This window comes from Phacochoerus africanus, chromosome 9, assembly GCF_016906955.1.
Source record: "Phacochoerus africanus isolate WHEZ1 chromosome 9, ROS_Pafr_v1, whole genome shotgun sequence".
NCBI classification, from domain to species: Eukaryota; Metazoa; Chordata; class Mammalia; order Artiodactyla; family Suidae; genus Phacochoerus; species Phacochoerus africanus.
Genome location: NC_062552.1, coordinates 100,306,271 through 100,578,778, shown reverse-complemented (window position 1 = coordinate 100,578,778; position 272,508 = coordinate 100,306,271). Strand labels below are relative to the sequence as shown.

Here is a 272,508-nt window from a genome sequence, read left to right as displayed (position 1 = left end):
CTACGAGTTCATTTTTGAATGGAAAAAAAAAAAGGGGGACCCATTCCCATTCACAATAGCAACAATCGCAACAACAACAAAAAAAACAAGAAACAAGTAGAAATAACACTAATAAAAAATATGTAGAATCTGTATGAAGGAAACTGCAGAACCATATTGAGTCATATCCGAGTGGAATAAAATTAGACTTGACATAATGGAGAGGTTTACCATGGTTCTGAATGAAAAGAGGAAAAATTATAAAGATATCACTTCTCAAATTAATGAATAGACTTCATTGAGTTCCAACAAAAAAATCCAAATGGGAACAAATCTGGGAAGGATGGAAATGTAGTTTGAAGACAGAATGTAAGACAACATCAATTCCTGCAGGTATTGTAAAAGAGGAGAAATTTTATTCTTTAACTCAACACAGAAATATTATGTTGGAAAAGCTCAGCGAAAGGAAAGATAGCAGAAACCAGACAGAAGATTGTCTGGAGAGGGTGACTTAGGAAAGAATCCAATCTCTCATGAAAATAATCCAGTCTCTCATCATAATACTAAACATGAACCTCCTGTGGCTTGAGTATACCAGTGAGTAACAAAGCTAATGTACACTGAATTCTGGGGCAGGGGGGAGCCACCCAGCTCTGAGAACATTAAGTGTGTCAATTGCGTACCACTTAAATATTTGACTTTACTTCCATCTTAACAACCCAGATCTTCACCTCTCCTAGGAGGTGGATGTAAGTGGAAAGTGGGGCAGCTAAGTTTCCTTCAGAAGAAACAGCTTTTCATTCTCAAATAGGAATTTAGTTGTTTTTCTTTTAACTTTTATTGAAACATAAAGTATTACATAAAATTACTCATAAGTGTACAGCTTAGTAAATTTTTACAAACCAATCACACTTGTGTACAGATCAAGAAACAGAACATTATCCAACTCACAAATCCCACTTCCATATAATTTTAATATTTCCATAAATCCCACTTCCATTCAATTTTAATGTTTTCAATTAAAATTCTCTTTGAAAACTATAAAAATAAATTAATTTACTACAGAACCAACTTAAGGAGGAAATCAGATGATCATCTTACTAGATGCAGAGAAAGAATAGGATGAGTTTCAATATCCACGTATGATTTTTTTAAAAAGTTTCCAAGCCAGAAGTGAAAGGGAACTTCCTTAATCTTATCCAGAGTATTCACTAAGAAAACTACAGCGAGTATCACACTTAAGGATGTTCCCTTGTTGCGCAGCAGGTTAAGGATCTGGCATTGGTACAGCTGTGGTGCAGGTCACAAAGTAGCACAAATTTGATCCCTGGCCCAGGCATTTCCAGATGCCATGGGCACAGCTACACACACACATTTAATGCTGAAAAATGGAACGTTTCCACACCGAGGTCAAGAACAGATATCCACTACTATCACATTAGTAATAGGTTGAATTGTGCCTCTCTCCAAAAAAAGATGTTTAAGTCCTAACCCCCACTACCTAAGACTATGCCCTTGTTTGGAAAGAGGGTTGTCACAGGTGTACTTAATGAAGCTGAGGTCCTCATGGAGTAGGATGTGTCCTAGTCCCTTCTGATTATTGTCCTTATAAGATGGACACCTGAAGACAGACACACAGAGAGAATGCCATGTAATGGCAAAGGCAGAAATGGACTTATGCAGCTGCAAGCCAAGAAGTGGAGCAAATGGAATTCTCATACACTGCTGGTGGGAGTGTAAATTGGGATGACTACTCTGAAATATCATTTGGCATTATCTACTAAAGCCGAACAGCCTCAAAGCCTTTGACCGAGGAACCCCACTCCTAGGCGTATAGCCAACAGGAATCCATATTTTTGTTTACCAAGAGACATATACAAAAATATTTCATAGCAACACTATTTATAATGGCTGAAAAACTGGAAGACATTAATATGCACCTACACTAGAATAATCAAATTGTGGCATATTTATATAGCGGGGTACAATACAGTAAAGATAATGAATGAACTATAACTACATGAAACAACTCAGATGAATCTTGCAAACAATGTTGAGCAAAAGAAGCTAGACAGAAAAGAATATATACTGTGTGTTTTCACACATATGAGTTGAAAAATAGCCGAAGTTGATATATAGTGTTAGAATTCAGGACAATGAAGGGACAGTGACTGAAAGGGGACAAAAAGGGAGCTGCTGATGCTGATTTGTGAGCTGGGTGCATTTACAAGGGTATGTTCAGTTTATGAAAAGTTCAGAAAAGTGTGCCATCTATGATTTGTGCACTCTTCTGTTTGTATACTTCAATAACGTACATTGAGAAAATTATGAAAGATGGAAGTTCAAAAGAATATTAATATTAAACTGTATAATAGACTTTATGTACAGTTCAAAAGAGGCAAAATGAAATCACAGTGCTACAAGTGGCAGTAATGGTCACCTTTGGGGAAAAGGAAAAGGGTAGTGACTGGGATGGGTCACGAGTAGGATTTCTGAAGTTGCTAACAATGTTCTATTTCTTGAGCCACGTGATAATTACACAAATATTTGCTTTGTTAAAACTTACTGAGCTATAAATTTACCCTTTGGTAACTTTTCCTGTTTCTGTGCTCTACCTGACAATTTTGCACAGAGTTTTAAAAAGTGAAGGAGAAGAAAAGTAATGGTAGTAGAAGACAGAAAAAGATGAGATTGGGTGGAGGAGGGTGGGAAGCTTTCTCTTTGCCTTTTCCTTCCCTACCTGGCACGGCAGGTTCTAGCTGTCAAGTCCTCTATCCAGAACCCCTCCATCAACAACACCTTTCAGCACCTAATAGGAACACAGCACCGCTGTTTAAAACAGCCCCTTCCGCATTCCCCTTATTGTTTCAAGATAAACTTCAGCATTGTTCTAGATGCTATAGGGAATCACATCCCCTACAATCTTAGTTTCAGGGAACTGATGTATTGTTGGTCATTCAAATCTTCTAGCCTGCACAAATAACTTGCAGAAGTCCACAGCCATCTTCATTATGCACAACCACTGTCTCCAGGAAATTCTTTGAAAGAAGCCTCATTGTGTAATACTCTCCTTACGATATTTTGGTAACACTGATTTTATGCTATATCACAAACCTCAAGCCCATTTTTAGAGACTAATTTTACTAATATGTTTTATTTATTTATTTATTTATTTGGCCAGGTGTGCAGTGGCTTGATGTGGGATCTTACTTTTCAGACCAGGGATTGAATCCTGGGCTGCACCAATGAAAGTGTTGAATCCTAACTCCTAGACCACCAGGGAACTACTTGAATTTTACTGATCTAGAATGCAAACAGTAAAGAACAATAAAAACATAAAATTGCTCTTATTCAAAATGAAATAAGGGATGCATTCAAGCACAAATCACACAGAAAGTTTTGTGTGGGAGACTCTAGATGGAGTCAGCTGTTAATTGTCAATGCTGTCAAAATCAACTCAGCATGAGTCTTCTCTGGACTAGGTTTGCAATCCAGCTGCACTTCTCTCTTGTTATGTTTCATTCTTACTGTTACTAGGGGAACATGGGTGAGGGCAGGGACCAGGAGGTTGTAGCTTTTTTTTTTTTTTTGGTCTTTTTGCCATTTCTTGGGCTGCTCCCACGGCATATGGAGGTTCCCAGACTAGGGGTCTAATCAGAGCTGTAGCCACCGGCCTACGCCAGAGCCACAGCAATGCAGGATCTGAGCCGCGTCTGCAACCTATACCACAGCTCACGGCAACGCCAGATCCTTAACCCACTGAGCAAGGGCAGGGATCAAACCCGCAACCTCATAGTTCCTGGTCGGATTCGTTAACCACTGAGCCACAATGGGAACTCCAGGAGGTTGTAGCTTTGATTGGTTAGGGGTTTGAAGCCATATTCTAATGGGCTATTGTGGAATAAAAATCTCTGCTACCTCTTGCAGTTTGTACTGTTTTAAACAACTTGATCTAGGGGCAGATTATCTGCGATCACCCTTAAGAGTTGGGATGGATAGTGTCTAGACTCAGAGTAACCTGGTCATACATAACTATGGCAATGTGGGTACTTCTTCCCCTTCCTATCATCAGGGAGTCATGCTTTCATTCTATTCCCCCCAACCAAACCCCCCCCCAAACCCACAGGTGTTCATAACTAATCTCAACTGCTTGCAATCAGCCCTTCATTCCCAATGGAGCTGCACAGTTTAGGAGAGTCTAACTTGAGAGTGGTTGTATCCCTTACAGTTCTTTGGAGATTATCTATAGCAACAGCTAAAACTTTAAAAGAAATGTATTTGGAAAGATATTATGGAAGTCACAAAATAGACAAGAAGACCATATAATTAGGCCTTGGAGCAGGAAAAAGCCAGGCCAGGAGTTGGTCTACCATCAAATCTCTCGATGCTGTAAGAAACAGTGTTCAGCTCTTTTTTTTTTTTCTTCTCCTTCAGACAGTCAATGCCTTCTTAGATATATGGAGTGATGAGAGGAAGGATATGGCAGAAGGCTCCAATGCTCCTTTCAGCTTCTGTAGTGAAAAGGCTGGGCACTCTGTTCTAAATCCTAATACAACTGCATACAAGTTGGGAAAGTGTAACACTACAAGTAAAAGAGTCATGGAGTTCCCGTCATGGTGCAGTGGAAGCAAATCCGACTTGGAACCATGAGGTTTTGGGTTCAATCCCTGGCCTCGCTCAGTGGGTTAAGGATCTGGCGTTGCCCTGAGCTGTAGTGTAGTTTGCAGACAAGGCTCAGATCCTGAGTTGCTGTGGCTGTGGTGAAGGCTGGCAGCCTTAACTCTGATCAGACCCCTAGCTTGAGAGCCTGGGAACCTCCACATGCCACGAGTGTGGCCATAAAAAAAAAAGAAGAAGAAGAAAAAGAAAAGAAAAAAAGTCTAGATCCTGTTAAAAGGAGTAGTGGATATGAGCAAACAAAAGCGGCAAATATCCACCATCCTAGGAGAAGGGCCTCCATTTTTCAGGCAAATATACTCAAAGACATGGGCATAAAAAGGAAATTAGCATTATCCATCAAATGTAAAAGAGGAATTCCCATCGTGGCTCATCAGTTAGCAAACCCGACTAGCATCCATGAGGATGGGGGTTCGGTCCCTGGCCTTGCTCAGTGAGTTAAGGATCCAGCGTTGCCGTGAGCTGTGGTGTAGGCTGACGGCTTTAGCTCCAATTGGACCCCTAGCCTGGGAATCTCCATATGCCGTGTGAGTGTGGAACTAAAAAAAAAAAAAAAAAAAAAAGACACACACACACAAAACACCTGCTTTATGTTAAGCAAATCAAAAAGAACACCATCAGGAAAATCTTGAGAGAGAGTAAACCCTGACTTTCTGGGCAAGGATAAATTGGGAATGCTTTTAAAATCAAAGAATAAATGTATGAACTAGGAAGTAGTCTAAGCTGCTATAGTAATGAGACATTAAAGTACAGTGAGTTAAACAAAATAAAAGTTCATTTTTACTTTGAGTTCCCGTCATGGCTCAGTAGTAACAAATCCAACTAGTATCCATGAGGATGTAGGTTGGATCCCTGGCCTCGCTCCGTGGGGTTAAAGATCTGGCATTGCTGTGAACTGTGATGTAGGCCGCAAATGTGGCTTGGATCCGGTGTTGCTGTGGCTGTGGCATAGGCTGGCAGCTGCAGCTCCGATTTGACCCCTAGCCTGGGAACTTCCGTATGCCTCAGTGTGGCCCGAAAAAGACCAAAAAATAAATAAACAAACACTGTGTGATTCCATTTATAAGTGACTAGAGTGGTCAAAATTCACAGAGACCAAAAAAAGAATCATGATTGATTGGGGTTGGGGGAAGGGAGGAATTAGAAGTCATTGTTTAATGGGTACAAAGTTTCAGTTTTAGAAAATAAAAAAAATTGGAGCTGGATGGTGGTGGTGGTTGCACAACAATGTGAATGTACTTAATGCCACTGAACTGTCCACTGGAAAATGCTTAACATGGTAAGTTTTATGTTATGTGTATTTTACCACAAAAAAGGACTGTACACAACATGTTTTCATTAATAGGCAGCTCAAAAACATGCACATTACAAACATATTGTTAAGGCATACAAGTAATGGGGAAAACTATAATGAAAACCAAGGAGATGACAAATATAAAATCTAGGAGGGTGGTTATCTGAGAGGTGGGGTGGAATTGAGAGAAAGGAATGTAATCATAGAGGATTATGGAGGATATGTATTTATATCTATAGGTTATAAATTATCCTATATTATCATATAGATAATAGGATACAGATAGATTCTTACTGATAGATAATAGATTTTTCTTAAATCTGCTCATGGTGCAAGGATGTTCATTTTAGTAATACTCTTTTTTTTTTTAAGGGCCGCAGAAGCAGTGTTTGGAAATGCCCATGCTAGGGGTCAAATCAGAGCTACAGCTGCTGGCCTGCACCACAGCCACAGCAACGTGGAATCCGAGCAGCATCTTCGACCTACACCACAGCTCATGGCAACACCAGATCCTTAACCCACTGAGCGAGGCCAGGGATCAAATCCATATCCTCATGGATCCTAGTTGGGTTGGTTAACTAAGTCACCAAGGGAACTCCTAGTAATATTCTTTATATTTTATCTATGTAATATCTTATAGTATCAATATATATTATACAGTATTTCATACATTCAAAGGTATACATTTAAATACAATTACATATTTAAATATTAATATAAGTGTATACCTTTGTATGAAGTATTACATATTTTTATGTGGGAAAATTAAAGGAGAATTAAGAAATATTAATTTGGGTTACTTGAGTAAAACTTAGAAAAACTGGAGTTCCCGTCGTGGCGCAGTGGTTAACGAATCCGACTAGGAACCATGAGGTGGCGGGTTCGGTCCCTGCCCTTGCTCAGTGGATTAACGATCCGGCGTTGCCGTGAGCTGTGGTGTAGGTTGCAGATGCGGCTTGGATCCCGCGTTGCTGTGGCTCTGGCGTAGGCCGGTGGCTACAGCTCCGATTCGACCCCTAGCCTGGGAACCTCCATATGCCGCGGGAGCGGCCCAAGAAATAGCAACAACAACAACAACAACAAAAAAGACAAAAGACAAAAGACAAAAAAAAAAAAACTTAGAAAAACTAAGGTTCAGACATTTTCTAAACTGAAACATAGCTCCAATTTGTACAGTTCCATCTCAGACAAAAGATTTGAGTGCTTGAGAATGAAGTTAGGTGAACCCCAGCAGCATATGGAAATTCCTAGGGCCAGGGATCAAATCCAAGCTACAGCTGCAATCTACACTGCAGCTGCAGCAACCCACCATGCTGGGCTGGGGATAAAACCAGTGCCTCTACAGAGACAAGCTGCATCATTAACCCAATGTGCCACAACAGGACACTTTTTTTTTTGTCTTTTTGCCTTTTCTAGGGCTGCACTCACGGCACATGGAGGTTCCCAGGTTAGGGGTCTAATCGGAGCTGTAGCTGCCAGCCTACACCAGAGCCACAGCAGTGCCAGATCCGAGCCGTGTCTATGACCTACACCACAGCTCACGGCAATGCCGGATCCTTAACCCACTGAATGAGGCCAGGGATCTAACTGGCAACTTCATGGTTCCTAGTTGAATTCATTAACCACTGCGCCATGACGGGAACTCCAAGTCCTTTCCTTCTTGATAAGATCCCAGTTTTATCCAGGTGTCCACATTTTCCCATACAGAGCCCACGTCAGGAAAAGCTGACCATCTCCAGCTCCAAGAGTAGGTACAATTAGTTTAAGTCAATCATGCTGATGTCATCACTTTGCCTTTTATTGGTTCAGAGTCTGGCTTAACCTAATTAGCATGTGGCATTTCTTTGGACATCCAAAGGCTGGCAAGTGCCTAAGTTGGCACAATTATATTGAGAGGAAGAATTTTTTTTTACGTGGTTGGGGAAGATGTCGTCTTTTTCTCCAATGTATAGGAACAAAGAGCATGTTGTTCCAGCTACTGTTTACAGCCAACTGGGAGTGTTGATGACAAAACCAAGAGAAGGAGGTCAGCACTGAGAGAGACGGAGTGTCAGCCCCGATAGTGCTGTTCACAGAGCTGCACTACCTTTGAAATCTGTTATTTGAGATGCATGTTCTTATTGTTTAAGGTAGGCTGAGATAGTATTTCTGCTACTTGCACTGGAAGCACCCTAATTGAAATGTGGAGATACTTTCTAAGGATACATACAGAAATAGGAATCTCAGACACACAGGGGAGCCCCATGGAAGTTCAGGAACCCTACTTGGCACTGTGCAGGTGGCCTTTAGGACCCAGTGTAGTGTAACTCCCTCAGCATTAGTATGTTCATGATCAACTCCTAACCTAGGACTCTTGTGTCAGGTGCATCTCTGCTTTTCTTTATGTGCGGCTTCTAATATTGCTATAGCTCTTCAAAATTTTTTTTGCTATTTTTTTTTAGGGCCGCACTCACAGCATAGGGGGTTCCCAGGCTAGGGGTCTAATTAGAGCTACAGCTGCTGGACTATGCCACAGCCACAGCGACGCCAGATCTGAGCCTCGTCTGTGAACGGCACCACAGCTCATGGCAACACTGGATCCTTAACCCGCTGAGCAAGACCAGGGATCAGACCTGCAACCTCATGGTTCCTAGTCGGATTTGTTTCCGCTGCACCATGATGGCTCTTCAACTCTCCCTGTCTTGAAATCTAAATTCCCCAAAGAGAGGATCTATTTCCTTAGGACAGCCGATCTCATGAATTCCCTGCCAATCTGTAGACTAGACGTTTGAGGGTAAGATGCCCCACCCTGGACTCAGTTAAGAGCAGTCAAGTTTGCTGAATATGAAGTATCAATTTGGCAATTTATATGGAATGCAATTGCCTATAGGTGTGCTATTCATGCTAGGTTTCTGTTCTATACACAGAAGGATAAACCTTACAATTTAGGCTCAAAATTCTTTCATCCTGTCAACCTCAAAATCTTTATCCAAAATTGGTACCCATAATGCAGCATTAGCCCTTATCTTTGCTGGAATGGTTCCACTTCTGATATCTTACTCTAATCACCCACCTGAATCTTTTATTTATACAGCCCTCTCACGTCCTAATTTTTAGTCTGTTAATCAACTTTCTCGATCCTCCTGTCCTTTATCCCAGTTCAACACTCCTCTATGATTTCACACTTTTACCAGTTCTGGAACCTGTGTTATTACAGTTCAACCTCTCTTGCATGCATCCTCAACTCTTTGTTCTATTGTTGAACTTGTCCCATAAATTTTCAACTGTAGCTCATTCTACCTGTCCACTTATTTTGGTTGAATGCTTCTGAAGAAACTACATAACACACCAATTGCTGCCACTAATTCAGGGTCTGCAATCCTGCCTGGGTTTTTAACAATACTTTGCCATTTAAATGTCACTTGCCTCTCCATTCACTTCAGTAGCTATTTCTTTTTTCTTTTTTTTTTTTCTTTTTCAGGCCACACCTGCAGCATCTGGAGGCTCCCGGGCTAGGGGTTGAATCAGAGCTGCAGCTGCTGGCCTATGCCACAGCCAGCAGCAGATCCACGCCAGATCCTTAACCCACTGAGCAAGGCCAGGGATTGAACCCGCAACCTCATGGTTCCTAGTCGGATTCCTTTCCACTGCACCATGACGGGAACTCCTACAGTAGCTATTTCAATCCTTCATCACTATCTCAAGCCTTGTCCCTTAATAAATGGCCTTTTTTTCAACATCACAGAGTTGAAACCAGTAGGCAAAAACTCCTTCAACTTCTGCTCACACTCACACGCTAATCTTTGCTGGCAGCCACCTTTGCCTCCTATAAGGATAGGTTTCAGAGAGGCTCTTCTGTCCCAAGTTAATCCTGGCCTTTGTGCTGTAGATTCAATCTCTCAACAGTATTCTGCTAGTTATCTTTTGGAAAAGTTGTAAGAATAAGTAAATAAACACACTATACCCTTTGCCTAGGCATATCAATTGTTAATATTTTGCTGCATTCTCTCTCTCCCTCTCTTCCTTCCATCTATCTATCTATCTATCTGCCTATCTATCTATCTTCCCCCTCATGGTTCCTAGTCTGTCTGTCTGTCTATCTATCTTTCTATCTATCTATCTATCTATCTATCTATCTATCTATCTATCTATCTATCATCTATCTATCTATCTATCTATCTATCTATCTATCTATCTATCTATCTATCTTCCCCCTCATGGTTCCTAGTCAGATTCATTTCCACTGTGCCACAACGGGAACTCCTTGATTTTGTATTTCTATCATTCCTTCTACATTTATTAGTTCTACTATTCCTATACAAAAGAAGCTCCCCATCTTCCATTTTCTTTGTTTATTTTACTATCTTATGGACACACAGTTTCTTTATTAAAATCAGTGTGTATCAACATGTTGTACACCTTGAATTTACATAATGTTACATATCCCAATATATAAATAAAAATTAAAAATAATTATGTAATAATTCACTATTGCGATTATTAATTTTGATACTTAAATTGTCTTAAATTTGGCCAACATCAGCCTTTTCAAGCTGTTTCCTGTTTCTTCTGGCAAGTCCACATCAATTTTTGAGGACTTCCTTGCATTTTTCTATAATTAAAAAATCTCCGGAGTTCCCGTCGTGGTGCGGCAGAAACAAATCTGACTGGGAACCATGAGGTTGTGGGTTCCATCCCTGGTCTTGCTCAGTGGGTTAAGGATCCGGCGTTGCCATGAGCTGTGGTGTAGATCGCAGACGCGGCTTGGATCTGGCATTGCTGCGGCTCTGGTGTAGGCCGGCAGTCGTAGCTCTGATTGGACCCCTAGCCTGGGAACCTCCATATCCCGTGGGTGCGTCCCCAAAAAGAGCAAAAAAAAAAAAAAAAATTCCTTGTTACAAAGAGGGACCTACGCAGTGACATAGAAGGCTTCTGAACTTTCCTCCTGCCATGGACACAGAGAATGTACAGCCACACACGGAGCAATTCCCTCCAGAAACTAGCTGAATAACTTCTGCACATCAAGTAAATGAGAAAATACTTACCTCAAAATAGATAGGGAAGACTGAGACACTCTCACCATGAACCGCACCCTCAGCAAAGTGCCATAGAACCTCCAAGCCCCACCTTCTCCCTGAGGAGCAAGAGGTTTGGACCAACATCTAGCGCTCTAATTTTTAAGGCTCTCACACCAGAGATGGGTCCCTAAAACACGTAATTCTGAAAGTCAACAAGACTTCTGTCCACAAAACACACGGGACTATAGTGAAAGAAGCAATTCTAAAAACAGGGCGTGTGATTTCCTTTCAGAATTAAACTTTCATTCTCATGGTGCATTGATTTGATTTCATGTTTTTAATTGTAGTAAAAAATCACATTAATCTCAATGGTTTTTTATTGTAAAAAGAGTTATTACATTAAATTTGCCTTTTTTTTTTTTTTTTTTTTTTTGCATTTTAGGGCTGAAACCTGTGGCATATGAAGTTCCCAGGCTAGGAGGTGAATTGGAGCTACAGTTGCTGGCCTACTCCATAGCCACATCAATACAGGATCTGAGCCACATCTGTGACCTACACCACAGCTCACAGCAACACAGGATCCTCAACCCGAGCGAGGCCAGGGATTAAACCTGCATCCTCATGGATACTAGTTGGATTCGATTCCACTGAGCCACAAGGGGAACGCCCCATCTTTATCATTTTTAAGTGGACATCTAGGTTTCTTCCACCTCTTGGTTATCATGAATAATGCTGCAGTGAACATGGGTATGCAAAAATCTGAGATTCTGTTTTGAATTCTACTACACACACACACAGAAGTAAGACTGCCAGACCATATGGTAATTCTATATTTAATTTTTTGAGGAACCACCTCAAAAATACTGTTTTCTATAGTAGCTGTACCATTTTACAGTCCTATCAACAGCACAAAATTTTTCCAATGAATAGGATATTGGCCACATTCTCACCAATACTCTTTCATTTTCTATTCTTTTGATGGTGGCCATCCTAATATGAGAGAGTAATTCCTCATTGTGGTTTAGATTTGCATTTCTCTCATGACCAGTGATGCTGAGCAACTTTTTCATGTGCTTTTTGGCTCTATGTCTGAGAATCATGTCTTCAAGTCTCTTGCCCATTTAAAAAAAAATCGGGTTATTTGTTGAGTTGTAGAAGTTCTTTATAAGTTCTGCATATTAATTCCTATCCAGATATTTCTTTTATTTATTTATTTATTTATTTATTTGGGCTGCACCCAAGGCACATGGAGGCTCCCAGGCTAGGGGGCTGAATTGGAGATTTGGCTGCTGGCCTATGCCATAGCCACAGCAATGCCAGATTTGAACCATGCCTGCAACCTACACCACAGCTCACCACAATGCCGGAGCTTTGTGTAATATGGACATTTTATTGAAACTGAGTCTTCCAATCCAGGAGCACAGTATGTCTTCCCATTTCCTTGTATATGCTCTGATTTCTTTTGGGAACATTTTGTAATTTTCAGTGTACAAGTCTTTTGCCTCTTTAGCTAGGTTTACTCCTAGGTATTTACCTTCTTGATGCTATCGAAAATTGGACTGTTGCCTTTCTTTCTTTTGGATTGTTCACTGTTGGTGTATTTGAAATGCAACCTATTGATCATTCACCCCAAAGTTCCCATTATTAGGTTGGGAAGTTCTGTGGGATCCAGGCAAAGTCAGGTTTCATCCCTATGTTTTCATGCTTGTCAAGGCAGGGCAAAGGGAGCATAGCTCATCACACAATGACTTAAAACTTCTGCCTAGAAATGCCATGTTATCTTCATTCACATTGCCTCATCTAACTTCAAAGGTGGTGGGGAAAGGCTTCCTACCCTGTGTCCACGAAGCAGAGAACAGAACTATTTGGTGAATGGCACAAACAATTGCTATACTCTACCCTTCTAGGTACCAAATGCTGATCTCACTTTCTCCACTATAGGCCAAGTATACACTATACAACACCCTCCCCCACATGAGAATCCTCAAGGTCCTTTCCAATCCTGGCATCATGCTCAAGGTCCAGGATATCAAGTGGAGCACAGCAGTCTCTACAGCAAGGGGTGTCGGTAGCAGTATCAGCATCAGGAGGTGTGGCTTTTTTTGATCTAGAGACCTATATACCAAGAGGGCCAATTATCTTCCCTCATACGCCAAATATACAATTGGTAGGATAGAAACAGGACAACCACAGTGAACACTCTTATTCAAAAAAGAAAAAAAAAAAAGACAGAAATGAATAGTCTCTAGCAATCCTGTCTACAAGATGAACCATGCAAGGGCAACTTACTTTGGGGATAAAGAATTTAGAAAAGCTAAAAATAAAAGGACAGGCAAAGGTATATAAGGCAAATGTATCAAAAGAAGAAGAAGAAAGCAGAGATCCTGCTCTTAATATCAAAACGTAGAATTCAGGCAAAAGTGCATTAAATGAGACAAAAGAATACACTATAATGCTCAAGGCTACAATTCACAAAAATTTTATCAGTTATGAGCATCCATGCACAAAATAACACAGTAGCAATTTTCATTAAGTGGATACTCTAAGAAGTTTAAGGAGAAATACAAAATATACCAATACTAGGAAACCCTATTTCTCTCAGTGTGAGACAGATCAAAAATAAATGTAAGAATATAAAAAATCTAAACAACCAGATAGATCTTATGGATAAATATCAAGCCTTTTACCCTGATAATACCAGATAATATAGAATGTACCTCAGTTTTGGGTTTATATGGAACTCTCATGAAACTGACCATATGTTAGGCTCCAAAGAACACCTCAATATAGTCCATACTCAGACACCTATGCTTTTTGCATGCCTTTCCCCATCTTTTATTTTACTGATGTATAATCTGCAAATAGTAAATGCTCCTATTTTGTGTACCTTTCTTTTTTCTTTGTTTTCCTTTTTACGGCTGCACCTGTGGTATATGGAAGTTCCTGGGCTAGGAGTCGAATAGGAGCTACAGCTCAGGCCTATGCCACAGCCATGTCAACACTGGATCCGAGGTGAATCTGTGACCTATGTGGCAGCTTGTGGCAACACTGGATCTTTAACCCACAGAGTGAGGCCAGGGATCCAATGGACACTGTCAGGCTCTTAATCTGCTGAGCCACAACAGGAACTCCTATTCTGTGTACACTTCAATGCTTTTTGACAAATCAATATATCCAAGTAACCTTCATAACAATCAAAATACAGAAAATTTCCATTGCCCTCCAAAATTCCCTTGTACCTTTACACAAGCAATCTTCTACCCCCCACCACAGGCAATCAATTCACTATCACTACAGATTAGTGTTTTCTAGTTTCACATAAACAGAATCATACAGTGTATATTCTTTGGTGTTGGCTTCTTTTGTCTTTTTAGGGCCACACCCATGACATGTGGAATTTCCCAGGCTAGAGGTCGAATCGGAGCTACAGCTGCCGGCCTACCCCACGGCCACAGCAACAGGGGATCTGAGCCGAATCTGCAACCTGCACCATAGCTCATGGCAACACCAGATCCTTAACTCACATCACTGAGTGAGGCCAGGGATTGAACCCAAGTCTGCATGGACACCACTCAGGTTTGTTACCGTTGAGCCACCATGGGAACTCCAGCATTTGTCTTTTTTTTGTTGTTGTTTTTTTGTCTTTTTGCCATTTCTTGGGCCGCTCCTGTGGCATATGGAGGTTCCCAGACTAGGGGTCGAATTGGAGCTGTAGCTGCCAGCCTATGCCAGAGCCACAGCAACGCGGGATCCGAGCCGCGTCTGCAACCTACACCACAGCTCATGGCAACGCTGGATCGTTAACCCACTGAGCAAGGGCAGGGATCGAACCCGCAACCTCATGGTTCCTAGTGGGATTCGTTAACCACTGCACCACGACGGGAACTCCAGCATTTGTCTTTTAATGAAGGAATTTTACCTATGCACATTCATCATGACTACTGTGTTTGGATTCTTCCCTACCATCTTGTTTTCGACTTACTATTATTTCTTCTTCCCTCTTCTCTTCTGCATTTTTTTTTCTTTCTTCTTTTTTTTTTTGGTCAGGCCTGCAACCAGTGGAAGTTCCTAGATCAGGGATTGAACCCCTGCCACAGTACCAGATCTTTAACTGCTAGGCCACCAGGGAACTCTTCTTTTCCCTTTTTCTTTTAAAATTTACGTGCAGTGAAATATAGAGATGTCTGGTAATACATTCTTATTTTTTAATTTTTTCATCGAGCTTCTTCATTTTTCTGTTTTGTCTTTCTATTGGTTTAGTAGACATATATCACATGTCAGTCAGGATTAGATTTGGCTATATAATTAAAGTAAAACCCAGGAAGGTTTTTCCAATGTATTGGCAAACATAGTCACTCAATTCCAACTATGTATTTTTGTAAAAGTTACCACACTGTACCTAATTGTTCTACAAGTTGCTTCTTCTTTCTTTTTTTGGCTGTACCTGCAGCATGTGGAAGTTTCCAGGCTAGGGGTTGAATTGGGGCTGTAGCTGCCAGTCTACTCCACAGCCACAGCAACACAGGATCTGAGCTGCGTCTGTGACCAACACCAGAGCTCATGGCAACACCAGATCCTTAACCCACTGAGTGAGGCCAGGGATCAGACCCACGTTCTCGTGGATACTAGTTGGATTTGTTACCGCCGAGCCATGACAGGAACTCCTACAAGTTGCTTCTTTCTCTTAACAATGTCATAGTTGTTTTCATGTATGTAATATAGCTCTACCTCATCTTATGTTACCATAAATTGTGGAAAAGAGTATATAACGTACAACTTACCATCTTAACTATTTTTTTCTTTCTTTTTTTGACTGCCCTGTGGCATATGGAGTTCCCAGGCCAGGGCAGTTCTGAGCTGCAGCTGTGATCTATGCCACAGCTGCAGCAACACCAGATTCTTATCCCACTGTGCCAGGCTGAGGACTGAACCTGCATCCAGTGCTCCAGTTTACATTTCCACCGACAATGTACAACAAACAGTTCCAATTTCTCCACATCCTCATCAACACTTGTTATTTCTTTACTCTTATCAGCAGCCACCTTGATAGGTATGAGGTGCTATCTTACCGTGGTTTGATTTGCATTTCCCTAATGATTAGCGGTGTTGAATACTTTTCCATGTGCTAATTGGTCATCTGGATGTCTTCTTCAGAGAATTATCTATTCGAGTCCTTTACCTATTTTTAAATCTACCTCACTGTTTTCATTTTTATTTATTTTTGCTTTTTAGGGCCGTACCCGAGGTATATGGAGGTTCCCAGGCTAGGGGTCCAATGAGAGCTACAGCTGCTGGCCTACACCACAGCTCATTGCAGTGCCGGATTCTTAACCCACTGAGCGAGGCCAGGGATCAAACCTCCATCCTCATGGATCCTAGTCAGGTTCGTTAACCTCTGAGCCATGAAGAGAACTCCTACCTCGTTGTTTTTAAGTGCTCATGACATCCCATAGTATAGACATAACATAGTTAGGAACTTTCTGAAGGATACTTACATTCTTTTCAATTTTTTTCTTTTAGTGGTGCAGTAAACATCCTTCTATGTACTTCCTTATAAACATGTGAATGTTTTTTTACATCACAATTGATCATGTATTTTAAAGGAAACCATCCGTAAATAACCGGAAATTAGAACTGGGCTTACACAATATCTGAAATTTTTATTTTAATGGGTCCTGCCTAACTGCTGTCTGAAATGGTTATACCTACGTGTATTCCTGTCAGCACTACAAGACTATCCATGTCCTCACACCCTTGCTATATACATTGGAAAATCTTCTTGTTAGTCATCTGTCTTAATTTGGGGAGAAGAGGCTTTGCAGAGACATCTAATTTTAATGTATCCACACTTATCAATCAACCTTTTCTTTTACGGTTTTTACATTCTTCGTCTTATTTAGGAACTCTACCCGGAGGTTATACACATCTTTCTCATTTTCTTTCTAATACTTCTGTAGCTTAAAAAAGAATTTAGACTTTGATCCACATAGTCTCATGAAGGATATGAAGTAGAAATCTAAAATTCTTTTCAAATCGATAGCCAACTTATCATTATAATAAGCAAGGTAGACATCAAATGGTTATGTGGTTTGCCCAATTCATATAGATATTAACTGATGAAATCAGGACTCAAACCCTAGGAGAATGACTCCACAATTATTTGGCCTTCTAATGCAATTTCCCTTTTTCCATATATTTGAAATACCAGCTTTAAAATATACCAAATTGCCCTAAATATATAAATCTATTTATGGACTTTCTATTCTGTTTCAATGATCTATTTGTCTTATCTTACACTATCTTACAATCATTTAAAACACCTCATCTGATCATGTTATCCACCCTGACTTTTTTTTGGCTGCACCATGGCACATGGAAGTTTCTGGGCCAGGGATCGAATCTGAGCCACAGCTGTGACCTACGCCACAGCTGTAGCAATGCCGGTTCCTTAATCCACTGGGCCATGGTGGGAACTTCACACCCTAATTAAAATTTTGTTAACTCCCTATTGACCTCAGGACCAAGTCCAAACCCTTCAGCATGTCATATAGGGCCCCCTCCTCCGTCTCCTACCTCTGGAGTCTCAGACGTGCATGTGGACTCCTTCCCCCATGTCCTAGTTATAAAAACCTTCTGACAGTCATCTAAATAGGCAAAGCACATTTACTCTATGTAATATCCATCCTCCATGCTTTTATGTATATGCTTTATATGCCTCATTTTCTTTACCTCATTTACTGGGCAAGAACCTATTCACTTTTTTAAAGATTAATTCAAACATAACTACCTCTATCTTTTCTTCCCTCCCCATCCCAACCAAGCAGAAAGAAACCATTCTGGGAGTTCCTGTTGTGGCTCATCAGTAACAAACTCAACTAGTATCCATGAGGATGTGGGTTCAATCCCTGGCCCTACTCAGTAGATTTAGGATCCAGCGTTGCCATGAGCTTCAGTGTAGGTAGCACAGCTTGGATCTAATATTGCTGTGGCTGGTGGTGCAGGACGGCAGCTGCAGCTCCTATGTGACTTCTAGCCTGGGAACCTCCATATGCCTCGGCTGTGACCCTAAAAAGACAAAAAAAAAAAAAAAAAAAAAAAGGAAAAGAAAGATGCAACAAATTTTGAAATGACAAAAATATATCATTTTCAACACAATATTAAAAAGTGGGTGTATTTAACCATACTCAGCTCATTCAGAGCACATGGGTGAGTGGAATAACTCATGCTATGGCATGATTAATGAGTTAGCAAAGGAGAAAGTTGGTCGAAGGGAGGCAGAGGAACTTTGTCTTTTAAGGATTAGAACCGAGGGGCTCCATAATCATCTGGCATCCGCTCAATGTTGTACCTGATTAGGACAAAAAATTAACACTGGTAAGAAAGGTGAGTCCAGAACTTACCAAAAACCCATCCTTTACTGATTATAGCACTCTCACGTCTTGTTGTGAATCCTTTTTGTCAGTGGGAACATTTTAAAAGAATATCATAATGAACGATTTATAGCAAAATTCTGACTCCATTATCTTTACTCTTCAAAGTCAGAAAGTTAAGAAGCTGGGAAGCCAGGCACTGAGTCCAAGGAAGTCCAACCCCTTCACTCATATTCTTCTCGTTATATGTGTTCATCCCAGGCTGAAAAGCTGCACAAGAATAGTCTGAGGACTGACACAGGACCATCCAAGAAAGATAAAAAGCAGCTTAAAAAAATGCTATATATATATATGTGTGTGTGTGTGTGTGTGTGTGTGTGTGTACACACACACACAAAATCATATATATAAACTTCTAGTTACCCAGATCAGGCAGTAATCACATGAACTAGGGTTTTTAAGAAAAGATATTTCTGGCCAAAAAGCTTAGCTTGATTTAAATTACTGCTTTGTATTTAAAGTCACACAGCTCTCTGTTCCTTCTAGTGATCTTATTGTAACAGTGTGAATGTCTGCCTTATTTCTAAATCCTAGTTTTATCTTTTGCCCTTGTTCTTACTACTTTGTCTCATTTCTTCAAATAGAACTATGTAAACATTTCATAGGACAATCTCTTTTAAATCCTTCTATAACTGGACCTCATTTTTAATTGGTATCAACTATATACTTTTAATCACTTCCCTAAGAGAAAATTCTCACCTATGGTTAGAAATGTACATGATGGGAACTCCAGGGATCTTCCGGATTCTTCGTTTAAGGTCCCGGTCAACTGTGGCCACAATGTAACACTTGTGCTGTAACAAGAGACACAGATTGAGTGTTCACATAGAGCTCACTGAGGGATACTGGCTAGTCTGAGGAATTATTCATTTTCCCAGTAAATAGGAAAGGAAAAGGTAAACAATCTCCTGTGATCTAGGAGCTCATATTTATAAAACATAACAAGTTGCCTGGGCTGAATGTTGTTCTAAAAATCTTGAGGGAAAGGACACAGAATAACTATTTTATCTTTTTCTTTTTTGTCTTTTTAGGGCTGCACTGGCGGCATATGGAGGTTCTCAGGATAGGGGTCTAATCAGAACTGTAGCCGCTGGCCTACACCACAGCCACGTCTGAGACCTACACCACCGCTCACGGCAATGCCAGATCCTTAACCCACTGAGCAAGGCCAGGGATTGAACCCACATCCTCATGGTTCCTAGTCAGATTTGGTTCTCCTGTGCCACGACAGGAACTCCTAGAAAAACTATTTTAAAACTGCAAATTGCTTTTTGTCTCATATGTGGAAAGGATTTTCACATCTGGGACAGACAATTCCTTGGCTTGGGAAAATGCCCTTAGAGACTCTATGCAAAGGTAGAGTAAGCACCTTAGATCAGAGGGCACAGCTTCTGCCTTTTGCAGGATCTCTGGGGCTTGGGCCTACTCTGAGGCCTCCTAGTGGTGTAGGCAGCCTAACATTGGCCCTGAAGCCAGACAGGAAGATCTCCAGGGCAAGTTTGAGTCAAATGGCTCTGAAAGCACCAACATTTAGCTACCATTTGGAAACTAATTTGTATTGTACTCAACTTCCATAGCACCCAAAGCTCTCACTGAGTTTTATAGAGCTGCAGATTGGTGTCAGCCATGCTATGGGAAATTAAGGGAAATGCTCGCCCCACCCATGGGATAATGTGGCTAAAGGGATGGCAATGTGATAAGCAGGTGAGGATGATTATTCTCACAGAAAGAGGCTCTTATAAGGGCAATCGGTAGCAGAAGTTCTTGTGGTGTTTCACAAGGAAGCCAGAACAGAAGAATCAAAAACTTACTTATCTAGGGTATGTGTGAGACAACACTCTGGAAGACTCAGATGTGACTGAAAAATACTTCTGGGTTAGGCATGGCAGAGAGGAACAAAATCCCTCCGTAGGGAGTAAATGGAAATGGAATCTTATTTTAGATTGACAGGGAGGTGGAATCTGATATATTACTATGTCTACACTCATTCATTTAAACAATTTTATAGAGAACATTTGTGGAATAAAGAATCACTAAGTACTCCAATTACACACCTAATAAATCCAGGTACCAGGATCTGAAACATCTGCTGCCTAAACCCATAATCTTTTCATTATGGTTATAGTATACATTTCTAATCCACTTTCTCAAATAAACAGAACTTCCTATGAAGAGATTCTATATATAATTTTTTTTTATCATTTGTATTTCTACATAAAATTTCAGGAAATAATCCTTTTTTTTTTTTTAAAGCACAAAGTAAATATTAAAAAATGAGGTTACCTGGGTTACTCTCTGTACTAAGCAGTCATCTGCATAGGTTCCTTTGTGTGTGCAGGGTAATCGTTCAAATCTTGGATCCTTGGCAATCCTATTTGGTTATAAAAGTGGATTAATGAAAACAATCAGGCAACTGGATCACTTTACAGTCTCAATCAATGAAATAAAAGTAACTATCTAGTGGCAATTTTAAGACACTTCTCTCCTGAAGCTTATCTTCTAATTGGAAAAACAATTTATAGAGAAAGGTTAAAAATTAAAGCTTACTCACTGACAGCTGGTGTGCTTTATATCATGTATTCCTCACAAAACTCTGAATTACTGTATTTCCATTTTAGAGATGAAGAAGCAGATTCAGAGCAATTGATTAATTTGTTGAATGCTGCACAGATGGGTAAAGTCAGGATTCAAAGCCAAATCACTTTTAACCTAACCGTTTCATTTTTACGAAGTTGTCTTACACAAACATACAAGAATATGGGCACGAGGATGATCGCTACAACACAGCTTATAATCGTGGCAAATTGGAGATAATCTGAATATCCATCAGCAAGGCAAAAGTTAAATACATTTTTGTGCCCTATCCGTTAAAAAAATGAGGTAGAGCTGTATGTACCAATTTGGAAGAACAGGTAATAAATTGTTAAATAAACAAAGCAGATCATATATGATATATCATGATATGATTCAATTAAGAAAATACAAATCTCATTCTCTTTCTCTAGATTTGCATTTGTTCAGAAAAAAAGTCTGGAAAAATATACAGTAACTATACTAACCCTTACCACTTGTCATTCTCAGGGTAAGGGAATGAATAGAGTGTGACCATGGAGGAGAACTTTTACTTTTTATTGCATGTATATATTTACATAGTTTGCCATAAATAAATCAAACATGCACTACTTTCATACAAAATTTAAAAAGCAAAACCTCAATCTGTGATTCCCAGAGTCATGTTCTTTCTATTACACAATGACAATGAGTCAGAATGAATAAAAACACAGGGCAGCACATACATACCAAATGCAATAAAAAATATTCCATATTGCAGTGGTTCAGAGCTAGGTCAGTGTGGGTTGGGTATATTTAGGAAAAAACTATGTGGAGATAAGGTAAAATGAAGATGAAAGAATGTTCTAAGCAAAATGAAAGGAGGCACATTCCAAACAGGGCACCAAGCATCTGTGAAATGGTTTGGTGGTGTTCAGGGAAGAGTGAGCACTCGCTTCCGGTGGGGGGCTGTTTGTGCAGGAGGGATGGAAAGGCAGCTTGAGGATGGACTAGGAAGAGTCTCCAGAGCTGGGCTGAGGTGTGTGATTTCTGTGACATAGGGGATAGGAGGCAAAAAAAGATCTCTTGGTGACTGAGTGACACGAGCAAAGCTCTGTCTTAGAAAGACTAATTAGCTGTGGCGAGCCGACTACGCTAGAAGCCAGACTGGCTACTGAGAAACTAGAAAGGCAATTGTCTAGGCCTTGGCTCTTTGGGTTGGTTATTCCCCTCACTCCTGAAACTGTCAACTTCCTTCCATTAACTCTTCCTAGAAACATACCAACATGCTCTAGTATCTTCCCCATCATAAGAAAGGAAAAGAAAATCCTTCTTTTTACTTACTGTTCCACTCCTCACCAACCCCCACAGCTGGCATCCCATTTCTTTGCTTCTCTTTACAGCCAAACTTGGTGCTTCCACTTGGTGCCTCTATTTTCTCCCCTCCCACCCTTTATTTTTATTATTATTTTAAAAATAACTGTCTCTTTCCCCTTTTATTTGAAGTATTTCAAGTCCACGAAAAAGTGTAAGGAATGATGAATACCCTGTACCGACCATCTAATTAAAGAAATACAATGTTACGAACAAAAATGAAGCCCTTTGCCCATCCTAATCTCTTTTTACTTCCCCACAAGTAACTATTATCCTAAATTTGGGTTTTATCAGACCCACACACATACGATTACATTATGTATACACCTGTAAACAATGTAGTATTAGTTTGCATGTTTTTAAACCTTAAATGGTATGCTCCACGTATGCTCGTTTGCTCTTGTTTTATTTCCTTGTTTTTGAGATATATGCACACTGACGACCAAAACGCTACCTCACTCGCTGTCATCCTGTATAGTATTTTATTTGTGAACACTCCACAGTTTACCCATTATCTTCCGAATGGATCTTTTGGCTGCATGCAATTTTTTGCTACTATCTACATAAGAAAATTTCAATACTGGACTCCAGTATATGTATGTGAGCTTCTTGGTGGTAAGTCCTTTCTTTTTTACCAGAACCTACAGTATGAAATTCATTTTACTTAAGCACACACACACACATATATGCACACCTATATAAAAGTGGAGAAAGTTCTGTGACATAATACTCAGCCTTTGCTACACGCAATGCACACAAATTTTCTAGTTTATTCTGTCTTATTAAAAAAATAATACTGGTTGGGAGCTCCCCGGTGGTCTAGTGTTTAGGACTTGGTGCTGTCACCACTCTGGCCCTGGTTCAATCCCTGGTTGTGACCCATTGTATTGATTTTGCAGTCTATAGGTTTTTGATATCCAGGTTGAAAGATGCAGTGTCATAAGGGTATGAACAACCTTACTTTCACCAGATATTATTGCCAAATTACACTCCAATATGACTGTCCAATTTATATCCTTAGCAGTTGATTATGAGAATTCCCATTGCTCCACAGCCTCAACTATTATTGGCATTGTTGAACAGACTTTAATCTTGTCAATCTGCTGGGTATGGAATATTTTATTGTGAATTTAAGGATTCGGTCTTTTTCTTATAAATTTGTAGTTTTTTATGTTTTGAAAATGAGCCCTTTATTAATTATATGTGTTACTAATATCTTCTCACTTTCTGTGGCTTGTCTTTTCACTTTGTTTTTGGTGTCTTTTGCTATACAGAACTGTAATTTCAAAATAGTCAAATTAATTAGTTTTCCATTACAGTTTAGACTTAAGAAATCCTTACCTACCCTATAATCATTAAGATAATCTTTATGTTTTCTATAAGGGTTCAGATACTTAATCCACCTGGAATTTACTTTTTGTGAAAATAAGATAAAGATTTTTATTCAATTTTATTTTAATAGTTTATCACTTTCCAAACAATTCTACCTTTCTTCTATATTAGGCTCCCAGTTTTCTTTTGCCTTAAAAAAATTAGCCTTATTAGGTATGAAATATAATAAAATTTACTGATTATAAATGTAAAAAATTTTTTTTAGTGTATTTATTTATTTTACTTTATTTTCCCACTGTACAGCAAGGGGACCAAGTTATCCTTACATGTATACATTTTTTTTTTCCCCACCCTTTGTTCTGTTGCAACATGAGTATCTAGACATAGTTCTCAATGCTACTCAGCAGGATCTCCTTGTAAATCTATTCTAAATTGTGTCTGATATAAATGTAAAATTTGATGAATTTTGACAAATTTACATATCCATGCCACTACCTCCATAATCAATAGAGAATATCTCTGTCACTACAAAAAGTTCCCTGTGTCTCTTTGCAGTTAATCCCCCTTTCCTACCCTCAGCTCCAGGAATCACTGATCTATATTCTACTACTGCTATTTTGTCTTTTCTTGAAATTCATACAAATGGAATCACATCTGGAGCAGTGGAAATGTTTCATTTCATGATTATGATGGTGGTTCCAAGACTGTATACATTTGCCAAACCCATCAAATTATATGATTAAACTTGGTCAATCTTATAGATTGTAAATGACACCTCTATAAATGCAACCAACACACACACCTATCCACAGGCATACCCTGCACTTTCAATGGGTCTTTTACTCATGTGTGATTTTATAATATCATGCATTGGTCATTTGGAAATTACTGATTCACTGAGTTACACAGATATTCCAAATATTGACACATTTTATTACACAACATTAAAAAAAACATATTCAGAGTTCCCATTGTAGCTCAGTGATTAACAAATCCGACTAGGAAGCATGAGGTTGCAGGTTCAATCCCTGGTCTCATTCAGTGGGTTAAGGATCTGGCGTTGATGTGGCTCTGGCATAGGCCAGTGGCTACAGCTCCGATTAGACCCCTAGCCTGGGAACCTCTATATGCCACGGGTGCAGCCCTAGAAAAGGCAAAAAGACAATAAATAAATAAATAGATAAACAAACAAACAAACAAACCATATTCATTAATATCTTCACTGGTCTCAATAGAAAGGTCATTAGAATTGGGAATGTGATAATGATTTTCCAAAATGCTATTTTTTCACATGAAAGCTCAATTTTTATCATTGATAACTAAGAGTAAGTTGTTTTCCTTGAAGTGACTGGTTCACTGCATTAATTTTTGAGAAAATACCTGCTAAATACCAAAGTCTGAAAAATCAATGTTTGTCAGTCGTTCTTCACATAAAAATATTTCATGAAAAAGCAGCTGGTTCAGCTCACAACTCAAGCACACAATGCTTTTCACTGAGACAACTTTCATCCTTTGGTATGCGGCAGAAGTGCTTTTTTCTTCTTTCTGCTCTACTGAGATATAATTGAGATACAGCGCTGTGTAAGCTTATGGTGTGTAACATAATGATTTGACTTAACACACATGCTGAAATGACCACAGTAAGGTTAGTGAGCATCCATCAGCAGAGATGCTTTATGTGAGCTTCACATTTCACCACAAGGAATCCTGATGTGTACTCCAGGACTGAGATTTAACAATTTGACTGCTCCACTAAGGATAGTCTTAAGTGACTGTAGCATTTTTTTTTTAACTGCCAGGGAATTATAGTGAAGAATGTCAAGACTACCAGGATCACTTGGCCCATTGCCTTGATTTTGAAGAAGGCACTGGCATTTTTGCCCTCAGTACAAATGTCAGCACTGTGACAAAGACAACATCTTGGTATCATCATGAAAACAATTTTGTAAACTCCCTGCAAAGCTCTCTGGGACTCCCGGATTTGGGAGGGTTCCATGAACCACACTTCAGGAATCAATATTGTGAACTCAAGGGTACTTTCTAGGGTAAACTTAAAACTCATAATGTGAATCCTTCAAGTGTGAGATTCCAAAGGAAATAACTAGATAACAAACTAACAGAAAGATACTTTTTTTTCTTTTGCTTTTTGTTTTTTTATGGCCACATTGGCAGCATTTGGAAGTTCCCAGGCCAGGGATCAAACCTGAGCCAAAGCTATGACCTATGCCATAGCTGTGACAATGCCAGATCAGTAACCCACTGTGCTGGGCCAGGGATCAAACCCACATGCCAGAGACAATGCTGGATCCTCAACATGCTACGCCACAGCAGGAACTCTACAGAAAAACACTTTCTAACTGAAAATTAGAACTTAAAAGGAAGCCCAACAGACCGATAATGACTTAAGTAACTCAGTTCAAAAAGCTTCAGCTTAAAAACCTCAAAATATCAAATGTTTGCCTTCTTAATAATAAACAGTTAACTAGTTTTGTATGAATTTTTTTTAAACTAACCAGGCAAGGAATCTTCGGACAGAGCAAGGAATCTTTGGACAGAGCAAACAGATGAAGGAGGGTCAAAAGAATATTCAGTATGCCAGTCTAGAATAAATATAGACCAGCTTTTTCTTACCTTAGAGCCACTCGATACTTCTGCCCCAATTTCTCAATTTCAGCCATTACACAGTCAGTTATACACGGGATACCTGACAGGAAAAAAAAAAACAGTAACAGAACTTAATAAAGGAACTGATTTTACTCTCTCTGCATTATATCCTGTTGAGAGTCTTTAAAAGACCTATAAGACTTCTGGAATGCAGTGAACAATAGGACCTAGAGAAAAATAAAATCCTTATTTATAAAGAAATTAGGGAACCGTTCCAATCCCACATCACAGATTCCATAAAGTATCTATCATAAACATATCTGGGGAAAAAACTAAGCTGGATCTCTGTCGTTTTTTATATATAAAAATAAATCCTAGATGGAAAAAAATTTAAATGTGAACCAAAAGAAACCATCAGAGAATGTAAATTTGATCACATTAAAACATGAAACTTCTGTTTGAAACTATCAAACAAAAAGTCATATTAAAAAAGAAAATAGGAGTTCCCGTTGTGGCGCAGTGGTTAATAGATCCAACTAGGAACCATGAGGTTGTGGGTTTGATCCCTGGCTTCGCTCAGTGGGTTAAGGATCCAGCGTTGCCGTGAGCTGTGGTGTAGGTCGCAGATGTGGCTCAGATCCCAAGTTGCTGTGGCTCTGGTGTAGGCCAGTGGCTACAGCTCCGATTCGACCCCTAGCCTGGGAACCTCCCTATGCCGCGGGAAGCGGCTAGAAAAAAGGCAAAAAGACAAAATAAATAAATAAATAAACTGGGAAAAATATTTCTACACATTTACCAAAGGGTTAATTTTCTTCTTCTTCTTTTTTTTTTTTGCTTTTTAGGGCTGCACCTGTGGCATATGGAAGTTCCCAGGCTAGGGGTGGAATCAGAGCTACAGCTACCAGCCTAAGCTGCAGCCACAGCAATGTGGGATCCGTGCCGTGTCTGCCACCTACACCACAGCTCATGGCAACGCTGGATCTTTAACGCACTGAGCGAGGCCAGGGAATGAACCCGCAATCTTGTGGTTCCTAGTCAGATTTGTTTCCGCTGCGCCATGACAGGAACTCCCAGGGCTAATTTTCCTTTTCTTTTTTTGCTTTTGTAGTCATTCCCAGGCACGGGATTGAATCCATGCCACAGCAGTGACAACGCTGGATCTTTAACCCTTAGGCCACCAGGAAACTCCAAAAAGGCTAATTTTCTTAATAAACAAAGAGCTTTATAATAATAGCTTGGAATTATGTGTTATTTGCCAGACACTGTGTAAGCACTTTACGAGGATTACTTTGTTTAATCTTCAGAACAATTCCTATCAGGTAGTCCTGTTATTATTCTCATTTTATAAATGAGGAACCTGAGGCACAATGAAGTACCTAGACAGCAAATGGTGAAGCCAAAGTTTGAACTGAGGTTGTCAGGCTACAGAGTGGGTTCTTAACCACCATGCCACATTTCAGTTCATAAATGAAGGCATACAAATGGTCCATCAACATAAAAATACTCGATTTTACTCCTAATTAAAGATATAAATGGAACAAAATTTCATTTTCTACCTACCACTGTGGCAAAAATTAAACAGATGAAAATACCCAATATTGAAGAAATAGATATCCTCACACTAAGTTAGCAGGTGTATAAATTCATTTAACTATTTGAGGGAAATCTTACAATACCTATTAAAATAAAAAAAAAATGTACTCCCTTAATATTGCAATACAGCTTCTAGAAAATGTATCCAAAGAAATATTCTACCCTAACACAGAGACACATAAGATATTCACTACAGTCGCTGTTTTAAATAGGGTAAAAACTGGAAATAATCCAAATGTCTAGTCTTTAAAAATGACAGACTATCATTTTTTAAATGTAACCTACCAAAAAAGGAATAAGGTTCATGTATATAAACTGGCACAGAAAAATGTTCAAGAGTATTTGTTCGATGTAAAAAGCAAGGAAAAATGGGTAACTAGATGGAATGTTATTTGGTGACAGAAAGAAATGATATACTAGTACATGCTTTAACATGGATGACCCTTGAGAACATTATGCTAAATGAAAGAGGACTAAATATATATGATCTCATTTTAATGAAATGTCCAAAATAGGTTAATCTACAGAGAGAGAAAGCAAATTTATGGTTGCCTGTGTGGGGGGGAATGAGAAGGGTTGAGGGATGATGGCTAAGGAATTCAGTTTCTTTTCAGGTAATGAAAATGTTTTAAAATTGAGTATGAATCATACATTTTAAATGAGTGGATTACATGCTACGTGACTCATATCTTAAAGCTGTTTTTTAAAAAGCATGAAGAGGAGTTCCTGTCATGGTGCAGCGGAAACAAATCCGACTAGCATCCATGAGGATGAGGGTTCAATCCCTGGCCTCACTCAGTGGGTTAAGGATCCACCTGTGACCAAGTTGTTGTGTAGGGTGTAGATGCACCTCAAATCTGGCGTTGCTGTGGCTGTGGCTGTGACATAGGCTGGCAGCTGCAGCTCTGATTCGATTTCTTTTTCTTTTCTTTTCTTTTCTTTGTCTTTTTGCCTTTTCTAGGGCCGCTCCTGCGGCATATGGAGGTTCCCAGCAAGGGGTCTAATTGGAGCTGTAGCTACCAGCCTACACCGGAGCCACAGCAACGCAGGATCTGAGCTGAGTCTGCAACCTATACCACAGCTCACGACAACGCTAGATCCTTAACCCACTGAGCAAGGCCAGGGATCAAACCTGCAACCTCATGGTTCCTAGTCGGATCTGTTAACCACTGAGACACGACAGGAACTCCTCTGATTTGATTTCTAACCTGGGTACTTCTATATGCCTCAGGTGTGGCCCTAAAAAAAGAAAGAAACCACCCCTTGCTCAGGAAAGGCATTATAGGCAACTTTCATTTTCTTTATGCTAGATTTTTTTTTTTAACAAGTACATTAACACTCTTGAAAGCAGAGTTAAGAAAACTTACATTAAAATACAATGCCCAGAAGAAAAAGCAGCTGTAAAATAGAGGAAAGGAGTCAGGAAGAGCAGACAGCCACGGAATTAGAGGGTAATAGGTGCCTTAAAATGATCAATTTCAGAGCCACGTAGCACTGAAACAAGGGCTTGCATCTGGAGCAGGCAAACAGGAAGCAGGCCTAGGAAGATCACTACAAAGAACAAGGAAGAGGACTCCTGGGCAGAAAGGAAAGCTGATGGGTAGCTAACTACCCTCCATTGTTGGAGTATCAGATGGAAATGAAAGGGACAAGAAGCTATGAAAAGCTCAAAGGGGCATCGCCAAGGCAAGAGGAAGATAAAGGCCTTTTTTATGAATAAAGGCAAGTGAAAAAAATTTGAATAAGCAGAGCTTAAAACAGTTAAGGATCTCCTCGGTACCTGAATTTGTACTATGCTCCAATGTTTCTTCCACCTTTGCTTTGAGGTATTAGGTTACATAGGAAGTGGTATTTTCCTTAATAAGTTTGTTTTTCTTTTCTTTTTTTTCTTTTTTCTATTTTGGCTATATCTGGGGCATGTGGAAGTTTGTGGGGCAGGGATTGTACCAGGTCATAGTAGCAACCCAGGCTGCACTGTATCCTTAACCTGCTGTGCCACAGAGAGTGTGGCACAGAGTGAGAGCATTCAGCTGTATGCATTACAGCTGCACTTTAAGATATCCATACCTAGAGAAAGCTTAACTATGGGACTGAAGTTATCCTAAACAACTACCATTTAGATAATAGCAGTAGAGCTTTATTTTTATTTATCTATCCCTCTATCTATCTACCTACCTATCTATTTATTTGCTTTTTAGGGCTGCACCCGTGGCATATGGAAGTTCCCAGGCTAGGGGTCAAATTGGAGCAGTAGCTGCTGGCCTACGCCACAGCCACAGCAATGCCAGATCCCAGCCATGTCTTTGACCTACGCTGCAGCTTGTGCCAATGCTGGATCCCTTAACCCACTGAAAGAGACCAGGGATTGAACCTGCATCCTCATGGATACTAGTAGAGTACTTAACCTGCTGAGCCACAACAGAAACTCCAATAGCAGTGGAGCTCTAGGGCAGGGAAACAATTCACCTCCAAGGGCCATGCTTGAACTCTCCATTCATTTCATTTATAAACAAGTAATTTCATTTATAAATAAATAAGTATTCCAGGAGAAGCAGTTAAGACAATTATAGGAAACAGCATGGGAATGCAAAAAGCCTACCAGGATTAGTGTCTTCCCTCACACAGACCACCCTAGTCCACTCTTACAGGCATGGTAGTGGTCCAGCTTCAGACTACTCTTTATCATTTCAAAGAGGATTAAAAATACTAAAGTATTACCCGTACAGAGCTTTAAAAAAAATATGAACAGGCTTATATAAAAAAAACAACCATCCTGGGACCTTTCCCCACCTCACCAATTCTGATCCTTAGAGATGACTACTTTAATCCATTGGCTGTTTTTCTCACTTGCTGGCTACCTTCATAACTTGATATAATCAACATATGCAGTTACTTTATTTATTTATTTACTTTTGTCTTTTTAGGACCCTATCCTCAGAATACGGAGGTTCCCAGGCTAGGGGTCTAATTGGAGCTGTACCCGCTGGCCTACACAACAGCCACAGCCACGCCAAATCTGAGCCACGTCTGTGACCTACACCACAGCTCACATCAGTGCCGTATCCTTAACTCACTGAGTGAGGCCAGGGATCGAACCTGCATTCTCATGAACACCAGATCCCTTTCCGCTGAGCCATGATGGGAACTCCTACACAGTTATTTTTTATATTTATTAATTTTAGGCATTTAAAGATATCCCTTATCTTCCCATCTTGCTAATATTAATAAATCAATAAGCAACATTTATATTGCTATCACTCTGTAAATGTTTATTATATAGTATCTTTTAAATATTAAAGGAGGTGCAAGTTTTTTCCTTTGATTTCCACAATTTATTCTTTATGGCAAAGTTTAAGTCTAATTTTCATTTGCACCTTTAACTAGATGACTGGAAAATATATGACGATAAATTCACCACAAAATGCAATAGATCTCACCATTAGGAATTGATTCCCTTGCACGTGGCCTAAATTTTCTTTTTCCTTCTCATGGTAGGAAGAGAAGATCATTTGAAGGAGGGGACACCCAAACACCCAAGGAAAATCTATTAATGGTAAACTACATATCTAGGTGAAAACAAACTACCTCAGGTCCTTTGTGGTACAAATAAACACCAAACTGAATAAACTTAGGAATAGCTGACCATTATCATTTTTGGTTCTGTGATTGTAAATGGTAAAACATCTTATTTAGCCTTTCCACACTGGAGCAGAATGAGAATACTTTCTCCTTAATAATATATATAGTGAGAAATGAAATAAATGTTCATTTATCCAGAATTTTAAAATCCAAAATACTGGAGTTCCCGTCGTGGCGCAGCGGTTAACGAATCCGACTAGGAACCATGAGGTTGCGGGTTCGGTCCCTGCCCTTGCTCAGTGGGTTAACGATCCGGCGTTGCCGTGAGCTACGGTGTAGGTTGCAGACGAGGCTCGGATCTGGCATTGCTGTGGCCCTACAGCTCTGATTCGACCCCTAGCCTGGGAACCTCCACATGCCACGGGAGCGGCCCAAGAAATAGCTAAAAAGACAAAAATAAATAAATAAATAAATAAAATTAAAATCCAAAATACTGAAACAGAAAATTCCCCACCTATCTTCTAAATTGACATCTATAATGACGGTCAAATCATGGCAAGTGTTTTCTTTTTTTTGTTGTTGTTGTTGTTGTTGCTATTTCTTGGGCTGCTCCCGCGGCATATGGAGGTTCCCAGGCTAGGGGTCGAATCAGAGCTGTAGCCACCGAATCAGAGCTGTAGCCACCGGCCTACGCCAGAGCCACAGCAACGCGGGATCCGAGCCGTGTCTGCAACCTACACCACAGCTCACGGCAACGCCGGATCGTTAACCCACTGAGCAAGGCCAGGGACCGAACCCGCAACCTCATGGTTCCTAGTCGGATTCGTTAACCACTGCGCCACGACGGGAACTCCTGCAAGTGTTTTCTGAACTGTGAAAGTTAATTACTCCAGGTCAAGTTTCCATTATATTTCAATTCACTGAAAATGGTCATTGCTATGGTGAGCAAATTAAATGCCCAGCAATTTGTTTAAATACAACCTCACTGCCCTCTTTTCATGTACTTGCATAAGTATAATTATTCTGTACAAATATTACAGAAAAGGAAAAGCATGATACTCACACTTGGCATACAGACAGTCCATCATTGACTGCACTAAGTCCAGTTTGGCTTTAATGGAAAAGTTGATAAAGTTGGTATCAACCAGGATGTGGTAAGGTGGGCCCAGCTGTGTATTATATTGGAAGAATAGGCAGGAAGGGTGTTGGGGGCTGAAGGAAAAAAGAAACAAAACATAAAGTAAGTCTGTACTAATACTAGGCTATAAATAAGAAAAGAAGTCTCTGCTTGGAACAGTATGCTACTTTTTCCTTGTTCATTGGAAATAAGTCCTAATAAATCCTGATGATATATCCACCAATCTAGGGCAAAATGAGAAAAATAAAAAAATGTGATGAGGTTTCATGAAGTCAAATGTATTTATTTAAAAGGAATGGCTTTATTCTGAAAATATGCCCTTAATACTTTCTGGGGAGACATTCTCTCTTTGATGAAATGCTGGTACGTTTAAACAATGGTAATTATTTCTTTTGAAAGATTCTCGGCAAAGGAAAAAATGATCCTAGATTCAATCTCCAGGATTTTAGGGAAAACTTTACTGTTTCATGAAATCCAAAAACCTTCAAACCATTAGAATTGGTATATGCTCATCAAAATCATATGAGCATCATTTGCATAGTTGTGCCAGACTTAACAAATGACTGAGAAAATCAGTTCAGTGAAAGTGAATTTCTAAGAGGTCTATAGTTTTAGAATCTTCTAGTTTTAGAAAACGTGAAATTTTTGATTACTCACACTTCTCTTTCCTTGAGTGCACTGGGATCTTTCTTTTCTTTCTTTTTCGGTTTTAATCTATCCTTTTCTTTACTAGGAGAAAAAAATTTCAATGCACGAGAGAAGGAAAAAACTAACAGTTATAATCTCATCAAAATTAAGTTTCTTTTTTTTGTCTACAAAGGAAATCATACTTTGTGACTTCAATATTATTAATATCAGCAAACACTTTCTGAGCACAAATAACTGTGTGGTAAGAAGCCTGGAATTAACACAATTAATTAGTAAAACATGTTAAATTTTAAAATGGTTAGCTAGTAATCCATAAGAATTATTAATTGTTAAGTAAATGTTGGTTATATTATTACTTCTTTCTTGGTCAGAAGCTCTCATATCAAGGATCAAAATCCACTTCCAAGCAGTGGGTAAAAAGGCTGATAGTTATCTTCTGATGACTCAGATGTTTCAGTGGCAGGGGGGAAAGGGTTCCCCAACATGCCTCTTATAAAAGGCTAAAATATGACAATACATACACCAAATTTAACCTTAATTACTAATAAAATATTATTAGTGGGGTAAATTTTCTTAAAATTACATAATAAATATAAAGGCTAAGAATACAATTTAATAACTCTAAAGGCTCTAATGAACATTCCTTTCTTTTGAGGCTCTTAAACACAATTAAGTCCAGTTCTTATTTAATAACTCCATCCATTCTTCACTGAAGCAGGCAAGCTGTTTAGATTCCCCTTATAATAGGGAATATCATTCTACTCTTCCATAGCCATTCTACTTTTTTCTTCCATACCCATAAATCTTCTTAGAAGATTTATAAAATGGAGACATCTAGGAGTCTTCCTATTTTTTCCTTCGAAAACACTTGAGTGTCAGGTGCTGGCTGCACAAGAAAACTGTGGTTTCTGACCTCACGGTCTTTCAACAATCATACGACATCCTTTTCCTTGGGAGTATAAGTGCAACAGCAAGAACATAAGGATAATCCTACCACCTCACAGAATTGTTAGAAGGCTTAAATGTGACATGGCAGATACAGTATATAAAACCTGTCGCACAAATTGAACACTTAAAGAGATGCTGAATTCTCATCCCATTCACCACATACTTTATACTTTACTACTTTACGTTATATAAATCCAAGACACAATAATATTAAAAATTCACACAAAATAACAACAAAAACTTTGACTGCTTATCCCCTGGTGACGCCTATATCTCTGGGCAGTCTACGAACGCAGTTGATTCCAGACACTCACAGTCTCTGATCTCTGAGACTAAGCATTCGCTTCATGATAGCATACTTCCGTGTTTTCTTTTGCTTCCCCTTGAAAGAAAAATTTTAGCGTTAAAAGAGTTGAAAATACATTGCATCTTTGTGAATCCTTTTCTTTTGTCCACTCCCTTCTTCCCTCAAATACCCAGCTCCCCTTACTTACTCTATCTGCCCCAACCCAGCGCTCTCCCCTGTCGCTGGAGCATAAAAAAACACCATTCCGAGCAGTTTAAGAGCTAAGATCAGAATGAAAATAAGCAAGAGAAATGTGGTGGAAATTTGACCAAGGACTACTCCCTCAATCTCCGTCCCAAACGTGGTCCGACGATTTCCCTTCTCTCACCATGTTCACGCCGCACTCTAGTTTCTTTGGGAATCACCTGCGGCGCGACAGTTTTGCGTCACCCAACACTGCTTCCGGCAAAGGATAGCCCGGAAGCGGAAGCCACTTTGGGGAACAGAAAAGCCCGAAGCCGGTTCCCAGCCGCGGCCGGGATTTGTATTGAAGTCTCTTGCGGGGAGGGTCGCGGCCTGGATATCTGCGGGTTCTGCCTCCACCTACCGGGTGGCAGAGCTGGGACCTCGCCGTGCTGCACCCACCTGCTCCGGTAACGTTTCTCTCCTCTTATCACTCCAGCACAGGGCAGAGCCCAGAGGACTTGCCTGCACCAGAGTTCCAGAGAGAGGGAGGACATGGGTAAGGGGGACGGAATTCTGGGTTGCCCAATAGTTTGGGGAAACCCATTATCCTTATCTTTCAGTGCTGGGGCCCCAGGTCTCTATCATGCTCCTCGGAGGCTCTGATATCTACTTGGTTCTCCCAGCCGTCATGATGCTTCGTGCAACCAGGTGGACAATTCTCATGCTTCTCGCCGAGTGAATACCGTGTATTCGTCTCTGTGAGGCGAGAGATGGTGTAGCATATGAAGGCCTTCTTTAGACATTCTCTGGAAAATTAAGGCGTAAACTTGAATGTGTTACTCGTTACCGAGCCAGGAAAACGTTGGGAAGTACTTAACACTTAGTGTGCAGCCTTGGTGTGTCATCCTTAATGGAAAAGGGAGAGTTTTTGAGAACAGGAAAGGGGAGATAGTCCGTTGAGTATCTGCTATGTAGTTGATGGTTCTTAACCTCTTGGAGCTCCAAGGACGATTATTTAATAAATGGGTACACATACATTTGTCTTACAGTTGTGAGACTCGTGGACTCTGAAGCCCATCTGTGGACCCTCTAGATGTCTGTGGACTTCAAGAACCCCTATCTTGTGTACTGTATTTGGCACTTTAATTATATTACCTGCTTTGACTTTCACAATAACGTAAAACCCTGATTTTACAAATGGTGAGATTGAACCTCGGACTTTGTTCAGGAAAGTCTGTTTGATTCCAAAGCATGTACTTTTCTTATTGCGCAAAGCTGTCCTAGTATTTGAAATCCAAAAAGGCTGTGAGGTTGAAAAAAAAAAAAAAGCTGACAATTGCACCATAATCCTTACCGTGAACCACAGTGTATTAACATGAACTTTGGAGTCTGACTGATGGGGTTAAATTCTCTTCTGTCTCTTACTAGCCATTGGGTGATTTTATCTCTGCTTCAGTTCTTTATCTGTAAAATGGAGGAGATCATGATAATATTTGTCTTACAGGTGTATAGTAAGGACTAAGTTTGTTAAAATATGAAGTCCCTAGAAGAGTGCTCACCACAAGTAAACTTTATTAAAGTTGTTTTCTATTACAGTTGTGTGTCTTCTGTCAGAGTATATCAATTGTATTTTAATATAGTTGCTCTCTTTTTGAACTTGAATCTGTTGATAGCCTCAAGAACCTTATTATGCTTTCATTTCTTGAAAAGCTCAATTGCAGGGTGATTTCTTATGGCAATTTGAGTAGAGACAGTTTTCCTTCTCTTTTTCCCTTTGAGGTATGCATGCATTTAGATAGCGTTTAGGGCACATATCTGGCTTTGTAGGCTGTGAGTTTTTGATATTGAAATAGTTTTATTATGGAAGCATCTACAGATACCGTATGTGCCTCCTTCTTTATCCCACTTGTGGTCACTAGAAGTTCCTAATCTTATGGGAACAGCCTGTCTGCCAAGCCAACATGATAGTAACCACTCTTTTTGATGCACTAGAAGCGCCTGGTGATTAGGCAATAAGCTTCTAAAGTAAACATGATTGGTGTGTTTATTTTAAACATTTACAGACTAATTAGTATTATATATAGGTTCAGAAGGGAAAATTGCATATAATTAAACAGTAATTTGCATTTAAATTCAGACATTGACAGGAAAACACTCTCTTGGTAATGTGTACCCTGAATTTTGGAATCCATGAACAATAACATTAAAAAAAAAAACCAAAAACAAGCAGTGTGTAATGTCTATTCTGAGACTTTTCTGATTTCCTTGATTGTTAATACTCCATAGGGAGCTCAATTAGTATAGGATCACTATGAGGGATAAGAACATACTTAGAAAAATATGCTTTTGTGGCATTGTAATTTTGTTTGGAGATTCTTATGGTCTAAGATCGAAGAACTTCAGTATTCTATAGCGTGTTTTGATGGTGATGGGAGGGGGAGATGGTGTTGCTTTGTGTTGGATGGGAACAGAAAGTAATTGCTTTTGATTACATACTTGTGAGAAAAAGAAATGATTTTAGTCCTTCTCAGCAGTCAAGAGGGTTGTTTTGTATTTTTCTGCCGTCTTGAAGAGAAAGAATTGCTCAGGGCATTCGACCCACAGTTTGAGCACATAATTGGGCTTGGACTTCATTCCGTTCACTAATTGGTCTAACCTACTAATGTAAGTTGATAACAGATTTCTTTATAAAATCTTGGATGATGAAAGGTTCCTTAAAGAACATCTCGTGTTTGAATGTTAGAAAGTTAAAGCTAGATTCACTTTTGTGGCCATTCAGTGAGAAACAAATTAATTCACATTTTCTTCCTTTTTTCCAGTTAATTTTTACACTTATTTTTATATCTCGTGTGATATGAGTTTTTCCTCAACAAATGTTAGGTGCTGTTAGTTATTTTTCAGTTAGCTTGACTCCTTCCCAAAGGTGGTATGTATACAACGTGCCTTGCTCCTAAGGTATTGGTATTGGATACCTCAGAAGTACATTACCACTGCATGTTCCTTCATTCAGAAGTCATTTACTGGGGGCCCATTCTGCCCCAGACAATGTGCTGGTTACTCTTCAAGAGTTAAGGTCTGGAGTTTCCACTGTGGCTTGGTGGTAACGAACCTGACTGGTATCCGTGAGAATGTGGGTTCAGTCCCTGGCCTCGATCAGTGGTTAAGCATACGGCGTTGCTGTGAGCTGTGGTGTAGGTTGCAGACACAGCTCAGATCCAGTGTTGCTGTTGCTGTTGCTGTGGTGTAGGCTGGCAGCTGTAGCTCTGATTGGACCCCAGCTTGGGAACTTCCATATGCTACAGGTGAGGCTCTAGAAAAGGTGAAGGCCTGTGGGTTTGTGAACAGGTAAATTACAATAGGTGGTTGAACGAGGTAATGTGAATTGAAATATTTTAGGGGAATTACTCTACCTGTTCATCTTTCTGGAAGTGGTCCAGGTCAGAGTACTATTGTGTAATATTTATTTAGCACTGTAACATACCATATAACAGATCATATTTTATGACCTTAATGGATTCTGGTATAACATTTTACTATTTAAATGACTTTAGCCCTAAAATAGTTTAGGGGTAAATCTCAGTTATCTTTGGCCTCTTTCTTCCCTTCCTTCCTTTCTTTCCTTTAAGTTTTCATGACAGTTTAGCCTTCACTAATATTCTTTTGTATGGTAGTTTTCAAAGTTTTGAGGTTGTTTAACCTTATTGCAGTGGTTGTGTGTGTGTGTGTGTGTGTGTGTGTGTGTGAGGGAGAGTGCCTGAGGCCCTGGTATGGGATATGTCACCATGATGTCCTCTTGATGGGACTCTTGAAGTCTGTCCTACAAACTGTGGTTTAATAGAGGAAGATGAATATTCATTTATTATTCAAAACCAAAAGTTATGGTAGATATATGTCTTGTCATTTAGCCTGCATTGAACAGTACCATATTATATTATTATTATTATTATTTTCTTCTTAGAGCTGCCCTTGTGGCATATGGAAGTTCCCAGGCTAGGGGTCGAATCAGAGCAGTAGCCACTAGCCTATGCCACAGACAGAGCAATGGGGGATCCGAGCCATGTCTGCAACCTATACTACAGCTTACAGCAATGCCAGATCCTTAACCCACTGAGCGAGGCCAGGGGTGGAACCCATGTCTTCATGGATACTAGTTGGGTTCATTACTGCTGAGCCACAATGGGAACTCCAGTAGCATATTTTTTTAATATGAATTTTTATTACCTTGAATGTTGAGAAATTTGTACCATGTTTTTCAGAGCTTGTAGCCAAAGCATTCATTTCAGTGCAATTTGCATGGTGTGTTGAGATGCTAATTGTCAACATCTGTTCGTTGTATTTTTTTAATAGTGACACAATAGTTTTATTAAAAGATTGAATGGTTTAGTATATTTACTCAGCTAACGGTCTTGAGGTCCCTTCCTTCTTAGATACTCTGAGATCTTATACAGTGTTCTGGTGTAGTTTCACCTTCTCTTCCAGATGCATATCCTTCTGTTTTTATCCTTTGACAAACTGAGTAAATATACTAAGTATATACTACTTATAATGTTTATATACTAAATATAATTTTAGTATATAAGTATACTAAATATATACTACTTACATTACTTTTATAAGCTCCTGTGTCCACCCCAAGAACTTTGACAAAGCAAGAGAAAATCCAGGTGCTAGTAAAAGTAATTGTGTAGTAAAAGTTGCCTTTACGTTTTTAAAGCTCCTCATTTGCTAGCGCACTGTGGATGTAAAGTGCAAAGGCTTCTTTTGGTTGATCGCTCCTCCCCTCTACCCCCAGCATCTATTTTCTCCTTCCTCCTAACAGATTTTCTTCCACGTATACACTCTCCTTCTTTGTGGCCATGTGCTTTAGGGGAAGCCAAATATCCGCAGGCCAACAGATGGGCCTGGTTGGCTAAGAATAATTCCATCCATCTTTACCAGTCACTGATTTAGGAAAGGGAATGTAATTCATTTTGGTCAATGAAGTGAGAGGCTAAGTATGCTGTGGGCTTCTGGAAAAGTTCTTCCTCATGCTTTCATTGTGTTTTCTATTCATTGTTCTTTTCAGAAATCAGGTAAGGATATAATCAAATAATATACAACATACATTTTCTGTAGTGTCCCTTTTTTCTAATCCAGAGATCCAGCTCAGGTTATTTTAAACCCCTCTCTTATCCACTTAGGGAAGTTTAACTTCAAGGATCCCCTTGGTGTATGTGGTGAAGCTATTAGGAAGAGAAAAGAGTTAAAACCTCCCAAGTGTGGAAATTCCTGTTGTGGCTACTGACTAGTATCCATGAGGACACGGGTTCGATCTCTGGCCTCACTCAGTGGGTTAAGGATCTGGTGTTGCCAGTGAGCTGTGGTGTAGGTTGCAGACATGGCTTGGATCCTGTGTTGCTATGGCTGTGGCAAGGCCAGCAGATGCAGCTCTGATTTGATGCCTCGCCTGGGAACCTGCATATGCCAGGGGTGCAGCCATAAAAAGACAAAAAAACAAACCAAAACAAAAAAACCCTCCCAAGTGTGATCTCATTTTTCATGTCTTGATGAAGAAGGAAACCTAGCTGGACTGCATAAACTGTTTATAGTAAGGAATTGAAAAGGACTTGAAAAAAAGTCTTAACCAAGCATCACCTGAATCGGGGCAGTGACTTGGCAGAGATGGTCAGAATCTAAGGGGGAATGAGAATGTAAAGTGGGAAAACATATGTGATTTTTTTTAAAACAAATTTTATTTTGGAATCATTTTAGGTTTATAGAAAAGATATAAAATAGTACAGCGAGTTCCTGTATACCTTTCACTCAAATCTCTCTTTAATGTTAATGTCTTGCATAACTGTGGTACATTTTGTCATATCTAAGAAATAAACATTGGTATGACACTTGTAACTGAACTACAGACTTTTTTTGGACTTCACAAAATTTTCCACTGATATCCTTTTTCCATTCCAGGACACTGCATTGCATCTAGATCATGTGTAATACTGATAAGTAGATTGGGGTTTCTGATGAGCTTTGCATGCTTCTCTGCCATGTATGTGGTCCATTAATCCCCTCTGACCAGTGCTAAGGAGAGAAAGTCATTGACCATGAGGATAAATAGTACCACATAGGCAGTGTTTCGTAGCCCTTGATTCCCAAAGCACTGTTAACTCAGTGGAAGAGTTGGCTTTGCTCCCAGGAGGGTGGTATGAAGTTTCCTGAGACTTCTTAAGAGTGATCCTGATGGAAGTTCCATTCCTTGGCTCTGCTAGCATCATGTGCTCACCTCATAGATTTTACTACATGGAACCATCACCAAATGTTTAACTTGTCTGTCTTCTTTACTAAGTTGTGTGCTTCTAAGAATCAGAGACTATCTTAACTCATTCTGGACTCCTAAGGCTCCCACATATTGCTTGGCATGTAATAGATTCCTAATACACATTCTTAATACACAAATTAATAATTCCTTGTTTGGAACATTGGTTCTTAGGTTAACAGAAGTTTTCTTTTGAATACTGCTAAGTATTGAGTTTCTCCTTCAGATTGAGCCATCTTAAATTGCCATTTCTGTGGTTGAGTTTTTCTTCCCAGAATCTTAAACAAAGAACTATAAAATACTTATTTAATGTTGCTCTTTCTTCTGATTATATAATTTATTTTCCTTAAAAACTAGGAGTAGAATTGAAATAGATGGTCGTAGAGGTAGAAACTTTGTTAGCTTTAAAGTGTATGTGTGACAATTCCAGTTCTACCCACTGGGCTGCAGATCTGGCTGTTTGCCTGCTGCTTCATGCACGGATAATGAAACAAAAACTTCCTAGACTTATTGAGGGAGACGGCTTGTCAGATTCAGAGAATTAGTTTAAAATTTTTCCTGTTATAGCCAAGATTCAGTGGCCCAGGGTCACCTAAGCATAAAAGCTGCCATGGTATGGGAACACAGGGACCTGTTCTAATTCTGTAGATCGAGTGGAGTTGGTTTGATAAATAGCAAAATCATCAGGATAGGAGGGAGTTGTAAATCCAAGGTACTGTTTTCTTGATTTAGAGTAAAGACTGTGACAAGGGCATAAATGAGCCAGTTTTCTGTTTTGTTTTTCTCCATACATTCCCATGAGTTTACAAAATGAGCAATGATAATTGTCATTTCTCCCTGTTTTACTCACCTTATATACCTTTTTCTTACCTTCTCTGAACTATGCTTAGTTCCAGGGGGCATAGAATAGAGTTTCATACATACTCTTTTCTGTTTTTTTTAAGGGCGGCACTTGTGGCATATGGAAGTTCCCAGACTAGGGGTTGAATTGAGCCACAGCTGCCGGCCTGCACTGCAGCCACAACCACAGCCGCCAGCCTATACCAGAGCCACAGCCACAGCAACGCCAGATCCGAGCTGTGTCTGTGACCTGCACCACAGTTCATGGCAATGCCGGATCCTTAACCTGCTGAGCAAGGCTAGGGATCGAACCCGCATCCTTGTGTGATCCTAGTCAGGTTTGTTAACCGCTGAGCCATGAAGGGAACAGCTCTATTATACTCTTCATTTCATTTTGAGTCTGAGGAACTCTGGCTTATTTTGAAGAGAATGATGTAGTGGAATCCAAACTGAATTAAGAAATGTAGAATTACGTTTAAGAACCAGCATCAGGGATCCAGAAGTTTTGTGTCAATTTGAGGAGAAATGAGGGTCTAAAACTTTGCCTACATTTAGAAATGCCATTTATTAGATTGAAGAAGGGGAACATCTGTTAAAAGACAAAAATCTTTCCAATTTTGAAGTATACTGTAACTTAAATAGTGCCTGGTGATGTGGGAAGTTGATTTTGAAAGAAGCAAAGGGATAATAAAACTGTGTGACTAATTATAGATAAATGGAATGCAGGCATTTTTTATAAAGAATCTTGTTAAAAATTTTTGACAAGAGATTTTCTTTTTTTGCTGAGTCAACACCTCAGCTCACTGTGCCGTGCCGGGATGGAACCTGTGTCCCACGGCTCCCGAAACACCACCGATCCCATTGCACCATAGCAGGAACTCCACAAGAGGTTTTCTCATATGAAACTTTTAGATAAAACTTCTAGGTGTTCTCTTGTGGTGCTGTAGGTTAAGGATCTGGCATTGTCACTGCAGTGGCTTGGGTCACTGCTGTGGCATGGGTTTGATCCCAGGCTGAGGAACTTCCACATGTCTCAGGTGAGTTAAGAATCCACTGGCCGCTGCAGTGATGAGGGTTCCATCCCTGGCCCAGCACAGTTGGTTAAAGTATCCGGTGTTGCTGCAGCTGAGGCTGGGATGCAGTCCCTGACCCAGGAACTTCCATATACTGTGGGTGCGGCCATGAAAAAGAAAAAGAAGAAAATCTTTGTGGCCTCGAGTTACGCAAAGATTTTTTTTTTTTCTTTTTGTCCGCACCCCTGGCATGTGGAAGTTCCCACGCCAGGGATCGAACTCATGCCACAGCAGCGACCCAAGCCCAGCAGTGACACCCAGGATGAACCCAAGTGTCCTTCACTGGTGAATGGATAAACAAATTGTTGTATGTCCATATAATGGATGCCACTTGCCAGCAAGAAGGGAGAATGTGCTGCTGATACAAGTAACAGTGTGAATGGAGCTCAAAAGGCAAAACTTTAGAGAAAGAAAGCACATCAGTGATTGTGGTGGAGAGGGATTGACTACAAAGGATTGTGAGGGAGTTCTGGGAGGGTGAAATGTTTTGTATCAGATTGTATTTTGTATCATAACTATACAGTTCTCAAAACTCTTGACTGTCTGCTTTAAATTGGTGTCTTTTACTATATTACACTTCAGTGAAGCTGATTTTGACAAGAGATTTTTTTTAACCAGTAATTTATCCAGGATTAGAAAATGGATTTAGGAGTTCCCGTCGTGGCACAGTGGTTAACAAATTCGACTAGGAACCATGAGGTTGCAGGTTCAATCCCTGGCCTTGCTCAGTGGCTTAAGGATCCGGCGTTGCCGTGAGCTGTGGTGTAGGTTGCAGACTTGGCTTGGATCCCATGTTGCTGTGGCTCTGGTGGAGGCCGGTGGCTACAGCTCCGATTAGACCCCTAGCCTGGGAACCTCCATATGCCATGGGAAGTGGCCCTAGAAAAGGGGGAAAAAAAAAAAAGCAATGGATTTAGATTAGTTTGGATCTGAATTTGTTATAAGCATTTAAATAATTTTGAAATGATATTGCCGAATTGAGTTACAAAGAACTTACTAGTAGTTATCAATGTTGAGTCAGGTTTGGGTTACTATTGTTAATGAAAATAGATAGAAATAAAATACAAACTTTAATTGAAGAAGTCATTAGCTCAGAGAATGAGAGTTCCAAATAACTAAAGGAAAAAAAAAACTTGAAGGCGGATTTTGAATTCCCTCTCTGGCCTAAATCCTTATGGGGTCTAATACAGTTGACCACTGGTTTCTAGAAATAGTCACTTCCTTTTGCCTCCAATAAATTACTTTTATAATTTTTCTCTTCTTCACTGACCTTCCTCTCCTTTTTTTGTGTTTTGTCTTTTTAGGGCCATACCTGCAGCATATGGAGGTTCCCAGACTAGGGGTCTAATCAGGAGCTACAGCTGCTGGCCTACACCACAGCCACAGCAATGCCAGATGCGAGCCGAGTCTGCGCCTATACCACAGCTCATGGCAATGCCGGATCCTTAACCTACTGAGTGAGGCCAGGGATCGAACCTTCAACCTCATGGTTCCTAGTCAGATTCATTTCCCCTGTGCCACAATGGGAACTCCAGCTTGTTCTCATTCTAATTTGCAAGCTCCTTTTGGGGGGGAGGGTAGAGTATAGTTAAAGTTGATCTCCTCAGGGTTCTGTAATTCTTTTTCTGGGTCTCTCTGCTCTCTATGGCAGTCTTTTCCCATTTCCCATGTCTTTTAACTGCCCTCAGGATCCTGGTATCTATAGTTCAGGTGCTGCTTTCCACTTGTCTTGTGGATATACTTACCTGGATCTCCTATAGAGGCTTTAAACTTAACACCTTCAGTTCTACATTCATTATCTTTCTCTCCATATTGTCTCTGTCTCCTCAATTCTCCACCATTATTCATCCAGGTGCCTAAGCATAGAAAATCCTGATTTGTCCTTAGCTTCTTGGTCTTGTTGATCTTTTCAGCCCCATGGACCACCAATCTTGTTGCTTCTAACTGAAATAAAGTATACTGTAGTCTCTACACTGTGGCTAGTGCCTAGGTAATCCCTTGGACCAGCAGCCTCTTTTTTTTTTTTTTTTGTCTTTTTAGAACTGCACCTATGGCATATGGATGTTCCCAGGCCAGGGGTCAAATCAGAGCTGTAGCCACACCTGATCCAAGCTATGTCTGCAAGCTACACCACAGCTCATGGCAACCCTGGATCCTTAACCCACTGAGCAAGGCCAGGGATCGAACCTGAGTCCTCATGGACACTAGTCAGATTCATTACAGTTGAGTCACTACGGGAACTCCCCAGCATCCTCTTATCTTGTCTCTCATCCATGGTCCATCCTAGTCTTCAGAGTCTCTTTCACATTTCCCCCAGAGTTACTTCTTTTTAAATGCGTGATCCTCCTACTCCCTTAGATAAAAAACATCTCTTGTGGTTTTGTTTTTGTTGTTGCTTAGAGTCTAACATGAGGTCATAGTCTTTAAAATTCCAAATTAAATATTTCTGAGCTCTCATTCTTCCTTTCCCAAGAATATCTGCCCCCCCCCACCCCTTTCTGGGGGTTCTTGATGTATCAATATTCCTGGTTAAGAGTGTATGCTCTAGAATCATATTGCCTGACTCTTCAGTTGTCACCTTAGTGACTATAGGCAAGTAATTGTAGCTTTCTGTACCTTGTTTCCTAGTCTATAAGATATGGTTAACAATATGACTACCTTATATGGTTGCTGTGAGAATTAAATGAGATAATACAGGAAACACTGTAAACAGTGCTGGCATATAGTAAGTTCTCAATACAGGTGGATTCTTGTTTTTATCATCATACGTGAAAAAAAAATCCGGGAGTTCCCTTCGTGGCTCAGCAGTTAACGAACCTGACTAGAATCCATGAGGACGTGGGTCCAGTCCCTGGCCTCACTTAGTGTGTTAAGGATCCGGCATTGCCATGAGCTATGCTGTAGGTCACAGATGCAGCTCTGATCCCGAGTTGCTGTGGCTGTGGTGTAGGCCGGCAGCTACAGCTCAGATTCAGCCTGTAGCCTGGGAACCTCCATGTGCTATGGGTGTGGCCCTAAAAGGACGGAAAAAAAAAAAGACAAAAAATCCAGAAAACTTAGTATTTTGGATTGTTGCTGTTGTTATTTCCAAATGAGATTTCTCTGGGTATCTCATCTATCCTGATGAGGAAAGAATATCAATGAAAACTATGTCACTTTGCTGAACTAAGATCCCTCAGGTACGTAGTGCCACCTTCCTCATTCATTTGGGTTGGGCTGCTGTGTCTTGGGCACAAACTGCCATCGTAACCTGGCAACCTTGCAGCCTGGTTTGCACAGAGAGCTCTATGCCCTAGGGCTCTCCTTTGGTGCCAAGTCACCTGGGTCTAGTTTCCAGTCTCAACCAGTTCTCCCTTCCTTTACATTCCCAGCCTCTCTCCCCACGAGCAGCTGAGTTCCTTCCTTTTCTTAGTGCATCTCCATTTTACATGAGGCAACTGAAGATAAGCTAAGTAGCTTGTCCAGGATCACTTAGTGGTAAGATTCATGCTCTTGACCGCTGCACTGCCTTGTGCTCCGAATCAGTCACCCTGGCTTGGCCCCAGGTGGTTTCCTAATGCTGAGCTTTTCATCACTATCTCTTCACTTAGTACTTTAACTTAGGCTCTTTTTCCTAGGATACTGGTCCCCCCCCCCCCCCCCCCCCCCCCCCCCCCGCTTAGTACTTTAACTTAGGCTCTTCTTCCTAGGATACTGGTCTTTTTTTTTTTTCCTTGCCTTGCAAATGCTTACTCATTCTTAAGTAACAGCCCTGTTGCCACTCCTGTGAAGACTTCCCCACTCAGGCAGTTACCCCTCTCCTTCCTTTGCCCTCCACGCATTGTTTTTTCTCTCTTTTGTGGTACCTGCCCCAGGCTATTGTCTATCTCCCACATTGGGCAGGGTTCATTGAGGTTAGGAAAAAGCCCCTGTCTTATATATCCTTGGTCTTTAGCACAAAACACCACAGATGCTCAAGAAATATGAAAGGAATGAAGAATGAACAATACAGAGGAGCCTAAAAATATTGATAGTGAATTATAGTGAACTTGCTAAACCATAAGGTTTTGGCAAGTAATTTTAAGCTAAGAAAATACAGATTTCTAGGGATGGAGGAACATAGCAAAAAAAAAACCCCCAAAAATGTGAGTCTGTGGACCAGGTGGTAATGGGGTAGTAAACCACAAGGTGAGTGGGGGCTGCCGAGTTCTTCAAAATTCTCCGCTCAGGTACCTTGAATAGTAGAGGGTAGTGCGCACGTAACCGTTTGGGGACTGCGAGCAGAGCCTTTCTGTCTCAACTGCCAAATATATGTGAATGCTTTGAATAGACCCATGTTTTACCTTTAAAAATTCATACATATTTTGCATTCTGTTTTACTATCCACAAGTTTGTTGTAACATGAAAATGCTTTTTTTTCTCCCCACCGACATATTCGCTGCTAACTAGATGCAGCAGGGACATGTCCATCTCTCCTCTGTCTTCTAGCACATTCTGGCATGCCCCAGTGCCCAAATCTGGGAAGCATGGAATGGGGTTATAGTCTAATACGGCAGCATTCTAGCTTTCTGTGATTTGGGGGATTGTCTAGTCTGGAGTATTATGTCATGGAACCGAGGAGGCTGAGCTCATCTTGTCCTGACTGACGGGGCTGTTCCTGGAAGGCTGCAGTCCATTGGAGGCACCTCATTACCAGATCACTGGGGAACAGCTGGAGAGAGTTCACAGAAGACCCACAGGAATGATTAAGAGACTGGAGGGGCTGACTGATGAGGAAAGAATATAAATGAAAACTGTAGAACTTGGCTGAACCAAGGTAGCAGGAATACACACTGTATAAATATCTCAGGAATATAAACTTCATGGGACGGGGAGGACAATCTTTTACACTGTGATTTTGGGTGGGGAGAATAAACCAAGGGTGAAATTAAGCTAAGGAAAATGTTCACTAATAATCGAAAGTGTCTGATGGTGCACTTTATTTCTTGGCACCTCCTTAGTTAGACCGCTCTAACTTGAGGGCCTTTTGCTAATTGAATGATTTGTTTTTTTAATTTGATTTCTGTGGACTTGTGGCTGGTGCTTCTCTGTGTGGAAAATGCCGGAGATTACATCTTACAAAGCAGATGTGTTTCTTGTCCTGTCTTGTGCTGTGGGACTCAGTGGTTGACATCTGGAACTCCTGTGTGCAGCTGCTACCTGTTTATGCACCATAATTCTGAAATGACTTTCATATAGTTTTTTTTTTTTTCACAGTTTTTTTAGAATAGCACTCTAAAAGTAGAGACTGAGTCGGTATGTACTGTAGTAATTTTAGAAACTCAGATATAGTATTTGGTCCCTGAAGTACTGTTTGGTTTTAGGAAATTACAGCCTTGATGAAATCCAAGCATGATTATATGAAACACATACTTTGGGAAATTATTGTATAAAATTCCTATTTGGGGTATGGAAGGCATAAAACTTTTAAATAACAGTTGAAATCAGCCAGGAGAAACATTTGCATAATGTTGCCAGTAGTATAGCTCTTTCGCTAATCCAGGATAGTAGAACTGGAAGAATGTGATTTTTATGCTTTTTTGATAAATAAAAATGAGTTCACTTATACAATGCATTTATCTAGCTTTAAGACTAAGGCATCTATACCAGAGATCAGTAAACTTTTTGTAAAAGTTCAGGGGAAATTTTTCTAGGCCATCATACATCTCTGCAGAAACTACTCAACTCTGTATTGTAGTTCAAAGGCAGTCATAAACAAAATGTAAACAAGTGAACTTGGCTGTGTGTTCATTTTTTTTTTTTTACAAAAAAAATTTTTTTAAAAAGCAAAAACTGGTGGCTGTCTGGATTTGGCCTGCAGTCTGTAGTTTGCCAGCTCCTCCTGCTATAGACCCTTGATCCTGAAAGCATGGTCTGTAGACCAGCAGCATCCGTGTTATCTGAGAACCTGTTAGAGATGCAGAATATTGGGTCCCTTCTCAGGCTGACTGCTCTAAAGTCTAGCCTATGCTTCTTAAACTTTAACATACATAGTAGTCACCTGGGGAACTTGTGAAAGTGTGGACTCTGAGGTGACTTTCAACAACATGCTAGCCACTGGGAGGCAAAGATGAGTAAGACCCAGTAAGCATCCTCAGAGGGTCCACAGTTCATTACAAAAGACTACTGCATAAACAAAAATTATGATACAGACTAATAAATGCTATAATGGAGATATCTTCCACATAGGGGTGTCATCAGGTTTTGCCTGGTGTGGGGAGGGCCCTCAGAAGGTCTTGGGAGTTGGACTAGGGGAGGGGATGGTGCTTGAATTGAGTCTCGAAGCTCAGTAGAGTCATTGAAGCATGGAGGGCTGGGGTAAGCATGGTAGTTCATGGTGGGGCAGAGTAAAGATGATGTTATATCTAAGAGTTATTTGGATTAATAATTAAATGACTGATCACAGAGTTAGAGACCCACTGAAGTCATTAAGAATAGAAGTAAAAGTCTGGAGTTCCCGTTGTGGTTCACTGGGTAAGAACCAGACATGGTGTCCCTGAAAGTGTGGGTTCCATTACTGGCCTTGCTCAGTGGGTTAAGGATTTAGCCTTGCTGCAAGCTGCAGTGTAGGTCATAGATGTGGCTCGAATCTGGTGATGCTGTGGCTGTGGTGTAGGCTGGTACCTGCAGCTCCTATTTGACCCCTAGCCTGGGAACTTCCGTATGCCACAGGTGTGGCCCTAAAAAGGAAAAAAAAAAAAAAAAAAAAAAGTTAAAGTCCAGTATGATCTGTTGTCTTTAGCTAATTTTAAAATACTGTTTCCTTATTTGAAAACGATAACTTGCCTATTCTCTCCTTTTTTTTTTTTTTTGTCTTTTTAGGGCCGCACCCACAGCACATGAAAATTACCAGGCTAGGGGTCAAATCAGAGCTGCAGCTGTTGGCCTACACCACAGCCACAGCAATGCGGGATCCAAGCCGCATCCCTGACCCATGTCACAGCTCGTAACAATGCCAGATCCCCAACCCATTGAGCAAGGCCAGCGATTGAACTTGTACCTTCATGGACAATAGTCGGGTTCATTACTACTGAGCCACAATGGGAACTCCTCTCCTTTTTTAGGGAAAAAAAAAAGGATATTTGTTTTCCAGAAATAGAAACTTTTTATATGTTCTTGTGTCATTAACAGTTTGGAAAACACTTAAAGGTACAGGTAAAATATGAAAATTGCTTATAATTCCAAACACCAAGAGATGACCACAGTGAAGATTTTTATGTTCCTTTTAAAAAATAATAATAATAACTAATTTTTTGGCTGTGCCCATGGCACGTGGAAGTTCGGAGGCCAGGGATCAAACCTGAGCCACAGCAGTGACCCAAGCCACAGAGAGCAGTGACTATGCCAGATCTTTAACTGCCAGGGTACCAGGGAACTCCTGTGTTGTTCCTTGTAGTCTTCTTTGTGTAATATAATATTTTAAAAAGTGGGCTCATGATGTGTAAATAATTTTATGCTTGCTTTCTCATTTAACATGTTATTTGTGACTCATTATTTCTTAAAAGTGTCATTTTTTAAATGCTTGTATAGCATTCTAATGGCTTTCTTATAGTTTGTGTAATTCTTCTCTTATCTGTGGCTGCTTTAAGCTGGCTCCAAATGCTAGTTGACCCAGGTTTTGGCTGATGTACTTGGCAAGTCTGTCACCATATTTTAAAATAATTACATATAGTTATTTTTAATTATAAAAAAATGCCAGCTTGTTTGATCTGGTGGCTTTCACTCATTCTGTTCTGCTCTTGTTAGCATTCTGTTTTCTTTCTCAGTTTCCCATGACAGAGAGTAGAGTGATCATTAAAAGCAGCGAGTCTGAGTCTAGGTTGGCTGGGGTTGACTCAACTCTACTACTTCTGTGGGTAATCTTGAGAAAGTACCTTGAGAGAGTGCCTCAGTTTCCTTGTGGCTAAAATAGGGATGATTGTTTCTATGTCTTAGGCTTGTGAGTTAATACACATGAGGCAGTGAGAACAGCTCCTGCCGTGTGGAAAAGAACTGCCTCTTTTCATTTAGTGATCAATAGTTGCGTCTTGTGTGTTGTGTGGTGGCTGTTTATGTGTGCCTTGCCAGACCCCCCCCTTTATGCTGCATTTAGTTCATGAATATCTTTGAGTTAAAGACTGACTTTACTGAACTTTATTACTCAGTAACTTTCTCTTGAAAGTTAACAAAAATTTCCCCCTCACTCCTAGTAGAACATTTTTACTCTTTTAAAGATAAAAATCAGTATTGTTTAACCCTGTCTTGGAAATGCATGCATGGACACAAAGGGAACAGACTGCTGAGGCTGATAGATGAGGTGTTGAAACTCTCTGGTAGTATCCCCTTTGCAGCTGAGGATGATCTTGATTCCTCCTCGCCATATACAGCGCCCACTGCAACCTGGCCCCGAGTACCGTGTCCTCTCATTTCTCTTCCCCTTGTTCCCATACCCTGTGCTCCAGGCCATTAAGCTGAAACTGGGCATGTGTTGTGATGAGGCTCACTCTCAGTTTGTGCTCCAGTTTGCGTCTACTGAAGGGTTGGAATCATCTGAAGTGCTGAAGCTCCCTTCTGGTGGAGGTGGGGGCGGTATCTGTCAAGGCAGTGAGATTGCCACTTGACTTTTCTTGTGGGCTTTTTTTTCCTTTCTTTTAGGGCCAAACCTGCAGCATATAGAAGTTCCCAGGCTAAGGGTCGAATCGGAGCTGCAGCTGCCAGCCTACGCCACAGCCACAGCAATGCTAGATCCAAGCTGCATCTGCAACCTGCGCCACAGCTTGCAGCAACATTGGATCCTTAACCCACTGAGCAAGGCCAGGGATCGAATCTGCATCCTCACAGACGCAATGTCGGGCTTTCAACCCACTGAGCCACAACGGGAACTCCCTTCTTGTGGACTTTTAATTGGGAAAACTTGGTCAGAGTTTACCTCCCCTTGGTTGTCTTTAGTGCCGCAGGGTTTCTGCTGTCTGTGCTACCTCCTTTTTGTTGTTTTCTGGGGGTTCTTTTTCAGAAGTCAAAACCTATTCCACTGACCCTTTTGTCTTTGTAGGGTAGGATCCCGAGAGAGCAGAACAGATGCATCCTTTGGCAGCTGATTGCGCCCTGCACTAGAGAGAAGCCCAGGGATGATATATTTGGGGATTATAGTTCTCCACCCTGGAATCCGTCCAGTTCATTCGAGAAACACTGACCTTCTGCTTTTGTGACACACCCTCACTGGAGGTCTGATGGACAGACACTTTCTCTTGACCTTGCAGCTGTTTTCTTTCATGTGGAAGTTGGAAGACAAGGTGAAACTGGCCAGAAGTTACCTGTCTTGGTGAATAGGAGTGCTCCTCTTGGTTCTCAGAACATGGGCCCTCGTTTAAAGGTAAGGCAATAGACTAGTTAAGGTTCACTTATTACTGGGCTATAGACCATGGACTTGGTGATGAGTTTCTGAGCCTTTTCAGCAGGGGATGGCATTGACGTACATGGTTGCAGTTGGAGTTGCCTTTTTCCCAGCAGGGCAACTTAGAGTATGAAGAAATCAGTTCTCCATTTCTGGGAAATGACTTTTTCACAACTGATCTTCAATGTTAGGACTAAAATTTGTTTGCTATTGTAATTATAAATCTTTATACTCAAAAAATTAAAAGCAAGGAGTTTTAGAATATGTATATCAATCAACTTTCTAACATTCCCTTAAGACAGATTGCTGCAAGTATTTCCCCTTTCCCTTTTATAGGTAAAGTGAGCCAAAGTGCTGTAGTATTAAGCAACTTACCCAGGATCCTTTAGAAAGCAAGTGATATTCTGCATTAGATAATTGGTACTGCATTCCATTTTCCTTTGTAATGCTTAATTTTTATTTCAAAACATTTTTGAAAGGGCCGTAAGCATTTATCTTTCTAATTTTAGCCTCATGGTGAGATTCTTACAGGAAGATTGAGTAATGTTTTTCATACTTTCTTTTACCTGTTTTCTTAGATCTTTTCTCTTCCCAAATACTTTGCTATCCTTATGAGTCCACTCTTTTTCAAGATTTACTGTTGTATGAGGTTAAGAACATTTGGCATCAGAATTAGACAAAGGCTTGAGTCACTTAACCAGCTGGGCAGTGTTCAGCAAGTCAGCTTTTCTAAGCCTAGCCTCTTTTTTTTTTAAGTCTTAAAAGGAGAATAATAATGCTTATTTTACCAAGTTGTGTTGGTTTCAATTACTTAGGCTAACACGTAAAACTGTACAGTGTTTGGCCTCTGGTAAGTAGCTCAATAAGAGGATTGTAAGTGATGGGTTTACTACTTTGAGGTGGGTGGGAATAGAGACACGGCACAACAGGTATAGTAAGAGGACAGGAAAATGCCTAGGGAGCCATGAAATCTGGAGTAAAAGTGATTTGAGGGCTCACCCTAAAAGGAAACCCTCTACCAAGAGGTAAAGCTATGGAGGCTTTGCGACAACATCCAGAAAGGGGGGAAGTGCATAAGGAAAGACAAGTTTAGAGTGTAAATTTTGCCATGGGGTAAAATTGAGAGCTGGGTAAGTATTATTGGGGAGGCTTTTGAGAGGTATTGTAGAGAAGTGGGGTCTTTTTTAAAGATCATGTCAGTGAATGATGAATTGACAGCGAAAGCTCTGGTCACAGGAGGTTTCAAGGAGTGGAGAGTTTGGAAAAAAGTAATAATTGGTGTGCTGAGTTTTAAATATTGAGCTAGAAATGCAGAGTTGACCTATTGGTGATCTAGGTTAGAGGGAGGTTTGGTTGAGAGATGAGTGAATGGGGGAACAAAATGAACGAGGACTAACAAGGTCAAGTTTATTGTCAGCCCTGAGGCCTGAGAGTGAGCCGTGAGGACTATGACTATTCTATACTCTTCCCCAGTACCTAGCATGTTAAGTAGGTACCCAGTATTTGTTGGATGAATTATTTTAGGATGAATTTTTAAACTCTTCAGTGTAAAAATTTTCAGACATAAAATTAAAAGAATATAAAGAACTCCCTTGTAGGTACAGATTTTAGGTACAGTCAGAGGAACCTTGCCTTTTGTAGTTCTGATGCATTTCCCATTGAATGAAGTGTGGGCCAGTAGAGAGATTCCCTGAGTTTCTTATTGGCTCTGAAGCAAAGGAGTAGCGATGCTGCTAGTACAATTGATAATAATTATAATGATAATTAAAACTGGGAACTCACTGTGTGCCAGGCACTCTTCTGGGCTGTTTATATGCATGAGCTCATTTCATCCTCACAGGACTCCTATGAGGTATGCACAGCTATCATTCCCACTTGGTAGATGAGGAAACTGGCAGATTATAGAGAGATCAAATAAGCTGTCCTGGTCATCCTGTGAATGGCAGAGAATGGATTTGAACCCAGGTAGTTCTAGTTCTAGAGTCCATGCCCTCATCCTCTATTTTATTCTCTTTGCTATACTGTTTGATTGTAGAGAATTGATGGCTGTGGGGAGTTATATTGAAGCTCTATCACACTAAAGGAGATGGTGCCATAGAAATTATCAAACCTCAGCTCTTTTTATTTCTTTTAAAAGAAAGAATGAGTTTAGTGCATTATGGATTAGAGAGCATGTGCAGCCTACGCTAAGGTCAAAACTCAGTGATAAGATAGGAACATCATCACAGCAGTGAGAATTCTGAAGCTTAGGTCACCAGTGGCAGGCCTGGAACTGGTTTTCTAGGCTCTTACTCCTTGTCAGCTGCCTCTCACAGAAAAGGCTGTTGTAGTTGTCAGAGATAGTACATAGGAACTTTCCCAGCTCTCATGGCACTTGCCATAAATTTAACATTGCTCTCTTTCTTCCAAAGAGTAAGAGACTTAAGATCACAAGTCTGTAACATCAGCTACATATACTTCATGTTCTATTGAGTGTTCTAACTTTGATGAGGACTAAATTTTCACATCCAAGATCAGATTGGATGGCATCCAACTGAGGGAGTATCTGAGTTAAACTGTTGGGTTTGGTCCCACTGAGTCACCTAGTACATCATATAAGGCACAACAGATGCTTTCTGGGAGATGATAGCAGCTTTTCAGTGTAGGGTCCTTGGAGATGAGACACTTGTTTGGGAAGGAGGCTCAGTAGTTGTGATTCTAAATTTTGAGTCAGTATGTTGTCTATATAATAGGCCCTTTGGGGAGCAGTTTAATCCATGTGTGTTGAAAGTGCTAATGTTCCCCCTGTGGATTTCTTTTCTGGTAGGACTTTATACCCTAGTCTAAATAGGGATTTCTGTGAAACTCAGTATGATCATTCTGCAAATCTCTATGGATTCCATTGGGTATGTTGTTATCTAAGGATCTAGAGGCCATATTTGGTTACTCTTTCTCTTAAATTTTCCTGGCACAATTATATAGAAAAGCATGCTCAATTAAAAAAAAAAAAAGAGGGAGAAAGTTGTTTTGGTTCCTTCCAAATCTGAGCATAGAAATCTTCAGCTGTCCTGACTTTAAGTAATACATTAATGCTGATAAAAGGTGCTGAGTTGTGATAACATTGATAACCTTAATATATATTAACTTGAAAAGAAAGATTACATTTAGTGCATTGTGGTTTGGAAAGCCTATGCTAAGGTCAAAACTCAGTGATAAGACAGGAACATTCATGTGCATTGTGTTTTTCCTTGGCAGTACCTTGGGTGGTTCAAATGAGTAATAAGTGTTATTCTGGAAATAAGTTTAATAACAGTGAGAGTTTCCCTTCAGACTCTGGCCCCCGTTTGAATTGTTCTGACCTTGGCGGGCATCCATCCCTTAGGATGCGAAGTACAGTCGTGTCCTCTGGTTCCCCTCCTTCCCTCTCGGCTGAGCTCATCCTCCACAGGGCCCATTAGTTTGTCTGATTGGAGTAACAGCAAAAAATGGCTTCTCTTACATGCCTACTGTTTATTATTGGGATGACCCAGAGTTCATTTTAATTACATAATGCCAACATGATGATAATAATACTTGCTTTTTAAAAATCCACATTTTATATAACTATTTCTACTTAGATGAATTACTTCCAGAAGGCAAATACAAGGGCAAAGTGAGTCCATTATCCTCTTTGCTTGTGTTAATTAGCGCCGCTTTGCATGGGGGAGGGAAACTGTCTTGGGGCCCTGGATCCAAGTAGATGAAAGCCATGTTACTGCATTTTGTAATTAGAAGTGGCTGTTTGTGGTATTCCTAGGGTGGTCGGTAGATTGGAAGTCTTTAGGGGGAGTGATGCAGTCTCTTTCTCTGAAATGTCGTAGGGCACCTGTCAAGCTAGACAGAGAGCAGGGATAGGAAGGCTGGAGGTGGCTGGCTCAAGCTGCATGCTCTGCTTTGTCTCTCTCTGAGATGGCTTTAAGAAAGAGAGGAAAAACTAAACAAGTTTTCTTTTGCAGCTGCAGCTGTGATCCTCGGCTGTCTGTTGGCATTGAAGGGACCTGATGTTTTACGTTATTGGTACGTTATGGAAAGAGCTGTCTTTAATTCTTTCTTTCTGTTAGGGTTGCTTATGTCCTTTTTGCCTCCTGGCCTATGCCTTTCCCCTTGAAAATAGACTTAGAAGTATTTCCAGTCGTGCCAGAATGTACCTTCACAGAGTTGGCAATGGAATTCATTCATTTGGGAAATATTCACTGAGTAATTATGGCCAGTGCCAGACACTGTTTCCTGCCTGATCAAAGCTGAATAAGGTAAAAGTCTGCCTCCACGAAGTTCATAACGTGAAGGGGGAGAAAAGTTGTAATGCATGCATGAATGCCCAGAAAAGGGAACCCCTAACTGTGGCAGGGATTGGGGACGGCTTTCGCCAAGTAGACAGGAAGAGGAAGAACGCACATTCTTTTTATTACTATCAGGGCCCAGCATGTGCAGGAAGGGTGAGGACAGGCATTATATGTGGTCCAGGTATAGAACAAGGGTTGGCAAACTTCTCCTGTAAAGCGCCAAAGAGTAAATATTTTCAGCTTCCCAGCTCATACAGTCTCCATCATAACTACTGAATTTTGCTGCCTTAGCGCAAAAGCAGCCCTAGATAGTATGTAAATGAGTGTGCGGGGCTGGAGTTCCCGTCGTGGTGCAGTGGTTAACGAATCCAACTAGGAACCGTGAGGTTGCGGGTTTGGTCCCTGCCCTTGCTCAGTGGGTTAAGGATCCGGCGTTGCCGTGAGCTGTGGTGTAGGTTGCAGACGCGGCTCGGATCCCGCGTTGCTGTGGCTCTGGCGTAGGCTGGTGGCTACAGCTCCGATTGGACCCCTAGCCTGGGAACCTCCATATGCCGCGGGAGCGGCCCAAGAAATAGCAAAAAAGAAAAAAAAAATGAGTGTGCGGGGCTGTGTTTTGATAGAACTTTGTTTACAGAAACAGGTGATGGGTGGGATTTGGCCCAAGGACTGTAGTTTCTGCCCCGGGTATGGAAGTTCCTCTCTTTACCTACAGAGGTAGCGACCCAGGAGAGTGTTGTCTTTGGAATTCTCTCTTGGGAGATGGCTAGCCTGTTCCAGAATGAGAAGCTTCATGTGTAATGGGCAGGTGGTATGTGTATTCTCTCTTTTCTGTATAGGTGGCATCACAGTGTCTGTGGTTGCGTTCTTCTTCACAATTAAGTTCCTGTTTGAGCTCGCCGCACGTGTAGTCAGCTTCCTCCAGAATGAGGATCGTGAACGCCGAGGGGACCGGACTATTTATGACTACGTGCGGGGAAATTACCTGGATCCCCGGTCTTGCAAAGTCTCCTGGGATTGGAAGGACCCCTATGAGGTGGGCCACAGCATGGCCTTCCGAGTGCATGTAAGGGAATGTTTCTGTCTCTGTACCCACTGGGGTTTCTGAGTCATTTGCTTTCCAGAGCCCAGTGCAGTCTGTTGGTGATGCTGGCCTGGAATGTTAGTATTTTCCCTTGTGTGTCAGCCCCTCCCAGGAACTTGGGAATTGTTAACATCTGAAGAGTCACAGATTTCTCTATCATTTTGGTTTAATAGGTGCTTAGCTTTGAAGAAGCATAAAGCTTAATGTTACCTTTTCAAAATGAGAAAAATATGAGGAAAGAGTAGGTATTATAGATTAAAGATGGGCAAACTACGGCTTGAGAGCCAAATCAGGCCGCTTCCTGCTTCTATAAATACAGACTTATTGGGGCTCAGCCACACCCATTCATCTTCCTGTGCTGCCTATGGATGTTTTCACATTCGAAAAGTTAACCACAGTTGAGTAACTGTGTGTGACCTGCGAAGCCAAAAATATTTACTCTCTGCCCCTGTGCAGGTTTGCTGCCCCCTGCAAGGACTTCTCCACTGCAGCCTTATGCTTGGCTTCATAGTCTGAGCCCCTCTAGCCTTGCCTAGTGTTTCTGTTCACTCACTGACTTACCTTTACATCTGGGTTAGTAGTGATAATATAATTTTTTAAAATGGCGAGTAAGACAGGGGAGGCAGCATTAATGGTTCAGAAATGTCAAGTTGAAAGTGGTTCAGGGGAGTTCCCTGGTGGCCTCGTGGTTAGGAATCGGCACCTGCACCGCTGCTACACAGGTTCAGTCCCAGGTCTGGGAACTGAGATCCCACCTCAAGCTGCTGCTTGCCATAGCCAAAAAAGTTAAAACAAAGTGATTCACAGTGGTGTATTTTACCCCTTTCCTCTGAATAAGTTAAGAATGTGTTCGTGATTTAATGATTTTCTTTGGAGCATTGAGAGAATTTGTTTTTCCTTGTGAGCAGGACTGCAGGAATGGGTGGGTTACAGGTATGCCAGCCACCTCCTCTCTCCCCACACTCTCAGGTTACCCGGAAAATGATTTTCTCCCCCTGCTCACTAATGGGTGCCCCTCTTCTCCCCACCGCAGTTATTCTATAAGAATGGGCAGCCCTTCCCTGCACATCGGCCTGTAGGACTAAGAGTTCACATCTCCCATGTTGAGCTAGCGGTGGAAATTCCAGTGACCCAGGAAGTCCTCCAGGAGCCCAGTTCCAACGTGGTCAAGGTGGCCTTCACTGTGCGCAGGGCTGGGCGATATGAAATCTCAGTGAAGCTTGGTGGATTAAATGTGGCCTACAGTCCCTACTATAAGATTTTTCAACCTGGTAGGTTCTTTTTTCTTGCTCCTTTCCTCGCTCTCCCTTCCTTCCTTTTTCTTTTCCTTTCATCTTCTCCTTTTTAAAAACCACACCTTTATTGAGATCTAATTCACATGCTATAGAATTCATTCATTTAAAATACACAGTTTTAAAAATTCATAGAATTGCATAACCATCACCACAGTCAATTTTAGAGCAATTTCATCACCTTTCTCATCCTGTGCCCCTTCGAAGTCACTTCACATTTTCCTCCAATCCCTCAGCCCTAGGTAAGCACTAATCTACTGCCTCTGTGGTTTTGCATACTCTGAGTGCTACACTACTTTTATGTCTCTTAAAAGTGTGATCGTAACGTACGTGACCGTTTGTGACTGGCTTGTTTCAGTTAGCATAATGCTTTTGGGGTTTGTCTGTGCTATAGCAGGAATCAGTACCTCATTTCTTTTCTTAAGTAATATTACAGTATATGGATTTATTACATTTTATTTATCCATTCATCAGTTGATGGACATTTGCGTTATTTTTGCTTTTGGCTGCTGTGAATCATGCTGATAACAACATTTGTGCACAGTTTTTGTGTGCACTTATGTTTTCTTTTCTCTAGAAGTGGAATTGCTGGGTCATCAGCCTGGTAAGTCCTTAAGGGGTAAGGGTGCCAGAATAGACCAAAGGTAAAGTCTTCTGGTTTTTGAAACCTTTTCAAAAGCACCTTGACTTAATCCTTCCCTGCCTGCCCATATGTGTTTTATTACTTTTTTTTTCTTGTCTTTTTAGGTCTGCATCTGTGGCATATGGACATTCCCAGGCTAGGGGTCAAATCAGAGCTGCAGCTGCCGGCCTACACCACAGCCACAGCAATGTGGCATCTGAGCTGTGTCTGTGACCTGTGCCACAGTTCCTGGCAACGTCAGATCCCTGACCCACTGAGCAAGGCCAGGGATCCAACCCGCATCCTTATGGATACAAGTTGTATTTGTTTCCACTGCGCCACAATAGGAACTCCTGCTAGTTGGGTTCTTAACCTACTAAGCCATAATGGGAACTCCCATTTACTTCTTACTGAAGAGTGTCTGCCCAAGCTTCTAGTATCTTAAGAATGGAGGCCTCTGTCTCTACTTTTTTACCCTCTCATGTCCTTTGTGTCAGATAATAGATGTTCATGGGCTTTAAAGCCTAAAAGTGTAATCTCTAGCTCCTGGTTCTGCAGCATGGTGTTTAGTGTGCTGAGACCCTGGCTGCCCTGTGTGCCCTGTCTTGGCTGCCTTTTGAGGCTGTCACTAGATACTAGCTGGGTCAGTGTCCACTCTAGGAGTCAAACCGTAATGAGAAGGGTCTTAAGAAGCTTTGCCTGTCTGTGCTTGACTGGTCCTCAGTTTTCATTCTCTTCTAACAGAGGAAGGCTCTGGACAAGGGGGCTCCCAAGCTTTCTCCTTCTCCAGGCATTTCCTCCTTTGCTTACATGACTCACGCACACTCTGCTTTCCATACGAATTAGCATCCCGCCCCACTCCCTGCCCCCAGAGGAGAACCGGTAATATCTTTTTAATGTGTACCAGCCCTTTATTTCATTTCGAGATGGTCGTAGATTCTCCTACAGTTATAAGAGATAATACAGAGAGCTCCCTTGTACCGTGACCCACTTTTCCCCAGTGGTGACATCTTACAGAACTGAAATACAAGATCACAGCCCGGGTACTGACTCTGATGCAGTCAAGACACAGACCGGTTCCATCCCCACAAAGACCCTTCATGTGACCTTGTGACTGCCACACCCATTTTTCCTCCCTCATCCACCTGTTTTTTTAACCCCTAGCAGCCCACTCATCTCTTCTTCCTTTGTGTAATTGTGCCACTTCAGGAATGATCTATAAAGGGAATCATAACAGTATGTAACCTTTTGGTTAACATACCTTTTCTTCTCCCCACTCGGCAAATTGCTCTTGAGATTCATCCAGGTCAAGTATATCAAGAATTGGTTCCTTGTATTGCCGCGCGGTGTTCCTTTGTGTGCATATACCATGGTTTGTTTAACCATTCACCAGTTAAAGGGCATCTGGGTTATTTCCAGTTTTTGGCTGTTATGAACAATCTTATGAACATGCATGTATAGGTTTTTGTGTGTTCATAAGTTTTCATTTCTTTGGTGCAAATGCCCAGGAATGCAGTTGCTGGGTAGTTGCATGCTTAGTATTTTAAAGAAGCCTACAAACTCTTTTCCAGAATACTCAAAGCATTTTGCATTCCTACCAGCAATGTATAAATGATTCAGTTTCTTCACATCTTGGCCAACATTTGATATTGTTTCTATTTTTACTATAGCCATTCTGATCATGGTGGTGATTTTAATTTGCATCTCTCTCGTGGTTAACAGTGTTGAACATCTTTTCATGTGCTTATTTGCCATCTCTTGTGTACCTTCTGGTGAAATGTCTTTTCATGCCTTTTGCCCATTTTCTGATTGGATTTTTTGTGTGTTTTACTCTAGCGTTTTGAGAGTTCTTTGTATATTCTGCATACTAGTCCTTTGCTAGATATGTGGTTTGCAAATATTTTCTCTCAGTCTCTAGCTTTTCTTTTCTTTCTTTCTTTCTTTTTTTTTTTTTTTTGTCTTTTGCCATTTGTCGGGCCGCTCCCGCGGCATATGGAGGTTCCCAGGCTAGGGGTCTAATCGGAGCCGTAGCTGCCGGCCTACACCAGAGCCACAGCAACACAGGATCCGAGCCGCGTCTGCGACCTGCACCACAGCTCATGGCACGCTGGATCCTTAACCCACTGAGCAAGGCCAGGGATCAAACCCGCAACCTCATGGTTCCTAGTCGGATTTGTTAACCACTGAGCCATGACGGGAACTCCTAGCTTTTCTTTTCATCCCCTTAACACAGAGCAAGAATTTTTAATTTTGATGAAATCAGTTTGTTAATTTTTCCTCTTATGGATCATGCTTTTGGTGTCTGAGAACTCTTTTTTTTTTTCTTTTTTGTCTTTTCCAGGGTTGCACCCTCGGCATGTGGAGGTTCCCAGGCTAGGGGTCGAATCAGAGCTGTAGCCGCCAGCCTACACCACAGCCACAACAACGTGGGATCTGAGCCAGGTCTTTGACTTACACTACAGCTCACGGCAACGCCAGATCCTTAACCGAGCGAGGCCAGGGATCGAACCTGCAACCTCATGGTTCCTAGTCGGATTTGTTAACCACTGAGCCACAAAAGGCACTCCAAGAACTCTTTGACTAGTCCTAGATTCCTAAGATACCCTCCTTTGTTTTTTTCTAAAAGTTTCCTAGTTTTACATTCAATATTTAAGGTTGTGATCCATTTTTAGTTAACTTTTTTTTTAATTAGTCAAATGAATTTATCACATCTGTAGTTGTATAATGATTATAACAATCTGATTTCACAGGATTTCCAACCCACAGCCCAAGCACATCCCCCCACCCCCCAAACTGTCTCCTCTGGAGACCATAAGTTTTTCAAAGTCTGTGAGTCAGCATCTGTTCTGCAAAGAAGCTCAGTCTGTCCTTTTTTCAGATTCCACATGTCAGTGAAAGCATTTGATGTTGGTGTCTCATTGTATGACTGACTTCACTTAGCATGGTAGTTTCTAGGTCCATCCATGTTGCAAAAAATGCTGGTATTTTGTTCCTTTTAATGGCTGAGTAATATTCCATTGTGTATATGTACCACATCTTCTTGATCCACTCTTCTGACGATGGACATTTAGGTTGTTTCCATGTTTTGGCTATTGTAAATAGTGCTGCAATGAACACTGGAGTACATGTGTCTTTGCGAGTCCTGGTTCTCTCTGGGTAGATGCCCAGGAGTGGGATTGCTGGATCAAATGGTAGTTCTATGTTTAGGTTTCTGAGGAATCTCCGTACTGCTTTCCACAGTGGTTGCACCAATTTACAATCTCACCAACAGTGTACTAGTGTTCCTTTTTCTCCACACCCTCTCCAGCACTTATTGTTTGTAGACTTTTTGATGATGGCCATTCTGGCCAGTGTAAAAGGTGGTACCTCATAGAGGTTTTGATTTACATTTCTCTAACGATGAGCGATGTTGAACATCTTTTCATGTGTTTTTTTTGGCCATCCGTATGTCTTCTCTGGAGAATTGTCTGTTTAGATCTTCTGCCCATTTTTTGATGGGGTTGTTTGTTTTTTTGATATTGAGCTGTAGGTGGTGTTTATAAATTTTGGAGATTAATCCCTTATCAGTCGATCCATTTGCAAAGATTTTCTCCCACTCTGTGGGTTGTCTTGTGTTGTTTAGGGTTTCCTTTGCTGTGCAGAAACTTTGAAGTTTGATTAGGTCCCATTTGTTTATTTTTGTTTTTGTTGACAATACTCTGAGAGGTGGATCTGAGAAGATGTTGCTGTCGTTTATGTCAGAGAGTGTTTGGCCTGTGTTTTCCTCTAGGGGTTTGATAGTGTCTGGTCTTATATCTAGGTCTTTAATCCATTTGGAGTTTATTTTTGTGTATGGTGTTAGGGAGTGTTCTAATTTCATTCTTTTCCATGTGGCTGTCCAGTTTTCCCAGCACCACTTATTGAACAAGCTGTCCTTTCTCCTAGTTAACTTTTGTATATTGGGTCAAGGTTTTTTTTTCTCACACATGTCTGGTTACTCCAGTACTGTTTGTTGAAAAGGCTGTCTTTCCCTATTACACTACTTTTGCACCTTTATCAGGGATCAGTTGGGAATATTTGTGGATATTTATTTATGGGTTCTCTGTTCTATTTTACTGATTTATGTGTCTATCCCTCTACCAATACCAGAGGCTTAATTACATAGCTATATAATAAGCTACGTGATTGAAATTGGGTAAACTGACTCACTGACTCTTTCCACTTCTCTTTTTTTTCTTTTTCTTTTTTTGGCTTTTTAGGGCCGCACCTACAACATATGGAGGTTCCCAGGCTAGGAGTTGAATAGGAGCTATAGCTGCTGTCCTATACCACAGCCACAGCCACACAGGATCTGAGATATGTCTGCGACCTACACCGCAGCTCATGGTAACACCGGATCCTTAACCCACTGAGTAAGGCCAGGGATTGAACCCTTGTCCTCATGGATACTAGTTGGGTTTGTTAACCACTGAGCCACGATAGGAACTCCAACTCTTCTTTTTTAGAATTGTTTTTTACTATTATAGATCCTTTGCCTTTCCATATAAATTTTAGCATAGTATTGTCTAAGCCTACCAAAAAATCTTACTGAGATTTTGATAAGAATTGTGTTCAACCTTTATATCATTTGAGGAGAGCTTTACTCTGTTGAGTCTTCCAGTCCATAAACATGGTATGCGTCTGAATTTATTTAGAACTTTTAAAATTTCTTCTTTTTTTCCTGTCTTTTTAGGGCTGCACCCATGACACACGGAGGTCCCTAGGCTAGGGGTCGAATCAGAGCAGTAGCTGCCAGCCTACACCACAGCCACAGCAATGCCAGATCCAAGCCGCATCCGTGACTTACACTGCAGTTCCTTACTTACAGTGCTGGTTCCTAAAGGAACCACTGAGTAAGGCCAGGGATCAAACCCACATCCTCATGGATACTAGTCAGGTTCTTAATCCTCTGAGCCACAACAGGTACTCCAAGAACTTTTTTATTTCTTTAATCAGCATTTTGAGGCTTTCAACATATAAGTCTCTGTGCTTGTTTTGCTAGATTTGCACCTGAATATTTCGGGTTTGTTTGTTTGCTTTGTGATTATTCACTTACTGAGGCCTGCTTCGCTCATAGGTTTCCAGAGGGATTCTAGGCACTTTGTCTGTAGCTCTCAGTCTGTTTCCTCCACGTTTTTGTCATTTTGTTTAGTGCTTGTGGTGGTTAGGAATTTGTACAAATAAGTTCCCCAAAGTTGATTTGAATTAATCTCTTTGTTTTCTTTGTTTCTTTCTGCCTCATAACGGTATTGTTTATCCCTAGGAACTGGGCGGAGACCCAGGTCTCTAGGACTCACTGACCAAGCAGATCCTGTGCCCTGAATCCCCTCTCTGACATTCCATTCCATTGTCTTTGTGCCAGGAATGGTGGTTCCTTCCAAGACCAAAATCGTGTGCCATTTTTCTACTCTTGTGTTAACCTGTGGGCAGCCACACACTCTTCAAATAGTGCCCCGAGATGAGTATGACAACCCTACGAACAATTCCACGTCCTTGAGAGATGAGCACAATTACAGTCTGTCCATTCATGAGGTAAGCAGTCTCCCTTCGTGCCTGCATGCTCCTCTCTGTCACTGTCACCCTTTCCAGGTCACCTCCTTCCCCTTGACTTCTGTGCCGGCCATCCTTCATCTGACAGTACCTCTCATCAGTAATTGTGAGACTGAGCTTGTAGATAAGAACAATTCTTTATTTATTTTTTTAATTTTTTTTTTAATCTTTTCTAGGGCCTCACCCGCAGCACATGGAGGTTCCCAGGCTAGGGGTGGAATTGGAGCTGTAGCCACCAGCGTGCGTCAGAGCCACAGCAACTCGGGATCCTAGCCGAGTCTGCGACCTACACCACAGTTCACGGCAACGCCAGATCCTTAACCCACTGAGCGAGGTCAGGGATTGAACCCACAACCTCATGGTTCCCAGTCGGATTCATTAACCACTGAGCCATGACGAGCACTCCAAAATGTTCTTTATAAAGAGTAAATTACTGTGCAAACAGGGACAATTACATGGTTAGTGATGCTTTGTTTTCCTCCTGTAGCTCGGGCCTCAGGAAGAAGAGAGTGCTGGTGTCTCATTTGAGAGGTCAGTGACCTCCAACCGGCAGACCTGCCAGGTGTTCTTGCGGCTCACCCTGCACTCCCGAGGCTGCTTCCATGCCTGTATTTCATACCAAAATCAGCCCATCAATAATGGCGAATTTGACATTATCGTCCTAAGTGGTGAGTTGAGAGAAAAGCTGTGATCGAGTTCTCTTCCCAGGCCCCTTATTCTTTGCACATCTGCACCCTTCTCACAACCCCGCAGATACTTGGTATTGAAGGCAAACTTGGTTTAGAGTCCTATGGACTAAAGATTTGAGGGTAAGCAATTTTTTTTTCCTCCCCTGTCTTGGACTTTAAACCTTATTCCATGTTTTACCTCAGAGAATGAGAGGAATATTGTCGAACGCAATGTGTCCACCTCAGGAGTGAGCATTTACTTCGAGGCTTATCTGTATAATGCTGCCAACTGTGCCAGCACGCCGTGGCACCTCCCGCCCATGCACATGAGCTCTGGCCAGCGCCGGCCCTCCACGGCTCTGGAGGAGGAAGATGAAGATTCACCCTCTGAGTGTCACACCCCTGAGAAGGTGGAAGAAGCCGAAGAAGGTGTACTGCTATGTGTCACCAAAGGTTGGAACTCCCATTCTTGCCCTAGAATCCCCTGCCTGAGCCTGCTCGTAATTGGTATTTGGTAACCAGACCCACAAAGCAACCGTCTGAGAGGCAGGGCGAGATCATTGACCTGTGGGGCTGCAAGGACACTAAGAGGTGCTGCTGCAGGTGGAGCAGTGGGCGGGGCCTTCTCTTCTGCTGCCCGCGTCTGGTTTGGACTAGAGGACATCACTGTCCGGAGAGTCTGTGTGCCTTGGTTCTTTAGAGCACCTGTGGCGTTCTGCCATTTGATTGCTTCTGGGAAGATTTTTCAGGGCACGGCTCTCAGAGTTTTAAAGAAAGCTACTTTTAACCATTAACAGTTTCTCACTAGTGTAAAAAATCACTGTTGGTCCCTTGTGCTGTTTTGGAACAAGTTGATCTTTCATTCTGTGATGTGTGAAACCACAATAAATGGATGGCATCATCAGGGTACAGGATTCGAATAGGGAAATTTTGGCAGAGATAAGGAGGTGAACTTCCCAAGGCCCCCGAACTAAGAGGCGCTTTGTGTTAGGGATTTTCTTTTTTAGTTTTTACATTTTGCTGATTCATTCAGACCTCAAAAAAACGAGACTCTTGAAACATCTCATTACATTCCTTTAATCTCATAACCAAAACTGAGTTATAAATCTGTTCTACTTTAGAACACTTCACTCTGTACCATTCAGCATTTAAAATCTAGCCTTGGAGTTCCCTTTGTGGCTCAGTGGAAACAAAGCTGACTCGCATCCATGAGGTTCCAGGTTCGATCCCTGGCCTCGCTCAGTGGGTTAAGGATCTGGCATTGCCATGTGCTGTGGTGTAGGTTGCAGACACAGCTCGGATCCCTCATTGTTGTGGCTGTGGTATAGGCTGCCAGCTATACTTCCGATTTGACCCCTAGCCTGGGAACCTTGGTATGCTGCAAGTGTGGCCATAAAAAGACCAAAAAAAAAAAAAAATCTAGCCTTAATTTGGCTTAGGGAAATGGTAAGGTAGAGATGAAACAGGATTGCCTATGAATTGATAATTGTTAAAGCTGATGATGGCTTCATTGTACTCTTTTCTCTTCTTTAGTATGAGTTTGAAATGTTCTTTAATGAAGAGTTTTTTAAAAATCAAGGAAAAGCCTGATCTACTAGATGGTCAGATAACAGGGCTTTTTAAATTTTAAAATTAAAAAATTTTTTTTGTCTTTTTAGGGCCGCACCCACAGCATATGGAAATTCCCAGCTAGGAGTCAAAATGGAGCTGCAGCCGCTGGCCTTTGCCACAGCCACAGCAATGCCAGATCCTTAACCCACTGAGCAAGGCCCGGGATCAAACCCGAGTCCTCATGGTTTCTAGTTGGGTTTGTTACCGCTAAGTTACAATGGGAACTTCCAACAGGGTTTTTTTAAGATTAAAAAATTATTGCATTATCTTTTCCTTTTTTGTAAATGGTGAGAGACACCCCCCCCCCTTTTTTTTTAAGGGCCACACCCATGGCATGTGAAAGTTCCCAGGCTAGGGGTCGAACTGGAGATGTAGCTGCCACCTATACCACAGCCCCAGTAACTCGGGATCTGGGCTGCATCTGTGACCTACGCCACAGCTCACAGCAACGCTGGATCCTTGACCCACTGAGTGAGGCCTGGGATTGAACATGCATCCTCATGGATACTAGTCATGTTTGTTACTGCTGAACCATGATGGGAACTCCAAGAGACCTCTCTTTTATTCTTACCTAAGGAATTTTTATAAACTTTTTGTATGAGACTCATCCTATCCCCCACCTCTCTTTCCCAGCAAATCTTTGGTGCCATTCAAATAGGGATAAAGTAGTGAGAATGGGCCCCTGGGGTTCCTGGTCCACTGACTTGGAAGCAGTCTCTTTGAATAGCATCCGGCTAAACATAAGGAGATTTGATTGTTTCTAGGTGAAATGTTCTCTACTCATAAAGTGAAAACCTGATCTCAGATATTTGGAAATGGTAATAAGACCTGAGTATTAAGATTATGAAATAGGGAGTTCCCATCATGGCTCAGTGGTTAACAAATCCAACTAAGAACCATGAGGTTGTGGGTTCAATCCCTGGCCTCACTCAATGGGTTAAGGATCCGCCGTTGCCATGAGTTGTGGTGTAGGTCGCAGACGCGGCTTGGATCCTGTGTTGCTGTGGCTCTGGTGTAGGCTGGTGGCTACAGCTCTGATTAGACTCCTAGGCTGGGAACCTCCATATGCCGAGGGAGCGGCCCTAGAAAAGGCAAAAAAGACAACAACAACGACAACAAAAAGATTATGAAATGTTGGTGTTCCTGTCATGGCACAGAGGAAACAAATCCAACTAGGAATGATGAGGTTACGGATTTGATCCCCGGCCTTGCTCAGTAGGTTAAGGATCTGGCATTGCCGTGAGCTGTGGTGTAGGCCAGCAGCTGTAGCTCCTATTTGACCCCTAGCCCAGAAACCTCCATATCCTAAAAAGCAAAAAAGAAAAAAAAAGTTATGAAATGTCTGCATGAAACTGCATTGTGAGAGTGATATTTTTAATTTGCCTGTTTTAAGTTACAGTTGATGCTTTTTATTTGATTTCAGTCCTGACTAAATTATCCTCTTTGTCCATAGAGGAAAAAGGGTTATCATGAAAAATGTAGATGGGGACTGGTATTTGAACTATGATACCCAAATGGAACCTCTTTACTTATCATTCGCTTTATTTTTTGTACGTTGGTCCTCCAGCAATTCTCAGTGAAGGAGTTCTACCTAAAATCATTCCCTGGCGCCTTTATACCTTCCGAGTGTGCCCAGGAACAAAAGTAAGTTCAACTTCATATCTGGGTCATGCCGGGTAGGCTTCAACCTCTGACGTCTCAGCCTTTTCTTTTTTTCCTAGAAGGGCTTTCTCGTTATGCACACAGTATTTATTGCCAGATAAAGAAGGAGTTTTGGGAGTTCCCTGGTGGCTCAGTGGGCTAAGGATCCTGTGTTGTCACTGCCGTGGCTCTGCTTACAGCTGTGGCTCAGGTTCATTCCCTGGCCCAGGAACTTTTACATGCCATAAGCACAGCCAGGCAAAGATGCTGTTGCCTCCTCATGAAACGGCATGAAGGAAGTAGTTCTAGGAGGACCCATGCCTCCAGAAACAGCAATGAGTAGCGAGTCAGAGTACTTCAATAGTTATCTTTCGCCCCTAAGACTAAGTTAATGGAGAGGGTGTTGCTAACTCTGACCTGAGCTTGGTTTCCCCATGTGCCAAAGCTTACTAACTCTTTTAGCACCAGTATTCTCATCTATTAAAAGAATTTTGTTTTTTCAACGTGTCTGAGCTTTTGGAATCTAAAGGCAGATCACTTGTTCCCAGTTTGCCCAACCTGTTCGGGTACCCATTTGCTCTTCTGTATATCCTGGCTGCCTTCACCCTTCTTATATGTGATGTTGGAAGCACAGAAGATACATATCGAGTGTTGCCTGTGACCCTTACTAAAGGTGGTCTCTGTACCTCAAATAATTTAAAATAGAATTTGAATCATGGAGGGCTGAGGTGAAAAACAAGGAGATATACTCCTGGTAGGTACTTGGAGAAAGCAGGCTTAACGTTTTTTTTTCTTTTTAGGGCCACATCTGCGGCATAAGGAGTTTCCCAGGCTAGGAGTCCAATCAGAGCTACAGTTGCCAGCCTACACCACAGCCACTGCAACACCGGATCCAAGCTGCGTCTGCAACCTATACCACAGCTCATGGCAACACCGGATCCTTAACCCACTGAGCAAGGCCAGGGATCGAACCCACAACCTCATGGTTCCTAGTTGGTTTTGTTTCCACTGGGCCATGATGGGAACTCCAGGCTTAAGTCATTTTTTGTTGGTTGGCGCAGAAGGGTAGAGATGTGAATTTGAAAGGTTAATGGATTAACTCATTTTTTTTCCCCTTTGTTAGTTTTCATACCTTGGCCCTGACCCTGTGCATAAGCTCCTCACGTTGGTGGTGGATGATGGCATTCAACCTCCCGTGGAGCTCAGCTGTAAGGAAAGGAACATCCTAGCGGCCACGTTCATCCGCTCACTCCATAAGAACATAGGTAAGGTTGGACAGGGATTCTGACCGGGAAGGCAGCGACACCCTGGGTGCCGGAGGGTGTGGAGGTGGCCAGCACGGATGTCTCGTAATGAGGCTGTAATCATGACGGATCTTGCTGCTCCTCAGGAGGCTCTGAGACCTTTCAGGACAAGGTGAACTTTTTCCAGCGAGAGCTTCGGCAGGTGCACATGAAAAGACCACATTCCAAAGTCACCCTGAAGGTCAGCAGACATGCTCTGTTGGAATCGGTGCGTAAAATTTCATCCCTGTCAACAGTTGTCAACATTTTCCAATTAGAAACCTCTTTGTTTGTTTCGTTTTTGTTTTTTGTTTTTTTTTTTTTTTTGTCTTTTAGGGCCGCACCCATGGCATTTGGAGGTTCTCAGGCTAGGGGTCTAATCAGAGCTACAGCTGCCAGCTTACGCCACGGCCACAGCAATGCCAGACCCAAGCCGTGTCTGCGACCTACACCACAGCTCACGGCAACACCAGATCCTTAACCCACTGAGCAAAGCCAGGGATCAAACCCTCAACCTCATGGTTCCTAGTCGAATTCGTTCCCGCTGTGCCATGACGGGAACTCCAGAAACCTCTTCGATGTTTTGGTTATATTCTACAGTTTATCTCCTTTATGAAACCCAAACCTCTCTCTTCTCAAAACCTATTAAAAACTCTTACTCTTGTGTGTTTGATTTTACCGAATATGGGGCAGATGTACTGGAGGTGTGTTATTGAAGAGACAGACTAGTTGACTCATGGGCATTAAAATCTGTACTGAACTAGTTCCCGAGCAAGGTCATGGAGCTCCTTCTACGTAGGGTGGGTGTTAAGTTGTTGTTATAGAAGAAAGTTCTTGTTATTGAATCCCCGGAATAAAAGAGCTCTTGTTGGATTTGAAGGAAAGGATTTTTGTTGTCCTTCTGGCCTGATGGAGAAGGAATACCTGATGTGTGTCTGTCTCCACTGCACAGACACTGGCATAGTTCTTACATTCCTTGAGAATGAGAAGGCTTTGGTCCTTGTCCAGAAAGTGTTTGTGATGTTTGGCTCTGGTAGGTATGACTGGAAACCCCTTTTCTCAGCCACATTCTCTTTGTGGCATGGCTCCCTGTCTGACCTTAGCTTTGTGGAGAAAGATGTCTAGTGGATAAACTGTACTTTATTGAAAACCAAGCCTCCTTGGTTCTCCTGCTGACCAAGCTTACTGATTTGAGCCATTTTCACTTCTTTATTTAAGAATATTCTCATTGATAAAAAAGAGGTTTTTTAAAGAAAAAAAAAAGCTTCAACTTTCCAATAAGGCAGTGGTGTAAATATGAATTAGTTATTTTTTTTAACCTTTGGAGATATGTACATTTTAAATACAAGGTAGTATTAAAGCTTATTGGTGAGTAATATATGGCTTCCAAGCACGTATGGCCATTAAATGGACAATGGCAGTGTTCTTTTGTTTTTGTCTTGAACTCCCAAGAGATACCAGCCAGTGTTTTTACAGTTTCCTTTCTTTCACTGCTTTTCAGTCTCTGAAAGCCACTCGGAATTTCTCCATCTCAGATTGGAGTAAGAACTTTGAAGTGGTTTTTCAGGATGAAGAAGGTCAGTTTTGAAATTTCATATTCATCTTTTTTATCCCCCTCTCCCCCCGGCACACACTCGCCACCCCTGCCCCAGCTTCTTTTTCCCAGGGAAAAAGAAGTCATGAGTCAAGACAAAAAGGATAGTATTTACTGGCTGGATGCTGTGGTCGAGCTTGTAGAGCCAGACATACAGGCCGAGAGCTCTTAAGAGTCTGAAGCAGAAGGACGAAGTACCCCTTCTAGAAACAAGAGAAATGTCAATTTCTTGGGATCTCTGATGTGTTCCCACACTAAGGGAGCATGACCTTAGTGATCAGAATACCTTTAATCCTAGAGAAAAGGGTGGAATTTAAAAAAAAAAAAAGTCCACAGTTGAGGTGGGGTGGAGTGGAGGACACTAAGGTTGGGGAACGGAAGGAGTGTGGAGAGTGTAAAATGGTGAGTAAATGAACAAAAGGCATAGGAAGTGCTAGGCCAGAGTCACTTTTTATGTTTATTATGCTTTCCAGCTCTGGACTGGGGAGGGCCTCGCCGGGAGTGGTTTGAGCTAATCTGCAAAGCACTCTTTGACACCACCAATCAGCTCTTCACCCGATTCAGTGACACCAACCAAGCATTAGTGAGTCTGTGACTTCTCATGGGTGGGAGGAAAGTGTGAATTATGTTATAATGGAGAGACTAATAAGAGTTTGAACTAATCAAATCGCTTCCATCCTTTTTGCCTTCATTATTTCTGTAAAATATTATTTCTGTAAAATACAAGAAAATGCAGACAGCTGGGACAGGTGAATATTTAACGTAAAAGCATTATAATGCAGAGGCTATTCTACTCATTATTATTATTACTGTTATTTGCCTTTCTCTCTTTTTAGGCCTGCACCCGCAGCATATGGAGGTTTCCAGGCTAGGGATCTAATTGGAGTTGAAGCCACTGTCCTACGCCACAGCCACAGCAACGCAGGATCCGAGCCACATCTGTGACCTATGCTACAGCTCATGGCAATGCTGGATCCTTAACCCACTGAGAAAGGCCAGGGATCAAACCCGCAACCTTATGGTTCTTAGTCGGATTCATGTCCGCTGTACCACAATGGGAACTCCTACTCATTGTTTGAATAATTAAGCTTTTTCCTTTTTTTTGTCTTTTTTAAGGCTGCACCCGTGGCATATGGAGGTTCCCAGGCTAGGGATCCAGTCGGAGCTACAGCTGCTGGCCTACACCAGAGCCACAGCAATGCCACGTCTGAGCCGTGTCTGTGACTTACATCACAGCTCACGGCAAAATCGGATCCTTAACTCACTGAGCAAGGCCAGGGATCGAATCGGCAACTTCATGGTTCCTAGTCGGATGTTTCCACTGTGCCACGATGGGAACTCCAAGCCACTTTCTTAAAACATACCTGAAGCCAAGTTCCCTCGTGGCACAGTGGGTTAAGCATCTGGTGTTGTCACTGCAGTTGCTGAGGTCACTGCTGTGGTGTCGGTTCAGTCCCTGGCCCAGGAACTTCCACTTGTTGCAGGCAAGGCCGAAAAAAAATCCCCCAGCCAATCAAAAGCATACCTAAAGCAATTGAACTCTATACACGAGCTTTGGTAAGGCAGAGTGGAGAAGCAGACTTTGGTGGGAAGAAGTTCTGGTTTCGGGAAACGGCATTATGTCATCCACTGATTGACTTCCACATGCAGCTTGGGACCCAAAATCAGTGTGAGATTCTTCACTTAATATGAGCCCGTCTTCGCCCTTTATCCCCCAGTCACTTTGAATTCCTCAGTAGTGGCTACTAAAAGAGTAATGCCATTCGGATGGGCTCTTTGATCCTAACACTGAAATTCTTGCTCCCTTGGGATAGAGTTGGGGAAGGAGGATCATCCCAGAACTGGGCTTAAAGAGAGCCTTTTAATCTCTCTCTCTCTGTGATCAGGTGCATCCCAACCCTAATCGCCCGGCTCACCTGCGCCTCAAGGTGTATGAATTTGCAGGGCGGCTGGTGGGCAAGTGTCTCTATGAATCCTCTCTGGGAGGCGCTTACAAGCAGTTGGTCCGCGCTCGCTTTACCCGTTCTTTCTTGGCCCAAATCATAGGACTGCGTATGCACTACAAGGTAAGCTCTTAGGTGGGCATTTTCTACGAAGGCCCCTGGCCATTGACTCTGGAATTTTTCCGCCCTAAATGTATTATTCTTAAGGTTAAAGGGCTAAGTGGCTGCAAGCAGTTACAAATTTCATTTCTGGCTAAGAGTACTCATGTTCTGTTCTCTGTCTCTCTGTCTCCTCAGTACTTTGAAACCGATGACCCAGAATTCTACAAGTCTAAAGTTTGTTTCATCCTCAACAATGACATGAGTGAGATGGAGCTGGTCTTTGCAGAAGAGAAATACAACAAATCTGGCCAATTGGATAAGGTAAGAGAGAGGACTGAAGCCTGTGCGTCCCACTTCCCAGCCTCCTCTATAGCAGGGCTTTCTACTAGAACTTTCTGCAGTGATGGAAATGTTCTCTATTTGTGCTGTCTTTTGAGCACTCAAAATGTGGTTGGTAGGACCAAATAACTGAATTTCTGAATAACCATATGTGACTAATAACAACCATATTGGACAGCTTTGGGGCATTGTGTCCCACACTAAACGGTCTTGGCCTGTTTGAGTAGAGCCAAAGACATATGTATCCATCCATCCTACTTTCCAGTAGAGGAAACTAAGTGATAGGGAAGTGTCACTGCACGAGCAGCTTTGGAAGGGATGACAGTGTGTTTCTAAACATTAGGAGTGGGGATGTGGATGACTCCTATTTTAACCCTGTGCTTGTGTATTTTAAAACTTATGGCCAACAAGTAGTTCCGATGCAAATGTGGTTTTTCTTTACATTGTGGGGTTAAATAATATCAGATGATACTGATAAAGCTAACGTTGCAGTTACATATCATTGAAAGCAAAATAGCAATGACCACAAATTTGTCATTATTAATAGATAGCACTGTGCTGATGACTCAGTAACCTTTGTGAGCCCTGGGAACCCCAGCTCTTGGCCTTTGCACATTTGTGGGCAGAGCCTGTCTTCCTGACCCAGCACTGCAAGGCAACTTGAATTACTGAATGAGGGTCTGTAGGCCTGGGGGGGGGGTGTGCTGATTTTAATTTGGACTTAATGTGAATATTAAATCATAGTAATTTACTACTTAGAAATACTTACACATGTAAAATAAAAAAAAAAAAAAAAATCCAGAATTGTGCATAATAGCACAGCAACAAAAACATAAGAAAAGTTTTACATTTTTTTATTGTCTTTTTAGGGCCGCACCCACAGCATATGGAGGTTCCCAAGGCTAGGGGTCGAATCAGAGCTGTAGCTGCCGGCCTATACCACAGCCACAGCAGCGTGGGATCTGAGCCTCATCTGTGATCTACACCACAGCTCACGGCAACACCGGGTCCTTAATCCACTGAACAAGGCCAGGGATCGAACCCGCATCCTCTCATGGATACTAGTTGAGTTCGTTAATCACTGAGCCATGATGGGAGCGCCAAGTTTACACATGTTTAGATCCAGTGAGAATCCTTGCTCTGGAGCACAGTCCTGTCCATACCATGCTGTTGCCAGGGCCTTAAAATCTGATCCTGTAACTAAACGCAGGCCCTCACTCACCTATGAAGACAATCGTGGTCATTGTACACAGGTTTTCTGGGGTGGTGGCTTTGGACTGTGCTTCAGGGCTTCCTCAAAGCTCCCTTAGGAGTTGTTTTTCGGGAGGAGGGTGCCAATTCTATTTGAGAATCATATCGTTCAGCTTTTTCTTTGCAGACAGAATAATCGGGAGCCCAAATATCTGAGACTGAGACTGAAATCCTGTAGCAAGTTACTCGCTAAGTATCAAGCTGTGGCTTTTTCCATTGACTCGCAGGGGAAAAATAGAAGAATGTGCCCATCTTAGAATTTATGAGACTTGAAAAGACTTCTTTACTACTGAATCTGGTTTTATTTATTCTCAGTTGGCTCAGGGGTTGAAAAGAGGTCAGTAATGGTTTAGTTTTGGATCATAGAAATGTTAAAATATTGCTGACAAGGAACTGTAATATCTTCCTGTTGCATCACCACTGTTTGACCAGGTTAGAGACTCACTCAGATGCCTACTTCACAAATAGCAGCGCGTAGCACATAGCAGTAGCCCTAGGAACCCTGAGGCTTAGTAACTAAATAAAACCAACGGTACTGAGAACCTGAAGACACAGAAGGAACTTGTGACTGAGGCGTTTGTAATGCTGTGTTTGTGGCACATACTGGGCAGATGTCATGAACTCCTATCCACATCTTGTCCCTCTCTTTTGTCTCTTTTTTCAGGTTGTAGAACTTATGACAGGTGGAGCTCAAACCCCAGTCACCAACGCAAATAAAATCTTCTATTTAAATCTGCTGGCCCAGTATCGGCTGGCCAGTCAAGTGAAAGAGGAGGTGGAACATTTCCTAAAAGGTGGGATCCTGTCTACTCTTGGCTTTGAGATGACAGTATCCGTATCCATGGTCTGAATGGGGCTTTAACTTGGCTGCTTTGTTTCAGGCCTGAATGAATTGGTCCCTGAGAACCTTTTGGCTATTTTTGATGAGAATGAGCTAGAGGTGAGTGCTTACAATTGAAATCCCCTGGGAGTTCCCATTGTAGCTCAGTGGTAGCAGACCCAACTGGCATCCATGAGAACTCGGGCTCGATCCCTGGCCTTGCTCAGTGGGTTAAGGATCCAGTGTTGCTGTGAACTGTGGTATAGGCCTCAGATGCGGCTCGGATCTGGCATTGCTGTGGCTGTGGCATAAGCCAGCAGCTGCAGTTCCGATTCAACCCCTAGCCTAGGAACTTCCATATACCACAGGTGTAGCCCTAAAAAAAAAAAAGTTGAAATCCCCTTTTCTTGGCTTGGACCCAGCTTACTGCATCTCCTGTTATGAGATGTGGTACGAAAGCCCTCTATGGGTTGGTTTCACTTACACATTGACCCCTTCTCCAGGGTCAATTTAAAAAATTTGAATGTGGATTTCCTGTCATGGTGCAGTGGTTAATGAACCCGACTAGGAACCATGAGGTTGCAGGTTCAATCCCTGGCTTCACTCGTTGGGTTAAGGATCCAGTGTTGCTGTGAGCTGTGGTGTAGGTTGCAGACACGGCTTGGATCCCGCGTTGCTGTGGCTGTGATATAGGCTGGCGGCTACAGCTCTGATTAGACCTCTAGCCTGGGAACTTCCATATGCTGCAGGCACAGCACTAGAAAAGACCAAAAAAAAAAAAAAAAAGAATGTGAAATTGGGAACTAACAAATAACTATTTCTGAAGAATAATAATATTTAGTTATCCATCAAATATTACTAATACTGGTAGTAGTAAAGAATGTTGGTGTGCTGTACAGTCTTTGTAAATCCTATGACATTTAAGGTTGATTTAAGGGAATAATAGAATTTATTTGTTCAGAGACCGTTTATTGAGTGCCTCCTGAGTGCCGTGTATGTTTGAGGAACTGGGGAGCTAGCAGTGAATAAATCACAGTCCCTGCCCACATGGAGCTACATTCTATGAAGGAGACAAAGCGAGAGATGTGATGTATTTCATAGCTCTGGGCTGCAGCACTCTCTAGTTAATGTATTCTTATTTTAGATCCTGTAACAACCAGAATGCAACTATAAAATGGCAAACATCTTGCTATAATTAGCAAGATTGAAGTTCTGTGAGCTTCAGGAGTAGGCAGAAAATAAAACCAGTTTGTTTTCACCTGCTCCTCACAGATGATACACACAAGTTATTAGTTTTAACTTCCCATAGCCTTTATGAGGGGCATGTTTCTACAAACTGTCTCCTATAGGGAGGAAGTTCTTCTTTTAAGATGAGGAAATCAAAAGTAATTTCAGGTGACCTTGCACAGTTCTTATGAACCAAACTGGCTTCGAGAACAAGAATCAGTCTTGTGCAATTTTCATGTAGATAGGAAGTCCACATAGTGAACTCTCTATCTCTCGAGGCTCAAGTTTCTGCCAGACTTGTCACCTAGTACTGTCATCTTCTAGGCTGAGGAACAGCTACTGGTGTGTTTTGTTTTATCCTGAAGCAAAGCATTTGTTACAGTTCGTAGAGGGAGGAGGAGGAGGGACACCGTCTCTTATGGTTGTAGCCCATCCTGCTCTCGGTTGCTCGGTAGCTTAGTGAGTTCTTTTTGAAGGAGCCAGGCTGCTCAGGCTTAATTTGGGCTTTTCTTGTCTCTTGATTAGCATGTATCATTCTTTATAACTATCGGATGAATACTCCCAGTCTGCTAAGTAACTTGCTGGATCCTGAACCAAATTAGGACATCAACAAGATATTTAGGGCTCCGATGTCATTAATGCGCTCATTTTTGGCATCTTTGTCATTTATCTGATCAAGTAGAGGCGGGGCTGCAGGGACGGTAGTAAAAGTTCAATCCATAAAAGAAGGATGATGGATCCTGGAAAAAAGGGAAGGCCATCTAACAAATTCATAAACGGGGCTGGGGGTCTTCACCCAAGGGAATGGGTCTGCTTTTCCCCCTGGTATTCCCAGGCCTCATCCAGAGCAGACTGTCAGTAAACACTTGGTTCCCTTTTTAACCCTTTGTTTCAATTTCAAATAACCCATAGCAACAGTTCTTATTTAGGGGTGCACATCACAAATGCTTGAAAAACTTTTTCAAAATACACAAGCTTGTAACCCATTCCTGCAGATTCTGATCATAGTCTGGGGTAAGGCCACAGGCACTATCTATATATATATTTCAAAAGCTGGGTGATTTTTACCGAACTGGTTAGGAACCATTGGCCTATTACAATTAATTTCCCTAAAGCAGTATTCTGGCATCATAACCTCACTTTATGTCTTTTTCTTGGTGTTTTCTTTATTCCACATTTTGCACATTAACATATTTTGACCTTCTGGTGGGTCTTGGCCCCTCTGACTCTTTTTTCCAGCTGCTGATGTGTGGGACTGGGGACATCAGTGTGTCAGACTTCAAAGCCCATGCAGTGGTCGTTGGTGGCTCATGGCATTTCAGAGAAAAAGTAAGTGGGCCAAACTTCTTTCAGTTGACTTTGTGTCGTGTGATAAGGACAAAGTTTTAGGAGAAAAAAGTCAAGGAGTCAGAGAAGCAGACGTGTTGACGGGGGAAAAGTGATATATGTGGGAGAGGCAGGTGCGTGTCCAGGAGGAAGGGAGCCCTGGCCCCGAGGCCTGGCCTGCTGACTGCCACAGAGGCAGTGTGTTGGACAGGCAGAGCAATAGAACCAAGCAGTCGGCAACTACCCTCCCGACTGTGGGACACTATCAGTTCCTTTTAGGAGCTCTCTTGTGGAGCAGCAGATTAAGGGTCACTGCTGTGGTGTGGGTTTGACCCCTGGCCCAGAAACTTCCCCGTGCCACCTGTGTGCGCCCACCTTCAAAAAAAAAAAAAAAAAAAAATCCCTATTAAAGCGGTTGTCAACGCTAACCATTCCTACCTGTGTGCAGTAACCAGGACCTACCCCCACTTCAGGGTATCTTCCTCCGCTAGGGGTCAAATCCTAGAATGCACACCAGCGTGACCCCAGCCTGTGCTCTCCCTGCCAGGTCATGAGGTGGTTTTGGACGGTGGTTTCCAGTTTGACGCAAGAGGAGTTGGCTCGGCTGCTCCAGTTCACGACAGGCTCCTCCCAGCTCCCACCCGGAGGCTTTGCTGCCCTCTGTCCCTCGTTTCAGATCATCGCCGCCCCAACCCACAGCACACTACCAACAGCACACACGTGGTGGGTATTGACTGGCGGGCACGCTGGCCTGGGGGTTAGCTGTCTGGCCCTTGCCAGTGTTTCTGGTGGTGTGAGCTAATTGCTTCTCCCCCTTGGCCTTCCAGTTTCAACCAGCTGTGCCTCCCTACGTATGACTCATATGAAGAGGTGCACAGGATGCTGCAGCTGGCCATCAGCGAGGGCTGCGAGGGCTTTGGCATGCTCTGACCACTCTCCTGCCATCCGCTTGGCTCCCGTGCTTTCTGGAGCATCCAGGTGCACATAACAGACCTAACCACTGGCCCTCACACACACATAACCATCAGCCAGAAGCTGCTGCATGCTCCCCAGTGTCTGGAGTGTTTGGTCACCTACAAGCCTTGTCCTTCCCTCGCCCCCTCCCTTCCCATCTCCCCCACCGGCCACTTTGGCAGGTACGTAATCGGAACTACCCGCTCAGTCAGAGAGGAGGCCATGCTGCAGTAATCGCACCTGCTTCTTAGGAGATCTCAGTAACGGGAGCCGCCTCGGTAGCTGAGCGAGATCACACCAAGGGCTTGGCTTTCTTGTTGAGCGGGTGTCCTCGCCTTGCGCAGCCTCCTCTGCTGATGCTCCTTGGAGGTCCCCTCTGTGGCCCTCCCTACTTGACCTGAGGTCCGTGAGTCCTCATCGCAGGCGGGTGATTGCCTCTTCCCGCCAGGAGAAGCACAGATAGGAAGCGGCCCACAGGAGCAGGCTTCAGTCTCGTCCCCCGGCTTGACCGGAAGCCCCAGCTATGGCACTGGCCTGCCTCTGATGGTGACCAATAGCACAAAAGGATCCTTTTCTGTGACGTCTAGAACTGGAAAAGGAGCTTTCCTTGCACGTGTTTCTGGAAATGATCATTAATCCATCAAGAGGACCTCTCTAATAAGCTTTTCCTCGAGTGGGAGCCAGTGAGACAAACAGACAGACCTAAGAATGTGAAAGGTAGCCGGGCCGTTGCCTCCAGTGCTGAATGAGATTCTCCTTTGGGGTTCTGGGGCGTGTCTGGGCAGGCGGCTGGCTTGAAGACTACTGACGCTTGTCCCTGACTTGGTTCTTTACACTGACGGGTGGCTGGGCCTAGCCACTTCCTTCCAGGTTACACAGTCTGCTAGGAGCTGGGGATTCTTTAGGTTTCTACCGAAGAAAATTTTGGAGCAAGAGACGGGGACAGAGCAATAGCACGCCGCTGATCCCTAGTTCTCTGTGCTTGCTGTTCTTCAGCAGCACTAGGGCAAGCGACAAGGAATCGGTCATTGAATACTTGTCACAGGTCCTTAGGATCAGGACACGGGGACCACACAGGCAGGAGATATGTCAGACCATAAACACTTAGCTGTTCCAGTTACTTCCGGTCACTCCATCGGTTACCAGCAAGGGATTTAAGGAGGAAGGAAGATATATTGGGTGCATCGTTATGTGATGATCGAAGAGAACCTGCAGCTGCTTGTTGGAAGATGACAACCACCTTTTTCATTCCAATGTGAATGAAAACATTTTCAAGCCTCAAAATCTCATCAGTTTTCCAAATTTCTAAGAAGGCTTTGCTACAAGCTACCATGCCCAACGAGGCATTCAACTCAGAATATTACAAGCCATCTTTATTGCCAAAACCAGCAAGTACAAAGAGTCCAGAGATGAGGCGGGACTTGTGGCAGTGCCTTGGCCTCCTGGAAGCACGTCTGAGCCCTCCTGTTCCCAGGGATCTCGAGGAACAAGCACTCCTGAGCTGCTACAGTTCCTGCCTGACCTCACTCCTTCGCAGTTGTCATTTGTCCTTCTTGGCATGGGTGCTGACCTCACTCACCCTTGGGGTCTGGGATCCAGCATCAGGGCCTCTATACCCCAGGGTCCTCCATGCCACACATGGTCACTGCTCTCCTCAGGGACCAGGACAAGGTGCTGCCGCCTGCCCCGGTGGTTTCCCATGGGATATGTACAGACAGGTTTCATCATCCCCCCTGGGAAACAATGGTGCCCCTCAGGCCCGGAGAGGGGTTTCCAGCTGGGGGCGTGTGGGCTGCTGCTGCTGTCTTTGGCCGTTGTTCCTCTTCTGGATTCTGCATTCTCCCCTCCAGAGACTGATGCTGGAGCTTGAATTGATTTCCTTGGCTAGATCTGTCATTTTAGGTTCTAGTCATAGCACTTTTCAGAGCATCCTGGGTACCACTGCAGCACAGCTGCATCCTGTGGTGGTCGTTAGCCCCGGGGTCTTTGTTTCGCAAAATCCTTTGGTACTGTTGTGGTTTTCTATTCTTCCCGTTTACTCTCTTTCTCCTAACTCTGTTCAAAAGTATCTTAGCTCTTTTGGCCTTTCCTTTGACCTTTTTCCCTAATCCTGCTTTGGAATGAGCCAGTACGGGGAAAGGCACACCATGTCGGAGAGAAGGAAGAGTGTCTGTTGCTTCTTGAGGGTTTTCTATTTACCTTTCTTATGTTGGCCAGTTCTTTTATTTATGCCCTTGTGGCCCAGGTACTTGGGGCGGGGGGCGCAGCTAACCTCCTGGCTTTTCAGTGTCTTTGAAGGAGACCAGGCACCAAGTGAACACCATGGAGAACGTCGGTGTGTTTCTAGAACTTCAGCGGAGACCAAGCCCTGCTGCAAATTTGTCAGGCCAGGCAAAAGGGCCAGACAGTTGCAGCGATAGTGTAAATATTTTGTACAGTAAATAAATGAATGTTTAAAAGGACTTGAGGAATAAGTGAGTGCTTTAAGTGATGATTCGGTACTTAAGTTGGAGGTGGGGAAGGAAAAGAAAAATTTAGAAATGTTTTTGCGTTTCCCCAGTAATCACTTCCAAAGCAGTCGGTTTGGGGTAGAATGTCCTCCCAGAGCGCTGGCCTGGCCCAGCCCTGCTTGCCCTCCTGCCCTTCCCTGATTGCTGTCCGTGGTGCCAGGCAGGGCCGCGGTGCTTGTGTCACGAACTTAACAGCTGGGACAAGTGCCTGTGCTCTGTTCCAGAAGAAGAAACCAGTCTGGCAAAAAAACAGAGGATGTCTGTTTCCTTTAGTCTTTTAAACGTTAGTTGGTTGTTGTTTTACTACATAAGAAACTCAGCGTAGAAAATTTGAAAATAAAAAACAAGTATGGGAAAATAAGTTACTTGCCATCAGAGGTAATAACATGTTGGTGGATAGCTTTCCTATTGGCATATAGTCACACATGTATTTCTCACTGCCCCCTCGCCCACTCTCCCACAAGTGCTTTGGGTACGGCAAACAAAAACCCTGCTCCTCAAAATTTGGTGTGTTGGGGAGACCGGGAGGGCGGAGGTGCAAGGTGGTGGTGCAGCTGCGACCAATTCTTTTCCAACCACAGAAAAACAGACCTCTGATTTCGCTGAGGAGGAAAAGTGTTAGGGACCCTGGCTCTCTTGGGGAAGTAGTTAGTCATGGTGTCTTTGTACATTGGTTCCCATTCCGGGAAATCAAAACAAAATCCCCTTTGTAATTGTTTTTATTTTTATTTATTTATTTGCCTTTTTGTCTTCTTAGGTCCACACCCACGGCATATGGAGGTTCCCAGGCTAGAGGTCAAATTGGAGCTGTAGCTGCCAGCCTACGCCACAGCCACAGCAAAGCCAGATCTGAGTCACATCTGCAACCTACATCATAGCTCACGGCAATGCCAGATCCTTAGCTCACTGAGCAAGGCCAGGGATCGAACCTGCAACCTCATGGTTCCTAGTCGGATTCGTTGACCACTGAGCCACGACAGGAACTCCCACAATTAGTTTTAAAAGTCTTCTGAAACCATTGTTGCCTATGAGAATTTAGTTTAGATTCCTGATGCTGAATCTGATGACTCATGTTCAGAGGCCCACTCATGTTGTTTTCCCCTAGATATTCTAAACTGGATACTCGCTTTTTTACCCTGAAGAGGTTGTGTGGGCTGATCTAATGTGATCATGATTCTCTTTTGTGGTCAGTGGCAGGTTCTTGAGTAGCATATACATAGAGTAGGATTGAACATAACTCAGTACTTAAATTGTCTCAAAACTTGTGGGACGGGCTGGTACTTCTGACTCCGAGTGCTGAAGCTGTGCACCTTCGAATAGAAAGCTGTCCTAGAGTTCTTGAAGAGCTTTGTTTTTTGGTTTGGAGCACGAAGCGGCTATGGTCATGATGATCTTGATTTGTACGTGTGAGGCGCTGCCAGAGGTGGGATACCTCTGCCATGAGTACCTCCCTCTCCCCCGGATTCCATTCACTTTATGGTCGCTTGTATATGAACACCTAGTGGTAGCCACAGCAGGGACCTGGTTCGCTGCGGTGAACTCTGGTGTGCGCTCTACAAGCTGGTCATTGACTTCCTGGGGAGGAGATGTGGGGGACATAGGCTCTCTGGTCAGAGGCGTGATCGCTGTAATGTTTTTGATATGGCAGCAGAGGTGGCTTTAGCAAAGTTGTCCAGTTTGTAAGTAGGGTCCCGGCTTGCAGCCAGCAGCCACAACTTCTTAAACACAAGGTGCTGACCGTGTTGGTACTTCTAGGGGCAGGGATCAAACACACCAGCCCAGAACCATAACATTTTGTCACCTCACAAGAACAGTGAGATGCCTCCCTCATCGTCTTCCTTTAGGGAGTTGATGGATAATGGATCCAGGATGAAGCCTGTGAACGTGGTTGCTACTTCCTCGAGTACCCCTTTAGCAGGCCAGTATGGCCTTTGGAACCTCAGATGGCCATGAATGCTTCAGCCCATGGTCAGCTGGCCAACCAGGTAACGTTCTCAGTGAGCAAGGTGTTAGGGCTTCATCTCTTAAGGGTGACTCTAGAAAGAAGTCATTCTTGGCTACTCAAGGAGCTAGAGGAGGATATAAGTTTCTTTTATAAACTTCATCGTGTCCTTGACCAGGTGGCCCATCCTAATGACAGGAATCTACTTGGATCCTATGTTTCTGAGTCCAGGACCCCTGGGCATCCAGCCTCCCCTGCAGGACAGGCATCTCCTGTCATTTGACGAAGAAGATGATGATGCCCTTGAATGCTTTTGTGTCAGGTGTGCAGAATGGAACCTCAAAGGGTAGAGAGCCGTGATCTGATGAGCTTGAACATTCATATTTTAACTCCCATGTTCAACCTTGGGCAGGACAATCTTTTTTAGTATTAGTTTTCTGACCTGCAAAATGATGCTGCTCATTAAAGAAAATTGACTAATAACTTGGAGCCCTTGGGAAAAAGTTTTCCTGTATATGGTCTATGTGATACCATATCGATTACAACTTTGGGCCCTGGTAATTTCCATAGCAGGAGGCTCTATGGATCTGGGGGCCGTTGGGGATGTTAGAGTGGATGGCTGGCAGGGAGTGGGGCTCCTTTCCCACCTTGCCATGTCCAGGTAGGCCAGACAGAATGGGTATTCAAGACACCCTACCCAAACACTTGTGAAGAAGACCCAGGGTCAGAAGAGACCACCCATCTCTCCTTCACATGACCCATCAAAGGCCAAAGGAAGTATTTGAGGAGACTGCCTCTCAAACCGTGTCATGTAAGCAATCTAATACCCTTGACTTTCCTTAACTCAGCTTGATTACTGGATCATGATAATAGCTACCATTTCTATGCTGGGAGATTTGCTATACATTGTATCATATTAACTATGACCCTGCAAGGAAGTCTTGTTCTCTCCATTCTACACGAGACAAAATTGAGGCTCGGAGAGGATACGTTGCTGCCAAGGTTCCTTACCTAGTGGGTGGCAGAGCAGTATTTGAACATGGGTCTGTTGCGTGTAAAAGCCCAAACTCTCGGAGTTCCCGTCGTGGCGCAGTGGTTGACGAATCCGACTAGTTACGATGAGGTTACAGGTTTGATCCCTACCCTTGCTCAGTGGGTTGACGATCCGGCGTTGCTGTGAGCTGTGGTGTGGGTCGCAGACGCGGCTTGGATCCCGCATTACTGTGGCTGTGGCGTGGGCTGGCAGCTACATCCCTGATTCGACCCCTAGCCTGGGAACCTCCACATCCCATGGGAGGGGCCCAAGAGATGGCAAGAAGACAAAAAAAAAAAAAAAAAAAAGGCCCAAACTCTCTGCACGTTGCTGGTTTGTCTCTAGCAGGTTAGCCTCGACTAAGAAACAACCCAGGCACTGGAACACCTGTGTTCACTGACTCTGTCTCACATTCACTTGGTGTCACTATGTGACAGATGAACACTTTGTACTTTTGTTTACCTGTCAGTCATTTGAGGATTTAGGATTTATGAGAAGAAGGCCCCGCTCATTTACCACAGAGAGCTTCTAAGAGATACAGCTATTGTTACTAGCTTTAAAATCTTTTGCCTTCTGGAAAGTTCCATAGAATACCAACTAATGACTTGAGGGAAGTGACTTCCAAGTTTAAATGAATCCTGCATAAAGTATACAGGATACCCTTGAGGATATAACCGAGGAAGAAAATCCTGAAGTTTTAATATCCCCACTTTGGTTGAAAATCCACAGGTTGCATGCAAATGAAATATTAGAATGAGGTCAGACATACAACACAATAGCCTGATGTTTATCTCTGGTAACTAAGTCTGCAGAAAAAGACTCATTTAAATAAATCTTTTGTCTCTAAACTCTCCTTACATGAAACACAGCACCATTTGGCAAAGGCCAAATCTCTGGTGGTTATCTCGCTGAGGAAGCAGACATTTTCAGGAATTCCAGAGTTAAAGAGAGACACACACCTCAAACCAGACTGATGCTATTGGAACTAGAAGCATCGTATCTCCTGCAGGGTGAGGGGTCCTGAACCTCCCTAGGATGAGGTCACCGTCTCTACAACCCCCACTCCACCTGCATCATGGATTTGCACGTGGAGGAGTCTTTCTGAATCTTCCCATCTTGCCAAACCAACAATGCTCCCTCTCTACTCAGAACTCCCCCTCGAAAGAGTTGCCAAGACATTCTTCTGTTTGCCCATTAGCAGAGTCAGGGATATCAGTTTTGTAAGCCAGCTGGAGAGCCTTTGATGGCTTTCATGATACGCTGAAAACAAAATGTTGTGTTACTGTGTAAGAGGGAGATTATGTGTGTGTCATCATTTTGCACTAGTTCTCATAAATCCTAGGTCTAATCCTCTCAGGTTGTCATTTCATTTCCTATAACTACCTCCCTTGCCCCCACGACCAAAAAAAAAAATCTGATATTTCTGTTCCATCACTGGGTTTATGGCCTCCCTCTTCCCTTTAGTTCTTTGTATCTCTGCATCTCCACAAACATTCCAGGGTATCAGGCCTTGTGCAGGAAGCTAGCTACACACAAGACAATGTGATCCCTGCTTCTGAACAGCTCACAGTCCTGGCAGGAGTGGGGGAGGGGTGGGAGACAGACACACAAACAACCATTTTCCTTAGCATTTCCTTCCCCCCCACCCCGAGGCTCGAACACCCAAAGCTGTCGCCAACCATCCCCAGTTTCTCTCATTTCTGTTTAATTGTGCAGAGGGAGGGGAAACATTTCTGTTTATGCGTTTGGAGATTTTCCAAAGTATAGAGTAACAGCTCCAAGTGAAATTTGTTGAGCTCCTTGCACATATGCAAAGGGAGGGAATTTAGTCTCCCTGTTGATTTTCGGAGAAGCGAGAACACTTTCAAAGGTGGATTCCAAACTAAGACCCAAGGAGCAAGCCCCTCATTGTGCCATAAATAGGCCATCACACCTGAGCAGTTCCCAGAAAAGGTTAGGAAAGGGCAGTCCGTCGTCATAGGACCCACTGCGCCTTTAACCTACTCCCGGACGAAGCAGACCTGAGTGAATGGGTGAATGAAATAAAAGTCTTGAGTGAGGAGAAGGAGGTATCTCTGGCACTAATGGCAACCAAAGGGTTCTTACTATGGTCAGAATAACTAGGGGGTGGCAGAGGGAAGACAGAGTCATGTTGGTTCCTAGGAACCCAGAGGCCTGAAGAGGCAAATCAATTGCATGAGGCGCCATGAAGCCAGTTTGTGGCCACTAAAGAGGAAACGCCGATCTTCGCTCCAGCTCCCCTGGATGTTAATCAAACCCAGGAAACCGAGGCCCTTGGTCATCACTTTGCTGTGTGCCATAGCTGGTGTCCTCTCTGGGATTTGGGCTGATCTTTTTTTTTTTTTTTTTTTGTCTTTTTGTTGTTGTTGTTGCTATTTCTTGGGCCGCTCCCTCGGCATATGGAGGTTCCCAGGCTAGGGGTTGAATCGGAGCTGTAGCCACCGGCCTACGCCAGAGCCACAGCAACGCGGGATCCGAGCCGCGTCTGCAACCTACATCACAGCTCACGGCAACGCCGGATCGTTAACCCACTGAGCAAGGGCAGGGACCGAACCCGCAACCTCATGGTTCCTAGTCGGATTCGTTAACCACTGCACCACGACGGGAACTCCTGGGCTGATCTTAAAGTTGATTCCCCAAGCTTCTGGGCTGGATGGGCCATTGCCTTGAGGAAAACCTTCACGCTCCTTTTCCCAGAGGGATTTTTCTGCTGTCTTGTCATGATGATGCCAGCTTGTGTCTCCTCAACAAGTCAAAGCAACAGAATCACACTTGCGCATTCTCATCCACCTGACACTTGCCATCCCATTTGGGGCAGCAAGCATGTCAGATCCTGGCAGGCTCCTGTGTGCCCCTCTGGAGATGTCTGGAGGTGGGCGTGGCTATGGCAGCCATGCATTTGCCTGCTCCGCAAAGATCTGGTTTCAACAACTCTGAGATTCCCCTCTACCTTGAAAGCTGTCTTGTTTTGGCATTCCAATTGTGTCTTCCACACAGCCTCTCACATCCGGAAGTAGCACAGAACTCTTTTGTCAGATCATATCTTGAATTTGGGGTCCAAAGTGTCATTGGTAAATACCTATGGAGCGGGGGGAATGAAAAAGGAAGAAAACTCCAGTCCTGGAGTTCCCATCATGGCCCAGCAGGAATGAATCTGACTCAAAACCATGAGGTTGCAGGTTCAATCCCATTGGCCTCGCTCAGTGGGTTAAGGATCTGGCATTGCCATGAGCTGTGGTGTAGGTCGCAGACAAGGCTCAGATCTGGCGTGGCTGTGGCTCTGGCATAGGCCAGCAGCTGTGGCTCCAACTGGACCCCTAGCCTGGGAACCTCCATATGCCATGGGTGTGGCCCTAAAAAGCCCCCCAAAAAACAAAACTCCAGTCCTGACTTTTCAGGGGTCGGGCAGGGCTTAGGAGCTTTTGGCGTGGTGGGAAGAGGGGGCCAAGAGAGTGGTTGGCACAAGGACATGGAGAACTTTGGAAGCAGAGCCAGAGACTCTGAGGATTGAGGCCCAGGGAAGTCTGGCACGAGTAAGGCGGGTATTTAACTGGGAACAGTCGCTCCATTTTTCTCTGCCTTGGCAGTGGGTCAGGGCAATGAGCAGTTCCAGCAAGGGCCACATCCTTCCTATTGTCTCCGCCCCAGCCTCGCTCCTCGGCCCAAACATCTGCTTCAGATTTGGGCCCCTGCCTTCTCCCTGATTCCTGAACCAAACCGCGGATGGCAAGGGTGAGGGGGCAGCTCTGCAGGTGTGGGGCGGGGAGGAGGAGGGGGGAGTCTCTGGGAAAAGCTGCACAAAGGGCTTGTTTCAGGTGCTGCAGAAGGGCCTGACCTTTTAAAATTTTTAAAAATGTGTGTATATATAATGCACCACGATCTAACCGGTGAGTTGTTTCATTCTCTGGGTAGAGGGAGCAGCCCAGAGTGGGAATTGGGACCAGCTGGCAAAGTCTCTGGGCATCACATGGGCTGCTTTTCAAAGGCGGCTCCGCGTCACTCCAGAGGCAGCAAGTGATTAGTGCCCACAAGGAGCCGTGGAGCAGTGGGGAGGTGCTAACGAGGTCTTAAACACTTCTGCTAGCAGCTGGGGATAGCAGCCCCTGAGCCAGAGCCGCCAAACGAGCCTAGGACCCGAGGGGGCAGGAGGACAGAAACAGGCCCGTGCTAACGGTTAGTCACAGCAGCCTCAGAATTCTCTCTGGAAGGGATTTAAGTTTCTCTGGTACTTGCCCTGAAATCCCAACCCATTTTAAGTGACAGAAACACCCCCAGAGAAAATGCTGGAAAGCCTAAGGGAATAGTCTCAAAACTCTTGTAAAAATAACAAGAGCCAGCATCTAACATGGTGCCTGCCCTGTTGTAAGCACTGCCTGTATTAACTCATTTAATCCTCACAGCCTATAAGGTTAAGGCAATTACAATAACCATTTTACAGATGAGGAAACTGAGGCACAGAGGAGCAAGATTACATGTCCAGTGATGAGTCTATGTGTCAAGTGGGCCCTGACACCTTATATCACACAAGGTCGAAGGAAGTGGAATTTGGGGGCAGGACAGTTAAATCCAGAGGGTCTGTTCATCCTCCAAACCAGAGACGGAGTGTATGGACCTCTGACTTCTGGGACCACCGAAGCCCAGCTGGCAGGCACTTGTCCATCCAGTCCCGCCATTCTGTGCCTGCTCAGGCTTCTGCTGCTCTTTGAGCCGCGCTTTCCACCCACCCCTGCAGGGCAGGTGGCGCCCCTCCATCTCCAGACCCAAGTCAGCTGTAGGAGGTTCCCCAGCGAGCTGCCTGGGCTCCCGGCCCCCAGGGGGGAGTAGGAGAGAAGCTAAAGGGCAGGAGCTGGCCACGGCCCAAGGACCAGGAGTCCCGTTAAACTTCAAAGCTGCGTGCTGGGAGCCAAGCCCATCACTTGGCTGAAGAGCTGGGGGCCGCGGTGACATCCAGCTCACCCTGATAGGCTTCTGTCTTGTGTAGTGACAGGCCACAGGCCTCTTCCAGCTGCTGCCCCCAGGGCTATGCCAGAGCCCACGTTCCACTTTATATGGGAGCAGCCTCTTTCTGTCAGGAGAGAGGTGTGCTGGTGAGAGGTCCTAGGAGGCCCACCTGACTGGGCTGGAGGCCCAAGGACAGCGGCTCTGCAGGCCTAGTGACTGTAGTCTGAACAGGCTCAGTTCATCCTGTCTTGGAGCCTCTGTTTATATTACGTGCTCCATGAGGAGCGCTGCCCATCTCATTCCATCCAGCATCCTTATCCTTTAAACCCAGCTCATGCCAGAGAATGTGAGGATTTGTGAAAATTCGTGCAAAGTGCTAGCACAGTCTGACACATACCAAGCTTTAAAAAAAGGTAGGTATTGGAGTTCCCGTTGTGGCTCAGTAGTAATGAACCCAATTAGTATCCACAAGGACTTGGGTTCGATCCCTGGCCTCACTCACTGGGTTAAGGATCTGGCGTTGCTGTGAGCTGTGGTGTAGGTCAAAGACGCAACTCGGATCCGGAGTTGCTATGGCTGTGGTGTAGGCCGGCAGCTACAGCTCCAATTTGACCCCTAACCTGGGAACTTCCATATGCCCTGGATGTGGTCCTAAAAAGACCAAAAAAAAAAAAAAAAAAGGTAGGTATTGGAGTTCCCTGGTGGCCTAGCAGTTAAGGATCTGGCATTGTCACTGCCATGGCACAGGTTTGATCCCTGGCCGGTGAACTTCTGCAGGACATGGACATGGCCAAAAAAACAAGGTAGGTATCATCGTCATCATTATTATTAATGATGGTAGGAGTTCCCGTTGTGGGGAAATGGAAACAAATCTGACTAGTATACATGAGGATGAGGGTTCGATCCCTGGCCTCGCTCAGAGGGTGGAGTTAAAAGGAAAAGGTTAATCAGTACTTACAGCTATCTTTGGCTTTGCTATAGATCTGAATTTGGAAGATCTGGATTCAAATCTTGACCTTACCACTTCTTCCTTTTTTTTTTTTTTTTTTTTTTTTGCTTTTTAGGGCCATACCCGTGGCTCATGGAGGTTCCCATGCTAGGGGTCCAATCAGAGCTACAACTGCCAGCTGTCCTACGAAGCCAGTGAGGCTTACACCTAGGCCCTCTCACTTGCAGGAGCCACTTCCAAGGTTATGTATTTTTCAAGGTCATATATTTTATCATATTTGCTAAAGTAAGATTTTTTTTGTAATTGTAGTAGGTTTAGAGTACTGTCTCTAAGCCACATTTCTTCTCTGTCACATCTCCCTTGGTGTCAGGTCGAGGGAGGTAGCTGTGGCATCTGGAGGTAGAACTAAGAGAATCTGAGTGGGGAATGTATTCAGTTAGGTTTACTGTCATGTAGTCATTTATGTTGTGTAATATATTAACTGCTAGCCAACCTGGCTAGAAATGTCTTTCTGGAATATTCCCATTGCACACTGTAGGGACTTACCTGATGCAGTGGCAAGTGCAGGGCCAGAGACTTACCCCTCTGGCACCAGAAGTCTGCAGGCCGGAGAGGAGAAACAAGGGTTGCGATGCACAGAGCCAGAAGCCAGTCTGCAAAAGATTCTTCCACTCATCAGGCGGTCAAAGCATATTGCAGTTTTCTGTTGTCTGAAGCTTTGAAAATGTGAGGGGCCGCTTTAAGAAAAAGAATACAAAATTAGGTATGAAGGAGAATATTTATTTAGAGTAAGAAAAAAAATCAAGTCACAAAATTTTTGAAAAGCTAGCAAATACCACAAGCATCACAAAGTCCAGGAAAGTGATCCAGACCAGCATCTGGATCTGCCCTGCCAGCCACTCCGGGTAGGTCTGCCATTTCTCCTCTGATGGGATGTGGGCAGAGGGAAAGTAAAGATTTCACTTCAGCTTACCCACTTGGGGTTCCCAGGAATAGAGAAAGATGGCAATGACTAAGGATGAATTTTATGCAATCTTTGGGCGCCCTGTGCAGGTCCCTGGAGGGAGGACAAAGATGCTCCCAAAGCCAGCGGCTCAGACGGTTTCCTGAATTGAGGGCTGAGAGCTACAGGCCGGCCTCCCCGGCCCTGGCCTTTGCCATGTTCAAATACAGGCAGCACAGATGTTCTCAGAGGTCGAAGACTCCTGTGCCCGATTCCTTAGGAACTTGGGAGGACCTGCCTTGGCCAGAGGGTGGCTCTGCGGGAAGACGAGGTCACATGGCTTCAGGGACACCTCCTAATGTTTACTGGGCACGTCCTTGTATCTTAAACTGTGTGCCCAGAAGCAGACCCTGCAACGAGGATTTGTGTGAAAGTGAAATTCTTAGGAATCTTCCCAGGGGTGGGGGAGGGAGGCTGAGAAGAGAGAGGCCGAGCAAGGATGCGAGGTCATGCAAGAGGCCACTGGGGGACATGGCTCAGTGTGCAGGCAGCTTGGGAGATGGAGGTGTTTATGTCCCTCACCCGGGGCCGCTGGTTAGGGGCTGCCCTTGGGGGCTGAGGGCAGTAACTTCCCAGGCGCTGCCCTGACCTCCACACAGGCGGCCAAAGCAGGTTCCGGCAGGTGATATGGGGACCGGAGGACACGCGGGCAGAGCACTGACCGCACACGCTATGCCTGGGCGCTGTCTGCTGCTGCAAATTGCTTCAGCTGCCTGGTCCTTATTTGTGGCTCATTATCACTGCCTTTTACCACGTCTTGATGATGTCCAAACTGCCCTGTTATTGCCCCCATTTCATGGGTGAAGGCCCTGAAGGTCAGAGACAGCGGCTGTGACATGATCCAGGCCCTTCCTGACCGCCACCTCAGGTCTCAGGACTCCTGTTGCTGGCTTCACGAGCTGAGGTGCGGTGTCCGGTCCGCTCACCCCTCTCACCCACTGCTGAGGGCAGTGTTGGCACGTGATTGGTGCTCAATACGTGAAGGATTCCAGAATCAAGGGCTCAGCCCCCATACCAAATGCCATGCCTCTGGGGAACCATGTCTTGTAATATGGCACTGTGGTGATGCCCCCTAGATACCAGCAAATGCCTGCTGGGAGGAGAAGGCAGCCCTGAGCGGGGGTTTGGGGAGTGGCAGGGAGGCCCAGATGTATTCTGACAGCACCCCCATTCACGTCTGCAGCAGCATGTGTGAAATTGCTCCTTCAGCTACCCTAGTCTCCTGAGAATGACAGCTGCTTATTTGGGGATGATTTTCTGTGTGTCCCTTGAGGGCCCCCCAAGTTGGGTGGCATCCTCAGCCTGCACATGAGTTTAACGTCAACGTGTGGGGTCATCTGTAGCATCTGGAATGGACCACAGAGGGTCGCAGGGCCCTGCCTGGGAGCTCAGAGGGCTGTGGGCAGATCCATAAAGGAAAGTAAGGTGGAGCCTGACTGGAGGTGGAGCCCAGATCAATTGGATAAAGTATTTAGACTGTTCACAAGCCAAAGAAAAAGCACATTTGCCTTTGGAGACTGTCTGAGGCCCTGCAGAGGTTGAAAGGGAAGGGCTGCCTCCAGCTCTGGGGAGAGCAGTGAGGGGGCCAAACACACCCCCTCCCGTCCTGCCTCCCCTTCACCTGCGCCTGCGTCCCTGGAGAAACAGTGACCACGGTGCCCAGCGGGGCTGCCTCTCCCTGCTGCTGGAGTGGGCAGGGTCTAGGCCAGGAGGGAGAGCGAGATGTCACACTGAAGGGGACCTCAAGCTGGGGAGGGGCTGCAGCCGAGCTGCTCTTGCAGGCTCAGGAGCTCCAGGCTGGTTGCCACCTGCCCTCCCCAACTCAGACTAAATATCCAGCCCCGCGGGTAAGTGAGAAATTCTTGGCCTCAGCCTGCCCGGGCCTCTCTGGCTTAAAATCGCTTTCCTTCATGGAACAGGGGCTGCCGTCTGCCCTTGGCCTGTTCTTCCTGTTCCTCACTCCAGGGGCTCAAGCCGATTGGCAGACTTATCCAAGCATGGAGGGTAGGGCACTGGCCTTGGGACGCAGCCAGGGAGAGGGCGGGAGGGAGAGCCAGAGCGCAGGGACCGACATGGAGTCGGAGACTGTCTGAGAGGAAGAGACAGGCCAAGAGAGGCACGAAGACGAAGCGATGGAGGGAGAGAAACAGAGAGGCTGGAAGGCAGAAAGAGAGGGAGAGGAGCAGAGAGAGATGGTGGGGGGGGGACAAACGTATCCCATTGGAAAGCCAGAGGAAGAGAAATGCCAGTGAAGGAGAGAGGGCAGATGATGGGGGCGACAGCTGAGACTGGGCCTGGAGCTGGGGCTCCTGCATCTGAGCGCAGCCTTGCCCATCAGCCTTCAGCGGGGAAATGAAGGCGTTCTCCAAGGTGGGCCGTAGGGGATGCAGCGGGGACTTCCCACATCCCCACATCTGCTTCCCATCTGCATCCCACTCACGGTGGATTTGCATCCCTGGGCTTTCTCTCCAGAGCCACAATCCATTCAAAACAAACCTCAGCTTTTCCTTCGTAGCTGCAAATCCGTGTAGACGTCTGTGGCTCTTCGCGGTGGTGTGGGGCCCCATGGGCTCTGGCAGTGCCAGTGCAGAACCAGGGATGGGGAGTGGATGACAGAGGACGAACACGGGGAGGGGAGAGAGTGACCCCCCTGGCTCTGACCTGAAGAGGACTCGGAGTCCTCACTGAAAGGCTTTTTGGAGGCACCCCAAGTCCAGCCGACCTCCCAGGCCCTTCCCCAGAGGCCGTACCTGGTGTGCTGGCGACATGGCCGGCTTGTCCTTCCCACATCTAGGGAAGGGATGCACCAGAGCAGAGTCCTCAGCCATCAGGACTGGCCACATCAAAGCAAGATGCGCAACGTTTTTGGCAAATGGCTCTTATATTAAAAAAAAAAAAAGTTTTAAAAGCGAATAAATGAGCTCTGTAAAAGAGTCCAGGCGCAAGCCCCAGCGTCTGTCTCCCTCATGCCATTCTGCCGTGTAGCTGCCTGTCCTCCTGCCTGTCTCCTTCTGCTGCTCCCCTCCCTGGGCCCAAGCCCCATCCCTTCTAGGGCTTTTTTTCGGGGGGGGGGTGCTTTTTAGAGCTGCAACCATGGCATATGGAAATTCCCAGGCTAGGGATCAAATTGAACAATGCTGGATCTGAGCCAAGCCTGTGACCTATGCCACAGCTCACAACACGCTGGATCCTTAACTCACTGAACGAGGCCAGGGATTGAACCTGCTTCCTCATGTATACTAGTCAGGTTCTTAACCCACTGAGCCACAATGGGAACTCCTTTTTGTTGTCGTTGTTTGTTTTTCTGGAACTCTGTTCTTTGTCATTCTACTCCAGCCTCTGGAGCTACTGCCTCTCCTTACCAGCCTTACCAGTTGGTTTATTTAGTCATTCCCTCACTCATTTCACCATTCATTCAGTAATTCACTTATTCAACCACCGATCTCTTCATGCAGTGTTCACTGAGCACTGTGCTGCGCTTACAGTCCAGCTGCTGTAGATTGAATGTTGTGTCCCCACAGAATTCATGTGTTGGAGCCCTGATCCCCAGTGTGATGGTACTGGTTTGGGGGGGGGGGGTGTTGAGAGGTGGTCAGGTTTAGATAATGTCGCAAAAGTGGCGGTTCCATGATGGAATTAGTGTCCTTCTAAGAAGAGGAAGATACCAGAGCACACTCCAGCTTGCTCTCGCTCTCTCTCCCTCCCTCCCTCTCCGTCTCTGCCCTGTGAAGACTCAGCAAGAAGGCAGCCATCTGCAAACCAAGAAGAGGGTTCTCACCAGACACTGAATCTGATCTCAGACTTCCCAGCCTCCAGACTGCGAGAAATACATTTCCGCTGTTTGAGCCACCCAGTCTGGTATTTTGTTCTGGCAGCCAGAGGTGACCAAGACACCAGTCAGTCAAAGATGCAAATCATAGACTGAATGAAAGTTAACACCAGAGGGGGTCGAGAACGGACACTATAAGAGGTGTCGTAGTCAAGGTATGACGAGGAGGTTTAGGCAGTAAGTTCCCTAGAACTTTGGAGAAGGGAGATGGAAGTCTCAAAGGAAGTGGAAGTTTGGGCTCCCCTGGTCTGCCCTTAGGACATGGCTTCTGCAGGGCATGAGGTGGGAGAACGCCAGCATGCTTGAGCCACAGCCCTGAAGCTGCCTAGGCCCAGAGTTACAGGAAGACCCCAGGAACAGATGAGGTAATGAAAGGGGGCCTTCCAGGGGGTGAGCCTCTGAGTGACTTCTGAGGTTGCCCATAGGGCTCTCCTGCTGACCCTCGGGGACTATTCACGGCTCCCTCAGTCCTGCCAGAGGGGAGGAGGCATGGCCACAGAAGGCAAGGCCCAAGGCTGGGGATTCAGCCAGACCTGCGTTGCAGGAGAGGCTTGGGCAGCAGAGTTGGAGGGGTGAGAGGATCTAGGTGAGCGGTGGGGAGAGGCTCCAGCTCTAGAGGATGGGGGAGGGGAGGCTGATTACTGTCCTGGGCATGGGTCCCCTTGGGAGGAAGCAGGGGTAGGTGGGCCGGACGTGGGAAGTGGGATGGAGCCGAGACATGTGTAGGAGGGGTCGGGGTGGGGTGGTGGTTTACATCTGAGGACAAGGCAAGAGACAAAGTGCTCAGAGCAAGGGCAGGGGCGCAGAAGAGAGTTCGGCGTCGTGCTCTGGCGTCAGCTTTCTGAGGGATGGGAGTTAGCTCAAGACTCCTTCAGTAATGAGTAGGAAAAGGGAATGCATTGGCTTGTGTACCTGAAAAATGCAGAACAGGACAGCCTTCAGGCCCATCCTCAACCTGGGGGCTTGAACAAGGCCATCAGGATTCTGTTTCGCTGGCTTTGGCTTCGCCCTCAGTGGCGTGGCTTAATCGCAGGCCACGCCCCGCCTCTCTCCGCTCTCGGGTTCTGACCCTTAAGGAGCCCTGGTGGCCAAGGCAATACAAATGCCTTGACTGTTTAAGACGCCATCCCATGATACTACGGGGAAAACGAATGTTTAGCTATAGTTTTTTGTTGTTGTTGTTGTTGTTGTTTTTGGTCTTTTTGCCTTTTCTAGGGCCACTCCCTTGGCATGTGGAGGTTCCCAGGCTAGGGGTCCAATCGGAGCTGTAGCCTCCAGTCTACGCCAGAGCCACAGCAACACGGGATCCAAGCCTCAGCTGCGACCTACACCACAGCTCACGGCAATGCCGGATCCTTAACCCACTGAGCAAGGCCAAGGATAGAATCTGCAACCTCATGGTTCCTAGTCGGATTCGTTAACCACTGAGCCATGATGGGAACTCCGAAAACGAATATTTAAAAACCGGAAAGTGTAAATGGTTTTGACGGCAAAAGTACAGCTGTTCCCATGCGCCCACTACTGTCTTTAGAGAGTATTGCAGTCTCAGGGGTTGCAGCTGTGGTGCTCGGGGTCAGCAGTGTCTTGGGAGCGTTGGGAGACAGGTTCTATCTCTCAGTGGGTTAAGGATCCTGCGGCGTTGCCACAACTGCAGCTTAGGCCATAGCTACAGCTTTGATCTGGTCCCTAGCCTGGGAACTACATATGCTGCGGGGTGGCCAAACCGCAGTCTCTTGCAGGCTTGGACTCCTGGGTTTTCATTCCACAAGAGTGTAAGCTCCATGAGAACAGAGACTTCCTCTCTTTTGTTCACTGATGGAAACCCCTCCACATAGCATATCGGATAATACGATGCTCAACAGATAATTCCTGAATGAATTCAGCAGGCTGGGTTCATTGCTAGAAATGCCAGACTCCTGGGTAATGATTATTCACTGTTTAATGTACCAGAATGTTCTAAGCAGTTTAAACATTTCAACTCACTTTGCCATTACACGGCTCCATGGTTAAGTAATGTTATTATCACCTGCATTTTACTGATGGGGAAACAGAGACACATAGAAGTAACACAGTAACAGACCTAGGATGCAGACCTAGGCATCTGGCTCCAGCACCTGTGTTCTTAAGCACCAGGTCATACTGCTTGATAGATGTGTGAAGTCCATGAACTGGATATTTAGGGCAGATAAATTTCCTAGACTGTAATTTCTACAAATACTGTTTCTTTTTTCTCCAGCTTCCCTTTACCCTCATAGAGCAATGGAAATGAGTGATTCTGTGGGATCTTGAGACATCTCCTGGCCCTCCCTGCAGCTGAAAATTTAACTGAATACAGCTTCCAGTTGTAGTTGGAATCACAGAGGGGCTCAATTTCTATATGTGCGCCTTCTTTTTTGGCCACGCCCATGGCATGTAGACATTTCCGGGCCAGGGATTGAACCTGTGCCACAGCAGTGACCCAAGCTGCTGCAGGGACAACCCTGGACCCTTAACCTGATGTGCCACAAGAGAACTCCACAGGCACCTTCTTTTCCATTCTACCATCCAGTCATTCCAAAATATTTACTGAATCAAATGAGACTGGAACTTCTTGTGGCGCTTGAAAATAAGGAAGTGTTTGGAAAAGAACGGGGCATGGCAGAAGGCCTGGAAACTAACCTGTGGGAGCTTCCAGTGGATGGAGCAATTTGAACAACAAAATAAAATAATAATGACACTGGACTATAATCCATAGACTAAAACAAAGAGCTGTGAGTCCCTAGTGAAGTTTTTAAAAAATTGAAAAACATGAGGAAGAAGGAGTAGCTCTTCTTTATAGAAGAATTCCAATAAATAAATATAGGAGTAGTAAGGGAACTACAAAAGGCAAACATTAGGCAAAATACCATTAGGCAAACACAATAGTGATGAATGCTAAAATCAGTGGGAAAATGTATGAGAAGGATCAGGATATTTGCATAGTTTTTTGTTTTTTTTAAAAAAAACCTTCCCCCACCAAGATGCTAACTAATTACCAAGGGAAGGAGAGTAGTAATTTTACAGTGGAGAAACTGGAGAAACCCAGCAGATACAAGCTTAACCAAGTGATCAAGTTTAACATCATGAGTGATAGACATGTCCTCATGAAATGAGGAGAGCACAGCATCCCTTCTGTGGTTTTCTCATCCAAAATGCATGACCTCAATGTAGTCACAAGAAAACATCAGACATACTCAAGTTGAGAGACAGACTGAAACAAAACAAAACAAAACAAAACACGGAGGCATACTCCGTACTCATTAAAAGAGTCAAGGTTGTGAAAAACAAGGACAGACTGAAGACCTGTGGCGGATTAGAGGAGATGAAAGAGACTCAACAACTAAATGCCACGAGGAAATGAAACAGAAGAACATTAGGGGACAAAGGGATGAAATTTGTAAAGGGTTCAAGACAAAAAGTTAACACACATATTTACTGAGCACCTGCTTAGCGCCAAGCACCCAGGATAAAAAAGCTTCTTGCGGGAGTTCCCATCGTGGCTCAGTGGTTAATGAATCCGACTAGGAACCATGAGGTTGCGGGTTCGATCCCTGGCCTTGCTCAGTGGGTTAAGGATCCGGCATTGCCGTGAGCTGTGGTGTAGGTCGCAGATGCGGCTCAGATTCCACGTTGCTGTGGCTCTGGCGTAGGCCGGTAGCTACAGCTCTGATTGGACCCCTAGCCTGAGAACCTCCATATGCTACAGGAGTGGCCCAACAAATGGCAAAAAGACAAAAAAAAAAAAAAAAAAAGCTTCTTGGAGTTCCCATCGTGGCGCAGCGGAAACGAATCCTACTAGGAACCATGAGGTTACGGGTTCGATCCCTGGCCTTGTTCAGTGGGTTAAGGATCTGGCATTGCTGTGAGCTGTGGTATAGGTCACAGACACAGCTTGGATCCTGCATTGCCATGGCTGTGGTGTAGCCTGGCAGCCGTATCTCCAATTAGACCCCTAGGCTGGGAACCTCCATATGCCGTGGGTGCAGCCCTAAAACAAGCAAACAAAAAGTTTCCTAGTACAAAGATAACTCTGGTGAACATAACTCCTGCTTCCAAGTAGCAGTGTTTCTCAAACTTCAATGTGCATCCAAATCACTGGGGATCTTGTTAATAAACAGATTCTGGTCCAATATGTCTGTGATGAGATTTTACATTTCTAATGAGCTCCCAGGTGACTCCGTTGCTGCTGGCCCACAAAGCACATTTCGAGTGACAACGACTTGAAATACAATAGGAGAGCAAAACTTGCACACACATGGCCACAATAAAAGCCAGAGAGTGGGAGTTCCCACTGTGGCACAACGGGATCATTGGTGTCTCAGCAGCGCCAGGACCTAGGATTGATCCTCGGCCAAGCATCGTCGGTTAAAGGATCTGGCGTTGTCACAGCTGCAGTGTAGGTCGCAGCTGTGGCTGGGATATGATCGCTGGCCTGGGACCTCCATATGCCATGGAGCGGCCAAAAAAAGAATAAAAAGGAAAAAAAAATAAGCCAGAGAATAACTGTGCAGTGAGACCGGAGCGCACATGGGATGGGAGCCAGGGGCTTCTCTAATGGGATCCTGCACAGAGAAGGATCCTCCAGACTATTCGCTCCTGCTGGCCTCAGCCTGCTTCTCAGAAGTGTTGGCCATTTCTTTCCAGGCTGCCTCTGGCTACAGCCTTTTTGAGCCAGGCCAGGCTGGAGCTAAGTGTGAAGGGACAGGTGCAGGGTGGCTGACGCACTCAGAAATTCCATCAGGGCCTGTGAAAGCTGGGCCTGGGCTGGGGGTTGCCCACGTGTTCCCGATCAGACCACTGCTGGCCCCACGGGCCTGGCTTTCCCTGGGGCCGTACCCTTTGACCAGCTCCTAGACCGGGAAGTTCGGTGGACGCATTGGATAAGCCCCATGGTTAAGATTCTTTTTTTTTTTTTTTTTAAGGCCGTACCCGAAGCATATGGAGACTCCCAGGCCAGGGGTTGAATCGGAGCTGTTGCTGCTGGCCTACACCACAGCCACAGCAACTCGGGATCCGAGCTGCATCTGCAACCTACACCACAGCTCATGGCAACGCCGGATCCCCAACCCACTGAGCAAGGGCAGGGATCAAACCCACAACCTCATGGTTCCTAGTCGAATTTGTTAACCACTGAGCCACGACAGGAACTCCTAAGATTCTTAATTACTCCATTTCTCTATCAGTAAAAGAGGACTAACAATGGTGTCAACTACATAGGGTTGTTATGGGGATTAAAATAATAATGTAAGCTATCCACCTAGGGGCTGAACACAGAGCCTGCCTGGCAAATAGTGTGGGCTCAAAAATACCCTTTTTTTTTAGGGCCACACCATGGCATATTGAGGTTCCCAGGCTAGGGGTCCAGTCGGAGCTACAGCTTCCGGCCACAGCCATAGCCACAGCAACTCGGGATCCGAGCTGCATCTGCAACCTACACCACAGTTCACGGCAACTTGAGATCCTTAACCCACCGAGCAAGGCCAGGGATCGAACCCGAATCTTCGTGGATCCTAGTTGGGTTTGTTAACCGCTGAGCTATGGCGGGAACTCCTCTTTTTTTTCTCTTTTACAGTGTCAAGATGCTTAGCATTGCTGTGCATAGTGCAGCGAGGTCCCTGAGACCCATCGTCTACTCCCAGTGCTGTCTGCCCTGACTCCCTGCCGTCAGCCCTGAGTTCAGTCCCACCTTGTTGATCCAACTGGGAGGTGATGTTGAAAGCAGCTGATGCTGTTGGTTTGGGGACTTTGGATTGTTTCTGGACCTTGTAGCAGCAGTGTTAAGAGGGCCAGGTTACAGCCACACTTAACGAGGAAAACAGGAGCTAAGTGCCTGCCAGAGGGCAATGGAGCAGAGAACACCAGCCCTTCCTCTGGAGCAGACGCTGTCTGCCTGGGCTCTTGGCTGAGGGGTGTTGTGAGAGCTGACTTCCCGCTTTCCGTTTTCTCTTTAATAGAGAAAAATCTTTCCCAACCTCGGGCCCTCACCGCCCACTATCCAGCCCAGTCTCTAGCTTGGAAATGAGGTTTAAGACCCTGGCTAACTAAATGATAGCTAACTAAGGCCTTTACCTTGGTTTTCTCAATCATTTCTGCAGTCCTACGGGGTAGGTCTTCTTCTTTTTAAATTTGTTTTAAAGGCCACACCCTCGGCACATGGAGGTTCCCAGGCTAGGGGTCCAATCAGAGCTACATCTGCCAGCCTACGCCACAGCCACAGCAACACCAGATCCGAGCCACATCTGCGACCTTTACCACAGCTCATAGCAACGCCAGATTCTTAACGCACTGAGGGAGGCCAGGGATAAAACTTGCCACCTCCTGGTTCCTAGTTGGATTCATTTCCCCTGCGCCACAATGGGAACTCCTTCTTAGTTTTTAAAATTAACTCTGTTTAGTGGACACCACAGCTTGGATGTCCCCTGGCATGTCATAGTCTAGAAGTATTCATCTCATTTGTACAGAACAGGCAGTGGTGTCTCAGAGAGGCTGTGATCTTTACTGAAGATCACACAGCTAAAGTGGGGAGCAGTGAGGACTTGAATCCAGGCCTCTGACACCTGTTCCCTTGTTCCCCTGTACCTGCTTTCCTCTGGAGAAGGATGGCGGGATGACAGGTACCTGATGCTCACAGGGCAGGAGGGAGAAGTGGGAAGCAGGGGGCTGATGTGGCACAGTTCCACCTCAGGCCAACCTTGGCTGATGAAATCACCTTCCAGGCCCCACGAGGCTTCCCTCCACCACTCCTTCTAAACTAGCTGGGGGGCAACTGCCCCTGCCTCCTCCTTCATCTTCAGGATCTTTTCACCAGCTTGATCTGCTCGACCTTTGACCCCTTGCAGGGCTGCCGAGGGCTCTGCAATCCCTGTGCTCCCTGGGCCCTGCTGGGGGGCTCTCGGTCCAGCTACTGTCCCCTGGGAGGTGGCTGCCTTTGGCTTCTGCCCCAGGACCTGCAGAAGCCAGCAAGGGTCTCTAGAGAGGCCAGACCCCCGGGGGGGTTAGATGACGACCAGCTGGATCGGGGCAGGAAAATCCTCACCTTGGCTCAGATACCTGCAGTGCAGCCCCTTTCGCATCACTGACTTCAACTTCCCTACTTCCTGGGGCTCTCTCTCCCTGCAGCTCTGCTCCAGGAGCCTGCTGACTGCTCCCCTCTCCAGCCCAACTTCCCTGCTAGCTTCCCCTCTAGCTCGGAGCAGTAGCTGTACATGTCAGGAGGCGCCTCTGTTCCCCAGGGCTTGGGAAAATACCCCACATCGGACCTTGACCCCTGGGGTGGAGAGGAATGTTGAGGCCAGAGCTTAAGAGGGATCTGCTGTCCTGGCGGGCAGCCTGCTCCTGCCTCGGGATGAGTGATGCGGAGAGGCCCAGGGGGTCAGGGACTCTGGCAGCGAGGCGGGAGAGACGGAGGGCTCCAGGGGCAGGCAAGGGACAAAATCCCATCCTTGGGGCCCATCCTCCATTCCAGATGCCGGATTGGCTCTCAAGGCTCCCTCTTGAAACATTTGATGTGTGGTGTTCTCGGAGCCTGTCCCAAGATGACACCCTGCCAGCCTTCTCTCCAGGGAAGCTGGAGTAGACCCAGAGTTAACAGAGAGGGCACTGGGGGTGGATGACCATCCGGTCCTACTCTTCTCATCAGAAAATGCCAAGTAGGGCTGGATTCGGGCTTTCCAAGCTATGTTCTGATAAGCTGTGGGGGTCCTCCGAGGGCCTCGGAGGCTGCAAGGCCAGGGGGTGAGACTGTGTGTGTGTGTGTGTGTGTGTGTGTGTGTAGGGGCGAGTCAGGGGTTCGCGCCTTTTTAGCCAGAGCAGCTCCCCAGTTTCCTGTTTTCATCCTTGAGCTGGCCCGTGAGGTCCTGGCCGTCTGGTGCCTGCCTCCCTTCGTCTTCATCTGTGCTGCCCTGCTGGCCTGGCTTCCCCACAACCATCTTCTGCAATTTCCTCCAGCACAAGTTGCTTTCTTGCCTCTGGGATTTTTCTTGTAATATGTCCTGTCTGGACTCTCTTCTACCTCTTTGCTTATTTCCTGTGCATCCTTCAGATCACAGCTCAAATGTCACTTCTTTGGGGATGCCTCTCAAGTCTATGTTGGCCACCTGGCTGCATACATCTTTTTCACAGCGTTACTTCAATTGCAACTCATTAATGATCTACTTATTCAATTATTTGTTCAATGTCTGCCTCCCCCTCTAAACTCACGAAGGCAGGAATCAGGTCTGTGTTGCTGCTGCTGTGTCCCCTAGCACAGTGCCTGGCACACAGTAGCCATTCAATATATTTGTTGAATGCTGAAATACTGCATGAAGATTTTTGCTCATTTTTTGAAAAGTCTGACACTACTGGCCTACAGCTTCCTTAGGCCTTGTACCATTCTGCATTTACAACTTTAAAACTTGGATGCAGTTAGTTTCATCACCAAATATTTAAACAATTAAAACCTTACCTGGCCTTGGAGTTCCCACTGTGGCTTAACAGGTTAAGGACCTGACATCTCTGTGAGAATGCGGGTTCGATTCCTGGCCTCTCTCAGTGGGTTAAGGATCAGGCATTGCTATAAGCTGTGGCACAGGTCGCAGCTGCAGCTCCGATTCGACCCCTAGCCCAGGAACTTCCATATGTCACAGATGTGGCTGTAAAAATAAAACAAAAGATAGGAGTTCCTTTCGTGGTGCAGCAGAAACAAATCCGACTAGGAACCATGAGGTTTCTATCCTTGGCCTCGATCAGCAGGTTAATGATCTGACGTTGCCATGAGCTGTGGTGTAGGTCGAAGACACAGCTTGAATCTGGCATTGCTGTGGCTATGGGCCAGCAGCTGTAGCTCCACTTTGACCCCTAGCCTGGGAACCTCCATATGCTGTGGGTGCAGCCCTAAAAAGCAGAAAACAAAACAAAAAAACCCAAAACCTTTCCTGGCCTTAACTTCCAGGGTGCTCAGAAGGCAGTGAAATGGACAGTAATGGGAAGAAAAATAAAGGAATCCCAAGAAAGGTAGAGCAGGAATCCCAAGAAAGGCGGGGCAGTAGCCCCTGCCCCCAACACAGGAGAGGCACGTGGGGGTGGAGAGGACAGCCTTGCGCAGGGCCCAGTATTGAGTCCCAGGGGTTTCACTTGTCCCAGGGCACAGTGTCCCATATACATCAGGCTGCCTGGTGAGGGAGGGGTGGCATCTGCTCAGGTCACAACGACCACAGCTCTCAGGCCAGCTGTTTCCTTGCCTTTGAATTGGTGGCTGACCCTGAGCCGTCCCCAGCCTGTTCCAAGCAGTCTAGGAGACTTCCAAGCATGTCTTTTGCAGGCCAGATGTGTGTCCACTGGCTGTGAATTCTTGCATGGAGAACAGGTGGGTGGTAATGACTCTAGCAGGAGCCGAGCGTGACTGGAAGCTGAGGAGACAATTCTGTCGAGTTGTCAAGAACAGAAAAACAGTGTTCTTTCTCTGAGCCTGCTTTTATAGCGGGACAGAGAGATGGAATCCAGGCCTGGAGCGAGAGCCTTGGCCCCCAGGGCAGATTCTGGAGTGTCCGGCCCTTTCCCATACCGCGCCCCGCTCATCTCCCTCTTCTGGAAATCGACATGCCATGTGTAGTGAACATCTGTTCTACACATATGCCCAGCACTCCTTCTCCTTCCTCGCATAACGGAAACTCAATTTTCCTTTGGAGAACTCTGCCTCCCCAATTCCAGGCATTCTTGGTGGGGCTGTCAGCCTTGGGAACCCTCCCAACCATCCACCCCCAAAGGGTGGTCACAGGAGCCCAGGTATGTCCATCAGACTCCCTCCTAGGGGGAGTTCCTGTCGTGGCTCAGTGGTTAACGAATCCGACTAGGAACCATGAGGTTGTGGGTTCGATCCTTGGCCTTGCTCAGTGGGTTAAGGATCTGGCATTGCCGTGAGCTGTGGTGTAGGTTGCAGACACGGCTCAGATCTGGCGTGGCTGTGGCTGTGGCGTAGGCCGGCAGAAACAGCTCCGATTAGACCCCTAGCCTGGGAGCCTCCATATGCCTTGTGAGTAGCCCTAGAAAAGACCAAACAAACAAACAAAAAACCAAAAAAACAAAAAAACAAACTCTCTCCTAGGGAATTTGAATCTGGGGCAGAGATGCTACTGGCCATGGAAGGCAGGTGGCTTAGAATCATTCAAAGCCAGCCAAGCCAGCCCATGGGTTCTTGCCACCTGGGTTCCCATAACTGCCCTGATCCCTGGCTTCCCAGGCCTGGCTGTTGAATAATTCCTTCAGAACCCTGTACCTTTCCAATAAATTATTTCTTCCCACTTAAGTTTATTAGAATCAACTTCTAGAAATTGCAGCCAAAGCTGACGTGTAGAACCATATATGCCTGTATCCCCTGCTTTTCCAGCCCCTGCCCTTCCTCTCTATCTACCTGCAGACCCCCTCTCACTCTCCATACCCTGAAAACCTTTATGCCCCCAACCCTTTTCTTCCCTCCAGGTCTGCTTTCAGGAAATGTTCTATACCGTCATTATACTGCAGAGTCAATGAAAATGCTGTCTCGGAGTTCCCGTCGTGGCTCAGTGGTTAACGAACCCGACCCATATCCATGTGGATTCACTCCCTGGCCTCACTCAGTAGGTTAAGGATCCGGTGTTGCCATGAGCTGTGGTGTAGGTTGCAGACGCGGCTCAGATCCCTCATTGCCGTGGTGTAGGCTGGTGGCTACGGCCCCGATTTGCCCTCTAGCCTGGGAACCTCCCTATGCTGAGGGTGCGGCCCTAAATAGACAAAAGACAAAAAAAGCAAAATACAGAAAAACACGTTGTCTTGCTCTTCTAGAGGGATATGTATTTCCAGCCTTGTGTCTAAGTGTTAACCGAATGCCTTTGCTTCTTGTTTCTGGAGTGAGAGGTGTTCATGAAGAGATGGAAGGGATATCTGGGGGACAGAGTGGGCCATCCCCAGACACCCTGAGATGGGTCCTGATCACAGCTCCCTGGCACTTATCACTTGCATGCAATGGGAATCACCTTCTCCAGTAGCTGCTTATATCTTGCCCGCCACATACTGTCCCCTGATACTTGTTTTGTCCCCATTGGAGTTACTTCAAGCTGTAAGATCTTTTTTTTTTCTTCTTGCTTTTTAGGGCCACACCCACAGCACATGGAGATTCTCAGGCTAGGGGTCCAATTGGAGCTACAGCTGCTGGCCTATCCAACAGCCATAGCAACACCAAGCTGTGTCTGCGACCTACACCATAGCTCATGGCAACACCAGATCCTTAATCCACTGAGCGAGGCCAGGAATCGAACCCACGACTTCATGGTTCCTAGTCGGATTCGTTTCTGCTGCGCCATGATGGGAACTTCTCAAAACGTAAGATTTTGATTCAATGCAACCTACCATGTGCCAGACCCTCAACCATTTGTATCTGGGACACAAACATGCTTAGTTGTTGATGTTTGCAGTCTTGTTATACAAACAGACTCTACCCCACCATGTCTGCTACATGAGCCAAGTGCTCTCTGGGAGCTGAGCCAATTGCCCTGGGACCACAGAGGAGCGAGGACTGCAGAGAGGAGGGGCTCACCATCTAATCCACTTGGCTTCTCTCGCTTGGCTTGTATATAAATTAGGATTCTTGGGAGTTCCCATTGTAGTGCAGCGGAAATGAATCTGACTAGTATCCATGAGGTTGCGGGTTTGATCCCTGGCCTTACTCAGTGGGTCGGGGATCTGGCGTTGCCGTGAGGTGTGGTGTAGGCCAGCAGCTATGGCTCTGATTCAACCCCTGGCCTGGGAACTTCCATATGCCACTGGTGCAGCCCTAAAAAGCAAAATAAATGAATAAATAAATAAATAAATAAGGATTCTTTGGTTGCAAGTGACGACAAAGGATGACTAATTTGTACATTAAAATTTTATTTTAAAGAATGGGGTTAGAAGGAAGATGTTAGGAGCAAACAGAATAGAAATAAGAACTGAACAGGTCAGTATCAAGAAGGTTGGGAATCTAGGCAGTGGTGGGGCTCTCGGGCCCAGAAACTCCTTGGAGTATGTGTGTTTTGGGAGCTGCTCTTGGGCATTGTGGTTATAAACTCTGTGTCTCTGGGTCAAATCATGGGAGAGAATCCTATTGTCCAGTTTGGGTCCTATGCCCTGTGGCAGGTATTGTAGTTGGCTGGCCTGTCAGAATGATATAGAAAAGTGGAAGGACAGTTACTTAAGGAAAAGGGATGCTGACACCAGAATAAGGGAAGAGGAGGAATTCTTGGGGTTCCCATTGTGCTATAGTGGTTAATGAATCTGACTAGGAACCATGAGGTCGTGGGTTCGATCCCTGGCCTTGCTCAGTGGGTTAAGGATCTGGTGTTGCCATGAGCTGTGGTGTAGGTCGCAGACGCGGCTTGGATCCCGAGTTGTTGTGGCTCTGGCGTAGGCCGGCGGCTACAGCTCCAATTTGACCCCTAGCCTGGGAACCTCCACGGGTGCGGCCCTAGAAAAGGCAAAAAAGACCAAAAAAAAAAAAGAGAGAGAGAAGAGGAGAGATGCTGGACAGACAAGATGACAAAGCTCTCCTTGATCACAGGTGATACGCCTGTCTGCTGGATCCATCTTTGGCTTGGGCTGTTTCCATGGCAACCGCAGTCTGGGCCAATGAAAACTGCACTGTACAGAGCAGACTCAGTCTCCTCATGTTGCAGGTGGATGAACTGAGGCCTGGACTCCAGAGGTAATGTGTCCCTGGTCACAAGCTCGGTTCTAACCTGCAGCCAGTGCTGAATGAGGAGCACTCAGAAAGTCAGACTGGACTCACAGGCTTCTGCCTCTGGCAGAAAATTTCCACACCAGAAGCTGAGTAGGGCTAAGGGTCCCTGTGGACGCCACCAGGAGCCCATGGGAAAGGCTGATGTGGATGCTCCCTAAATATTTGTCTAACGGCCCTGGCCCACCCTGGTGCTGGGAGGCAAAGTGGGCTCCCCCACACTTCTGGTGCCATGCCCAAGGGCCAAACAGAAATGCCAGTCTGGATCTCTGCGGGAGTGACCTTCTGGGGCTGTGCCCATCTCCTGTCTCTGGTGGGGCTTTCTAAGCTGGCCCTGGGGCTCCCCAATGGGACCCTTCTTCCAGGCCTCAGGATGGGCCACTGCAGAGAATGCCTCTGTCTTGGTCTTGCCCCTCCCCGGCTAGGCCTCGCCAGGTCCCTGCAGACCCAGACAAGGCCTGAACCTCTTGGTGTTTACAGTCTGTGAATACTTGTGGCCATTTCTGCCGCCCCATCAGAGCCAGGAGGACACATCCATCCTGCCTGCCCTTATTAAGTCAGTCGACCGTCCAGATTTGTCTCTGTTGGGCTACAGCTGACGACCGCCCTGGGCCTTCTCCCTCCCTGGGGTTGGCAGGCTGCCTCAGCAGCCCCTTGGCTCTCTCTCCCCTTTGCCACCGTCGCTCGGCATCTTTCTAATCCCCTTTCCCCCGGGAGGTCTCATTTCAGCCTCAGCTGATCTGCCCTCACCTCCCAAGTTCCTTCCACTGGAACGTCCAGCCTCCAGCTTGAGAATTCAGGGTGTGGAGAGGGGACGGGCCGTGTTCCCAACCCACTCGGTCCTCTCCTGTCCAGCTGGCATGGGGAGGGCCTTCCCTTTGCTGGCCTTCACATGCTGAGCCGTTTCCGCCCGCTTCCAGCTCATTAGCGCAGGTACGCCGGGAACCAGACCTGTCTCCTGCCCAACACTGAGCTCAGGGCCCACTGCTGCCTGGGGAGGCAGTGGGGAGGGCCCTTCCCACCCCCACCCCTGAGCCCTGGGTTTCCCACCCAGTCTGGAGCCCTTGGCCCGAAATGTGCAGCCCTTCCCCCTCCCCGAACCCACAGGTCTCTCTCTCTCTCTGGTTTTCCCTGGTCTGGCTCTCCTTCCAGGGTCTGGAAACGGGGACGCCTTTCTGCTTGGTGATTCTATGGATCTAGCCCAGTCTTCCTCAGCCAACCCAGAACCAGTGTGAAAGTCCACAGGCAGGTTTGGCTGGGATGAACTGAAGAGGTCAGGACTCCTAGGGCTGCATGGACTGCCTCAAGCCGTCTAGCCCTTCCCCTGTCTTCCGGAAAAAACATTAAAGCCATCCCGCTTCCTTGGCACTTTGGAGCGGTTCCCCTTGTACTTCAGAATGAACAGACCAGAGGATCTTAGAGGGGGGTGCCGGCACGTAGAAGGTGCCCCATAAATGTTTTCTGGATGAATGAATCACCGCTTGAGTGTTTTGGTGAGCAGGCAGCACCACAGCTTGTCAGATCCACTCTAGGGGCCGTTCGGGAGGATTCCTTTCCCTTTGCAGTGGAGTCAGAGTTCATGCTGGAGCCATGCCAGCAGCTACAGTCATGACCATTGGCAACTGGGGCCATGCGGAAGCTCCACACGGCTTTCCAAGCCTTGACAATAAGGCTCTTCCAACTTCTAGATGCTGGTTTTCATTTCTGCACAGTGGTGGCCATTCCTAGCAGGTGACAAAGACAGGGCATCAGGCAAACAAAGCCCCGGTTACGAACGCTGCCTTCAATTCTTCTTGACCCCTCTCCCATGATGTCCCCAGCTCCCTCTTGCCCCTCAGGAGCTGTGTTCCCTCTCCTGTTCCTCCAGCCTCAGGAACCCTCCACGTGTTTACCATGAACTTCATCTTGAATCCTCTCCTTCCCATATCATGCCTCCGGGGAGGGGGTGTCGGATGAGTGTGAGGCGGAGACACAAAGGCAGCTGTGGGATGGACCTTTTGGCACAGGTTTTAAAATGAGCGCTGGTGCTCTTATACTGCCTCTCTGGTGGTGCAGCCCCCTTCCTCCGGTCTCTGGGGAGTCCTCGGTTCTCTGCATTGACTTTGGCGAGACCTGCTGTTGTGTGACCACTGACCCCTGAGCTAGCTCATGGCTCAAGGGAACGCTCAGTGGCTGAAGGACTCCTGGACAATGGCAGCGGGTTTCAGGAGGCAGAGCCACTCTGCCTTCCCAGAGGTCAATGCTCAGTGTCTGAGATGCGGAGCCCAAGGGTGTGGATTATTTTTATTTTCACTCTGGTCACCTTCTCTTAGACGTACTTCAGGGTTGCAATAAGCCATGTAAGACATGGCAGCAGAATTAAGCACAACTGCCACTGGGTCCTAACAGTGTGGAGTACACCGTTACCCTCTTTGTTCTGAGCCCTGGATTGTACCTAAGATGGCACTAGACCTTTTAGAGGTTTACAGCGTTGGTTTATTTCAAACTAATGGTCAACAGTCTCTGCCCATCCCCACCCCCAAAATAAGGTCATTTCACATGAACTGCTATGGGAGCAAGTATCCTTCATCCTTTAATTATTGCTTTTTTGGGACCAAGATGCAAGACTTTTTCCACTTATCTCTATTATCTCAACTTATCTATATCAGTATATATCTTGCTTCTATCATCCAGTTTTATCATGTATTCCTCCAGTTCTATGTCATGTGAAAATTTGATAAAAATGCTTTTACTGAGTTCCTGCTGTGGCGCAATGGGATTGGTGGCATCTCTGCAGCGCTGGGACATAGGTTCAATCCCCTGCCCAGCACAGTGGGTTAAGGATCTAGTGTTGCCACAGCTGCTGAGTAGGTTGCAACTGTGGCTCAGATCTGATCCCTGGCCTGGGAACTCCATATGTCGCAGGGTGGCAAAAAAAAGAAAAAAAAAAGAAAAAAGAAAAAAAAATGCTTTTTCTGTCCAACCTCATTCAAATTGTGAGAAATCTTGTACAGGTCCCAGCCCCATCTCCCGTGTCACTAAGATATCAGTGACCTCCATCCATTCCTCAATGTGGGAAATAACTTTTTAAACATAAATATGTGTGTGTGTACATATATGTGGGAGATATATATACATGCACACATATATATGTTTAAATATGTATATATATATATAGAGAGAGAGAGAGGGAGAGGAAAAGGGAGGGAGAGGGAGAGGGAGAGAGAGCCCCTATCCACACTGAATATCATTTGAGTTTCTTTTGACTATATTCAAAAACCTGGCAAAATTTCTCAGATCAGGAGCCCCACTGAAAAAAGAAGTGGGGTAGACTCCAGGGTGATTTCATTTTTGCAAACTTGGCTTTGGTAATCACCACTGTGCCTCTTCCTCGCTGTCGTTTCCACCTTCTCTGGGCTGAGACTTGCCCTGCCTTCCAGAACTCATGCAGATAGAATTCTCTCCAGGATCCTCCCTGGCCAGTTGTCCCATATCCCCAGCCTGGAGTGTTCTGTCCTTGTGTTCACATTGCTCCCTGACATGATCTCAATCATGACACTTACCATGATAGGCGCAGTGTTCCCCTACTCTGGAAGCTCCTTGAGGATAGGGGCTAAACTTTATTCTTGGCAATGTTGACACCTGACAAAAAGGGGCTCAATTAGTAAGGGCTGAAAAGCATGGGGCCCTCCCCAGCTCGATAGGTTGACATCAAGCTCCTATGGCTTATCTGTCTATGGGGCAAAGCCATGAGGGAGGCTGCGGAAGTGGGCTTGGATCTGTATGACACTTAGTCACGACATAACTTCAGCTACTCAAGCTTGTGGGATTATAGAGGGACCAAGGAAGAGAGAGCCTAGGGGACAGGAGTCTCTAGGGATACAGAGAGAGTAGGCAGTTCAGACAGGAGAAAGGAATGGCAAAGAAGGGACACAGTCAGGTTGGTGGGTCAGGGCATCAGGAGGCTGGGGCCCAGGGGAGACTTGCTGTATTGGCAGCTCCACAATTTCTGTAAAAGAGGAACCATGTTGGGAGACAGACTGGATGGAAGCAGGTGTGGGGTTGTTTTTAAGCATGACAAGCTCACTGGCCTTGTCGACTGGCATCTGCTTGGGATGGAGATTCAGAGCATGCTGCTACCTCCCCACACAAACGACTCCTTGCAGTTGACCAGAGGATATCAGTTCCAGAGCTCCAGGATCCCCAGGAGGGAGCCAGGGCTGCCTGGTGGCTTAGAGGTGGAGCACGGGTCCATCTTTCTGACTAGAGCCGGGCACCCCATTAACTGACCCCAGCCTCCCCTTCCGGCCTCATCTCCTTTCCTAATCGCATTCCTATCCAAACTCCAGGCGCATCAGTTACTTGCAGTTCCCCCACCAGCCCAGCCTTTGTCTTCCATCCACGCCTTTCCCTACGCAGTGCTTCTCCCTGGAATGTCCCTCTCCTACACAGTGAACTCTCCCTTAGCTTTCAAGATTCAAGTCCAAGTCAGGGCCCTCTTAGACACACTCCCTAGCCAACCCCACCTACATAGTTAGTGGTTTTTCTTCAGTGAAACTGCCAGACTGTTAATTCTCATCACACGGGCAGTGAGGATGTCTTATCCACCCCAGGGCCTAACACAGTGCCTGGCACATACTAGGAAAGAGAGGGCCTCATGGTCCCAGCCAAACAGGCTAGAAGGCAGGAGCTTAGAGGCAGCTCAGGGAGCAAGAAGAATTCCAGGCCCACCACCCCACCAGGTGGCAGGTTGCAGCAGCTAGATAGAGTCTGTGTGTGTGTGTGTGTGTGTGTGAGAGAGAGAGAGAGAGAGAGAGAGAGAGAGAGGGTGGGGAGGGGGGGAGAGAGGCTAGTCCTCTGCTGAGCAATGGCTCAACCAGAAATGGGGACTGTTTCCTCTCAATCATCATGGACCCTTCTATGCTTCTTCTTGCCATCTGGAAGAAGAGAGATGCTGACAGCTTATCTCCAATATGCCCTTCCTGGCCCTGGGCCAGGCCCTCTCTCTCCACCAGCGGCTTTGGCACTGGCACCTACCCTGTCAGAGATGTTCCCAGGCTCTGAGGCCCCACTGCTGACATGCACAGCCACTCTCGGCTTCCTTGGCCCAGACGGCCAAATAGCTCCCAGCTTCTTGGGAGAGCTGAGAGAGAAAGAGCTGAGAGGCCTGGGAGTCAGGAGACCCCGGTTCAAGCGCTGGTGCTGCCAGTAGCCAGTCATGTGACCTTGAAAAAGCATCTCTCCCATTTTGGACCTCAGTTTCCTCAACTGTAATTTGAAGGAATGGGCTGGCTGATCTCTCAGGGAGGTCTCCTCCAGGGTTCACATTCTGTGGATCTCGCAGTTCTTGGATCCCCGCCCATCCCTTGTCTGTCTGCTCCTCAGATCAAAATCTTAGTGTTGACAGGGAATTTGAGTTCATCCAGTAAAATCCTCTCTTTTTACACCAAAGCCTGGAGAGGGCCAGGGGCATGAAAGGGAAACACTGGGGGCACGTGGGGGACCAGAACCAGGGTTTGTGCTCCCTGCTCGGATCTGACCTTGTCCTTTAACGACTGCCTTGTTCCAAAGCTGCTCGGAATAAGTTGATGCAGGGCACAGTGGTGCCTCGATCTTCTTCATGCAATCAGCTCAGGGCCACTGCCTTCTGAGGCTGTTACAGAGGCCAACCATCCTGGACTAAGCCCAAGTCCGGCGACCTGAGCTCCAGCCCTCTCTGTGTTACCGAGAACTGCAAAATCCCAGGCAAGTCTACACCTCTCTGGCTTTTATTGTTCTATGGTTATATGCACCCCTTTGGACTGGGAGATCTCAAGAACGAGGATTTACCTCTTATTTTAATCCTAGGGCTTGGCTTTCAAAGTAAAGTCGCTTGGTTCCAACTTTCAATGGGGAATTTGATTTGTCCAGTAACCAGTGACGTCAGCATTCAAATCAGACCACAGAAGTCTTAGGTCACTAACCAGCCAATGAAAAGGCTGCCCTTGGGTCATGTGCGCATCTCTGGTCCAATCAGCTGTGGCCTGGGCTCTCTCTAGGCGCAGTGTTTAAAGGGACTCCTATTACCATCTCCTTTTGGTGAGAAAACTGGCTCAAAGAGGTTGTGTCTCTTTAGCCAAGGACACGTAGCTGGGGAATATGGTGCTGAGTGGAATTCCAAGGCCCCGTGTACTTCCCACTGCCCTGGGTGGGAGAGCTGTGAACTGGTCATGCCAGGCAGAGTGCGGTACAGGCGTTCAAGACAGGGAGCCGGACCTGGTAGTGGGGTTCTGGAACGTCTTCTTGGAGGAAGCGGGAGTTTTGAGATGGGAATTAAAGGACAGGCAGGCAGGGGTGGGAAGAAGATTCCAGGTAAAGAAAATGGTGCCAGTTGAGGGATTTGGAAAGGGGGCGTGAGTGGGGAAACTGGAGGGAATTCGGAGTCCTGGCTCTGTGTTGAATTTGTGCTGTTAGGAGGGGAGGGGTAGGATACAGGCTTGTGTGCCCGGCCCAGTAAGAAGTTGGGCTTGATTGTGAGGTGGTAGGGAGCCTTTGAAGATTGTTGAGTGGGTTTTGGCCTCAGCAGACCTGTGCTACCAGAAAATGTATGATGAGTTGCTTTCAGGTCTGTTTCTCACTGTTGCCTTTGGGCAGAGGTGGGAGGCGTGGAGTGGAGCCGAGGAGGTGCTGGTGGCACCTCCATCTTCAGGCGCGGACCTGAGGGGTGAGAAGAGAGCGGGTGGTGACCAGGGCTTTGAGACTGGAGGTTGGAGACGCCTTTCCTTCCTCCCTTGGCCATCGGCCTCCTCCGGCCTGAGGTCTGGTCTGGTGAAGCAGAGCACAGAGCATGCCTCTGCTGTCTGTGTGAGTTCCTGAGGAGTGAGATCTTTAATTTTTTGTCTGCTGAGTCCCGATGGGCGAGGGGCCAGCCTGTGTTACAACCTCCCAGAGGCCCCTGGGCCAAGGCACTCAGACCAGAGTGGACGGAAACAAGGAATGAGTCATGCAGACCGGCTGGGGCCCACTGGGATCTGGCTGCACCTACCCCTCTTCCCCCACCAGCCTGGTGTCTGTACCTTGTCCTGGGAGTTTGGGGATTTGGGTCTGTCCCTAAGGGCTTGGGGTCCTAGAGAGAGTCTGGGGAGCACTAGGCTAAACCTCCTTGGGTGTCTCCATTCTCAACATATAATCCGGGGGAGAATGAACATCAGAAGATGATGGCAGAAGGTGTCATCCCTCATTCTTTGTCTCGATGAAGAGTGAGCTGCTTTGGGCTTATTCTGGGAAATAGCGGCCCCTGTTTTCCGTCTCCCCAAACTCCTATCCCTTGGGGGATGAGGGATGTCACTGTGTCCAGCAGGATGCTGAGGTGGTGACAGCCTGGGAGACCCCAAAAGCCAAGAGAAATTGCTTCCTGCTCACTTGGTCCTTAAATTCCTGCACAGCCATTCCAGAATCTAGGATAGGGCTGCTTCATCCCTCAGCCTGCAGGGCTTTCTCCCTGGAGATTTGGAAAGGCTAACACAGTGTGTGATTTCTCCGCATCCAAACCACCACACACGGCCCCCATCCCTGACTCCCAGGGGAGCACTCGGATCCCCTGTGGTCTTACTGGGGGAATTAAAAGGAGGCCTGCCAGGCTGCCCACATCATTTTCCTGCTCAGGTCTTTGGAGACTCTGCCTCGGGAGAAGTTATGCTTCAGCCCCTAGGAGTTCGTGAAGATTCCACTCCAGCCAGAGGTTAAAGGGATTTATGCAGGTAAATAAGAAATGTGGTCTAAGCTTTAGCTAAATGCACAGAGCTTTCAGATCAGCCTTCCCCCCCCCCCCCGCACCCGCCGCCCCATATCAGGGACTGGAAATGAAGGGAAACGGAGTGAAATCAGTTATTTGAAGAGCTGCCCGTTTCACATCATCGCAGGACATCCTGGAGCGAGTGCAGTCTGCTGTAGTGGAAACAGCACGGACTTTGGAGCCGGTCAGACTTTTTAGTCAAATGCTGGCTCAACTCCTAGCTGTATGACCTTGAACAAGAGACTTCACCCCTCGGCGTTTGTGAAATGGGAGTTACATGGCCTACCATGCAGGGCCACAGAGATGCTCTCTCTGTATCCCCCTCTCTTTTCCAAAGAGAAAAGCTGAGGGTTGAGATGAGTTCTTACTCAGCAATTGAAAATGACTTGAGGAGTTCCCGTCATGGCTCAGTGGGTTAAGAACCCAGCATCGTGTCCCTGAGGATGCAGGCTTGATCCCTGCCCTGGCTCAGTGGGTTAAGGCCGGCGTTGCTGAAAGCTTCGATGTAGGTCACAGATATTGCTGTGGCTATGGCGTAGGCAAGGCAGCTGCAGCTCCGATTCAACCCCTAGCCTGGGAACTTCCATATGCGGTGGGTAGGGCCATGAGGAGAGGAAGGAAGGACAGGAAGGAAGGAAGGAAGAAAGAAAGAAAGAAAGAAAGAAAGAAAAAGAAAGAAAGAAAGAAAGAAAGAAAGAAAGAAAGAAAGAAAGAAAGAAAGAAGAAAGAAAGACAGACAGGTGGGAGGGAAGGAAGGAAGGAAGGAGGGGAGAATGGGAAAAAGAAAGAAAAGAAAAGAAGAAATAAATCAAGCCTACCCTTGATGTAGGGTAAGCTTGATTTCCTCCCTTCTCCTTGGTCAGCAGGAGTCAGAGTCTCTGAAACTCACCCTGATAGCTTTTGTCTGCCCTTGACCCAAAAATAGACCCCTAGCTGTAAATAAGACCTAAGGTGGGATGTGCTTGGTGAGGGCTATTTCGTGACAGCGATTTCAGGTGGTCATCGGCACCCCCCCCCACCCCACGGATAGCTGTGAATGCTTCCAGTTCCCAGAGAACCGCAGCTGGAGGTGTGATTCCAGAGCAAAATTCCTCTGGAAACTGACATTTGTTTAGCGTCTGGAACCAGACAAAACAGGAATGAACTGTAGCACAGCCATTTACCAGCTTTGTGACTGTGGGTAATTCATGCTACCTCTCTGAGCCCTCGCTTCCTCATCTGCTGCCTGATGAAATAATAATACTTCCTTCGGAAGATCACGATGAGGATTAAAGGAGACAATGGCAAAATCATGGACATGGAGGACAGATCCTGGTTGCCAAGGGGGAGGGGGATGGACTGGGAATTTGGGGTTCACAGATGCAGACTCTTGCCTTTGGAATGGATAAGCAATGAGATCCTGCTGTATATCACTGGGAACTCTATCTATCTAGTCACTTATGATGGAGCCTGATAATGGGAGAAAAAAGAATGTATACATGTATGTGTAACTGGGTCACCTTGCTGTACAGTAGACAATTGACAGAACACTGTAAACCAGCTATAATGGAAAAAATAAAAATCATTATGAAAATACAGAAAAAAAAGAAAAGGAGAAAATGGCCATAAAACATCTAGCAGAGTGCCTGGTACCTTTTAACGCTCAGGAAATACCAGCTGGTAATGAAGTAGTAGCGATCGAGCCCCTCCCATCCCAGGGGGAGATAGGGCTGGTTATCTAATTTGCCCTGAAGGTGGGGGTGGCAAGAAAAGCATCCTTATCTCTATATTCAGATGGGAAAATGGAAGCCAAGCATAGCTGAGAACTGAGCTCAGTTCACAGGAGACAGAAACACTCACGTGCCTCCGGAGGGGATGGCGCTGGCAGACTGGGGCGGAGTGCTTGGGAGTTCAGCGGGGAGGCCAGGCCACGGTGGCTGAGGTGGCAGGGTCTTGGCCTTGTGGACCTTGAAGGCCTCATGCAGGAAGGAGCTGGGGCCTTTCCATACAGCCTCCACCTTCCACACTAGAGGCTGAGGCTGCACAGGGCGGGGTCCCCGACAAGAGCAGCTGAGCCCACGGAGCTGCTCCCATCTGGGACGCTGGGGAACCCATCAACCATCCGTCAGCTGTTCTGCCCACTGATTAACCAGGAACGTGTTATTTGTTCTGAGCTGGGGAACGAGCTCTCCTGGGGAGAGGAATTTGGGACTGGAGGTCCAGTCACTTCCAAGGAAGAAAATCCCTGGAATTCTGTCAGGAGCTTGGGTCTCAGCAAAGGGAGCAGAAATGAGGTCCTTTTTTTGGGTCCTGATTTATCAAGTTAGTTCAGGTTCTGGTAGCTCTCTGGCCACAGTGTTATTCCAACAAGACATGGGAAAACAATTAGCTTGCCCAGGGTGTCCCAGAGCCTGCCATTCCCTCTTGTGGTGCACAGGTCCTGGCAAGCCTTTGCCCACTGGAATCTTTTTATCAGTCCCTTGAGACTCTCTCTGCAGAACTTGCCAGAGATGATTGCCCTGCCTGGACCTACGAGATGGGTTAGTATGCTTTGCATCATTTGTGCCTCTTTAGGGAGGAAGCCGGAATCACGGGTAAGGAAGTGACACGTGGTGAGTCGGGGGCTTTGCTGGCAACCCTTAGCTCCCCTTCCTTTATGGAGCAGGAAGGTAAAGGGATACAGAAATTTCAGCTACCTCCACATCCCCAGGGAGCTGAGTGGTGGGCTAGCCGGCAGGGAAGAGGCTGGGGGATGCACAGTGGAGGCTTTTAGGTGGTGACAGCTGCAGAGGTGGCTGGAAGAGGTATCATTTCAATTGTCAGGACGGCTGCCAAGGCTCAAGCTCAGGGGAAGGCAAGATGGTGCGGTCTTAAAAGCTTGAGCTCAGTGGGAGATAACCAAGGTTTGGCCGTATTTAACACCTGCTACCTACCAGCTGTGTGATCGGGGGGCAAACCAGTAGCTTTTCTCAGCCTCAGTTCCTCTGCTGTGTATATGGAAACGCAACACCTCCTTTCTTTGGTTAAATGGGCCCGTATTTGTAGCATGCTTAACACAGTGCTTAGACCATAGTAGACTCTATACATTTGGGCAGCTTAAAGAGAAAAACAAACAAAAACCTCAACTATTTATGGGAATGGAGATTCTGAAGAACGGCATCAACAGATTCCAGCAGTTACAGAGAAAGGGAGTGATGGGCAGGAAGTGGGGGGCAGACAGGAGGAGGGCGCTGGGATTGGGGGGGTAGGAGAGGCCGGTCTTTAGAGTAGATTAGCCTGGCTGTGGGCCCCCAGGAGAACAGGGTGGGAATTTCCAAGGACCCCTTGGACTCCCCAAGGCGTGGGAGGGGCGCCTCGTCGGGAGGGAAGAAGTGTGTCTGCACAAGGAGTTTGGCTGAGGTGGACCAGGGAGAGGCTGAATGGGCGGCAGACTTCCAGAAGTGCAGACGGAGGAGACAGAGCGGGTAATAATGACTTGGACACATGGGAGGAAAAATAGCTCAGGGACAAAGATGATGCCAAGGTTTCTGGCTTTGGGAGGTTCGTGGGGATCTGAGGTGAGCCCTGATGGGTGAAGAGGAGAGAGGAACCAGGCAGGTAATGGGGAGAGAAAGGGAGCCCAGAACTTAAGGATTGACTGGCTAACAGGGCACAGCAAGGGAGGTGTGGTGCTGAGGCTGTCCATAGCAGTGACGGAGCGGTGTCTCAGAGAGAGAACTGGGCATTCTGGGAACTGGGATGGCATTCGTCCCCAAATGCAAGGTGTAGGATTCAAGAAGATCCTTAGGGCCAGCCCTAAAGGCAGCAAAGCACATGAACTTGGACCAGTAACTACCACCAGGAACTCAGTTTTTCTCTCTGAAAATGGGTCTGATGATACCAGCCCTCCCTACCCAATGGGATAAAGCTGTCATTCATTCAGTCAGCCATCCACTGAACATGTGTTTCTTGGCTCTCTATTAAATGCACACACTGTTCTAAGTTCCGGGGAAAACAGCGGCAAGCCAGGCAGGTGAGCTATCTATTCCTTTGAGTTATCATTGCAGTTTGGGAAGTCAGGCAATAATTTTAGAGGTGGTCAAACAGGATTTTTCTTATGGTCTTCGAACGTCTGCTAAAGCTGCAAAGGCTAGAACAAGAAGAACTAAATGTTTTCACATTCCAAAGAGAAGTACTAGGCATCTTACTAAAGGCAGAGCCAGTTCAACAACTACCCAGCACATCCCTGGATTCCAGGCTACAAATGGATGGGATTGAAGGAAGTCATTGAGTTACAGGACCATTGCATTAGTAAGCAGGGCTGAGGTTTCCCCAGAGGGTGCTCCCCAATGCAAACCAAGTGAACAGGGCCCTAAGAAGACCAGGCATAGATATTGGCAGCTTCCAAAGAAGATGAGGATAGCATGACTCCCCATAATTCTGCCTCCACTGAGTCTAGTTGAGGTGCTGGAAGCTGCAAGCACCTCTGATGCACCAAAACACAGCAAGAAAGTTCTTGGGAGAACCCAACCTATGTCTTTAGGACATAAATGAAGGCACTTTTGTGTACTTCCTATCTGAAGAATCCTGACTTTGGAGCCTGGCTAGAGTGGCTCTTACACCAGCGTGAGATGCAGCCAACTCACCACTGGTTTGTTGGCTTGGATGGAAAGTCCCATGGGGTGGTAGGGGACACAGGGAAGTTGTCCAGAGAGTGCTTTACTGAAGTGATGCAGGGTGGGGATCCTGCAGAGAACATCCCAAGGACCCCAAAGTATACCCATGAAAGAGCCAGCACTTGGCACCTGCCAGCCAAGGGCACCTGTCACATACGACTTTGCCACTTGCCCCCTAATATCTGCCCCCAACCCTGACACGGAGAAGCCCTGGCAGAAAAGGAAAGTCAGAAAATCAGACCACACCCTACATTCCCCACGACAAGGTCTGGCGCCAGGGGACAGGCCCGGTGGAGGGAGAGGAGGGGTATTCAGCTGGATACAAGATTTGATTCAATTGGATGAGGTTTTGATTTGGACAGGACCAGACTTTTTAGAGCCTGGAAATTGGTCTTAATTATAGACATGAAACTGTTCTTGTGACTGGAGGGGATGGGCAAGCCAAGGACTCTGCTTGAGATGTCATTAAGGGTGGAGAAGAGAAATTCACCATAATGTGGCTGAAGGCAGTGAGGGGAGAACCACAGAGCTGCTTCCTGATTGTCCCTCTTCAGGTTCAGCCCATTCAACAAGTCAGTTACACGGGTAAACAAATAGGAGAATTTCAACTAGTCTAGAGCAGTGAAGCTGAACCAGGGTGATGGACTAGAAAGTGATGACTTGGGAGTGGGAAGGCTGCTCTGCGTTGGAGGGGTCAGGGGTGGCCACTCCAGGAGGTGAAGTTAGAGCTGAGAGGTGAAATGATGATGAGGAGCTTGTCCTGTAAAACATCTTGGCGATGAGTGTTCCCAGGGAGAAGGAGCGGGCATCTACTCGTTCCAGGAGTAGAGAGGACGCCAGGGCAGCTGCATTGTGGTGGGTGCCCCACAAGAGGAGAGATAGATCTGAGAGGGGGGCAGTCCTACAGGGCTTTGGAGGCCAAGGTCAGGAGTTGAGGTTGTATTTCAGCATGAAGCATTGATTGAGTCGGCCCTTTGTATGGAAAGTTATAAACTGGTGCCTTCCTGCCTGCTCCATCCCCCTGCCTCTCTAGGAAGCCCATAGGCTTCAGGGGGCTGGGACAGCCATGGTTGCCAGGCCTTTAGACTTTAGGGCAGGGGACCATGTGTGTACATAGTGAGCTCACTCTTGAGGGGTACTAAGATGGGTGGCCATTGGCATTCTAGCAGCCCTGCCCTCTCCCTGCCAGCACAAGGAGTTGAGCACACACCCTGGATCCATCAGAGGCTCATCCAATCCGTAGGGAGTGAGGGTTGGATGGGAGTCTAGGGAATGGACCTCTGAGCCCCAGGCCGGAGGCGCCTGCATTTCATTCGCCTCTTGGACACACGCTGTCTCCTTGAGTGACCTTATTCCAGGTCCTCCATGTTTTTTTCCTCCGTGAAAAAGAGGACACCTCTTGCAGGTTCCGTCAACGCCTCAGGCCTGGGCTCGACCCTGACGCAAACAGGAAAGGGATTAAGATCAAGGAAGGAAGGCGGCTGGCAGCGGCAGGTCTCTACAAGACGCAGGACGGCTAAGACGCCGCCAAGTCCACCAGAGGGCGCGCTCCCTCCAGGCGACCTTCCAGCGCGCCCGCGTCCCACCACTGCGGAGGGAGGCGAGCGGCCTCGCGCTGCCCCAGCCCTAGAGGCACCCCAGGCCGACGCCCCCAGGGGCCCGGGAGGAAACGAAGGACCCGGGGCCCATCCTTCGGAGCCTGTCTATCATGCCGTCTTGGCACCTCTCCTGATATCCTTCAGACGTTCGAGGCTGTAGCCTTGGGTCATCCAACCCGGCGTTTGTCCCTGAGGTCAGGGGCTGGAGATGAATTCTGGACAGGTCAGCAGTTTAGCCTGTCCAGGACAGGAGAAAGGTGGCTCGGGGCTGCCCCTGTCCCAGCAGGCGTCATCTCCCCTACCAGACCTTGGTCCGCCCTGCGCCGCCCCCAGTTCCTCATGGGTTAACCCCCCTCGCCGCCCGCTCGCTTCCCGGTGCCAAAGTGGGTGTTGCTGGAATTCCTCTCTCCCTCTCCCGTAATGAGGGGGCTGAGCTGTCCCTCCGAGGAGGGGGCATGGTGTGGATAAAAGAGACGAAAAGTCAGGGGGAGGTTTCCAAAAATAAACGCTCCGATTCCCCTTCAGAAGGCTACAGCGACTGGGAGAAGGCGCGAAGGTGCAACAGCAGTGCGCGCGCAGCTGGAGACAGAGCGCGATCGCTGGGCTCAGGGCGCGCAGCCCCGGGCCGCTCCCGCCGCCAGGCCCTCGCTCCAGAGAGAGCTCGGCCCGTAGTCTGACTCTGGGGCCCTAGACGGGGAAAGGCGGGCCACCCGGTGGGGTCCAGAGCGCAGCCCGCTGGCGGCCTGGCGCACCGACAGCGAGCCCCTGGGCTGTTCCCCGCGCGCACCGCTCTGCAGCCGCCCAGGCGCCATGAGGCCCTCGACCACCCGCCGCTGCCCCGGCGCGCCCTGAGAAACCCCTGGAGGAGCTTCCTGCCGCTCACCCTGGCTCTCTTCGTGGGCTTGGGTCATGCTCAGAGGGACCCGGTGGGAAGATACGAGCCGGCTGGCAGGGACGCGAATCGGCTGCGGCGCCCCGGGGGCAGCCACCCCGCAGCGGCTGCAGCCAAGGTGTACGGTCTGTTCCGGGATCAGGACGCGTCGGTCCCGGGTTTGCCGCCCGAGGAGCGGGCCCAGTCTGGCTGGGGCAGCGCCAGGAGGCCCGCCGAGACGGAGGCCAGGAGGCCGCCCCGCGCGCAGCAGCCGCGTCGAGTCCAGCCACCTGCGCAGACTTGGAGAAGCCGTTCCTTGAGCCAGCAGCAGCCGGCATCCCGGGACCGGGCGGCCCCAGCTCTCCCGCGCCTCGGGACGGTTCAGCGGCCGCGGGCTGCGCGAGGGCGGCTTACGGGGTGAGCATTGGAGAGGGAAGCATGGGGGCTAAAGGGAGCGAGGGCCGGTCTCCCGTGCGCTCTGTCGTGGAGGGATGTGCAGGCGAGATGAGAGGGCGCCCGGCTCCGCCCTTCGTCCCTCTCTCCTTAGTACTGCAGGGAAACAGACCGAGGTCCCAAAGTTGGGCTCGATCTGACCCACTTTCAAAGAAAAACACCATCCGTACCCTTTCGTACCAGCTCGTGGTGACCCGACGTTAAATCCTTTCCCAAGGAGTGGGTGCGTTCTCCCGCCCTCCCTCAGCCCGCCTCTAACCGGTGCCTGAAGACGCCCGCAACGATGCAGGGATCCGAAAGGGAGGCGAGAGGGGGCAGGAGGGTGGACGTTCCAGGCGCTTGAGGCCCAGGGGAAGCCGAGCGGGCTCACAGAGCGGGTAGGTGGAGGATGTTGAGGCTCCGGAGTGCGAAGGCAGATGCATCTCCAGGAAGGGTGCTGTCAACGAAGTCTGCTCTTCGGGACAAGAGTATGGATTGGGGCACAGATCCGCCTGAGCCCGCGGATGGCTGGGCTGGAAGTGGGCGTAGGCTCGCGGGCAGGAGCCCCCGATATGGCTGAGACACTGCGGGTACGCGGGGTTTGTGTGTGCGCCTATACCGTTCGGTGTCCGCGCGACTCTCACGCTTTTCAGAGCTGAGTCTCCCTGCCCACTCTGCGATTTGCATTTTTCCCTCTCCCTGGGGGGCGCCAGCAACTGCCCTCCGGGGGCACCCTCGCAGCGTGGGGGAGGCTGCCCAGCAACTCGCAGCCCCAGTTAAGGACCCTCACAGCTGCGGGGCGCTTGGCTTTGCCTGAGTATGACAGGTGTCTCCAGAATGGAGGGCACGGGAGTCCCAGGCAGTGCGGGGTGGGGGTGGGGCGTCGCGGTGTCTGGGGAGGAACCCTGCAGGCTTTCTTTGCCTGGGCCCGTTGGGTTCAGTCCCCCAGCATGAAGGACCCAACACCCCCCGTTTCTACTCCTGAGGACATTCTTACCTCCTTTCCACTCCTTCTTTTCCTTGGCTGTAGCAACCTTCTCTTGTATTTCAGCAGGATTCCCTCCCATCCAGCTAGACCTCTGCTTAGGGAGGCCTGCCCTGTCTAGTCCTGCCCCAGCTCCCTCTCCCTTCACCCTGCTTTACGTTTCTTCACAGCACTTATTCCCACTTGACCTGTTATGTTTCTGTTTCTGCATTTATGATCTGGGGTCCCAGCCCACACTCTGTAAGCTCTACGAAAAGAGAGGCTTTGTCCCAGCGCCTAGAACAGTGCCTGTGTATAGTTGATGCTTGTTACGTATCTGCTCAGTGAGTGAGTGAACGCACCGCTGCCGCAGAAGGCCCAGCTTAAGGCAGAGTGTGGCCCCACGCAAGGCCAAGTCACTTACATGTAGGATCAGTCAGCAGACCGTAATGGAGCACTTGCCAGGTTTCAGGTTTTTTTCCGTTCCTGGCCCCGGCAAGTGAATACATGCTTCCTAAGAGCCAGTGTGCAGAGCACGGGCCAGGGGAATGGGGCCCTGGGACAAAGGCCATTGTTCCTGCCAGGAGAGCAACTCAATTACGTCAAATTGAGCTGGAAAAATGACCAGGTAGGCACTGGTGACATGCTTTCTAGTACCAGGAGCCTCACGTTAAGCATAAAGGAATGAATGGTTGTGGCTGAGGGGCCCAGAGGAGAAGGAGGCCCTGTGAGCCGGAGCCCCTGGGGTTTGATGGGCAGCATGTGGGGAAGCAGAGAGAAGGTGACAGGAGTGGGGCTCCGAGGTGCAGCCCTGCCGGAGGACAAGGGCTTGTCACTGTTGGCCCTGGCCTAGGGGCGGGGCTGCACCCTGGTGTAGGGGAGCCACGGGGCCGAGGTTGGAGGCATAGGCTGGGTCAGATCATAGAGGAGCTTATCCTCTTGGCATTCGGGTGGGAGTAGGGAAAAGTGGGAGAGGAGAGTGGGGGTGGGAGGGTGCACTATTAGCAGTTGTGAAATGAGGTGGTGATGAACAAAGCAGATTATTCCCATAAGGCTGGTAGGTGTGCACAAGTGTGTAAGGACCTGGGCTGGGTGCCACCCACAAGCACCTGCCATACACAGGTGCACACATCACATCACATGCTGAGTTTGGCTCCTCCTCCAGATTATTTTCTGCAGCTTTGAGAAAGAGTGGGTTCCCCTGGACTCCAGCTAGCCACCCCAAGACAGCTGGGAAGAGGCTGAGTGGCAATCTTGTCCATCGTTTTCCTCCACCCAAGTCCATTCTATGTAATGGCTTCCGGCCAGGGCGGCCTCTCTAGCTATTGCCTTGTGAATTGCTCAGGGCCAAGGACTAAGTGCCACCTGCTGGTGAAGCCTGGAATTGCACCACCACTGCTGGGGAGTGCTCATTCATTCAACAACTATTTGGAAGGCCTCCTATATGCCAGGCGTTTTGCAGGACTATGGGAACACAGCAGCGGCCAAGACAGCCTCTTTCCTCCTGGAACTTGCAATGTAGTGGGGATTTGTTGCACACAATGAAGATTTTAAATATGTGCCAGGCACAGTATTAGGTGTCTGTGACACAGCATTACCAGAGCAGAAATAATTCCTGCACTGTTGAAATTTACAGTCCATGGGGGACTTTTTAAGCCCTTGTTTCCCAATATCCAGTATTTCTTAAACTAGCCTCACAGCATACCACCTTTGTAATATTTTCCTCTATCTTTTTCTTCTTGTTCTATTATTTTTCTTTAACTTTATAAACTGTTAAAAGTAACAGGATTTTGTGGAGTTCCCTTCATGGTTCAGTGGCTAACAAACCCAACTAGGATCCATGAGGATGTGGGTTCAATCCCTGGCCTCTCTCAGTAGGTTAAGGATCTGGCGTTGCCACGTGCTGTGGTGTAGGTCACAGATGCAGCTCAGATCCCGTGTGGCTGTGGCTGTGGTATAGGCCAGCAGCTGCAGCTCCAATTTGATCCCTAGCCTGGGAACTTCCATGTGCCATGGGTGTGGCCCTAAAAAACAACAACAAAAAAAGTAACAGGATTTTATGCTTCATCTATTTTCAGGTACTTTGCATTACGAAGTTTTATGCAAACCTAAAAAAGTACTGGAAATAATACAACTAACAACCCAGCCTTTTCAAAACTTAATATTTTGGCATATTTTGCTCACAGCATGTGGAAATTCCCGGGACCTGGGATTGAACCCCTGCCATGGCAGTGACCCAAGCCATAGCAGTGATACCATCAGATTCTTAACCCACTGCACCACCTGGGAAACTCCTACTTCTGATTTTTTTAGTCGAAATGTCCTGTATACATTTGTCACCCTCTCTCCCCAGTTAACCACTACCTTGAACTTACTCTTGACTTCAATCGATGTTTTTATACTATTACTACAGATGCATGCATCCATAACATACACAATATTGTTTTGCATATTTTAAACTTAGATAAGTGATACCATACTGCATCATCCTTTTACAGTTTGCTTTCTCCTTTCCTCATTAGATTTTTGAGATTTAACCATGGTAATACAACCAGCCCAAGTTTACTCATTTTTAACTCTTGGATATTATGCCCTTGTCTGAAAATACCACAGTTTATTTACCCATCCTTCTGTCTTTGGACATTTAGATGAGTTACACATTTTGGTATTACAAACAGGGCTTGACTCATTTTTTTTTTACATAAATAAATTCTTTTTCAAGGACACTTTGTATCACTATCATAAGTTGAAAATAGTACCACTTGTCATAAAGAGAAGGTATCTGCAGGGAAATTGAAATAAAAACAAAATGTTTTCCAAGTCTAGTCAGATACCATCATCATGGAAGCTCAACCTTGCGGTATGGTCTCCCCATTGGAAAGGAGGGGGTTTGCTGGTGTTGGCGGGGGAGGACCTGGCATGAAGACCCAACCTCAGACCGAGACTGCACCCCCCCTCCCCCCCGATCTAATCAGATTAGGAAGATCGCTAAAACGGGGATGGCTTTCTCACTGCGCATTTCAGCAGGGCTGTGTGTGGTGAATATGGAAAGCTACAACCCCCTTTCCTACCCTCGGTAATGTTTGTCCACCTTTTGAGAAACACTGGATTAAGTGAAACAGAGAGGTATTCAGTGTATGGCACACATCAGGCACTGACGTTAGACCCTAGGGGCACAAAGAGAAATAGGAAAAAAACCTTCAAGATCCTCAAGACAGAGGCACAGACACTCACGACCTGAGACAATTGGTACTGAAGGGTGTGGTGGCTGGAGAAAGGGGGACGCTGTGCAGATGTTTTACGGGAAGGAGGTGACACTGGATCTGGAAGTCTCGGAGCGTGTCAAGGAATTCACTTGGCAAAGAAGACAGGCAAGGCATTCTTGGCGGAGAGAGCAGCAGCAGCAGCAGCAAAACATCGAAGTGAGTCCACATGTGGCGCAACTGGGGGGAGAACAAACTTTGCATCCTCGGAGGGTCATAGCTTTGGTTGTGGATGCTGGTGTGATAGGAGCCATTAGACCACACAGGCAGTGGGGTCTGACTGGCTCTGTAGAGGCCAGTGGAGAGCCTTGAAAGGTTTTGTGGGTTTTTGTTTTGTTTTGTTTTGTTTTGCTTTTTAGGGCTACACCTGTGGCATATGTAAGTTCCCAGGCTAGGGGTCAAACTGGAGCTACAGCTGCTGGCCTACGCCAGAGCTCACGGCAATACCGGATCCTTAACCCACTGAGTGAGGCCAAGGATCAAACCCACATCCTTATGGATCCTAGTTGGGTTCATTTCCGCCGAGCCACAATGAGAACTCCCAAGAGGTTTTTAACAGAGGACTAGAATGATCAGATTTGTTCCAGATGGAAGAGCAACCATCCCAGGCTGTGGGCCAGATATGTCCCCAAGGGCTGGGCAATGATACTGAGATTGGGCTCGTGTTTGCCGAGTGGTGCTGCCTGAAAGGCTGGGCTTATATAATCTCTGAGTGGTATCTTCCAGAGAGTCAGAACCACTGAGTCATTCGCCCCAGCTAGTCAGGCTGGTTAGCTCTCTCCAGCTGGTCAGAGTCCACTGACTGGTCATCTCCCATCTGGTCACCTCCCAGAGCCTGTACCCGAGACTCTGATTGGACCCCTGTATCTCTCGAATACCCTCTTAGTCCGGGCCTGCTCCATCTGCTTCTCGGCAACCTTTGGTCCCCGCCATGGTTCTGATGACCTTGAGGGCTCTGCCATGGGCAGGCAAGGCAGGCCAAGCTGCTGCCTTCCTATGGTCAGCGACATAGCTATCCTAAGGGCATTGAGGCTGACAGCTGGCTCGGGGGCCTCCTCGAGCTGGGCTCCATGCCGTGACCCTCTCAGCCAGGTGGGCCCCTCAGTCTGTGTCCTCTGGGCTCCCCCAGACCCTGGTTCTTAGAAAACCACCAGGATGTGCTGTCAGTTTCCTCTCCAAGTCCTCCCAGGCCCCTAAGAGGCTGGTCACCACCCCAAGGGGTAATGACTTTCAAACGGTGGGGAGTTTCGCCCTCCCGCCCGAGCACGTACATGCAGAGACCCCGGGTCTGAGGACCAGCCCCCTCCCCAGAACCCAGTGTCCTGGTCCCCAGTGGGGAGGGGACCTTCATGGCACTGGGAAGCTGCTGCCGGCAGCAGGCCAGAGAGACTTGGATGTGGCCGGAATGGCACAGCCCCTGGAGGAGCAACCTGGGAGGCAGCTCCTCTCAGCTTTGGGCCAAAGGGCCAGGAATGGGCCCCAGCTTTTTCAAGCTGCAGAAATTTATTTTGAATATTTCAAAAGGTTTCAAAAACCACACACGCTTCGGGGTCCACACAAAAGTCAAACAAACTCCTAAGTGGGACCAGATGCTCGCTATGCTGGCCACGAGGTCACAGCAATGGCCCCCTTGGTCTGTCACTTGCCCCTGACTCTTGGGTCTGTACTTCTGCTGGCCCGCTCACCCCTGAGTTTCAGTGTTAGTGGAAGATTTCTGAGGGTAATGACAGGGCCTGTGAAGCCAGAGCCAGGCCCAGCCTGAGCCAAGGAGGCAGAGCAAATGACAGGTCTTCTCCAAGGAGAGCCCTTCTAGGGAGTTCCTTGGGTCAGGACATTTGGTTCTTGAGATTGAGAGTCAGGGGAGGGGCGGGAGTGAAACCTCCTGGTGCTACAGGGGCCTGAGAGCAGAGTGAGCCAGGTGGGTTGATAGCCCGGTGACAGCTGCCAGTCAGTGTCTCCCATGGGTGCCCTTGATGTGAGCGCCAAGAAGTAGCTGGGGAGGGACTAGTCCCCGTCAAGGGAGTCCCATCAGCGCCCCCCCCCCCAGAAAAAGTGTGCTCGCCACACAGAGGCAGCCTAACCCAAGGCCTCATCTTCCTACCAGCTTGCCGCCTCGCCAGCTCCTCTTCAAGAGAAATCCTGGAGCCCCGCTTGCTTGGGGAGCTCAGTCTCACCGCACACCAGCCTGCCCGAGGGCTGGGGCCCCTCCCACGGTGCCCTTGTGGCAGGTGATGCATATGTATGTTCTTGAGGCGGTTGTGCGTGAGTTTTCCAGCTTCCCAGGGATTGTCAGCATTTGTTGGCAGGGGCCATGGTGATTATTTTTGGTGAGAGGCCATGTGGAGTTGGAGCATGACTTAGAGTTGGGCCAACTCAGGTTTGACTCTGGCTCTGGCACTTCTTATTGTTTAGCCTTGGCAAGTGTCGGAACCACCTTGAACCTGCTTTTTGATCCTCTTCCTGATCCCTGTCCCCGGGGAGTGCCTGTTTCATGTCAAGTGCTACATATTCCCATCTCGTTCAATCCTCATAACAGCTCCTTCAGGCGGGTACTGGTATCTCCATTGTACAGATGTAAAGAGTGAAGCTTCCCAAGGTCAGGCAGAGGATGGCAGAGTCAGGATTCAATCTTAGATGTGAAGGGGAGTTCCTGCTATGGCACAATGGGATTGGCGGCATCTTGGGAACGCTGGGGTGAAGGTTCGATCCCTGGCCCAGCACAGTGGGTTAAGGATCTGGCATTGCCCCAGCTGAGGCTTAGGTCACAACTGTGGCTCGGATCTGACCTGGGAAATCTGCATGCCTCGGGGTGGCCAAAAATGGAAGAAAAAAAAAATTAGATGTGAAGGATCCCAAAGTGCCACCCCCCATCCCCGCCGGAGCCATGCAACCTTCCCCAAGAAGCAGGACAGAGCCTGGCCTGGCAGAGTTCCCCCAGGGCCTGCCTGTAGTGGGTGGGACCATCAGTGGGGCTCTGGGAATAATTTGGCCTAGAGCAGCCTTATGCTGACCCTGTTTCGGTGACCCCACAGGAGGAATGTCTGCGGGGGACAGTGCTGCCCGGGATGGACAACGGCAAACAGTACCAACCACTGTATCAAACGTGAGTGCCTCCGCCTCCCCCCCTCCCTCTCTGTCCCCCAAGCTGGGCTGGGCACGGCCACCAGAACCTGGAGCAGAGGTGTCTTCCCCAACCTGCCTCTTGAGCAGGCAGCCCCTCTCCAGAGGGAGGCAGTGGGAGGAAGGAGATTTAAAAATGCCTCCACCTGGAGTTCTCATTGTGGCGAACCGACTCGACTAGTATCCATGAGAATGCAGATTCGATCCCTAGCCTTGCTCAGTGGGTTCAGGATCTCAGGTGTTGCCGTGAGCTATGGTGTAGGTGGCAGACTCGACTTGGCTCCAGGATTGCTGTAGCTGTGGTGGAGGCCAGCAGCTGTAGCTCCGATTCAACCCCTAGCCTGGAAACTTCTATATGCTGTGGGTACAGCTGTAAAAAGAAAAAAAAAAAAAAAAGCCTCCAACTGGAAAACAACTTCTCAGATAAAATTCCAGCTTGGGTTTGGGAAGCTTCCTGTATTCCCCACTATGTGGGCTCACCCCTGACTTACCCTGTGGAGCCCCACAGCCCTGTGGTCTGCAGCACACACCTGGCCCCGGAGCCTCTGCACCACACACTCCCAGGGGCAGCACTCCCAGCGCAGCTCTGGGAATCCACTTCTGCTCTGGCCCCTGGCCCGGGGTCCTGGCCCCTTTGGGCGTCTTCCCGAAGACGATGAGCCTCTGATCCTGTGTCTGGAGCCCCCTCTGGACTGCTCTGAAGCCTGGCAGTCTGGCCCAGATGACAGGAGAGGAGAAGTCATGATCGTTACGTGGTGACCAAGGAGGGAGCAGGGAGAGTTGGACTCTGTGCCGCAGCCTCACTGAGGGCAGCAGCCTCGGAGGCGGAAACAGCAACCTGAGAGCAAGTGCCCATGAAGCGCTCTGTGCAAGCGCCTTCATGGGTCCTGTGGGGTGGAGTAACTTGATTCCAAGGCCCCTTCTTCTTTTTTTTTTTTTTTTTTTTTAGGGCTGCACCGAGGCATATGGAGGTTCCCAGGCTAGGGGTCGAATTGGAGCTGCAGCTGCCAGCCTACACCACAGCCACAGCAATGCAGGGTCCAAGGCACATCTGTGACCTACACACAGCTTGTGGCAATGCTGGATCCTTAACCCACTGAGAAAGGCCAGGGATCGAACCTGTGTCCTCATGGATACCGGTCGGGTTCGTTACCTCTGAGCTACAACGGGAACTCCAAGGTCCCTCTTCTTAATCACTGTGCCCAGCTGCTAGATATCTTACCTTTATCTTTCTGGGCCTCACTTCATGTGAACCGGGGATGTAGGTGAGCTACTATTACCATTATTACTCCTTCTCCTGCTGCGTGACAGCTACTGCCATCACCATTTCCACCAGCCCTACTACTGCCACTGCTGCACCCACTACCACCACTACCACCAGCACTCCAACCACTACGAAAACATCACTACCACCACTACCACCATCACTCACTACCACCACTACCACCATCACGACCAGCACGGCACCACGACCACCAGCAGACCGGCACCACCAGCACCACGACCAGCACCACCATCACGACCAGCACGACCACCAGCACCACCAGCACGACCAGCACCACGACCAGCACCACCAGCACGACCACCACGACCACCAGCACACCAGCACGACCGCACCACCACGACCAGCACGACCAGCACGACCACCAGCACCACCACCACGACCACCAGCACGACCAGCACCACGACCAGCACCACCAGCACGACCAGCACGACCACCATCACCACCAGCACGACCGTCACCACCAGCACGACCAGCACCACCAGCACGACCAGCACGACCACCAGCACCACCAGCACGACCAGCACCACGACCAGCACCACCAGCACTACCAGCACCACCACCACCACACACCAGCACCACCAGCAGACCAGCACCACGACCAGCACCACCAGCACTACCAGCTACCACCACATCCACCAGCACCACCACCACTACCACCACGACCACCAGCACCACCACATACACCCACGACCACCACGACCACCAGCACTACCGTCACCACCATCACTACCATCACCACCATCACTACCATCACTACCACCACCACCACCATCACTACCATCACCACTACCATCACCACCATCACTACCACCACCACCACCAGACCACCAGCACGACCAGCACCACGACCAGCACCACCAGCACGACCAGCACCACCACACGACCAGCACCACCACCATCACCACCAGCACGACCACACCACCACCATCACCAGCACCACCAGAACCCACATCACCACCAGCACTACCACCACTACCACCATCACTACCACCACTACCACCATCACTACCATCACTACCACCATCACTACCATCACTACCACTACTACCACCATCACTACCACTACTACCACCATCACTACCACTACTGCCACCATCACTACTACAACCACCATCACTACTACCACAACCACTGCTACCACCATCACTACTACCACCACTAACATCACTACCACTGCTACCCATGTCACTATTACTACCACTACTATCACCACTCTTACTACTACCACCATCACTACTGCCACAACCACTGCTACCACCATCACCACCATCACCAGCACCACTACTACTACTGTCACTACTACCACCACTTCTACCACCGTTACCATTACTGCCACCATTGCTACTACCATTACTATTACTACTACCACCATGACTACTACTGCTGCTACTACCACCACTACCATTACTCCTACAATGACAATGCCTACTAGCCAACAGCTGAGAGTTACTCTATGCCCAACACTGTGCTAAGCTCTGCACAGACATCATCTTAGTTAAGCTTCTCAATGAGCCTATAACGTGAGGATTTACGGATCATCCCACTTACAGCTGAGGAAGCAGAGGCTCAGGTTGTTTAGGAAACGCGGCTAAGGAGTCAGTCCTCCGAGTCCTGGAGCTGGGGCTGGATCCAGGCTGTCTGACCCCGTACTTTTATCTATGGGACTTCATTCCCTCCCAACACCAGCTGAAGCTGGGGCCTTGTGGAGTCTGGGGTCCCCACAGGTGACGACAGACATGGGTCTTTCTTCCTCACACCCAGAGCCCGTCTCGAGCCCTCGTTGGTGCCTAGGTTTTTGTGGCAGCGCCAGAAGCTTGGCCCAGTTGTTCCTCCTGGAGCTGCCTGTGCCCTCTGCCCAAAGCCTGGCTGCAAAGCCCTAGTCTCACTTGCACCCCTTCCTGACCAAGGACAAGCCCTGACTCTTCAGCGTGAGGGCTTCACAGCTAATGGTCCGGGCGCGTGACAAAGCCCATGGCGTTCCCCTCCCTGGTGGATGCCCTCATTTCTGGTTCTCCTGATGCCTCCTGAGAAGGGGTGAGACAGGGACGCCATGGGGATGCTTGGGGCCGGGATGCTGGTTCAGCAGCCTCTGGTTCTGCCTCAGACCTCATGGCCCTGCCCCTCTCCCAGTCTGATGCTGGAGCTTGGGCAGAATCTTAGGTCTCCCTGAGGACCTCCAGATACAGAAAGCAAAACCCCAAACTCATAAACAAACAGCAAAGCAGATTTCTGCTTGAAAATTCTTTCCCTTTGGGGGGAACCTGGATTAGTGGGGGGCTCTCAGAGGACAGGTGCTTCGTGGCTGGGGGCGGAGTTGGGGGAGGGACCCCTCTTCGTAATTTTTTTTTTGTCTTTTGTCTTTTTTTGTCTGTTGTTGTTGTTGTTGTTGCTATTTCTTGGGCCGCTCCCGCAGCATATGGAGATTCCCAGGCTAGGGGTTGAATCAGTGCTGTAGCCACCGGCCTACACCAGAGCCACAGCAACGAGGGATCCGAGCCGCGTCTGCAACCTACACCACAGCTCACGGCAACGCCGGATCGTTAACCCACTGAGCAAGGGCAGGGACCGAACCCGCAACCTCATGGTTCCTAGTCGGATTCATTAACCACTGCGCCACGACGGGAACTCCCCCTCTTCGTAATTTTAAAGATGAGGACAGCGAGCCACAGATGACTTGCTCAAAGTCACACAGCTCATAAGACCAGGATCTGAGACTCAAAATCAGTGACTGTCCTGGGCAGAGGAGCTAAGGTAGCCCAGTAAGTTTATGCTCAGGAGAAGCCCTGGGGCTGGAGGCTGGACACTGGTATGTTTTAAAGCACCGTAGGTGATTCTAGCCAGGGCTGAAGACTGCTGAGCAGAGTTTAGGGTCAGTCACAGCAAGATCTGCCTTGGGGGGCGGGGGAGGGTGCTGCTCAAATTTGAATGTTCCCATAGAATCCTCCGGGATTGGGAGTTCTCGTCGTGGCGCAGTGGTTAATGAATCTGACTAGGAACCATGAGGTTGTGGGTTCGATCCCTGGCCTTGCTCAGTGTGTTGAGGATCTGGTGTGGTCGTGAGCTGTGGTGTAGGTTGCAGATGCAGCTCGAATCCCGCGTTGCTGTGGCTCTGGAGTAGGCTGGTGGCTACAGCTCTGGTTGGACCCCTAGCCTGGGAACTTCCATATGCCATGGGAAGTGGCCCTAGAAAAGGCAAAAAGACAAAAAAAAAAAAAAGAATCCTCCAGGATCTTATTAAAGTGCAGACTGCTTTAGCAGGTCCTGGGTGGGGCTGGAGAGACTGTGTTTCTAACAAGCTCCCAGAGGCTGCTGCTGCTGCTGGTCCTCGGACCACCCTTTGAGTAGCAGGGCTGTGCAGGGGGTGTGGGGGGTGGGCGCTCTGGAGGCTTGGGAGGGGTTTGGGGCTGGAGATGAGGAGGAGGGTTTGTAAGTCTTAATGAGCTGAGCAGAGAATGTTGCTGAGGTTTTCACTGAAGCTGGAGAGGGGGGCTTCAGAGGGGGTGGGCATCTCGCCAGCTGCCAAGGGGTCTGGGCATGGGCCTGGCTGAAGGTCCTCAGCTGCCTAACTTCAGGACTTTCCAGCATCACTCTCTGCCAGACTGGAGTTTCAACACAGGAAACTCGAGGTTGGGTGAGTCTGCAGATTTTCAAAACGTGTGTGTGTGTGTCTGTGTTTGTGTGTGTGTCTGTGTCCTGATGCTCCAAGTAGGGGGCTGCTCCAGCATGTTGGCAGTGCCCCCTTGGCCCGGGGGGTCCTGGGCCCCATCGTTTATCTCCCTGGCCCTCTCCCCCTGCTGCTCCCCCCCCCACTCCCCTCGTCCTTCCCGTGACCCTGGCATGCAGGCTGGCCACGGTCCTGGAGGAATTGCCAGTGGGCGTTAGCCTCTTCGTCTTGCCCACTGAAGGTCTGTGTGCTAATTAGCTGGGCCCAGTGCTGTTTGCTTGTTGCTATTTTGCTGCTAATGAGCCTAATGAGAACCACGTGGGCGGCAGCATGTTGGCCCTGGATGACTGAGTCCGGAGCTGTGTCAAGTATGGGGCCCTTGGTTCCACACCCGGTCAGCTGGCTTCCCTGCGTCCCCCGCCACCCCTCCCCACCTCCCTGCTCCCCTGCGTCCAGGTCTCCCGAGCCCCTCCCCACAGCTGCCCTCCTGGCTGGAGCCAAGACTGCCAATGCCGGGGAATGCTCATGCCTCTGGCCTAGCTGGTTTGGCACGCAGGGGGTGCCTCCCCTGGCCTGGCGGGAGAGGGGGGATGACAGGGCGGAGTGTGTGTGTGACATCCCCACAACTGCCAAGAACGAAGTCTAGTCCCAGAACAGCATGTGGGACTCAATCTGTCCCCTAGTCTCTCTCAGAAATCTGTGGGTCCAACCCACTGCCAAGCATGGGGAGTGATGGCCTTTGTCCTCCAGCCCCCACCTCCCACTCCGGATCCCCATCTGCCCCCTTTCCCAGCATCCTAGGTGGCTGTAACCTACCAGCCATCCCCCTGGCAGGCCCTTTTCTTCATCCCTGTCCAGTCACCTGACCTCGGGGAACTATGGTGTCTGCAGGTGTCTGTTGCTGGAAGCCCAGCTGCTCTCTGCACCCTGGCGGGGCCTGGAGCTGGGCTCTCACCTCCTTGTCTGGTCTTGGTATCTGCCTTTCCTTCTGTGGCTTTGCCAGCTCTGCCACACGATTTATGTGTTTATGTGTTTGTGGCGGCAGCTGACTGGGGCCTGCCGGCCCTCTCAGCTGAGGGGAAGGACCGTAGGGTGTGGGGTGACTGGATCGTGTTTAGAGTTCGGGCTTTTGGAACTCTGTCCCACCTTCCCAGACTGGCCCGCCCTAATATCCACAGACAGCCTTGCGGAGGCTTCTGAAGGCTCCCATGTGGGAAGAGGATTTGAAGAATTCTTTGGCTTCTCATTATCTCAGCCTAGATGAACAGGGGCTGGGGCTGTTCTGGGGGAGGCAGAAGGCTATTGGGGAGGGGGCTAGGTGGGTTACTCTTCCCCACCCCCTTCCCTGACCCCAGCAGCAAGGCTCAAACTTCACAGCATGTGCTTTAGATTCTGATGCCTGATTCAAGGAGTCATGGATTTGAATCCCAGCTATGTGTCCTCAGGCAAGTGCCTGGCCCTCTTTCAACCATAGAGCCTCATCCATTAAGTGGGTCTAACAATCTCTAGGGAGCTGCTTTTAAAGATGAATAATGATAATAATACTACACTGTAGCGCTTACTGTGGATTAGAACTTGATTATTCATTTTCAATCCTCCAACCACCCTTAAACTAGACTTGATCTTTATTCCCATTTACAGATGAGGTTAACTATTTGTCCTTGTAAGGCGGCTGGGAGTCAGCAGAGCCTGGGGATGAATCCAGTTAGCCGGCTCTAGAGGGCAGGGCTTTGGTCGCTGCTCATGGGAAATGAGCAAGTGTGTGCAGGGAGCCTGGCACCTGGGAAGTTTAGCTGTCATTTTAATCTAGACCCAAGAGACCGTGCTGCCTGCCTGGGTGTAAGTGCTGACTCTGTTGCTTAGCAACAGGACCCTGGGCAGGATGCTTGAGCTCTCGGAGCCTTGGTTTCCTTTTCTGTAAAATGTGACTCATATTCGTCCCTGCCTCACGGAACTCCAAGGATCAAATGAGGTAACTTAGGGCAAATGTTTAGTTCAAGGCCTGGCATGTTCTGTGTGTTCCATACGTGTTTGGCCTCCATGTTGAGGGCGGGGACTGTGTTTCACAGCAACCGGGGCCTGCAGCACAGTGACAGGTGTTCACTGGATACAAGATAAAGACTCAGCAAGTGTGTACTGAATAACACAGAGCCTTTCCCAGGTGTTCTGCTGCTTCAGGTCCCCTCAACCCTTTGGGAAAACTCCCCCTGGTTCTCAGGAGACCCTGGAATGACCTGGACATTTGCAGTTGCCTTCAGGTCCCGGGCCTCTGTGTGCACAGGGCCATTAGAACAACAGGCCCTCTGGTCCAGTCTCAGTGCTGTGATGTCCCCATGCCTCCTGATGTGAACTTCTCCTTGGTTTCCCTGAGGGAGCTCCCCCAGTCCACCCACCCCAGCCCTGTAAGTGACCCCATTCCAAAAGGCAAGCCTATGGTCAGGTGAGGAGGAGCCCCAACACTGAGCGAGCCTCCCTGAGTTCAAACCCCTGCTCCACCACTTATTAGCACAGTGCTCTCAGCTAACCTGCTGGGCTGCTCTAAGCTTCAGTGTCACCATGTGTCAAATGAGGATGAGAATAGTACCTGCAGTAGTTTTAAGACTCTTCAGAGGAGCAGACAAATATAAAGAAGTTGGCCCCAGGGCCTCGTAATGATAAGCGCTCAACAAATGTTAGGGGAAATCATGGGATTTGCAGATTCTTTACTGACCGGTTAAGAACTGCCAGGAGCCAGAGGCTTGAGCCTGTGTGGCTCATCTCTGGATGAACCATCCTAGCAGTTGGTGGGAGTGGTGGGGAGGAAAGCGGAAGGCGCTAAAGGGAATAATCACATGACCTTGGTGGAGACCCCACTGACATGAAGGGAACAGTCCTACCAAGAGACCCAGCTGACATGGTACCTTAGATCTTCCTGTGAGCAGGTGTGTGCCCCAAGCCTTTGTGCTCAATGAAGTATTTAGGAGATGCTCTTACCCAGGGGGTCCTGGAGCGGGGGCCTGTGTCCTGTTGATACCAGGGGGGTACCTACTTGGTACCTGTCTGTTAAAGGACTCAGTGGGTGAAGGATTACACGGAGGACCTGGTGGTTTCCTTCCGCCATGTGCAGCTGCTGCTTCTCGCCCCCTGGGCTGGCTTCTCCTTTCCTACCCAGCATCTTAAGGTTGGACTGCCCCAGGACTTTCCCCAGAGCTTCCAAACCCCCCATGCAGAGGGGGGCCATGCGAAGCCAGTCCAGCATTCTTTGTCCCCCATTATTGAGCACCCGGAGGCACTGTGCCAGACAGTTAACCTGCAACAATAATAAGAGTGGCAATGGAGTTCCCGTGGTGGTGCAGTGGTCAACGAATCCGACTAGAAACCATGAGGTCTCGGGTTCGATCCCTGGCCTTCCTCAGTGGGTTAAGGATCCGGCGTTGCTGCGGCTCTGCCATAGGCTGGCAGCTACAGCTCCAATTAGACCCCTAGCCTGGGAACCTCCATATGCCGGGGATGCGGCCCTGAAAAGACAAAAGACAAAAAAAAAAGTGTGACACGCCTGCTCTGTGCCAGGGACCACGATAAACCCTTCAACCCCCTTCACCCTATGAGTGGCCACCATGTCACTGTCTGTCCGGGCCCCCTCCTGTGTCCCTGGCAGCTGCTTTTCCTCTACCCAGCAGCTAAACCTGGGTTTTCCAGGACTGAGCCCTGGGTCCTCGTCTTTTGACTCTCGCTGCACCGCTTCTGGAATGATCTAATGCATTCCCACGGATGTAACCATTGTCTCTGGGCTCACGACGCCCAGATTTATATACCTCTTCAGCCAGGCCTCTCCTCCAGCCTCCAGACTCCTTTGGTCCTGCTGCCTCCTTGACATCTGCTCTAGATGCTGTCCAGCCATCCCCAGCCCAGCTTGTCTGAAGCAAGAGGAACGCTTCCCTCCCTCCCTCTGAGCCGACTCCCCTGCCCAGTCTTACGCATCCTATTAAAAGGCCTCCCCATCCACCTGAACGCTCGAGCCAGACACCTGGGGACCACTTTGGACAACTTCCTCTCACTCAGTCTTCAATCCAATCTATCATCGAGCCCTATTTGCTTCCTAAATCTCTTGGGGGAGGCGGTCTATTGGCTTCTCCCTGCCCCACGGCCACTTTGCACCATTTCCGGGCACCAGCTCGCTCTCCTGGGTGACTGCTGCCACTGGCTGACTGCTCCCACTGCCCCCCTTACTCTCCAGATCTTTCCCCGTCGGTTAGATCACAACACATTCCTATTCAGACCTTCTGTGTCCAGCCTTGTCTCTCAGCCCCTTGCTCACCGCCTCCAGCCTGGGTTCCTAGAATGTGCCACCCCTGGGCTGTTGCACGGGCTGTGCTTTCTCTCTCTGCGTTTGCTTTTCCTCCTCTCTCTTATGAGGCTGGCTCCTTGTTCCAGGCTTTCCCTAACCACTCTGAATCGAGCTGCCCCGCCAACCTTGTTTTTCTGGATCCCGGCCTCTCAATGGTTTCCTCCATCATTCATACCCCAATTTCTGTTCCTCTGCTTGTTTGTTTACTTGTTTTATGAGTCTCTCTGACTAAGTTGGAGGCTCCGTGAAGAAAAGGACACTGTCTGTCTTGCTTACCATCCAAGGCAAACAGTAAATGTTGGATGCATGACCACTTTCTAGTTGAGGGCCCTGGGGCTTGCAGAGGTGAAAATACTTGCCTGAGGTCACAGGGTTGAGATTTAAAGGCAGGTCTTTTTGACTGTCAGGCTGCTCTCTCCTCCACACTTCTGCCCTGGCCTTGGCTGAGTTGTAAGCGGGAATGGTGTAGGCCTTTCATTTAGACCTTCGTGGGTCCTGGGCGTGGAGCTAGTGTAGTTTCAGGAGGGCTTGGGTGACTCCACGTCAGCCATAGAACTGTCTTCCAGGCCCTGGGAGAGGCTGGGTCCCCGGCTCGTCCCTGTTGGGGGCTGCTCCAGGACCCCATCCCACCCTTCTCTCATCTCCAGTGGCCTCTCTGTCCCCGAGGCCTTTAAATCCCTGTCTCCTCCCAGACAAAGCCTTCGGGGCTGTGATGGGGTGGACAGGTGACCCTTCTGCTTTAGGGCAGGAGCTAGAGACAAATCCAGGCCTCAGCCCTGGGCCGTGAGCCCTGCCCGGGGGTCCCCTGCTCTTGCCTGCTGATCTCTGCCCCAGCCCCCGGCCCCCAGCCCCCCAGCTGGCCCAACATCTCGACGTTTGTTAATGCAATTAGCAGGGCTGTCTCTGCCGAGGGGCTGGGGGCCAAGGTCTGACTCACACCTCCCCTTCCTCCCCTCCGGCCGCCAAACGGTAGAGGCCCGCTCGGCCTGCCAGACGGCGTCTGCAGAGCACGCGCAAGGGGCCAAGAACGGCATCTTTCTCTCATTAGAGGCTTTTATGTGAACACAACTGCTATTTTGGAGCCGGGCGCTTGGCTGGCCTCTGGGCCCTGGTGCTGTTTCCAGCCGTCCTAAGCTGTGGCCCCAGCACAGCTGTGGTGAGAATGGGCCGAGTCCTCGGGGACCAGACTTGTCCTAGAGCTGGGGGCTCAGGGCTGAGGTCGGGGCCTGGGGGACCCCGCCCCTGGGCAGAGCTTGGGTGTGGATTCTGAGGGTGCTTGTGGGCCAGACAGGCATTTTCTGGTCTTGGGAGCTGTGACATCAGGGTCCCCTTTCTGAGGAAATCACAGGTCAAGGCTGTGGAGAAACAGCTCAGGGCCACAGGTAGACCCCCAGTTAAGTGAATTCCAAGGGCAATCTCAGGCCTGCAAGTAGGGCTCTAAGGGGGGCTACTGGGGGAAGGGCTGAGGTCCGAATCGAGAGATAGGGGACCATCCCGCCTGCAAAGGCTTCTTGGGGGTGGAAGGGGACGGGGCCCCATCCGGACGGAGGGATCAGGTACTCAGAGATCCTTAGTGGCCCTCTGACACAGAGTTTAGGAAAGATGGGGGTTTAATCTGAGGAGCAGCTGAGCTTCAGGTGTGGGGGGTGCTGGGCACAGCGTCTCACCTGGAACCCAGGTCTATTTCCCAGACGAGAGGGCGTGGTGCTGGGGACCTGGCAGGAGGGCACAGGCACAAGGGACCCATGCTGTAGTCAGTGCCTACAGGGATAACTGATGGCCGGGGAAGCATCTCCAGGTCCCAGGAGAGAGAGCCGATGACAAAATCCCTGCCTGATGGTGGGGGTGGGGGAGGGGAGAGCGGTGGGGGAGGGGACTGGCTGTATTTAGCACCAAAAAAGCTGCCCAGCCTCTGCACTGCAGTGCCTGATCCCTCTCTCTCTCTCTCTCTCTCTCTCTCTCTCTCTCTCTCTCTCTCTCTCTCTCTCTCTCTCTCTCTCTCTCGCGGACCCACATTGTCATTGTCTTTTCCTGGGAAAAAGGTCGTGGCAGAGAAGCTCAGAAGCCCTCTGGCTTCTGCCACAGGGGGCATGGTGTTTTGTTTTGTTTTGTTTCTGTTATTTTTAAGCTTTGCAGTGCCGGCCCGCACAGCTTTCCGTGGAAACGTTCTACATCTTGCCATGAGCCGCAGACGCCACGAGCCGCTGGGCTTGAGCTCTTGAAATGTGGCTGGTGCAACTGGGGAACTGGATTTTAAATTTTACTTAATCAGTTTCAATTTCAATAGCCACATATAGCTCATGGCTTCAGCAGTAGACTGCATCGAAAGGGTACAAAGTACTGGAGTTCCTGTCGTGGCTCAGCAGTTAATGAATCTGACTAGCATCCATGCGGACATAGGTTCGATCCCGGGCCTCACTCAGTGGGTTAAGGATGGGGCGTTGCTGTGAGCTGTGGTGTAGGTCGCAGATGGGGCTTGGATCCCGCATGGCTGTGGCTGTGGTGTAGGCTGGCATCTATAGCTCTGATTGGACCCCTAGCCTGGGAAGCTCCATATGCTGCGGGTGTGGCCCTAAAAAAAATAGTAAAATAAAATAAAGGATACAAAGTACTTCCACATCCGCCATCTCTGTAGAGACTGACACAACTCTTTGAGGGGGAAACTGTCAGGCCATGTTATGGATGAGACAGCTGAGGCACTGGTTGAGGCATCCCAGTGAGATGGGATGTGCCAAGGTTGCACGGTGGGGATGTGTCCTGTTCTTTTTGCTATTCAGTAGCTGGTCACAGAGGCTCCGAGTGGGTGGTAGGAGCAGCCTGCACCGTGGGAGCTGTTTCCAGAATCTCCCGCAGGCTTGCCCATTCTGAGTTTGGTCTCTTCCCAAAGGTAGGGGTTTTGTGTGGAAAATCTGAGCAAACCTCTGCTCGACTGTTTTGGAGTAGAGTGCAAGCAGAAGGGGGCACAACTGGGGGTTGGGGGGCGGTTGGGGAGAGCGAAGCCTTCTATTTCTTACTTTCAAAGCAATTTCGGGAGTTTTCTTTTTATTCCCCTCTCTTTGGCATCCTGCTAACTCCATAGAGCTGGATTCCCAAAGCTGAAACTTTCCACATGTCCAGTCTTCAGGGGAGTGTGGGAAAGCCAGGGTTCAGGAGGAGCCCAGATTATGAATGGCTAGAGCCTGGCATGAGCGAGCAGGTAGGGGGCACTGGAAGAGGCATCACCTCAGGTCTCAGAGGGTGCTGGCCTCCCCCAGGGAGGGGCTGGCTGTGTCCTTGATGGTTAAACATGGACCTGGTGGCATCATGCTTGATAACCCATCACCAACACTCCATCAACGAGGGCTCGTTAAACCAGGTATCCCATCCTGGCTGCACTGGCTCAATTGGCTCAGTTGCTCAAATATAGCCCATGGCCTTTGCTCTGGTGGGAAAATGGGAGGAATGAGGGCCCAAGAGCCAGACACAATGATGCCCTCCCTGCCATGGCTGCGACTTTTCTCTCTAAAACTCCCCACGGCACTGCATGAAACTGCCTCTCAAGAGTCTCTTGGCATTTCCTTCCTTGCTTTTTGCAGCGGCCCTGCCGTGGGCCATTCTGTGATGGCCGATCCCCTTTCTGATACTTCGGTTTTGAAATCTGTGGTCAGTTGACTTAGGAATGTTTTGCTTTGGTCTCCTTTAAACAAAAGGCACATGACTGCTATTGCCCTCTCCTTCCCAAAGGGTTCTGAACGCTTGGATTTCATGCACCAGTACATGTCCAAAAATATCTTAGGTACCAAAGGCCAGCTTTTTCGTTTTGCCAAGAGAGGATATTAGAAAAACAAACTACCATTTGCCATCACCTTTAATTAAAAAAGAAAATTTTAACACCAAAAAATAGGAAAGACATAACCTCAAAATAAAAGACGCTTTTCTTTCTGGCGGTGCCCGTGGCATGTGGAAGTTCCCGGACCAGGGATGGAACCCAAGCCACAGCAGTAACAATGCCAAATCCTTAACCTCTGGGGCACCAGGGAACTCCCAAAAGACACTTAAAAATATATATTTTTTGGAGTTCCTGTGGTGACTCAGGGAAAACAAATCCGACTGGTAACCATGAGGTTGCGGGTTCAATCCCTGGCCTTGCTCAGTGGGTTAAAGATCCAGTGTTGCCGTGACCCGTGGTGTAGGTTGCAGATATGGCTTGGATCCAGTGTTGCTGTGACATTTTTTTTAATGTTTTTTTATTTACAATGTTACGTTAGTTTCAAGTGCATAGGAAAGTGAATCAGTCATACATATAAATATATCCATCCTTTCTTCCCAAATAGGCTTTAAAGACTATTGAGTAGATTTTCCTGTGCTATACAGTAGGTTCTCGTTAATCGTCTCTTTTATACAGTAGTATGTGTGTATATCATTCCCACCCTCCCAATTCCTCCCTGTCCTCAACAGTTTCACCCAGTTTCACTAAGATTGGTTTTGAAATCAATGAGTTGGTTTCTATTTTGCAAATAAGTCCTTTTTTAGTATTTTTTTATTAGATTCCATGTATAAATGATATCATGTGATATTTGCCAAAAACACTTTTTGAATGGGAAAAAAAATAGTCTTACAGGAAACACAGAAAACTGTTTTATTTTTTTGTTTTGTTTTATGGCACACCAGTAAGGAACTGTCCTAAAAATGTCCTCTTTCAGAGATGGGCACTTGGAGCCATGCTTTGGGGCTATTTGTGGGTGGTTTCGGGGGGATTGGAGGGAGAGGGAGGAGGTGATGGTCCCATCCCATAAGGCAGATGCTTGGTCCAGAATGACATGCTTGCACATCTTAGTGAGGAAATCACTTCCTGCTGAGACTTGAGAAGACAACACGGGAGAGGATACCAAAGAGTTGGTGAGAGCCGGCTCCGAAACTCTGAACACCCAACACTTGTTGGAGGACCTTTCTTAGAGGATCTGGCCTTTGTGCAGTTTCATAAATGGTTGGTCCAGAAAGGTTTTCTTCCCAGCGAGTGTTTTCTGCCAATGATTCTGGCTGGTTTGGAAGGAAGCCTTTTGAGAACGTTTATTGGCCACAATATTAAATGCGTACATAAATGCCAATTTTATTTTATTTTTTTGGGGGGTGCACCCATGGCATACGGAAGTTCCCAGGCTAGGGGCTGAATCAGAGCTGCAGCTGCCGGCCTACACCACAGCCACAGCAACACAGGATATGAGCCGCATCTGGGACCTACACCACAGCTCAGGGCAACGCCGGATCCTTAACCCACTGAGTGAGGCCAGGGATTGAACCTGCATCCTCATGGATCCTACTGAGGTCTGTTACCTCTGAGCCACAACGGGAACTCCCTAAATGCCAATTTTATAGTTTCTCCCAACCGCCCACTTTCCATGAGCTCTTCATTATACCCGCCAATGTTGCCAACCCTGGTCCTCATTGACTACCTAACTGCCTGGTGGCAAGGGGCTTCCGTGGTTCTGAGAACGCCCCACTGGGCAGAGCTTGCCCCACACAGAGAACAATCTTATCTTTGTACCCTGGGCACCCAGTCTGACCAAGAAAGGAAATGTTTGCGGATGTGTTGGCAAATAAGGCGGAACCAGAAGTAAGGGAATCACAGGGAGGCATGGGGCTTGGCCTGCAGGATTTGGGGCTCTGGATTTCTAGAGAGTGAAAGGTCTTATTGTTAAAGTCAGGACGGGCTACCCTTGGGGCCCAGAAGGGGAAGGATGGAAGGCAGATTGGTTTTCAAAGGCTGTCTTGGGGTTCCTGTTGTGGCTCATCAGGTTAAGAGCCCGACATAGTGTCTGTGAGGATACAGGTTGGATCCCTGGCCTCACTCAGTGGGTTAAGGATCTGGCGTTGTAGTGAGCTGTGGTGTAGGTCACAGATGCGGCGTGGACCTTGTTTTGCTGTGGCTCTGGCGTAGGCTGGTGGCTACAGCTCTGCTTTAACCCCTAGCCTGAGGACTTCCGTATGCCACAGGTGTGGCCCTAAAAAGAAAAAAAAAAAAAAAAAAAGGGCAAGGACCACCCACACAGAGGTGGCAGTGAAAGGAAGACTGGGAGAAGCTTCTCCTCACCCACACCAGGCTTGGCTGCAGAGAGGTGTGGGTCTGAGGGGTTAAGCCTGATGGAGCATCTGTGGTCCACGTGGGAAACCTCCCGGGCCTTTCACTTTTACTCCTCCCTTGAATAAATCAGGGCTGACACCTGTCAGGCAAAGCTGCTCCCTCCTTGTTCGATGGCCCTGGTGTGGCTGCTTGGCTGGCCCCAGGTGACTGTGTCTCTGGCAGTGGTGGTGACAAGAGCCAGGGGTAGCCAGGGGGGAATAGGGGGGAGGAGGGCTAACTCTGTTTGGGCAGGTGGAGTGTTAGCCAAGCAACAGGCCAAACGCCTGCCATGGTGGCAGTCTATGTCCAGGGTTACAATTCTCTGCCATGGTCTCTTTCTCTGGAGGCCTGGAACCTGCCACTGCCACAGCCTCAGAAGCAGGCATTAAGGAAAATGCTCTGGCCTCAGAATCCAGCTCGTAGTCAGAATCAGGCAGTGAGACCTGCCATTTCCCTACTCTGCTCTGAGTAGGCAGGCTGCCCTTGGTTGACACGACGCCCAATGCACTCATCCTTTGCATCTCTGGTCAGCATCACCTCCTCCAGGAAGCCCTCCCTGACTTTCCCTTCTCCTTACCTCAGCCTGGGTTGGGGCTCTGGCCCACTCTTATCCCATGACCTATGTCCTGGCCTCCATGTGAGATGGTACACGCCTTGAGAGAGGACCCTCTTTACCACACGCCTCACATCCAGTGAGTGCTTGGTGAATGTTCCCTGAATGAATACATGAGCTGTAAACATCCTCCCTCAATCTAAGATTGACCGTGCGGGCTCTGGAGCGAGATGGGGTCCTGAGGTCTCCACCTCCAGAGCCAGCCTGGGATGTGCAGCTTCCTAATGGAGCTGTGGGTGGCTAACTCGAAGCCTTTGTCTCATCATCAGCTCCAGGCCAAGGTTCAGAGATGGGTCAGCCCTGCTGGGAGGCAGCGGGGTGGAAAGAGTCAGACAGACCTGGATTCGAATCCTCGATCCACCGTGGACTAGCTGCATGACCTCAGGCATATCGTTTAAACTCTCTGAGCTTCAGAGGCATTTTTGGTCGTATGAGAATCATAATCACACTTGCTACATGGGATTGTTTTAGGCTTAAATGAGACAGTAGGCAAAGCACAGTGCCTGGCATATCGTAAGAACTGAATAGATAGTAGCTACTGTAATAAAGATGATGATGATTGCGCGGTTGTTGGGCACATGCTAGGAGCTAAGGAGACAGAGGTGTAGGGGACAGTCGCTGCATGTGGGGGTGCTGGCCAATTAGTTGGGAAAATGAAACACGTACATAAAAAGCCAGCACACCGGAGTTCCTGCTGTGACGCAATGGGATGGGCAGCATCTTGGGAGCGCGGGGACATGGACGGGTTTGATCCCCAGCCTGGCACAGTGGGTTAAAGATCCAGCGTTGCTGCAGCTGTGGCTTAGGTCGCAACTTCCACTCAGATCTGATGCCCAGCCCGGGAACTCCATAAACTGCAGGGCTGCCAAAAAAAAAAAAAAATAGCCAGCACAGGGACAGTGGCCTGGCAGGCATGAGTGGTGTGCACTGCGGGTGCTCATCCCAGATGCTCATCGGAGGGAGCAGTTGCTGGAGGCAGGTCCTCAGGGATGGGGAGGGGCCCTCGAGGAACAGTAGGACTGAGGTAAGTGGAGAGGAACAGGAAGGAGCACCAGGGAGGAGACACAGCACACACAAAGGCAGTGGGAAGAGGAGGCCATACCAGCAGGCCAGGGCCCCAGGGGGGACAGATGACCAAAAGGGAGCACTGAAGTGTATATGCAACCCCACGTCATCGTCATCACTGGGGTGTCCTTCCAGAGGTGGTGGGACTGGTCACTGGGTCTTTGATGGCTTGTCCAGAGCAGACAGGTGAACTGCCCCCTCTCCCTGTGCCCCCAGCCGTGTGCCAGCCGCCCTGCCAGAACAGGGGCTCCTGCAGCCGGCCCCAGCTCTGTGTGTGCCGCTCCGGCTTCCGGGGAGCCCGCTGCGAAGAGGTCATTCCTGAGGAGGAATTCGACCCCCAGAACTCCAGGCCGGCACCCCGACGCTCAGCCGAGGGGTTCCCCAACCTGCGCAGGAGCAGCGCCGCTCGAGAAAGCAGCACAGCCAGAATGCGGCCACCAGCACCCCAGCCGCCACCGGCCAGGTAAGTCCCCTCCTTGGTGGGACCCCAGGTCTGGGACGCAGCCCCTCTGAAGGGGCTTCTTCCTTAGGCCTGTTTGGTGAGGACCTTGCTGAGGGCCAGAGGGTCCTTCCGTCCCCCTCTTCTCACCTCCACTTCCCCGGTCCTGCAGAGGGGCGGTGCACAGGGGAGTGGGTGTTGGGGTGGCACAGGCTCTGGCAGGCGGGGTGCGTGGTGGCGGTGAGAGGGGAATCCTTACCTTCCAGGTCAGGGGAGGAAGCTGAGGTGGGCATGTGCCTGCGACCAGGCTCTCTTGTTTCGAATCCTGGTGTTGCCACTTCCTGGGTGGGTGACCTTGGGCAAGTACTGTGGGGACTATGGTGATAGTTGTAATACTGCAATTAATCGGGCTGGTTAATAGGTAAGGATCAGGCTAGTTCATATGAGGAAAGCACTCAGAATGGTGCCTGGCACATAGTAAACCCTATAAATATTTCTTCTCCTCCTGCTTCTCTGCCTGTGGCCCCTGTGATGCGGGAAGAACACTTCTGCCAGAAAAAGCCCCTTCAGTTTGCTCACCCTCAGCGCTAACCTCTCTCTTTGGAGGGGCCAGAGGGAACACAGAGGAGAAGGGGGACGAGAAAAAAGTGGGAAGAGGCGGCGTTCAAGGGCAGAAGTCCCTGGCCTGCTCGCCAGGCCACCTGACTAGCTGTTTCCTAGCTCAGGACAGGAAACCGGAACTTGGTAAACTGGTCCATTTCTGGGAGCTGTGTTTTCCTTTTGGTTTTTCAGGTTCGTTTTTCCATTTGCTTTCTACTTCTGAAGTTCTTTCTGAAATATTTGAACCTTGTCTTGATGAACTCAGGGAAAAAAAAAAGGCTTTGCCCTCGCAGAGGAGGCTGGGAGAATCAGGGCGAGGAGGTGGACCTCGAGGCCAGGTGCCCTGCAGGAAAGCTCCGGAGAGAAGGAAAACAGCTTGAGGTTGTCCAGCAACTCTGAAGGGGGAGGGGGAGGGATGGGGAAAGACCAGGGTCTTGGTAGGGGGGTTTCCAGGGCCCTGGCCCCCCAGGCGAGTGGTTTCTGGGGGCAGCCAGGAGCAAGAAGAGGGTAAACTCAGGTCAAGTCCCAGGAAGCTGCTAGGTCAAAACCGGAAGAGCCAAACCCTTTGGCCAAGGCCTTGAGATGCTGGGGCAGAGAGGGGGCGGAGCTAAGGACCAGGTGGACAATGCAGGGGGGAGGGCGAACAGCCTGGGATTGGCTGTGACCAGGTGGGCAGGGCTTGAGCCTTGTTCTGGCTGGTCCTGGCTGTGGGTCCAAGGTGGGTGGGCCTGGCATGAAAGCACCTGGAGGAGCCCCAGAGGTGGCAGCTCCAGGGCCAGCCCAGGGCAGAGTGGGAGCAGAGTTCTTCCAGCCTGGCTTTCCCCCTGCATGCTCTTTTCTGGCTTGTGTGATTCGTTCCGTTTATGGTGCATTTCGCCCCTGTGTGCGTGCGCATGAGTGTTGGGGGTGGTTGCTTGGCAGGTCATGCTGTATGTACCTTGTACCCCGGTGTCAGAGCTGTTTGGCATCCCCTCCCCCAGCTTCCCAGCCTATCCTGCTCCTTCTATTCTTCAAGGCCTAGTCCTACTTCCTCCAAAAAGCACCCCCCTCCATCACTTCCGCCAAGCTCTGACCCCCTGTGGCTCACCCTGGGCAAACCTCCCTGTGTGTCTGTGCCCTGGGACTGCAATCAGACTGTGTGGCCTGTGACCCAGAAGGCAGCGTCAGTTTCCCGCTCTATGGATTTTCCCACAGCTCCGCCTGCAGTCCTAGCTCGCAGAAAGTGCTCCATCTGCATTGCTCTCTGCCACTGGTCCCGACTGAAGAATCACCTAACAAAGGGCCCACTTGGCCCTGAACCCTCACCCTGTACTTGGAACCAAGGGCATCATCCCAGTGCTGCTGAGAGCACTGGAGACAGTGAGGCTCCAGGCTTCCCCAGCGCTGCACATTTCATTCGACCTTGGGATGGTCCGTGCATTTGCTCACTGGGCCTGAGCTCCCTCCCTGAGAGCAAGGACTCCTGTGTCCCAGTCTCATGAATGTGTCCCTGGTGCCTAACCCTGTGCCTGGCGCCCTGGAGGCACACAGTCAACGCAAGTTGAATGAATAAATGGACAAGGCCGATGCTGGGGAGAGGAGGAGGCTGGGAGGGGAGGAGGATGAGCTCTGGGAGGCTTCTTGTGTGTGAGAGGCGGCAGAGGACAAAGCCCTGCGGTAAGGTCTCCGGCCCACAGCAGGACTGTCCTTTTTGAGCTTTGCAGGCTCCCTGTCTAGGGGCTACTGTGATGTTTTTAATGAGCTGCAGCCTCCAGACCAGCCCAGTCTCTCTCTGCCCTGGCGCCTCAATGCCATGAAATCCGGGAAAGTCCAAGCGGCCCGCTGTCGGCCCAGCTGTGTTTTGCTTTGGGAGGCCAAGTCCCGCTTGCCTGGTGGTGTCAGACACTTCCTGTGAACTTGGCCAGCTTTCCCAAGCACCGCTGGCCTCTCTCCTGATGGCAGCTTGGACAGGCCTTTGGTGTTCAGATAAAGGGAGTGACATGGTGCAGAGGGCATTCTAGGAGGGAAGGCGGGTTTGTGCAAAACATCCAGGGAGGGGCGACACTGCAGGGACAGGCGATGGCCAGAGGCCACCTTCAAGAGAGCACGCAACAGAGGCCAAGAGACTTGTGTCTCAGAAGGAAGACAAGCAGGAGGGGCCAGGAGAGTCTCGGGCAGCACGCAGCCTGCCCTACAGAGAGCCAGATGTGGATTGATGTTGTCCCGCTGTGGCCTGGGCTGGCTGCAGGGGCCTGGAGACTCCCTCCAAGCCCCAGGTCCAAGCTTCATCCCTGAGCTGGGCAGAGAGCAAGAGCCAGGCTGCTGGAGAAGGGCTTTGAGAGACCAGGGAGGAGGTGATTACAACAACCTAGGACCAGCAGGCCTTGGGCAACAGTGCTTTCCACTCACGCTTCTCAGGCTGCGACAGGCGTGTAAACAACCTGGGAACTTGCTAACATGCAGCTGCTGATTTGGCAGATTTGGGGTGAGCATCTCTAACATGGTCTCAGGTGATGCTGACGCTGCTGGTCCATGGACCACCCCTTCAGTCGTGAGGGTCTGAGCCTGGGCTTTGGATTCAGATAATCCTGGGGTCCATTCTGGATTTATCAGCTGTGCGACACCAGGCAAAGACCCTAACCTCTCTGAGTCAGTGGGCGTCACCTGATAGAATTGCAGCGAGGACGAAAAGAGACCATGTAGGTAGAGCACTTAGTATGGTGCCTGATACGAGTTAGTGCTTAATACACGTTAACCATATAGTTCTCTTTGCCATGGGGGATTTGGGTGGCAAAAAGCAAATAGAAAACTTTGGTGGGTGTGTGTGCACTCGTGTGCGTGCGTGCGTGCACATGCGTGTGTGTGCATGAGCACAGACTTGCTCTGGGGAGAAATCCCAGCCCAGTCGGAGCCTCAGGGGTGGTGCGATCCAGCAGTAGCACCGGTAGTGGTTTGGGGCTGGCTTGGCTGTTCCACCAGGACAGTGCTCACAAGCCCTATGTATGTATCGTGGGGCAGGGGCATTGAAGGAGGTGTCACCATATTTCCCAGAATGAGAGGAATCGCCACTGGGTTCACTCCTTAGTCCGACCTGAAGACCTATCGGCGGGGACATCCTCAGTGGGCTTGGTCAGCACTTGGGCAACAAGAGGCCTGGAGGACAGTGTTGAGCAGGACAAGAGGGGCTGCCAGGGAGACAGTGGAAAATGTCTGGGAAACTGTGGGCCCCATGGTGGTGGCTCATTAGGGGCATGTTCCTGCTGAAGGCAGTTGGAATCAGCCTTCTTTGTCTTGTCCCTGTCAAGTCTCTCCTTCTCCTTCTGGATCTCCTCCTACCTGCACATCCCACAAATTGAGCTGCTTAAAACAATGCACACGTATGATCCTACAGTTCTATAGGTCAAACATCTGACATGAGGCTCACCAGCTAAAGTCAAGGTGTTGGCAGCGCTGAGTTTCTGGAGGCTCTAGGGAGAATCTGTTTTCTTGCTCATTCAGGTTGAGCAAGAAACTTGTTGGCAGAATTCACTTCCTTGCAGTTGTGGGACTGAGGTCCTTGCTTCCTTGCTGGCCGTCACTTGAGGGCTATTCCATCTAGAAACCGCCCACACTCTTTGGCTTGTGGCCACCCTCGTATCTCCAAAGGCAGCAACAGCGGGTGCACTCTTCATACTCTGACTCTTCCCTTTGCCTCCCTTTTTGCTGAATCTCTCACTGACTCTTCTGCCTTTTCCCACTTTTAAGGGCCTATATGCTTACACAGGGCCCATATGGATAGTCCAGGACCCTCTCCCTCTTTTAAGGTCAACTGATTAGAAATGGTAATTCCATCTGCAACTTTAGTTTCCTTTTGCGGTTTAATGCAACATATTCAAAGGCATAATGCCAGAGACAAAGGTCATGGGGGCTGACCACATCCACACTGCAGCCCATTCCAGCTGGAACCCTCTGCTGAAGTGTAATAGCTCCTCTTATCAAGGGTTTGCCACAAGGGCAGCTCTACATGAATGGTCTGGCCCCCCAAACCCTTCTGACATTCCCAACGTCAGTTCTCACCACTCACTCCCTTCATTCACTCTGCTTCTGCCCTGCTGGCCAACTGTTTTTTTGTTTCAGACATGCCAGGGGTGCTCCCACCTCAGGGCCTTTGCACTCGCCACCCTCCCCCTGCTCCCTGGAGTACCGTGTTCAGTTCCTAGGGCTGCATAACGAATGACCCTAGGAATTGGTTAAACAGAATGGCTTAAAACAATGGAAATGGGTTCTCTCATCGTTCAGGAGGGCAGACAGCCAAAGTTAAAGTGTTGGTAGGTTGTTTGGAAGCTCCGAGGGAGAATCTGTGCCATGCCTCTCCCCTGGCATCTGATGGCTCCCAGAAGTCCTTCGTGTCTCTTGGCTTGTAGCTGTATCATCCTAATTTCTGCTTCTGTTGTCACAAGTCTTTCTTTTATGAGTGTGGGTTGAGGTGGGGGGATTCTTCTTCTTCTTCCTTTTTTTTTTTTTATCTTTTGTCTTTTTAGGGCCACACCTGCAGCATATGGAGGTTCCCAGGCTAGGGGTCCAATTGGGGCTGTCGCTGCCAGCCTACGCCACAGCGACAGCAACTCGGGATCCGAGCCCTATCTGCCACTTACACCACAGCTCACGGCAACAAGCCCTGAGAGGCCTGGCAGTAACACCTCATATGTTTGATTTATTCTTTCTCTTACTTCAGTAAAACGGCAGGCCCAGGAGAACAGGGCCTTTGCCTGTTTTCTTTGCAAATGTACCTGCGGCACCTGCGACACGACTGGCCCTGGGTAGAGTGGAGTAAACACGCACGGAGGGCAGCTCGGCTCTCTCCCCGTGGTCTCCCCTCTACTTCTCACACCCCTTGCAGCAGGTTCCCAATATCCCTGTCCCACTGACAAGGCTCAGAGGTGAGGTCACTTGCCCACTCCTGCAGCCCAGGCTGAGGCTGCCAGGCCTCTTGGGGCTTTTGTCCACGAGGAGAGGGAGGAAGGGAAGGGACATCATGCAGCTCCTGCGGAAGGCCTGGCCTCCTTGGTGAGCCTGGGCCACTGAGCATATGTGGCCGTGTGTGCTTGAGTGTCGGGGGGTCAAGGAGCTGAGAGCAGGACCCCAGCATCATTCAGCCCCATGGCTCCACTTGGGTCCTGGGGCCCTTCCTGACACGTGACCTTTAACCTGCTATTGCTAAGAGTGAGCCCACAGGTTTCCCATGAGGGGGTGCCAGGCCTCCTGTGGGGGGTGCGGGGACTCTGCCCCAAGGGGTGCTCTGCACCAGAAGCCACTCCGGGAGGGGTGGTACCCAGGCATCCTTCCTGACAGAGTGGCAAGGGATGTTCCCAGCTCAATGACCTAGGATCAAATGAGGCCCCTGGAGAGAGGGCCGCATGTGCCAGGAAGCACCCCCCGTGTGTGTGCCGGGAAAGCGCTGGGCTCTGGAGTCAGGCCGAATTTAACCCCCCGAGTCCTCACACACGAGTCACGCAAGCCGCTTCACCTCACTGAAACTCAGTGAGTTTCTCTGACCCTGAAGTGGGAAAACTGATGCCCATCTCGCAGGGTGGTTGTGAGAATTCTTTGCAATGATGTACATAGAGTGACTCGCGGGGCGTTTGGCATAGAGTGGACCCCAAAAATGCAAAATCTCTCACCATACCCACCTATAACAAGTCAGTGAGACACCACATTTGGCAAAGGGTGTTTTCTGTGTGCTACCAGCTGGGCTTATGGATGGGGAAACTGAGGCAGGACAAAGGTTGGCAGCTAGCTTGTGGGCCTATCCTGGGAAAACAGGAGACAGCCAGGCCAGTCTGAAGACATGCAGGGGCCTCCAAGACTGGCTCCAGCCACAGCCACCTCCCTCCCAGACTCCCTTCTTCCACTCTGGCTGCCGCGTGCCTCTGCTCACGCCTCCTCCGGGGCGACAGGACCCCCTGCTGGTCCTCCCTTCTCCGCATTCAAATCCCTCAGACCCGAGACTATTCTCCAATAGGCCTGGGACCTGATAAGAGACCAGCTCGTGCTCGGAAACCTTGGAGAGGTCCCTTGTCCTCCCGAGGCCTCAGTGTCCTTTTTTTTTTTCTTAATTAATTTTTTTTTTGTCTTTTGTTGTTGTTGTTGTTGTTGTTGTTGTTGTTGCTATTTCTTGGGCCGCTCCCGCGGCATTTGGAGGTTCCCAGGCTAGGGGTCAAATCGGAGCTGTAGCCGCCGGCCTACACCAGAGCCACAGCAACGCAGGATCCGAGCCGCGTCTGCAACCTTCACCACAGCTCACGGCAACGCCGGATCATTAACCCACTGAGCAAGGGCAGGGACCGAACCCGATACCTCATGGTTCCTAGTCGGATTCGTTAACCACTGCGCCACGACGGGAACTCCCCTTTTTTTTTTTTTAATAGTTATTTCCCCAATACAATTTTTTTTCCTACTGTACCGCATGGTGACCCAGTCACACATACATGTACGCATTCTGTTTTCTCACATTATCATGCTCCATCATACGTGACCAGACATAGTTCCCAGTGCTACACAGCAGGATCTCACTGCTAACTCATTCCAAAGGCAATTGTTTGCATCTGTTAACCCCAAGCTCCCCAATCACCCCACTCCCTTCCCCTCCCCCTTGGCAACCACAAGTCTATTCTGCAAGTCCATGATTTTCTTTTCTGTGGAAAGGTTCATTTGTGCCCTATATTAGATACCAGATATAAGTGACATCATATGGTGTTTGTCTTTCTCTTTCTGACTTACTTCACTCAGTATGAGAGTCTCTAGTTCCATCCATGTTGCTGCAAAGGGCATCATTTTGTTCTTTTTTATGGCTGAGTAGTATTCCATTGTGTATATATACCACATCTTCCTAATCCAATCGTCTGTTGATGGACATTTTGATTGTTTCCACATCTTGGCTATTCTGAATAGAGCTGCAATGAACATGCGGGGGCATGTGTCTTTTTTAAGCAAAGTTTTGTCCGGATATATGCCCAAGAGTGGTCCCCAGGCCTCAGTTTCCTTATTTGCAAATAGAAGCAACATGTGAATCTTCTCTGAGGTGGAGAGTTAATAGTCTCAGACTCTGGCCTCGAGCTTAGCCATTTTCCATCTCTGATGGTGAAATGTGCTAACACCTGCCTGACCCATTTCCAAGGTTATGACAAGGACGCGTGATGACTTTCACCAGGGCAGACCTTAGCTCTCCCTGACAGTGAGGCTGCAGTGGGGTTAATCAGCCTGCATCTTTCCTGCTGTATCACCCGCCTCCTTGGGGCCACCAAGTGGTGCCTCTGCTGGCTTGACTCAGCCCTACAATCCTGACTGAGTCAAGCTTTGGGGACCTCCAGGGGTGGAACGGCTTCCTTCCTGTCCTTTCCTTTTTTAGTCTTATTTTTTTCTGAGTTGTTTTTGTAACTCTGAGCCTCAAGCTTGCCCCTTGGGGGTTTTTCTGGAATTCCCCAACCTTTAGGATCTTGACTCTACTATGTTGAAAAGACTTAAAATCAGGATAATCAGTTTTGCTTGCCAGCTGGGCCACTAACTAGCCTTGTGCATTTGGGCAAGCCACTTAACTTCAGTAAGGCTTAATGTCTCTATCTGTAAAACAGGAAGGCTCATTCGCTTCTCTCTGGGAGGTCGTAAGGATTAACTAAAACAATGGGGCTGAAAGATTGCTTTGTGAGCCAACATGTGCCTTGCAAATGCTCTTGTTGATCTTATTTAGCAGTCCTGACAGTGGGCTGGGGTACTTACTTTTGCCTCCTGTACATGCCTGGGCCATTTTCAGGAGCAGCTCCTCACTGAGGCCCTCCCTGACCACCTTTTAAAGGTTTTAACCTTAGAGTTAGCCTTAGCCACTGGACACAACACAGGGGAATGTGGGTACTCCACAGTTGTGCAGTATACAACATGAAGACCCTGAACCTGGCTCTTTCCCTGTTTTCCTATTATTTAATATTGTAACTCTCAACTTGAGAGTTCCCTCCTCTGGTTCACTTTTTAATTTCCAAAGTACTTTTTATTTTCCATGATTTTCCCCCAACTGCAATGTGGACTGTTTTGTTCGCTGACATAACCAAGGTCCTAGAACAGTACCTGGCATATAGTAAGCACTCAATAAATAAATAAATATGTACTGAGTGAATATCCCTGTCATCGTGTATCCTCTGTTGCTGCCTGGAGCAAAGAAAGTTGATCTCAGGTCCCCTTCCTTCTGAGCTGACACTCAGCCCACCCCTAGGCATGTGGTTGATCAGGAAAGGGCTCTCCCAATGCTCCCAAGAGGTGGGTACCTGCTTCTTCTGTGCCCCTTGGCCTCAGGAGCCAGGCAGGCAGAGGGCAATGCTTCTCTCCCCAGGGTGCCTGGAGCACAGCCAGAGCAGGGCTTTGTACACCCTCAGGAGTGCCAGGAGTCTGGTAGGGGCTGCGGCAGCTGTAAAGGGGTCTCCTCCCACTACCTTCCAGCTCTTGGGCCTTTTGAAGGATCCCCTGAATGATTTCCCTGCGGCTGTGTGTTTGGGGGAGGGAGGGCCCAGGGAGAAGGCATCACAAGGAGATGCTCACTTGTGGGTCTCCAGTGAGAACAAACAGGAAAGGTTTCATTTTCGCAAGCCTGAAGTCACAGGAGCCCTGCTGCTGCTTTTTGAAGAGAGTAAAAGAGACCCGTGTCTCAGCTGAGGTTCTCCTGCATTGCCCTGCTCTCTCTCCCTGCTGTTTGCAGAGGGTTCTCCAAGTGTGGATGGGCCACATTAAGATTTGAGCAACGTCCCTTGGCACTCAGCCCCTGCCAGCCCCACCCATCCCTGCCCAGCAGAGATGCTTGGAGTAACGGGGTGGATCTGAAGCATTCCATTTCCACCCAGGAGACGAGGGAGGCAGGCTGTGTGTACTGGACTTTTCAGTCCCTAGATACAATACCAGGAGATGTTGGTCTCATCGCAGTCTCTGTGACAGGGTCTCCAAGAATTGTGCAGTGCACAGCCTGTGCAACTGTATGTAGTGACCCTGGACCTGGCTTCTTCCCAGAAGGGAATGGACTCCCATCTCCCCCACAAAGCATGTTGCCTCTCCAGCTGAGTTTGGCTTCTAGGTTTCTCTGAAATGGACGTGGGTCTCCGAGGTTTGTAGAGTGTTAACATACCCCTCACCATCCCCCATGAATAACTGAGGCCCGGTAGCTAAGGGCCTCAGTGGTCATGAGGAGGGTGGGGCTGCTGTGCCTTCTGTCCAGGCGAGAGCCAGGGCACTTCTGGGTTGATGAGGATGCCCGCTCGGGCCTCTGAGTGTTCAAGGGAGAAAGAGGGCCGTCTAACCCTTCTCTGCTCCCCACCCAGGCAGATTCAAAGGAGGTGATGTCTGCTGCTTGCACACTTCCTCTCTTACCCTCCGCCCTCTCATATTGAAGCTTGAAGGTGAACATCCGGCCCAAGCTGGCCCCTAAATCTTTGATGAAGACTGCATGACTCCCTCTTCTAGGATTATCCCAGGGCTGGGGATGACCAGGACCCTCCCTAGGTTCGGTTCTAGAGAGGGCCTCCCTCCCAGCCCAGCGCAGGCCCCAGGCGTCTACACATCTCTGTGATGGTATCTTCACCTCCTTTCTACCCAGAGCTTGCAGCCAAATGATGGAGAAAGCTGAGAGCATCTTCCTCTTCCGATTTTCCTTCCTTGTCACCAGCAGCAGGATGTCTTGCCCTCTGCTCTGTTCCAGGCATTGTGCTAGGGCCTCCCCTCCTCTCCTGGTTCTCCCCACACCAAAGTCACCAGCTCAGTTTCACATGGGAAGCAGATGTTGCGAAAACGTCTTTTGGCCAATTGTGTTGAGTCCAACTAGGGGGAGTGGGGGACAGGGTGCATCTGCTGCTGGGATGGGGGGCAAGCACCCAGGCACAGAGGGTCAGGGAGACTCCCCACAGCCCTGATCCTAACCTCACCCTGAGGGGGTGTCTAGCTTTGTGGTTACTGGGATGAATGTTTGGGTTGCGATTGGCGGGCCTGAAATTGGGGTTGAGGTTGATATACTATTTCATAGCAGGGTGGTGATTAGGGGACAATTAGAGTCTAGCCTCAGTGTGGTATTTAGAATGAGGTTTCAGCCTCAGGACTGTGGTTAGGGTTGGGCGAGTGTGATGCTGGAGGAGGTTTTAGGACTGTGGGTTTTTGGAGTGTGGTATGTTTGTTATTTTAACCTGCCATCGATGGAGCCTCACCGAGCGAGCCAGCCCTCCTGTGCAAAGCCCTTCGCAGGCACCACCTCATTTAATACTGGGGATGATAACAGCACAGTGGGGAAGTGAGACCTCAGCTTCATCGGGTTCAGTGGCTCCCCAGCCATTTCATGTGGTGTGAACATACGTGCCCATGAGTCCAAGTGGATAATGTCCTGAGTCACACAGCTAAGGGCTCCAGCCTGCTTAGCTGAGACTTTTATCCGTATCAGTCAGGGTTCCAGCAGGAAGCAGATGGCTCACTCAGTGAGGAGCCCTGATAAAGGGTCTGTGCAAAGGTGCAGGAAGGGTCAGAGGGAACAACAAGGGAAGCAATCCCCTCCCCCACTGGCCGGGGTGGAGGGTAACTGTGCAGGGAAGCCCTTAGCCCTGCAGCTCAAAAGGCAAGGGGTCACAGTTACTGGAACCCAGAGTAGCTGCAGCCACAGAAGAGGGTCACAGCGGGGCTGTGGGCTCCAGTCAAGCAAGAGAGCCACCCCCACCAGCAGTGGCCCATCAAGAGGGAGCTGGAGGACCAATACCTCCACTCCCTCTGCCGCCTGCTGCCTTCTTGCTGGGGTCCCGTGCGGGCTGAACAGAACTGAATCGCGGAGGGCGAAGGAGCCTCCCCAGGGCCCAGAGTGGAGTGGAGAGAGGCCCACAGGAGCAGGTCTCCCACACTTTAACCCATCCTCGCCCTGACTCTATGGGGAGGATACTCCACCAGGAGGAAATGGACTGCACGGGCCATCTGGCACGGCTCCCCCCCCCCCCCCCCCGCCCCGGTTAGCCCTCTGAGCAGGTGAGCGCAGGCAAGTGCAGAGCAGCAGTGGGAGCTGCCATGGCTGGGTCAGGCAAGGCATCCTGCGTCTTTTTCGAAAACTCAAGGAAGCCAGGGAGAGCCTGGAGCAGCTTTCCCCACCACCATGTGCAGAAAGCAAGGAGCTTGTTGGGGCTCTTAAGATGTGAAGGTATGCAATTGCTAGCATCTGACTTTAAAAAGTGGTAAAAACAAACATTTCAAGCTTGTGAGCATACTCATAGCATTTAACTGAACTAAGTCCTCTAGGATTTTTATTTTTATTTTTTATTTTTTTGAATGGAAAGTTTAGGGAAAGATGAAGCCAGGACGGAACGGAAAGACAGTCAATGCTCTTTTTCAGATGACCCAGGGATCGTTCATCCCATCTGGTTGCTTCGTAGGAACTGTAGCTGCCCAGTGAATATCGCCCTCTGTGTGTGTGTGTGTGTGTGTGTGTGAGAGAGAGAGAGAGAGAGAGAGAGAGAGAGCGAGCGCGCGAGCGCGTGGGTGGAAAGCTGGGCAGAGAGAACATGCCTCAAAAATCATAGTGTAGATTTTTCAGGCCCTGTGAATTCTCCTTTTGAGCTCAAGGTTTTCAAATATATATCAGGTTTCACCCCTTGTCCGGGATGTAGAGGAAGTTTCTGATTTATGGGTCCAGTAGTTTTTCCAGTTATGCAATCTGTAAATCTGCCATCAGTTAATTAATTTGCCACTGTCAGAAAAGGCACTGTGAGTTTCCCAGGTGAAAATCACTTTAGCAAAGTAAAGTGCTGTTATGATGACAGCAATAAAAAAGGGACTCTGAAATGTATACTTGTTTCCACTTGTGGAATTACTTGAATCAGTGTCTCAGCATTCCTCCTCCTCCAATCACTGGCATGCATACACGTGCACACACACTCACACACACAGCCTGCCTCTGGAGAGAGGCTAAGGAGGAAGATTTAAGCCTTGCGGGATAATTTCCCAGAAAAGGACTAGAAAGGGAAAATGGGTGAAATGCAAAGTCATCGGATGACCGTGGTTGTAAGATTGGCGGCTTAGGACCCATAGGGGTGTATCTGCGTGTCTGTCTGTCTGTCTGCAGATGACATAGTGAAGATTGCTACATGATTTCCAATAGCGAAATTTGAAAACACACTGTTCCTTTGTTAGCCACATAGCTGTGGTTTTGTGTCCATGATTCATTGTGGAAGTGAGTAGCTGCAACAGGCATTTTGTGAGGGTTTTTTTCTTCTTTTTTCTCCTAAAAAAATATTTGTGAAAGGTCTAAAATTCAAAGAAGTCCGGTGCTTTTTGAAAAAAGAAAAAACAACCCTCATTCCTTGCAAAATGAAGATCGCAAATCAAAACTCTGGAGCTACCATATTTCTGCTGCTGGCTGGTCACTACCCTGAAGTTTCCTCCCGGAACCTCAGCCCCTCACCGCTATGTAACATGTGTACCCACGTGTGCACCTGACCAGTGGGGGCGGGGGTGGCATCAGAAGCCTCTCCAGGGACTCTGGTAGTGTCAGAGGTGAAGGGGGTACCCTCTTGAGACCTCAGCCAAGCTACACCCTTGGGGAACAAATGGATTCCACATGTCTTTCTTTTTTTCAGATTCTTGGGTCAAGGTCAAGCCCCTAGAGCAGGTATTTGTGTGTGGGGGGGGGGGGGGGGGATTGTGACATAATTTATGTCTCATGGTTAGTTAAGTCTGGGGTTTGAAACTCAGCTCTGCTGCTTCACAGTTATGCCGCCCACAGCAAATGATTTAACCTCATGAGCCTCAGTTTTCTCATCTGTAAGATGGGGAGGCCCACTGCTACCTTACAGAATTGTCAGGAGGATTTACTAATGCATGTAAATGCAACTGGCCCCCTTCTGGTGTCCTAGGAATGGCACTCACCTTATTGTCCCCAGACTCTAGAGGTACCTGAGTCTTTTATTTAGAGTAATAGTGCTAACTGGAAACTCTGAGAGCCCTTGAAGGCTTTTCTGGCCCTGGCCAGGTTTCCTGTCACTGCCATGGGTGAGTGGCAGGATGCGGAATGTCATCTACCAAAGGCAGAGAGCTTAGGTCTTGAGACCCCATCCCAGCACCTCCCTGCCGGTGGTGTCAGTGGGCAGGTAAAGAGCCTCTCTCTGCCTCAGTTTTCTCTTCTGTAAAATAGTTCTTCTAGGATCGCACTGATCAAGTAGCTCTTGAGTGTAAAGAGCCTAGTAAAAATTTAAAATGAAGCGCCTATACCAGGTGCCTAGCATATGATCGGTTGGTAGGGTCAAGCTGAATGAAGGCTTCAGGGTTGGGCTCCCGGGTCTTTTAGAAATCTCCTCTGGTTATGGTCCTGGGGCAGAGTTCCTGACCCTGGAAGAGCAGCCTGGCAGCAGGCTGCCAAGACTCTGGCCAGCCCTTGAGAAGTATATCCCTGACCCAGAAATGTATCCTTTACCAGGTGCCTTTGTCTATAATAGGCCTGTCCGGGCAGGTCCAGAAGTGGGGTAAAGTCATCTGAAGTCACACGCCTGTGTTTGCTGTCGGATAAGGCAAGCTTGCTAAGCTCTGTATGTGTGTGTGCGCACACGTGTGCACGTATGCGAATGCACACATGGGGGCAGCATGTATGGAAGGTAGGTGAGTCCCCAAACCTCAGGCTGGGAACTCACGGTTCAGGAGGTGGGCGTCTCATGGCTACTTTGGTCCATATACCGAGGTTTTCATGGCTTTGGGAAGTGGTCCAGGCTCAACCCCTTCAAGCTAAGCGTCTCTCCTCTCCCTGCTCCTCCCATTCCTCCCCCTGTGGTCTCTAGCACTTGCCACGTGCCCCAGTTTGTGTCTTCTTTCCCTCTCCACCTCTCCAAGCACTTCCGTTTCTCATGCACTTCTTTGTGACTCATACAACACCAGCTTGTGGTGAGCACGAGTTCGCAGTGGTGGGAGGAGCCTGAGGAGCTTGGGAGCCCTGCAGACCTGGTTTGAATCCTGGGTGTCTCATAAGACACAAGAGCTAAGACCGCAGGTGCTATGGGGATAGTGAGACCCACCTCACAGGGCACTGGGGACCTTTTAAAGTGATATTTATTCCATGCCTGGGGCTCAGTAAGTAGAGGCTCCAGGAAAGAATAGTCCCTGATCACCTTCCTAAGAGACCATTTTTTACGGTGTTCTTTCCTGGTAAAAACCCCTTCCTTCAAGTCTTTCCTCTTATACGTGAAATCCTAAGAATAAGGCCCGGCTGGACTCCTGCTTATAAAGCTCCCAAAGCACAGCTCTCATAGCGGATTAGAGAACCAAATGCAGATGTTGGCCATCTGTGTTTCATTCCCAGCGCCGTTAGTCATTAGCTGTGTGGCCTTAGGCAAGTTACCTAGCTACTCTGTGCCTCACCTGTAAAATGGGGCTAATAATTCCTAGTTCTTAACGATGATTAGATTAGTTAATACATGTAAAGTGCTTAGAATAGTACCTGGCAAGTAAGAGCACTATGTAGCCGTCTGCTGTTGTTTATTAGCATCCTTGGCCCCTCCCATTTTCCCAGACAAACATCCCTACCCCTTGAACACCATCACCAGTGCATTCCTGGATTTGTCCTTTTGCGCTCACGGTTTTCTCTGCCTTGGGTGGACTCTGCCCTCGCCATGCTTTCCTCCTGCTCACATCACACAGCCTCTACAAGGGCTTCCCTAGGCACCCAGACCCACGGCTGCATCTGCCCAGGGAGGCCTGGAGCATTGGGGCCAGGCAGCTCACCTGGCCACCTGTTGATTTTCTGTGCCTGAATTCTATGAAATGCTCACGTGCAGGGACTTGTCCCAGGGCTCCTATGTGTGGACATGTGTGTGCTGTGCCCTACATAAAGGTCAAGGAATGAATGGGGCTAAAATCTAGCCTGCGTTTGGTTTGCTCAACCCTGGCCCCCTCCTAAGGAAGCAGGGCAGCCTCTGTAAACTGCCTGCTCAGGGGGCCCCTTTCTTAATCCACACAAAGGAATAGGGTATACTAGCACTTCCCACCCCTCCTGCCTCCCTGCCTGGCTTGTAAGCCCTCAGTGCCCACGTGGGAGCCTGCACCTGCTGGGGTGCTTGCCATTGGACTGTGGAAGTGGTTAGATGACACATTCGTGACATCCAGGATCCCCACCAGCTGACATGTCTTCCTGGGGGAACTTGGAGCCAAAGGCTTCAGACAGCTCACTGGCCCTGGACGGCTGCTGCGTGGGACCCAGCCCGGGCTGGGGAGGTGGCTCCAGGGAGGCCAGAAAGCTGGAAGCCACAGCCAAGTTCAGAGTTCAATGTGATGACTATTTGGGGGGTGGAGTGGGGTGTCGGCAGCTGCGTACCCAGCACTGTGATGACTCCGTGAAGGGCATAGGAGGGTAAGACCCAGTGCCCACCCCCCGCCCCCTGCCGCTTCCTCTCTGGGAGTCTGTGTCCCTGGCCACACCTCAGCCCTTTAGGTGGTCCTGCTGGGCCCAGAAAGATGCAGAAGAGATCTTGGAGGGGCCCTTTCCTTTTCCCCCTCCTGGCCGGAGGAAGAAGGTGATTGCCTGGCAGGGAGCTAAGTGACACTGGTGCAGAAAATGACAGGCATTTCCTGGGGCCCTGGGAAGCCCCTCAGAGTACTTTCTTATCCACCTTCTGCCCCTGAGGTTGCCCAGGCATGATCCTAGGGCCTGGGCAGCCCACTCTGGCTTCCTGCCTAGCTCCCTGGCCAATCCAGGGGAGAAAAAACACGATACAGAGTCTCAAGGGGCAAGGACTGGGCAGTGTGGCAGCCTGGGAGGCAGACCCCTCGGTGGAAAAGCAGTTGCAGTTGATGGAAGCATGAGCACCCGGGGAGGGCAGGGCACAATGAGGTGCAGAAGGGTCTCTGGACCCTTGGGAGACTGAGGCAGCACTGCCGTAAGTCTGTTCTAGAGGCGGGGACCAGGCCTCCGGCCCTCACGGGGTGTCCTGCAGATGCTCTCCCAGATGTGTATGGCTCTTATCGTCCTGCCAGGATGTGGGATGCTGTGCTCTCTCCAGAGCCACCAGCTGAGCAGAACTAAGTGCAGTTCTGGGCAGAAGAGGCTCCCCCAAGGTTCTGTCCATTCCCCCTCCCCTCAGCCTGGCAGGGGCGCCCCCTGGGGTCTATGTGCTGGAGCTGCAGACCTCTCAGACCTGGGTGTGGCCATAGAGAAAAGGTCCAGGCATAGACCCCAGGGCAGAGGAGTGTGACTCACAGACAACTGGGTGGGGCTGGGTGGGGGCCTCAGGTTGACCAGTGAGGCCCTAGGGTTCAGGTGAGTGGGCACAGCAAGACCAGCAGCAGGACAGACCTTGAGACACATGGGGAGGCTGGCTCTCGGCCCTTTTGGCAGATGGTGGGGCACCAGAGTATGAGGATGCTGATGGTGGTGATGCAGCATCTGTGTGCCAGGCTGCAGGGGGTGGGCGGAGCATGCCACCCCACTTGACTTTCAGAGATTATGGCCCTGAACAGGAATGCCTGCTGCTTCCTTCCTGGCACAAACAGGAGCCCGGCTCCTCAATTCCCTGGACAAGTTGCTCCTGTCTCTCCAGGAACCACTGTGTTGCTGGGCAACCCAGGCTTTTTAGACATGCTTCCTCATGCCAGGCTGAAACCTGGCCCCCTGTGACATGGTCCTGGGACCATGTCTTTTGGAAATCCAGTCTCTTTCCTGCCACATCCTCTTGACATCTGGTGACACATAAAGCAGCGTGGAGGCAGGACAGCAAGGTTGCTGATGCCCCCAACACAGGACCGTCAGGGGACCCAAGTGCCTGGGGACAAAGAGTGCACTGTATAGCCAGGGGAAACTTATAACTGCCCAGCTACAGGCCAACATAGACTTTCAGGGTTCAAATCCTGACTCTTCCATTTTCTACGCCGCGCTGTCCAATGTGGTAGCCACTGGCCACAAAGGGACTATTGACATTTCATTTCATCTCATGTAAACTTCAGTTCCTCAGTCACACCAGCTGCAGTTCCAAGTGCTTAAAAGCCACAAGGGGCTAAGAGCTGGCGTGCTGGACGGCACAGACCACAGAGCATGTCCAACATCACAGAAAGTTCTCTTGGACAATGAGGTTCTAGATGAATGATGCTGGACGAGTTCCTTCGCCTCGCTGTACTTCAGTCTCATTTTCTGAAAAATGAGGTTCATCACAGTCCCCTAGCGCCTCGGGTGGTTGTGGAGGTTAGATAACGCCATGCAACTATGACGGTTCATACACAGCACGGAGTTAGTGCTCAGTAAATGTCCATTGCTCTTGTCTAGGACAAGTGGGGCAGAGTTCAAGTCCTCTCCTTACAGGGGTACCTGGGAATCCACCAGGGTGGCACCTCTGATGCTCAGAGGCTGGGGAGTGAGGGTTGCTGTCTTAGCCCAGCCTGGGCCTCACCTGCTTGGCCCCCAAACTACATATCACCTAGTAGGCTCCTGGCTCTGTACCAAAGCCACGGTGTCCCCTCCTCTTCACTCACCAGAGCCAGAGGCCCCCTTGTTCCCTGCCAGGGCAAGGCAGGTTTGCAACGGGAGCTGGAGCCCCACATCTGGAAACACTACCTTGGGTCCCTGGGGATTTGGCACAAGGACCCTCTGACCATGGCCTGGGTGTGAGGCCAGCGAGGAAGAGAGGGAGCAGAGCATTCTGCTGCGAGGGCTTCCCCCTGCCTCACCAGGACCCAGATTCTCAGTGAAGGCTGAGCCATGTGGGAGGTGCCAGCGTGCATTCATCTGCAGTGAGCTGTGCCTGTCATCACGGGAAGCAGGAGTGGGGGCCTGGGGGCAGAGATGGAGTTCCAGGACCGCTCTCTGGTCTGGTGCTCTGCCCCGTCCCCTCCTACCTCTCTGACACCTCCAACAGCCTCTTGCTCCATCTGCCCCTCCAGCCTTGGTGCTCCCCAGATCCCCTCCACGCCCTTATTTATTCTCTCCTCCTGTATTTCTCGGTGTTGAGGTGTCAGGGCACCTGGTAGTCATAAGGAACCCCAGGAACGGTCAAGGCGATGCATTCCCTGATTAGACTTTGGGAATAGTTTTATCAGCAGAAACAACGACGACAGTCATCTCTGTGCAAAAGAAAAACCTGCTCTAGGCACACGCACGCACGTAGCCATGAAAGGAGCAGGCTGTCAAGTGAAGTGTTACGGGCTGTGGCCACAGTTTCCCATCACTGTTCCTGGACAGCCTGTGTATCTGCTTTACCGTGTGCCAGTGGGCAAGCGGTAGCCAGCGCCAAAGCGCAAGGCAAATTTATGGGAGCAAAACCTAACCCTGAGACCAGTCTATTCGTTCACACACTTCCCTCTTTGAAACCGGGAAGTGTTCGCAGAGCTCACGCCTCCGTGCAGCAGTGGAACTCTGAATCGTGGTTTGTTATGCATACTCTCCTGGAGTGAAACCCCCCTGCAGCCACCACCTCTCCACCATGAGGCCTTTGGCCATGTCCACAGCCCCAGCCTCTCTCCTGAGTGCTGCTTCCTGGGGGTTTCCACCTGGAGATCCATAATGAGGCACCAGCTCTCACCATGGCCCAGACCGAGCCACTCGTTGGATCTCTTGTTGAGATCTTGGCTCTTGGAACCCCCTCGACTGGTTTGTCTAAGCCACAGCTGGGGACTATCCGTGTATTAAATATCCTTGAATCTATGCCCTCTTCTTGGTCCCATCCTTGGTCCCTGCTAGCCTAGACCACAGCCAGAGCCTTCCAGTGGGCCCTCCCATCTCTGGTCCATCCACCACCAAGGAGTCTTTCCCAAGAGTCATGAGCATTTGAAGGTCGTGTCCTAGACCTGCGTGAAGACTGCTAGCATCTCAAGGCTAATATGTAGCTCTCCCTGTGCCCCCACACCTTTGCTGGGGTGCTGGTTCCTTTGCCCAGTCTCCACTGGAGCAGAGAGGGTCAGAGGGTCTTTGCCATCCTTGGACCTAGATGCCTGGCACATAGAAGGGTTTCAGTAGGTGCTTCTTGAATGAGTGAAGGAGGGTGGGCTGCTCCAAAATTGTCCAGGGACTCTCCTTCACCCATTTGGTACAGCCCAGGCGCCTCTGATATTTCAAGCTCTCCACCATATGGATCCGAACCTATTCTCCTTTAATCCCTCACAGCCTCAGGGAAATGGCGATAGAGAAATGACAAGCAGTGGAGTGGGGATTGGGGATGAATTTAGCCAGTTTAGAAACCTTGCTTCTGCACGTAGGAGTTCTGCAACTGCAGCAAGGCGCAGAGCCTCCCTACCCTCTATTTTCTTGACTAGGACATGGGGAGAAGGAGTGTCCGACTCTTGGGTTTATGGAGAGGCTTTCATGAGATTACACATGGCACGTGTTGTTGGCACGGGATCTGGCACAGAGCAAGCATTCATTAAATTGTAGCATCAGTTTGCTCCCCATCCACCCACTTCCGACTCCCTCTCCCAGCACACACACACACACACACACACACACACACACACACACACACACAGGAAACCACTTCTTAATTCTCAGGATGTCCTTCCAAGGTTACTTTATGGATATACAAATAAACTCAACATGTATCCTTATTTTCTCTATTTTTACACAAAAGTTTATACACCCCACACCAGGAGTCAGCAAACTTTTCCCATAAAAGGCCAGATAGTAAATATTTTCGGCTTCGTATGACACGTGTGTCTGCAACTACTCAGCTCTGCCACTGCAGAGCAAAAGCACTTGTAGACAATGAGTGTGGCTTGTTCCAAATGAACTGTATTTATGGAAACTTTCGTTTGAACTTCATATCACTGTCTTGTGTCATGAAATATTATTCTTCTTTTGATTTTTTCCAACCATTTAAAAATATTAAAAAACCACTCTTAGGTCACGGTCTTTACAAAAACAGTTGATGGGCCAGATTTGGGTGGTTTTATCACTTTTCTATGTATTTTGGAGAGCTTGTCCTATGAATGTAAATGAGCTGGGCCTTTCAGTTTTGAAAGCATAGGACTCTATCCGGTGGATGTTTTTTAGTTTGTTTAACCAATCTCCTACTAAGGGACACTTAAGTTGTTTCTATTCTTTTTTTTTTGTCTTTTTTTTGCTATTTCTTTGGGCCGCTTTTGCGGCATATGGAGGTTCCCAGGCTAGGGGTCGAATCGGAGCTGTAGCCGCCGGCCTACGCCAGAGCCACAGCAACTCAGAATCCGAGCCGCGTCTGCAACCTACACCACAGCTCACGGCAACGCCGGATCGTTAACCCACTGAGCAAGGGCAGGGACGGAACCCGCAACCTCATGGTTCCTAGTCGGATTCGTTAACCACTGCGCCACGACGGGAACTCCTGTTTCCATTCTTTATAAAATATTTTGCTCTTACAAAACAGTGCTGCTATGAATAATCTCCACCCATCATTTTGGACATTTACAAGTGTTTTAGGTCAGATTCCCCTACAGGTGGACCTGGGGCATGAATTTCGGTGTTTGTAATTTATTAGGGGAGGGCTCGGGGGAAGAGGAAAGCGGAATGGGGAGGTGAAAAGAGTCAAGCAAGAATTGATCATGAGAAAATCAAGCCAAGGCCTAATTAAGGGTGGACCTTGGAGAACTGTCCTACCTTAAGACAGGGGCGTGAGCTGTGAGGGGTGCAGTAGGTCAAAGACTCGGCTCAGATCCCACGTTGCTCTGGCTGTGGTGTAGGCTGGCTGCTACAGTTCCAGTTCAGCCCCTAGCCTGGGAACTTCCATATGCTGTGTACGTGTCCCTAAAATAAATGCAATAATAACCCGAATAAGATGATGCATTTAGGAGTTCCCTGGTGGCTCCATGAGTTAAGGATCCAGCATTGTTACTGCTGAGGCTCTGGTTACTGCTATGGCATGGATTCGATCCTTGGCCCGGGAACTTTTGTATGCTGTGGGCGCAACCGAAATAAAATAAAATAAAATGCAGGTGTGACTCAACGGTGGCAGTGACACTTGAAAAATTTTAAAAAAGAAAAATATGGGGAGTTCCCGTCGTGGCGCAGTGGTTAACGAATCCGACTAGGAACCATGAGGTTGCGGGTTCGGTCCCTGGCCTTGCTCAGTGGGTTAACGATCCGGCGTTGCCATGAGCTGTGGTGTAGGTTGCAGACGCGGCTCGGATCCCGCGTTGCTGTGGCTCTGGCGTAGGCCGGTGGCTGCAGCTCCAATTAGACCCCTAGCCTGGGAACCTCCATATGCCGCGGGAGCGGCCCAAGAAATAGCAACAACAACAACAACAACAAAAAAGACCAAAAAAAAAAAAAAAGAAAAAGAAAAATATGCATTTAAGGCCCTTGCTCAGTGGTCAATCCGTGAGAGCTATAACAATTCCATGCACCTTGTGTTAATGTTTTAAACTTTTTTTTGGCAGCAGAACACTTATTGAAAGAAATAGGATGTGGAAGCCCATTTATAAATTAGCGTGAAGCCACCAGGCTAGGGTGAAAGTGGGTGGGATGGGGGGCAGAGATGTGTCTCCCTATCACTGTTTGAAAGCCTTAGTCAGTGTGTTGGGCAGGATGTGGGCAGGCCACATTTAACTTCATGGCATCATTATGGGTAGGCACTGTCCAGGGGGTTTTCATTCAAGTCTGAGGACCTCAGCCAGCTGGGATGGGAAAGTTTTCTTCCCAAATTGGTCAAAAAAAGCCCAAGAGTCCTTGGACCCAAGCAACTCTTGGGGGATCATGTAGCCCAGTGGCTCCCCCTTGGCACCATACTGGTCTGTGATGGAGTTTTTGTTGGTCCATAAAGGTATGAAGAAAATAAAATCAATGAGGTGAGAGGTCCATGAAGTTTAGTGTATTCAAAGTTTTCTTATTGGCATTGAAATGTCTTTTCTTTCCTGAAATTATGGCAAAAATAATCAGTAGTTGTGTGTGTTTGTGTGTGTGTTTTAACGTCTTAACCTCAATAAAAAGTTGGCAACTTTATGTTGGTCCCCTAAATGTGTTTCACAATTTTATGGATCCATGGAATCCTGAAATCTAGAGCCAGCGGTTCAGCCCATCATGGCAGCTCTGACTGCACCTCCCTGAACAAGCCCAGAGAGATAATCTTGTGCCAAGCGAGTTGGAGAACTGCTATCCTTTGATGAAATCATAGCTGCTCTTCCAAGGCTGAGAGTGGACAGAGCCTCCCCCAGAGACTGTCCTCCAAGAATGTCACCTCCCCCATGAAGCTTTCACTTGCCTCTTTGCCACCCCTCTCTCGGAGCCAGCTCTGGGCTGAGAGCCCGCAGCCCTCCACACAATGAGGGACCTCCCTCCCGCCCACCACCAAAGACTGGGCTGGGGCTTATGATGGGAGACAGTAGTCGGCCTTAAAGGGGTGCTTTCAGCGTAAGACATAGGAGCTAGCAAAGAACCGGGGCTTCCTTCTTTACTTTGTTGTGAGCCTCTCAGAAGGCAGGACTCCTCCTCCTTCTCTTTCTTTAGGACTTCTTGATTTTGTCATTTTACTCGGCATCCCCATCACAGCGGTAGATGACAATGGACTGGGTTCAGAAGGGTGTGGTTGTTTAAAATGTGTTGACAGCAGATTAGTCACTTGGCCCTTCATATGTAAGGATGCTTGGACAGTATAACGAGATAGTTGGGGTGTCTTTACTTAGATGAAGAAGAATTTTTAGTGGCTTGGGGAGAGGTGTTTTGTCTGAATTGTAGCTGGCACTTTTTTCTCTTTGTTCAAGCGATTTTAAAATTCTGGCATAGTTTCCTACTTGTGACCATTTATTTATATATACAAAATAACCACACGGTCTCACGGTTCCTCATCATCCTCATCACAGCCCAATGAGGTGAGCGGCACTAGTCCTGCTTTACTAATGAAGAATCTGAGCTCAGTGACTACTCAAGACTGTACTGCAGGCAGGCGGCAGAACTGACACCTGCCTGGCCCAAATCCTGTCCTCTCTCTGTATAGTCAGATCCTACCTACAACTAGAGAATACAATTTTTTTTTCCTTCTCTGCAGAGTGGAACCACTGCCCCTTAAGGGATCTGAACTCAGGCATCTTGAGCCATTAGCATTGAGTTCCAATGAGAGAAACAAATGACAGCAACAATAACAATCATGAGAGCAAACCACCAAGAGAGGACCCTTTGAGTTTCCACCTAAACCAGATTGGAGAGCTCTTTGTCAGCGTCAAGTTCAGAGATGTCCCAGGCGGTCTGGGCAGACCCTTATCTCCCTGGATGCTCTGTGATGCTGACATGAAGCCGAGCCATGACACCGGCTTGGTGCCATGAGGAGGAGATTCCTGCAGACCCACCACCTCACTTACCTCTCACTCTTGGGTGCACTCGGGGAAGCCATTGAAAGGATCGGGTTTCTGCTGCAGCTGGTTGTGCCGACCTTCTCCTGGGAATGAGGAGCGGGTACCTGAGGGTTGGGCTCCCAGTTCTGGTCCATTACAGCTCTGGCCAGCTAACGGGGCTCCTCTCCCACTCCAGCCCTCAAACTTGAAAAGCAAAATGAGTCATGGTTGGGGCAGCCAGGGTGAGGATTTGCTGCTGGTCGCGCTGGAGGGAGAGCAGCACTGAAGCTCACGGGAGCCAAATCCCGGACCAACAGGGCTGAGGCAGGGCTGGAAGGTGCCAGACTCTGACACCACTCCTGGTTTGGCTTCTGCCAGGAAGGGGTAAAAGGAAGATTGCTCATGCCTCGGGCACCCAGGGCCAAGTGAACTGGAGGAGGGATGATGGAGAGAGAGCGGGTCCCAGGCTCTTGAGCCCACTTGGGCAAGGAATCCAGTGGAGAGGCGAGGGGTGGGATCTCCTGGAGGAAAGAGCACCACCCCAAGCCTGAGCACATGCTCTGGGCTGGTTTGTTGGCTGGTACGAGAGTCAAATCACCCTGGGTCGGAATCCTGGGGTCCTGATTTACCTGCTCTATAACTGTGGGCAAGTGATTGCTCTCTCACCTTCAGTGCCCACAATGTGCTCACACCTGCCACCGCCCAGACACTGTCATGTATACAGTGGCTCGTATACATTGTGATAGTGACAGAGTATTTACAACAGAGGCTGCCTTGCAGAATGGCCTGTCTGATTATAAATGTGAAAAGTGTTCAAACTGATGACAAACAACTCAAATAGTTAGGATATCAAAGGAGATGAGCAGAAAATGTTCACAAGTGGTAAATAGATGTATGAAAAAATTCAACCTCAGAAATAAGTAAAAAAGGAGATAAACCACCATTGAATATCATTTATGATTACTATTGAGAGTTAGTGATTTATGAAAAATTAATACTATGCTATGCTGGCAAGGTGCACTCTGAGTGGTACATTTATACATTTTGGTGTTTTGGTTTTTTTGGGTTTTTTTCTTTATGCATTTTGATGCAGCCCTTTCAAAGAGCCCTACTCCAGTATATACCTACAGCCATAAATGTCTGTAACTTTGATACCATCATTCTTGTCCAGGGAATTAATCCTAAAATAATAATCTTTTTCAAAATGTTTCTTATAAGAATTTTTCAAGTATATAGAATAAAAAATAATTGAATCCCCCTAAACCAAGGGAACTTTTTTTTTTTTTTTTTGGTCTTTTCAGGGCCACACTAGTGGAATATGGAATTTCCCAGGCTAGCGGTGGAATCGGAGCTATAGCGGCTGGCCTACACCACAGCCACAGCAATGCCAGATCTGAGCTGCATCTGTGACCTACACCACAGCTCATGGCAACACCCCTGGATCCTTAACCCACTGAGCAAGGTCAGGGATCGAACCTGCATCCTCATGGATGTTAGTCAGATTTGTTTCTGCTGAGCCACAATGGGAACTCTCCCAAGGGAATATTTTAACAGAAGAAAAAAAGCCGTGGGAGTCAGGCTGCTCACAGTTAAAAATTAAAAACAATCTAAATATGGAACAGAAGAATGTCTGAACAAATTGTGATTCGTCCTCAGATAGACTATCATGTAGCAATTAAGATGATAAATAGGAAAATTGTGGAAGTATGTAAAATACAATCTACATTAAGTGAAAAATCAGAATTTAGGAGTTCTTGTTGTGGCTCATCAGGTTAAGAAGCCGACCAGTATCCATGAGGATATGGGTTCCATCCCTGCCCCTGCGCAGTGAGTTAAGGATCCAGAGCTGCTGTGAGCTGTGTGTGATGTAGGCCACAGACGTGGCTCAGATCCGAGGATCCGGTGTTGCTGTGGCTGTGGCGGAGGCTGGCAGCTGCAGCTTCAATTTGACCCCTAGCCTGGGGACTTCCATATGCCACAGGTGTGGCCCTTCAAAAAAAAAAAAAAAAAAATCCAGGATTTAAATTGTATCTACAGGAGTTCCCTGGTGGCCTAGCAGTTAGGATCTGGTATTGTCCTGCTGTGGCAGGAGTCCAGTCACTAGTCTGGGAACTATGGCACGCTGCAGACAAGACGAAAAATAGATAGATAAATAGATAGATAGATAGATAGATAGATAGATAGATAGATAGATAGATAGACAGATAGATAGATAGATAGACAGACAGACAGATAGTATCTACAGTGAGGACAGTGTAAGAGCATATACTTGAGCAAAAGTTGAAAGAAGATATGCCAAAGCATTTGTTGTGTTTGGATGAGAGGATGGTGAATTCATTTTTTTCTCCTTGAATATTGCTGTGTATTATTTTTACAATAAAATTAACGAGAGGGATATTTGAGGTTCCGCCCTTGAAACAATCTGTGAACCTGTATTTGATGGGCACCTATTCCTCAATCAATGTGTATGAAAGGTTGTATTAAGATGTGGCAAGGGGTAGGCACAGGATTAGGTTTTAGGGAAGGGGCTGGTGCAAAAGGGTCTCAGAGATGCTTATGGGACCAGTCTAACACCCTCATTTTGCAATCGAGGACCCTGAGGCCCGGGGAGGCTAAGTGACTTGCCCAGAATACTTGGCTAAAGCCTGGCCAGTCCACGTAGGGGCAGGCACCCCCACCGAACTAGCCAGCTGACCTTAGCTCTGGCCCCCTGGAGTTGGCAAGAAGGCAGCCAAATCAAGAGCACCCTTCTAGTGCAGAGGTGGGGGGTGAGCATCCCAGAGAAGAAGGGTGCAGAGACTGCTCCTGGGATGCAAGCCCTGCCCCCCGGTTGTCTCCACAGGACCCTGAGCAGGCTCAGCCAGACCCACCCCTCCCAGCAGCACATGGGGCTGTCCCAGACTGTCCGACTTTATCCGGCTGCAGCAGCCAGTGGCCAGCTGACTTCCAATGCTCTGCCCGTGGGGCCAGGCCCTGAGCGGAGGGATGGTGCCCAGCAGACAGCGTATGTGGACCACCTGTCATCCCCCTGGGGTAAGAACACCCTGACTTGGGAACCTGGAAGAGCAGGGCATCTAAATCTCTGACCTTCTTCTCTCCGTCTTTAATCCCCCCACCCAGAAGGGCTGTGTTGTCACCCTGTCCCTCATTCTTCAGCTAATGCACAGTTGTCAAGCACTGGCTTTGTGCCAGGCACCAGGGGTCCCAACCCAGCTGATGGGGATTTTGCCCTTTTGAGATACCTAGACTTTGATTGCTGCTCCATTTCTTCCCCATCTGTCACCAGTCCTGCCTTTGCTTCCTTCATATCTAGTCGTGAATGTCACCTCCCCGGCTCTGATCCTTTCACCTCATCCTTCCCACAAACCCCAACCCTCCTGGACCAACCTGACCAGTTGCATCCTTAGCACCTGCTTCCCAGAGGAGACGGCCGAGCATCCCTACAGATTCACGCCTCCGAATGCTCTTGGTCATTGCCCAGCAATCCTTCCCTGGGTGCCTAGACACTCTTCTCTCTTTCATTCTTTGGAGCAGCCGCTCCAAGCTGCACCCCGCCCCCTTCCACAGCCCCAGCCCATGGCCTTGATTTCTACTTTCCAGAGCCCCTCACCTTCCTGCCCACCTGCTCCCCCACACACATGGGTCATTCCCTTACCTCAACCTGTGCTTGGGCTGACTGCCTTTCTTTGTTTTCCATTTTAAAAATTGAGGTGAGGAGTTCCCTGGTAGCCTAGTAGTTAAGGATCTGGTGTTGTCACTGCTGTGGCTCGAGTCACCACCGTGGCTCGGGTTTGATCCCTGGCCCGGGAACTTCTGTATGCCTTGGGCTCGGCCAAAACAAAATGGAGGTGAAATTAACCATGAAATTAACCATTTTAAAGTGTCCACATCAGTGGTGTTTACTATATCCATGATTTTATGCAGCCACCACCCCAATCTAATTATAGAACATTGCTGTCACTCCTCAAAGAAGCCCCGTGCCCGTTACGCAGTCACTCCCTTCCCCGCCCCCACCCTCACCGAGGCCCCTGGCCACTAATCTACGCCCTGTCCTTATAGATGGGCATATCCTGGACATTTCACGTAAGAGGAATCATCCCATTAGGGGCCTTTTGTGTCTGGCTCTCTCACATTGTGTGATGTTTTCAAGATTAATCCATGCTGTGGACAGTGCGCATCAGGGCTTCAGTCCTTTTTATAGCTGTTGACCTTGTCATCTTGAAAAGGAGGCGCCCTTGTTTCTGTCCCCCTCTCTCAGCCCTCTCCCTCTTTCCCTATAGCGTACAATTGCTTCCAGCTCTGCCATTCCCTCTCGTTCTCTCTCTCTCTCTCACACACACACACACACACACACACACCTGGCCATCTCTCCCCTTCCCTCTGCCTTCCCTTCTCTCTCCTCTCTTCACATTCCAGCTACATAGACTTTTTATATTTCCCTTCCCAGCCCCTCTGCCGCCTGGCTTCCCTCCCGGGGTCCCCTAAACTGAATGAATGCCCCTCCTTTGTATGTCCACTGCCAACCCCCCACCCCCCGTGTTAGATGATGTGACCTCAGCTCACACTGCGGCACTGGCCTCCCAACAAGTCACGAGTCACGCTGCTTTCTCATCCACCTGCGCACTCCAGTTGGAAGGCATTCGCGCCCCCACTTCCTCTTTCATCTCCTACCGAAAACTTTCCACGACCTCCCACCACCCACTGCATGAAGTGCCCTAGTGCCCTATCCTTGCTTTGGCTGGCAGCATCCCCCAGACCTGACTCTGATCATTTTTTCAGGCTTTATCTTCCTACACGTCTCTTGAAAACCTTTCTATGCTGGCAAATCCAAGCAATGTTCTATTCTCTGCCCTTTGGCACAAAGCCCAGCTGTGGTCTTTGCCAGCCGTGTGACTTGGGGTGCCACCTATCCTTCTCTGAGCCTCAGTTTCTTTAACTGTCAAATGGAAATATTAGCTTGGATGTAGGATCATTGCCAGTCTTCAATCATCTTCACCTACCCTCAAATGGCCATTTCTAAGGGTTCAACCTAAAATAATGCTCAAGCGGGTTGAGAGTTACTGTGTGTGAAGCATGAACTTCTTGGCTGGCCTGGTGGCATCCCTCAATAGATGTCGGACCATGCGCTGTTACCCCACCCCCACTGTGGGACTTTGCACCCAGGGGGTACTTAGCAAATGCCCTTAGGATGGATTCCGCTCAGTCCCGTGGGCCTTTCTAACCAGCCTCTGGAGGTCACATCTGTGGCTCTCAGCCCTGCCCCCTGGACCCAAGCCCTCTCTCTGCAGGGCTGAACCTCACAGAGAAAATCAAGAAGATCAAGATCGTCTTCACACCGACCATCTGCAAGCAGACCTGTGCCCATGGGCGCTGTGCCAACAGCTGCGAGCGTGGCGACACCACCACCCTGTACAGCCAGGGTGGCCACGGGCATGACCCCAAGTCTGGCTTCCGCATCTGTGAGTCCATTCCCGGCTCAGATGATTCCCGGCTGGTCCGGGGGGGTGGGTACAGGGGTGGCCAGGGGGCCGGGCCTATCCCCGGCTGGAACCTGGCTCTTCTGCTAGAAGGAAGCCCAGGGCTCTCACCCTGTGGCCCCTGTGGGGTCTCCAGTCACACAGTGCTGAGTCCTCCCCCGGCTCGGTTGCGTGTGACTCGAAGCAAGTCACGTAACCCTTCTGAGTCCAGGTTTCACAGAAAACTGAGGGGATGAATAGGGTCACTCCGCCGGCCGCCCCCCCACCCCAAGTGTATGCCGGGCTGAGGAAAGGCGAGACTTGGTTATTATCCATCCTCCTTTGCTCCCAGGCCTCCTGGAAAGTCCCTGCATTTCAAGGGGCACGGGGTTCCCCAAGCCATCCAAATTTGGTGTCCTGCTCCCCCTGCTGCCCTGTTGTCACCCACCAGCCACATAGCAGATGCTGCTGTGTTCTTCCACCGCCGGTCACCTTGAGGTCGATGTTGCAGATTTCTGCCAGATCCCCTGCCTGAACGGAGGCCGCTGCATCGGCAGGGACGAATGCTGGTGCCCCGCCAACTCCACCGGGAAGTTCTGCCACTTGCCTGCCCCCAGGCTGGACCCGGAGCCTCCAGAGAGGGGCCCCCGCCACAGGACCCCACTGGAGGGCCCCTTGAAGCAGTCCACCTTCACGCTGCCTCTCTCCAACCAGCTGGGTGAGTGCAGGGCTGGGAGGCACCCTGGGGAACTGGGGGTATGTGTGACGGAGGTGCTGGCACCTTGATGGAGAGGACGGGAAGCTGTCTCCAGCCCTCCCTTCTCCTCCACCCTTAGGGCTCAGTCTCATCCACTAAGGTTTTCTCTGCCCTTCTGTCCGGATTCATCAAGTTTTTGTTTGTTTGTTTTCTCCCCTGCCCACTACGGGGCGCTATGGGTAAGACAGATGTGTACAAGGGTAGAGTCCTGCCCTCAAGGAACCCATGGGCCTGGACAAGAGAGGGAGAATGGATGAGAAAGACAAGAGCATCGCAGTGCACGTCCTTTCCCCTGCCTTCCATTATTAGGGGCCAGATAAAGGGGACACAAAATTCAGAATTCTGTAGGAGGTCCGGGGATGGGTGAGCCCTGCGCCCAGGGCATTCAGGGAAGGCTGCATGGAGGAGGCGATCTTCAGTTAGGGCTTAAGCCACAGGGTAGGCTTTGGTTAAGCAGGAGGAGTGGGAGGGGTTCCTGAGCAGATGGACTGGTGTGAACAAGGGTGGGGAGTTGGGACCGCTCAGGGTGGGTCGGGCTGAGCATAGGGGTTCATAGGGGGTGGGGGAATCAGGAGGGTCGTTTGAAAGTCGGTCGTGAAGGTTCTTCGTGGAGAGGTAGGGAGCAAAGGGGTTTGTGCTTCGTCTTGTCCTCACTGGGGACTTGTTCTCAAATTCTAGACTTTGAATAGAGAGGAATGATGTGATAGGAAAGTACTGGGGAGACCCACAGCCCGTGGCCCTCCTGGCCCAGGGCTGGCGGGCACTCCTCAGAGGGTGGGGCCCTAGTTCCCCGCCTCTGATCCCAGCCCCTGTGCCCAGCCTCCGTCAACCCCTCCTTGGTGAAGGTGCACATCCACCACCCGCCTGAGGCCTCCGTGCAGGTCCACCAGGTGGCTCGGGTGCGGGGCGAGGCTGAGGGGGCCCCCGAGGAGAACAGCGTGGAGACCAGACCCTCGCCCCGGTTCCCCACCGGCCCTGGCCACAGCCCCTGGAACAGCAACAGCATCCCCACTCGGTCCAGAGAGGCTCCTCGGCCACCACCCCCAGTGGTGCCCCGTCTTCGGCCACTTCTGGGGCGGTGCTACCTGAGCGCCGTGAATGGACAGGTGAGACGGCAGCGCCCACGACTCCTCCCTCCACTGCCCCCCCTCCTCCCCCCTTCCTGTTGGATGGAATGCGAGTGTCTGCGGGGTCTCCCATTCCCCAGATGGGAAAAGTCAGGGCAGAAATTTGCCTGAGAGTGGAGAGGCTGGACCTCCTACCTGGGCCCCCCTCGGTACCTGTCAGTGCCAGGCACACAGAAGAGGACCCAAGCAAGGCCTCCCCTGAAGGGGAACCAGCGTCCTCAGGTCCCAGCAAATACTCTCCTGGAGCTGCGTGGACGGTGGGGTTATTGGATCTGGCAAGGAGTTTGGTATTCAGTTAAGAGTGGAGTCACAGAGACGTGAAATTAGCAAATGCAGGCTTGAACCTCAAAGCCTTGGGGGTGCAAAGAGAAAAGGCACCCCATCCCCTCCCGTACCCGGCAGCATCTGCCTTTGCTATTGGGACATCAAGTGACCTTTTCTGAGTCCAGACACCTAAGAACAGGGGCTAAGCCAGACCCAGGGTGCTTTTCCCTCGGGTTGCAGTTAGATGTTTCAACAAACCCCTCCTGGGATTAGGGAACTGGAGGAGGTGGGGAGTAGCCAAGTGACAGGGACTCTGAGTCCCCAGGTCTCCTGCCTCTCAGCTGTGGTATCGCCAAGCATGGACCCTGCTCCCGGGAGGTGGCCCTGGCATTCCTTGGGGTTTGATGGCAGATGGCCCATCCTTTGGGACCTCTCTGTCTGTGGGCTGAGGACACAGATGGGGGCAGTTTGCAGACTTCGCAGAGAAGCTCTTGTCCTGTCTGGATGTGTCCCCTGCCACTCCCCAAGCTGAGGGTCGGGCACAGTGGACCTCAGGTTTCTCTGCTTCCTTCTGGGACAACTGCTAACTCCCTCCTCCCCTCCCTTGGGTGGGGACGTCCTCCGGCAGGATGTGGGGGTGAGCTCATGTCTCAGGCTTTCCTGGGACATCTCTGTGGACGACAGGGGAGGGAAGCAGGTGACAAGTGTCTATGGCCTTTTTTCCCAGTGTGCCAACCCCCTGCTGGAGCTGACTGCCCAAGAGGACTGCTGTGGCAGTGTGGGAGCCTTCTGGGGGGTGACCTCCTGTGCCCCCTGCCCACCCAGACCAGGTGAGTGCTGGGTGCCTGGGTTGTGAGCAAAGCCCTCCCAGGGCCTTCCCAGGGCCTGGCCTCTGCTGCAGGTACCTACCCCCTTGAATCTCCTACTAAGCTCTCAGAGGCCAGGCGGGTAGAACAGGCTGGTAAACTGGCCCGGAGTGTGTTCTGGCTGGTGGCAGAGGCTCCTGATGGCTCAGCCAGCTAGGACCCTCTGCCAGGGCAGCGTGTCCTGACCCCTCCATCTGACTGCCTGTGAGGGACTACTCCCTTTTGTCAGTTGTTCTTGCCCACATTTGAGGGATTCCCATTCCATGCAGGGCCCTCTCCTATCCCTCTTCCCCGCTTCCATGTACCCCTTCCCCCGGGGCCAGAGATCTTGATTTAGTGACTCAGTATTTCCCTCATTCTCTCCCTGTTTCCTGCCTCCCCGTCTTTGAATCAGGGTTGGGCATCTGTCCCAGAAGCTCCTTGGCCTTGGGGTATGAGAAATTCAACTCTCAGCCCTCTTTTGGAGGATGGGAAAACCCAATGTATTCATTCATTCATTCATTTCTTCAGCAAATACTAGCCAGGTGCTTCATGTATCCTGCACACAGAGAATTTAGGAGTGAGAGCAAAATGCTACTCTCACTGGAATCGACCTGCTGTTGGGAGGCAGGTGACAAGGTGCCTGTGCCTGTCTTCCTCCCGCAGGCCTCACTGCTGGGCCTGGGCCTGGGCCTGGGCTGGGCATGTATTATTTTGCCTGTCAGCAGTGGGTGAGTCAGCCCTGTGGGGGGCCTGGCCCAGCGCCTGAAGGTGGGAGGGGCAGAACTGTTGCTAACTTCAGGCTCAGCTGTGGAGCACTGGCCATATTTTCCAAACTAAAAATAAACATGGGCAGTTTCACAGCATGACAGAACTTTTGGTGAAGCGGCAAAGGGTAGTATTAAGCTTCCGAGGCTTGAGCATCCATCACATGGCGGGTACCCATCCCAGCTCTCTGCCGGGTCTACGATCTGTGCAATGGAGACTAGTAATGCCAGCCTCGCAGGGCTGCTGTGGAGAGTAGATGAGATGGTGCCTGTACTTAGCATTAGGTCACGAAACGGCAGCAGTTATATTAAGAAGTATCCCTCCAAGAAGGGAAAAGGGACTGGACCCACTGTCCCATGGGAAGGAATGTGAGGAACTGCTCAGCATCTCCCCCTACAGGCCAGAGATGTTTTCACCTCTTTTCTTCTTTCCTTGTTTTCCTTCCTCCTTCCGGTCAGACCCATCCTTGAGACGTCTGTATCCTATACCCCATTCAGCCAATGAATATTTGCATAAATGAAGTTCCCATCCAAAGTATCCATAGTGTGCAGCCCTGAACAAACAGTGGGGAGTTAGACACAGTGTCCCCCTTCTCCAAGCTTGCAGTCTGGTGGTGGAGGGAGACACAGACAGCAGAAATGGGGCCACTCTTAGCTCCTGTAGCACCTTTGCGCAAATTAGAAAAAAAGCTGCCCCTTTCATATTCTCAAAACAGTCTTTATAAACAGACAAATCCAGGACGCCAAAGATTCTGTTAGATATGGTACTTTTGTGCAGTGCACAACCTGCACATCTGTACATCCTTCCCCAGACTGGTGGATGAGGGAAAGCTTCTTGTAGGAGGTGACATCCAGGATGAGATCTGAAGAAGTAGGCCAAAGAGATAGGGAAGAGTATAACAGCCCAAGGAAATTGCAGAGGCAGATGAGATCAAGAGAGTGAGAACAATTCCTGGAGCATAGCACAGCATAGCTGAGCCCTCGCCCCCTCCCTGTCCCAGGTAGTGAGTGCCTCCGCTCACCACTCCCTCGCTGTGTTCAGCACATCTCAGCAAGCTGAGCACCAGGGTGCAGACCCTGGAATGTTCAGCATTCCAGCACACTGAGCAAGAAATTACAAAGACAGGGCAATGTAAACATTTAAAACACATTCAAGTGCAGCTGGGCATTGTACAGAGAAGGCGCGAGACGCTGGGGAACTTTGTTTGTGTTGACAGCATGCCAGCCACCTAGCTCCATGCCCGAGCCTGGGGCCAGGGTGGGGAATGCTTCTTTAGGTAGGCAAGACAGGCCAGCTACTGTGCGAGAAGCAGAGGAAGAGAAGGCGAGCTGCTGGGAATGGGTGGCAAGACAGGCATGAATCCTGAGTTCTAGAACATTCTCAGCCCCTGTGGCTTTGCCCCCTGAGCCTCTATTTCTCTTCTGATAAAATAAGGCTTGACCCGCAAGAGAAGGGCTTTGTCATTCCAACAAAGTGGTCTGGTAGAATCCGGGAGTGAGGGGAGCAAGAAAGCCAGCAGCGGGCGGTGCGGGAGCCACATGACTTTGTGGCTTCCCCTTAATAACCTTTGGCTTCTGAGGCTGTGTGGGGTACTGAAGAAGGTCTCTGCAAAATGCTGCTACTTCTGACATGGCAAAGGGCTGCCCTTGAAATCTCCGTTACACAGCATAGACAACTCCCTTTTCTTCCAGAAAAATCCTCAGTGCCTTCTTTCTCAGGGAAAGGGCTCAAGGAGTCTGTGTAGGGCAGGCTTTGGTCCCCACGCTTTCTCCCTTCACCGGGAATGACAGATGCAGCTGACCTGCCAGGATCTGGCCTGGGCCATGTCTTCCTGACCCCTGGGGAGTTATCAAAGGTCCCGGCTTGGAGCTTCTCCAGTGCCCCTGCCAGGGTCTGGAGAGCACACAGCTCTCAAAAGCCACTTTGATGGAGGCCACATTTTGGAGTTTTCATCCGAGAAAGACAGACATCTGGGTTGACTGGAAAGTTGGCCGCTGCCCCATCTGGCTTGGCACTGGCTGTGGCAACCCCAAGATCCCTTCAGGGGGGCAGGCAGGGCTGGCACACGGTGCATGGCCCACGGTGGTGAGACCCAGCTGTCTGCCATGAAACCATCGCTCCATCTGCCTGGTGTGGGATGAATTCACCTCAGAACCCAAGCCCCTCCCTTTATCTCCAGGGAAAGCTGATTCTCTTGCTCTGCCCCTTCAAGGAATTCTGCCTCTTTCCCCCTTAAAAACAATAATAGCCACCAGTCCCTGAATTTTTACACAATGCGGTACTTTTCACCTTTGCTATCTCATTTCAATATCACAACCTGCAGGCTAAGGATCTTTATTCCCATTTGTCAGATGAGGAAAATGAAGCTCAAGGTGGGCTGAGGGACGTGTTCAAGGTCACATGACGAGGAGGGGGGAGCTAGGAGTCAAATCACGGCTGACCAGGATCTCCCATATCTTTCTGGGGAGGCTGGGGGCTGCCGACAGACACACGAATCGGGATGCTGGACTAGTTCTCCGTCAGGTGGATGCATCTCAGGATGGTGTTCCGTGTGGACAGAAAGGACAACATCCCGCAAGGAGACCGGGTTGAACAGACAGGGCAGCAACCTGCAGTGCAGGCCTGAGTGACCAGTGTTGAAAGAATCACCCAGGGGTAGGCTTGTTCCCTGTGGCTAGGGGGACAGGGGGTGAAGCGGGGGTGGGGGTCGGGGAGCAAATGCCGATGTGTGGACGTTTCTAGTAGGCAGAGCTCAACTCAAAACTGAGCAAGGCGTTCTCATGATGGCTCCGTGGGTTAAGAACCCAACACAGTGTCTGTGAGTGCAGGTTCAATCCCTGGCCTTGCTCCGTGGGTTAAGGACCTGGCATTGCTGCAAGCTGCAGTGTAGGTCGCAGATTCGGCTCAGATCTGGTGTCGCCATGGCTGTGGTGTAGGCCGGCAGCTGTAGCTCCAATTCAGCCCATAGCCTAAGAACTTCCACATGCTGCAGGTGCGGCCATAAAAAAACAAAAACTGAGCACAAGGAACAGCTTATTAAAAACTGCAGCTTCCCAGCAATGTAATGGGATGTTTCCAGAAGTCCTGAGCTCCCCACCACCAGGAGTGTGTCTCCCAAGAACAGAGGCATGGAAGAAGTTGGGGAAGGAAATTGATGTTTGAGGGAATGGAGGTCTGTACATACGTCTGAACATTTATCTGAAACCCTCAATGGGAGGAAAACCTTGGTTTGGCTTGGTTTGGCCATGGCCCTTGCCCACGCGGAGTGTTCCAGGCATGGATCTGTGATGCCAGCCCCTGGGGAGGGCAGGCGTGCGGAGGTGATGTCTGAGGAGGTTGGAGCAGAGAACCCTGCAGCATTGCTCTCATCACGTCCTCGATAGCAGCTCTTTATCCAGAGGACTTTGTAATTGCCAGGCCCCATGCTGAGTTCCTTCTCACTTCCTTGCATCCTAACGCGATCTCTAGGCAGGCAGGTGTTACTGTCTTCATTTTCCAGATGAGGGAATCGGGCCTGAACCCCCAGGTCTGTTTGTCCCCAGGTCCCTGCTTCTCAGTGCTCTGCTTCTTGTGTATTTGGCTTGGATGTTTGCTAAACTAGAGGACCTCGGCTGGGGGAACAGCTGTGCCGGGGTGGGGCTCCTGTTCCCTGTGACTCTGGGTCAGACGCCCAGTCTCCTGCCCTAAAGAAATGAGATGTTCAGAATTCCAGTTGTTGGGGCTGAAAAAAACCATGACTCTTTGGCTTGGAGATGTTCTGAGAGCTTCTTCCAAGGGACTCGAAGCCTCCTGGGAATTGTGACTCGGCTCAAGTGAGCGCCCTCCTTACCCCAGCAGGGGTGTCCCTGACACGTAGCCTCTCTGACCTGGAGAGCCCCAAGGAAGGATGGGGTTGGGGTGGGTGGAGTGGCACCTGTCGAGAGCCAGGGGTCTAACCAGACCCCTTTCCACCTCATTGTTGGTGGTGACCAAGACACCCACTTTGGCTCTGGTGCCACCCCGAGGAAGCAGACAGAGCCCATCTTTGGGTGAAATTTCAGCAGTCATGGGCGGGGGGGGGGGGGGGGGGGGGGCGGTATCCATTAGGACTTCCCCAAGGAGGAAAATATGGAACAAGGGACATTATGATAATTGCCCTATATGACAAACATCATGCTCAGTGTTCCATATGCTTGTTGAGTGTTCACAATAACCCTTCGAGAAAGGAATTGTCATCCCCATTTTACTGATAAGAAAATCAAGGCTCAGAGAGGTTGGGTAGCTTGCCCAAGACTCTCCAGCTCGTAAGAGGCAACAGGCCAGCTTGCTGTCCTCAAAACTGTGTTGCTGGAAAGAAGGAAGGGAGGGAGGGACGGAGGGAGGGAGGAAAGAAGGAAGGAACGGAGGAGGGAAGGAAGGAACAGAGGAGGGAAGGAAGGAACAGAAGAGGGAAGGAAGGGAGGAAGCCTTGGGGAGCATCCACAGGGACGGTGCCAGGCATTGTGCTAGTTTAATCTGACATCGAATGTTTCAGTAAAGTTAATCCTTGCAAAAACCCACGGAGTGAGTTTCTGTCCCCACTTCTACAGATGAAGAAGTTACGACCGAAGGAGGTTAAGCAAGGGGCCCCAGGTCACACAGTCAGAGTGGAACCAGGAATTCGAGGCAAGTCTGGCTGCCTCGGTACCCACCCTCTTTCCACTGCTCCAGGGGAGATAAAGTTTCTTTCTAGCTTACCCGCCGGAGGTTGGCCACTCAGGGGTGCAGCTCCAGCCTGCTCACGTGCCTCCGTGCATCAAGCTAAGCCTCGTCTGGGGTGTGTGTGGCTATCTCTGTTCTCTGGGCAGAGGCTGGGTGGCGGGGGACCCTCCACATCTCCCTGCTGCAGCCATCTGTCATTGCAGACTGAGATCCGCATGGCTTGTAAACAGCCCCCTGGCCAGACATATGTCTCCACCATCTCCTCCCTGAGCTCTGTTGCAGAGTCAGGGCCAAAACTGTCTCCGGCAATTAGTTTGCCCTTGTTGAGGCCTCCTTGGGAATTCCAGCAGCCAAGGGTGAGAACCAGCAGGGCGGGGGCAGGCTGCAGTCAGGGGTCCCTCTGCTTCCTTCCCTGTCTGTGAGCTCCCGAGCGCAGCCGTGAGTGCACGGGGCCAGGACCAGCACCAGAGACCGGAGTTCCAGGCACACCTGACCCACGTTTCCTTACCAGGAAAGTCACGCACATCTGCCCTACATGCTTCCCAGGCATTTGGTGACATTCAGATTCCTCGGAGTTCAGGTTGAGCCCAGTTAACCCCTCAGCAGCTGCTTTGGCTTCTCAAGTCAGAGTCTCAGCTGCAAGGCCACTGGCTGCTCCCCAGAGGTCTCTTTGAAGCATCCATGGGAATTCCAGCATAGGCACTCTCTCTTTCCAGATCTTGCAGGTCCTCTGCTCTCTGCCTGTTGCTTTGTCCTTGATCTGGTCGAGGGCCCAGGAGTGGTGGTAGATTTCCCGATTCCGCATGGTGCCTTGGTCGTACATGCGGTGGAGCATTTACCCCGCATCTAACTAGCTCCTCTGACCTCCTTCTGGACATCCCTGCCCTTTTTGTCCCATGCATTCTCCCGGTCCCTTGTTCAAAAAAGGGAGAGGGGGAGTTCCCAGGAAGGGTGCTATTCTTTCTGCTGGGCAGACATCTCCCTGTGGCTTTCTGGGCCCAGGATGCTTGACTGAGATAGCTCCTAAGGCTTGTCATGAATTCATTTGTTCATTCATTTCTTTGTAGGCATTAGAGGGGAAGGGGTCAGAATTTATCCTCTGAAGGCAAATTGTCTAGGTTCATAATCCCGGCTCCATCCACCAGCTGGGTGACCGTGAGCATATTCCCTAACCTCTCTGTGCCTCAGTTTACCCATCCGTAAATTGGGGATAATATTCGTATCTCCAAGGGCTGTTATAAGGATGAAGTAAGTTTCTACCTGTAGAGTCTTTGCTTTTTGTTTTCGTTTTTCACTTTTTAGGGCTACACCTGCAGCATGTGGAAGTTCCCAGGCTAGGGGTCCAATCGGAGCTGCAGCTGCCGGCCACAGCCACAGCCACAGCCACAGCCACGGCAATGCGGGATCCAAGCCATGTCTGCGACCTATACTGCAGCTCACACCAATGACAGAGCCTTAACCCACTGAGCGAGGCCAGGGATTGAACCCAAATCCTCATGGATGCTAGTCGGGTTCTTAACCCACTGAGCCTCCACAGGAACTCCTGTAAAGCTTGTTTTAGTGCTTTAGTAAGCACTGTTTTAGTGTTTGCTATTATTATTATTCATCCCATTTTGATTGAGTGTCTCTACTGTTCCATGTGCTGTGCTTGACTCTAGAGACAGCGCAATGACAAAGAAGGCAAGGTCTCTGTCCTCACAGAGCTTACACTTCAGCAGGGGAAAGGAACACGCAAACGGGCAGCCACAGCACAACACACTAAGTGCTGTGACGAGGGAAGGCCTGTGTGTATTGGGAGCACTCGAGAGGGGGGCCTGGCGACACCTGCCCTCCCCATCCGTGCCCGAATCTCTCCCCAAGCCAAGCTTTCTCCCCTCCACACTTCCTGCACCTCGGCCTTCTTTCCCCTGAAGAGATATAAGCAGATTTTTCTGGATTGGAGGCTGCCCTTGGTCTCACAGAAGCCAGGAACCAGCGCCTTGTGAGCGGCCTCTGTGCGGTACGAGCAAGGGTGCTGAGGGCCCTGGTTCGGGGTAGGGCGGGGATTGCTGGCAGAAATGGGTGTTTCGCCTCCGGGAACACAGGCTTTGACATTCCCTTCCCTCTGGCAGCCTGCCTTCTCGAGGGGTTGTCCGGCCAACCGTTTCTCTCCAGGCCAGTGATAGGGCAGAGTCCTCTCGGGAGGAAATGACTTTATAGAAAAAGTGCACAATTCCAGCCTAACGAATGAGCCCAGCTCCTCTCAGTTTACACATTCCTTGGGTTCTCGAGGTTTCCTGCAGGTGCCACTGCGGCTTCCACCCTTACTCAGATCCCAGCTCTCTGCCGCTCCTCTCCTGCCCATTAAAGAGGCCAAGTCCTGGAGCTCCCTGGTTGCTTAGCTAGTTAAGCATCCAGCATTGTCATTGCTGTGGCGCAGTAGCTGTTGTGATAAGGGTTCGATCCCTGGCCTTGGAGCTTCCACATGACACAGGTATGGCCAATGCCCTCCTCCACCAAAAGCACCACTGAAAAAGCAAGGTCCTTCTGCCTCCTTTCCCCCTCCTGGCACCAGCTTGCTGCCCTGGCCTCCCTGCTCCTCCTCCTGGTATGGGAGGGATGTGCCCTTCCCAGCCAGAGGCTTGGCTTCAGCCCTGATGGGCCCCCATCTGAGCTTCACCTTCTAAATCTGCAAAATGGGCATAATGCCCCCTGCTCTGCAGGGTTATTGTGAGAAACAGGACAATATGCATCAAAGGCCTTGTGCCTCCAAAATGCTGTCCAGATGTCCCCCTGTCACTGTTCCTTGGCCTCCTGGCATCAGCCTTGCATTATTCTTTCCACCTTCTGCTCCTCATAATGTCCTCAAATCAATCGGCTTGCTTTCTGAGTTTCTCCAGACAACTTCCCCGCTTTCTTTCCTCCTCCCTGTCCTCCATTCATGCTACCAGGCCCTGTGCCAGGCGCTCACACTTCCCAGCCTCAGCCCCATCCCTCTTCTCCATGTCAGTGTTTTCAGAATCCTCACTTGTCCCCACACAGCAGCCTTGTAGGCTGGCGCTTAATCCCCATGTGGAACAACAGGCCAACACTGGAGAAAAGCATCCTTGGCAGAAAAAAATATCACAAATCCAACTTACAATTCTCTAATCTTAAAAAAATTAAACTTTACTAATTTATGTCCTCACTTGGTCTCCATGTCAGGCTGTCACATGTCCGTCCTACTTGGCGCACAAGCGTCCTCAGGGAAGAGCGGGGCTTCCAGGGGACCATGGCGCCTCCTCACGTTTGTCTTTGGAATCACGACATGTAAAAAAATAAATAACAAAAACCAAGAAACCAAAAAACCAGCATGTAACGTGTGACGATGCTCCGTGTGTGTAGGTTTTCAGTCAGGTGGTCTAGTTTAACTAAAGCAACTCTCACCAAGTGGAGAAATGACTCTAAAAAATTACTGCAAAGAAATGGGATTTAAAATAATACAAATAATCATTTAAAAATGCCATGCTGACACTTCTCCTCTGCCAGGTAATCAGCCCTATTCCAAGGTAAAAATAATAAGGTCCTCTCAGATGTGACCCAAAAGGGACCCCAGGAGCCAAGTGATCAAGAACACTCTCTGAGGAGTTCCCATCGTGGCTCAGTGGTTAATGAAGCCAACCAGTAACCATGACGTTGCGGGTTCAATCCCTGGCCTCGCTCAGTGGGTTAAAGGATCTGGCGTTGCTGTGAGGTGCAGTGTAGGTGGAAGACGCAGCTTGGATCTGGCGTTGGTGTGGCTGTGGTGTAGGCTGGCAACTGCAGATTCGATTTGACCCCTGACCTGGGAACCTGCCACTGGTGTGGGACTAAAAAGCAAAAAAAAAAAAAAAAAAAAAAAAATATATATATATATATATATATATATATATATATAGAGAGAGAGAGAGAGAGAGAGAGAGAGAGAGAGAGAGGAAACTCAATATTGTGTAAGCCACTAAAGGCTCAAGACATATTCTCATTAGTAATTGACTTCTTAAATAAAAATAAGGCTTACCTGGAGTTCCCTGGTAGCTTAGTGGGTTAAGGATCTGGCATTGTCACTGCTGTGGTGCAGGCTCAATTCCTGGCCTGGGAACTTCAGCATGCCACAGGCACAGCCAAGAAATAAAAAATATACATGTATATTTATCTGATTTACCCAAAAAACTCTGTCCGTGCAGCCCCTGATGTGAGGGCCGGCAAGGTGATGGAGCTGGAAAATGCTTATGCCAAGTCCCCTCACCACAGCGTTCACAGGCAAACTACGGCCACAAACAGGTCAAAGCCAGGAGAAGACAAACTGCCACAGGAAGTTCTCATGCAGTTAAATTTATAAAACAAGACCTCTCAAGTGTAATGGTGTCCTTATGGGACTTTGTATCTGAAGAGTGTCTGTGGAAATCCCTGCAGCCCTTGAGAATGGCTGGCTCCGAACTGAAAGATGAGGTCTTTATTTTTCTAAACAAAAAGATGGGTGTTCCACATTTGCCGGCTTTTTCTGTGATGACAGGTGGCTGTCAGGAGTATGCCACCTGCTAGGGCTTTTCAAGAAAAAAAATTTAAAAACCCACCTTCAAAGCACCTCTTTGGAGGCTGACATACGAGTCTGTCCCTCTAAGGTAATGATGGTTTTTCTTTCCCCTGTTTTTACTGAATGTCAATTTTTTAAGTACACATTTTTCTCTCCCTCTCTAAAGTAAAATGGAATGTTACGAAATCAAGATAGGACCTGTATCCAGCACCAAAATACTGAGAATTATTGCCTTGTTGGCCTATCTGGACTCAGACTTCTGCCCAGTTATGTTCGCTATAAACTTCAAGCAGGGCTGCTTTTCAAGAAAGTTGTGGTGGAGAGAGCCTTTTGAAAATGGATGTTTGGAAACAATTCCATCATGGTGTGATTTGTTGCTATAATTCCTCTCTATTTGCATACTTGAAAACTGAGATTTTCTAACTTTTTTCTTGAATTTGTAAAAACAACTTACTGACCTCAGGGAGCATGGAAATCTACTAAGTAGATTTCAACAACGGCATCAGACGGTTGGTGAGTGCGAGTGCATGAATGTCATGGTTTTATAAGAACAGCCAACAGCCAGTTTCTTCCATCTCCATCTGGGCTTCTTTGCCAGCTATGGCAGCATTGAAACCACCGATCAAAATAAACTGAACCAGACTGTGAATCGTCATATCCAGACATTTAAAAACTAATAAAATCACAGAGTTCTCATTGTGGTGCAGAGGAAACGAATCCGACTAGTAGCCAAGGATGCCGAGTTCGATCCCTGGCCTCACTCAGTGGGTCAGGGATCTGGCATTGCTGTGGCTGTGGTGCAGGCTGACAGCTGTAGCTCTGATTCGACCCCCAGCCTGGGACCCTCCATATGCTGCAGGTGTGGCCCTAAAAAGCAGAGACAAACAAACAAACAAAAACCTAATAAAAATCAGTAAGACCACTGTAGTTGTGCAAGGTATAACCAGTAGGAGAAAGTGGGTGATGGAGGCCCAGAACCTCTCTGTTCTATTTTTTTGCAACTTCCTGCAAATCTATAATCATTTCAAAAACCAAAAGTAAAAATACATACCTAAATAAAATGTGTTCAATCACCTTACATTGTGACATTGCTATCACATAATATATAATGCATCTAATGTTATCAAGATGTATACTCAGTATCATTTTTAGCAATAACAAGGTGGGAATAGCTTGATAAGAGCCAGGGGAGGGATTTCAGCCAAAGAGGCACTGCCACTCAAGGCAATGGTTTAGGGGAAGGGGGGCCTCAGAGCTGCAGACCAGGCTGGACATCCAGACTGCACCCCACTTCCCAGCCTGGGTGACAGAGGAACCCCAAGGGGCCTCTAGTGAGACCAGTCTGTATCTTCACTCCTTAGCCTCCCCAATGATTGAAAATGGCCAGCTGGAGTGTCCGCAGGGGTACAAGAGACTGAACCTCACTCACTGCCAAGGTAAGGATGACCAGGGCCCGGGCTGGGCTTGGGGAGGAGAGGACACCCCCACCCCAGATAGATGGAGCGGCTGTCACTGTCTGAGTCTCCACGGGGCACCTGGAAACCCCAGCGTGGGGGAACTGCGGGGGCTGCGGTTTCCAGGGTCCAAGTGAGTCAGAGGTTAGTGAGAGTGCAAAACTGAGACAGGCTCTGGGAGCCAGCCCCGGCCCCCATCTCCACTCACCCGCACCCAGACTGTACCCTCTCTAGGGCTATGTGTTGCTGTGTCTAAAAGTGCCACGCCAGTCGCCACACATCCACTCACCTCCTGGGCTGCTCTTCCTGGAATGGGAGCCTTTTGATGCCTGGGCGGGAAATCAAGTTGACCTAAGTTGGAGACCTCTGTGGACTTCCCCCCAGCAAAGCATCTTCAGCTGCTTAGGCCTCCTTCCCACAGCGGGAGGAGGCGAGGGAGGGCACAGTTGGAGGAGACAGAGGTGGAGTGGGGGTCGGGGGAGACCATTAAGCCCAGTCCCTGGCCTTGCTTCCTGGCTGGGGCCTGGGTGCTTGGCATTAGAGAACACCCAGAGGGGCAAGGCCCAGGAACACCTTTGGACAGGGAAGTGGGAAGGGGGCTTGGCTCTGAGCAGGGAGCCCTTGTTGGCAATAGGTGTGCTATAAACTGGGCCTTCCAGCCGGCGGGAGGCTCCTGGGGCAGAGGCAGCTTCCTGCGTGGAGAGCTTGGAAACCTGGGCAAATCACTGTCTATATGGCTTGCTTTGGGTAAAGCCAGGTCAGAGACAGGGGATTGACTCAGATGGCCTCCCAGTCCCCTCCCCCAGGGGCTTCTTCAGGAGAGAGGATTTTGAGGAAGGCCCGGGAGGGACGGGGGCAGGGGTGGTGGTGAGGGGGCGGGCTCTCTGCCTGTGGGGTGCCAGGACCTAGAAGGCATTTGGGAGCCACAGATAATAACGGTGTTTGGATGGGGCAAAAGGTCAGGCCTCTGTGCCAGCCCAATCTGGGGTCAGCCTCCCTTGGGGGCCATAAACCAAGGACCTAGTGGACAGGGGGTGTGGAGAGAAGTCTGTATTTCTGCCCTTAGGGAGCATAGTAGCTGTTCATAACCAAACCATCCCCGGGGCCTCTCCGCCAGGCAGGGTTCCCAGTCTGCAGTGTGAAAGCTATTCCCAGGATCTCAAATGAGTTCTCCATCCCCCCTCCACTGGGTTCCCAGGATACAGGATGCCAAGGGCCCCTCCCCAGGAGGCCTGCCCTGAAACCTCCCCCTTCCCTGTGGCTATGACTGTGTCTGGGATGGGCCCCTCGCACCCCCACACCACGTGCACCATCCCTCCTCTCTCTCCTTCTCTCTTGCTTCCACGGGGTACTTTTAGGGTGTGGCTCTGAGCTGCATACATTGTGCTAAGTGTGATGGATAAGACACAGCCTCTGCCCTAGGCGAGGAACGATGCCTAAACTATTCACACAGTGAGAGAAGGTGTCTCAATGGAAAGAGGCACTGGGTGCCGTGAGGATCCCGTGATCCTCCACATGCCGCAGGTGTGGCCCTAAAAAGACAACAGACAGGAAAAAAAAATGAGTAGAGTTAGAGCTCCCTTGTGGCTTAGCAGGTTAAGGATCCAGTGCTGTCACTGCTCTGATTACTGCTGTGTTGCAGGTTCAATCCCTGGCCTGGGAACTTCTTTATGCCTCTGGAGCAGCCAAAAAAATGTTTAATTAAATTAAATTAATTAATGTATTTAGTCCTTTCAGGGCTGCACCTATGGCACATGGAAATTCCCAGGCTAGGGGTTGAAATGGAGCTGTAGCCACCGGCCTATACCACGGCCGCAGCAATGTGGGATCCAAGCTGCATCTGAGACCTACACCACAGCTCATGGCAACGCTGGATCCCTGACCCACTGAGCAAGGCCAGGGATCGAACCCACATCCTCATGGATACTAGTCAGGTTTATTACCATGAGCCACAACAGAAACTCCAAAAAATGTTTTTAATGAGTAAAGTCCGTCGGCTGAAGGGGCTGGGGGATGCCAGGCTGAGGGAACAGCACAAGCGAAGGAGCGGTTTGCACTGGCCGAGGTATGGCCAGTGCACCCACAGGAGATAACCTGGGCATCTCAGGATCTCCTCGGAGCCACCAGCCCACCCACAGGCTTTTGGAAAATGGTGAAAGGCCTTGGTTACCAGGTGAGGGTTTAGAGGCTCCCTTTAGAAGGCGATGGGGAGCCTAGAGGCTTCTCAAACAGACGGGGGCAAGTCAGGTTTGTGTTTAGACATCACTCTGGCCACAGTCTGGAGGCAAATGGATTAGTTCCCCTTCCCAGCTCTCCCGCCCCATCGAACATCCAGTCAAGGAGCAGTTCCCCTTGGTGCCCAAGCTGGGTCATCTTTCAGCCCTTTTATTCCTGTGCTCAGGGCCAACTTCCCCAAAGCCTGCAGGTGAGCAGGTGGTTCTGAGGACACCTGGCTGCCATGTGTTACCTCCCAGCCCTGGAGGTGGGTGCCCCTCATGCATCTTTCTTGCTCACCATCCTTGCTGCCATCACCATCAGCAGCAAAGTCTCTGACTTCCTAGAGCTTAGAGTGTGAGGGTTGGGATTTCCTCTGCCCTCTTAAGCCTCCTCCCCCGCCTCCCAGTGCCTGCCCCCAACATCCCACCACCTCTTTCTTGCCAGGTCCCCTCCATCCTACAGCCTCTTACTGCAGACGTGGTCCCTGCATCTTGGGTCTGGCAGAGATGCTCCAGCATCTCTCAAGGAAGACTGAATAGGAGGGACTGGGCAGCCCATTCTCCACCCTCCAACTCAAACTCTCCCCTCATATGCTCCCCCTGTTCCTTCCCAGGATGTCACTTACTAGCTGAGTGACTTTGGGCAAGTTACTCCTAGAGCCTCAGTTTCCTTACCTATAAAATGGGACCCTGTGGACCTACTTGATAAAATTGTGAGACATAGGAGTTCCCCCTGGTGGTCTAGTGGTTAAGGTCTCAGCATTGTCACGGCTGTGGCCTGGATTCGATCCCTGGCCTGGGAACTCCCACCATAGGCATGGCCAAAAAAAGTAAGAATTAAATAAGGTATCATATGTGAACCACCTGGCACATACCAGGCACTCAATAAACATTAGTTCTTAATGTTATGATCATTATTATCATACTAGATAATATGAGGCAACAGATGGGGCAGCAGTGATTTACTAGATCGAGTGATTTGCAATTTTTATCTCATTCTATCCCTCTGATAGGACTACATGGCAGTTACTGTTATTATCCGCACTTTAAAAATGAGAAACTGAAGCCCAGAGAGAGGGACCGCCCTTAGTAAACAGCAGCTCTCTTGTTGTTGGCCTTCTACTTGGAGAAGCATCCACGGGCTCTGGCCCTGCCCCTCCCCTCCGTCAGGCCTCAGTGGGGAGGGTGCTTGGTCATCTCCCCCAACCTTGCAGATGTCAACGAGTGCTTGACCTTGGGCCTGTGCGAGGACTCAGAGTGCGTGAACACCAGGGGCAGCTACCTGTGCACCTGCCGACCTGGCCTCCTGCTGGACCCGTCCAGGAGCCGCTGCGTGTGTGAGTGCCGGCGGGACCAGGGTGGGGACACTGGGAGGCGAGAGGGGACCCTCGGGGTCTATGGGCCAGGCTGAGAGCAGAAATGCCCCCAGGCCCCATCACAGGGCCCAGGGGCTGATACTCCCCTGGGAATTGGGCCCAAAGTACCAAACCTGATCTGCCCCCTCCTTGCAGGGCTGGAGCCAGTCCCTGCTTCTCTTTTGGCTTCAGGTTGTTTCTCTGGGGCTGTTGCAGTTGAGGATTTTCTCCTTCCTCTGTTTTTTTTTTGAAATCACTGCTGCCCCATCTGTTGCCTCACTCACTTTGGTGGGGGTGGGGGTCGGGGTACGTTGCCTCTGCTGGAACATCTGGCTGAGCGATGGTTGCCTCGTCCAGCGCCTGAGCTTAGCTGCCTGGTCCCTTAGCTTCAGACCTTTCTTAAGAAGCCTGCCCACAGTAGGAGCAGCCCTGCTGTCGGCGCCAGGCTTCTCACAATCCTGCAGTCCCTGTGCTTCTGAACGTGCTCCGTGTCCTTGTCGCTAGTCACGTCAGCACTGTGTCTGCATGTGTACATGTGCGTACATCCAGGCCATGGTTTCCAGTGACTTCTGTGGCTTCCAACTGGGACAGGCCCAGGCTGGCAGCCGCCCCCACCCCCGCCCGTCCCTCCCCATGGCAGAGCTGACACCACAGCCCAGACCAGGGAGGCCTGACCAGAACTGAATAGAACCAGAACCAGAACCAGAACAAGCTGGCCTCTGCAAAGTTGCAGCCCAGGTCAGGTGGGCCCCCCAAGGCCCAGCAGAGCTGCCTGTGGCCAGCCCAGCCCTCTGTCTGTAAACCGCCAGGTACTGGGTCTGGGAGGCCACGGGGTGAACAGACTCCAGCCAGCACCACCCAGAGGAAGCACCCGAGAACGAGGGAGACGGGGCCCAGTGTTGCCAGGGCAAGGAGAGAGTAAGGGCCTTAAGAGGGGACAGCAGAGAATGAGGGGACACAGGCCACTCTCAGGAAGACGTCGTGCCGACAGAGCCTTGTCATCAAGGCCTTGACAGGTGTACAGCTCTTCCTTCTCCCCTCCCCGCCCCCAGCCCTATCGCACAGGTGTCCAGCGTCTCGGGTGACTTTCATTTATCAGTTGCTGGAAAGAGAGCAGCAGGCAGAGGTGGCCCTTGGGGGCTTGGATGTTCTTTAATTTTTCTCCCTCCCTAGTGTGACCCCCTCCAGCCGCTTCTAATGTGTCACCTCCCTGAAGGTGGGAGGGGACAGACATGAAATTTCTATTCCCTTCCTTTTGGAGCTTTGCCCCCTCCCTGCCCCGACACAGGCCAGGAGAGCAGTGTCTCTGCAGGATCCTCTGTGCCATTGCGGCCTTCTGATAGTCCCAGCTGGGTCTCTTCCACCCTGGGGCTCGACGGGACCAAGCTTCTCCCTACAGTATTCCAGGGGAAGCAGCTGCTGGAGGTGGAAAGGGCACTTAGAGACCCAGGCGCATGGACAGGCTGATGATTGCTCGGGGCAGAACATGGGACCTCTGACAAGGCATTTGCACATACCTCACTGTGAAGAAATTTTCTTCGTCAGGAGTCTTTGGGTGGCAAGTGACAGAAACCCAACTCAGACCACCTGAGCAAAAATAATTAATTGGCCCACACGACTAGGAAGTCCAGGGTAGGTCAGCCTCAGGCTGGGTTGGATCCAGGCACCCACAGTGTCTTTACCATGTGTCTTGCTCTGTTTCCTCTGTGTTGACTTCAAAACCCTTCAGAAGTGGCCACCTTGGAGTTCCTGTTGTAGCTCAGCAGGTTAAGGATTCTATGAAGATGTGGGTTCGATCCCTGACCTCTCTCAAAGGGTCAAGGATCTGTTGTTGCCACAAGCTGCAGTGCAGGTCACAGATGCACTTTGGATCTGGCATGGTTCTGGGTGTGGTGTGTAGGCCGGCAGCTATAGCTCCGATTGAACCCTTGGCTCGGGAGCTTCCATATGCCATAGGTGGGACCATAAAAAGACCAAAAAAAAGTGGCCACCAGATACTCCAGGCCTATATCCTCCTAGCCTTGCAAACTCAACCAGAAAATAGAAAAATAAAAACCACCTCCTTTCTGATAACCCAGGAAAAGTCTTAAAGTTGACTATTATCATTAGGTCAACTAGGTCAAGTGCCCGTCCCTGACCCAATCCCTGTGACCAGGGGTATAGACTACACGCCTTCAGCCAGGCAGTGGGGTCCGCCTCCACTCCACATGGACCAAAAGTAGAGGAATGGGTGGATCCCATAGGAAAACCATGATGCTGTTACCAGAATAGGGAGCCTAGAAGCCAAACAGGTGGAAATACAGGTGTCCACTGCCTATGCCATTGTCATCATAACTCTTATTTCACCCATGAAGAAGGTGAAGCCCAGGGAGGTGATGCGGCTCATGGTAGACCAGGGATTTGAACTTAGTCTGCTGAGTCCTGGGTCCTGACTAGGACCTCCCCAGGGTCATCCATTCTTCAGCTTTGAGTGTCACCTTCTTCACCCCACCCACCCCATCGCTTTGTTCAGCCCTCTAAAGACTTCAGTCTCTCTCTGTCTTTTTTTTTTTTTTTTTTTTAATGGCTGCACTCATGGAATATGGAAGTTCCTGGGCCAGAGATTGAAGTCAAGCTTCAGCTGCTGCAGCGCGGGATCCTTTAACCCTCTGTGCCAGGCAGGGATTGAACCTGCACCTCTGCAGCAACCTGAGACGCTGCAGTCGGATTCTTAACTCATTGTGCCAGAGCGGGAACTCCTCAGTCTCTTTCAATATGGCGTGGCCTCCTCATTTTCCATTGAGATGACTTCTAAGATTATGGTTTTGAATATTTTCTATCTAAGCACAAGCAGGGGGCTATGGGGATGGGATGGTTACTATCTAAACCCAACGTGGCTCACCCTACAGTCCACAGGATTTTGATTCATGCATCCAGCCAGGCAGCCACCAGTCCAACGAGCATTTATTGAGTATCCACATGCACCAGACACTGCCTGGGGTGCCTGGCTGCCAAGATGACTGAGGCAGGGCCCCTGTCCTAAAGCTCCCCATCAGGCCCCTGGTTCTCCCCTCCTCTCATCTCCCCAGGGCTGTGGCCCTCAGAGCACGCTCCTCCCCACTCGTGCTCCCCATGCTGGGCTTTTGTCAACTCTTGTGGACTCAGCACCTGGAGACAAGCAGAGCACCCCCATCCCTGCCTTCAGCTGCCCCACATGAGGGTGAGCGGCAAGGGTCCCCTCAAACAGGTGACATGAGGAGGTGCTAAAGCGCTCCTGCAGCTGCTCTTCCTAATGTGCTCTGAGCATTTTCAGAGCCCCAGCTGAGCACAGGCCAGGCCAGTCTGAGTGCACACTGATGGCCACTCCTCTATCCACTGGCCCGGGCCTGCCCTCTCCCCTCCCGCTGGCCACCTGCCCATCCCCTCCCGCCGTGTGTGTTGCAGCGGACAAGGCCGTCTCCATGCAGCAGGGGCTGTGCTACCGGTTGCTGGGGCCCGGCACCTGCGCCCTGCCTCTGGCCCAGCGGATCACCAAGCAGATATGCTGCTGCAGCCGAGTGGGCAAAGCCTGGGGCAGCAAGTGTGAGACGTGCCCCTTGCCTGGCACAGGTAACCCTCTGTCCCCGTCCCAGCCCCGGCCAGCAAGGGGCTTCCCTTCAAGCCAGTGGCCCTTTTCCCCCACCCGGACCTAACCTCAGGCCAGAAGATGCTTAGTTTTCGTATTCAACTCCTTCACCCAACCCGGGTTAACCCTAACCCTCCCTCCTTGCTGCCACAATTGCCCTGTCCGCCAAAGGGAGGGAAGGGGGGGGGCCTGGGTTCTTGCATTGTGCCCTGACTGTTGATCGTGCAGAGGCCTTCCGGGAGATCTGCCCTGCTGGCCACGGCTACACCTACTCAAGCTCAGACATCCGCCTGTCCATGAGGAAAGCCGAGGAGGAGGAACTGGCCCGGCCTTCATGGGAGCATGTGCAGAAGAGCCATGGGACCCCGCCTGGGCCAGCAGACAGGCAGCCACTCCGGGCAGCTACCGGCACCTGGTTGGAGGCGGGGACCATCACTGACAAGGGTATCTGGGCTGGGGAAGATGCCTGGGAGAGTCCCCCCCTGGGTGGGGGGGGTGGTTACAGCACCTCAAAGATCCCCTGGGTGGCATCCATCTCGGGGGGCACTGGGGAAGGGAGATTGGAGCAACTCAGCCCCAGGAACCTGCTCTCATGGGCTGGCTGGCAGGAGCAGCCTCACCTCCTCCTTCTCCTGTATGGGGTCAAGAGGTACCCATATCCCAGGGGGTTGCTGGTGGAGGTGGGAGGCATCAGCAGCATCCACCCGCCTCAGCTGATCAGGCCTTTCCATCCGCTGTCCCCAGCCATGCAGCCTCTGGGTCTGGTGCTTGCTGCAAAGCCTGAAGAGCTGGCAGGTGGATCTTGGGGAATCTGGGGGCTTTAGAGCCCCTCCCCTGGCCTTAGAATGAGAGCACTGGCACCACCCCAACTGCCTTGGGCCCAGGAGGGGTGGAACTGGAAAGAGATGGGGATGGGCACCCCTGGCAGGTGCCCTAGGGGACCATGCAGAAGGCACATCCCAGTTGCTGGTGGCACGGAGCACAGGAGGCCACGGACACATTAGGACAGGGAGAACTGTGGTGGCCAGGGCGTCTCCAGGAATCTGGAAGAGACGGACAGGGCAGTTAGGCAGAGCCCCGGTCATTGTGGTAACTGGACACTGGTCAGGCCAGGGGCAACTCCTCCCCTTCTTAGAACCGTTCCCCTGGCCCATAGCCTGGGGTGGGGGAAGAGTGACCCTGTGTGGCGGGGGCACTGGGGAGGGAGGAGGGGGCATGCAAGGAGTGGGGTTACAGCCAGGACCGGTGCAGCAGACCGGCCTGGAACGGGTGGGACTCCTGCCACCAGAGGTGTTAAAGGAAAGCCTGAGGTCTCCTCTCACCAAGCGAGTCACCTTGTGGGCCTTCTAGACCTGGATTCTGGGATCTGTGCCCGCCAGAAGGGTGGGAGGGGCAGGGGCAGGTAAGCAGAGACTCAGCTCGCTCTGCTGCGCCGACCCTGCTGGGGACAAGATCAGGAGGTCACCAGCCTGAACCAGCCTGGCCGTGGGTGGAGGGGAGGAGGCAGCCAGACTGCCGCTTCCGCCAGCTCATGCTCTCACCTTCCCTTCCCAGGTGACGCTCAGGCTGGCCAGGTAAGTGCATCCTCCCCCCAGGAGCCGGGCCAGGGTGGCAGAGAACAGGACTCGGTAGCACTGAGGCTGCAGGGCGGTGACCTGTGAGGAAGGACAGGGGGAAAGATGGACTGGGGGGGTGGGGGGCTTTGGCTTGCAGAGAAGCTGATGTGCGAGTCGATCCAAAGACCCAATTTTTCTCTCAAGAAAGTAATAACAACAGCTCCTGTTTTTGGAGCAGCTGCCACGCAAGGCCTCTCATTCAGGATGGCCTGGGGCCCCTGCAGAAAGGAAGTAGGAACGTGGTCTGTTAGTCCTGGCTGTCACTCAAACTTGAAACACAGCCGATGGAGTCTAGAACTGAGTCCAGATTAATCCCAGATTCGGCACTCTCTGAGCCCGCCTTGCCAAAGCCTCAAGGTCTCCTCTCTGAGTGGCTCCCGGGGAACTAGAGGCAGAACTGTGAATGGCCTCAAACCACTGCACCGAGACAGGGGGATCCCGCCCCCTGTCCCGAGCCTGGGATTTCCCTGCAAAGAACTGAGTGTCCACCAAGGAAAATCTTCCAGAGGAGTGAAGCTGCTTCTTCCCTCATCAGTCTGCCAGTCCCGACCTTGTCCCCTGTCCCTCCAACCTACCTCCCTGACTGTCCCCATGTATCGTTTCTCCAGGCAGCTTTTTCTCTTCCTGGAGAAGCCCCCATTGTCCTCGCAGACCAAAACCCTAATTCTGTGTCCTCACAACCCCCAGCCAGTCTCCTTGCCCTCTCATTCCCTGGCAATTCTTCTCCCCCTTGCTCCCCACAGCCCACCTGCCTCTGTCTGTGGGCTGTGGTGAGGGACCCCAGGCCACACCACACAGGGGTCAGTGTCATTACCCTGGCCCTGTGATCCTAGGTAGACCCGTTGACCTCTCGAGCCTCCATTGCTCTAGTTGAGACGTGGAGCTCACTGCGCGGACACAATGTGTGGAGGTATAAGGTTGAGATGGCACATGACATACATCGGCTCATTTAATCCTTACAGCCCCTTATCATAAAATAATTGAGAAGATTAATTAAGACGGTGGACCCAAAGTGCTTAGCAGAAAGCTGGGCATGTTAGTAAGAACTCACCCATGCCTGGAAGGGATGAGAAAATGAAGCAGGGAGTTAGTTGGACAGCAAGGCTGCAGGCAGGGGTGAGTGTGGCGGAGGGAAGCACAGCATGGGGATGACAGAGAAGCCAAGAGTGACTTTCTCCCATTTCTGCACAGGTCACAACCAGTGTTACCCAGCTCCCTACCTGGGTCCCAGGTGAGTCCCTCCTCCTAGTGTCTCCCAGGACACAGAGAAGGGAGGGAAGGAGAGACCTCAATCTAGGAGCGAAGACAGAGCACATGAGTTGATACATGAGGCTCAAATTAGATGAGGCTGTGGATGATGTGACGTGTGAACGCTTTTTCTGGGGGCTCTGGATACCTAAGGTGTTGTCAGTTCAGTGAAAGACACCACGATGCCTTTCTGCACTCGGCGGTGCTGCTCAGCATATAAAGGAGACCAAAGAGTCTCCAGAGGAGACAGTTTGGGAGTTGGGGGGATGTGCTTGGGTTGCAGGATGGCAATCCTGTGAAATTGGATTGTGATGATCATTATACAACTACAGATGTGATAAATTCATTGAATAATAAAAAAAAAAGGAAAAAAAAAATAAAGAGACCAAAGAGGAAGGGGCTGGCTGCAGCGGGGGTGGGTCGGGTCCTAGAGCCTTGCTTCCTGGGGCTGGGGACAAGACAAGGTCAGAAGTCAGGTCTGGCTTCCTCTGCTATGATGTGGACGCTAGTGCCTGCCTCGCTGCCTAAGGCAGATGAGGTGCTAGGGTTTGTGGCAGAGCTCTGCAAACTGTAAAGCGCTTTGCAGACGAAGGAGAATGCTGAAGCGGGAATCAGGAGATGCAGGCTTCCGCTGTGTCTCCAAAAAGCTAGCGGCCTTGGGCGAGGGGCCGTTTCTGTAAGCCTCTGTCTCCGTGCCTGCGAAGTAGGGGGTGAGATGGGATGTGCTCCGAGCCCCGTGAGGACTCTTAGAGGCTCGGACTCTGTTTGCAGCAAGGTCAAGTTTCAGGAGACTGGGAGGCAGAGGGGCTGACCTGCCCTAGGCCCCACCCTGTGTTCTAGCCAGGATGGCAGAGTCGGGGGAAGGGCACTGTGTCTCTGGAGGGACCGGAAGCCAGCAGCCAAGGGGCAGTGGCCCTCCCCCCTCCCCTTCCCCCCCCCAGGAGATGCCATAGGAAGACCAACGCCATCACTGCCTGCACGGGGGATCCCGGAGGCCCAGGAAGAAGAGCAAGTGACCGCCCCCACGGATGTGCTGGTGACCCCGGCCCCCCCAGGTACCTGCAGCCTACCCCTTGAGGTGTGCTGGCAGAGCACAGGGTCCAGTTACTCCTGCTGGGCTCAGCACCCCTGTTCCTCCCACAAGAGCACAAGGCGCCCCGAGGAAGTGGAGGAGTCCCATCCAGAAGGCGGTCAAGCCAAGGCGGGAGAAAGAGAGGGGACGCTTGGAGGGGGGTCACGGGGAGGCCTTCCAGGGGAATCCAGGGGGCCCTCTCAAGCAACGGGAACACGGGGGGCCTCCGGTAGCCTGGCTCCTCCAGGCCATTGACCCTGAATCGGCCGAGTGCCCTGGCAGTGGGTAGCCTTCTGCCCACAGGGACGGCTGGCTTTCACGAAGGAAAATGGTTCTATTTCTCGAAGTTGTGTCACTGCCCGGGAGCCTATGTTCCCCACTCTGGCTGTGGTGGTGAGGGGAGTGGTGTGGGGAGATCACTGGCAAAGCCACCTTGCTCTGGAATGTGCCCTCCTCAAAGGCTCCTTGTCTGGGGACTTGGCTCGGGAGAAGCAGGGCCAGTGTTGCTGCAGCTGCTCCCTGCTCACCAGCGTGCTCAGTGTGTCCCCATGAGTGTCCTCAGGGCCTTGCTGCTCGTAATCTCACAGACTCAGGCCCCCTTGGGGTGAGGGGTGTTTCCAGATCTCCTCCAGCACAGTGAGAGCCCCTGCAGGCTGGCAGAACAGCCTAGAGAGTGTGGGTGGGGCTGGGGTGGGGGTGGCCTTCCCAGGGCGTCCCTGCTGCCCTGTCCCAGGACCCCTCTTCTCTGGGCTCAGGGCACTGCCCCAAGGAGTGTCCTAGGACCCTGTGCTCCACAGGCAAGATGAGCTGGGGTGAGGAGCTCAGCTAGGGGTTTAGCTATGTGGGCACAGAATCCCGCCACGACGACAGCCTATATCGCCTGATGGCCCGTCCCCCTCCTTGCTGTCCTCCACCCCACCCCTCTGGGAGGACACGTCGAACCTGGCTGGAGGGAGTTCCCGTCATGGCTCAGCAGAAACAACCCCAACTAGTATCCGCGAAGATGCCAGTTCAATCCCTGGCCTCGCTCAGTGGGTTAAAGGTCTGGCGTTGCCGTGGGCTGTGGTGCAGGTCACAGATGCGGCTCGGATCTATCTGGTGTTGCTGTGGCTGTGGTGTAGGCCGGCAGCTGTAGCTCCAATTCAACCCCTAGTCTGGGAACTTCCCTAGGCCACGGGTGCGGCCCTAAAAAGACAATAAATAAATAGAACCTGGCCGGAGGTCCTCATATGTGCCCAGACGGACACAAACATGGAGGGCCAAGGACAGGGTAGCCTCTCAAACAGGCCAGCGTGCACGTTCAATTCAGTCCAGTTTAGCAAAGCCTGTCGAGGCCTGCTGTGCACAATACAGGCCACGTCCCGACCCATGCCTGTGGGTCTCCGGGGTTTCCTTAGTGCCGTGGGGCAGCGGCAGGCACCTGGGTGTGTGGGCTTCCAACTGAGACCTGGAGGGAAAGCTACCTCGCTCCTGCAGTCAGTCATGTGTGCATTCGGCATGCTCTAAGCGCCAGTGACTATTCCAGCACAAAGGACACAGTTCAGAAGAGCTATATTCTCTGTCTTCTATGCAGTCTCAGCCCTGAGTCCTGGTGAGACTCGCAACTGCTGGTGAATTCAGTATCCATCTCTCATCTTTCCCTCCATCACCACCCCCGCAAGGCTGTCCTTGTTGGGTTCATCTGTTACCTTCTCTCCCACCCCATCCGTCTGCCATCTTGCTTCCTTTCTGAGCAAGCTGTGTGGTGTTACTGAGAGAGCTCTGATCACACCCCCACCACCCATGACCCCCTGGCTTACAGGCCTGTCTCAATGTGACATCCAAGGCCCTGCTCGTTTGGCCCCCGCCCACCTCTCCCCTCTTCTCCTGGCAGTTCTCCCAGGACCCTACTCACCAGATCTGCCTTTCTGTCTAGGGAAAACTCTTCCGGAGTTGCCAGGGAAGGGCAGCACCCGCTGTGGGTGCAGGCTGGCTCTGTATTCAGGGTGAGGTCCGCCTGGAGGCCTCAGCAGGGGGGCCCTTTTCTGGGACATGGGACTCAGGTCACTGGAACCCATCAGGTCTAGGTCAGAGGGATGGATGCACTACTGCAAGCCCCATCCTGGTAGGACTCAGTGTCCTGGCAGGAGGTGCCTTGGAATTTTATATAGGACCAGGCTCTACATGGATGTGGGAGGGCCCAGCTAAGGCCGGGGTGAGGCTTCGGTGGGTCCTCTGAGGCCCTGTGTGCCCTGCCCCACACTCCTCCCACTCCATTCCACTGCCTTTGCCCATCTGCAGCCTGCCATGACCTCTGCTTTGTTCTGTCCACAGACATTGACAGATGTGCCACTGGAGCCACCAACATCTGTGGCCCTGGAACCTGTGTGAACCTCCCCGATGGATACAAATGCATCTGCAGCCCCGGCTACCGGCTGCACCCCAGCCAGGCCTACTGCACCGGTACGCTCACAGGCAGCCCCACCCGGTGGCTGGGTTGGGCGGGGGAAGGGCTGGAGGACAGTCCAGAGTCTAGGCAGCTGAAGGTCCCAGCAGGGCTGTGTGATTGATGGGTCAGGAAGCATAGGCCCTGTGGACAAGGCTAACCTTGACGTCAGGGAGCACCGTCTGATGAGTCTCCAGGACTCTGGGGGGAGCGGGAAGCCCTTCCAACTGGTACTGGGAGCCCTCAGCTCTGAGATCAGCCCACCCCTCAAACTGGCCATCCTGCTGCCCATAGGCAGACTGAAGCCTGCCCTTGAAAATGTCTTCACCACGGCCACCCCTGGGCTAGAGGTTTGGAGACACAACAAATAAATCATCCAGTGTGGGCCTGACCCACTCCCCCAGTATTTTTATACAGGAGAGACACATCCACTGCGCCTTGAAGGAGAAACAAAGTGATCACAGGGCCACTGGGAGGGAGAGGGACATGGGGCGGGGAGGAGGTGCGGGTTCTTGAATGAGCCCAATGGACCGACCTCATGGCTCCCAACCACAGAGATTTTTCATCTCCCAGCCTCCTTGGGTCCCTTATCCCCTCCTTGCCCCACAGCACCACCAGCCCTTAGCAGGGCAGGTTGCCACGCCCACCTCCCCACCTCTCTCTGCTCAGATGACAATGAGTGTCTGAGGGACCCCTGCAAGGGAAGAGGGCGCTGTGTCAACCGCGTGGGCTCCTATTCCTGCTTCTGCTACCCTGGCTACACGCTGGCCACCTCGGGGGCCACACAGGAATGCCAAGGTAAGCCGAGCCGCCCTTGCCCCTGGGACGGGCACAGGACCCCACAGGTAGGGTTGGGGTGGAAGGGAATCCAGGCATTTGCAGCACCCAGGCACAGCACTGCAGTGTGGGAAGTGCAGGGGCCCTGGGAACTGAGACCAGGGCTCTGAGACCCCTGAGACCAGGGCTCTGAGGTACAAATCTGAAAGACAGCAACACTCACGAATGCTCCAAGGAAGCTGGAGCCAAGAGGGTGAGGGGGTCGGGGGACATGGCTGGAGAGGAAGACAAAAAGCCAGGTTCCAAAATTCTCAGTGACAAGGAGCTTCTTTACTATCAGATAAGGGTGACCCAGGGACTCTGGGCAGCCTGGGGAGCAGGCATGCCTTTGCAAGAGGAGCGTGGGTCCTCAGCTGCTCAGAGACACCTGCAAGGCTTTCAGCCTGGGGCTGCTGCATAAAGATGCTTCCAACAAAGACCCTTTAAACTGCAGCATTTATCCTGCGCACAAAACACTCCACACGCTTTTTAAATGAATGAGTTTGCGGAGACTAGAATGCAGAGCTTTCCAAGCAGCACCGTAAGAGTCACAACCCAGCTGGAATCCTTCCCCTGGAGAGTGGCACTGCTGTTCTTGGGGCTCACATTGCTGGTTCTGGCCCGGGCACTGGGTGAGCTCTAGCTAGGCTGCTGCCCTGAGTAAGGCGGGAGGGGTGGTGCTGTGGGATGAGGAGGCGACTGGCTCTTTACAGAAGAATGGGGGAAGGTTTCCCAAAGAGGTGTCAGAATAATAGCTACCATTTAACGAGCACGCCTCTTATGCCAGCCCCGTCCTAACCCCTTTATGTGGTGAGGCTCATCATCCCAACTCCATGCAGTAGAAATCCTCACCCCCATTGTATAGTTTAGCAAACTGAGGCTCGGAGAGGTGAATGGAAACACTTAGGAACAATCACACCTCATGCAGGGGAACTGGGAACAGAATTAAAGTCATCCTGGCCCCAAAGCCTGGTTTGCTTCTAACTGCCTCCCTACGGTGAAGCGATGGAGGGATCAGAGGGTATTTCGTGGAAAGGGAGCCATTTCAGCAGAGAGCAGAGCAATGCACAAGCCTGGCGGCCCCTGAGAGTAATGATAAATCCAGTGTGTCTGGAGCCCGGGGTATGTGGAGGAAGTGGCAGGAGCCAATGCCAGTTTGCAAAGTGTCTTGAGCGCCAGGCTGAAGTGCTTGGCCGCCGTCCCGCAGACAGTGGCAGCCAGCAGAGGTTTGTAAGCAGAGGGTAGCGATGCGGTCGGCTGGCTTTTGGGGAGGTGACTCAGGCAGCAGTGCTCTGAACAGGCTGGAGTTGGCGAGGGCAGAAGCTGGGGGCAAGGAAGGGGCTTCTCTGGGCTTCGGAGGCTTGGCAAGTATTACGGGCCAGAAGCACTGCTCCCTGCAGGTCTAGCCCGCAGTGCTGGCCTGGGTCAGGCAGTGGCCGCTGCAGGGAAGGGTGTCACCGGGGCTGGCGCCAGACAAGGGGTTCTGCTGCATGCCAGCCTGGGTGTCCCGATGTCTCTGCCGGCCCCGGAGCTTGGGAGGGGGCAGGAAGCTCAAGGTCAGCTGTCAGAGCTTCTCCCAATGGGGGCTTGGCTGCTGAGGGATGGGGACTCATCCAGGACAACATCTACTCTCTGAGTTTTGCTGCTTTCTAAATAACAATATCTCCATCTTGTGTGTGTGCTTGTCTTTTTGTCTTTTTAGGGCCACACCCGTGGCATACGGAGGTTCCCAGGCTAGGGGTCCAATCGGAGCTGTTGCTGCCAGCTTACGCTAGAGCCACAGCAACACCAGATCCGACCTGTGTCGGCCACCTACACCATAGCTCACAGCAACGCTGGATCTTTAACCCACTGACCAAGGCCATGGATCGAACCCACAACCTCATGGTCCCTAGTCAGATTCGTTTCTGCTGCGCCACGATGGGAACTCCAATATCTCCTTATTTTAAAATTTACTTTATTTTTATTTGTAAATTATTTCTTTAATTTATATAATCAATATAAAGTATTCCAATTCTAGAATTGGAATTAAATACAAGCAATTGACTAATATAAATTATTTGGATATTAAATATTTAAAATAACATTTGCTTTACTCGTCAGTATGAGCATCTCTTTGTATATTAGCCTTTGGGTTTCTTTCTCCAGAAAGTGCTCGTTGCTGTCTTTTGCTCAGTTTACCAGTGACTGTTGCTGTTTTTCTTGGGGCTCGTTAGGCATTCCTTATATATTCCAGATACCTGGGTTTAGACATTACACCTCTTCCATTCTGTCCTCTGCCCTTTGACCTTATCCACCTGTCCTTCTTTTAATAGAAATATTTAATTCTGATGTATTTAAATTTACCTTTTTGCCTTATTTTTTATGCTTTGGGAGTTTTATTAAGAAGTTCACCCCCATCCTTAAGTCACAAAGATATTCTCTTATAGCTTCTTTCCTTAAAGTTACAGTTTTCCTTTCATGACATGTTTTAATCCATCTGGAGTCCATCTTTTTTCTTTCAATTTTTTTTTTTTTAAATGGCCACCTGCAGCATAGTGAGGCTCCCAGGCTATGGGTCTCATCGGAGCTGCAACTGTCAGCCTACCCCACAGCCACAGCAACGCGGGATCCAAGCCGCATCTGCAACCTACCCCACAGCTCACGGCAACACCAGATTCCTAACCCACTGAGTGAGGCCAGGGGTCAAACCTGAGTCCTCATGGATGCTAATGGGGCTTGTAACCTGCTGAGCCACGACAGGAACTCCCAAAGTCCATCTTTGTGTGTGTATTAAGATCCAGGTTTTTTCCCACTTCCGTTTCATTTTTCTCTGTGGAGCAAGGCAGTTTTCCCAGCCTCATCTCTCAGGCAGTCACCCCAGCCCCATCGGTTCGTGGGCCTGTTATCAAGTTCCCTTTTTCTCTTCCATTGGGATGAGAGCTTCTCAAAGGGAGGACCAGTTCTTTAAGAACTGCCTGGAGTGCCATTAAAATGCAGATTCCCGGGCCCTTCCCATAATGCTGGGTCAGAATCTCTGGACATGGGCCGGGGAATGTACATTGCCTACCTTCTGCCCGTGACCCCACGGGGCACTAAAGTGTCCTGAAGTCTTGCTCAGCTGAAAACACTGTCTGTAAACAAGGGCTTGTTATTCTGTTCAAATACTTATGGGGATTCTGTGGTAGGACACTAAGATGATAAAAGTGGTGAGAGAAACGCATTTGCGGAGTTCCCGTCGTGGCGCAGTGGTTAACAAATCCGACTAGGGACCATGAGGTTGCGGGTTCGGTCCCTGCCCTTGCTCAGTGGGTTAAGGATCCGGCGTTGCCGTGAGCTGTGGTATAGGTTGCAGACGCGGCTCAGATCCCGCGTTGCTGTGGCTCTGGCGTAGGCCAGTGGCTACAGCTCGATTCGACCCCTAGCCTGGGAACTTCCATATGCCGCAGGAGTGGCCCAAAGAAATAGCAAAAAGACAAAAATAAAATAAAATAAACGCATTTGCTCCAGGGGATGATGCCTAAGGCACCCCTGGGAAGGGCCATAAGGGTTGGGAGGAGAGAGCAGCCTCACTGACAGCTAAGGCCACAGCCCAGCTGGTGGGTGGGAAGCCCTTCCAGGCAAGGGAATAGCATGTGCAGAAGCTCCGAAGAAGGTTCTGTGCGGCTGAGGTGGGGAGGCGTGTGAGAGGCAGGAGCCAAGGGGAGAGAACCAGGCAGGGGGCCAGAGCCCGAACCATCTTACCTGTGAGACTGAGGAGCTTGGATTTTATGGAGTAGGTTTTGGTTTTTGTTTGTTTGGGTTTTTTTTTTGTTTTTGTTTTTGTTTTACTTTTTAGGGCTACACCTGCAGCATATGGAAGTTCCCAGGCTAGGGATCAAATTGGAGCTACAGCTGCCAGCCTACACCACAGCCACAATAACATGGGATCTGAGCCACATCTGCAACCTACACCACAGCTCACGGCAACACTGGATTCCTAACCCACTGAATGAGGCCAGGGATCAAACCTGAGGCCTCATGGATACTAGTCAGATTTGTTTCCACTGAGCCACAACGGGAACTCCCTGGAGTAGGTTTAATACTGGAATAAAGAGGAGTTCCTGTCACGGCTCAGTGGTTAACAAATCCGACTAGGAACCATGAGGTTGCGGGCTCGATCCCTGGCCTTTCTCAGTGGGTTAAGGATCCAGCATTGCCATGAGCTGTGGTGTAGGCCATGGACGCAGCTCGGATCCCGTGTTGCTATGGCTCTGGCATAGGCCGGTGGCTACAGCTCTGATTCGACCCCTAGCCTGGGAACCTCCATATGCCGCGAGAGCGGCCCAAGAAATGGCAAAAAGACAAAAAAAAAAAAAGAAAGAAAGAAAAAAAGACCAGCCCTTGCATCGGGTGAGGAGACAGCTGTGAGGGTCCCCATGGGTCCCCAGAGCAGCCCCCCTAGGAGAAAGGAACTCTGGATGGGTGGCCTTGGCGGGGATGGCCTCTAAAGGGATGTCCCAGGACCCCCTGCAGGGCTGGCCCCAACTCAAGACTTTTCTGTGTGTTCACAGACATAGACGAGTGTGAACAGCCAGGGGTGTGCAGCGGGGGGCGGTGCACCAACACAGTGGGTTCCTACCACTGCGAGTGTGACCAGGGCTACATCATGGTCAGGAAGGGACATTGCCAAGGTAAGGAATGGGGTGTTCCTCCGCCATCTCCTGGTCCCTCCCCATGCACTGCTAACCACCAGCTCCCCTTCCAGCTAATCCCTTGATGCCAAGCCCACTCCTGTGCACAGAGAGAACTGCCTGGGGATCCCGGAGCCCTTCTGTCTCCTCAGTGAGATTTTGGCATCCTGTCCGCCCTGGCAGCAGGGGCACACAGTAACTTCATGTACATGGGATCCCAGGAACAGCCCCCCATGTACTGCTGCCGCCCACCTTGAGTCACACAGCAGAGGGAGAGTCCGTCTACCTGGGAGGTACTGGGGGCTTCGGGCTTGGCCTGCTTGCTGAAGCTGGTTAGGCTGTGAGCTCCTCGAAACTGGACCATATCCTTAGATGACCTCATATGGACACCTGACAAATGCCCATGTGTTGGACACCGCAACAAATGCCAGTTGAATAGATGAATGAATGAGACCTCATCCCAGCCCCCTTTCCCAGGCCCTGCCACAAGGTGGTGGTGACAGTGCCAACTGATGTCCTCACAGACTGGCTTGAGCCTGCCACTGTCATGCCAGCTCCTGGCAACCCTGCCACTTCCACCTTCTGCCAGGCTGGGGTGTCAGATGCTTATAAGAGGCCTGGGTCAAGTGCTCCCAAGACTGGCTGGGACAGGAATGGGGGAGGGTAAGTCACAGCTCCCTCTGGAAAGAAGTTCTGCCCTGGATCCAAAGTGGCCCAGTGCCTGCCGGTCTCCAGGTTCCCCGGGGGCAGGACTTGCCTAAGATGCAGAGAGTCCTGGAGCTAAGGGATGAGCTTGTGTGTCTAGTGAAGGGAGATCCCCCTTCCCAAATCCACCTCCATGGAGGCAGAGTCCAGAGCCCTGGCAGGTCTTGGCAAAAGGGGAGAAGTCGCTAGACGTGTAGGACAGACCCTCCCTGTCTGCCCCCCCTACCCTGGCGTGTCACCTTCCTCTCTCAATGCCTCCCCCCTTTCAACTCGGGCTACTCATGATCCAAGCCAGAAGCTACCCCCTTTGTCCTCATTAGCATGCTGGGGATGACAGCCAGGCACTTTGGGGAATAAGGGAGAGCGAAGGGAATTAGCATTTGATGGGTGCCTGCTCTGTGCCAGGTGTCTGCTAGGGACTTGAGAGTCTCAAAAAGCATCATTAACTCGACATTAGATTTTATTAAAAAGTAAAGCAATGAGTTCTCTCGTGGTCCAGCAGGTTAAGGATCCAGCATAGCCACTGCAGCGGCTTGGATTGCTGCTGTGCCGCAGGTTCAGTCCCTGGCTTGGGAACCCTCCCCCACAAAAAAAGTAAAGCAAAACTAAAGGAAATGAACTAGGAACATACCAGAATATTAAAAAGATCGGATTTATACTAACCAGTCCTCATTGAGGGCACAGGCTCTGGCAGAGACAGGCCTGGGTTTGGCTCTTGTCTCCATGTCTGAACATGGAAGCCGTCGTGCCCTCTCAGAGGCTCTTGTGGGGCCTGAGTGAACCACCACGTACACACGCACATGCAGCCCCCCGTGGCCGGTGGTGGCACTTCTCTCTGAGGGCCTATTCTCGCTCAGGTTGCATCTCGCCCACGCCCAAGTCTGTGCCGCTAAAGCGTCCCCTTCCCTTCCAGAGAACAGGTTCCAGACACGCACCTCGGTTGGGGGGTCAGGCCGAGTTCCTGGCCCAGGGCAGATTCCCAAGTCTGCTGAAAGAAAGACTGATGCAGCCTGCACCCTTTTCCAGGTTTCCGTCCGTAACCACAGACCCGGCCCATCACCCCGGGAGCCCAGTCAATTTCCTCTCCCTCTTTCTTCTTCCTCCAACTAAGAAACCACTCTCTCCACTTAAACGCAGAGTCTCTGCTGAAAGGCCCGAGCGGTCTGGACAGCAGCCCATCTAAAGTCTCGATGGCATGTCCGTTGTACCAGGACTCTGGGTTCCCACCGAAAGGGGTTAGCTGCCCCTGCAGACTGTCCCCCACCCACGTCCAAGGTCACCTGAGCTTCTGACCCCTGACTGAACACCCTCCCCACCCTGTGCTGTCATAGGGAACAGAGGCAGCGCCCTTGCCTTTCCTCCTGCAGAGGCTGCAGTGGGATTAGAGAAGCTCCAGGATCCCCCCACCCTGCCCACCCCCCGTACAGACACAGGCCGGCAAGCTGGTCCCAGGGTGACTGTTTCCACAGGTCTTCCGGGGCCATTCCAGCAGCCTCATACCAAGAGGATGTGAAGGTTTAGTTGGGCACATGGTCTCATTCTTCAGTTGGCAAACATTTGTTGAGCACCAGCTGTGTTCCAGCCATGAGCTAGGAGTAGAGCAATAAAAAAGACGGATAGCCCCTGCCCCCAACAAGCAGGGTAAACTCTACCCAAACATGCCATACTCTTATTTTTTTTTAAGTGCTGCTTTTTTTTCCCCCCTTTTTAGGGCTGCACCTGCGGCATACAGAAGTTCCCAGGTTAGGAGTTGAAGCTCTAGCCGCTAGCCTACCCCAGAGCCACAGCAATGCCATATCTGGGCCACATCTGCGACCTACACCACAGCTTGCAGCAACACAGGATCCTTAACCCACTGAACAAGGCCAGAAATTGAACTCGCATCCTTATGGATACTAGTTGGTTCACAACCTGGGAGCCACAATAGGAACTCCCCATAATCTTAGACTAAAATCTAAACCCTAGGCTAGGCAGAAAAATCTGGCTCCAGTCCAGGTACCAAGAGGTTGGTGGAATAGCCTCAGGATATCTGGTGACATGAGAGCCTGTGCTTTTAACATGGAACCCACTTCACCCAGAATCTTTATCTGGCTACTTTAGTTGGCTTGGCTAGTGGCTCTGGCTCAGGTGGAGACTGGGGGCTCCTTTGACCCTCTGCCCTCCCTCTCTCACTTGCCGACAGACTGCTCATGCATGATCACTGCTGGCTGGGGCTCTGGTCTGAGGAAGGTGGCAGTGCTGTGTCAGGATAGGCCAGGTTATGCTGCATTAACAACCAACCCCAATCTTAGTGACTTAGAACACTGCCAATTTGATATCTGACTAAGGCCACAAGTCCATCATGGGTCAGCTGGGTCCTGCCCCACATTTCCTCACCCTGGAACCAGGCTAAAGGATCAGCCAGCATCTTTAAGGTGGCTGGTATTCACGGACAAAAGAAAGAGCACTCTGCAGGGTTGCACCCAAATACAGGCTTGGGTCCATAAATTACACACGTCATTTCTATTCATAGCTATTGGCCAGCACTAGTCCCCTGGCTCCACCCAAGTGCAAGGGACCAGGAGGCACAAGCCCACCGTGGCCCAGAAAGTGGAGAGCTGCAATCTCTAGAGACAGCATTCACCCCACAAGTCCCCTGATGCCTGGCGTGAGAGAGCTGAGGCAGCCCCTCCACAGAGGTGCCCAGAACTTTTGGACCCTCCTTGCCACACTGCCTGCTCCCTGCAGGAGAAGTCCAAAGACTCCATTTTTTTTCTCAGTCTGGCCTTAGAGGAAGATCCTCACCTCTTCCTCCTTCTCTTCCTCCCCGAGTCTCAAATCCCTGAAGCAGGGGTTGTATGCCATTCCCAGTGGCTTTGCCCATCTTCCTTCTGGTACCTCAGCCAAGGCCAGCAGGCCACGGTGCTGGTCAAACCTGGTGGTCCTAGAACCTTCATTCTCTCCCACCTGCCTCATTCCCTGCCTCTCTGTCTTTACAGGGACCCTTCGGGTAGTTTAGCTGGGTATCATCACAACCCGAGTGGCTCTTGACAGCCCTCGTTCCAGAGATGAGCCTTATCTCGATGTCCCCAAGATTGCCTGAGAGCTCTGGGTGTCTCCTTGCCTGTAGCATCAGAATAACCACCTGCCCCGGGATGTCTTCCTCTTTTGGACCCTCCGGGTGAAGTTTTAGCCTTGAGAGGTAGCCGGTTCCCTGGGACAGAGGGCTTTGCTGTGCCCAGTCTTCTGTAGACCAAACCTCCTCAGAGGAGATTCATCTTCACCCTCCACTTCCAGGCCCCTGCTCTGTTCCATAAAGCCAACCGCTGGCTTGAGTCTTTTGTAGCAAGCTTGTGTTCTGACCCTTAGCCCTGCCTCCTGTCTTTCCTCCCGGGGTGCCGAGTAGGTTCTCCTCCTGGGCAGCAGGGCCTCTGAATCTGCATGAACTGGTGGACTTCCTGGAGTTCCCATTGTGGTTCAGTGGGTTAAGAACCCAACTAGTATCCATGAGGACCCGGGTTCAATCCCTGGCCCTGTTCAATGGGTTAAGGATCCAGCATTGGCATCGCCTTGAGCGGTGGTGTAGGTCACAGACATGGCTCGGATCCCACATTGCTGTGGCTGTGGTGTAGGCTGGCAGCCGTAGCTCCAATTAGACCCCCTAGCCTGGGAACCTCCGTATGCCGCAGGTGTGGCCCTAAAAAGCAAAAACAATGATAAAGAAATAGAGCTGGTGGACTTGCTGCAGGAGAATGACAAGTCCCGGTGTAGGGAGGATAAATCCTCCTGTTGCCTACGGAGCTCTGTCCATCAGGGGTCATGAGTGGTGACTGGGAGCCCGGACACGGGGCTGGAGGAGCATAACGACCTCCTGCGGGCCGCACACAGAGTTCAGTCCCCAGGTCCCAACCTCTCTAACTCAGCCCAGGCTGCCGGGCACTTTGGGAGAGGGACTCCCCTATATGCCAGGTCACATGCGGAAGCAGGCTCTTCCTCCCGCTCCTTGTGGTCACTCCCCAGGCTCCTCTCCCACCATGAGTCACTTCTTCCCCTGCTTGTCCGGCTCAGCCTCATCCTTTCTGGCTGACTGTCCTGGCTCTCATCAGAGTGGGTGCCAGGGCACCACATGGTTCTCAGGAGGGAGAAAAGTCTCCTCTCCAACAGAGAAGAGCCCAGCCTCCACCCCTCACTCAAGGCTGACCTTGGCCCCAGCTGAGATCAGGGGCCTTCCTGGCCACATCTCCTGGGGCGGGCAAGCCCATTTTGCCTTCGTTGCCCAGCTATGATCTATTCTGGGGCCGCTGGGGCCTGCTGTGCCAAGTACGTCCAATCCAGTTGTTGTCACCACTTGTCAGGGAGCAAGGGAGATACGCAGGCCCTTTGCAACAGTCCAGCTCGTGAAGCTGAGCACCCTTCCCTCCCTTATCCAGGGGGAGCACAGCCTCCCACACAGCGGAATCTCCCTTTCAAAGTTCTTCCATTTCTCTTTTGTCCAGGACAGTGGGTGGGAGGCAGAGCTGGGAACACAAGACACCATTCATTTTTTCCTAGTTTTCGTCTGTACGGAAACTGACATCCCTCCTTCTCCCAGACCAAGAAGGGTGGAGTCAAGCCTTTGCTTCTTCACACTTCACCCAATGTGCTGAGGTTCCCCGAGGTGACCAGGGGTGGGGCGGCTATTTTGCAGATATCAACGAATGCCGTCACCCCGGCACCTGCCCCGATGGGCGATGCGTCAACTCCCCCGGCTCCTACACTTGCCTGCCCTGCGAGGAGGGCTACAGGGGCCAGAGCGGCAGCTGCGTAGGTGAGGGCGGCCGGCCAAGGCCCTGGGAGGGCTGCTTGGCCCGGGGACCCTGGCTGAGCCCACACATAGGGAGGGGACGAGGTGGGCAGAGGGAAGTGGCTTGGCGGCTATTGTCCTCCATGAGCCAGCTGGGCCCCCGGATGACGCTGGGTACCAGATGGGTGTGCTTCAGTTACTGGTGCTCTGCCCTCTGAATCAGCTAGGGTGGGGACCCCTTTGGCTCCTTGGCCATCTCTGCCCAGGAGCTACGGTCCAAGGCCCCAGAATGTTCTGTAGCTGGATCCTGGGAAGTAGAGCGAGGGGCCCAGCAGCTTTGGAGGAGGCCGACGCTGGTGGTGGTTCCCAGGGAGGAGGTGTCCTCTGCTCTTCAGCATCTCAAGCGCAGTGTCTAAACGGCAATGCCTGGCTGAACAGTGAGGGCAGCCTGTCAGCTGTAGAAGGCGCTCTTTCCCCTCAGCCCCCGCAGGAAGACGGCCCAGGGTTCAGAATGCCGGGAGGGACTGAGTCGTGAATAGATGCTTTGAGGCGCGGGAGAGGGCAGGCATTTCCCAGGCCCTTGAGACTGTCCCTCAGCCGCCCAGGCAAAACTTGGCCTCTCTCTGCATTCCCCACTCACCTCCTGAAGCTGGTTGGTGGGCTAGGAACATGGGCTCAAACCAGTTTGGTTGGCAGGTAGGAGAGCAGAGAGGTTCAGACCCCCTATACGGTGACTCGGGGGTCTTGGACACTTGATCCAGGTGTCCTCAGATGGCAAGCCAGTCCCAGGGCCAGGGGACCTGGCCCCCTTTTCTAGGATATATGCGGGGTGCTCTGTGTCACTCGATAGAGCTGAAGTGAGCTCGGGGGGGTGGGGTAGGAGGGGCACTCTGCCTCGGTAGCAAGAAGGACCTCATGTCCTTCCCGGGGTGCTCATGGCCCCTCTGAATGCTGATTCCCTGGCCTTGTTATTGAGATGTTCTCTGCCTGACGACGGAGGCTGCGTGAGGGGAGGGGAGGCCAGGCTGCCGTCTTGGACTTCTCTCCTGCAGATGTGAACGAGTGTCTGACCCCTGGGGTCTGCGCCCATGGGACGTGCCTCAACCTGGAGGGCTCCTTCAGATGCTCTTGCGAGCCCGGCTATGAGGTCACCTCAGACGAGAAGGGCTGCCAAGGTACAGAGGTCCGAGGCACCCTTTGTCCACAGCAAAGCAGCCTGCAGCTCCTTCCCTTTGGCCCCACATCCCTAAGCCTGCTGACCCAACGCATCGCTGCCAAGACCCATCCTCTTCCCCCACCCCCGGCCCCCGCCAGCCTCTGGCCCAGCCTGGCACATCTATCCTGCAGAACCCCACCCAGAGCTCAATGGCCTGTTTCAGATGTTGACGAGTGTGCCAGCCGGGCCTCGTGCCCCACGGGCCTCTGCCTCAACACCGAAGGCTCCTTCACCTGCTCGGCCTGCGAGAGTGGGTACTGGGTGAACGAGGATGGCACTGCCTGTGAAGGTAACCCTGGGGAAGGGGGTGGCAGGGGGGCCCCGAGAACACAGGTCTTCCTACCTCCCAAAGACACTCCATTTGTCCCACGGCTTGCTGCTGATGCTGCGGGTCTCCAGGCTGGGTTAGAGGACCCTATGAATGCTCTGGGCCCCAAGGAGAGCGCCCCTTGTCACCACCCATGAGGACAGGAAGGAAAGGGAGTCACAGAGACGGGTGGATGGCAGAGCTGCCCAGGAGCTGAGCTCTGAAGGCTCACAGCCTGCCTTCCCCAGGGCCCCGCAGAGAGTCCGACAAGCTCAGAGAGGGAGCCAGAGGCGTGGGGTGGTCCCTGCCTCAGCAGGTGGAGGGAGGCCTCCCGGGCCCCCGGGTGACTGGCTGGCTGTCTGCCCCAGACCTAGATGAGTGTGCCTTTCCGGGAGTCTGCCCCTCGGGAGTCTGCACCAACACTGCCGGCTCCTTCTCCTGCAGGGACTGCGAGGAGGGCTACCGGCCCAGCGCCCTGGGCCACACCTGTGAGGGTGAGAGGCCCCCGTGGGGGAGAAGAGCACAGACGAGACGCAGGAGACTGACCCACCACCCTTAGAGAAGGGGGTTCGCCTCAGATGGTGCCTAGCTGGGGACACCATGCTCACCCCTCCCCCAACGGCAGAGGGAAAGGGGACAGCGGACCTGGGTCTAGGGGCCAGTGAGCCACTGGATCACAAGCTTCAGCGTGTGTCAGAACCACTGGGGGAGTCTGTTCCACCTGCAGCTTCCCGGGCCCTGTCCCAGACCTGCTAAATGAGCCTTTGCTGGGGGGACCTTGGGATCTGTCATCTAACAAGCTTCCCTAGGTCCCTTGTAAGGGTGGGTGCTGGGGCTTTATTCTGAAAAATCTAAGCCTGTATCAGGCGATCTGTAGGCTACCTGAAGAATCAAGTTTCTGTTACCTTCTCAGGTTCTCCACATCTGTTTCTTTGGCTGATTTCTCATGTGCCTTCCCATTGCTTCTCAGTAAAATCTGAGCCATCTCAGCCATGACGAGGGCAGTGGGGTGTGGCCACCCTAGACCAGGGCTGCTGGGAGAAGCCAAGTGTCCCCAAGGTGGGCACTGTGTGGGCAGCCGGAGAAGCCCAGCCAGAGGTGGGGGGAGGCTGCTGGGCTGGGGCAGCAGCAGAGGGAGCCGCAGTCATCCTGCTCCCCATCCCCCCTTGCCAGCTTCTCCAGTTGTTCCGCTTTACCAGCGGATGATGTCCCTATGGGCCCAGCCCTTCAGGCAGGTGACAGGCCCCCTGGAGACCCCCTTGGCCCTTCCTGCCCTTGGGAGGTGCTGCCATTGGCTGCCATCCTACCTGTGTGACCCTGCAGATGTGGATGAGTGTGCAGACCCCCAGAGCAGGTGCCTGGGAGGCGAGTGCAAGAACACGGCCGGCTCCTACCAGTGCCTCTGTCCCCAGGGCTTCCAGCTGACCAATGGCTCCGTGTGTGAGGGTGAGTGGCTCAGGTCTTCCCTCCGGGGACGGGGGCAGAGTGTGTGGGGAGGGGGGAACATTCCTGGGAGACCCCACGGCCCACCTTCTCCCTGCAGACGTGGACGAGTGTGTGGGAGAAGAGTACTGCGCGCCGCGGGGCGAGTGCCTCAACAGCCACGGCTCCTTCTTCTGTCTCTGCGCCCCGGGCTTTGCCAGCGCAGACGGGGGCACCAGCTGCAAGGGTGAGCATCCAGCAGCAGGGGGCGCTAGAGGCCACGTCTAGAGTAAATAAAATGCTCGCGGGCCCCACCCGGGATGGGAAGATGGGGAGGACGAGTGAGGAGATGGGAACCACGTGCCAGGGAGGGACTCAGGCTTCCTCCAGGGCCTCTCGTGAGGACTGCGGCGGGTGCCTTCAGAACTGAGCGTCGCTCTTCTCCCCTTGACCGAGCCTGACCGAGTTCCAGCCTGGCCCCTGGCTTCCAGCTCTGGACTCTTGCTTGGATCTTCTGCCCTGTTCTCCTCCAAGCCACTCCCTGGCCCTCGTCTGGGCTGCTCGGGGTCCCCGGGGACCCATGTCTGGGTCTGCTGATCAATGTCTCTATTCTAGATGTGGACGAGTGTGCAGTCACTGATCGGTGTCTCAGGGGGCAGTGTGTCAACACCGAGGGGTCCTTCAACTGCCTGTGCGAGACTGGCTTCCAGCCCTCCCCAGAGAGCGAGGAGTGTGTGGGTAAGGGCTTGGGGTGGGGGGAGCAGACAGGGCCCGGCCCCACATCTGCCACCTCTGCCCTGCCTGCTCTTCAGCTCCCTGGGACCAAGAACTGCAGCTTCCAGGAAGCAGAGCATTTTCAAAGATAAATCGTTCAACGGATCATGCATTTATTGAGACTCTGCTGACTCAGGGACAGTCTCAGTATGACAAAATTGAAGACAATCAGGTCCTTGTGCTAGCAGAACACGCAATCTAGTTTTTAAAGCCAGCTCGATGCAGTAGACATTTATTAAACACCATCTGGGCTCAATGTCTTTTGCTGGGGCAAAGGGACAGTTATGGACAATCCTAAAACTGAGCAAGGGAGACAGGAGTGAAGACACCTCTCCCTAAGACACTTTGGAGGTTTTACATGAAGAGAAATAGAAAGTGCTCTGCCACAGAGAGAGGGGAGTGGGAGAAGCAGTGTCAGCGGAGGCTGGGAGCTCAGTGCTTTCCTCAGCAGCAGAGAGCTCTCCTCCCAGACACTCAGCCCTCCTGGGCCAGGAGAAATGACCCTGAACTTGCTATTTTGAGGTTGAGATCTGCACAGTAATTTGGAACAGATCAAGGACCCCAGAGCTTGTGGGACATGGCCTTGCAATGCCAGAGAGGTGGGGTCAGAGCAGTGGCTTGGCCACTTGCGTCCCTTCCCACGGCTCTGGGGACAGACATTGATGAGTGTGAGGACTCCGGAGACTCGGAATGTGGGGCCTGGAGGTGTGAGAACAGCCCTGGCTCCCACCGCTGAGTCCTGGGCTGCCAGCCTGGCTTCCACGTGGCCCCTGAGGGAGACGGCATTGGTGAGGAGGGAGGTGGAGCCAGCGCCAGAGGGCTGAGGACACCTGTTTTTCATGTATCCGGCTAGACACTATTTCCAGCTGTTTGAGTTTGTATATTCTCCACACAGCAGCGCTTACCCAAACATTGAAGAGGAATGCTAATGTTATCGTTCTCTTGTCCTGGGTTCATAAGTTGGTTTTCAGAGCTCTTGGTGTTAGTAGCCCGAATAAGTAAGTATTCCCAGCAAATAGAGCGCACACCCTGCACTGCAGCCTCCCCTGTCCCACAGATATAGATGAGTGCGCCAACGACACCGTGTGTGGGAGCCATGGATACTGCGACAACACTGAGGGCTCCTTCCGCTGCCTCTGTGACCAGGGCTTCGAGACTTCGGCCTCTGGCTGGGACTGCGTTGGTGAGCAGCCAGTGGGCTAGCCAGGCGTTGAGCCAAGGAAGGGAAGGCTCTTAACCCCATCTAGACAGAGCTTGACTTTCCTGGATAGAGGGGCCCTAGAACCCTCCTCCTGAAATATTCGTGGTCACTGGGCTCCAAAGTAGGTCCTCTTGGGGGGGCAAAGAAAGGAGATTTCGGTGCCAACCTCCAGGGCAGCATGGCCGGGCTGGTAAGGGCCACGAGGCCATGTTCTACCAGCAGGGGGAGCAAGCGCACCACTGACGGTGCCGCTCTTCTCCAGAGACCTGGGGGTCTCAAGAGGCACATTTGGGGAAGGGCAGAGGGAGGAACCCTTCCTCTTTGTCCATTTGATGACCCTTTTTGCCACCTGTCTCCTTCCTCTCCCTTCCCGCGGCCTCTGTTCATCTGTTCCTCCTTCCTGCTCTTCCCCCAAGGCCCAGCCTCTTTCTTTGGGGGGATGAGAGGGGGGTCCTGCCCGCTGGGCTAGAGGCCAGGGCAGGGGTCTGGGCTGCCTCTGTGCCGCCCACCAGCCTGTCCTCCTGCCTGGCAGATGTGAACGAGTGTGAGCTCATGCTGGCGGTGTGCGGGACGGCGCTCTGCGAGAACGTGGAGGGCTCCTTCCTGTGCCTCTGCGCCAACGACTTGGAGGAGTATGATGCTCAGGAGGGGCACTGCCGCCCACGGTTGGCTGGAGGTGAGCCCCATACCCCCATCCGTCGTTAGGCACCACCACCCTACGGCTTAAAAGCACTTCCACTGCTCCAGCTCTTGAGAGGGCTCCTGGGCCGAGACCGGGCAGGGTGGGCAGGGGTGCAGCTCAGGAATGGCATGCAGAGGGGAGAGGAGCCTGAGAGTTTGGGCAAATGTCAAGACAAGAGGAGTCTGCTCCAGGCAGGGAATTTCCAGGAGGTTGCAGGGCTGCAACAACCCTTCGGGAGGCTCAAGAAACTCCAGTGCCAATTTAGGGGGGTCCCAGGGAATCTCAGATTGCACCTTGGGGGGACCCTCAATCCAATCCCTTGGGTGAGTGAGTCCTTGAAGCTGAGCTACACTTGACTTTCCCCTTCTTATCCCGCCCTGGACTGCTGGGTTCAGCCTCAGTCCAGGCTGGACTAGGACTCAACCGGGCTTCTCTGCTCAGGGGCAAAGCAAGGACGACCTAGAACAAGGAAGAGTGGGAGGGGCTGGAGTACAGTGTGCAGCAGAGGAATGGGTGGAGGACAGTTCGTATGGCATCCCAGGGACTGGGGACACCCTGCTGTGGTGGAGGAAGGTAGGGGGTGTACCCTGGAAAGAGCAGGGAATCTGGTCCCGGAGGAACTGGGGTCACCTCCCTGCTGTGCCACTAGGTGGCTGCGATAATTCACCTAGCTTCTCTAAAAAAAGAGAAGCCTCTTCTATAAAAGAGAACTAGTGATGCTAATACCCACCTGATAAGGTTGTTGAGCGCATCAAGTGGGATAATATAGGAAAGCATTTTATACACTGTCAAGTGCTGAATAAACGTTAAATTTCTATTTATTTTTTAAATTTATTTATTTTGTCTTTTTGGCTTTTCTTGAGCTGCTCCTGTGGCATATGGAGGTTCCCAGGCTAGGGGTCCAATCGGAGCTATAGCCACCGGCCTACACCACAGCCATAGCAACGCAGGATCCGAGCCTCGTCTGCGACCTACACCACAGCTCATGGCAACGCCGGATCCTTAACCCACTGAGCAAGGCCAGGGATCGAACTCGCAGCGTCATGGTTCCTAGTCAGATTCGTTAACCACTGCGCCATGTTGGGAACTCCTAAATGTTAAATTTTTAAAATAAATCCAAAGGTTAGGGTGCCCCACGGGGCCATGAACAGACAATACTAAGGGGCATCTATGACACCTAGGTCAGAGTATCCCTGAGGCCTCGCCAGGGGACCGCTCCCCAGTCCCCATCCGCATGGAATGCTACTCTGGGCAGAAGGGCCAGCCGCCCTGCTCCAGCCTTCTGGGCCGGAACACCACACAGGCTGAGTGCTGCTGCACCCAGGGCACTGGCTGGGGAGATGCCTGTGACCTCTGCCCAGCTGAGGACTCAGGTAAGGCCCCTCAAGCATCCCATATCCTCTCAGGATCATTTCTACAGGGTGACACTGAAAACAGGTGGGGTTGGGGGTGGGCAGAGCCCTCTCTCTAAGCTTGGATGCCTCCCTGCACAGTTGAATTCAGCGAGATCTGCCCTAGTGGGAAAGGCTACGTCCCTGTGGAAGGAGCCTGGATGTTTGGACAGACCACGTACACAGGTAGCCTCCCTACAGACCCTCCTCCCCACATGCCCCCACTCATTTCAGTGAGCCCAGCCTGATCCTCCCGGAAGCTCTGCGCATAGCCCCAGCCTCTCAGGTTGCTTCCAACATTCTTGTCCCAGGGCTGCAGATTTTTAGCTGGAAGTTCTGACCTGAGCTCCTCCTGGAATGTCCACCCAAGCCCACCTCAGTTTCTCTGCTCCCCCAAGGCTGAACCCTCCGGAACAAACTAGGATGCCTTGACTAACCCAGTCACAGGGCACAGGGTCAGAAGCCAGAGCAGCCGCTGATCTCCCTGGCCCCAACTTACAAAACCAGGAACTTTGGGGAATTCACATTCAGAGAGAGTGATTCATGTGTGGGCTCATTCCTGGAACTGGAAAAGGAAATCATAGAAACAGAAGTAGTTCCCCTTGAGTGCTTGCTATGTGCCAAGCATTATTTTAAGTACCCTATGTGTAGTAACTTTTTTTTTGTCTTTTTAGGGCCGTACCCACGGCATATGGAGGTTCCCAGGCTAGAGGTTGAATCAGAGCTGCAGCTGCTGGCCTACACCCCAGCCACAGCAATGCAGGATCCAAGCCACATCTGTGACCTACACCACAGCTCACAGCAATGCTGGATCCTTAACCCACTGAACGAGGCCCGGGATTGAACCTGCATCCTCATGGACGCTAATCAGATTCATTTCCGCCGAGCCACAATGGGAAAGAACTCCTGTATTAACCTTTTAATTCCCATAACAACTCTAAGCGGTTACATGGTAGTACCTATTCTTTTCGAGGTGGGAAACTGAGGCAAGGAGAACTTAACTTGCCCAAAGTCATCTAACTAGAAAGTGGCAAGACAGGCTTCAAACCCAGTAAGCCTGGCTTTGGAGCCCCTGGTCCTGAGAACCACAATAGTGCTTCTGGCCGTCCCCTCCCCTGAGCTCTGCCCTCCCGCAGATGCTGACGAGTGTGTGATGTTCGGGCCTGCTCTCTGCCGGAATGGCCGCTGCCTCAACACAGTGCCCGGCTACATCTGCCTGTGCAATCCCGGCTACCACTACGACGCCAGCCGCCACAAGTGTGAGGGTGAGGACACGCGCCCCCATCCCCGCCCCGGGGCCCACAGCTGAGGGCTCACCCGCTCCTGCCGGCCAGCCCAGTGCTTGCTGGGAGCTCCCCTTCCTGGGGAAGATGCCCGCTGCAGCAGGCAGGTCTGCAGTGGGGGGCACTCAGGGGCTTCAGGGATTGTGCAAGGGGACCTACTGGGAAGGTGTCCCTGGGGAGACTGGGCCGCGGCTGGGGTCGGGGTGGGGAGCAGGGTGTACCTCCTCATTATCAGCTACAAGAAAACTGCCTCCCCTGACGTCTTCCTTGGCACTGCCCCCACACTCCTTCCATCTTCCTGCCACCCAGATCACGACGAGTGCCAGGACATGGCGTGTGAGAATGGCGAGTGTGTGAACACAGAGGGCTCCTTCCACTGCTTCTGCAGCCCTCCCCTCACCCTGGACCTCAGCCAGCAGCGCTGCGTGAACAGCACCAGTGGCCTGGGTCAGTGGGCCGGGAGGGGGTGGGGGCAGGGGCCGCAGTGGGGGTGGACCTGGGCTGGCGGGGCTCACAGGCCTCTGTGCTCTGTGCCACCAGAGGACCTGCCTGACCACGACATCCACACGGACATCTGTTGGAAAAAAGTCACCAATTATGTGTGCAGCCACCCCCTGCACGGGCGCCGCACCACCTACACGGAGTGCTGCTGCCAGGATGGCGAGGCCTGGAGCCAGCAGTGCGCGCTGTGTCCCCCCAGGAGCTCTGGTGAGCTGGGGGGGCGGGGAGGGGTAGATGCCCGCAGGGCTGGGCCCGGCCCAGGGGTTGTCCCTGAAGGGCAGGCCACAGCCTTGTCTTCCGTCCCTGTTGTTTGGGGACAGCGCAGGGCAGGGCGTGGGTGGGGAGAGGGCACTGCCAGGAACTCAGTCCCAGCCCACCCCCTCTCCTTGGGTCCGTGACCCTGAGCGGCGGGGACAGCACTCCAGGCCTTGGCTCCTGGGATCTGGGCCAGCTCCTCTCTCCCTCCTGACAGAGGTCTACGCTCAGCTGTGCAACGTGGCCCGGATTGAAGCAGAGCGGGAGGCTGGGGTCCACTTCCGGCCGGGCTATGAGTATGGCCCCGGGCCCGAGGACCTGCACTATGGCCTCTACGGCCCAGAGGGGGCCCCCTTCTACAACTACCTGGGCCCCGAGGACGCCATCCCCGAGCCACTCTTCCCCAACACAGTCAGCCGCCCAGAGGACCACACCCTGGTCCTCGAGCCTCCCCTGCAACCCTCAGAACTCCAGCCTCACTACGTGGCCAGCCATCCAGGTCTGTGTTGCTGAAAAAGTGGGGAAGGGGTGGGCTCCGAAGCTGGCTTCCGTCTCTTCCATCTGTGAGTCACTGTCAGCGGGGAAGGGAAAAGACCCCTAAGCCCTCTCACGGGTCACTCGAGGGACACCACCAAATTCCCGGGTCAGACCCTAACAACTTTCTGTGATGGACCAACACAGGGACACAGAGGGGTTCGGGACGTCACCCCAACCTCAAAGCTGCCTGTAGGAGGTGAGAGAGGGAGGCAGCAGTACAATCCGCCTCCCCCCACGCCACTTATGGTATGCGGAGTAGCTGCTCTACAAGTTCAAACTTATGCCCTGAGGAGTTCCCGTCGTGGCTTAGTGGTTAACGAATCTGACTAGGAACCATGAGGTTGCAGGTTCGATCCCTGGCCTTGCTCAGTGGGTTAAGGATCCGGTGTTACCATGGTGTTGCTGTGGTGTAGGTTGCAGACTCGACTCGGATACGCAGTGGTTCTGGCGTAGGCCGGCGGGTACAGCTCCGATTAGACCCCTACCCGGGACCCTCCATATGCCGTGAGAGCAGCGCAAGAAATGGAAAAAAACAAAAAAACAAAAAAAAACTTATGCCCTGAAATGGGAAGGAAGGATTTCTAATCACTTTAAAATCCACTCTGGTGACCCGGTTTGTAAGTGGCAACAGCCCCTTCACTTAGGACTTGGATTCTAACACAGAGATCGGGCCTGGCATCTGTGCAATGGACATGGTACCTGCCATGGACACGGCCACTATATCAGACTGATCAAAACTGCACTGAAGAGTTCCCGTCGTGGCGCAGTGGTTAACGAATCCGATTAGGAACCATGAGGTTGCGGGTTCCGTCCCTGCCCTTGCTCAGTGGGTTAACGATCCGGCGTTGCCGTGAGCTGTGGTGTAGGTTGCAGACGCGGCTCGGATCCCGCGTTGCTGTGGCTCTGGCGTAGGCCGGTGGCTACAGCTCCGATTAGACCCCTAGCCTGGGAACCTCCATATGCCGCGGGAGCAGCCCAAAGAAATAGCAAAAAGACAAAAAAACAAAAAACAAAAAAACAAAAAAACTGCACTGAGATTGGGGAACAGGGTTGCTTAGAGACTGAAGAGAAGCAGATCTCATAGAAGTTTTGTTTTGTGGTCAGGATAATCCCCTTTTGCTACCAATCCTCTCCACCCCAAAAAACTAGGTAAAGATTTTAACAAAACACCCTGCCATCAACCACAACAAAATCCAAACCATATAGAGACACCCACCTGCTCAGGAACCCTGGCGCTCTGAGAGCAGCAAGCCCCAACCTTCCTAGAGCCCTCCTCTAAAGTACAGCTCGCCTCTCCATCTAAAATGACACGTACTTATTTTTCAAGAGTATTGCCTTTTGTTTCAGCATCTTTGTGTGAGAGTGTTATGACCCTCCCCACCCCAACCCCAAGAGTTCACTGGGGGCAACCCTTTGAGCAGAGGGTGAGGGCCCCAGGGTGGAATACAAGGCCTCCTTCTCTCTCTGACTGCCCCCAACAGAGAACCAGGCTGGCTTTGAAGGGCTTCAGGCAGAGGAGTGCGGCATCCTGAACGGCTGTGACAACGGCCGCTGCGTGCGTGTGCGGGAGGGCTACACCTGCGACTGCTTCGAGGGCTTCCAGCTGGACACGGCCCAGATGGCCTGTGTGGGTAAGTTTAGAATAGAGAGACTGTGCCCAGGGAGCAGGATGGCCCTGGATGGCTCAGGTGGAAAAGTCAGACTGGCCCCACGGCTCTCTCAGCCTAGCTGGGAAAGCCACTGCTGCCCCCTAGCGGGTCTGCCGGGTGCCAGGCCGAGTGGTGAGAGCTCCGAGGGTCTAAGCACGCTGTGTGTTCAGAAGGCCCTTTCCACGGAGGTTCCTACACAAAAGAAAGGCAGGGACAATAGAGCCTGGTCACAGTATGGGCTCACTTCTGCCAGCTTTGTCTCTGTGAGTTGCTTCATTTTGGGCAGTGACTTCATCCTCTGGCTGCCACATCTAGGATTCCACTGCAGGGCAGGGGTCAGGGCTTAGTGGCCAGAGGGCCAGAGGCACCTGGGCTCCCTACAGGTCTCTCCCCCTTCTCCTCCTCTTAGATGTGAATGAGTGTGATGACTTGAACGGGCCTGCTGCCCTCTGTGTCCATGGTCACTGCGAGAACACGGAGGGCTCCTACCGCTGCCACTGCCCCCCAGGTTATGTGGCTGAAGCAGGTCCCCCACACTGCACTGCCAAGGAGTAGACATGAGGGGTCAGTATGAGCAGTTAGCTGGAAGTGGACCCCCGCCACAGGCGGGGCCTTGAGGAAGCCTTCCTAGCTGGGGAGGCACCGTGAAGCCATCTGAAGATATCGGGCAGGGGGCCCTGCAGCCCAGCTCCCACCCAGCCTCGCCTGCTCTTCATCTCCCCCAGCTTCAGCTCTGGCTGGGAGCCTCTGTCACCGCCTCCACAGCGCCATGCCCTTGCTTGGCTCAAACACCACCAATTGCTTTAATGCTTCAGCCACTGGCCATGAGGCCCAGTCTGCCATCTGCCCTGGCCTTGCTGTGGGCTGCCTACCAAAGGATGGCCATCAACCAGCCCTACAAGCTGTGCAGACATGCCGGGCCCTTCACCTGACACTGCACGCCCCCCTTTCCAGCCACGATCCACAGATCATCCTGATGATTCCACATCTGGGTCAGAGGCTACATCTGTCCCAGGCTGGTCCTTCAGCATCTACTGAGCAAAAAAGGGAGGGGGCCACTCCACTACCTCCTCTCAGGAACCATCACATCACGGCCACCAAGCCAATCTGGTCTGGGCCAGATTTTGCCACATCTTCACCCTCTTCTCAGTTCTGTAGCCCCAGGGAGGGGCAGAAGATCCCCTCATCTCAGAGAAGCAAGACTGATGCTAGCTTGCTAGTAAGAGATGCAAATGAAGGGGAGCAAGGAGCCTGAGAGAGCAGCAAGAGGGCAACAGAAAAATACAGGGGGAATTGGTAAGAAAGGGGGAGCCAGGGCTTTATACAAGTCTCAAGAAAATATCCAGTAGTTTCAGGTAAATAAGCATTCAAAATCTACCCAGCGACAGCTCCTGCGCACCACGGCCAGGTGCCTGTCTCCAAAGACCTGCATTAAAGACATACTGCTTCTTACCGAAACAAATATCTCCTGGGTTCTCCTTTTGTGGACATCAATTTGATGTGCTAAAAATAAAGAGGTCTATCTTCTAGCTCGTGAAATAGCGTAATCTTGTTTAGAGGAAGCCAGATTTCCTATGTCGTTTCTTCTCTACTCAGAAGCATCTGTCCTCTTCCCCTTCGTAAAATGGATGGCTGGCACCCCCGCGTTTACTAGTAGAGACTCCGACCTTGACTCGCGGGGAGTTTAGAACCACGGTGGAATAAAGAAATGTACATCCGGGCTCTTCTGTTTTTTGTTTTTATTTCATATTAAACCAAACTTCTTTACCATGTTGGTTGAGTCTAAATGTTAGAGATGGGGCTGTGCTACCCTCTTGCCAGCTTGGCCAACAGCCTCTGGTTGGGTTCCAAAAGGTTTGCTACTCTTCCAAGACAAGGAAAGCTCTGACTTTGCATTTCTCTGATGGATGACAATGGAGATGAAGAAGGCTCCATGTGCCTGAAGACATGGAGATGAATGTTCTTTTCTTAAACTGTCCTCTCCTAGCTGCTGCGCCGATTGTCAGCCATCACATAATAACTTACTGAATGCTTGCTAAGTGCCAGACACTGTGTTGAATGCTTTACAGGTTTCATTTAATCATCCAACAACCCTACTGTTTTTATTCCCAATTTACAGATGAGGAGACTGGACTTAACAAAAATACATAGTTCTTTAATGTATGAAAATATTCTGACCTTTATTCCTAATAAAAAGAAATGCAAGTTAAACTACATCGAGACACTCTTTAATATGTCAAGCTGGCAAAGATTTAAGTTTGTTAAAACTCTTAGTCGGCAAGCATCTGGGGAAAGAGATACACATACGTAGCTGACAGGAGTGTATACTGACACAACTTCTAAAGAGGATAATACGGCAACGTCTTTCGAAATTATAACAGCACTTCCTCTTTAAATCAGTAATTCCACCTCAGGAATTTAAATGTAACCTTCAGGTAGAGTCTCACCAAAGGTAAAATGACATATGTAAGAGGTTATTATAGCATTATTTATAATAGCAAAAGGTGAGAAACAATTCATTGCTATGGAGCCCTTAAAGAAAGGAAAAAAAAAAAAAGTGGCCCTAAATGCCTGGAAAAGATATCCAAAATGGATTAAGGGGAAAAGGAAGGCTGTACAACAAAGTGTAACATGTGCTGCTATTGCTATTTGTCTAAACAAAGAGGGAAAAGAATTGGATCTGCTCACCTCATCCTTGGCACTCCACCGCACAGCACACAGCGCAAAGGACTTGCCTTTCCTTGAGATACCCCACTGGCACTGCCCCTCCTCCCGCCCCGTGCCCTCCTGCTCACCCTTGCAGAGATGTTTCATACGTACACACATACTTCCAAACATATAGAAATACAAAGAGCATACTACGCATGCTCTTCTGCACTTTGCTTTTTTGACTTAATACACACTTGCACATAAAGGGCTGTCTGGTTCTAATTTACGACCGTGTATTTCTCCACTGAATGGATAAATCATAATTTATTTAATCAGTCCCACTGATGGATATTTCCTTTGTTTCCTACCTTTTGCTATTATAAATAATGCTGTAACGAATACCCTTGGGCATATTTCACATGGTACCTATGGGATTATGCATGTGGGGTAAAATCTTAGGAACAGTAGTAGCTTGTGGGGAGGGCGACACGGTGGATGGGCACAGGACTGGGAGACTTCCCATTGTATCCCCTTTTGTGTCTCTTTGAATTTTGTACCATATGTATTATCTATTCAAAAAAATAAAATATTTTTAAATACAGCTGCTGGACATGGACTGCTTAGACACTCCCTTTATATATTTGTCTGACTATATTTTCCAGTTAAAGCCAGATGATAATTATTCTCAAACTACTTCCTTTAAACAAAACTTACAGAGTTCCCGTCGTGGCGCAGTGGTTAACGAATCCGACTAGGAACCATGAGCTTGCGGGTTCGATCCCTGCCCTTGCTCAGTGGGTTAAGGATCCGGCGTTGCCGTGAGCTGCAGTGTAGGTTGCAGACGCGGCTTGAATCCCGTGTTGCTGTGGCTCTGGCGTAGGCCGGCGGCTACAGCTCCGATTCGACCCCTACCTGGGAACTCCATATGCACGAGAGTGGCCCAAGAAATGGCAAAAAGACAAAAAAAAAAAACAAAAAACAGCAAACTTCCTTTAGACAGCCCTCTGGCATTTCGGTGGAGAAACAGCAAATAGAAACAGCAAATAGGGATTTTTAAAACAGCAATCATAAACCTCAGTGTTGGATACCCAGAAAAGTAGAGGAGCTTCCTGCTTCTGAGACAAACCTGCAAGGCCATGATAACACTGCAGGGGACAGTGTCAGGCCCTGCCGACTGCCAGCTGCCAGGTCTCAGTCCAGGGCCAGCGTTCCCAGGAGGGCCACACCGTGATGATCAGCCGGGCCCGCCTCTCTGCAGAGGACACTCCTGCCGAGTGTCACTGCTCACGCTTTGTAACAAGACCAAAAGAATGGGGCTCAATTCCCAGAAGACAGAGGCAGGACACCCACTTTAGGGGTCCTTTCCTCTCTCACTTCTCAACCTCTTTTCTCCTAATTCCTTGGAAGAGGTCACATTCCCGCACAAAGAAACTAAGGGCGGGTGTGACACCTATAGTTTATATTCCACTGGTCACTACCAATCACGTGCCTGAAGAACATGATTCCACAAGGAAAGCTCTGGATGTTGACCAAGAGGCCCCCGCTTTTGAGCAATAACATAAAGATTCACAACATAAAGCAGAGGGAGGGCTCCTGTGCCTTCAGGTCTTGCACAATTAAGTCTGGCTACAGCCAAGGTGGGGCTGGCTGCCCCAGGCAGTCACTAGCTTATAAAGTTAAATAAAACCAAGTCTGCAGTAAGTAGCATCTTGCTAACTTCTCCTCAAAGCAATGGAGAGGCCAAAAAAAAAAAAATCCTCTAATTGATATAGGAAGAATATAATGTTTTCCTAAATGAAATGCAGTGAGGAAACTTTGTGAAAAGGTCTGCTGGCTTTCATGGCCCGCCAGGGAAAAGGCCCTGGTCAGAAAGGCCTGCAGAAGATCCTAAGCCTATTTTACCACAGCTCCTGTTTATTCCAAGCCAATTGCCCGCTGTCCCCTTGGTGCTATGATCCCCCTATGCCCTGTGTTCCTGAAACTTCTACAGCACCTTCCTCCAACAGAGACCTCTTGTCACCACCTCAGGTTTCCCTATGAAGCTTTCTCAGTCTGATGAAGTAAGATGATTTTTCCCAAAGCCACCCTTTCTAAACACAAGCGTCTAATTCTTCCATTAATAGGAGGTCCTTATACATAGGCGTTTGAGGAGGCCCTCCTCCTGCCTAATTGACCACTGGAATTTAATGTTTATTGGGCCACTAAAACTATTACGTTTGTGCTAAAATCTCCAAATCAATTAAAAAAATAAACACAAAAATATCCCGGAAGAACAGGTTTAACACTTCATACACAACAACAAAAAAATCTTTTTAAGGAAGATGAAAGGACTCACTCTGAGCAGGTGTTGGCAGCAACTTTCAATGGCTCAGTAAAGTCACACAGACACTTCCACCATATGCTGCTTTCTGCCTCCTTCCATGGAAATCTGCTTAAAAAACCCCTTGCTGTTTCTGAGCATCCCCTTCTTTCCTTTTTGTACACGCTGCACACACCATGGGATTTTTTTCTCTAAATCTTAGGTTTTCCCATGTTGAAAATGTAAGTATGTAAGGTTCTATCTCAGATACATTGTCTCAAAACTCTGTATTTCTGTGTTCTCAATGGTGAATTCTTACACTGAACCCCCTTAATTCCAATCCAGTCTAGAAATGTTTCAAGCTAGTCCAGAAATGCAAGACTTGCTGATAGAACCTTTCAGGCTCTTGAGGAAAGAAACCAAGAATTCTTGCAGAATCAACTTGGTTGTGGCTTCCCCAACATCAGCATTCATTAATCATGTCATGGTGGTGGTGGTTTTATCTTTTTTTAGCTGTCTGTCCGTGCGTGCTGGCTGCTCCAAGCACTGTCACATATACACCAGGACTATTTCTAGCGCTTTAGCCTATTTAAGTGCTATACCTAAACAAGTACCTTAAAATTCATTGGAATTTGTGGCTAAAAAGCTCTTCTTTCAGTGACTCTAAAGTTACCAAGTTAAGAAAATGAAAATAGATACCCTGTTAAATATGAATTTCAGATAAACAGCAAATATTTTTTAGTTTTCACTGGGACACACTCATACTAAAAATTATTTGCTGTATATCTGAAATTCACATTTAAGTGGGAAGTTCCTGCTGTGGCTGAGCAGTAACGAACCCGACTAGTATCCATGAGGATGCAGGTTCGATCCCTGACCTCGCTCAGTGGGTTAAGGCTCTGTCATTGCTATGTGCTGCAGTGTAGGTTGCAGATGTGGCTCGGATCCCGAGTTGCTGTGGCTGTGGCCAGCAGCTATAGCTCCAATTTGACCCTTGCCTAGGAACCTCCATATGCCACGGGTGAGGCCCTAAAAAAAAAAAAAATTAAATGGGCATCCTGTATTTTATCTGGTAGTCCAAACTTAAAAAAAAAAAAAAAAAATCCCCAAGTATCTATCATCTCTATCAACAACTTGCTATGCGGTGAGACCATAGGCATTTTACACTATAAGGTAAGGGGAGCAACATACCCTAAACAGATTAAATCATTAAATGCTCACAGAATCTTGAAATGTCTGTGTGAATATGGAATATTGAGGCTATTTCTCAAATGATTCAAGTATCAGATTCAGGTCCAAGTTTTCTGGGTGATGGAGCTATTGGTTTTGTGAATCTGGCAGATTCATGAGTATGAGAGGAAAACATGTTTGCTGTAACAAGTGGGAAGTGGATAATGGGCTGCAGAGAAAATAAGGGTAAGTCAACTAGCACACTCAGGAAGGGTGAGATGAAAAAAAGAACATTTCATTTGCCTTTCTCATCCTCTCTGGTCTAGTAATCAGTGTTCAAAAGCTACCCAATCTGTGACCCTGATCCATAAAACAAGTAAATCAGGACTTTCTTTAAAATGAAGCTTTTATACATAATTATACACATATATACAAACAGCTCTGAAGGCCAGAGAAGTAACTCCAAATTCTGGAACCCTGGAGGCTCTACAGATTATACTGGGTTTCAACCAGTTAATAAGTCTCAGCATCTAGAGGCTTGGCCTTACAACTGTATAGGTGAAATTAAATCAAGACTAAAAGCTTCATATTCTGAAAATAAATAGTGGCAAAATACGGCACTCCTGGACTGAGAGAAATAAAATGGAAAAAAGAACATGATTGGAAGGAAACCTCTAGAATTCTTCAAATCCCAGGTTCTTCAAATTGGTACAAATGAGAGCAATCTCTGGGTCACCTGCTATCACGTCAAAGTTTGACAGAGAAGGATGACCCACAGGAACAGCCTTGCTGCGCTTGAGGATTGTTCAACACTTGAAATGAGCTTCGGATCAGTTCTTGACTGAAGTCCACCTGGGCCCCTTTCACGAAGGCCAAGCTATCAGAATCAACCACCACTCTTGCCCCACCCTGTTCAAATACCCTGAAAAGACAGGAGGAAGGCATTAATGAATATTGCAAACACCAAAAACATAACACCCTCTGAGCCCAGAGGTGCACATCTTCTGTTTTCTGAAATACAGAGGAAGATTTCCTGTTACCTTTGACAGGTGCTGGTTTTCTCTGAGGCAAAAGGGTTCACTAGAATGACTCCTAGGAAGCGTGTAGAGATTTAGGGCCTGGAATCTAAACCAGTCTGACTCTCTACCAACTATGCTATGGACCTAGACAGGCCAGCTTTCCTCCTATGACTTCGTTATTTTGAATCAAGACAACAAATCTTCACTGTACCCCCACTCTGTGAGAAGGGTGGTGTTCAGGACCCTCGGCAAACCTCTTAAATTTGTAATAAAAGGAGTTCCCATCATGGCACAGCAAAAACGACTCCAACTTGGAACCATGAAGGTGAGGGTTCGATCCCTGGCCTCGCTCAGTAGGTTAAGAATCTGGTGTTGCTGTGTGCTGTGGTGCCAAGGTCGCAGACAGGACTGGGATCCTGCGTTGCTGTGGCTGTGGTGTAGGCCAGCAGCTGCAGCTCTGATTCGATCCCTAGCCTGGGAACCTCCCTATGCAGCGGGTGCGGCCCTTTTTAAAAAGCAAAAATAATAATAATTAATAAACTTGGAATAAAAGGGCACCTTAAGCTGAAGGCACTTTTATCCCTCCCACACGTTCTCTGAGAACCCACCCCTTTCTCCTTGCCTGTCGTCGGGGTTGATAACTGTATCCAGTGAAAATTTGTATTGGAACCCGGAGCATCCACCTCCCTCCACCTCCAGCCTGAGGAATTCTGACTCTTCGGTGATTTCCAGAAGCCTCTGAAATGCAGGAAGGGAGGTCAAGAATTCCAGGCAAGGGGAGAGAGACGGGTAAGCCAAGAGAAAGTACCCCTACTCCCAGCCCTCGCCAGCCACGGGCGCCCCGTGTCCGGCCTCTTACCTGGACGCAGCTGTCGGTAAGGTGGATCTGCCCTTCGCCAGCTTCAGGGTTGGAGGACGACATTTCCCGAAGAGCCCAAGGTCCGCGAGAGGCCGCGAGGAGCCTGCCGAGCAAGGAAGGAGGGTGAGCCTGGGAGCAAAAGGGCAGCCGGTAACCTCTACCTCACGCCAAACCTGATGTCCCTCCACCTGTACAGCCTCACGCCAAACCTTCACCTCCTCCAAGAGCCTCAGTTTCCCCTTAGTCTCGGGGGCGCAGAACCAAACACCCTTCCCAAATGACTTCCTAGGCTTGCTGGTACCTGCCCCTTTGCCAGGGGGTAACCGCTCTCAGAGCCGCAGCTGTTATGTATAAACCCCGAACGGCCGCCATTTTCCTCTGCAAACCCCGCCTCTCGCACTGCCCCAATCCTCTTCTCGGCCTGGGCCTCGGGAGGCGGGACTCATAGAGACCCCGCCTTTAGGTACACCTATTGGATGGTGCTGAAGGAGGAAGGATTTGATTGGTTAGAGATGCTCCCCTGCGGACGCGGGGACACACCCACAAAGCCCCCGCGGAGCGCTGGAGGGAGGAGCTGGGAGGTACGCAGATGGATCCAGCTTCTCTCGCTGCGAAGCAGGCCAAATGGGCGGAGATAGGGAATGTCTGGGACCCTGTGTCTGGCTTCCTAGAGCCGGGGGCGGGGCGCAGGCGGACCTCGGTCCCAGTTGCTGGTCACGGGTCGCCTGACTGGGCTCCTCCCTCGGCCCGCCCCTGAAGGTTTATCTTGTGACCGCGGCAGCTGGCTTTCCTTCCGTGAGCTTGAAACCTCCTGAGCTGCGATGCATTTCTTGGCCGCTGCGTTCCTGCTCCTGACACTCAGCGCTTCTGCCCTGGCCGAGCCAGTGCATTTCAGGGACTGCGGTGAGCCCCGGGGCCAGTCCAAGGTTCCCACGCCCTCTGCGGGAACCCCCGCCGGAACCTGATGCTAAGACCTCAGGCTGGGTTGGGTGGGTCCCGCGGGCGGCTAGACTCAGCCTCAGACTTCTCGTGAGGTGGGCTAAAGTGAGTTGGGGTAGGGGACAAGGTAGTGGCCTCGATAAAACCCGACTACTCACAACGTTGTCTCTTTCCTTGGAAAGCGTGTTTGGGGCCCCAGGATATTCCTGGAGATGGGCCTATGCTGAAGTTTCCTAAAGTTTGTAGGGCAAACAACGGCAGGTTCTTATGCAGCGTAGTGGGTAAGGGATGCGGTTCAAAACTTTTTTCTTTATGTAAAAATACGTATTTATTTATGTATTTAAGATTTTGGATGACCTTTCCCTCCACACTCCCTTTGCTTTTTTAAATTTCCCTTTTGCTGAGAAGTCAAAAGTCAGTTCTCCTTTTCATTGTTGGTTCCATTAGGGATTTCCTTGGTCTGTGGAATTTTGTGATGCTGACGAGTTTGTTTCTCCCTCCTGTTTTTGAAACTCCTCTTTCTGGTCACAACTTGTGACAGTGACACATAACCCTCTCTGCTGTTGTGGTTGGCATGTGTGCTGAAAAACACAACAGGCGAGTAGAAATTGTAAATTCCTTCAGTCAGGTCTATCAAATTAACTGTTCTTGCAGAACTTTTCTGAAGTAGAGAGGTGTAATGATAAAGAGGCATGGAACTGATTTTATAAAATTTGTGAGCTGGAGGGAACCTCGGAGATCCTGGAGTGAATCACCAAATTCCAGAAACGTTAGCTAACTTACCCAGTCACACAGCAGAATGACACCCAGAATAAATGTGCTCCTTTCTATCTAGTGCCCAGGTAATGCTGACTGCTCAATAAATATGCGCTGGAAAAGTGAATGAGACAATAAATACTCTTTCCACTATGTTATCCGAATTCATGTTGAGCCAAAAGCAAAGTTGGAGACTAGGGGACAGGATTGATAGAACAAAAACCGCTGGCTTGTTAATCCTTAACAAACGCTCCCCCATGGAACTAGGAGACTGGCACTTGAAAGATGCTATTATTACCTCAAATTACTGTCTTTGCCTCCACTAAACTGAGTGGCCAACATTTGGATGAAGACACTGTGTTAGCTCGACTAACCCATTCCGTTCTCACAATCTGTTTTACAGATGAGGAAACAGGCACCTAGAGTAACTTGCCCAACTTCTTAGAGCTAGTAAGCGGTAAGAAACTAGTGAGTGTTTGTAAGTCACTTGGGGTTTCAAAGTTAACAGTAAAAAACAACCACCACCTAAGGAAACTAAACCCCAGAGTTGTTCTGCTCATTGGAAAAAAAAGCAGGTGAACATCTATGGCAAGAACTTCTTAAGGGAAAGAGAGCTTCCGTTACAGACTTTCAGTTTACTTTTGAATTGGGAAGTACAATGTTAAAAACCTCAGGGCCCACATCAAAAGGATTTTTGAGTTCCTCTCTAGGCCCCTTTCCCCTGGAGTGGTATTTCCAGGTGAGAAATAGGGTCCCAGTGTCTAGTTTTGCAACTTTTGTAGGTTAGGACTAAGAGGTGTGCTCTTTTGACATTGGAGATCCAAGAACTTCTTATCAGAAAGAAAAAACAAACCAAAAAAAAAAAAACTGGATGAAGGAGCTTCAAGTACTACCCTTTACTCAGTTCCTACTTGATCACGTAACCCAGCCTTACCGAAAGCAGGTAGACACTGGAAGTTGAAAGCTGTAGCATCAACACTGATTTTCAGTAAGTTGTTGATTAAAGTTCTAATTTTCCCCCCTGGCCTAGAAGATGGGACAGAGTGGAAGAGAGTGCTTGGAGAAGAGAATCTTGTATTTATTGTTTGAGGACTTTGCCATGATGGAGCCGCAAGTTGGGGATAATGGACTGCAACACTCTCATTTTCCGACCTAGCTGTCTTCATGCATTTGCCTTTGGAGACAGAAAGAGCCCATTCTATTGTCTAGATCCATAATTTCTACCCACAGAAAAAATTTGAGTTGAGAGACTCATGTGCTTTTTTTTTTTTTTTTCTTTCATCTTTTGTCTTTTCAGGGCTGCACTTGTGGCATATGGAAGTTCCCAGGCTAGGGGTCATATTGGAGCTGTAGCCTCTGGCCTACACCACAGTCACAGCAATGCCAGATCCGAGCTGAGTCTGCGACCTACACCACAGCTCAGATCCCTAACCCACTGAGTGAGGCCAGAGATCAAACCCACATCCTCATGGATGCTAGTCAGGTTCGTTAGCCACCGAGCCAGGACGAAAACTCCCTAGACTCACCTTTTGTATCAAAAGGAAGTTTGCTAACCCGCTCAGGAGCAGCTACCCCAGATCGAATTCATGGACTAAATCCCCATACAATGAAAACTTATATAGCATTACTATGTTCCAAGCAGATATTTTAGAGCTATATGTGTATTAGCTCACCTAATGCACATATACTCGGTACTATTATTATCCTATGAGATGGATACTATTATTATACCCAGAAAGGTTTAAGTAACTTGCCTTGAGGTTCCACGGTAAGTAATGGGGCCAGTGAGATTTCAAATCCAGGCATCGGATCCCAAAGTCCAGCTCTCAGCAGTGGCATAAGAGTGGCGGAGCTGAAGCCCTTACTCTCTTGTCCACTTGGCATTCTCTCAGCTGTCCAGTTTCAGGGGCCTGGATGAAGGAAGAGGATGTTTAAAGATTTGTCCTTAACCTTTTTTGGTCAAGGTGCTTTTGTCCTTGTCTTGACTGGGGGGGAGAAGAAAAAAAGACACACCCTGCCTCAAAGACACTTATTTTAAAGAACACTGACTCCAGGGCAGAGTGTTCATCTGTTTACCGTGGATGCATGCCTCATATCCCACTGAGAGGGGTATACAAGACCGCTGATTTGGAGATACCAGGGCAGGAATGAATGGTGGTGGGGGCAGGGCCATTTGGGAGCAGCCTTTCTCAAGATTCCAAAAAGTAGTGGCTCTGTGACTTGAGCCATTGTTCATACTATGTATGTGCTGCTTTAAAATCCTATGTCAGGGTGGAAGGAGGAGCAGGATATAGAGCGGGGGGCCGGATATATGTACTCAGTCATTTCCTTAATTCCCCTTCACCCATCAGATACGAGCAGTTCCCCGAGCCCATCGATGGTCAGAGGAGAAGGAGCTCGCCTTCACTGGGAGGGCAGAGCACCTTCCCATTAGGTAGGAGACGGCCTCAGTGGCTTGTTTTCCTTCCCATTCCTTTACATTTTTCTTCTTTTGCAGGCTCGGGGGTCGGAGTGATAAAGGAAGTGAATGTGAACCCATGTCCCACCCAGCCCTGCCAGCTGCACAAAGGACAGTCTTACAGTGTGAATGTCACCTTCACCAGTAGTGAGTATACGTGGTTCTTACCTTCAAATTCACCTGAAAGCATAGCATCAGGTGAATACATCAGTCTCAAGTATTGCAATGAGCATGGGAACATGAGGGCAGGGAATTGCAGTCAGGAATTCTGTGACCTCACCTCCGCCCTGATAAACCCTTCTCATGACTGGCTTCCCATATGCGTGTTACCTCGAGTCTATCGGAGTTGTCAGACTCCCTTGAAGCAGACAGGGGATTTCCATGTGTTCACAGGTCAGAGAAGACAGCTTGGCTTCTCTCTGTCCTATTTTGGTCCATGTGGGACAGCAGATTTCATGGGATGTCAATTCTGTTTGGCTACAGACTGCACAGTGTTAATATAGACCTCAATTCTGTAGACGTTGGACCTCCTCCAAAATGTTATTTCAAGCAATATGTCTTCCAGCTATTAAGTATATATTCTGCCTGAAAATGTACGAACAATCTTTAGACTATAAGGTTTAGGGAACTCACTGGGAAACAGTCAAGAAATTTGAACTTTTGAAGTTTTCATTGTGGCTCAGCAATAACAAACCCGACTAGTATCCATGAGGACGCAGGTTCAATCCCTGGCTTCGCTCAGTGGATTAAGGATCCAGCGTTGCCGTGAGCTGTGGTGTAGTTTGGAGACATGGTTTGGATTTGGCATGGTTGTGGCTCTGGCGTAGGCCAGCAACTGCAGCTCTAATATGACCCCTAGCCTGGGAACCTCCATATGCTGCAGGTGCAGCCCTAAAAAGACAGAAAGGAAGGAAGCTGAACTTTGTTCTTCAACTTGAAGAAATATTATTAGAACTAGTTGCTTCCTGATACCACGTTCATCTCCTTCAGATTCCCAGGAACCTAGACGAATGTAAAATCCTCGTTTCTAGAAAGGGCATCTGCTTTGAATCTTTCCCTCATTTTATATACTATGGAACTAGACAGGCTAATAAGGAATTCTCAGGCGTTCCTTTAGGGCTCAGCAGGTTAAGGATCCTGTGTTGTCAGTGCTGCGGCTTGGGTCGCTGCTGTGACAGGGGTTTGATCCTTTGATCCCTGGGCCAGGAACTTCCACATGCCACAAGTGTGCCCCCCCTCCAAAAAAAGAAAAAAACAGTCGCAAAGTTCTTATCACCTCTTGTTCGTAAGCCTAAAGACAGTTCTAAGTTCTAGAGTTGTTGTCTCTGGAGTTCCCGGTGTGACTCAGAGGAAACGAGTCTGACTAACGTCTATGAGGACGCAGGTTTGATCCCTGGCCTCACTCAGTGGGTTAAGGATCCGGCATTGCCCTGAGCTGTGGTGTGGGTTGCAGACACTGGTTGGATCCTGCATTGCTGTGGCTGTAGCTCTGATTCAGCCCCTGGCCTGGAAACCTCCATATGCCGCGGGTGTAGCCCTAAAAAGACCAAAAAAATAAAATAAATAAATACAGTTGTTGTCTCTCCTGGACAATGCCTTATCACCTGTGCTGTTCCAAATCAAAAAAAGTGCCTTCTAAACAAAATTCCCAACCCAGACAGAAATAAACGGAGTCAATGCTCTGGATCTCCAGAATAACCTAATAGCTCATAGGTTGCTTTAAAGGTATTCCTCCTGCCTGTCTTGTGACATGGAGGGTAGAGGTTAGCAAAAAGTGTACCTCTTTCTCTTACCCAGTTTCCAAAGAGTTACTGCTTTCACAGCCCATGGCATCTCTGTGGAGACTCCTATTCCCTCTTTCCAGGTTGTCTCCCACTTTCTTCCTCATTCCTAATGGAATCCTTTGGGCAGGGTATTTGAGAATTCCGAGATCAGTCTCCCATCCATCGTTAAGTTGCATAACACACTTTGACAGAGTCTGATGTAAAGAGCAAACAGCAAGTTCATTGCCAAAAATCAGTTAGGTTGTTGCATCGGATTACATATCCAGGTAGTTCTGATTCTCCTGAGAAACTCTGAAAAGCAGTGAAGAGCAACGCAGAGTTCAGAGCAAAGAAAACAGCCCCCACTGATGGCTTTTTTTTTTTTTTTGGCATAATGCAGTAATTTTTCAGGTTTCAGACCGAGTGCTTGCTTTGTAGCATTCACAGAGTCCTAAACATGACGACAAAGAGAAGTAAGACCCCAGGAATGAAGAGGCACAGACATGATTTGCCAACACAGCAGTGCCATGGCTTGAGAATATCCTGAGAATGTCTGAATTTTTCAGTTCCACTTTGGCAGCGGGCTGTTTCCTTCGCCCTCTGATTGTCTTGTTTTCTCCTAGACACTCAGTCGAAAGGCAGCAAAGCCGTGGTGCACGGCATCGTGATGGGCGTCCCGATTCCGTTTCCCATCCCCGACCCCGATGGTTGTAAGAGCGGAATCAACTGCCCCATCCAGAAAGACCAGACCTACAGCTACCTGAATAAACTGCCAGTGAAGACCGAGTACCCCTCTGTAAGTGACATGGTTGAGGACCCCGAAGGCCTTGTGACTAGATTAGAAATCTGAAGAGAGGGGCCAGGAAGAAAAGACTGGAGTGGGAATCCTTTATCTCTCTGGGGAAGACGTGCACACCCGGGGGAAGGGAGATAAGTCTGAGTGAAGAACTCATGCGTTGGGGCTGAGAGCTTTCACTGCGTCCCTTTGATCCTTGTCTGCAGCCTGCTGGTGAGCCTCGGCCTAACGCTGCCTTCTTTATGTGTGATATTTCCCCTGGTTCTTGGGCCCACCTCTGTGGATCACCCTTTACTGATGAAGAGCTTTCAGCCGCCAGTGCTCCATGATACAAACAGAGTCTATTCTGCTCAGAAATATTACAGCTGAGCTTTAGAGCGAGGTCTTGTATTTCAACACCTGCGCAGTGTTACAAGTTTTGGTCAGGTATCAAATAGTTCAAGCATTCGAGCGGCCATAGCATTGGTCATCAGAAAAACCTGGTTCCCCTGTTAATCTCAGAACCAGACAGCAGTAGTTTGTTAGTCCACAGCAAAGTGGTGGCTTTTTCCTCTCTTCTTTCTCTCCTCTACCCGCTTCTTTCACCTCTGGCTCACCTTGCTATCCCTACTTCTTTTTCAACCCAACACTTGTGATATCGAGCCCACTGGAATGGGCCTGTGGCAAAGTTATGAATCTTGATAAGAATGGAGGAAGAGATCCCTTGTGACACAGCAGGTTAAGGATCCATCCTTGTCATTGCCACAGCTCAGGTGCAGGTTCAACCCCTGGCCTGCTATGGGTGCAGCCAAAAAAAAAAAAAAAAAAGGAAAGAAAGGACAAAGAATGGAAGAAATAAAGGGATTACTTTTTTCCATGAAGAAAAGGAGCTGTATTTTTTAAAAGGAGATTTAGTAGAACTGGGAGCAATCTGACCATTTATTAGCAAGAAACCACATGTAATTAAAGAACATTCTAAAGAGACTCCAATTTAGGGAGTCTCTGCTTAAGGGATATCAGAGATCCTAAAGGTCAAGAGCAGATGTGTAGGTTACTCTGCAGAGCAGCCATGTGATCATGGGCATTTCTGAGCCTCAGGAACTCTGTCTGGTTAGGGTCTGATGCAGAGTAGACACTTCATATGTGGTCATTCTTGTTAAGTGAATTACATTTCATTTGAAAACCAGCTTAATCTTTGTTAATTTGAGCCTGAATGGAAACAGTAATTAATATATACTAGTCTTGGAGTTCCCATCGTGGCTCAGCAGTAACAAACCTGACTAGCATCCATGAGAGCTCAGGTTCGATCCCTGGCCTCGCTCAGTGGGTTAAGGATCTGATGTTGCTCTGAGCTGTGGTGTAGGTCACATATGAGGCTCTGTCCCCTGTTGCTGTGGCTGTGGGTTGGCCAGCAGCTGTAGCTCCAGTTCAGCCCCCAGCCTGGGAACTTCCATATGCCACAGGTGCAGCCCTAAAAAGTTCAAAAGAAAAGAGAGAGAGAGTTTGTAACTAAAAGCAAGTAAGCCAATATCCACGTAAGAAAGGACTGGTAAAGTGCCAGTAATTTATTAAGGATTAGAAGAGACAATTCCTAGTATGCATGTAACAAGTCAAGGCAGAGATGTCTAAGGAGGTATATTATCAAAAAATAGTTTAAGGACAGTGATCAAAACTATATTGCCACAGAGGGTCATTGTCCCTGAAATTACTCATACAACCCTAAACTTCTTTGGACATTCTTTGTGTTTTGCTATTTCCTTTTCCAGCTAACAAGTTTCCTGGGACCTAAGAATCTTAATATTTTACTCTCTGCTCTACATAAAGTTGGAAAAAGCTGGGTCAGATGGTCAAAATGCATGCAAAATTGTTTCAAGGTGAAATTATTTTTCATGTCCAGCTTCATTTGTGTACCATTGATCTAAGAGGGAAAAGAATGCTTTAGAAACTGTATTTGTAAGCTGACTAGACGGGGATGTGGTCTTGCTAACACCAAGTGCTAGGTGTAACTTGGTTTGTCCTCTCAGCTTAAGGACATAGGCTGTGCCTACATCCCCAGTAGCCTTCATGATGAAATGATTTAAGAAGAAGAGGATGAGGAATTAGGCAGTTTGTAACAATTTACATCTGAGATTCGTAGGTAAACCCCTTCTGGATTGAGGTGAGGTCTTGGATTCACTTTTCCCAACTCTTTTTTCTCTTTCTCCAGATAAAACTGGTGGTGGAGTGGAAACTTCAGGATGACAATGACCAGTGTCTCTTCTGCTGGCAAATCCCAGTACAGATTGAAAGCTAGAGCTCTTCAGTGCCACTCTGTGCATCTGGGGGTGACAGAGCAGGGATGGAGGGAGGGGAGGAGAAATCAAGTCTAAACTCACTCAGTGCCATAAGATGAAAGGAATTTCCTAGAAGGCCGTTTCATGCCTCTGAACCTCCAAAAGCATCTAAGACCCTATTTCCTGAGAGCTCAGAACTGTTGCCCTTGTAACATCCTGTGTTTAAGGGTTGAAGGAGAGGAGGGCATGAGAATGTAGGGATTGATTTAATTGCCTTCAGTTTTTGTTTTTCTTTTCCTTTTGGAATCAGGAGGGTCCAACCAGACAAGACCCGAATGAGGCTGCTTGGGGATACCGGCTAACTTGCCCTAGGGTTACCGGGCCTTGCAGCAGAGGACGGGTTCCAAACCACATCCCACTAGCTGGGATCTCCCACCTGCAGGTTCCTCCTCTCCATGTGCCTCAGTGCATCTGGCCAGTGAGCCTCCTTCCTGATGCTCGGCATCACCTCTAGCTCTGCTGCTTTACGGGTGCAGCCGTGTCCAATGTTGCAGTGGGGGAAGGTGTTCCATGACAGAAATTCACCTCCAATGGCTGGTTCTATGTGGTTAGCTCATGTCTCCTTTTCTATCTTAGGCGGTTTTCATTAAATGTAGCACTTCCTTAGCAGATGCTTGACTTTTTTTTTTTTTTAAACAGCATTAACCTGTAGCCTCTTTATGCACCTGAAAATGTCCCTTTGAATAAAAAAAAAAAAAACTTGGCAGTCTTGTCTTCTGCATTTTGGCTGTGGACACCTGCTTTCACACAGGTTATATTCCCCTGGGTCCAGGGAAGGGGGGCACCCAGTCCTGGGGTCCCAGAGTGCAGTAAAGACAGGGCTTTCAGTAACTGCCTTTCCTCCTCTTCTCACAGTTAGGCCTCACCTCTCTGTCTTACACGACAGGACCTTCTGGTTTGCTTCATTTTTCCCAGTCCTATATCACCAAGTGTGCTTGAGAGAAGCCCCGAAAGCAAACATCACCTAGAATAACAATATCTACAAGGTGAAGGAGACTGAACTTGGGGTGGGGGCAGGACGTCAGAAGTTACAAGTGAACATGAGCATGGGAACCTTTGGGAACCTTCTGCCATAAAGAAAGCCTAGAAGGTGACATGTGAAGGTGGAGCAGGTAGTGGCTGAATTATTTATAAGGCTTTCAGTGTCCTGCTCTTGAAGTTCAAGTATAGTCATGGGGCACACGTTTGGCTGTCTGTTTCAAATCAGGGTGCTTTCAGCTTTTAGCTGTTGCGGGGAATACAACCCTGTTCACAAAGGAGTTGGGAAACTTGGACCTTAGAAAGTCATCCCTTGTAGGTTGGGTGCTTATGCAGCCAATTTGTCATTTGGTCCAGGTCTTTTCATCCCACTAATTTCACTAGATTCCTTGGGCTTGTGAGTTTCCCAGGAAAACCACCAGGGGACAGCCATAGATTGGGAATGACATTATCAAAAGCCAAGATTTCCTCGTTAATTCGGGGAGCCATCCAACCACTATACACCAGCTAAGATGTTTGTGTTTTCTATCACATTGTGTCTAGAGGGACAGGCCCCTCTGTCTCCCGTGCTGGACCCTGGCTCTGTCAGACTTGTCTGAATTCCAAGGGCGGCGACCTGCTGTGGCTTCTGCCTTCAGACTGCTGGTCATTGGATCCTGGCTTCCCTGGGATTACCAGTATGATCTTTAAATCCCTTAACCTCTCTGTGCTTCAGTTTCCTTATCTGTTAAGATAGGGATAATAACAGTAGAGCTCTGAGGCTTAAATGAGGCAATGCGTTAAAACATCTAGAATGACCCCTGGCACCTGGTGCACAATCAGTCAGTCATTGTTCGCTGTTCTCAGAGACAGACATTGTTCTCATCTGGGTATGAGGGAAAACCAGAAGGTTCAATCTGCTGTGTGAGGATATGTCACCTCACGGAAATGAGGCCATCCTCTGGGCACGGGAACTTTCCCACATGCCAGGCAAAGCTCAGTTCTCCTAGGCGTCCGCTCTCTTCCCCATTCCCAGAAGACTCATGTTGCTAAGCTTCCTTGAGGCTAACAGCTGCCTGCCCTGCATTTTGTATTCCTGCTCTCATGTTGAGAGAAGGCAGCAGAAAAGCAGTTCCACTGGTGTATACCCTTCATCAGAGCAGAGGAATCACGCCACAGCGTAGAACTGTTTACCAGCCATTGTGAGGCTCCGTGGAGCCTGCAGCAATGAGCCGGGGCAGGCTCCCATGGCGGGATTAGTTTGAAAGGTCATCTCTGTACAGATGGTTCCCAGCATCCTACCCCCGCAAAAAGGTCATGCTCTTCCCGGTGACACACACTTTTCCAGTCCACTGAGCAAGCCGTGGAGGCTTAGACGGCTCCTCTGGTGTGAATTCCAGGGTAGAGAAACCCCAAACTCCGGTGGTTTAATAACCATGAGGGGCACTCCTACTTACAGAATGGAGGGAACTCAATACCTAATATTCCCAGTTCAGGTGAGTATTAGGTGGGAGGCCTGGCATTTAGTCCAATCCTCAGGCTAATGAAAAGCAATGAGCAGGGAGTAATTGCTAATCCCCTATGCTTGGTTTTGAAATCTTAGTTGACTTTTGAAAAGAAACAGGTTGATCCTAATTATACTTTGCAAAGGTTGATCAAACAGTCTGTTTTCTGAGAACACCCATGTAGGAAGGTGGCTTGACATAGGTGAGGTCTGGACTAAGGGAAGATGATCTGAGATTAGCCAGTCACATCAGACCATCCAAAAAGCAAATGTTGCTTAAATGACTGCGTTGGGATGAGGACAGGACCGTGATACATAGGAAGAGCCTTGACACAGAGGAAAAAGTTCCGTGTGAGAAATGCTGTCAAGGTGATGGTTACCTTGAACGAGTGTTCTTCCCAAGGGCTCTTTGGATGGGAGATAGAACAGGAAAAAGAGTCTGGGGGATTTAAAGGTCTGAGATACTCGGCTGAGGGGTGTGCAGCGATGGCGGTGGGGGAATGGGAAAGGCAGTCCGGTGTGACCCGAGGTAGAAGGTGGCGCTGGCTCTCCACAGGTGTTGTCTAAAAAAGTCTTGAGAAGAGTTGAGTCATCTGGGGTGGTTGTGTTTTCTTCTATGGAGCGAATCCCCCAGCCTAGCCCTCGGATTCTTCACTGAATCCTATTCACTTACAGCTGTCAGTTGACTGGCAACTAAATGGTCTGGGTGTTGGTTGCCATGGAAACAGCTAAAAGGTCCATTGCTATGGGAACCTACCATGCTTTTCAGGGGTTTGGTTCCTGAAAAGGAGTGGAGGCGGGGGTGCAGGGTGGAGCCCAGGAGATGGGCTGCAGAGGTGGCTCGTGGGTCCTAGGAGAAGGTGAGCAAAGTGGTCAGCGGGCATGGGTGGCTCCTTATGGCTGAGAGAGAAGAAGAGCAGTGGTGTCTTCTTGCTGCAGGCATTCCCGCCTGTGCTCTGCTCCTTACCCCATGGTGCCAAGCACAGATATTTGCTGTCCCAAATGGAGAATAAGGGCACAAGATCCTGGAGCAGACCTAGCGTGTGAGCGCTGCTCCCCTCCTCTGCCGGGCTCTGAGCAGGAAAGGCTTGGCTTCCCTCTGCCTGGAAGCCTGCTCTCCACACATCATGTGTCCCAGATAAGCAGCCAGCAGGTAAAAGGATGAGCTGAGCTCTGACTGCCAGTGGGTCAAGACGATAAGGAGCCTGGCGGACAAAATGGATGGCTGCTGGCCTGGAACATGGCAGAGAGGCTGGGGGCTCCAGGTGAGGAAGCAGAAGGGCTTCTTTTCTCAGCATTAGAGAAATGCATTACTCTGCTCCCTCACCCCCCTACCCACCCACAGGTCTCTCCCACAAAGAAGAGGGGTCCTAGAGAGAGCAAATTATTAAAGATGGGGTTTCACGAAGGTCCTCAGTGGAGCTGCACAACAGTTATAAGATTCTTTCCTGGGTTTTGCTATCCAGGGATATCACCGACACCAGTGCCTAATGGTAAGATGACCTTTTACCGAAATAAGGAAAAAACGTCCCAGTGGCTCTGCCATTAGTTACTGTCACTGTGTAATATTATAAATGGAAGGTGTTGGGCTAGATAATCTCTAACGTCTCTGTCAGAATTACCAGCTTATGATTCATTGAGACACAGGAGGGAAGTTCGAGCACCATGAGCAAGCAGGTGCAGCCTAGTCAGACCTGTGCGAGTTTAGGGGCTTAGGACACAGCCTAGGGCCAGGACATTAGATTCAGAGAACATCTCAGACAGGTGTGGCCCAGGGAAATTTCCCCCAATTCTCCAGAATTCTGAGACAGGGAGTCTTGACTTTCTCTCCTCACCTTGCCTTCTCCTGCCTGGAGCGGCTGGATTCAGCCTCTCCCAGGGACCTCTAGAGTCCAGGAGCCTGGCCCCAGAGACAGATGTCACCGGAATTTGAACTACACCACAGGACCAAGGAGCGTGTCCCCAGGATCTGTGGGGAGGTTTTTTTCCACTTTGGGAACAGGGTAGATGTTTATAGATTTCTATAATGTTTAAATTTTTACATACGTAAGGGTTTCTATCCCACCTCCAACTCTCTCCAGCTGATTGACATTGGCTGAGTTCTTGAATTTACTCTCAAGGCCTCAATCTCCTCAGCTGTAAAATAGGAAGGTAAGAGTCCCCACCTTGGGGTGTGTCTAATGATGACTCGAGGTGGAGGATGCAAAGCGCTCACATCACCGGGTGCCTGACTCTAATAAGTGCTTGATTATTTATTATTATCTTCTTAGTTAAGAAAAGAAGGTTGCATCCATGGAAACTGCTTGGTGGCCTAGAATCATAGGTATTTGCCATGGATTTGTCTTCCAGTTTTAACTTCAGGTGCCATTCAAGACCAGTGGGCTCCCTGATGGGCTCCCTGTGGTTTGCCTTCATTAGGCAGATGCTAATCCTCTCTTTATGACACTTGGCCATATTCTTTTTTACGTGTAATTTTTGGGTGTCAGCTTACCTTCGAACTGTAAACATCTTGAGAATAGAGACTGCCCTTTTCGTCTTTAAGGAAATGCCTAAAACTCAGCACTCAGCAATTATTTAGTGAGTTTTTTCTTTTCTTTTTAGGCCTGCACCCAAGGCATATGGAGGCTCCCAGGTGAGGGGTCGAATCGGAGCTGCAGCTGCCGACATATGTCACAGCCACAGCAACGTGGGATCTGAGCTGCATCTGTGACCTACACTGCAGCTCATGGCAATGCCTGATCCTTAACCCACTGAGTGAGGTCAGGGGTGGAACCCACAACCTCATGGATACTAGTCAGGCTTGTTACCACTGAGCCATGACGGGAGATCCTATTTAGTGATTTTTTTTTTTGTCTTTTTAGGGCCATACCCATGGCATGTGGAGTTTCCCGGGTTAGGAATCAAATCAGGGCTGTAGCTGCTGGCCTACACCACAGCCATAGCAACACGGGATCTGGGCCGCATTTGCAACCTATACCACAGCTCACGGCAATGCTGGAGCCTTAACCCACTAAGCAAGGCTAGAGACTGAACTTGCGTCCTCATGGATGCTAGTCAGATCCGTTTCCGCTGAGCCACCACCGGAACTCTGCAAATTTTTTTTGATGTAGAAAAAAAAAGTCATGATTCTTTAGGTTTTGAATCTGACCACTGAGCCCTACCATAGCTTTGGTCTCCAAAGGGGTGGGAAGAGTAAGAGCTGGTTTGGTTTCATTCTCCTGAAGGAGGGTGTGGTAGTGACTATTCTGGGAGGGTAGTTCTAGCACAGGCCTCTGGCTCCCATCTTGTGGAAGCCAGGTGTCATCTGGGTCCAGCGCTCATTGACAACTCTAGCTTGTCTCCAGCCCACAGGCTCCCTGGCCTTGTGCTTGGGAGGAAATAGCTCCCTCTCCCCTCCTGGCAGCAGTCAGTCTTCAGCCTCCCAGCTGCTCTTGGCTGCTTGCGTCTGGGTCAGGATGCCAGCTCTGTAGCTGCAGGTTGAATCAGGTTGCCTCCAAGAGCCCAAGAGAAAGCAGATCTGGCTTATCTAACTCTCTCCCTTCTCTGGTACCCGAATCTCTGCAGCCCAGGGTCCCAGAGCTTGCCAGTGCTCAGCTCGGCAGGAACAAGGCCCACAGAGCTACCTGGAGCATCTCCCAGACTGTGGCTGCTGAGAACCTCCTCCTTCCAAGGTGGGGAAAGGAAAACGCAGGAGTCAGGAAGAAGGAAGTGGAATGAATGGCAGAGAAAAGCCTTGAGGCCAGACCGATTTGCCGTAGTAACTTGGATGGGTCATTTAACCACTTTTAGTTCAATACTTCACAGGGATCTTGTATGGACAAAAGGAAACAAGGGGTGTGCACACCGAGCTTGGACCTACAAAGGCTACTTGTACTTAGAATATTCGTATCATAGGCCAGTGGAGAGGACTGGGCATTTATCCAGCTTTGTTCCTGTTGACTTGATGAGCTGGACAGACCCACGGAAACACCCACAAGAAAAACAAGGACAAGGTCCTGGATTTGATAACTCTAAGAACAAATTTAAGATTTTGCAACAAAACAGATGTCTAAGACAGCTGGCTCTCCTGAAATTTTTGCTGAGAGTCCTGAGGGTGCAGACAGTTAGGCAACTGCTCCCTTCCATCATCCTGATCCCCTCGCAGAATTTATACGGGCAGGACAGTGTGTGTTTCTTCAGGCAACACTGACTGAGCACCTATTATGCGCCAGGCACTCTGCTGGGCCCTGTGAAAGAAAAAAACAAGTAGGGCAAGGTCCCTGCCTTCAAGGAACGCAGAGTCTAGTGGTAGAGGCAAGCAGCAAACCTTGATGGCAATACAATGGAACAATGCCATGACAGTCGCAGGCCCAGAATGCCATGGCGCCCAGAGGCAAAATCACTGTGGCAACTTGGCCTGGAAGGGGCAGAGCCAGGTCAGGCTTCTGCTGGGAGCATGGCTGGAAATGGAGATGTCTAATGTGGTACTAGATCTTTATCCATTCATCATCTATCCTTCTGAGGATATGCTTGTCTTCTGAGGTTTTGTGGAATATTTCTACCCCACCCCCATTTTTAGGCTGCACCTGCAGCATACGGAAGTTTCAGGGCCAGGGGTTGACTCAGAGCTGCAGCTGCAGCCACACCACAGCCACAGCCTCAGTGGATCCAAACCACATCGGCAATGTATGCCACAGCTTGTGGCAACACCAGATCCCTAATCCACTGAACAAAGCCAGGAATCAAACCCACATCCTCAGAGACAATGTTGGGTCCTTAACCCGCTGAGCCACGACGGGAATTCCTGGAATGTTTCTTGTAGTGAATTTACCTTCTCCTGAACTTCTGGTATTGGTTCACTTATTTGTACGTAAAGTTCCTCCTCTCTATTTACTCTGGAACTAAGGAAGCATATTTGGTTGTGTCCTGACTGTGCATCCAGTATGGATGTCTCTCTCCAGTTCAAAGGACTGATTTGGGTTTTAGAATCCTGGCTCCATCTGACCCACTTCTTCTTTCTCTGTCTGTGCTCCAGCCACACACGGGCTCCTTTCAGTTCCTCAAGTTGGCTGTGCTCCCCTCCCCCAGCCACGCGACTCTCACACACGCCCTTCTCTCCATCTGGAATGCCCCCTGCCCCAACTTAGTTAACTTTCGTTAACTCTTCCTCATCCTCGTACTTCTGTGAGATATCTCCTCCTCAAGGAAGCCTTCCCTGACTACCTCCCTCAGAACAGAGCAAGTACACACTTGGCTCTACGGTCTCAGAGCACCCAGTTTCCTCCCTTCTTGGTGCAATTCCAAAATTCCACACTGGGGAGTTCCCGCTGTGGCACACTGGTAACAAACCTGACTAGTCTCCATGAAGATGCGGGTTCAATCCCTGGCCTTCCTCAGTGGGTTAAGCATCCGATTGCCGTGAGCTGTGGTGTAGGTCACAGATGCAGCTCAGATCTGGTGTTGCTGTGGCTGTGGTGTAGGTCGGCAGCTACAGCTCCATTTGACTCCTAGCGGGTGTGGCCCTAAAAAGACAAAAAAAAAAAAAAAAAATTCCAAGCTGGTAAGATTATGTGATTAATGCCATCACTCTCAAAAACTTGTAAACATTTCCATTTTGCTCATCACTATGTGACAGTTTCTAGCACAGCGTTTAGTCTGAGGAACAGGTGGCCCATAAATATTTTTTTGAAAGAATTAATTACTGGAATGATTAATGACTTTCGGGGGCCACTCTTTGCCTTGGGCCTAAAAGGCTCTGCGTCCAAAACTAAGAACAATGCCGATTGTAAAACTAGGGACCAGAACTGAACGGGGAGCCCCAAAAAAAGAAGAGGCACAAAAAGAAGGTGATCAGGAGTGGGATGTCCCAGAACAAACATGCTCCCCACTTGTAGGCGTGGAGAGCCAAGGCAGGGAAAATGAAAAGACTGGAGCCCCCGGCAAGGTCAGACCTAGGATGTGGGGTGGAAAGGAGGGAGAACGGATAAGGAGGTATTGAGCTCTTACCCTGATTCTCAGGGGATACTTGTGTCTCTTGGGTGTAAGATAATGTGCTGGAGTACAAAAGACAGGATAACCATCCCATCTCCCTACTGCTTCAGTTATAACTAGTCTTTGAGGAGTGTGCGATTGTGGGAGAGCAGGATTATTTTATATTAAAACCAATACTGAGAGGGTTCCCGTTGTGGTGCAGTGGAAATGAATCCGACTAGTATCCATGAGGACGAGGGTTCGATCTCTGGCCTTATCCAGTGGGTCGGGGATCTGGCGTTGCCATGACCTATGGTGCAGGTTGCAGTCGCAGCTCAGATCCTGCGTTGCTGTGGCTGTGGTGTAGGCTGGCAGCTGTAGCTCCAACTTGACCCCTAGTCTGGGAAATTCCGTATGCCATGGGTGCAGCCCTAAAAAAGCAAAAATAAAATAAAATAAAATAAAACCAATACCGATACAGAGTAGAATGTAAATTGCATATGATTATAAAAACTCACAAGATTTTAAAGACATTAATGCTATGACTTTAGGGGTCGTTCAGTGAAAGAATCTAAAAAGCATTACTACTTCAAAGTATTGTGTTCCAAAGGATTCTGTATGATTGAAGTTTTATGGATCAAATACCATTAGATATGCATGAAGATTAGGCGCTTTTTTTTTTTTTTTTTTGCTTTTTAGGGCCACCCCCTCGGCATATGGAGGTTCCTAGGCTAGGGGTGGAATGGGAGCTACAGCTGCCAACCTACACCACAGCCACAGCCACAGCCGATCCAAGCCACACCTGTGACTTCCACCACAGCTCACGGCAATGCTGGGTGCTTCACCCGTTGAGCGAGGCCAGGGATCGAACCTGCAATCGCATGGTTTCTAGTCAGATTTGTTTCTGCTGCGCCACAACAGGAACTCCAAGAATAGGCTCTTCTGAGGCAAGATTTTTCCTATTTGTTTTTGTACCACACACCACTTCCTCAAAGACCTACCACAGCAGTAGTTGCGCGTGAGGTAGTGAACTGCATCCATAGCAAACCACTCGTTCTTAGTCTTAGTCTGGTCTGTAAATTGCATGCTGGATTTTATTTATTATTATTATTTTTTTCTCTTTTTATGGCCGCTCCTGCGGCATGGGGAAGTTCTCTGGCTAGGAGTCAAATCAGAGCTACAGCTGCCGGCCTACACCACAGCCACAACAATGCCAGATCTGAGCCACCTCTGCGACCTACGCCGCAGCTTGTGGCAACACCAGATCCTTCACCCACTGAGCAAGGACAGGGTGGAACCAACATCCCTGGTCAGCATCCTCACGGACATTATGCCGAGGTTCTTAACCTGCTGAGCCACAGTGGGAACTCCTCGCTGGAGAGAGTTAGGGCTGCTGCTGTGTCTCTCTGGGGAGGAGCTAAACAAAGAGGCTCCATGGATCGTTGTGTCCTAACTATTCCAGGATGAAATTGTGAGGGAAACAATGGGGAGATGACAAGAGTGAGATGAGAGCAGAAAAGTGTGCAGAGAATTTAACTTCCTGCCATTGGCTGTAAGGAAATGATTCTCTAGTTTCTCTGCATTTGTCCCTTGTTTTCGGTATTTACCTTGACTCCCAAGAGAAACTGAGCTTTTTGAAGTCAGGACTGTGTCTGTTTTTCACAAAAAGCTCCTGGAAACCATGCACAATAAATGCTTGTCCACAGGCCCGCCCAGGCAACTCCCAGAGGCAGAGTTGATAAAATCTTGGCAAAGATAACCATCCAAGTTGCAAAGCCAGGAAGAGCAAAGTTCTCAGAGGTCGAGTGGGTGTGTGAGGCAGGCTGGTGTGTCCTTGTGACGAGAGTGGGGCTGGGAGTGGTGACTACAGGGATTGCTTCTCAGCAGGGCCTGAGACGAAGGAGACAGTGTTCTCAGACTTAATCATTGCTTTTAACTCCCCCAATGTCATCTCTAATGGTCCCTGGCGGGTGCCACTCAGAGCCTCCACCCCCAGCCACCACCCCCACCCCCGCCGCCCCCTCTTCTTCTTAAATCATTTCATCATGAAGGCTACTGGGGATGTAGGCACAGCCTGTGTCCTTAAGCTGAGAGGACAAACCAAGTTACACCTAGGACTTGGTGTTAGCAAGACCACATCCGGTCTAGTCAGCTTACAAATACAGTTTCTAAAGCATTCTTTTCCCTCTTAGATCAATGGTACACAAATGAAGCTGGACATGAAAAATAATTTCACCTTGAAACAATTTTGCATGCATTTTGACCATCTGACCCAGCTTTTTCCAACTTTATGTAGAGCAGAGAGTAAAATATTAAGATTCTTAGGTCCCAGGAAACTTGTTAGCTGGAAAAGGAAATAGCAAAACACAAAGAATGTCCAAAGAAGTTTAGGGTTGTATGAGTAATTTCAGGGACAATGACCCTCTGTGGCAATATAGTTTTGATCACTGTCCTTAAACTATTTTTTGATAATATACCTCTGCCTACCTGAGCAAATTCTCCCCAGCTTCTCAGCCACCCTGTATCTCAGATCCGTGTCTGCCACCTCCCTTTCCAAGGCATCGTGTCCCTGTCCCTATTCACTCAGGGAAGGGGAAGTCGGGAGTTTGCATCTCAGCGGGAAATGCATGAAACGTATCACCTCCACCAGCCCAGAAGCTGCTCCCTGGGGAAGGGACCAGAGGCAGTCTGGTAAAACGTGGCACTCTGAGGGGCCTCGCTGGTGGAGGGCAGGGGAGGTGCCAGCAGCGAGTGATGTGGTTTAGAAGCAGGGGGCCAGGCTGCACCCTTGACAGGAAAAGGTTGGAAATAAGCCAAATAGAACAAAATGGAAAAACACGAATCATCTGCGGTTTAAAAAAAAAAGGGGGGGGGGGGTAGCTAGAGTCAAGGACATGAGACTTGTTGCCGGAGAAGTTAGGGAGGAAGACAGGACCCGGGCAGCGCTCTCTCTCTCTCCCCCTCCTGACTTCATTTTCTCCTTTTCTCATAACCTCCACGGTAAATCACCTGCAAATTGTAACCGCACAGCCTGCAACCACTTGAAATGGCAATCTGGCAGCCCGGAGATTGGGATTCAGGGACTGTCTTTGTCACGAAAAGCTGAATTCTTGTTTATGTTGGTAAATTAATTGCTGGCAGAGAGGGCTTTTCATTTTCCAACCCGAACAATACAAAAAGAGGCTGCAGGGTTGAAAAGCCCCTCAAGGGTGCTCGGGGCTACATGGCCCGTCCCATCAGCAAACATGCCCCATCTTTGGCCTCTCTGGATTGAACACCATGAAACAGGCCAGGATTAGATGCTGAGCCCAATGTGTGCCCACAAGTAGCCCCTGAGCCTTCATCCCTTCGCAATGTGCGGGCAGCCGAAACGAAGCAGCCTGACCTCCTAGGGATGGGTGACAGTGTCTGCGCCTTATCGACAACCCCTGCCACCGCTTACAGGTGACAAGCACTTCTGAGTGGCTTTATAGGAGGACACCCTGTGGCCACGTCTTAGTGAAAAGGCTCTGGGACGTCTCAGTGTCATCAAGGTCACTGTGGCCTCTGCACGTGATGCTGTCTCACCATCTTCCCCAGCACCCGACCTGACCTTGTCAGGAGACGGCCCAGTGACCTTGTCAGCAGCCCGTCCCAGTCCCCCCCTCAGGGGACCAGAGGGCGGGGTGCCTTTGGGTTGGATGAGTGTCCTAGGGACTTCCCAGAACCCGCAGGCGCATACTTCACAGATGCACACACTACAGATATGCCAATCCTGTTCTCTTCCAGAACGTGGTCAAGTGAAGGGAGAGCAAGATTCCAGTGAGGTTATTTGGAAGGTATTTTCTTCTTGATTTAGCAGAGAGGAAAGGGGAGGGCCTTTCAGGTGGTGGGTGAGGGGCTGGTCTAGAGCCAGGAGGAGGTCGAAAGCTGATGGTCTACAGGGGTGTGGGTCAGGTGGTGCCTGGGGTAGAGGTGGGGGCTCAGGTCAATGAGAAGCTAGTGGCCTTGGTGACTTGGTGACTCGCTTGATGCTTGATGAGTAACTCAGGCTCTATGGGGGAGGCAGGCCTGAACACACAGCAGGTGCCCACGTGGGGGTGCGGGGGGAGGAGGGATGATGCCAGCCCAGGTGTGTGAGAGGAGCTGGAACTGGGGGGTTGGAGCAAAGGGTCCAAACAGGAACTTTGCTTTATTGGGAGCTCAGAGGCTGCACCCGAGGAAATCCTGCGGAAAGAAAGCGGATGGCAGGTGAATGCCTTTGAGAAAGAAGGCAGAGGAAATGCAAAGGAGAAAAAGAAGTAGACTCTGGGCTTCACTGGAGCAAGTTTGTAAGAGCAGGAGAAAGAAGAGCCTAGAAGAAGCAGAGTCCTGCCCTCTGGCCAGTGAATGATACCTGTCAAGAAGTTTTAATATTTAAAAAGAAAGACTTTCACATCCGTAATCTGTTTGGGTCAGACTATCTCTGAGACGTAGGAAAGGTCAGAGGCCATCTCCTTCTAACAAGGAAGGGATTGGAGGTGCATGATAAAAATAACTTGCCTGGAGTTCCCGTCGTGGCGCAGTGGTTAACGAATCCGACCAGGAACCATGAGGTGGCGGGTTCAGTCCCTGCCCTTGCTCAGTGGGTTAATGATCCGGCGTTGCCGTGAGCTGTGGTGTAGGTTGCAGACGCGGCTCGGATCCCGCGTTGCTGTGGCTTTGGCGTAGGCCGGTGGCTACAGCTCCAATTCAACCCCTAGCCTGGGAACCTCCATATGCCGAGGGAGCAGCCCAAGAAATAGTAACAACAACAACAACAACAAAAGACAAAAAAAATAAAAATAAAAAAAAATAACTTGCCTGAGGTCTGGGTCACACCTCATTCCTCTCCTAGGACAGCCCAAGAGGAAGAGCAAGGAATTCCACAGGACAGGCTTTCCCTTCCCCCAAGCCTTCCCGCCTTACCCATAACCTTGTTCCCTGGGCCCCACGGGGTCCTCAAGGCCCTCTGGGGACCTCAAGCCTCTGCTGAGCCCTCCCACCTCTAGACAGTCGGGGAGGCCAGATCCTGACTCCATGTCCTCTCAGCTCATCCTCTGAAGTCTTGCCGCCTCAAGCCTCCTTGCCAGCCCCACGTCAGCCTGCTTCTCCTGGAGGGCCAGCTGTGGTTGGGATCATTCCCTGGCCAGCTCCTTCCACCCCAGCCTCCTGCTTGCCTGGCAGGGGCTCTCCTCGGCCCCTCCTCATCCTTTCTTGGATTTTCTCTTATTGGTAAAGAGAATTGGAGGGAAGGGAGCTTGCTGGGGTTTTATGGCTCAGATAAGGGGTTTCATTTCAGTCCTTTTTTTTTTTTTTTTTTTGCCTTTTAGGGCTGCACCTATGGCATATGGAGGTTCCCAGGCTAGGGGTCAAATCAGAGCTACAGCTGCCGGCCTACGCCACAGCCACAGCAATGCCAGATCCAAGCCACATCTGCAACCTACACCACAGCTCACAGCAATGCTGGATCCTTAACCCACTGAGCGAGGCCGGGGCCAAACCCAAGTCCTCATGGATACTAGTTGGGTTCATTTCCACTGATCCACAACGGGAACTCCCTCATTTCAGTCCAGATGAGGGACAGCGGAGGGGCTATTCTCCCCCACCCCCACCCGCTGCAAGCGGCAGTTTCGTTCTGGCTTCTCAAATCTGGGTATCCTTGGGGAGCTGAGCCACCCTTTGTCTAAAAGAATTTTTTCCAGGAAATTCAATATCCGAATTGATAAGAAGACTCAACCCTGACAGGAGAGGTAGGAGAGCCCTGTCAGTCCATCGTATCTCTTCCTTCCCACTCGAGCCGTGTTTGGACGTGTCCACCCATCCAGCCAGTACCGGTAGAGTTCTGCACCTGCCATGGCCCCAGCGACAGGTTTACCGATGAACACCACGCAGGACCTGCTCCTTGCAATCGTGCCGCCTCAGCAAACTAGGTAGCTGCAAAATTTTCCCACCCGGGCACAAGCCCCCACCCTGCCTGTCACTCAGGCTCCCAGCAGCCAGCGCTAAAGATAGAATTGAGGGCAGCGTTTTAAGTCAGCAGCAGCAGACCTGGCTGGCCAAGCAGGGATGGGGAGCTAGGCCCAGTTAGGAGACGTCCTCTGAGCTGCAGGGCTGCATCTCTGGAGTGGCCCATGCTCCTGAGACTGGCAACAACCACTGCTGGTTTCCCCCTGTGGACAGAGCCCTGGGTGGGGCGGGCAGAGCCTCCATCTGACACCTCGCTCCAGATGCCAGCCTTCCCTGGACCTCAGATAGACTCTCCCTTCCTCTCTTCTGTAGCCACAGTGTTGCTGACCCTTCGATTCTTCCCAAAGCCGGTGCAGACCCCACTTCTACAGGTCTGCTCCACCCTCGTGCTGACTTTCACAGGTTAGCGTGCAGCCAAGTGAAACTGGGAGATGAGGCCCAGGACTGGGGAGGGATTCTGCTGGCTGGCAGAACCTGGATGTCATCTCCAGAACTTTCTGGAGGACGAGGTCACCATCAGCCCCCACTCAACTGGATTTCCTCTTCCTATCTTTGAGCCCCCGCTGCTTCTCTTTGCTGCTCTCTAGTAATGGGCCAGCTGATACTCTCTGATGGCAGGGAGGTGAGTAACGTGGGGGAGGATAAAACCCTGGATTTGTTCCCACTCCCGGCCACAGCTCTCCCCACTGCAGGTACAGTGGACTGGAGGTGGCCGAGGAGCCCTGGGAAGCAAAGCAGAAGAGAGGACCAGCCACTTGGAGCAGCTCATGCCTCCTCGGAAATGCAGGAGGGTCACGAAAGCTGCTTCTCCTTGTACCTCGGCTGACGGGGGGGGGGTCACCAGAGCACCTCACTGGCACCAGCACAGCACCAGACGAAGTGACAGAGACAAGATGCCGCCTGCCATCCTCCAGATGGCTGGTGTGCTGGTGTCAGCTGTGATTTCCGGCTTGGGGAGAGCCCTCAAAGAGGGGCGGCCTGGAAAGCTGGGGGTGAGCATCTCTGCTGGATGTCCACCCTTCCCCCCGAGTGCCAGAGCGGGGACTACCATGCCAAGAACCTGCTATCCAGGGACAGAAATAGTATGAAGGGTGGGGTGCGGGGGCTGGGGCTGCCACATACTGCTTTTCCATGGGCATTCTGGGTAAGAATAATAATGAAGCTATTAATAACTTCTTACCTCTGTATAAGTCTTAAAGACCTTTCTCTAGATGTTTTCGCCGCCTGCACACCCATTATCTCATTTGATTTTTTAAGGCAACTCTGTGACTCTGTGCGGTCATCACCCCCATTTGATAGATAAGGAAACTGAGGCAAGAGGAAGGGATTGCCATGTGCTAATCAGGTCATTCTGCTAATAAGTGGCTGCGCAGGGACCATGATCCAGATTTCCTTGGGTCATCTCTTCAATTGTCTCATTTGGAATGTGGTTCCAAAAAGCCAGGGCTTTCTGTTGGGCAATTCTGAAGTCATCTCTGGGGACCATGTGATACAAAGTCTTCCAAGGCCTTTGTACCCTGGGTCAATTAATTAAGACTGATTTACCCAGTGCCCCAAGCCTTATGGCAGATCCCAAAGACAGCCAGCAACAATACATGGCTCTCCGAGTTCCCATGGCGGCTCAGTGGCTACGATCCTGACTAATACCCTGAGGATACAGGTTTGATCCCTGGCCTTGCTCAGTGGGTTAAGTATCTGGCATTGCCACGAGCTGTGGTGTAGGTCAAGACGCAGCTTAGATCTGGCATTGCTGTGGCTGTGGCTAGGCCGGTGGCTACAGCTCCAATTTGACCCCTAGCCTGGGAACCTCCATATGCCACAGGCATGGTCCTAAAAAGCAAAAACAAACAGTACATGGTTCTTGGAGTTCTCTTGCGGTGGAGCATGTTAAGGATCTTGTGCTGTCACTGCAGTGGCTTGGGTCACTGCTGTGGTGCAGGTTTGATCCCTGACCCAGGAACTTCCGCATGCTATGTGTGTGGCCAAAAAACAAAACAAAACAAACAACAACATAAAACAAAGAAACAAATACAACTCCCCCCACTGGCCCCAATACATTGTTCTTGCTATCAAGGAACTCACAGTTTAACAAGCACAGGGTTCATTTGAGATCCAAGGTAATACAGGGCATTGTGGGAGCAGAGAAGTGAAGCCCTAAGCCAGTCTAGTGTATCCGAGAGGACTTCCTAGAGGAGATGAGGCATGACCCAGTTCCTTAGCCAAGGTTATTCGCTCCTCTTTCCAATATCCATCCATGCTTGTCTTCACACCACTCTTCCCTACCTATAACCCCAGGCTCTGGCCAATTTCAGGACTGGGGCCCCCAAGCACTCTGACCCTGAAGACCAGAATGTCCCCATTCTGCAGCCCAGAGGTTGCCATAGTCACACTCCACTACTGGAAATGGACAAGACATTACGTTCTGAGCTCACTGCCAGCCTGGACTTCGTGTTCTGCAGCCATGGAAGATGTGCCTCCTGGGGTGCAGTGAATTACACAATCCACCTGCCCACCCTTACCTCAGTCTACCCAGGAATCATCTCAGATTTGCAAAAAACTAACCTACTTTTAAAAATCTGCTGATCAGACTCCACATTGCTCTAGCTATTTCCTGGCATTTAACGCTTCTCTATTTTAACCTGGATCTGTCATTTTATCTTTACTAAAATTTACCTTTCCCTATTTGGTCTTTGGAAGAGACAGGGCAGTTGGTCATATTTCTCAAAGCCAGAGGACTCTGTAGACTTAAAAATAATAATCAAACCACCCTGCAGTCTTTTCCACCTGAAGTTGATGTATCTCAGTTACTCCCCACATTAATTATGCAACTATCCTCACTTCCTTCAGGCCTTTCCCCTCCTCCTTTAGTTGAGGGATTCCAGTGGGGACAAAGAATACCCCGAAGGGGCTGATCTGAATTGATGACAATGGGAGAAGGAAGGAACCATGGGACTCTTTGGAGTGCAGGGAGTGCCAGGAGATCAGGTTTGCAGAAGCCAGATGATGTTCAAAGAAGGGGACCCTGAGAACAGAAGCCTGAGGTGCAGCAACCCTCAAAGACAGACAAATGGGAGGACAGACGCTTGTGGCCACAACCAAGGAGGGGCCAAAAGGTAAAGGAAATCCAGGAGCCTGTGACCTCACAGGAACCAAGGAAGGAAGTGCTTGTGAAGAAGGAAGGACTCAACAGGCTGGAATGCTGCTGAGAGTCCACCTAAGATAAGGACTGAGAAGTAGCTTTTCGATTTCAAAATAAGGAAGTCCCTAGGGCCTCAGTGAGCCCAGTCTGAGTGAAGCACAAAATATGGAGACAGCCAAGGCGCACAACTCACTGAATAGGTCTGGCTAAAAAGTGGGGTGTGGTACCCAGCCTCCAAGATGGCCCCTGATGAGCCTCTCCTCCTGGTGTTCTCCCCTCTCACATCGTATCAGGGTTGTGACCAAAGTATAGCCAACGTGATGCACTGTCCCTCCAAGATACTAGTGAGGCAGAATAATAACTCAGGTAGTCAGTGTAGAACTTTGATGCCTTCTGTGATATGGCCATTAATTATCATTTGTCGCTTAAGAGCTCCAGGGAGTAACATCCCCACAGGCCTTGTTTACTACAGGGAATGTACCTATGCCCAGGTGGACATTAATCTCTAACCCCCTTTGACTCAGTTTATGGGAAGAAAAGGGCAAAGAAACCATGAGACTTATGGGACATTTCCACCCCCAAGACCCCTATTGGACAAGGACTGATATAGGTAATTGGGCAAGGCCAATGGGAGAAGACCACATCTTTCTGGACCTCACGTTGGTACCCCCATCTTAAGGGACTAAAAACCCCTATAAGACAATAATGGAGAGGGGGGCTCTTCTCCCCACTCCCAGCTGTCCTGGGAGCTGTCTGCTTTCCTACAATAAAGATTTTGCTTGCTTGCTGCCTGTGTGTTAGCGAAGTTCATTCTTCAGCTGCATGAACAAGAACCCAGATTCCGGTAACATCTTTCCGGCATGGCTAGTATAAAATTGTGGACCAATGAGCAGTAATGAGGCTGTAAAGGACAAAGAGCTTTATTTGGGGTCTTAAGAACCACAATTCACAGAGTTCCCTGGTGTCTTGACAGGTTAAGCATCCAGTGCTGCATTGCTGTGTCTCAGATCACTGCTGCAGCTTAGGTTTGATCCCTGGCCCAGGAAATTCTGCATGCCACGGGCAGAGCCAAAACAAACAAACAAACAAACAAAAAATAAGAAACAAAAAACAAAAATAAAAGAATTCAATTCAGGCCATACAGATTCAAGTAAAACCCAAATCTTCTTTCAGGGAAGAGAACGTGTCAAGGGCTTATAAAAAGGGAAAAGCGAGGCTGTGCTCTGTACTCTGATGCAAGAAAAGAATCCTTTGTCCCCAAGGAATAGGCTCTTAAGAGTTGTTTTAGGGTAAGGGTCCCAAGAGCAGATAGACAATCACGAGATATTTTAAGGTAAGTGTTGATAAGTATCTTGAGTTTCTGGTAGGTGTCCTGTATGCCTTTGTGAAGATAACAAATGGTCAGAAGGTCAGATTCCATCCAGGCTGAGATACAACTGTGTCACCTTTCCTTACTGGCTTCCCGGCTCTATTTTAGGGAGCTCTGTTAGCAATACCAACTCCATGTTGATTTTTTTTTTTTTTCACAAAAGATATGACTTCCATTTGAGCCACTTTCTTTTGGACCACTCACTCTAGGGAAATACATCTGCCACATCACAAGGCCAATGTGATGAGAAATGGCGGCCACTGGCCAACAGCCCTACGCAAGCCGTAGAGGGAGCAGATCCTCCAGCCTGGTCACACCTTCACATAATTGCTGCCACATCTTGACTGCAGCTTCATGAGATACACAAGCCATCCTGTTTAGCTGAACCTAGATTCTAGACCCTTGGGAACCAGATGAGGTAATAAATATTTGTTGTTTTGTGTTGGTTGTTGTAAGCTTCAAAATGTTGGGATGAAATTGTTACATGAGCAATAATGAATCCAGAGAGATTGAGATAAGCATGAGGGAAGGAGGCAGAGGATTGCTTTGTTTTGTTTTTAAAGAAGGAGTCCCAATCATGTTTAAATGCTAATGAGAAGAAGCCAGTAGAGAGAAAGAAACGCAGGATAAGAGAAAAGTGCATGGAAAACCAATCAAATGAGATTTCAAAAGCAGGTGGAAAGGGAGAGGGTCTGATGGACTTGAAGGGATTAGCCTAAATTACTAGGAAGGGTATCCAGATCCCGACTTCATCCACTGTGACCAGACAGCAAAGAAGGAAGGAATAGAGTCTGCTTGATGGCCGATTGTGGATGGAATCTCTGCCAAATGATTCTTACTTTCTCTGAAGCTTATTGCTGAGAATGTGGAGAGAGATTCTGGGAAAGGTGGTGTCTTGAAGAGAGAGGAGAAGGTCTGAAATAGCTTATGAGCTCTAGAGAGAGTGGACTAAAGGCAAGAAAGAAAATTTCTTTGGGCCACTCTGAAGGCTTGGTTGTGATGCAGGCTGTGGTTGTGTAGTCCCCTCACTTTGTGCAGCTCTGTGATTTTTTTTCTCCAAGAGCAGCCCAGGATCCTAGGTAGAGGTGTGGGGAAGGCAAATAATTGAATTAACTTTGGGCTGGGGCTTTGCCAAAAGGGTGTCTTGAGAAGACAAGGAAGCAACGGAGGTGAGGCTCTTAGTGTAAAAGCAATTTGAAAAAATGGAATACGGGAGTTGCTGTTGCGGCTCAGTGGGTAAGAACCTGACTAGTATCCATGAAGTTGCAGGTTCAATCCCTGGCCTTATTCAGTGGGATAAGGACCCAGCATTGCTGCAAGCTGCAGCGTAGATTGCAGATGTGGCTTGGATCCGGTGTTGCTGTGGCTGTGGTGTAGCCTGGCAGCTGTAGCTCCGATTCAACCCCTAGCCTGGGAACTACCATGTGCCACAAGTTAAGCCTTAAAGAGAAAGAAAAAAAAAATTAAATGGAAAATTCCAGAAATGGGAATTCCCGTAGTGGCGCAGCGGAAACGAATCCAACTAGGAACCATAAGGTTGCGGGTTCGATCCCTGGCCTCACTCAGTGGGTTAAGGATCCGGCTTTGCCATGAGCTGTGGTGTAGGTCACAGTCAAGTCTCGGATCTGGCGTTGCTGTGGCTGTGACGTAGGCCGGTGGCTACATCTCCGATTAGACCCCTAGCCTGGGAACCTCCATATGCTGTGGGTGCGGCCCTGAAAGAACAAAATAAAAAAATTAAAAAAAAAAAAAGGAAAATTCCAGAAATAATTCATAAGTTATTTTTTTTCAGAAAAAGAAAACATGAAACACGGACTCCAGAATGAAATGGAAAACAGAGGGCGCTGATCCACTTGATCCTTAACCCACTCAGCGAGGCCAGGGATGGAATCTGCATCCTTATGGATGCTAGTCAAGTTCATTAACTGCTGAGCCATGACAGGAATTCCTTGGCTACCAATTTTTAAAGGCACCTACCCGGGCAGTGAGTTACGGGGGCTGGGAGAGCTGGAGCCTCTCTGAAGGGGTCAGGAGCAGCCCCGGAGTCTGTCTTTGTTTCTGTTTTTGTTTGGCCACACCCTCAGCATGCAAAATTTCCCCGGCCAGGGATCAAACCCATGCTGCAGCAGCGACAACACCAGGTCTTTTAATCTCTAGGCCACCAGGAAACTCCCAGCCGCAACTATTCCTCATGGTTCTGAGGGAGTCCTTGTCTGCGTGCGGAGGCTGGAGCCATGACTCGGCCCGTGTGGGAAGTAGCCATGGCCTTTGGTGGCTGGAGGTAAAGAAGTAGCTGAGACCTGGATAATTACACTGGCTGCAGGTTCAGACAGGAGCTCCTGGACCAGAGTCTGGCCCCATGGCCTGAGGATGTGGGGCACCTGGTATAGTTTGGGAGGTGTTTGATTGGCTCAAGGTTAGCAGGATATAAGAACAAGTCCTTCCATGTTCAGAATCTTCGTCATGAGACTCACCATGTGACACATCACGCCTTCTCTTAGGAGGCCCCATTGCCTGCTGGTTTCTGGTTCCAGAAGCTTTCCCCCATCAGGCCCTCTTCCCTCTGCAGACAGTGCCACCCTGGCCCGCTGGGGCCCTCTGCTGTTCTCAAAGCCCCATCCTGACTGTTCCAAATAGCCCAGCATTTCACCCATCTTTCTAGATGCTGCTCATGATACAGATACATTCACACCTTGCCCATCCCCACCCCTGCTTACCATTGGGTCAGATGGAACGTGTACTGCCCAGGCCACGGCAGAGGGATGGAGGGCAAGCATCCTTGCCTGCCTTATCCATAGGATGGGGCCAATTGTGTTTGCTTACTTTCTTCAGAGCAGCCATGTGAAGATCAATGAGATGACGTATGTACGTAATTTTTGGTTAACAGAGCTGGTCAAAAGTGCCCATCGCATTACATTCTAGGTACAAAGGAGAACCACGTAGATGCCAGTAGTGGCTTTCTGGGTTTCTCTATAATAACAGGCATCGGCACAGGACTTTCTAATCTACAAAGCACTTTCGCAAACATGCTGAAACGCAATCATATTTGAAAGCGCCAAACCTGGAGCCTTGACATACGGCATTTCCTCAGTAAATGAGGGCCATTATTTTCTCACTCAGTCATCACAGCTCCATTTTATAGATGAGAGAACTGAGGCTTAGGGAGGTTAACGAACCCACCCAAAGTTCTCTCAGGATTTGGAACTAGAGTCCTCTGATTCCAAATCGTGGGCACATCAAGTGCCATCCAGTGCCTCTGTAGGCTTCGTTCCTCGAAGATCCTAAACTTTGCAGAGGGCAGAGAGTCACCTGGAAGGGGACATGAATGCAATGCTTTGGGTTTCTTTTCTGTCCCATTCCGTAGGACAACCCTGAGAAGCAACCCACAGCAAACCTAAATCCAGGAACAAGAGGAGGAAGAGGGGAAGGAGGAGGGGAGAGGGAAAAAATAAACAACGCAGCTGAAGACAGCCAGGGAAAGTGACTGTGAGCAGTGAGGCAGAGCCTTGATGGATAGCAATGTCTCTGGAGGAGGAGAAGCAAGGCCCGGAGGATGGAGGGAGCGTGCCAGAGGCCCCAGGAGGGGCTGGGAGAGCAGTTCTTGGTGAATCAGGCGTGCAGGGGGCTGTGTGTTCCTTCTCAGTGCAGGATGTTGATGGCTTATTGACCCGAGGCACGGGCTGGGGGTGGGGGGTGGCACTGCAGGAGGAAAGCTGCTCAGGACTAGCTGGGGGGCAAGTGAAGAAACGGGGCCCTGGGCAAGGGTGGGAAAGGAAGCCCAGGGAGAGAGGCGGGGAATGTGAAAGAGAAAGGGGTGGAGGAGATGGGTGGGCATGACTCCTTGCAGAGCCAGAGGGGGCACTGACCCAATACCCAGCTGGGTGGCCTGAGGGTAGCGGGGCTCTTTGGGGGCAACGAGAAAGGATCAGCCACGCTGCCCTGCTTTCCCCAGGCCACAGCTCTCCCTTGGACACTCTGGCCCTACTGACAAGCCCACGCTGGTCCTAGATGCTTAGCATGCATCGGACAACACACAGACGATTGCGACAAAATTAGCCAATTTCCAAAACCCATTAAAGACGCATCCTGATAGCATCTCTCTCAGGGCCATTTTCAAAAGCGTGAACTGCCTGGGGAGGCTTCACGGTGACTGATTCTGGGCGCTCCTTTCCTCCCCCTCCACCTGATTCCAGGGCCTGAGTCGTCTCTCTGGGTGGCTCTTGGAATCCTTGCCAGCACTCTCCGTGCCTCCCTGGGAAGTCGAATTGCACGCACCGATCCCTGACTGATGACCACTGCAATGTGCCAGGCCACTGGACCGTGGGTGCAGCTCCAGCTTGGCAGAACTGACTGCGTGACCTTCCCCTCCCTGAGCTCCACTGACCCTTCTTTTAAGACAGAAGCAAAATGGGTATATAACCCACTGGGAACAGACAGTGGAATCAAGAAAATCATAGAGTTGAAAAGGGTCTTCAAAATTACCTACCATTTTTTTTTAGGGCTGCACCTGTGGCACACGGAAGTTCCCGGTTAGGAATCAAATTGGAGCTACAGCTGCTGGCCTACGCCCCCCAAATTACCTACTCTACCCCCCTCACTTTATATATAAGAAAACCAAGGCCCAGAGAGGGGATGCGACTGTCCAGCGTCACACAGCTAAATAACAGTAAAGCCAGGACAAGCAGTCAGACCCCCAGCACCAGGGTTTCTGCTCTCCCCAAGGCTCAGTCTGGTGAAGAGCATTGGTCAGACATGGTATAACCATCCAACTCCTAGAAGGTGCTGGAACTGGAGTCCAAAGACCTGAGTCCAAATCCCGACCTCGTGCCTTAGAAGCCATATAAGCTTTTTGGCAAGTGATTTAACCTTCTTAGCCTCCGTTTCCTCGCCTATATGAGGACTTTCTCTATGGAGTTTAGTGATCACATGAGAAGATGGCATTTGCCCAGCACATAATAGATACTAATATCCATTTTCTCTACACCTCACTCCTGCCCTCCTTCCTCCCCTGTTCCATAAGCCGTTCTAGCTTGTATTTAATTATAAATTCCTTGAGGGAAAGGACTGCTTAATTCATCTTTAGAAACCTGGTGCCTGGTACATGGTAGGGCCTTAAGAGAAAATTCCGCAATGCTGGGAAAACATCTCAGAGCAGTCCTTGGTCCGTCTGTGTGGCCTTTGCTGCAGTTTTCTCATCAGGAATTTTCTCCAGTAGCTCAGGGAGGGGAGAGGGAGTGGTATGAGGCAGACCCACTGCCTGCTTGCCATCTGAGGTCAACGGCACAGCCACCACGGACATCGGGAGCCAGCCCCTGAGACGTGGGGTTGGGGCGGCCAGGGAAGCTACTGAAGGGAGTCTCACCCTCTTCATGGAGAAAGGCACCACCGAGGGACTCGAATCAGCCAGTGATGCAGGAGGAAGAATAACAGGGCTAGGGAGAAAGGGTGCCAAGGAGGCAGTCGGAGCTTCTGATAAAGAGGGGCTGAAAGGAGTTCCCGTCGTGGCGCAGTGGAAACGAATCCGACTAGGAACCATGAGGTTGCGGGTTCAGTCCCTGCCCTTACTCAGTGGGTTAAGGATCCGGCGTTGCCGTGAGCTGTGGTGTAGGTCGCAGCCACAGCTCGGATCCCGCATTGCTGTGGCTGCGGTGTAGGCCAGTGGCTACAGCTCCAATTCAACCCCTAGCCTGGGAACTTCCATATGCCATGTGTGCAGCCCTAGAAAAGGCAAAAAGACAAAAAAAAAAAAAGAGGGGCTGAGAAAGGAAAGACGGAAAGACAGAAGCCTGAAGGGAGGAGAGGCTGGAGTGAGAGCAGGACGTCTCAGGGGTCAGTCATATTGGGGAAGAGGGAGAGGGACTAGGATTTTCTGCTTGGGTGGGGCCGCAGCCCCGGATGGGATGGCGCCGAGCAGGGGGAGATGTGCCGGACTCTGGGGCAGCCAGCGCAGCGACAGAGAAGCTGTTCTCCGCCAGGCCAGCCTCCTCCCCAGTCCTTCCCTTCCAGGCAGAATGTAAAAAAAATAATAAGAATGGACAGCCAGCCCCAGAGTAGGGATGGTGGGGAGGGTAAAATGCAAGGTGACAGATGTGACGGGAAATGCAGCAGTGGTGTGATCCCTCTGCTCGGTCTGGACCAGCAGCTCTTGGCCCAGCGGCACATTAGAATCACCTGGGGAGCTTTCAAAAGGTATTGATGTTCAAGCTCGTCCCCCAGAGACGCTGATAGAAGTAGTCTGGGGTGGGAGTTCCTGTTGCGGCGCAGCGGAAACAAATCTGACTAGGGACCATGAGGTTGCTAGTTCAATCCCTGGCCTCGATCAGTGGGTTAAGGAGCCGGTGTTGCCATGAGCGGTGGTGTAGCTCACAGACGTGCTCGGATCTGGCATGACTGTGGCTGTGGCGTAGGCCAGCGGCTGTAGCTCTGATTGACTCCTAGCCTGGGAACCTCCATATGCTGCAGGTGCAGCCCTAAAAAGTAAAAAGAAAGAAAGAAAGAAAAAGAAGTGGTCTGGGGTAGACCTCAGATGCAGGAGTTTTTAAAAACTCCCCAGAGGATTCTAATGTGCAGCCAGAGCTGGGAGAGGATGTGGTGAAGAAAGATGGGTCCTCTGGGTCTCTCGGTGCTTCATGTGGCCGTCCACAGAGACCACAAGAGTGGGTGGAGTGTCACTGGGGACCACTCCAGGATCCCTGATTGGAGCTCAGAGGAGATTCACAGCTAAACTGGGAACCGAGTGGCTCTGCCTCTCACCTGCTATGGTCCTTAGACAAGTGACTTTGTTGCTCAGGCTTCATCTACTTGAAGAGGGCATGGTCTAGGCCAGGAGCGGGTGATTCCCAATGGGCTGGGACCACTCTTGGGCTATGATGCTAAGAACAATCCTCCTCGTGGGGACTGCGTGACTTCTCTTTCTCGTCCCCGCCCCTCCAAGTTGGCAGGTGAGTCCCAGAGAGGGGGAGTCTCATCCACGCCCCGCCTCCTGGGTTCCATTCCCCGCAGCACAGAGGGAGGGTTCTTCTTCTGGCTCTTCTTGACCCACCACCTCTCATGCCCCTCCTTCCCATCCACCTTGTTACTTCTCTTTTTGTTTGAGGAAGAAACATAGAAGAAATGGCTGATACGTGGGTGTATCAGTCAGGGTCCTCCAGAGAAACAGAACAGGAAGCTACATATATATTAAGAGATTTCTTTCAAGGAATCGGCTTATGCAGTGGTGGAAACGGACAGGTCTGAAATCTGCAGGGAAGGTCCACAGGCTGGAAAGTCTTAGGCAGGAGGTGAGGCAGCATGCCTGAGACAGAATTCCTTCCTCCTCAGGCAAACCTCGGTTTTGCTTTTAAGGCTTTCCTACTGATTATATGAATCTTACCCACATGATCAAAGATGGTCTTCTGTGGAGTTCCCGTCATGGCTCAGCGGTTAACGACCCCGACTAGCATCCATGAGAATACAGGTTTGATCCCTGGCCTTGCTCAGTGGGTTAAGGATCCTGTGATGTCGTGAGCTGTGGTGTAGGCTGCAGACACAGCTTGGATCCCGCGTTGCTGTGGCTGTGGTGTAGGCTGGCCGCTACAGCTCCGATTAGACCCCTAGCTTGGGAACCTCCATATGCCGTGGGTGTGGCCCTAAAAAGACAAAAAGACACACACAAAAAAAGATGATCTCTTTTACTTAAAGTCACCTGGTTGTAGATGTTGACCACAAGTACAAAATACTTTCATAGAAACACATAGGTTAGTGTTTGATTAACTGAATGCTATAGCCCAGCCATGCTGACACATAAAACTAAACATCACAAAGGGTGATTTTTTTTCCCTTTGAATTGATGTGTATTTATTTTAATGCGTATCAGGAAAATTCTAACTGCTTGTGAAAATCTTGATTTCATAGCTATCATTGCCTAGGATGAGGCTAAGCTTAAAAAGTGAGTCAATTTAAAGAAAAATATTAGGTAAACAATAGTAGGTGGTACTTGACAGGACAGAAGTGATGACAGTGAGGGAGTCCCTTTTGCGGCGTAGTGGGTTAAGTATCTGGTGTTGTCTCTAGGCAGGGCGGGATCCATCTCTGGCCTGGCATAGTGGGTTAAGGATCTGGCACTGCCACAAGTTGCAGCTGCAGTTTAGATTCCACCCCTGGCCTGGGAACTTCCATTAAAAAAAAAAAATGATGATGGTGATTCATTATGACCAAAACTGGGGAAACGATGATGTTTTACTCATGTTAAGTACACAAGTTTTGGGAGTTCCCATCGTGGTGTAGTGGTTAACC

General features: G+C 49.2%; 5 protein-coding genes across 6 annotated transcripts; 3 read left to right on the top strand and 2 right to left on the bottom strand.

Annotated features, from left to right (window-relative positions):
* Positions 1-18,087: 18,087 nt before the first annotated feature.
* On the bottom strand, positions 18,088-34,875 carry FCF1 (FCF1 rRNA-processing protein). 2 transcript variants are annotated; one of them, XM_047796181.1, is made up of 8 exons: positions 34,818-34,875; positions 34,458-34,525; positions 33,205-33,276; positions 32,473-32,621; positions 26,265-26,337; positions 20,661-20,748; positions 19,077-19,171; positions 18,088-18,295 (listed from the first exon to the last, which is right to left on the bottom strand). In XM_047796181.1, exons 1-8 carry the CDS (start codon positions 34,818-34,820, stop codon positions 18,247-18,249), a joined length of 597 nt encoding a protein of 198 aa, XP_047652137.1. In that variant the 5' UTR covers positions 34,821-34,875; the 3' UTR covers positions 18,088-18,246. The 2 variants fall into 2 exon arrangements, with proteins under 2 accessions (XP_047652137.1, XP_047652138.1); XM_047796182.1 differs by having other exon boundaries at positions 34,638-34,855.
* A 43-nt stretch (positions 34,876-34,918) lies between these two features.
* AREL1 (apoptosis resistant E3 ubiquitin protein ligase 1) lies at positions 34,919-82,305 on the top strand. Its single transcript, XM_047795296.1, is given in 22 exon segments — positions 34,919-35,171; positions 51,879-52,199; positions 56,195-56,255; positions 57,358-57,584; positions 58,636-58,873; positions 64,897-65,066; positions 65,572-65,752; positions 65,957-66,165; positions 66,167-66,205; positions 68,931-68,952; positions 68,955-69,007; positions 70,128-70,269; positions 70,395-70,516; positions 71,789-71,864; positions 72,355-72,464; positions 73,768-73,947; positions 74,122-74,247; positions 76,181-76,310; positions 76,398-76,456; positions 78,803-78,892; positions 79,437-79,612; positions 79,717-82,305. Coding segments are annotated over 20 exon segments (2,469 nt in total). The 5' UTR covers positions 34,919-35,171; positions 51,879-52,199; positions 56,195-56,239; the 3' UTR covers positions 79,820-82,305.
* A 40,931-nt stretch (positions 82,306-123,236) lies between these two features.
* On the top strand, positions 123,237-231,579 carry LTBP2 (latent transforming growth factor beta binding protein 2). The gene is given in 38 exon segments (XM_047794530.1): positions 123,237-123,299; positions 123,302-123,484; positions 123,487-123,639; positions 123,642-124,086; positions 131,361-131,431; positions 148,719-148,965; positions 175,601-175,791; positions 178,047-178,217; positions 178,726-178,932; positions 179,791-180,077; positions 181,090-181,192; positions 192,548-192,622; positions 196,071-196,193; positions 199,635-199,799; positions 200,044-200,259; positions 201,370-201,389; positions 202,623-202,662; positions 203,621-203,734; positions 206,065-206,193; positions 206,846-206,974; positions 211,525-211,644; positions 217,016-217,135; positions 218,164-218,286; positions 218,491-218,616; positions 219,003-219,128; positions 219,958-220,080; positions 220,178-220,303; positions 220,672-220,794; positions 221,888-222,013; positions 222,564-222,707; positions 223,895-224,086; positions 224,207-224,290; positions 225,241-225,369; positions 225,697-225,834; positions 225,928-226,095; positions 226,361-226,642; positions 228,162-228,311; positions 228,739-231,579. Coding segments are annotated over 38 exon segments (5,661 nt in total). The 5' UTR covers positions 123,237-123,253; the 3' UTR covers positions 228,885-231,579.
* A 3,256-nt stretch (positions 231,580-234,835) lies between these two features.
* Positions 234,836-236,720, bottom strand: ISCA2 (iron-sulfur cluster assembly 2). Its single transcript, XM_047795268.1, has 4 exons — positions 236,627-236,720; positions 236,326-236,428; positions 236,089-236,204; positions 234,836-235,369 (listed from the first exon to the last, which is right to left on the bottom strand). The coding sequence occupies exons 1-4, from the start codon at positions 236,695-236,697 to the stop codon at positions 235,195-235,197; spliced, it is 465 nt and encodes a 154-aa protein (XP_047651224.1). The 5' UTR covers positions 236,698-236,720; the 3' UTR covers positions 234,836-235,194.
* A 158-nt stretch (positions 236,721-236,878) lies between these two features.
* NPC2 (NPC intracellular cholesterol transporter 2) lies at positions 236,879-246,055 on the top strand. The gene is made up of 4 exons (XM_047796569.1): positions 236,879-237,228; positions 240,518-240,625; positions 242,865-243,037; positions 245,223-246,055. Exons 1-4 carry the CDS (start codon positions 237,147-237,149, stop codon positions 245,307-245,309), a joined length of 450 nt encoding a protein of 149 aa, XP_047652525.1. The 5' UTR covers positions 236,879-237,146; the 3' UTR covers positions 245,310-246,055.
* The last annotated feature ends 26,453 nt before the right edge of the window (positions 246,056-272,508 follow it).

What these genes read in the sequence shown, in the direction of transcription:
- FCF1 (XM_047796181.1), bottom strand. An exon ending in GGACTGTCTGTATGCCAAGT is followed by an intron (nt 26,338 to 32,472) that starts GTGAGTATCATG and finishes TTTTCCTGTCAG; the next exon opens with GTATCCCGTGTATAACTGAC. An exon ending in AAGTATCGAGTGGCTCTAAG is followed by an intron (nt 20,749 to 26,264) that starts GTAAGAAAAAGC and finishes ATAACCAAATAG; the next exon opens with GATTGCCAAGGATCCAAGAT.
- ISCA2 (XM_047795268.1), bottom strand. Translation starts at nt 236,697, where the DNA reads ATGGCGGCCGTTCGGGGTTTATACATAACAGCTGCGGCTCTGAGAGCG. An exon ending in TTACCGACAGCTGCGTCCAG is followed by an intron (nt 236,205 to 236,325) that starts GTAAGAGGCCGG and finishes CCTGCATTTCAG; the next exon opens with AGGCTTCTGGAAATCACCGA. An exon ending in GTTATCAACCCCGACGACAG is followed by an intron (nt 235,370 to 236,088) that starts GCAAGGAGAAAG and finishes CTGTCTTTTCAG; the next exon opens with GGTATTTGAACAGGGTGGGG.
- NPC2 (XM_047796569.1), top strand. Translation starts at nt 237,147, where the DNA reads ATGCATTTCTTGGCCGCTGCGTTCCTGCTCCTGACACTCAGCGCTTCT. An exon ending in AGTGCATTTCAGGGACTGCG is followed by an intron (nt 237,229 to 240,517) that starts GTGAGCCCCGGG and finishes CTTCTTTTGCAG; the next exon opens with GCTCGGGGGTCGGAGTGATA. An exon ending in GAATGTCACCTTCACCAGTA is followed by an intron (nt 240,626 to 242,864) that starts GTGAGTATACGT and finishes GTTTTCTCCTAG; the next exon opens with ACACTCAGTCGAAAGGCAGC.